General features: G+C 40.7%; 2 protein-coding genes and 1 long non-coding RNA gene across 3 annotated transcripts; 2 read left to right on the forward strand and 1 right to left on the reverse strand.

Moving 5' to 3' along the window:
* Positions 1–7949: 7949 nt before the first annotated feature.
* CFAP46 (cilia and flagella associated protein 46) lies at positions 7950–163516 on the forward strand. Its single transcript, XM_045025832.1, has 61 exons — positions 7950–8189; positions 8280–8361; positions 8949–9073; positions 10176–10307; positions 18502–18566; positions 19048–19212; positions 27868–27991; positions 30161–30255; positions 31623–31733; positions 32106–32165; positions 32841–32940; positions 39785–39883; positions 43101–43291; positions 46483–46711; positions 49416–49536; positions 55305–55428; positions 55972–56102; positions 60549–60694; positions 61259–61392; positions 65551–65763; positions 67139–67358; positions 67650–67799; positions 68547–68651; positions 75566–75747; positions 79145–79276; positions 80759–80924; positions 89798–89882; positions 89988–90126; positions 91790–91973; positions 93335–93494; positions 95325–95548; positions 97841–97963; positions 98412–98579; positions 104754–104902; positions 105663–105761; positions 106070–106199; positions 107201–107347; positions 108827–109027; positions 110772–110878; positions 113637–113819; positions 114618–114753; positions 117929–118117; positions 120031–120219; positions 122006–122140; positions 123325–123504; positions 124311–124481; positions 124995–125092; positions 126467–126546; positions 127234–127415; positions 129798–129919; positions 130366–130448; positions 136013–136177; positions 149038–149114; positions 150651–150711; positions 150798–150833; positions 153512–153614; positions 154660–154772; positions 157505–157586; positions 159948–160084; positions 160738–160824; positions 163138–163516. The coding sequence occupies exons 2-61, from the start codon at positions 8313–8315 to the stop codon at positions 163272–163274; spliced, it is 8031 nt and encodes a 2676-aa protein (XP_044881767.1). The 5' UTR covers positions 7950–8189; positions 8280–8312; the 3' UTR covers positions 163275–163516.
* Positions 163517–187648: 24132 nt separating this feature from the next.
* On the forward strand, positions 187649–189942 carry LOC123374374. The gene is made up of 3 exons (XR_006581083.1): positions 187649–187917; positions 188384–188542; positions 189401–189942. It is a non-coding gene; the product is annotated as an uncharacterized LOC123374374 (long non-coding RNA).
* A 2192-nt stretch (positions 189943–192134) lies between these two features.
* LOC123374373 (opsin-VA-like) lies at positions 192135–216033 on the reverse strand. Its single transcript, XM_045024282.1, has 5 exons — positions 215670–216033; positions 204464–204674; positions 203757–203874; positions 192717–192956; positions 192135–192365 (listed from the first exon to the last, which is right to left on the reverse strand). The coding sequence occupies exons 1-5, from the start codon at positions 216031–216033 to the stop codon at positions 192135–192137; spliced, it is 1164 nt and encodes a 387-aa protein (XP_044880217.1).
* Positions 216034–285788: the final 69755 nt, after the last annotated feature.

Consider the following 285788-nt stretch of genomic DNA (forward strand, 5'->3'; position numbering starts at 1 on the left):
AACAGAAGTTGGTCCAGTAGCAGATATTACATACCTTGTCTCATTGATTTCAGTGAAAGTTAGAAGCCTAAATACCTTTGAGGATCTGGGTCTAAGCAACTATGAATGCATCACAAAGGCTTCTCATGTATTGTACTTTCCTCATAAATAAGGATAGAATGGATCAAAAAGAGACAAGCCCTTGGTTTTGCATTTTATTAAAATCTTTATTTCCTTTCACCAATGAAATGCATGATAGTTCCTCACTACATTTTTGAGGAAGAGCCACAGACAAAACTGAGTTGCCTTGAATTTATTTACCTGTATGAATAAAACAGAATACCATAAAGGTAATTTTCTTTTTCATATTTAAAGCTACTCTAGGTATATGCAATAGCCAAAACAACATGTTTATTTTATATGTAATGGCTTAGAGCAGTTATTTTGTAGGAAGATTTGTTATTATGTAACAATTAAGAGGCTCTTCTTGGCAGAAGGAAATATTTCACAACATCTTTGTGATGCTTTCTTTTTAAAAGATCTTAGTAAAATATAATGTTTTAAAACCTCCTAGAGTGAATATTTTGAGTTATGTTTTATAGCATTTTATACTCATGGATAGATTTTTTTAAAAGCAAATAACTCATGACTTTATACCTCTTTGAAGTCTGAGAAAAAATATTTAACATATGTGAGTTTAAAGTCATTTTATAGTAGGCAAAATTTTTATAGTCTTTAACCTTTCGTATAACTCCTTCAAGCAGAAGGAAAAGTGCATGTTTTAAAATTGTTCCAAGTCTACTGGAAAGAATATTAGATAAAGTACTTAAAGTTTAGCTCTTCTGGTTGGATAAGGCACTCTTCAATATGTAATACTTTTTTGAAAGCTGCACATAGAAAATTTAACACTATGACCCAAATCCTCATCTCACGTAAACTGGTGTAGCTGCTTTGACTTCAGTGGAGCTACACTGATTTACACCAATGAGGATCTGGCCTTATGAGCCTAATTCTTCCATGATTACAATGCAGTGCTATTGAAATCATGCAGGTGACCTCACTGGGTGAGTATACACTAGGAAAATCTACAAGTATTTTCTGGTATAGACTAAGATACATAGTTGCTACCAGCAGTGCAGACTGGTTGCAGGTGTTCTTACCATGTTGGTGGCATCAACCTAGCTGGGGTATTGCTGCAAAATGCTTGTACATTTCTGTAGTGTAGACAATACCCCTCATGTTGTACAGGCTATAAAAAGGGGCAGAATTTGGCCCTGCTAGTTTAGCTAACAGAAGTATTCTTGCCAGTTGGGTTTACAAATTTGCAATAGGCCTGAAAAACAACCTATCAAATATTAATCACTGGAGATGCATACATTTTCACTTCTCAAAATACATGCAAACTGATAGTTTGTGCTTATTTCTTTTAGAAAGAAAAGATATAAAGCTGAAAAATTGATAATTACTGTCAAACGAGAACATACTGATCTCAGGAAGGCAAGCTTCTTTTTGAAAGGTTTTTTTATATAGAATTTCATATGTACAAGTAAGGAATAGCACCTAATACATTGTGTGGTTGTAGTAAAATATTTGCAAGATATATCTTGTGTGAATAGCCTCTTGCCTGGAGCATTTGAATAGTGTGCTGTAAAAATAAATTATGTTGGTCAAGTTTTTCATAAGGTTATTGCCAATAAAACATGGAAGTTATGTGGAAATACTAGTAAACTGTATCTCTTATTAAGTTCAATATGTTTTTGTGAGCATTTGTATTGTTTAAATGTGAGTTCATTCTAGCTAAATGTAGGTACCGTACACTATAGAATAGTAGAAAATACCAGATTCTAATGTCAGAGTTGCTTTGGGCATAATGACAGTTTTAGCTATAACAGTTATGTTTGACAACGTTTGAAAATGGTGGATCAGATTCTGCTCTCATTTTCACTACTATAAATTGAGTATGTCTCTTGAATTGTGCCTAATTTACAAGGTGTAAATGAGAGCAGAGTCTGACCTGCATAGCTGCCTGGATGAAAATGAAATATTTCACATCTTTTGGACTTACTATTATAAAAATCTCACATGGTGGCTCAGTCGGAAAGAAATAATTTATTATTTGAACATTATGAAAACACCCTGGATGCACAGTAATAGCCAGTGCTTTACAATAGTTACACTGGGGCTGAAGTCAGTCAGAATTTTGCTTGTAAAGTCAGAGTGTTCTAATTGGTGGCATGGAAGCAAATCTGCAAATTGTAGATTTAAGCAGAGCTTTATAGACATTAGAGATGACTACAATAATAGATCAGGCAAGCAGAACCAGAGAGAAAGGGAGTGCCACAGCATGGGTATTGGCAGCAATATGTTGTCCTAACATTTCCTATGGCTGCTTATCTCCTGCTATATTCTTTGACAGGGCTACTGCCCTAGTGGATAGGAGGGAAGCAGTAGACATAATATATCTTGATTTTAGTAAAGCTTTTGACACAGTCACACATGACAGTCTCAGAGGCAAACTAGGGAAATGGTCTAGATGAAGTTACTATATGCCTGGTGCATATCTGGTTGAGAAACTGTACTCAAGTAGTTATCAATGATTTGCTGTCAGACTGGGAGAATGTATCTAGAGGGGTCCTGACGAGGTCTGTCCTGAGTGCAGTATTATTCAACATTTTCATTAGTGACTTGGAGAGCATGCTTATAAAATTTGTGGAAGACACCACAGTGGGAGGGATTGCAAGGACTTTGGAGAACAGGACTAGGATTTAAAATGGGTCATCCAATCAAGGAAACAGAAAACATAGCATGTGACAAAATGACAAAGCCCACAAACCAAATTCCAAGTGTGGAATGGTCACAGAACTGCTCTCTATGAAAATTTTTTGAAAATTCATAGGCCCAAATAAGTTCATAAAAACAGTTATGAATTATGTTGAAATTAATAAGAATTGTTGTCTATTCATAGTCAGTTTGTAAATAGTATAAAGGGCCAGATCCATATACTATAGTATCCACAATAGGTACTTCCATTTTCTGTAAGTTGATCTGTCCAGCATCTTAATCATTTTGTTGCTCTTCTTTGAATTCCCTTCAGTAAATCAATATATTTATGTTACTGTAGAGACCAGAAATAAACACAGTATGTTAGGTATTATCTCATCAGTATTGTACACGAATTGCATGCAGCCCAACAGTCACAGTGGGCCATATGCTCCCCTGAGATGCCTGACTCAGAGGAGAAAGGAAAGAAGCAACATTTGGGAAATATGTCACAGAAGCCTCCTTGCTAAATGAGCAAAGCTAAGTGGTATGCTGCCATCTCATATCTGATTTAACAAATAAGCTCTCACAGAAAAAGTCATTAGAGAATCATTAATTTGCCATGCATGAGGACAACTGTTTGCATTTGCAAATTGAAGCATTATTGAGCCAGGAAATACTTATAATTAGAAATCATTGCCTTATGGATCAAGCCAGTGATTCATAAGGAGTTTGATCCATCCTCTACTGAAGTCAATGGAAAGGTTCCCATTGTCTTCAGTGGGTGTTGGATCAGTTTACTCCCTTGTCTCCTTATATGGAAAGTGAAAGGATCCCCATAATGAACAACTGGAATATGGAATAACCTGCCCTTACTGGAACTTTATTCCCTAACCCTGTTAATAAGTGGTTGGTTTATGCTATTGAGCATGAGAGTTTCTATCTGTTATATTTTTAATTTTATTGATGCGATATAAATCTATATGTTCTCATCATCCATATAAACAGAGGTTACTATAGCAACAACCAGGGCCACATTAACTGATGCATGGCACTAGTATGGCAGTAGTTATTATTAGTCAGATAGCTGAAGTAGCCAGGAGTATTTTTTTCCATCTGTGATTGACCAAGAGGTTGTGACTATTTCTCTTAGGTGTATATCTCAGCACAGTTATTCATTTCATCTTCATTTCCATTTTGGATTACCACAATTACTGTACACTGGGTTACACTTAAAGACAATTCGAAAACTTTAGGTAGTGCAAAACTTGGCTGAACTACTCAACTTGGTGCTTTTTGCAATGGTTCGCAGAATGAATTGCCTTTCAGCCCATTTCTGAGTGAATACAAGTTGTTGATTTTAACTTATAATGACTGTCTCTCTCTTTGTATTACCAGTGGCAAAGATCAACTGAATTGCTTGAACTGACCATCCTCAGATTTGTAAATTGGGGAATGGAGGCAGAGTGTTCTCAGTGATAGGCTCTCACCTACTCTATGATCTGACAGAGTCAGAATTTGTTGACTTTCAGGACATATTGTAAAGTCTGCCTATTAACCCAGGTTTTTAAGAAGAGTGGAGGGTTATGAGTATGGCTCTGGACCTTATCTTTTATAAGATTACTTCATTTGCTTACCTTGAAATGTGTATTAATTTTTATTCTATATGGGCCTAGAGCTTTTGATAGCTGTATTATGTCAGTTGAAATATAAATCAACATGTATGTGCATTACACAACTTGGAACTATTTTATTCTTCAGGCCAATACCCATTTCAGGAGCAACTTTAAGATAGATAAATAGAGATATGCTTGAGTTTGGAAATGCTGGTGCTAGAATTGGATCCAAACTCTACTCACCAATGTTCAACTGGATTATGCAGTGTTCTTGTTTAGCCATTAGACAGATAATAAAAAATATAAACACACTGTGCATTAGAAATGGTCAGCTTCTGGTCTGAACTTCTCCATAGCTCATGAAGGAGGAGGGTTTATGCCTGCTGTTCCAATCTAGGATCATCTCTAATTGTAATGTTCAAGTATTGTGCTAACTGGGCATACAGTTGTGGAAGACTGTTTAAAATAGTTACATTTTTCTTATTGTATGACTCAAGACTCAGATACTTGCCAATTATGTTGAGACCTGTCATCTTTTCAGAAATGTGTGAAATGCAGTTACCAAACCATGCTAAATCACATCAATACCATGCCATTTTCTCTATAAGTTTAAGTAACGTGTGCAGTTTTGGATATCTGTATTCCTTAATGGGAATTCTGGGAACCTAAGAGAGTTGGTAACTCTTGTGTACTTTCATAGACTCCGCATAATAGATTCACAATGGTCTTTTGCATTCACTGTTCATGTGGAGGTGTGGTATTGGTTTGGTTATGTGGAAAGCCAGAGTCATGCTGACTAGCAATCCTCTGAAGGGAATATGCAAACCTGCATTTTCACTACATGCAAGATTTCCTCCAGTTTTGGATAAATGTAATAAGTCTAATTTATTGCTCTGTTTTAGCATTTTCTAAAGCTCACCTCTAGGGTTTTATTTCATCACTGTATTATCTTATCTCAGGCTGTCAGTTGAGTTGCAATCCCATTTTTTGGCACATTTATATATACAATAAACACATTAATATTTTTGGTGGGGAAGGACATATAGGAGAATTTGTCAGCTATCCTGTTGAATTTTTTAAGTTGTCCTGTGATGCACTATGTATGTGCATGCAGTTTTGCCTTCTTGGTGAACACAGAGGATGAGGATATATTTCTAGTACTTGTTTAGGATTTGTTTTAAGCATAAGTGGTAGAGGCCTGTGCTTTTTGAGCTGAAAGACAAGGGTCCTAGTCTTCACTTCCCACATACACATGTAATGTATGTATTTAGTAACTGGGTCTGGATCTGTTGCTTGCCACATACTTTGTTATGCTCCTTAGTTTTATCACTTTCCACCTGCATAGCCTCTCATACTGACTATTATTCTATCACAGTGGGACTGAGAAGGATTGAATACAACTCCTTTGGTAGCTTGTCAGTGCTATTGCACTTCTGAATTATATTAAGTGCTCCTCTTACTATCCCATGAGTTGGAACATGCTGCCTTTACAGAATTCTGATCTAGCCTGAAATGTGAGACTTAGAAAATGAATCTATCTATCTAGGCATGTATATTGTTTTTATCACTGTGGCTTCTGAGCACTGTGGCTCCTGGCATGTCTTAACAGGAGTTCGGAAAAAGGGATAGCCCAAACATTTCATTTTGAAAATCTTTTAATTGAAGTAAGCAGGGTCATTGAAGGTCCACTCCAACCAATTCATTTCTGACTGAATCTTTTTTCTGTACTGCTGTTCTCTGAAGAATGGAAATGCACTTGACTGATATACTGTGAAAGGAGTCTAGATAAAATAAAACCTTATATTTCAAAAGATACTTATTCATACCCAATGGCTGTTGTCTACATTGGTAGTTATGATTTAATGTCTTTTGCCATTACATGTGATTTCAGCCTAAAGCTGTGGACACTGGTGGCATATCTTTTTATTTCAAAAGATTCCATGGTAAAGGTACTAAATGCAAAGATGTACATCAGTGCTGATCACCTTTCTTGGCAGTCCTCTTAGTATAAAACTATCAATCGCTGTCTTTGTTAACTAATTCCTGTTCAAAAGTGAATTTATATACGGTATGTTTCTTAATGAAAGTGTGCTTTACAGATGCATTTATTTAAGGAGGATGTCTTTGCTATGACATGAACAGTGTCCCCGACTTGCAATTTTTGGAATACTGCTAAAAAGCAAGAACAGGATTGTTCTTGAAGGACACACAGAGAGAATGTTTCTTTTATCATTTCTTAACTGGATTGATTGTGTGGATAGGCTCTGCTCCTATTGTGCTTTTATAACCCCCTGATCCCATCTACTGCTATAACTGTTTTCTATAATAAAAATATCAGTTACTGTGATGTTTTGTAGCACATCCTTTTGTGGCGGCCCTTGTTACTAAATTGTTTGCTTTCCCTGCAACTTCTTCTGTAACTTTAAAGTAATATATTCTGTCAGTTTATTGCTACATCCTCAGCAGTTAGTAGTTTTCTTGTCCCCTTTTGTCTGTCTTGGTTCTGTAAGTGGGATGCGGATAGGGTGACCAGCTCGGACAGTTTCGATTTTTGGGTCTTTTTCTTATATAGGCTCCCATTATCCCCCCACCCCCTGTCCCGATTTTTCACATTTAGAATCATAGAATAGAATATCAGGGATGGAAGGGACCTCAGGAGGTCATCTAGTCCAACCCCCTGCTCAAAGCAGGACCAGTTCCCAACTAATTCATCCCAGCCAGGGCTTTGTCAAGCCTGACCTTAAAAACCTCTAAGGAAGGAGATTCCACCACTCCCTAGGTAACATTTGCTGTCTGGTCACCCTAGATGCGGAAATGGGCTGGGGTGGACCTATGAATGTCTCACCAAACACACAAATCCTGTGTATTAAACAAATAAGCTCTCACAGAAAAAGTCACACATCCTGGGAAGAATTGTCAGTGTCCGGGCCATCACAAGCACTCCCATGAGAGGCAGAGCAGGAAGCAGAGTGTTTGGGGCAGACTGTGCTCTGAATCTGGGTCCCTCCTGTGTGGATTCAGCCCCACACTATTGGCAGTGGCTGCCTTGGGAGTTGGGCGGCTGACTCCACCACATCCCTATTGCTGGTGCCAGCTCCCGGGCAACTCCCTTCCCAGTGACTGGCCAGTCCCCGCCTTGGGGCTCACCCAGAACGCGGGAGGCAGCCGGCATTAGAACACACCCACCCCTCCCCGCGGCCGGGAAAGCGCCGGGCTGGGGAGGGAAGTGTGTCCCGGGCAGGAGCCCGTAGGGGGAAGCGAGGTATGTTGGTGCGTTGCTAGGAGCCGCTGGGCAGCCGGCGGGGAGTGCTGCCGAGCAGGGGATGGAGGGCGCCGCTTGCCGATAGCGTCTGGTGCGGGCAGGTGTTAGAGGGGTGGGCAGAGAGCGCGGGCGGAGCGAGGGTGTCGCGCCTGGGGGGGCACAGAGCGGGGCAGCGGCAGCGAGGGGAGTCGGGGATCGGGCGGGGGCGGTGTTGGGGGGCGGCGGCGGCGTGGACGCGTTGGCAGGACAAGTTTCCTTGCGCCCGGCCCGTCCAGGGGCCCCCGCCCGCGCCCCTCGTGCGTGCAGCACCGCCGCGCAGTATTGTGGAGCTTTCTAGAGACAAGGCACTAGACTATTTGTAAATGTGTCGTTTGTTTGTTGTGCTGGTTTTCTAGAGTCTCTGGGAAGCGTGATCAGCCTAGAGAGGCCAGGGCCATCTACAGAAAGAGAATTAAAATACACCCCGGTCTGTCTGGCAGCGTTAGCGATATTTGTGATCTAAATAGACCCTGCGGTGTGCCAAATGGAGATTTAATAGCACAGTCATCATTATGGATCAAAAATAAATTGAGGTGTTTTTTTTTAAATCTGATTTAATTAATTCAAGCATCTATGTAAATAGTGTTTATTTGAAACAATTGTGTTTATTGCATTCATAGCAGACTTGTTCAATCGGAGGCTTTGCGACTCAGAACATGGATTTGGTGATCAGACAGCAGTTGTCTGCAGCACAGAACCACCAAGGTAAATGCTTGAATAATGTATGGAAATGTTACTTGGCATCTATTTTAAATAAAAGAGGACTATAAAAGTTCTTGCACTACATGGACCTTTATCAGTTCTTGTTTTTATACATACAGAACTGCAGACAATGTGACTACTTTGTATATCTTTGTTAGAGGACACAAAATAAATACCATAATATAGCACTCTTTTTAGTTAAATAGTTTACTTCAAAACAATTTTATTTCATATAACATCTTTAAGAACTGGGTCCAAGGTCCAATGAAGTCAATGGAAATATTCTAATTGATTTCAATGGAGTTTCAGAACAGGCCTTAAATGTCCTTTGTTTTTTTGTCTGCTTGATTTTTTATTTAAAACTGCAAGAGACTAATTAAAACTCCCATCCAGCATGTGCTTAGCTTTACACAGGGTCCTTTGATAACTTCTCCCTGCAAATACACAATTCTTTACTATGAGTAAAAATAAGAGCTCTTATTGATTGTTGGGTTGATCACTTGAAATAATACAGTCAAGTATCTGTGCACTCTGGCATAAAGCAAAGAATATTATTTGTTATCTTCCTTATATGTTATTTTTATAAACAGACATTCAAGCTTTGAAGAATACTTATGAGTTGATCAAATCAGCCAATCAAGGGAAATCTGCACTTGATTCATCAGAGAGCTTTAGCTCTGATTTATATGTCTTGTGTGCAGAACAAGCACTCCAGGTAACTACCTTTCTGAGTAGGCTATTTATCTGTAATAAATAAAAAGAACTGTCTAGAATTTAAACGATGATAGTGCTATGGTAAATTAATATTTAAAGATATTGCCAGGATCACTGGAAATAGAGATTCTGAAATTTGTTATGCTGCAATTTTCTTACTTTACAGACCAAGTGCTTAGACATGCTTTTTGGCTTATGCCAGTCTATCCTTTTGCCTCAGCCTCTTCCCAAAGTCAGCATTTTTGTAAACTTCATCAATCAGCAAGCTTCACTTTCTGCAGTCTCTGATTAGCACAGAGTAAGAGAGGTAGACAATTCAAATGTATATTAATAGTTTTGTGATCATTGTTTCTTTTCTTATGAGAATGCTAGTGTGAGCTGTTTGGATAAGATGGAAGAGGAGTTGCTGATGAATGGTTGTTGTCATGCAGAAACTGAGAAAACATTCTAATCACAAGAGACTGTTGCTCCTACCTCTGAGTGTCATATAAAATATGACTCAGGTTTTTATAAGTTTGAAATACTTTTAAAGCATGATTCTGCAGTGGAAAATGGCATATGAAGTTCCAGTGTGTTGTTTACAAGTAACAGGTTTTTATGTCTTTTTCCTAGCTATCATCTATATAAATTGTACCTGAGATCTGAAATCTAATGTGCATTATTTGGGGTCATGCATCATTGCCAGCAAAAAAGATTCTGTAGGCTAAATTCTGCTCTTGGTTATGCTTATGCAACTCAAAATTTGACGTTTCAGTTAACAGTTCTTTTAATGATGTGCAATACAGTGTTAAGTATAAAAAATAATACATTATTTTTTTTTGTACTTTAGTAAACCACTGTGTGACTCTGAATAAACCCTGTTGTGTAAAAAGTTGCCACTTTCCATATTTTGGGGGGAGAAAAATGGTTAACTTTAAAATTTTAATGTATTGAATTGTTTGTGGTGGCCTTACTTTCCAGTTGTAAATGGACCTATGAATGAACATTCTGCTGTCTCACCAAACACACACACTTAAAAGCTGACCATTCTTGACCAACTTCTTTATTGGATTGTTGTTCATTTAACAAAAAAACCCCACCTTTAAAATAATGTTTTGTTCTAGTTGGGGTATCCAGAAATTAGCAGTGACTGTCTACAGATGTACTTTAAAGGAAGACATCCTGTAACCCAGTTTATGGGTAGAGCCTACTTGTGCCAAGGCCAGTTGTACACCCCACTCTCCACAGATCATTTGGTGAGAAAATATTGTGAATTTTAACATTATGGTAACATCTAGTTTTAAGAATGTTCATAGTTTGATGTTAGATTATTTAAGATGCACAATTTAATTTTTGTTCTCAATTCTTTTTTATATATTTGTAAGGGTAGTAAGTAGAGCTGGCTGAAACTTAAGAGATTTTGGTTTACCAGAAGTTTTGGTACTTTCATATTTACTTTTGTTCCAAATTAGAATGAAACCATATTTACCAAAATTTCTCCACAAACTGGAGATAACCTGAAAATTTTGTTTTAGAAACACCAAAATATAGCGTTCCCCAAACAAATATGCGAAACTGACATTCTTGTAATTTACTGAATAGTAGCCATGAAACTGACAAGAATGTCATTTTCTCTTTCTGGAGCTCTCAGAGCTGCTAGTCCCCCAGCTGGAGCTCTCAGGTCTATAAAGGCTTCCAGGGCCCCTGCCATGGAGCTGGAAGTCATCGGACTGGCTCCAGCCAGAGCTCCCAGGGCTGCTGCCGTAGAGCGGAGACCCTGCCAGCCCCCAGAACCCTGGCTCCAGCTGAGACTCTGGGGTCTGGCAAACTCTTTGCCCAAAGTGGGAAGCCTAACAGGCACCAGAATCCTGGCTTCAGCTGGAGTTCTGGACAGTGGCAGGGTCCCTGCCATGGAGCTGGTAGCCTAGCAGCCTTGAGAATGCTGACTCCAGACAGGGCTCGCAAGGTTGCTGCTGCAGAGCAGGGACCCTGCCAGACCCCCAAAGCCCTGGCTCTGCGGGTTTGCATGCTTCCTGCTGGAGATGCGGACCCTGGAAAACTGGCAGGTTTCCTTGTATTTCAACAGAAGTTTTGTCAAATCTCTAAGAGATTTGATGAAACATTTTGCTTCACTGAATCAGGCCTGCACTACTCGTAAAGTGACGAGGGCCACATTACTCCAAAGAAAACAGCTGAGGGCCGAACCCCCCTGACCCCGCGGAAACACCCCCCCCACCCAGCACCTCACGGGCCCTGTGGAAACACCCTGCCTCAGCACTGCCCAGCCCTGCAGAAACAAACCCTCCTTCCCCAGCGCCGCCCCACCAAAACAGCTGTGGGGCAAAAAGGAAGGTTGGGGGTGGGGAGGTGATACTTGATTTTAAATCAACCAGGGCTCCCAGCTGAAGAGGTGGCTGGGAGCCCTCAGGGGCAAATTAAAGGGCCCGGGGCTCCGGCGCCTGGGGGAACCCAGAGCTTTGCGGGACTGGGGCAAGGATTTAAAGGGCCCAGAGCTCCTGCCACTGAGGGGAGCCCGAGCCCTTTAAATCCCAGCCCCAGCCCATCCGCTGGAGCCATGGCCGGGATTCAAACGGCTCTGGGCTGTCTGCAGCTGCGGGGAGCCCTGAGCCCTTTAAATCTCAGCCGCCGCCGGGAATCTCTGCGGGCTGCCCAGAGCCCTTTGAATCCCGGCCACGGCTGAGATTTAAAGGGCTCAGGGCTCCCCGCCGCTGTGGGCAGCCCAGAGCCCTTTGATTCCCGGCCGCGGCTGAGATTTAAAGGGGTCTGGGCTCCCCGCTACTGCGGGCAGCCCAGAGCCCTTTGAATCCTGGCCACGGCTGAGATTTAAAGGGCTCAGGGTTCCCCGCTGCCGTGGGCAGCCGAGAGCCCTTTGAATCCCAGCCGCGGCCGGGAATCAAAGTGCTCTGGGCTGCCCGCAGAGTGCCATGGGCGTGGGATTTAAAATCCCCTCGCGGGCCGCACAGTGAGCCTCCACGGGCCGTATGTTGTGCAGGCCTGAGTGAATTAATATTTTCAGATGAAACTGTTTCATTAGAAAATTTCTGACCATCTGTAGTAGTAACTTGTGTGTGACAACTTCCTAAAATGGAGGACACTGAATTTTTATATTACTACTTTAAAAAAAAATTCCTTTCAATGAGTATATAGATTTCAGGTTGATTTAGATTTTTAGAAATTCTTTAGGCCAGCACCTTTACTCTTCCTGCAATTTTCTGACTCAGTCAGTATGCATCTTCCAGCTTCTGCAGCAAATGAAGCATGGGTCCTACAAACAGTCTCCTTCACTACACAGCCCTATTTCCAGAGGCAGTCTATTCACTGTGCACTGAATCAGACAGGGGTCCTGTGGAAAAAAGTAGTATGTGATAATGTAATTAAAGGCTGTATCTTAAAGCATTTATGAAAGGGGAGCAAATTAAGTAGCACAGGTGACCTTAAATTCTGGCATTTCCTAGCCTTTGAGTGCTTGACTCTGGAACCTTAAAAATGTTCTTTTAACATATTTGTGTGTAATTTCCCAGGTTTTTGAAAAACCTAAGTGAAAAAACAGAAATTCCATCATGTTGCATCACATTTATACCTATATAAATCCATAAGGTTAGAACCCTTAGATGCATCACCCAAAACTTTGTCACTTGAGCTAATGGAGTAAATAACGGTCATGGGTTGTTATCCTGTAAGTAGATCATTCCGAGAGCTGAATGGGGTATTTTGCCAGTGAGTTTCACTGATATCTGCTGACAGTGGAAGAATGGTAAAACTCAGGAATCTTGGGTTCCATGCCAGGCTCTGGAGGGAGTATGCTCCAGTGGGAACAGTCCAGAGACACTTCTGCCTATTCCCACCCCCAAAGAACGACCCCTTCTGCCCCTCCCCCTCCAGTCTGTTCCTGTGCTGACTCTTTCCCACCCCTGGCTCCTTCTCCAAGTCCCATTCTCCTTATTTTCTCAACTCTTGAGTTGTCACCAAGTCCTAGTCTCCATTCCTCAAGCATCTCTCTCCCAGTCCCAGTCTCCTTGCCCTGCTAATTCTAGTCACATCTGTCTGGACTCCCAGTTGTAGTCTCACCCCTCCCCCAAAACTCCTTGTCCCAGGTCTTCTTGCCCATGTAGTCCAAGTCCCCCCTCCTGCCCCACTCATCTCACGGACTCATAGACTTTAAGGCCAGAAGAGACCATCTTGATCATCTAAGTTAGACTCCTGCACATTGTAGACCATAGAACCTCATCCACCCACTCCTATAATAGACCCATAACCTCTGACTGCATTACTGAAATCCTCAAATCATGATTTAAAGACTTGAAGTTACAGAGAATCCACCATTTATGCTAGTTTAGACCTGCAAATGACCAGTGCCCCATGCTGCAAAGGAAGGCGAAAAAGCCCCCAGGGGCTCTGCCAATCTGACCTGGGGGAAATTCCTTCCCAACCCCAAATAGGGCAATCGGTTAGACCCTGAGCATGTGGGCAAGACCCCCCCAGCCAGACACTTGGGAAAGAATTCTCTGTAGTAACTCAGAGCCCTCCTTGTCCCAGTCTCTTTGCCCAGCCATTCCTAGTTGTTCCCCCACACTCTGGCTCCTGATTAGATCTGTCTTCTGTCCCCAAACTTATTTTCCCCACCCAACTGGTGCTCTGTCCCCACCATCCTTGCTGAGTCCCAGTTCACTCCACCCGTTTCCTCATACAGTCTCAATCTCTCCCCAATTTATTGGGTTGCAGTTCCCCCCTTATTTCTCTCCCCAGCTCTCAGTCCTAATCTCCCTGCCTAGCCAGTTTTAGTCTCTCTACCCCAACTCCCAGTCCTAGTTTCCCTTTCTCCCAGTCCCAGCCTTCCAGGTGTCTTGTCCCAATCTACTCCCCACAATCCTCACTCCCCTTGGTACAGTCTTGTCCCCTCTGAGTTTGAATCAGGCAGGTTTCTCCTCCTCCAGATTGCCTCATCCAGGCACGGGGTCATTGATAGGGTCCCTGCTCTCAGTTCAGGTTCTCAGCTTAAAGCTCTTTCCCATTACAGGGAAAGTTTTGCATAGCCCTGGGTTAGAGCATGACAAGCATGGCTGGAATCTTTGAAATTTAACAAGTTGCTACTTAGCATGTTCGAACAGTGACTTTTCAAAGGTTTATAACTTGGCCAAATGTGGGTGGGTTTTTCCAGGGATGAAAAAAGGCACATTTCTTACACAAAGGCCACTCTTCTGTGCTCCAAAGCATAGACTTACCAGAGCCTTTCGGATAAAAGGTCACCTGAATTTTAAAGTGAGCAAAAAATATATATTTTCCCTGTGTCAGATTCCCCACGGTACAATCTGAACTGTTCAACAGCAATGTTTCCAGAAATCTCTAGCTTGGGGTGCCTTTTACATTGCTTTACTTCCAGAACAGCACTCCTTGTCTGGTCACTCAGCCTTCAGCATGTAAATTCACTCTCAGCTAAATACATGAGTGATCTCCCAGCCAGGCATGAACTACCCACAAATTCTTAGTCCCAGCCTTGTTCCCCAGAAATGTGCATCTTGCACTGCACAGTATTCTCCTGGACAGTACAAGTTCATAGATAGTCCATCATTCCAACACTGGGAAGTGATAATGCCTCAATCTTGTATTCTCAAGTAGAGGTTCCCTACACGCTTTAATCCAAACACATACTGATTAAGATAAAGTTATTAACTACAGAAAGATAGATTTTTTTTTTACAAGTATAGATGCATATAAGCCAGGATTGGTTACAAAAGAAATAAAACCACATGCTAATATCTAAATGAACTCAAAAGCAAAATGTCTCTCTCACCATAAACTGCAACAGTTCACAGGCTGAATTTCTTTTCTAGCTAGGGACCATTCCCCCCTTAGTTGAATTCTTCAGGTGTTCATTAATGACATAAGCGGAGAAAAGGGGAGAGGTGAAGTCTTTTTCTCCCCCTTCATAACTCAATTTCTTGTACTAGAAACCAGGGCCGTCCTTAGCCATAGGCAGAACAGGCAGCCGCCTAGGGCACCACTGGGTCTGGGGGCACCGCTCTGCTGGGAGCCCGGACAGACGGGAAGCAGTGGAGCATGTAAGAGCTGGGCTGCTGGGTCCTAGAGAGAGCCGAATGCAGCACAGTCTGAGGGAGGGGATTGGCTGCTGGGGTCTCTGGGAAGGGGTGGGGGAAGGAACTCACCTGTAGGGTGACCAGATGTCCCGATTTTATAAGGACAGTCCCGATTTTTGGGTCTTTTTCTTATATAGGCTCCTCTTCCCCCCCACCCCTGTCCCAATTTTTCACATTTGCTGTCTGGTCACCCTAGGTGGGGGTAATTGGTACCTATATAAGAAAAAGCCCCAAATATTGGGACTGGCCCTAAAAAATTAGGACATCTGGATCTGGTCACCCTAGGTGGGGAGCACGTCTCTCCCCCAGGCTGGCAGTGATCCACCTCATCCAGGGGGAGCTGCACAAGGCAGGATGACCTGCTGTGGCTCCATGGGTGCCCCGTCCCTGAGATCAGATGCTGTGCTGACTTCACGGTGGTCGTTGGGCTGGCGGTGGTGCCCATTGGCATATGATCGGAGATGAGGGTTTGCTGCTGCTGTTGCCATTCTGCATCCCAAGAGGATTTTGGGGTCCTGCAGTTTTCCACCTATCTCCTCCTCTACTGCAGCTGTTGGACCAGCAGGCTGGGGGGTGAGCCAAGCATGAAAGCAGTACTGAGTTGCCATTTAGATTGTCATTTAACAAATTTGTTTGCCAAAAGAGCTTGCTAACAATCCTGAATTCAATTTCAATATTTTTGTTTTAAAAAATCAATATCTTAGCCAAAAACAGAAAATTAAGTTGTTGACAATTATTTGTGACAAGTTTGGTATGGGGAAGGGAGTGGGCCAGTTTTCATCAGAGAAACAAAAAATGTTGACTGACTTTCCTATAGCCCTGTTACTGCTAAATAGAGCCCTCCAACAACTGTAATATGCTTTCATCCACGAAAGCTCATGCTGCAAAACGTCTGTTAGTCTATAAGGTGCCACAGGATTCTTTGCTGCTTTTACAGAACCAGACTAACACGGCTACCTCTCTGATACTTGTAATATGCTCATCTCCTTACTAATGTATAGAGCAGGGGTCGGCAACCTACGGCACACGTGCCAAAGGTGGCACGCGAGCTGATTTTCGATGGCACACAGCGGCGGGCTGAGCAGCGCAGCCCACCGCTGCTCTGGGGTTCTGGCTGCTGCCCCATTGCCACCCGGGGTCCCGGCCGCCGGCCCCACTCAGCACCCACTGCTGGCCTGGGGACCCCCAAGGAACCCCAGGCTGGCAGCGGGCTGAGCAGGCCGGTGGCTGAGACCCCGGCTGAGCCACTCAACCCGCTGTCGGCCTGGGGTTCCATTCACTTAGCTGGTAGCGGGCTGAGCAGGACTAAATTCAACGAAATAGGAAAACAAGAGCAACTAATGACAAAGTGCAAGAACCTAGAGCAGTGGTCCCCAACCTTTTTCGTCTGGCGGTCACCAGACAAAGGACTGTGGCAGTGGACGAGCATCCACTGAAATCCCACCAAAATTCGGCAGCATTTCAGCGGCAATGCCTCTGGATGACACTGCTTATCGGCAGCAAGCGGCGTCATCCAGAGGCGTCGCCGCCGAATTTTGGCGGCATTTCGGCGGATGTTCGTCCGCCAGCCAGTACGCAGGTGCACTGAGAGGCCCCTGTGGGCGCCATGGCACCCTCGGGCACCATGTTGGGGACCCCTGACCAAGAGAGCCTCCTGAAGCACGGCGATCGTTTTTGATTTAAATGGACTTGAACTGTATGAAGAATTGAGGACACTGTCATCAATGTTGCCACATGCAAAATCGATGCTGGACATTGTACAGTTTACTCATACCAGCAAACTTGTTGACATATATCCTAATGTGTACGTTGCCACTCGTATTCTACTGACAATTCCTGTAACAGTAGCATCAGGAGAACGGAGTTTCTCAAAACTAAAGCTCATTAAAAACTATCTCCGCTCTACAAGGAGTCAGGAACACTTGACTGGTCTTGCTATTCTTGCAGTCAAACAAGACATCACTTTGTCTTTGTCATACAATTACGTTATTACTGATTTTGCAGCCAAAAAAGCCAGAAAGATTGCTTTTAATTAAAAACTAATCCTTGTTTCAATACCTCTTCATATAAATTTCCAATAAAATGTTGACAAATTAAAAAAATTACATTATTTGCATCATTCTGTCAAATCAGAATTTTTTCTATAGTGCTACTTCTTTAGTCCTAGTCCATCAGCATTACAGTGTGCTTAATTAAGTTAAACTGGTTTTAATAACATGCATGTGGCAAGTTTTCCAATAGTGTAAGCTTATGTTTGCGTTGCTAAGAGCAAGACAGGCACAGGGGCACCAGTTTAATAATCCTGCCTAGGGCACCATAAATCCTAAGGATGGCCCTGCTAGAAACATCCTTGCTGAGTCTTGGTGACAGGCAGTCCCGTGTGGACTTGAGGTTTGAAACATTCCTGTGATGCAATGTAAATTTCTCGTTTATACCTTCCCCCTGCTGGTAAATAGACAGTTAAGTAGGTAATGGCCCCTTAACACCTTGCTGGTGTGCTAGTGGGTCTTTGTTTCTAAGGCTTTGTCTACACTGGCACTTTGTCGGCAAAATTTTTGTCATTCAGAGGTGTTAATCCCCTCCCGCCACAAACGACAAAAGGTTTACCGACAAAAAGTGCTGGTGTGAATAGCTCTTTGTCAGCAGAAGTGCTGTCCTGTCGATAAAGCCAGGGCCGCTCGTGGGAGGTGGAAGTTTTTTGTCGGCAGGAGAGCTCTCTCTTGCCGACAAACAGCAGCTACACTGCATGCCTTTTAGCGGCACGGCTGTAGCTGCACAGCAGCGTCACTAAAAGCCTCGTAGTGTAGCGATATCCTGAGAAAGTGGTTTGTGGGTGTTACCTGAAATTACAATATATTTCAGTAACAATCATATAGTAAAAACTTACAACTTTACACATAGTGTTGCTACATATATCTCAACAGAATGATAATATTCAGCAGAGTATGAGTTTACAATGATATTTTGTACAAAATATATCGTAATCTTATAAAAGTGGTGAACATGGGGTACAGGCTGTCCTTGTTCTTGGAAATGACTGACCATCCTGTAATGGGGGAGGGATGCGGAAGAGTGTCCTTTGTGTAAGGAAAGTTTTAAGCTGAAATTTTCTAAACATCTGTCAACAAAAATTTCAGCCTAAATGATTAAAGTTTGGCAATGTTATAAGCAGGTGTAGTAGGGTCTTTATTAATGGAAAAAAATAGACAACCTTAATATTATATGGTAGTGGCAGCCCCATCTGTAGCAATAATAATAACTTGATAATAGGCTGAAAATTATTAGTAATATGACAGTGTCAAACGAGCTTTAACAATTCTTTGTTATTTTTTAGGAAAGGTTTGAGAAATTTGTGATGTACCTTATGAAAGCATTAGACTTTGCAATACACGATCCAAGGTAAAACTATCTGATGGGGGTTACAGTTCCAAATCTCAACAGTGTTACTGACCTAGTTTTTTAAGATAATTGCTTCTCATACTTCCATTTTGTGGGTCTCTGGGTAACACAGATCTTTTTGTGGAGCATATCTGTCTCAGTCCTACTCCTTTTCTGTAACAACAGTAGTGCTTCCACCATATGAAAAATAATAGTAGAACAGTACTAAGGTGACAGGATGAATATAAATGTGCTTTAATATGATATATGTGGCTGCTTATGTCCCTCCATTTTATAACTCTGCTGGTGGGAAGGACAGCACAGGGTTTGCTCTCATTGATGTATTCCTGAGGTGCCTAGTGTCCCCAGTCAGGATGGTAGGTGCTATACAAACAATAGAAAGATGCAGTCCCTACTTTTGTTGTTTAGAATCTATATAAAGAGACTTATTTAAAAGTATATGTTTATCTCAGGTTATAAAATCCTATTTCTTGTTTTTCAGATATTATTTTTTGATATATAATGCCTCAGTCCTTTACTGGCAGGTTGTAAGGCCATATCTTAAGCCTGGGTTCCGCTACCTTCTTATTCCCAGCCTATCTCAGATTGTAACAGCATTAAATCAAGCTGAAGAGCAAGACAAGCAATGGCGAGCAGAACTCATGATGTAAGTTTGAACTGTTATTTTAGGACCAGGGTCCTGTAGTCCTTTTGTGCATGCAGCTCCCATTTATGGTTATCTTTGATCACAAACTGGCATATTAAATCTTATTCTAAATATATTGTGAGTATAGTACGACTTGTTAATCATAGAGCAGAATTTCATAATTAGTACATAGACCAGTAGTTGTATAGAGAAGACTGCAGGACTAGACCCCTTAACTGTTCTTTAATAAAACCTGTATATATAGTACGAAAGATACTCCAGTTTGATATTTGTATTGTGGTTAAAATGGAAGTGACATCCATGGATTTGACATGTCACAAGAGTTAGAAAGCTATAGTCACTGTCTCTGCAACAGGTTGTCTTGCTTCTTATGGTCAAAATATATATTTTAAAAATCCCTGTATGTAAGGGAGTTGTGGAATTACTCTTGGAAGGAAACTTTTACTGCCTATATCTAGTCAGTTCCAGTCTGAGGCATTGTAACCTGTTGGATTAAATCAGCTGTGGTGCTGAATTAACTGTTGTGTGTGTCCTTTTAGGTTAGGAGACAAACTAGCTACATCATGGCTTAGGAACCATTTTTCTTCAGGTAAAAATCCCAAGCCTAGATTGGGTCAACAGACATATCTCCTGTCCCCTGATCCTTGGAGAGGGTGGGAGGTTCCTGTCCCTGCCGGAGAGTCAGAGGGGAGCATATTCAGTACTTCTGGTTTCCTTCTTTTTTGCCCGATTGCCTTATATGATAATTGGGTTTGGCAGAATGTATGACCTTACCCCTGAAAAATTGACATCCAAACTGCCGTTATTTAGATGTCACCAAGGAGGAAGACTAGGGGCAGTCTCTGGCTGCATAGCTAAGAAGGCCCTGAAGTGCTGTCTGGCCAGTAGCCAGAGGAGCTCTCTTTCTCTCAGATGAACGAGTGAAAGGTCAAGTGAATTTGTGAAAGGTTAATTTTCGTATTAACTTTTTCTCCTGTTTAATGTAGCTGAACGTCAAAATGAAATTTCATGAAATAAATGTGTTTAGTGAATGACACTTGGAAAATGTATACTAAATACTAAATTTTAGAGTAAAAGGCACACAGATGAATACTAGTGCTCAGTCAGTTGAGGTATGTGGTTTTTTTCATCCATATGATCAGCCATGCATCATATGTTAGTACACTAACTGAGATATAATATTTCTGAGACAACCTTGGGTATAAGCATTATTCTTCATTATCAGACAGCACATTTTATGACAGTAAAATATGTGAACTCATTTTGCCATGTATAATTCATGCATATATTACTGGATTATATATTAGAAGTAAATTCTCATTAAAGTAATCTGATTCTGTTTAAGCCTTTATTTTTTATCAGTAAGTATTAGTAGCATTTTTCTACCATGGTATCTTAAAGGTTCTGTCTTACTAATTTGAAACAAAGCCACAGGATAAAAGAAGTAGGTCTCATTCTAATTATTCTCTAAAGCTAAATTTTGATCCACATCTTTGTTAACAGGGCCTTTGGCATGAGCATTAGCAGTGCTGTCATAGCTTCTGCAATTTCTGTAGCAACCCTCTTCTCCAAAGCAGGAGCCAAAAGACTAAGGAAGGGAAAGAACTTCAGATACCATGTTGTTAGATTTAAACCATCAATTTTGATCTTCCTTGACAGTAGCAGAGGAACTTATTGTAATGTTCAGCCATTTCAATAGTTAATTTCAGAGAACCTATATTTTAAGTCATATGGCACTGAGAGAAGTAATTAGTAATTTTGGCATTCTGAAAAGTTCCCTAGTGCCATAGCTCAGATTTAAACCAGCTGATTTTTTTTCATATTTATATAACTTTTAGGTTTTTCCTGTACATCTTATTTGTTTAGTATTTGGAGTAATGAGCACTAGGTTATACAATTAACTGTGGGCAGAATATTTAACTATTGATGCTCATAATAAAAAAATTCTAATGTAGTTCCATATAGTCTATAATCATCTCTGTTTCAGAGATGCAAATATTAAAGGTATCTAAAAAGTCCGTATTGCTTGTACAGGGAAATTCAATATGAAACAAGGCTGGAATGTCACTTAAAAAGATAGGTAAAAATATGAGATTTTGTTATATGTTTATTGTTGTGGTGGGTTTTGTTGTTTTGGTTTGGGATGCATTTAAATGCAATGAGAACAGCAGAAAGATGCATGGTAGTTATAGTATTCCCATGCAGAATCTAGTTTAAACAATGCTCAGTGGATGCATTCCAAATGTTATTTCACTGTGTGAATTGTCAGAGGCCTTAATCTGAAGTTTTGTGTGTGAGGACATCTGCATGCATGCTTTTCTGGCACTAACAGTGGGATGTAAATGGAATTTGAATGTGTTTTGTGTGTGTGAATTCTGTCTCTCAGGCTCCTAAGTATTAGTGCTCAAAAAGGACACAGGAAGGTGTATTTTGCTCCTATAGATTTCCTGGGTTAAAGGGGAAATTATGTGGTTGGATAATATTTAAATATTATTTTAAAGCAGTTTTTAGCTGGTCACAACAGTGGGTTCCAACAAAATAAGTCGGAACGAATTCCTTTAGCGGTATGGGGTCCTGCTAAAAAGACCACTTCTCTCCTAGTTTGGGACTTCTACAATTGAGATTGGCTTGGTTGCTTGAGCTAACAGCCCTGGGTTTTAACAGAGAGTTATCTGGTGTTCTCAGTGAAAGAGCCTTGATCCTTTTTCCATTTTCGTTCAGTAGAGTTGAAAAGTACTTTCTTGGGGTCTTTCTGGGTTGAAGAGCGTACATAGACTAAGACACTTGCAGAAAAAAGAATGTTGAAAATAACTCCGCTCAGAATGCGAGTAGATTTGCTTCATTTTTAATTCTACGAAAAGCAAGTGACATCAGAAGTCTTCACAAAAATAAATAAGAAAAGCAGTAGGAGCAAAGAGAAAAAAATGTTTTAGGTAGAAAATCATCATCAGTGCATTTTTCTAGAACTTACCGCGTAAAGCAGAATTGAAGCTAGGTTAATGGTATCCACATTGTCACATTTTTTCAAAAGATTTGAAAGATATTCCGTGCTTAGATGCCATGGTGCCTTCGAAATACTTAAGATAGACAGCACAAGGAACTTCTTCCAACTGATTTATTGCCTATGAGGAAAAAAAAGAATGGAGAAGTTGTAGTTGTTTGACATTTGTAATTCTATCCATAGATTAGTATTTCATTTGAAGTTTTGTAGAACTGAACATAGAAATGTGTTGTTTTTCCCCTAGGCCAGTGATAAGGAAAGTCTTAAATGAATGCAGTGATTTTTATTTTAAAAACCCGCTGATTATCCAGATAGTTCACTACAGTGGGTATCATATATGGATTCCCTGAATAAGACCAGGTGTAAACTCCAAACGCTCTTTAGGAATTTGCCCACTGAATTGGTGGAAGCTGTTCCATATGTGCGCCAACTAACTGTACCAGTGCTGCCTCCATTTTTCATTGACTGCCATTGTTGCAGCAGTTCCTGAGATAACCATTTTGCAGACCATTCGAGCTCATGATGTATTTCTGCCTCATTTCTCCCTTGATCTCTTTGTGGCCTTTTCGGTTCTTCCATTTACCAGGCGTGACAAATGTGGGAGTTTTCTGTAATAATATTTTTATAAGCTGTCTTTGACACTGTACCTGATCACCCTTATTTTTGTGTCACCAACATCATAAGATGTTGAGCACCAGATGCCTGGCTGTGTCCACACCCTGACAGATAATCTTCGTAAAATCTTTATGCTTTTTGGGGTGTGGCAGAAAATTCATTTAGGTATCAGCCTGCTTCCATAGCTTGAACTGTGCCTTGCCCATGTAAGACATAGCTACCACAGATGGCAGCTGTTGAAAAAAGGTAAACCCTTTTCTCACAGGCAACCTAGCTTCCCAACTCAGGGTCTGGGGTGATGCACTCTGAGTTTATCCAGTCTAGTGTTGGCAACTGTCAGTCATGACTCTAGGAATCTCCTGGATAGGGCCTGAGTCATTAAACCCAGAAACCTTAGCCAGCCACCTCTAAAACTGAAGAATAGTTGGCTATTTCTGGGCACACTCATTCCCTTTGCACTCTCTGCCAATGTGGTCAGCCTCTGAAATGTCACTAGTTTCATGTGTGTACAAATAACTTTATTGAATTTCCTTGTCAGCTGGGCTTTCTGATCCCAAACAAACTACACTTTGGATGAGCCCGTATATCAGAGGACCAGTAAAGGAACAGCACTACTAATCTTTGCATACCAATGAAAACTGGCAGGAACAAAGTGCCAAGAATGTAGATTATCCCTGCCAAAAAGGAGCCAGTATGACAAAAGAAACTGACAAATTGTTCTCTTATTTGCTTTCAGACTGGCCAGGTATCCCGGATCTACAGGCTTTGGTCTATGACCATCCTGTAACCAGGTCCTTGAGAGTGACCTCTTTAGTGTGCCAGACCCCAAGGACACACACAGTTCTTCAGCCTCTAAGGCTCTGAAACTGGGCCTTCGGGCACCAGTGTCCCTGTCTTTCTCTGTGGCTCCCTGCAGCGAATCCAGCCAAGCCAGACTCCTATGGGAGGCTTGTACTCTACTCTTTCAGGGTGCAATGCTCTCCGTACATATTTGCAGCAATACTAGCCAGCCTTTTCAAAACAAGGTAACCATTTATTAGTCCCCTGCCATATAAATTCTGAAAGTCCTTAGTTTAGCAAAGAGAGGTAAGGTTCAGACAGAGATCAGACTGGCCAACGCCAGGCCAGGGCTCCCTGGAGGCATGCTGCTGGTGAAACCATCTTGGCTCCTCTTCTCTGCTCTGTCCCTTTGTCTTTGGCTCCAGGTATGTGTCTGTGTCTTTGAGAGCTCAGCTTTTAATATAGCCACCCATTACCTTGTCTTTATTCTCCAGCTCCAGCCATGCTATATTCACATGTTCAGCTGCCTCTGGAGCTAATCTTTGGTCATAAGGTTTTCCACTGTCTCTGTAGGGTCTTCCATTCAAGTATGTTGATTCCAGCCCAGACAGTCCTAATGGCTATTATCTCCCAGAGAGAAAATGAGTTCTCCCTTCTGCCTCAACCCCCAAGTGGGTAGCGATGCCAGACCATGGGCATAGATGTGCACAAATATTCATGATTGCATTTTTCTGGTGTTTATAATGAAGTGCAGCAGAAAGTTGAGGCGTGAAATTCTCTTTTTGGGAGAAAGTGAAAGCCAGTGTGATGAAAGCAAAAAAGGCTTATAGTCACTTCCTAAGGTCTTTTGTCCAGTCATTCACCCTCTCCACCACAGAGGTGTGAGCAATAAGCACAAACTGAGAAGCCTGCTTGTATAACTAAACCGGGATTTAAGTATTGAGAAAATGAGGAAATTCTACCTACTTTGAAGACCTTCCTTAAGGAGGGAAACAAAAAGCTTTTTATCTCTGATGTCCCCTAAATACCGTCAATGAATAGGTCTGAGCATTAGCCAACAAGGCTACAAAATTATTTTTTTTAAATATGTTTCAAAATGCACCCCTTTTTTAATGTAATTGATCTTAGGAATATGAGCAAAAGACACTGCAGGGAATTCCAGTCCCTCCTGGCAAAGAATATTAATGAGCCTCTGACACTAGAGGTATCCCCACTGGATTATAATTTTCGTCATTACAGTTTTTGAGATCTATCTGTTGGCTAGTTTTTAATTCATTTAATGTGTGCTACATTGATTTTGTGTAGAGCTAATAATTTAATTAGAATGGAATTAAGTCAAATGTCTCACAGAAGCCTATTATGACAAATAAACTTGATATTTTTGATGAGATTACAAATTTGGTTGATAAAGTAATGGTTGACAAGACTATTTTCCATAAAACCACGTTTAACTTTAATTATAATACTGTCTTTTAATTATTTACTGATTGGATTGTTTATCAGCTTTTCCAAAACTGTGCCCGAGATCAATGCCGGCCTATAGTTAACCAGGCCATTCTGTATAGCCTTTTAAAATATTTGCACAATTTTCCAGTTCTTTAGAATTTCCACAGTGTTCCAAGATTTGCTAAAAAGCTACATCAGTGAGCCAGGGACCTTCTGCCTATTCTTTTAAAACTCTTAGGTTCCACTCATGCTACCACTGGTATGTTTTACGAAGCTGTTTTCACTCAAAAACTGGTCTCCTCCTTCTGGAAATTGTTCCCCCCCCATCTAATGGCCCTAACGTGGTGTCCTCCAAGGCAGAGAGGATGGGATGGTCAGTGTAGCAGCTGATGCTTTGGCCTTCCTCTGCTAACTGTTGCACAGGAAACTCAGGTGGAGTTGGACTTCACAACATTCAAGGACTGTGCACTTCCACTTTATGCAGAGGAACTTAGCAGTTCTGATGTGTCCCTTCAGGGCCACAGAATAGGAAACTAGAATGACCCTTTAAACAATATTCGCAGGAGCCAAAACAATAAAGGTAAGATGAAAGCATAGCTACTCTAGATATAGAGTGTGTGGGAGTAAGGAGACCTATAGTCAAGTAACTTAACCATTTCTTGGTTCTGCCTAAGCAAGTTCTTAAAAACAAACAAAAAATCCATTCTAAAATATCTCTGATATAAATTTTTGTTGCCCTTCCCCATAAATTTAGCTCAATTTAAAATTTCCTGCAGTTCAATTACCAATTCTTCCTCATGCTACTAGGCCAACTAAACAGCTGTCATTTTTTCAAACTCATTAAAGCGCTGATCCAGCAAAGCAGATGCATAATTTTAAGCTCATGATTAATTTCGTTGACTTCAATAAGAGCAAAGGCTAAAAGGCTTAAAGTTATGCATGTGTTAAGAGCATTTCTAGGTAAAGGCCTAATTTCCTTGTTTATGAAGTAAAAGAAAAATGGAATAGCTGGAGAGCAATTAGAATATTGGACTCCAGCCAGCTAGAGGCAAGAAGTACAAGGCTGTGGGAAATTATACTATAGATAAATACATTCTGTTTTCTCATATTTTTTCCAGTTTTCATATTAAAGAAAGCAATAAATCAATGTTTGATTTCTTCCTCTCCCCACCACACAAACACCATTTATCATGAGCTAATACAGCAGTACAGTCGGACAAGTTGTAATGTGCTTCCACTGTACTTGCAAAAAAATAAACACTGAATTTAAAGAAACGGTCTCTCCCAAGACGGAGGTATATTCTGATGTGGCGTTTGTGATCAAAATCAGAAAACTTTTCATTCTGAGAATTTGGATTAAATTGCTGCTCCTCTGAGTTTTCTTCTAATGTAAAGACAGTTATGGCTTGGAGTCAAGCCCAGAGTAAGGGACAGTATGATGTTTCATTGCTCCGTGTGGGGCCCAGGAGGGAGATTTATGACTTAATCACAATCTCCTTCCTCGTCTCCTCACTGCTCCAGTGTGTGAGTAAACAGTGCAGGTATATATTCAGTGCAAAATATGTTCCCTTCTGTGCTGACACAGCTACTCTAGCAGGGGTGTTAGGGAGGGGCTGGTGCTAAGGCTCCTCCCAGTTCCTCCCATATATCCCTTCCTGTCTACCTGTGTGAGGTGGGGCGTAGTCTGTGCAAGGTTGTAAGGAGGTGCTTTCCATTGTACCCCTCCGTTGCTGTACCAGACAGGGCACAATTTGGCCCTTAGTTATAGTCTTTAAACTGTTACACAATTTAAAATATTTTGATTATGCAGTCATTTACTTGGGTCCTGATTCTGCACCATTGACATCAGTGAGAGATTTACCACCAAGTCTTCTGTTTTAGTATTGGGGAGGGGGGGGAATAACATTATGTAACATGATCCCTTGTACATCTGATAGTATCTTTTATTGTATTACAGTGTCTCTTTTTTTTTTTTAAGTGGACTCTGGGAGGAAATGAAAAGTTGAACCCAACAGAGAAATATTCCAAATGTTATACTAAAGGCTGTGAAAAATAGCCTGGTATGAATAAATCAAATTATACCAAAATATCTGCTTTTGGGGAATGTTGGGGAAACTTGTGAATGCATATTATAGTATGTCCTGCAGGAGTAGTAGTAGTCTCTTTGCATTAACCTTTTCATCTTTTACATTTACTTTTATTTGATAGGAATGTTAAAATGTGTTATTTAAGACTTAACATTGGGTCTCTACTTGTTAAATCCTGATAAAATACTGAAAAATGCAACAGGTAGACTTCATCCAACTTCTGGCATGAATAGTGATTTATCTCACTTGACAGCTTTGGGAGTCCAATCCTTTCATCAGGTAGAGAAAAATAAATCCGAGAACACAGCACACTGAAATGTTTTACTAGCTTGTTTCATTTGATTTCACAGTTTCTGCATTTTTTTGTTTAATTCTTTGATTGAAAAGTACAGTATTCAAAAAACTGTCAAATCTAGTCACATGTGAGAAAATTTGGTAATTGTGATTTTGAAAACGCTGCATTAAATGGAAGATAAAAGCTATAAGGTGTTGTCAATGAAGAAAGGGCTTGGAGCTAGGAGATCTGTAGTTTAACCTCCTGTTTGGAAATTATTGCCTTATAGTACCATTCTTCTATATAGCACTGTAACGGGGTGCATGCAGCTCTTCTGGGAGAAGCATGAATCTATAAAGTCTCCCGATAGAATGTAAATAACTGAAATTTTCTTTAGATAACAAAAAGTGTTATTAGATGTTTAATATAATATATTTTTGTTTGACTTGCAGAGAGCTACTTGAATGTTTCTTGGATGCTTCAAAAGTGAAAGAAGCAGTGGATTTTTCATCTACAGCAGCCGCATTCATTAAAAATAATGTTCCAGATAAATACCAACACATATTTTCTCTAATGGTAATTTAAAATATATATCTGTCTCTATATATTTATATCTGTATCTATCTAATCTATAATATTTAAATTAAGGATCAGAATTTAATTCCAGAACTAGCAAAATGCCCTGTGAAGTCAGTGAGAGTTTTGCCAGCATCATGAATAAAGGATTTCAGCACTTTAAAAGTGGTTTATCACAAAATATAAAGATCACAAAATATCCCAGAATGCAGTTTCTGGTAAATTTTATTATTGAATTTCTCTTTTCCATTTATCAGAAATTTCAGAACTTTGAGTATAACTGAAATAACAAATAATGCAAGGTAAAGCAACATAGAATTGATGTACGACAAAGGCAGATAACAGTGAAAATAATTTGCATAATTGTTCATTTTGCTGTTGTAGGCTACAGTCAGCCCTGGGGTAATGTCACTAGATTTTTACACCATGTTATTCTTATAAAACAATATTATAGGGATAGCTACTGCTAATAATAATATTTGGGGATACTCTATGTTAATAACTTAATAAGCATAACTTGGGTTAATAAACTCTTCTTCATCCAATATGTTAATTAGCTTAGTTTACATTTATTAGCTCATAAATAAAATAACTCAAGTTAAACTATTTAAATATGAGAAAGTCCTATTTTAAAAGGCAAAAATTCCAGAGCAGCTAAAGTGTTTGGGAAAATGAATAAATGAACATGCGTATATAGGACAATTCTTTATTAAGTGTGCCTTACATTTCCCATTATACACATTTTTCCAAAACATTTCTTAATGTTGTAACATTTCCATGGTTTGCAACAGAACTGAAATTTGGCAAGGGAATGTTTGAGGTCACAGAAGTACCTCTTGTGGTCTCCCTTAAAATCCATTTAGATTTGGCCAAGTCTCAAATTGTTAAAAATCGCCACTTGCAATCTGCATTCTGCTTAATAGAGCTTGCTAGAGACTTACTGCTAAAATTGATTACCATTGCACCGGCACTAAGCATGTTCCCCAGCATCTCACTTCAGTGTGCCACTGATGGATTCTCTTCATTTTCAAAATGCTGATTGGCCTAGGATTAGATGCACTGAGTGTGAACTAGGAGACTATGAGATCTCAACTCATGTCCACTAATTGATGTTAATAATTCTGAGCTCTTCACATCATTATTGTTTGGCAAGACTTCATACCCCAGGGAGGGATTACAAAATGGAGGAATGGATTCCAAATCTTTAAAATGGGTGCAGGACTCCTTACAGTTGTGATATTAATGAAGCAGTAAAATGGAAAGCCAGGCTCTGCATTGCTAGCTGGTTGGAGACACTGTTGAGAGAATCAGCCTGGAAGTAGCCTTAAAATGAACATAAAATGGTTTTAAAATTACACCTGGATTGAATGTCTGAGCAGTGCCACCAAGCTTTGCCCTCCCTTTAGTGCTTTAGTAATAGCATAATTGATTCCAGGAGCCATGTACCCCATTCAGCTTTTAAATAACATTGCATGAGGAAAAATACTCTGCAGGGGATAAACATAGAGAATTCTTGAGTGGGAGATGGGTCGGGAAGGAGATAAAGAGATTGAAGAAAGGTAATGCAGGAATGGAAGAGCTTTTAAAATAACCAAAAAGTCTATTTGGGGTAGAGGGAAGCTAAACCTTCCTCACAAATAAGAGGAACAAAAGGTGAGATGGATGGGAGGACGGAGTAACAGGGTGAGGTGTGAGAGAAGTTGAGGTGGTCATGTTTGTTGGCATGTGGAAGATGAGTACAATAGGCAGTAAATCAGGGTAAATCAGAGCAGATGAATTTGTGTGCTCTGGTTAATGGTATATAAATATACAGGTGTGTGACAGTAGTGGTACAGTGTTCATTCACAGTACCAGGAGGAGACTGTTTCAGAATCACAGCTTTTAAATAAATGCTTTAGTTAGTACTTTAAATCAAATCCTAATAGTATGTAGAGGTTTCACTTAATGAGCCAAATCCTCAGGTGGCATAAATTGGCATAGCCCTAGTATGTAAAATATTCTTGCCTGTTATGCAGGAGGTCAGACTAGATTATCACAATGGTCCCTCCTGGCCTTAAAATCTATGGAAGGAAAAATGTAGTCAATTAACCTACATTAATTTACACCAGCTGAGGACCTGTTCTTTGTGGTTTATTAAAATGGTGGCTTATTTTGTTACAATTTTTGTAGGTGCATCACAAACTAATGAACACTTCCCAGATAGAGGAAGACATACAAAGCTCCATCAGTTTGTCAGTCATTTATAAAATTCAAACAATAAAATCGTAAGTATTGGAATCCATCTGTCCTTTTTAATGTTGATTTCTGACAATAAATATGTAAAGCCAGATCCTAGCTCCCGCTCTGGTGGCACAAAGCAGCTTGTAAAGCCAGCTTAGCTGATCACTCGAGGAATCTTCTCGCCTAAAGGAATCCTAGAAATCTGGGTGGCGTGGAGAAGCCATGATGGATCCAATGCCACCCCTCTCCCATCACCTAGCACAAGGGAAAGAGGTGAAATGGTCCATTGGGATAATGTGCCATTGTGTGAAAATTATGCTGAGGCCCAGAACTGAGGGAATTTAAAGATGTCTTAAAGTCATCATTGCATAAATGTAGCTGAGTACAGATAACTACATAAATCTTAAATGAGGAGAGAGAGAGTCACATCTTAAATATAGGGGGCAAGTCATAAAGGGAGAAATTATCACCTATAGCTTTTAAAAAATTAAAAACAAAGAACAAAACACAGGCATCTAGACCTTGCTTTCTCTTAGCAACTGCCAAACACAACTGAGCCCATGGTCCCAAAAAGTTAACCACATAATTTTCCCTACTTCTCAACCAAAGAGCCATTCATTTAAGGGCAAGTTCTGTTCTTATGTAGATAGAGGTAATTCTGGAATAACTTTTGCTTATGTAAATAAGAGCGGAATTGAGCACTCTTTTCTTTGAGCCCCTTTTCCTTGCCCATATGTTCATCCTCCATCTCTAACATTTCTCTCACTCTGAAGTTTTCTTCTTGTTTGGGATTGAAAACATTTCTTCGGATTCCAGATTCCATTTGAATCCAGATAATTCAAGATATCCAAGCGTATGCTGTTCATGTGGATATTTTCTTATATGGCATCTTGTTTCTTGGGAATCCTTAGCTATTTCTTGCCATGTTGCTACGTTTACTTTCATTTTGAATAATTCTGTTACAATAAGCAGCAGTACATTCCACTTAGATGATGAGGTAGAAACATTACTGTGGTATGGGGACATATAATATATCTACAGAGCAAAAAAAACAACCAAAACCCAAAACCCACAGAAGTGAGCCTCAGAGCCTGGGCCAACTGACTTGAGCCCACAAGGCTTGCACTGTGGGACTAAATTTATCAGTGTATACATTCAGGCTTGGGCTAAAGCTTGGACTCTGAGACCAAGTAAGGATGGAAGGTCTCAGAGCCCAGGCCACGAAAGTCTACAATGATATTTTTAGCCTCACAGTGTGAGCCACACAAGCCTGAGTTAGTTGACCCGGACTCTGAGACTCATTGCCTCAGGAGTTTTTTTGCAGTGTAGGTGTACCCAGAGTGTTACAGAAGAATATTTGAAATATTTATTTTTCTGATTAAATAATCATTAGTATTTAATATAATTGCAGACAATTGGATACAAATGAGTTTCCAAGAGAAGCCACCACAAGTCTGAATACTGTGTTTGAACTTTTGAAACAGTATGACGAGGATTCTTCAATTTCAGTTCTTGATGAAAAGTAAGTTTTATTGGTCATAGTCCTCTGAAAGCTCATGATGAGCCTGATTCTGCTCCCATTGAAGTCCATAGCAGAATTTCTATTGATCTTTGTGAAAGCAGTTATTCTTAATCATCATTATTTGCAATAATAATTAGACGTTCAAATGAGGGATCAAGGTCCACTTTTGCTAGATTAATCAGCCCTGTAGTATCAAATATCTTTTCCCTGTGTAGGTACTTATAGACCATGATTAAATCTTCTTTTAACTTTGTATTTGATAAACTAAATAGATTGAGCTATTTAGCCTCTCAATTTAATACAATTTTCCAGACCTAAACCATTCGAGCTATTTTCTGAACCCTCCCTAATTTTTCAACATGCTTTCTGAAGTGCAGACACCACACTGGACCCAGTATTCCAGCAGTGGTCTCACCAATGTTGTACACAAAGGTAATATCTTCTTTTTACTCCTCATGCTTGATATTCTCCTATTAATCCATCCAAGTACTATCTTAGCTATTTTAGCCATCATTTGCGCTGGAAGTTCATGTTAATTTGATTATCTTTCAGTCCTCCTTAGGGTCACAGCTTTCTAGAATGCAGTCCCCTTCCTGTAAGCATAACCTACATTCTCTGTTCCAAGATATACAACCTTACACTTGGCTGTAGTAAAATGCATGACATTTGATTGCACCAAGTTTGCCAACTGACCTGGATCACTCAATATCAATGATTTGACCTCATTATTTGCCACCTTGCCTGTCTTTGTGTTATCTGCAAGCTTTATCAGCAATTATTTTATATTTTCTTCCAGATCAGTGAAGATGATGATAAGAAATAGTGTTGGGCTAAGAACCAATCCCTGCAGGATCCCATTAAAACACCCTCACTGGTTGATAATTTCCCACAGACAGTTACATTTTAGTATTGATCAGTTAGCCTGCTCTTAATTAATTTACTGTTTGCTGTATTATGTATAGTGCTAGTATTAAATTGCAATGGCCTGCAGTATTAATTCAGATACCTTAGAGAAATCCAAGTGAGATTTATCACCTTAATCAGGGAATTATATCAAGTTAATTATATGAGACAAATGATCTTTTAATGATTTTATTATTTTTGCAGAATTCCTTTGCTTCTAGAATTGGCTCGTCTTTCTTTGAAGTTAAACTGTATCCAACTTGCATTTGATTGCATACATGATTTGAAGAGATCTGGGATTAAAGTAAGTGTTAGGATTACACTGGTGTAATACTTTATTGTAACTATGCTTCAAAACAATTCTGTAATGCATTGAGGCCTATTCTCGCATTGAGGCCTATTCTCACATTGAGGTACTGATGTAATTAACCCTCATTAATGTGAATAGGAGTTACTTGCATACATTTTCTGTCCCTAAATGAGAGATAAGATGAAAGATGAAGGAAAAGAGTTTAACTCACAATAGTTAAAAGAATAGTTTTGATAAATAAAATGTTAAATACAGATTCTTGTCCATATTTTGAAACTGTCTCCTGTGGAATGTCTTAATTGGGGATACCTCCAAAACTCCTCATGTGGGAGTTCTCTCTCTCTCAAAATGATGTCTGCATTTTTAGAGAAGATTTAACCAGTCCAGCTTTGGAAGATTCTGTCAGCCATCTATATGTAAGCTATAAAAGCAGTGATATTTTACTTAATATTCACGTCACTCTTTTTGAATAAAATATTGTGTAATCAACCTCAGTATACAGCAGGTGGATTCCAGCCCTGCTGAGAGGGAAGTGGGGCATTCATCTGTGCCAAGGTTAGGCTGTTAGTTAGGGTTAAGGTATGGGGCAGTTCAAGAGGGGCTTGCCAAAGACATACCTCAGGTTATTCACTCTTCTCGGTACTGGGAGGTCATAGGGCTGTTCATTCAATGAACACACAAGTCTGTATAGGCTGTGAAACCAGCTGCTCTTGCTAGCCCCTTCCATTGCTGGATTTGAGAGGTTGAGTCCTGCTCCTTCCCCAAGCCTCTTCTCCTGACATTTAATTGTTTTAATTATTACTATTCTGTAGTAATTAGATTATGGTGGCAAACAAAGTGTATACCTAGGGGATTGGAGTGGAGTATTGTGTGCCTGTCCTGCATGCTGTCACTATAACTGTTGGCCTGGATGGGTGTTTTCCCCTGTCCACTCTCACCTCCAGACTGGCTGAAGGGGCCTCTGGTGTTTATTCTTTCTGTCCCTTTATTGTCTACCACTGCACATAGGGAGCGCTAAAGTTCTCAGGCATTATAGTGTGTGGAAGAGCTGCTGTTCCTGTGGGGCAAGAGAAGGATTTACAGATTCAAAAACTATGTCCCTCTCCCCAAAGTGTGTGTGTGTATGTATATATATATGAGGGCACCTGTTGCAACCAATACTATTAAGGTTGCCTGGTGATTTCCATTATAAACCCCTGTTTTCAGTTGCTTGTAACTTTACCAAAATTTAACTGTTGAGGCTGAAATTTTCCATGTTAGCTGTCTACCTCAGGCTGATTTGTTTTTTGGTGTTGTGTTTTGTTTTTTTGATGTTTTTTAATTTCAACCAAAATGGTGTGGCCATTTCAAAGAATGAGGGTAGGGGAAAATAAAGTTTGGAAAGTTCTTGCACCCCCCATGCTTTGGAATAGCAGCTTGAAATTTGGCAACAGGGGGTGCTGTCAGTGATGTGTCTTTTTACTGCCCCAAGAAAATCGGCCAAATTTTGGCCAAGTTATAAGACTTTGAAAAATCATGGTTGACCCAAAATCGCCAAAGATTCCATCCTTACTGAGCATGCTTGAGCTTCTCACAGCTCCTAGTGCTGACTAACCTGTGCATGCACCATCCCCTACAGATTGACTGAGCATGCTCCTGCCCTTCATAGCTCCAGCATGTGAGCACGTTGTAGCATGCACCATCCCCACAGAGCGACTGAGTACACTGCAGCCCAGGGATATGGGGCAAACCTGCACTTTCCTTGTACTGTCTGCTTCTGGCTACTCTGGGCCAGGATGGGTCTGAGCACTAGATCTGAGAGCAGGGAGCCTGATCATCTATGCTTTCGGGGAGAGACTTGCTGTCACTCAGAGAATGTGGAAGAAAGCGTCTGATTCAAATGCAGCGGGGGCTAAGTGTCAGACCTAGGGCATTGTGGGGATAGACTGGGGGAGTATATTGGGAGCAGGAGCCTAGTGTATGAAGACTGATCCTGGTTGGGCAAAGAGACTGGGAGCTGGGGAGTAAAGTGTGCTTGGTGGAGGGGAGCAATGAGCTAGTGGGCACTGGGGGAAAACTGAGGTCAGACGAAAGTTTGTTGAATCAGAGAAATGTCTGCAAAACATTTTATTTTTGATCAATCAGCATTTTCTGTTGAAATTCTGTTTTGTCAGAAAATTCCTGACCTGCTGTACTATTGAGAGACCTATTAGAATAATTTTTCATATAGATTTTAATTTTGCACCTTTCAGAGGCAAATATCTGCATCAGATATCAACAATAGCATTGGAGCCCATCCAACATGTAAAATCAGATAATTTTGTTCAGTACCAGCTCAGAAGCAATCAACCATCATTCTTGACTCTTTTGTCTTACTCTTGAGAATTGTTTGTTTTAGATGTAATAGAACAGGGTTATCAGTACTCCTAAGAAGTAAACTAATGGAAAAAGAATGAAAGGTACCTGTCCTTTTCAATCAACACAAAATCTTTGGTGTTTCCATTTGCCCTTTCTACTGTACTTTGCAAACATAATGGGTTGAATTCTCCTAGCTGCCAAATCCTCTTTGGGCTTGGCTACACTTACAAGTTGCAGCGCTGGGAGTTACAGCGCTGGTCATGCAGCTGTGTAGGGCCAGCGCTGGAGTGTGGCCACACTGACAGCTACCAGCGCTGCAGTGTGGCCACACTTGCAGCACTTTCCAGCGCTGTATTGAGAGGTGCATTGTGGGCAGCTATCCCACAGAGCACCTCGTCCCATTTTGGCGCTGAGTATTGTGGGAAGGGGAAGGAAGTGTGCGGGTCATTCCGCTTCCTGTTTGCCAGCGCCCCGTGGTGCATCGCTTCACATCCCAGCATTCACTCTTTCCAGCAGCGTTTGGCGCCATTGTGAGTGTCTTTCTGTTTTACTCTCTGTGTGAATCGCGATTTCTGTGGCAAATGGAGCCCGAGCTGCTGAGGACTGTGCTGATGAGTGTCGCCAGCACAACACGTTTGGCAGTCGAGCTATTCCTTCAGCTCCAAAGTGACAGTGAGGAGTCTGACGATGATATCGATATCGATTCTCCTGCCGCGTGTGACACCAAAGTGCTTGTGGCATTCACAGAAATGCTCAGCACCGTTGAACGCTGCTTTTGGGCTCGGGAAACAAGCACTGAGTGGTGGGATCACATCGTCATGGAAGTCTGGGATGACGAGCAGTGGCTGCAGAACTTTCGTATGAGAAAAAGCCACTTTCATGGGACTGTGTGCTGAGCTCGCCCCCACTCTGCGGCGCAAGGACACAAGATTGAGAGCTGCCCTGACGGTGGAAAAGCGGGTGGCTATTGCAATCTGGAAGCTGGCAACTCCAGACAGCTACCGGTCGGTCGGGAACCAATTTGGTGTGGGAAAGTCGACCGTGGGAATCGTTTTGATGCAAGTTTGCAAGGCAATTAATCGCATCCTGCTAAGAAAGACCGTGACTCTGGGGAGCGTGCAGGACATTGTGGATGGCTTTGCACAAATGGGTTTCCCTAACTGTGGAGGGGCGATAGATGGGACGCATATTCCTATTCTGCCCCCCCCCCACCTGGCATCAGAGTACGTTAATCGTAAGGGGTATTTCTCTATGGTTCTCCAGGCGCTTGTGGATCACCGCGGGCGTTTCATTGACATTTACACAGGCTGGCCTGGAAAGGTGCATGATGCACGCATCTTTCGGAACAGTGGCCTGTTCAGGAAGATGCAGGCAGGGACTTTTTTCCCAGACAGGAAGATCACAGTAGGGGATGTCGAAATGCCCACTGTGATCCTTGGAGACCCCGCGTACCCGTTACTGCCTTGGCTCATGAAACCCTATACAGGGAAGCTTGACAGGAGCAAGGACCGGTTCAACTACAGGCTGAGCCGGTGCAGAATGACTGTGGAGTGTGCTTTTGGGCGTTTAAAAGCCCGCTGGAGATGTCTGTATGGGAAGCTAGACTTGGGGGAAAGCAGCATCCCCGCGGTTATATGCGCTTGCTGTACCCTCCATAATATTTGTGAAGGGAAGGGTGAAACATTCAGTGAGGCATGGACCACCGAGGTTCAAGTCCTGGAGGCTGAATATGCACAGCCAGAGAGCAGGGCTAATAGAGAGGCCCAGCACAGGGCTACAAGGATTAGGAATGCCTTGAGGGAAGAATTTGAGGCTGAAAGCCAACAGTAATGTTTGCTGCCTTGCATGGGAGTGAATTGCACTGCTTACACTGTTATTCTATTATCCATAATAATAATATGATTTGCAGTGCCTCTTTCTTTACTGGGCTAAGGTATCTTTCACTATCTGCTATAATAAAGACTGTTTTCAAAGCCAAGAATTGTTTTATTGAAAAGAAAAAATCTTCCTTGACAGACAGACAGACACACAACATTTCATGAACACAAGAGGGCAGGGGTGTGGGTTGGTGAACTGTACAGTCACAAGTTTGCATATGTCCTGTCTGGATTGCTGTTTAATGAATCCTGCACTTCAGGGTGCATATACTGCATGGTGATGGGGGTTGAATGCAGAGGGTAAGGGTGGTAGGTATCAGGGCTGGTTGGTGAACGTACAGGTGTTGGAGGCAGCTGGTGGTGGTAAGAACATGGATGCTGGGGAAAGGTGGTTTGAGCTGACATTGGGGCACAAGGCAAAAAGCTTTGGGACGGGGGGGCTGTGGGGCAGCACGGGACTGCTCTGCCTGCATGGCTACGATAGCCTGGAGAGAGTCCGCTTGGCGCGACAGGATCTCTAGCAGCTGGTTTGTGCTTTTCCTCTTTGCCACAGCGTTTCTACGCCAATGTCTCTGGCGGATCATGCTTTCCTTCTCTCTCCACTCCTTCAATTCTTTTCTCTCTGTAGCAGAGTGATGAAGAACAGTTTTCAGCATGTCCTCTTTGCTCTTTCGGGGATTTTTTCTCAAATTTTGAAGCCTCTGTGATGTTGAACATCTGGGCAGTCCAGTAGTCAAGGTCACTGTAGAAACACAGAAATGACAACATTTAACACGGGCAGCATTGTATCCACTATCTCCAGACATGAATTGTTACACTGAGGGAGTTCTCACTTTAGCATTCTTTTACCACACGCATAACACAACAGAAGCCACGAAATGGTGAGTAAGGGGTGCTTATATAGGGAGAAGTGGGGCTTGATTGATAGAGGGGAGCTGGTTGCTTCGGGTAATCTGGAGTGCTAGAGGGGTTGAGTGAAGATGCAGCTGCAGGGGTGATCTTATCTCCCTATCTCTTCACTAAAGAGTCTCCCAACATTTTTCACAGGAGTTAATCCTGGAAGATGTCTCCCTACTGCGAGTCACTAGGGAACAGCGGGAGGCTCTTCTAGAGCAATGTGGATTCCGCCCGGGACCCTATGCGGCATGCCTGTGTTCAGAAATGGTCCCCCCACCACTGGCAGCAGAGTGGCGCGGACGCGTCACCGTCACTGGGACAAGGGACACAGTGGCTCTGCCTATAAACCTGCGCAGGCATATTGCCCACGCTCTGGATGAAACTTTTGCTGAGATAACTGAAGCAGATTACCGCGACGTGATAGACCACATCAACGGGCTATTCCACATCTAGAGGCTGGCATGCATGCAGCCATAACCCCCCTTCCTCTCCAGAAACATTTCCACCCAGAAAATAAAAGCCGCTTACCAGTAACCCGCTCCTCTGCTTGTCCTTCTGCAACTGCTGGCTGCTGCGATTGGGTACTTTCCTCCTGGCTTGAGAAGAGCTCCTGGCTGCATGCCTCCAGGGACTCTGGGGTGTCTTCCCCCATCCCAGGAGCTTCACTCGCAGTTTCCTCTCCCCCCCCCCCCCCGCCGCCTCCTCCTCCTGTCCCCCAGCCTGCTCAGAAGTGTCCATCGTTATCCTGGGATTGGCAGTGGGGTCACCCCCAAGTATCTCGTCCATCTCCCTGTAAAAACGGCAGGTCGTGGGGGCAGCTCCGGATCGTCGATTCCCCTCTCGGGCTTTGTAATAGGCACTCCGCAGCTCTTTAACTTTCACCCTGCATTGTAGTGCGTCCCGATCATGACTCCTATCCAGCATGGCCCTTGATATCTGCTCAAAGATATCGTAATTCCTACGGCCGGAGCGCAGCTGTGCCTGCACAGATTCCTCACCCCAAACACTGATGAGGTCCATCAGCTCGCCATTGCTCCATGCTGGGGCTCGTTTGCCACGTGGAGGCATGGTCACCTGGAAAGATTAACTGATTGCACTCCACACCTGGCTGCAGCAAACAGGAAGGCGATTTTTAAAATTCCCGGGGCATTTAAAGGGCGGGTCACCTGAGGCAAGAGCAGTAGAGTGCAAACTGATGAGCAGAGTGGCTGAACAGGAATTCTGGGATACCTCCTTATTCCCTGGAGGACAATTAAAGCGCTGGTGAGTGTCCACACCTGCTGAGCAGCGCTGGATCACCAGCGCTGCACTCCTTATACCCCTGCCGGGATGGGTTTTCAGCCAGCGCTGCAACCAGGGAGTTGCAGCGCTGGTTGTGCCCTGCAAGTGTGGACGGGGTGTAATTGCAGCGCTGGAAAGCCTCCACCAGCGCTGCAACTTGTAAGTGTAGCCAAGCCCTGAGTGAACCTTAAATGACTGGAGATAGCCACTTGAGAATTCTCTCTGTACTGGCATGTCCATCTCCTGTGCCAGCTTCTCCCAAAGTCTGCAATGTATATGAATGGAGGGTGTGGGGGGTGGATAATGTTTACTCCAGTGGCTCCAATCCTTCATTTCAGCGGGACAGCATGGGACTTCACTAGCACATCTGTTTGCAAGATTGGGGTCTAAATCACTATACTTGTAATTCATTTTACAAATATATTTTATATATTTATATTTAATAGGAGCCAGGGAAACTGATTGAAATAGAATGCCTGGAATGTGAATATGAAGTCCAGAAACTTGGCACTAAAATTGCAACCTATACGAAAGGTGTTGTTGAGGTATGTTCTTTAATTAGCACTAATTTGTATGAAGGTGAACATTAACTTTGTTAAATTTTCCAAAATTTGCACATTAACTGTGTCTCAATCTCATACAACTTTGTGTTTTAAAAAAAAATCATTTTCAGTTTTTTTCATCAATTTTAATATATTATCTTTCTAATGGGCCTGAAAAAAAAGAACATTGGGTAAAATAAATAGAATCCTCTGTTCTGCCATGATATCTACAATTCGGTATAACAGGGCCATATCATATTGTTCCACAAGAACGAACCAAATTGTCTGGTTATACCGAAAGAACGATAGGAGACATTTGATATGGTTTTAATCATGCTGCAGCTCTATTAGATGTCTTGGACTACCTGGCAGATAAAAGTGTACAGTGGAGGTAACCCCATGTTTATAGAGTAACTTCCCAGGGGGATTCCACCAGCCACCCTCTCTTTTTTCCATCCAGGTCCCCTAGCCAACCCATTGCTGGCACCTTACCATCCACCCTCCTTGTAGGAGGGTTAAGGTGGGCTATAAGAAAGGGGGTTTGGCTCCCTGCTGTACCATTCATCGGAACCCCAACTCCTCTCCATTCCCGTTCCATTCATTTGACCAACATCTCCTTTTAAAGTCTTTTACCAAGCCATTTATCTGGGCACCATACACCTTCCGTAAGGAATACCTGCACTGGACATCTGCCCCACACTTACATAATGAGTTGCGACATATAGCCTAACTCCCTTCATGCCACACGTCAACAAAGCTCTCCCCGAAGCCACTGTGGGGAAGGCAAGAAAACCCCAACTTCACCTAGGGCAATTTGGTAATGAGAAAAAAATCCTTCCCAGCCCCCCTAAAAAGGGTCTGCTAGCACAATGCCTATAACAAGTCTAGACCAAACCTGGTACTTCACCACCTAAAGGGGAAGAAGGGTGGGTGCTGCCTCCACCTGCTCCATGTAAAAAGGGGCTTCACCACACAGGCTGTGCCTTTTAAGCCCTTATGTCCATCTGGTTCCCAGGAGATGAGTTAGTGTCACCATACTGGCCTGTTGTCCCCTTCTGCAGCAGTTTGACCTCTCCCTCACCTCCCATAAAGCACTGTTCCCTTCATTTGGCCAAAGGAATGCTGTTTCATACTCATATTTTTCATCATATCTAGGGAAACTATTTTCATACACATTGTGATGGGTTCGGTCACAGAGACCCCCTTGGGACTGTCACCTGACGTGCTGGAATTACCTCTGAGCCTGTTTTCCCTGTCAGCTTGGGACTCCAGAACCCTGCCTTTTTGAACCAGACACACTAGTCTGCTGCAACATAGACCCAGGTCTGGTCCACACTCCCAAAGCTGCAGACTTTAATCAAAAACTGCTCAGCAAGTCACCTATCTCCAGCACCCAGACATCCACTTCCCAATGGGATCCAAACCCCAAATAAATCTGTTTTACTCTATATAAAGCTTATATAGGGTAAACTCATAAATTGTCCGCTCTCTATAACACTGATAGAGAGATATGCACAGCTGTTTGCTCCCCCAGGTATTAATCACTTACTCTGGGTTAATTAATAAACAAAAGTGATTTTATTGAGTATAAAAAGTAGGATTTAAGTGTTTTCAAGTAATAACAGACAGAACAAAGTAAGTTACCAAGCAAAATAAAACAGAACATGCAAATCTCAGCCTAATACATTTAAGAAACTGAATACAGGTGAATCTCACCCTCAGAGATGTTCTAATAAACTTCTTTCACAGACTAGACTTCTTGTTAATATGGGTCCAATCCTTTCCCCGGTACAGTTCTTGTTAGTTCCAGCTCAGGTGGTAACTAGGAGTTTTCTCATGACTGCAGCCCCATTTATTCTGTTCCACCCCCTTTTATAGCTTTGGCACAAGGCGGGAATCTTTTGTCTCTCTGCATCCCCACCCTTCCTTCTAAATGGAAAAGCACCAGGTTTAAGATGGATTCCAGTTCAAGTGACATGATCACATGTCACTGTAAGACCCCCAAGCCTCCATTCTTTCCGGCCTGACTCACAGGAACACAGGAAGACTTACAAATAAACAGAGCCATTTGCAACCAATTGTTCTAGTTAATGGGAGCCATCAAGATCCTAAGGCACCGTTAATGGCCCATACTTTGCATAGTTACAATAGGACCTCAGAGTAATGCTTCATATTTCTAATTTTAGATACAAGAATGATACATTCATACAAATAGGATGAACACACTCAGTAGATCATAAGATTTGTAATGATACTTTACAAGAGACTTTTTGCATAAACCATATTCCAGTTACATTATATTCACACTCATAAGCATATTTCCATAAGCACATGGAGTGCAGTGTCACACACATTAAGGGCTAGATTTTGCAAATATCTGCATGAAGGAGTAACTTTACTCCCATAGGTAGTCACATTGAGTTCAATGGGACTAGTCACATGAGTAAAGTTGCTTCTGAATAGAAGTGTTCACATATTTGGAACCTAAAATATCAGTCACTTATTTCAATTATTGAATAATTAGAAAAAGACATATCAGTGCTATTATCATTTGAATAAATACAATAGAAATTTAGATATATTTAAGAAGTATCCATAAAACAAATGGATATGATGAAATTTCTTTCTAGTTTTTACTGTGTTAAAACTCAACTGAAAGCTAAGAACTTGTGAATTTCTGCGGTAGAGCCCTATTTATGTAGGTGGGATTTTCAAAGAGCTCTGTGTTGGCTTCCATTGAAGTCAGTGGGTGTTTTTCCATTGATTCGAATGGAGCAGAGTTAAGCTAACACTGATTCCTTTGGAAAATCCCACTTAACGTTTCTTCACTTCCTTCTACGCCATGTTAGAACCTCAGCAGCTGATGAATGTACTAAATCCTCCGAATTCACAAATAATCCACAATCATGGATTTCTGTTATCATAGGCAATAGGGATAGACAGACAGGCTCCTGGCTGGGTGTGGCAGTAGCTGTAGCATTATAGCGTACCTAAAATGACATTCTTTAGCAGTCAAAATGAGACTTTAAAAAAAAAGAATTCATTTACTGTGCATGAAATACGGGGTACTCTTAAGGTCCGTGAAAATGGCATAAATCAGAAACTACAGAGGCTGTTTTCTGTTGGAAAGAACCTAAAATTGCAGTTTTACAATAATATTTAGCAAATCATTTGTATTACATGTATATATAATCAATGTGAAGTAAATTTTTATTTACAGACTCAGCTGAAAGTGATAAGAAGACTTGAACAAGCGTTGCAACATGCAGTTCGACTGGGAGACCCCAATGTTATTCAAGTGGTTTGTGCTACGCAGTGGAATCTTTGCCTGCCACTGCTACAACACAATTTGCATCAACATGTACGAAAACCATTAATATCTGTTGCTGATATCTTAGAAAAGATTGACAGGTAAATTACTATGCTATGTATGTTGTTATTTGTTACTTTCAAAAATAGTGTTAATTTGAAAGCAAATGTAAAGACCAAAAGGTGATTATGGGCATCAGTAAAAGATGGTTAAAAATAATATTTAAACAGGACACCTAAATAATATTGCATTTCTAGGGTAGCCTTCCCTTATGTAGATGTCAAACATCTTTGAAAACTTTCTCAACAGATTATAATAAATGAAACTATCTGGATAATCTGTATCTCACCCTATCTACCACTAAAATGCAGCCTTCTCTTGAATGAAATATCACAAATGATTAATGGCATACAGAAACACTACAGTTTAGGACAGGAAGTGAGGAATAATGAATCCAATCGAAATTATATTGTGTCATCATAATGTGTCATCATAATGTGATGAAATATGTTGGAATATCGCCTGGATTCTGACATGAACATCTCTGCATCTGGGAAAAATACTGCACAATATATAATAAGTCTTTGTTTGATTATACATGTCCATTCCACTATAGGGGTTTGTGCACCCAGCTCACTGTTGTTGGAGACTTCCTTCCCTCTGTGGCACCTGTCGGGGTGGAGTAAGCACACACTGTTGCCTTGTGCTACTATGCACAGGTAAAACAGGTGGAGTGGGCCTGAACCACCCATCAATTCCTTCTTACTGCTCATGATGGTTGTTAGAGGTGGTGTTTCTTGCCTTTGCAAGTCCTTCCCTCTTTCTTGTACGTAGTATCTGTTTATTATAATTCTAGAATAGTCTGAAGGTTTTTCATAGTTTCAAAGTTAGATTTAGTGTTAATTTTTAGTTTTTGGTAGTTTGGACTTTGTGATTCCTGCCTGGATATTAGGACTGTGTTGCGAGGCGCGACTTACCCCTGCGGCTCCTCCTGCTGGTACCTTCTGGGAATTAGCTCGCCAGCTCCAGAGCCCCCTCTGCAGGCCGAAGTCTTGCCACTCGCTGCTTCTGGGCCTCGTGTCCCTTTCTTCAGGTGCTGCCCCCAGGCAGTACACCTACTCTCGGGGTCTCCCCACCCAGGGGAACCCTCACCCATTATCCCCACCTCTCCTCAGTATATGGCTACTGCCAGCCCCCATCTAGCCCCTGCTCACTGGGGCGGACTGCAGTCTAATTGCCACTCATCACAGCCAAGGAGGGGTTTGGACCTGCTGCCTCTGCCTAGCCTCGGACTGTCCCCTGCAACCCCAGTACCTGTTTGGCCTTGTACTAGGCCACAGCCTGGGGATTTCCAGGCTGTTTGCTCCCCAGCTCCCTTGGCCTTCCCCCAGCCCTGCTCCACTCTAGGTACCTTCTCTAGCTCACCAGCAGCCAGGCCCGTCCCTCTCTACAGGTAGAGAGACAGTCTCCCAGCCTCTGGCCCTCAGCCCTCTTATAGGGCCAGCTGTGGCCTGATTGGGGCATGGCCCCCAGCTGAGGCTGCTTTCCCCAATCAGCCCCACTTTTCCTTCCCTGCCACAGCCCTCTCTCTGGGCTGTTTTAAGCCTTTTAAGGCAGGAGCACTCAGTCTGCAAGTCTTGTTGCTCTTGCATCAAATCAGTGCCTGTGAGTGACTTCATGCCAACTGTCTTAAGTGCCTGGGAGATATTTTTCAGAGTTTTAAGCCCTGTTCCAAGAAAGACAGGGCTGCCAGACTCAAGTTTCACTTAATGGAGTCAATGTGCCAACCATCATTGGAGCCTTCCTGCATCTATTAGGCATACTCTCCTGGTTTGTCTGAGTCAAGAGACAAGTCCTTCATCACCAGTACCAAAGAAGAAATGCTGTAAGACTACTAAGGATTTGGTACCAGAGAGTTCAAGATCCTCACCACAGATGTTGGATGCAGGCAAGGACATGGAGCTGCACTTGAAGAAGAGGCGCTCCTTGGGACAGTCCTGGAGTTCAGGCATGTTGTTATCCCGAGAGCCTAGGACGGGCCCATCAAGACTGACACCTGAAGTGTCTGCCTCATCATTTTCAGCCCAACTTTTGGTACTGCAGGAACAAGAGTCTTTCCTGGTGCCATCTACTCCTGAGGCCTATGCTGCAGGTGGGAAGTTGATAGACTTGTCAGTACCGGCTGCTACAGACTCCCACCTGGTACTGGTGTCTAAAGTACCAAAGTGTATTGCTCCTACTCCAGCTCTGGCTTGCCATGTGGTACCATCAGAGTCTTCAGTTAACATGCCATTCAGATTGGTACCAACTAGAGGGAAACCGATCATGATTTCACTGGCACTTCCATCTCCAGGCTCTGGCTGTAGCTCCTTGACAGGATTTGCCCCTTGGTCAGAGGAAGCAGACTCTTCATCTGCTTCTGAGATCGGCTCTTACATGTCACAACCCAGGTATGTACAGCAGTCCCCAGTGAATGCCTACCCATCCTGGTTCCACCCAGAGTATCAATATTGCCCACCACACAAGCATGAATGATTTGAGCATAATTGGGTCCCAATGTCATATCAATGGCTTTTCTGGAACCCTTGGGGTTTTCCTCTGCAACCGAGGTCATCCCTGCATCCTTCACAGTCTGCATCTTAGACTAGGCATCAGGAGCATCCACACCAGGGACACCATCTGTGCACCTCTGGTATTGGACCCAGTTCTGTATATGAGGAAATTCCTTCTCAGCACTTCCTGCAGCCTAGTGTCCTCTAACACCACACTGGGGCATTTATTCATTAGTTAAAAGGAGGGGGGGCATGTATTGTATTGCCAGCACTGGTTTTTGTAGTAGTTGTGACATTGTCCTTAGAGGTTTCTTGTCCCATCCCTGATTCAGGAAGGTGCTTAATGACATACTTAACTTCAAGTAACTATATAGTCACATAGGGTATGTTTACATGGCACTTTTGAAAATATGGCCATGTCATTTAGGTGCCTAAATAGGAACTACTGAAAATCTGACTCTTTTTGAACAACTCTATCAGTGATACAGAAGAAGTAACTCAACTGCAAGATTGTACTGTTCTTTCTTGGCTGTGTTGGCTCCTCAGGGCTAAGGAAAGCAAAATGTAGTAAATGGTTGTGTTAGTTATTTCAGTATGATGATGTGACATAGAAAACATGCAAGGAACAGAGAAGTTATTCATTATTCATTTTTCAACCACATTTTTTATAATTTTAAGTCTAGTCAGCTTTGTCTCTTACTGTTTTAACAGTTTACCTATAAAATTGTCCAATTTCCTAGCTTGTTGATTTTGCTACGTTGCCAAGTTCATATGGAAATTGCTCGTATTGAAGAAGATGAAGATAGAATAGAGGCTGCCATGGAACATTTTCAGAAGGCTATATATCTAGATAACAATGGGCAATACCAGGAACATCTGAAAATGGCTTTTCATCGTCTTCATTTATGCACTATGTTGTACAAGTCACCTGAGCGCCTAGAGGATCAAGCAATTATGATGATTGAACAGGTAATAATAAAGAACAATTTCATTTGTAGAAATATAAAGTTCGCTTATTAAACTTCTCCAAAGGAAATATTTTTTTATAATTAAGAGTTGGGTATATTCAAATCCAAGCTTTCTAAGATAATTGAGTTTTGGCCTTTTGAGTAAATTCTTGCAAAGTTATTTAATAAGTAACTGTTAATGATAATCTTTACTGACAATATTCAAAAGAGAGGGCAGCAGTTCTTATGCATCCTGATGGCAGTATCATCCATATACCCATGTAAGGAGAGACTGAACTATCAGGGCTTATGGGGAAAATATACTTGTGTATCGGCATACTGATAATATTCCATCCCATGTTTACACTAGGAAGACTCATGTACAATAAAGGAGATAGAATGGTACATTAAGGAATGCTGCATTTCAAATCCCTCTGTGTTGGCATACAATTGTCAATATTGGTGGACTGCTGTATTTTAGGTATGATTTGAACCACTATAGCACAGTTTCAGGACTCCAGCAACTTCTGTGATACCATCTCAGATAATTCAGCTGCGATAGTCCCCAAATAATCTGGTATTTTAGGCACCAACAAAACCATATGTTTTGGATCACAGTACAGAACCATTTCTGTAGTCACTGCTGTTGACTATCTAAAATATTTCTTCCATTTTTATATTCAACATTTTGTTTCTCTCTAGAGTTTGTAAGTAGTCCGTTCATTAGTAACTAAAGAATCAGAAAAAAACATAAAGCCTTAATAATGTTAAAATCCATTTTATCCTTATGAATTGGATAATGCAAGTGTTTTGCACTTTTACAGTGCTTTCTGTTTACACTTCTCAAAGTACTTTACAAATGGATCCATGTCAGTTTCCACAGAAACACATGAAAAGATTATATCCCAAATTTAAAATGACTTTATTTTGTATAAAAGAATATTAAGCTTCTTCCCCATTTATATCTTTGTTCTGCAACAGTGGAGCTCAGCAGCTTATGGTTAGGTCTCTACATAGTTGTCAACTTTTAAAATTGTATTTCAAGGGTCTAAATAAACTGAAGGCCTCTATCTTTAAAACCTAGTCCCTAGAGGTTTTGTGTGGATTCTTGTGAATTTTAGCACTTATATTCTGTTTTACAAAGATCAGCTGCCTAACCACTACAACCTCCTGTGGGCCAGGTAATTATTACCTCAGTTTTACAATTGGAGAAATGAAGACACAGAGAAGTTAAGTGACCTACCTAAAGCCACAGTGAAAGTCAATGTCAAAGTTGTGGATAGAAGACAGGAGTATATTGCTTCATCCATTAGCCTGTTGCTTCTCATTTTACTGTGCTGCCACTGATGGTGATCACGGATCATACTAGCTTGCTCAGCTGCAGGTTGGCTGGGAGGAAACTTGCAGCAGCCTTTGCACTGTCAACCTTAGAGTTATTGCTTCCTGCAATTACAAACGGATTTGTGGTCTTCATAGAAATTCAGAGATCCTTGGCCATGGTTGTTATAGAACCTAGAAGTCAGTGCTGGGCAGCTACAGTTGGGCTATGAATGTGATCTTTAGGACAAGTCAGTGACAAGCTTCCAACTCTAGTAACCAGTTTATATAGGTTTACAATTTCAAGGCAAGTTTCACAAGGAAGAAGCCTAAAAACATACTTTGTAAAGAAAAGATGAAAGCTGAGAGCTTCCTTTCGATCTGAAGGTCCAAATCAATGTGGGATGGATACACAGATGTAGTCTTTAAAGACCACAAAGATCACCTGTGAATGTTGCTACTGGTCCATTAGTGTATGGATGTGCACACTCCATACACTAATGAACTTCCCACATGTGGAACAGAAGCTGAAAATAATAATTTAATATTAAAATGTGAGGATTTCTGGCTGAAATTATACAGGTTTCCTGAAGGACCAGACTGTCCTAAACATCTGCTCTCCACTGGCAAGCCATGGCTCTTTGATTCCTGCAGACCATGAACCTGCATCATTTGCATGAAGGGATTTCCTTAGACTGCATCCTCAGACCTGTTTTTGGAATAACTAATTTGCATTTGCTCTGCAACGTGCTGTGAAATGGGCTGATGCTTTTTTGGTTGATATGTTGCGTATTAATTCTCAATTATATTTGGTCATAACCAAACTGTTTCGTAGTTTTCTTTAAGTGAGCAATTTTATTTTTGAGAATATATCATAGCGATAGTTCATACATTAAAAATTAAATAGTAAAATTCAGCCATGAATGTGAGCAACATTAAAATGTAGGGGGGAGGGATAGCTCAGTGGTTTGAGCATTGGCTTGCTAAACCCAGGGTTGTGAGTTCAATCCTTGAGGAGGCCACTTAGGAATCTGGGGCAAAAATCATACTTGGTCCTGCTAGTGAAGGCAGGGGGCTGGACTCAATGACCTTTCAAGGTCCCTTCCAGTTCTAGGAGATAGGTATATCTCCTATTATTATTATTATTACCTGCATATGCTCTGAGTTACTCTCAAAATGTTCATGTCAAGGACCAAGGTTTCAGAGTAAGTCTAGCCAATAATAACATTGTAGAACAGTACATAAGTGTTTCTGGACTGTAATGCAATTCCTGTGGTACATAGGCCTGTGACCAGTGTTGTGGCTTATTTAATGGGTGAGATTTACAAACACCAATTTAATGAAAATGTACTTATTTTTAATACAATTTGTGAATGTACCCATAACAGTTAGCCCTTCTCTTTATGTAGGCTAAAAAAGGGAAGCAGAAAGATAGTGTGAGGAAAAAGCGGTCTCTTTTGGTCAATGCAGGTCTTGCACTAGCTCCTGATGCATTTCAAATAGTCCTTGACAGTGAAAATGAAGCTAAAGGTAAGGTATGTTTGCTGTGATTAAAAAAGTCAAACATGTGTCTGTTACTGATTCTTTACCCAGCCTGAAAGATAATTTGACCACTGGAGCCAAAAATAATGTTTAGAAGACTATGTTTTGGGGTGAAATCATTGCCATAGTGGAAAAATTCCCATTGTCTTCAGTAGGGTCATCATGTTTTTGGAGGAAACCCTGTAGTCCCAATTCCTATGCACATAACTGTGTGATACTATAAACTTATGCTCTCAACAAATATATGATGTCTTGTATAATTTTATTTTAACTCCTGTAACTGCAGAAGCTATTCCTAGTCATACATGGTAACTATTGAATGCTGTTTCAAGTTACTGTTTGACTCAATAATATTCTGTGGCATTGAAATACACATGTTCTTTATTACTTTCAGATTGTTGCCTCTCAATTTTGAGTGCTCTCTTATTTCTTTATTATGCAAAGAACTAAATATGAATTCACAGTTTGCCTTCTAAAACACGGACCCCAGGATTTAAGCTCATTGCTTGTACATTATACCATGGACATTTTATCCCATGAAAGGCTACCCAGTCTTTCGTTAAACCATGTCCATATGGAGATAGATTGTCCATACTATTCCAGCTGCTTTGTGCCACTCTAGCAGTACAAAGCACCTATAATACCAGTTTAAGCAGCCTTCTGTGGTTTCTCCTGCTTTGCCATAGTATAGAGATCATGTCCAAAGGAGAGGGAGCATAGCTAGGGAGTCTTTATGCCCTGGTGATCCCTGGCTGCTGGAGCAGGTGACTGGGACAATATTGGGCCCACACACACAATCCTATAGTAAACTCATTTCAACCAAACCAGAACGTCCACCCCAGATTATTTTTATATGAAAAATAGAATTTATCTTTGAGTCAGTAATGACACAGAAGTAAGAGTGCCACCTACACATTCACTACTTCCACTTCCTGTAGCACCTCAGTTTCCTTCAAGCACTCATCTTGTACTGAATAAGCTTGGATTTACTTAATTTATTATATATATTGAGATGATAGTCCAAAGTATTATATCTTTAGTGTTTTGAAAACAGTCATTCAGAGTATTAAACTCCAAGAAATAATGTAAACCTGTATAATACAACATCATTGCCATAATGTGTTGAGGCATTTTTTGAAGTAGGTGAGGGCTATCTTGTTCAAATAGCTTCTTTCACTTTATTTTAGATCATTAACTCTTGTAGGGGAAATGCAGAGGCTTGATCTGAGCTCATGGCAGGTTAAAAGCTTTTCAATTAACATTTAATAAACTATTTGTATAAATTAGACATGAGCTTTAATTGAAGTAAATATACTACCTGCCATTGAGCTGCAGCATTCATGCATCTTGAAGAGTCTTAAAGACACAAGTGATCTTAGATTTCCAGCTAATATATTTGTTTGATTTTTGAATTTTGGGTTTACTTGAGAATTGTAAATTTGTATCCAGACTTTCTCAAAATAAGTCACTCTTTTACTTACATATTCATATGCTAGCCTTCAAATGTAGATAATCTGATATTACAAAATATCAGCTGGTGGACTTTAAAATAAATAAAATTTTGCAAGATGTTGTTTCTTAAAGGTTTACTTTTGCTCTTAACACTCAACAGAACAATGAGACTAACTTTTTGATAACAAATACCTAAACTAAATAATTTTAAAAGAAATTAAAAAATAAATTATCTTTGTTTACACAATGAGAATATTCACACAACTGTGCTTTCATCAGCATTTTATGAACATTTTGTTCTCTTTTCAATGTATGTATTTACTTGTCAGTAATTTTAATGGGATTTGTACTCACACATTCAGAAGAGATTGTACTACTTGCTTACAGTTTACAAATTCTGCTTACATGATAGTAGTGTAATTATTGCCAGTTAATCTACAGTTACCACAGTAATGGGGACCATATAATTCATTGGATAAATTATACCGAAAGACTATTTATAAAGACATTAAGGGGATATCCCCTTTCCCATTTCGTTTAATTCAATGCTAATGCTTAATCTGTTTGTTTTTTAAATGTCAGAAATGTTTATGCTTATGCATTTCTTGCTGTTACTTGGCAAGCTGCTCAAGGATCAAATTAAAGCTTATTCAGTCTGGGTTATGTCAGCAATGATAGTTCAACTCGAGTCAATGTCCTGCCTCATCAGATTTCCAGGACAGCCACATATTATACAAAGCATTTCTGCCTTGTCATTATTCTGTAGAAATAATCTCTGATGTGTTTATATCGCTAAAGCTATTTTTCTCCTAGGGGTCCAACTCATCCCTTCCTTGTGTCTTGTCTCTCTTTTTCTCAGTTCATTTCTCTAATATTTTTATGCCTAAAAAGAGTTCTACCTTTAACACCTCCTCCTCACAAAAAACTAATATTTTGGTGTTTGCAAACTGAATCTTCAATATCTATCAAAATACCCGGGACTAGTGTTAATTTTTTTATAGATTATGCAAGTTGTTGTAGGTTATGGGTTAGAAACACAGTTTACATGGTTATTTGTAGTTCCCAAAAGTGAAGATCTGTAGGTGATGCTTAATTTTAAAATGTAATGGGCATTTGACTTTTTTCAGTTACTCAGTGATCAGATACTCAACACAATTAATATTAACAACAAGGGGGGAAGGAATGCAAGCCAAAATAGGGAAAGGTTAAAGACTATTTAGATAAGATGGATGTATTCAAGTCAGCAGGGCCTGATGAAATAGGATACTTCGGGAACTAGCTGAAGCAAATCTTGGAACCATTAGCAATTATCTTTGAGAACTACTGGAGAACAGGTGAGGTCCCAGAGGACTAGAGAAGGGAAGACATAGTATCTGTCTTAAAAGGGGAACAAAGAGCAGCAGAGAAATTATAGACCAGTCAGCTTAACTTCAATACCTAAAATATACTGGAACACATTATTAAACAGTTTGTAAGCACCTAGAGGATAATAAAGTGATAAGGAATAACCAGCATGGGTTTCTCAAAAGCAAATCATACCAAACCAACCTGAATTTCTTCTTTGACAGGGCTACTGGCCTACTGGATGGGGGAAACCACTAGACATGATATCTTGATTTTAGAAAGTCTTTTGACACACTTCTGCATGACATTCTCATAAAAAAACTAGGGAAATCTAGTCTAGATGAAATTACTAGAAAGGCACAACTCTTTGAAAACTGTACTCAAAGAGTAGTTATCAATGGTTCATTGTCAAACTGGGCAGGCATATCTAATTTTGCTCTGCAGGGTCAGTCCTGGGTCCAGTACTATGCAATGTTTTCATTAATGACTTGGATAATGGAGTTGAGAGTATCCTTATAAAATCTGCAGATGACACCAAACTAGGAAGGGTTTGGAGGACAGGATTGGAATTCAAAAAAATCTGGACAAATTGGAGGATTGGTCCGAGTTCAACAAGATGAATTTCATAAAGACAAGTGCAAAGTACTTCACTAAGGAAGGAAAAATCAAATGCACAACTACAAAATGGGGAATGACTGGCTAGGAGGTAGTACTGCTGAAAATGATCTGGGAGTTATAGTGGCTCATAAATTGAATATGAGTCAACAATGTGATGAAGTTGGGGAAAAGGCTAATTTCATTCTGGGGTGTATTAACAGCAGTGTTATACGTAAACTGTATGTGGCAATTGTCCAGCTCTGTTCAGCAGTGGTGAGGCCTCACTTGGGGTACTGTGTCTATTTTTGGGTGCCATGCAAGTCTAGAGGAGAATGTCACAGTGTTCTCTATTCATCACTGGGGTGCCTCCTTGTGGCTACTTCTGGGAAATAGCTCCACCCAGTTTGACACCCCGCTTCTGTCTCTCATTTGCACTGCGACTTCTCTCACACTCCAGAAGTTGCAGTGAATCAGGATGCTCCCTCTTCATGGCTTGGCCCTCTGGCCAGGCCACTATAGTTTTCATGTTCTGCGATATCAAAGTCTCACCAGATTGCCTGTCTAGGTATCGTTCCCAGGAGTTCTCTAATTTCAGATTATGCCACTTCCCCAGTGGCTGGTAGGGGAGCCTGGGCCCACCCACTACTCCAGGTTCCTGGCTTGGGAACCTACAATCAGCAGCCACAGTCTGCTGTATCCGAAACCTGGCTGCTATTTCCCTACTGCTTCCTGCTCTATCTCTATCAGGCTTCCTTATCTACCACTCTTCTAAGTATACCCTTCCCACAGTTCCAGGGCCCTAGGGCTTCTACTCTTCTCCTGGGTTTCCTTCTTTCCCTCTCCAACCCCAGAGAGTGACTGCAGGCTTCCACACTGCGGACTATTTCTGCTGCAAACTTCCTGACTGGTCCTGTCTAGCTGGGCTCCATCCTCAAACGGAGATTGTCTGTCAAGCCTAACTATTTCTCAGATATGGTTTATCAGATTACTTAATCCCTTCTGAGCCGCGTTAACCTTTTCCGGGCTAGTGTGGGGTGACCAGCCTGTCACAGAGAGCATGATGATAAAACGTTTAGAAAACTTAACCTATGAGTCTTGAGAAAAAAAGACTGGAGGGAGACCTGATAACAGTCTTCAAATATGTTAAGAGTTGTTATAAAGAGGATGCTGATCAATTGTTCTCCATGCCCACTAAAGGTAGGATAAGAAATAATGGACCTAATCTGCAGCAAGGTAGATTCAAGTTAGCAGTTAGGAAAACTTCTAACAATAAGGGTAGCTATACTCTGAAACAGTCTTCCAAAGGAGTTTGTGGAAGCCCTATTTATTGCAGAATTTTCAGAGCAGGGTGGACAGATACCTTTCAGGGGTGTCTAGGTTTACTTGGTCCTTCCTCAGCTCAGGAGGCTTATGAAAGTAGCTGCACCGGTCCTCCCTTGAACAAATATTTTAGGGGATGGCTCTCTCAGCATTATTAACCAAAAGTCTGTTCCAAAGGCTGTTGAAGTTATTGAACAGATTCTTGCTGAAAATTCACAGTGGCCAAGCAACTGGGAATTACTTTGCTGCAGCTACCACTGTCCAGTTTGTCCAGTACTGGGTTGGGGACTTCTGAAGCAGGGGCGGCTCCAGGCCCCAGCACACCAAGCGCGTGCTTGGGGCGGCATGCCGTGGGGGGCGCTTTGCCGCGGCTTTGGTGGACCTCCCGCAGGCGTGCCTGCGGAGGGTCCGCTGGTCCCGCGGTTCCACCGAAGCCGCGGGACCAGCGGACCCTCTGCAGGCACGCCTGCGGGAGGTCCACCGGAGCCGCGCGACCGGCAGAGTGCCCCCCGTGGCATGACGCCATGCTTGGGACAGCGAAATGTCTAGAGCCGCCCCTGTTTTGAAGGAAGCTCTGAGAACTATAAAAGGCAAAATTTCAGATGTTTCACAAATTTTGTTGTGAACCAGTATGTATACTTTTCACTGACTTCATATAGATTGCTTTATCAATGAGATTTCAAATATTGTTCTAAATTCCAGTTAGCACACAAAATCACACAAATTAATCACACATACCCACACAAATCACATATATCCCATACAGCAGAGTTCTCCAATTATAGAAACATTTCTCCTTTTAATTAGGCTGCATTGAATCAAACCATTTTTTGCTGACTTGGGAAATTATAGAACATTTTGTTTATACTAATTCCAAACAAAATTGTTAGTACAGAATAACTTGTTCGTGTTTTATTTTAATTAGTATAATATAGACATTTTAAAATATATAAGGACCTACTTATGAATGAAGTTATTGTAGTGATGAAAAACATGCATTGTAATGCTTCAAAATTTGCTTGCATTCCTTTGTCTCCATTAAGTTTCCTCAGGTAAAAGCAGGAGTCAAATAAGTTATCTCTGTGCAAAAGCCCAGCATCATACTAAGAGTGTGGAGAAAACCGATGGACATTTGAAACGATTAGGACATGGAAATGACAAGGAGAGGTAATTACTGTAAAGGAGGTGTATATATATATTTTTTTCCATTTTAAAAGTGGTGTATTGCTATTGCCAAAGGAGAAAGTTTTGCTATTAGGACTCTGAAATTATTTGACACTCAATCCTGCAAAGTGCTGAGCACTCTGGTACAGATCCAGTGTAGCATTTAAGCATGTACTAACCTTTAAGCAGGGGATCAATGTGACCATATAATGAGCCATTAAACTTTGTTATGGTTATTTATCTATATGCTGATATAATTAGAAATAACAGCTTTATTCCTTTATTTCCAATGTATAAGAATCTTCAGTAACTGGCATACTTCTCCTGCAGTTGATGCTTGATGCTGTATGATTTATAAGTTATTTTTATTAGTGATAAAAATTGACCCTACATTTAGTAACATTAAATAATAATTGTTACCGGGTTTTAAAGTCTGTATTATGATGAAGGATATTTTCAATTAACCTGAAGTTTTAGCCTGAATCTAGAATTTAGGAAATAAATCTGTTAATTAAAAAGTTTTTATATGTGCTTTTTGTGTGATAGAATAAGACTTTGGGCAGATTTAGCAAAAGTTGCACGGAAACAAGGAGTATGGGATGTGTGCCGTGCAGCATGCAGATTCTGTCTCTTGTATGATGATGCTCAGATGAGGAAGGTACCAAAAGCTAAAAAATGTAAGTCAACACATTACTTACAGTGTAACTTTTCTTAACTGATATTTTAAAACTATTTTTTAATGAAAACTCAGTGTCGTACACTGCGAATAAGTTATTTTAAATTTGTTTTAACCCCAGAGGGATAATTTGATTATTAAACAATTCAACACTTCTGATTTGGTAAATTAGTAGTAAAATAAAACTTTAGTCTGCAAAATTTTGAGATAGTCTATTATTTTGCTAATTTACACGGTATTAGGCTTCCGTAATATGCTACGGTATTATGTTACTCAGCAAAGAATTAAAAACACATCAATTTAAAAATTGGAATTCCATCTGAGAATGTTTTATGTACTATTATAACTCCTGAGGTTTCTATCACTGCAAGAGATTAGAGCGAATGGAGCTTTTCTTTTTTTAGTGTATTTATTTTGTGCTGTGATAGCAATTTTTGTGTATATAACCACACCATGTATAGATTGTCAGCAGGTTTTGAACCTTGGAACATCCAACTTCAAATTGCAGAACTCTACAACTCAAGCTAAAGGAATAATTCCATTAGATGATCATAGCAGTAGGTTTTATCCACTATTAGTAGTAGTTAGTTTCCCTTATTGTTAGTTGTAGCTTTCTCTCAAACACATGGGAGAGAAGAAGCATTTAAAAAAAATTAAGTAAATGTGATGGTAAAATTCATAGATTTGTCAGGGAGGACTTACAGGGTGTCTGAAACTACTTTCAAGTCATTTCTTTTCAAATCAATTATGTCCTTTTAAAAGTTAATTTTTAAGCCTGGTTATTTTTCCATTATGTCGACAATTATATATTTAAGGAATATATGGCCTATTGCTCTCAAAAATCAGGCAATGCCATCAATGGCAACTGTATACATGAACTGAGGACACTATATACTCCAAAAGCTTTCATTTCTAGTGCCTTTGATTTTTAATTGAAAAGCTGTTTGAGCATGAACAGTTTTACGAGGCATCAGGAATGCAGAAATAGAGAAGCTTGGCCAAAGCAATCCTATTTGATTAATGTATTTTATTTAGAGCTATGCAAGTGTGTTAATGGCAATTTTCAAAAACTTCATCTTTTTAAATTAGTTGAACAGCCATGTCCTTTTTACAAATCAATGCCATCAGTAATGTTTCTCGTGATTTTATGGATATAATAAAAGTGCATTCTGAACCAAGCACTTTTCTAATTGCACAGCTGTTCCTTATACTAGTTAAATCTCTGATGTTACAATAAGATTATTTGTTCTCTCTAGTAATTGAACTTAAAACAAGGTTGCAGGGTGTAAATGTGTACTTTCTTCCTCACGCCACGCGGACGTCTAGAAACCTACAGATACTCCCAAACAAAGCTTTTCTAAGAGCAACATTACAGTGTTAGGGAAGCACTATTTACTGTGCTGCAACATGAAATCATGGCAGTTGGAAAAGGGTCACCATACTTTGTTCTTATTCATGTTTATTGTTTCCTTAAATAACATCTGTTTGTGTTTCAGGGGGATAATTGTAGGTAAAAACACAAATATATGGTTAGGTATACATAATAATAATAATAATACATAGGTCTTGTATAGCAGTTTTCATCAGTAGATATACAGAGTCTACTTAAAATTAAACAGGTAAATGTTAGAAAGAGGAAGTAACAGGGATAATTGGTCAAATTTTCTGTGGGTGTTAACTGGTACAATGGCATTTAATCTATGGAACTGTACCAATTTTTACCCGCAGAGAATTTGATGGTATAACTGTTGGTTACACGGTTAGCAGTGCTGTAAAAGGGTGATATTTGGTACAATTTATCAGTTGTTAGACAAGTTAGCAGGCCATGAAACATATTTTTCAGCATATAAATGAAATTTATGTGGCATTATTATTCATTTAATAGGCTGTTTAGTTAAAGCTACATCATTGTTCAGTTGAGAGGTTTGTATATGGATCAGAATTGTTATGTGCATATGAATACAAATCATTTGTGTCTTGTGCACAAACAATATTACATATCCTGTAAACTGGAATTCTTTTGTCTTAGTGTTCTGTTATTTTAATGCAGGAATATAACATGCTGGGCTGGTATTTTTAGTAAACAAAATCTCAAGAAAAAAGTACGGGGTCAGTCTGAAATAAGAATATTTTATTGTTGAGGATAATCACCAGAGAGAATACTCTCTGTTTATCTAGAAATTGGTCAAAAATCTGCAACTTTACCAACTCACGCTTAAAAGGATAAAACTGAATTAAATTGGTCCTGGGAGGAAGTGATGGCCTCCCTGCCTGTCACTGGTCCACCCCTTAACTCTAACTAGATTATAAAGCCAGAAGGGACCGCTTAGATTATCTAGTCTGTCCTCCTGCATAATACAGGCCATAGATCTTCTCTGAATTAATTTCTGTTTGAACTAGAGCACAGCTTTTTAGAAAAACATCTAATGTTGATTTTAAAATTGCCAGTGATGAAAAATCCACCACAACCGTAGTAAATTGTTTCAGTCGCCACAATGAATTGTTCTGTACACAAACAGGTTTACTTAATCCCTGTGCCCAAATAGACCTGCCTAAATGGCCCTACAGTACCACCCTAGCTACTTCATCATGACATTCACAATTTTACACCAAGAGTTAGGGCACAACAGGGGACAGAACTTCCATGTTCCAGGATGTTGGATTAATGAGTACTCCAAGGGAAAAGAGAAATCATTCCCCTTCTTGATTTTAACACCATTTGAGATTTTCTCTTTGCTACCAGGACGCCATGTCTAGTGTTCCAATCCCTGTAAAACAATGAAAGAAGTGAACTGGAAAATGTGAGCTGTGCTCATATTTGTGAAATCCAAACATACACACTCTGATTGGAGCAAATCTTGAAAAGTTCGCACCTGCACAAACTGAGCAAAATCTCAACTGTAATGCTTACAAAACATAAAGATGCATGTTAATGAGGGTTGCCAGCTGACTGGGCTGTTAAAAATCCGGTTGGCACAGGGCTGGCAGACTCCCTACCCGGCTCCATGCAGCTCCCGGGAAGTGGCCGGCATGTCTCCCCAGCTCCTAGGGGGAGGGGCGGCCAGGGGAGCTCCGTTCACCGCCCCCACCTGAGTGCCAGCTCCGCAGCTCCCATTGGCCAGGAACTGCAGCCAATGGGAGCTGCAGGGGCGGTGCCTGCAGGTGGGGGCAGCGTGCAGAGCCCCCTGGCTGGCCCCTCCCCCTAGGAGCCGGAGGGAAATGCTGGTTGCTTCCTGAGAGCCACATGAGGTAAGCACCACCCAGAGCCTGCACCACTCACTCCCTCCTGCACCCCCAGCCGGGAGCCCTGTCCCTCACTCCATACCCCTCATCCCCAACCTGGAGCCCGCTCCTGCAACCCAAACCCCTCAGCCCCAGCCCCACCTCAGACCTGCATCTGTAGTCAGAGCCCTCACCCCCTCCACACTCCAAACCCCTTGACTCGCTCCTGCAACCCAAGCCTCTCATCCCTGGCCCCACCCCAAAGCCTGAACCCCAAGCCAGAGCCCTCACCCCCTCCCACACCCAACCCCTTGCCCCATCCCTGAGCCCCCTCCCACACGCTGAACCCCTCATCCCCAGCCCCACTTCTGACCCACACCCCTAGCCATAGCCCTCACCCCCCTTTCACACTCCAAACACCTCAGCCCCACCCCCCAGCCCAGAGCCTCCTCCTGTACCCCAAATCCCTCAGCCCCAGCTGGAGCCCTCACCCCCTCCCGCACCTCAACCCCCAGCCCAGAACCCCATCCTGCACCCTGAATCCCTCATTTCTGGCCTTGCCCCAACCCCCTGCTCCAGCCCGGTGAAAATGAGCAAGTGAGTGAGGGTGGGGACAGCGAGTGACAGATGGAGTGAATGGGGGTGGGGCCTCAGGGAATGGGAGAGGCCTTTGGAAGGGGCGGGGCAAGGGTGTTAGGTTTTCTGCAATTAGAAAGTTAGCAACCCTAATATTAACCAAGTTGAAAAAGTAATAAACTGTAATTTTTCAGCACTCAAAGATATCTAACCTATATGACCCAATTGTGGAAGAATCATAGATTCTGGAAGCAAGAAGTGGAAGCACAAAGGAGTTGCTTCTGTCCCCCTGTGCTTTCTGTAGTTACAGCTTCATGCCAGCAATCCAGAAATGTGAGAGAGGTGCTTGATTTGACTAGTGAAGACTCTTTAAAGCTGCCATTTCGTGGCCACTGCATGCTGTCCCACTTACACCACCGTCCATCTAACTGATTTACATACCTTTCTTCCAGCACTGCCTGGAGAGAGGTATTTTCAGTTGCAGGAAACTGTAATGAATAAGGATTTTGAAGGCAGCAATTTTAAATCTGAATTCATTCTATCCCTTTTATAGATTTTAATGGAACTAGGCATTTTTCTTATTTAGCAGTAAAGTAAAAAGTCTTTCTGATTTACATAACAATAATAAGTGAAGCTTCCTTTCTCTTAGTGCAAAAGAAGAAAGCTAGTACAATTATGATGGATGATAATCGAGGTGGCAGCCTACAAATGGAATCATCCTTGCCCATTAAATCATTCTCTCTTGAAAGAGATTTACTCAGAACATTAGCAGAAATAAGATTCATTAATGCAGAGGTTAGTAAATTGTACAGCTGTGATATTCATTTTTTGTCTCCTCCATCCTTGGGGCTTTATCTACCGTGCTGGTATACATTCATCTTAAGGAATGATGTGCCAGTTATTAGAGATTGTAAACAATAACTAATGTGTTTGCAGAGAAACTAAAAAAAATTTAGAGTTTCATGAAGCTACTGTCTAAGAAAGTTTCCATTCAAAGTAAGTGTACTAATGTTTTCCCTGTCAGTACAGATAATGTATTTCTCAGTGATTTTATTGCAAATGTTTGACAACTGCCCATAGAGCCCTGGAGGCTTAAAATTTCACTGAGATAAAGTTGTGTTTTTTTACAGGAATTATGTTGAATTCATTCTGCAGGATCTAAGGAATTTGAAGGACTGTATTTAATATGTTTTGTGATATATTGCTATATGCCTACAGAGTATTTGACAAAATTGTGCTGCTAATATTTTATTGTAGAATGGAGACTGTGACTTGAGCAGAAGCCAGTCTCTCTTTTCAATGTGAGAAGGTTTGATGAAATTGAAGTTTCATATATATGTTTTCTATATATATTTCTAGGCGACTATTCATTTGTTAAGATTGGAGGGTGTTCAGCTGAATGATCATGCTGTTCCACCTGAAGATACAAGCCAGCATCCCACAGGATATATTTCCAAACTTCCTGAACATGATCCAGATTGGATAACATACAGGTGTTTTTCTTTAATCTGTACCAAACCCTGGGTCCTTTGGCAAATTCTTTTTGATTATCACACCATGAAGATATTTTCAAAAGTTGTTACTTCTTAAAATAAAATCCATTGTTATCAGATGGTTCATTTTCAAAGGCATGGATTCTTGTGGAAAAAGAGAGAGAAGCTAAAGGAAAAAGTTTTAAGTGGCCATTGCTGAGTTGGCTCCATTATGGAACAGCTACTGGCATGCACTCTTGCAATCAACATTTTAACTGTCAGACCTGAGAAGCTTATAGCCACACAAAAACTCTTTAAAGCTAAAGTTAATTCTGCTATCCATTTAAAAAAAAAAAAAGGATTTCATAGTTAAAAAAAAAAAATTGCCAAAACTCAGAAAATTTTCTGTTAAAATTTCAAATAATAATATCTGAGCATCTATGTAAATGCATAATGAATTACTTAAGTTGAAAAAACTTCTTCTCTATTCCCTCCACCCAAGGGGTGTGAATTGAGGAGAAACTAATTTTTTCCTCCCACCTCCATAAATACTGTTAAGTTATTTATTTCTGTGTAAAATCAGGGAAGAAAGGGGTCCATGTAGTAAATTTTTACCTTTTGGAACTGAAGTCCTTTCAAGGAGATTATAATGTTCATGAAGGCCACCTCTAATAACTAGGAAGTTGGCATTCAAACTTAGGGGGGAAAAAACAACAAAAAAGTGTATGCTCATGCTCATTGAGAATTAATGAAAAAAAAACATGGAATTTCTTAAAGTAAGTTGGTACTGAATTATGATTAGACATTAAAAAGGATCAAAATCAAAATGAAAAAACATCTTTTTAAAAATTCTTTCCTCAAAAATAGATGTCTGCTTAAGATCAAACTTTAAAAGAAAAGTTCGCCTGTGGGCATAGATTACACAAGAGAAATTGTCAGTAAAACAGACTTTTTCCCCATATTTTTTAGAGGGGGTTGTGTGGGGAAACATTTATCATCTGTTTTAAAACGGAACTTTGACCATGGCATTACTATCATGACACCATAATGAAGGAATGGGTACTGAGGTAGAAAACAAGACAACCTTTCTTAGGTATGTTTGAAGTTCTTTGAGATCCTCAGATGGAAACATCTGTAGAAGTTAAGATTATCATCATCATCATCATTCATTTTAATATATTATTATGTAATGCTGAAAGTTTTAGGCTGAGGGACAGTAATTTCCACTACAAATTTTATACATTATACTCTGAAAAAGTGAAGAGTAACCATTTCCTAGCAAATATATCCCCTGAGTAAATCCTCTTCTTCCCTTCATTTCCTTCCCTTTCTTCTGTTTCTGGTCTCTTTTTTAAAAAAAAAACTTGGACTGACACATTGACCCTGTAGACTGATAATTTGCTGCAGAAATTATGGTTTCCTGTTGAGTATCTGAAATCACTGTCTTTGATGTGCCAATGTGCTGCAAGATCCTTTGTGCTGGCTGCTATTGAACATGAAAGGAGAAGATGCAGTAGTCAGCTGAAAGGATGCAGAGGTACATCACGGCCCTGAGAATACCCATACTTGTTGCAATTTAGTGGTAGGAACAAGTTGAGTACAGTATGTTAGCTGCTTTTATCTCTCATTCTCTTCCCTGCTCCAATCACAGGTTAGAGCAGCCCAGGGGATAATCCAATGTGCCATCTGACTATGGTCCCCAGGGAACAATCCACCAGTTGGGGAATGCTTCAGCCATACTAACTCTCCACCTCTTCTTGGTCACTTCATGCCCATTCACACCCCCTTCTCCTATAGTTTTTGGGAGAGAAACTTAGGAACTCTGTTGGATGTATGCTTGATGGGGGGCTTGTGACCAGGTTCTACTCCCTTTGTACTGCCTGAGCAATGCACAGGAAGTAGAGGACAGCAGAAAATCTGCTTTTATTTTTGATACTGGTGAATATTTAAAAATATTTTGACTAGTGTGCAGATTTGGAAAGAGGCCAGTATTAGGGGACACAAGAGAGCTGATTCTCTTCCCACATCTGCCACTTACCTGCTGCATGACCTTGGGTAAGTTGCTGCATCTCTCTATGTACCATCCCACCATTTGTCTCTTGTGTGTAATTAGATTATTGCAGAAGGGACTGTGTCTTACGCTGTCTGTCTACACTAGCATAGTAAGACCCTGATTTCAGTTGGGGGCTGTAGGCGTTGCAGTAATACAATTAACAGCAATGAAATGTTTTGGTCAGATGAATCAAACAATCAGATTCCATGTGGCCATATAACACTGTATAAAAATGTTAGCTGTATTTTGAGTTATGATGCCTTTAGATTAATAGGTGGAGTGTGCATCCTTAAAACTGATTTTATAATTAAAAGATTTGTTTTATTATTGTATTACCCTGAAGCACTTGGGGAAAAATGTTATAATCTTAATTAAAAATGAATCAAAGAATTCCAAAACAACTGGGGATGTTTTAGAAGTCATGGAGACATGCATTTGTTAAATAAAAATATGTTTGATACATGAGACATGACATTGTGAACCCTTGCCACTGAAAATACTGCTTGGGGGTTCCTGGCACCATGTATCAGGTTTGCTGCAGGAAGGTCAGAGTGGCTCAGCAATCCTTCATGTAGTGGAGGGACACTCTCAGTTCAGATACATTAGCATAGATCCTGAAGAAGCTAAAGGATGTGATAGGTCCTTATTAAAATCATGAGGGCATCTTCTGGCCTTCTTTATTTCAATATGCTCTCAAGAAAAACTTTCATGAAAGGACCTAAAAAGAAATAATTAAAGACACACCAACTAAGGGATGCTAATACTTCTACGTACATTCAATTTCATCATGATTTGAAGCTTAAAGCCTCTGTGATTAGGTAGTACTTCCTTTTAGGATACTTTTAGGAATATATGCACCTTGGTGCCACACGATTGCAACTAGAAAGTAGTGAGCATTTGGCTACAGGTAGAGCCCATCACGGATTAGAGTGTTTGGTGAAAGGAACCATGTCCCAAACCAGCCTTAGTTCCTTTCCTATGTCATAGGCAATAGGTGTCAGAAACATCTTCAGTACATCCGCTGTCTTGACATTGAACTCATCTGTCCTTTTGTTATTTTGATTATACTTGTGTTTATACTGTAATTTGTGGTCTACTATGCAAAGAATAATTTTTAGAAGTATGCTGTTACAGGTTCCAAACTACTTGCTAACTGTGCTGCTGTAGAATTCTCCACAGTCGTCTTCATGCTATCAAGTGATTTTGGACTGTTCCCCTCTGTGAAGTTCTGTGGTTCCAAGATAGTTTTACATCAGTTCCTTTACTCCTCATTTTCAATCAACTATATTGCACAAGGGGGGGGGGGGAAAGGCAATACAAAGATGTGAGTCATGTGGCACCAAAATGTCCTTGACAGTTCCAGACACATGCCGAGCAGTTAAGCTTTTTCACCCCACTGTCCCCAGACCAATGAGGCAGCAAGCACTTAGCTATGTCCGACACCTGTCAGCAGGATGTGCTTCCATGCATGTGCTCAACCTAGAGGCAACAGTAATATGAGCCTGCTGTATAGACAGTGCAGTAGTTATGGGCTTGATGCAGAAATTACTGGATGGATTCTATGATTTGTGTTATGGAGGAGGTCAAGACAGATTATTATAATGGTCTCTTCTGGTCATAAAAATCTATGACTTCTTGATAGATGTGCAGCACTGAGGTGCCGTCCTGTGCACTTTAACCTAACTATCCAGATAGGCAAGCTAGGGATGTGCTGCAAAATTAAATGGACACTAAAAATCTATATTCAATTATAGTTTTAACCTGAAGTTTGTAATGAGCTCTGGGACTGAGGCATGGACTCATGTACACTTTATAAGGTGCCCTGGGGATAAAACATTAGATTTGGATTATGGAACACACTATTTGCATTATTTTGGATGACAGTAGTGTTTTAGTGTTCTGGAGACTGATGTTCCTTATGTTGATTTTTCTTCTTCTCTCCTCCCCCCATCTATTTCTTATTTAAAAAACAAACAAACAAACCACTAGAAAATTCCATACGAAACGCTATGTTTAAAAATGCTTTGCTGCATCAAGCAAGAGTGCTTGTAAATTCTAGCTCTTACAATATATTCATTTTGGTTTTGTAGTTTTGGAATAATAGCTTCTTAATATTAATTTTACAGTATCTGGGTAGACCACTTATCCCAATATGCAATGGAAAACTTTCTGCGGGCTGCGGAAATGGGAGAAGAGTTGAATGAGGCCTGGATTGTTCACAACACAGTGGTGTATGTCTTAAATCACAATAAACATCTTATAGCTTCAGGAAGACAGCGAGAGATTGTTGAGTCCCTGCAGAGTCTTCTCAGTGCAATCAAGAATACTGGACACAGTGGGTAAGTATGATGGTTGAGTTTGATTATTACCTTTCTCTTTCCTATTAAGTATTTTATGAAGCTAAAAATAAATTCTAAAAGTAAATCACTTTTTCATTGTGCCATATCCCAGTAGCACTAAAAAGATGTTGTTAGTTTTTATTTGATTGGGACTTATTTGCTTTGATTTGTGCATGGATATTTGAGAAGGTATAGTCAATTAGTTGGTTTAAAAATGAAGTCCCCCCAGTCTAACACTGAGATAGTCACTCTACCAGTCTAAACCTTATTAAAGAGTGGCTATGCAAAGCTGATATGGTCTTTTTAGTTTGGAATAGCAGCAGGGCTACTGTGGCTAATCAAAAGGAAAAGCTTACTTGTACTGTCTTGCCAAAGCAGGATGTCATGAAATGTATTCACTTGATGTGTCTCTCTCTCAAATTTAATACGTTATATTCATTGTAAATGTTTAATAATCAAAGCAACTATGGTCTATTTTTTTTACTACTGTTAAAGCTTTGTAAAATTTTAAACGGGGTGAGGGAAAGCTTTAACAGCAATACTCTATGCACCACCACGGGTGGCAGAAAAAAAGGCTGCCTGACTTATGGCAAAAAGTGAAATAAAAAAATTAAACTCCCTTTACTACTTCTGGTACTCACTTTCTACAGTATGTGCCTTAATATTATCTCCAGTAGTCTACACAGAAGAACATTTTTTTCATGTTGTCAGATTAGTGAGTACTCCAAGGAAGCAGTAATCATCTCTTGTTTTGGAGTCACTTTTGCCAGGACCCTTATGTAGTTATGTAAAATGCACCTTAAGAGGGAAAGAAAAGTTAATTATGCGGGCACCATAGATACTGTGAGATACCTCAGTCAGATGTTCATCTGTGCTTTACCAGAGGGGATATCTGCTATAGCTGTTGCTAATCTGTAACTCAACAATTGATTGTTGTGGAAATTAATGCAATGTTACAGATAAAGTATGATTTCACGGTAGAGGAGTCGACGCAAGAATGATTTTGTGCAAATACTCTTATTAATATAAGTGAGAATGTAGAGGAATAATAAAAATCTTGAACTGATACATTGACAAAACATTTCATAAATAGAATATTTTCTGGGAGGCAATGGCAGATCTTAATGTAGAACACCTTGGAAAGAACATTATGAAAAAACATGAAGGCTAAATTTATCTAAACTTAACTTCAGTATATTTTAACTTTTTCTCCAATGTGAAAGTGTTTCTTTAGGGTTATTTTGCAAATGTTTCATAAGTTTGCTTTCCAAGGGAAACTTAGAATTTAGAGAAGTGTTAAACATCTTTCTGTGCCATCTTTATTTTGCTCTAGGGAAATGTTTCTTACACTTAGTCTTTTTGTTTTGTCTTTCAGAAATACTGTTGTTTTGGTGATGTTATGTAATGCTTTGGCTCGAGGCCTAATTCTTTGTTGGATTCCAAAATCAGTTTTGAAAACTGATGAGAAGAAAAAGATAGACGCAGCAACAGACAAAAGTAAAAGGCCCTCAATAAGGGGGCCTGAAAAAACAAACATTGTCCAACCTTTGTCAGTGGATCCAAATGGACTCCCTGATATTAAAGCAGCCTTAGAGGTACAAAGTTCTCATTGCTCTGTTTCCTATCAAACCACTGTATTTGGATGAGGGAAAAAACCTCTCCCCACCATACACACACATAGGCACACGCTCACGTTCTTTACTGAGCACAGCTCAAGTTGGAGAATTGGAGCCTTTATCCTTTGACTCAGTTGCCTCATAGAGATGTTAGACAGATAGATTGATATGTGGTATTCTCAGCATACCCTCTGAGGAATGCATTGTATTCATAACAGGTGCTGGGCTATGGATTCATGTTCTAAGTTTTATTTTATTCTTGGATTTTAGGTTTGTGAATTTGCTCTGAATTTGACAAGTGGAAACATACCTAATGAACTGGTACCTATTGCTGTACGACAACAGATCATTGCTACCTGGGTGAAAGCGAAACAGTTACTTCAGCAACAAATTTGGCATAAACTTGGAACTGATGATGAGGTATAGATTCTGTGAAATCGTATGTGAAAAATGAATACATATAACATATGTACACTTTTTGAATGCAATATGGAAAATAAGATTTAGTTCTCATTAACACATTACAAAGGACAACTACTTATTTGCATGAGGTATAGAAATGACATTCTTGAGTTTGTTTAATTTCTACCTTCTGTTTTTAGCTACAAGAAATAATTAGTGGTAACTGCCATATGATGACATCATAACTACACCATCATTTAAAGATATACATTTATAGAGTTAAAAATGCAAAGAGACGTCAAGCATATTTCAATAAATATATATCATATTTTCATTATATAATATTAATTTGAATTTATGTTCTTGCTGATGTATTTCAGTGGGAATGTCTGTTTTAAATAAAAACATAAAAATAAAATATATATCTAATAAAACCATGATCTCAGAATTTTGTAGCATATGTATTCATTCTGTAGTTGCTAATCTCTTTCATATTGAAACTATTGGAGTTTTGATTTGACAGGAGTTATGAATGAAATGAAATATATAAAAACTATCAATTTACATTTTAGGGACACAATAAAAAACAGAAGGTTAACAGTTTTTCTTGTAGCTAAATGACCCTTTAATACCAATGAGAGTTCTACATATATATTCTCAAACATAGTTAAATATATCCTTTCTCTACTTATTGATTTTACATTATTTTATAATGTTTATATATGCATAAAGTTTGGAATAAATGCAACATTTCTTGCTTCTCAGAATGGCGAGGGACAAAATCCAATCACAAAAGTTCTTGTTGCTTTGGAAATGTACTCATGTAATGGCTTGGGTCTCATGGACTTTACTGTTCCCAGTTTGTCTCAGGTATTTAGCTTTATTTTACTAGGTTTTTACTTTTGATAATATGTAGGTCTACATACTGTAGATGTTGCTGGTATCTTTCTGTAATCTCTGTTTTGCATAGTTGGATACAAAATTATTTCTGCTGGAGAACTATGCTGTTTTTATTTTCCTTTAAAACTTTTTAAAGTTAATGTAATGATCATAACAGGTAGTAAATTGACATCCCTGGAGATTATATCTCTACATTTAACCAGAAAATGGATACAATAAGAATAATGGGAGTGCAAGATTTCCCCTGCTATTCTACCAGCTGGGAGCTGTCAGATTCTTGTAAAGATGCATTCAACATCAGACCACACTTCCGGCCACTCATCTCTGTGGCAAAGATGACAATTTAACAGATGCTCTGTGCTGAAAATACTGCACAAAAACCCAAGCCAACACATACTCAAGCATTCTCTAGTCACTTCTCGAGGTCTTGAGAGTGGGACACAAATAGAACCTGTGGCCATTTAAGGGAACATGAAGAGGTTTTCATTATTTGTGTCTCAGGAAGGCACAGTTTCTTTAGTATGTGACTGTTTGTTTTGGGGCAGATTTTGCCACCATTATTCATGTTGAATAGTGCCATTCTCTAAATGTAACCCCACTGAGTTACTAAGCATGAGTCAGGGTGACAAAATCTGGCCTATATCCCAACTGTGAAAGTTGTCTTTGAGTTCCGTCAGTCTATTTTGTAGTCATAGCTGTATACCATACACAGTGCAGGGTATCACCTATATCCCCCAGTTTCAGGGCATCTACACCTATATTCCCCCTCCATGGTCCATCAAGCGCACAGACTTCAGGCTTCTGGCTCTCAGTAATTACCTTTTTTGGGTGGAAACCCACATCTCTCTCCCTCCTGACTTAAAGGCTGCACAGTTCCCTGCTGTACGCTTGGATATCCCCACCAAGCCAGACTGCCCAAAAGGCCTGTGTCTTCACTTTGCTTTCCCTCAGAGGGCTATGACTAGTGTATTGCCTGCAGTTTAAAGCTCCTTATAAGCAAGCACATTTATCCTTGAGGTAGAAGCATTACAGAGAAAACATTAAAACAATAAAAAAACCTACATGCATGCTAAAAAGCTTACTAGGGTCACTCTCAATTCCAACCTCATGCTCGGCTTTCAAAAGCCACAAGTGGGTTTTCTTGTGGTCACGAGTACATATCCATCTTAGAACCAGAACCCAGACTGGGCAGATCAGCCATTTTTTTTATACAGCTTGGGCCTTTAATCGTGGTCTTGTGTAACAGGTAATTGGCAGACAAACCGTCTTCTCAGGGCATAGCTTCAAAAGTCTTGGTTTTTGAATAATGAGAGTTGGGGAATTTGCATTATCCTTGCCGTAGGGATTGCCCAGGAAATCCAATTAACACTTATTGTCCCAAAGTCCATACACGTCTAGCACATTTTCAGTGTAGTCATTTGAATTCCCAAATCTCACATCTGCCCCCAGAGAGGTTACACATGATCACAGCCCACAATAATATATAAACTTAGTACTATAAGGTCTTTTAAGGATACCATGAGAAATTAAGAACATAAGAATGGCCATACTGTGTCAGACCAATGGTCCATTTAGCCCAGTATCCTGTCTTCTGACAGTGGCCATTGCCAGATGCTTCAGAGGTAATGAACAGAACAGGACAATGTTGAGTGATCCATCACCTGTTATCTAGTCCCAGCTTTTGGCAGTTGTAAGTTTAGGGACACCTGAAACATGAGGCTGTGTCCCTGGCCATCTCAACTCATAGCTGTTTATGGATATATTCTCCATGAACTTATCTAATTTTTGTAACTTTTTTTTTGACTTTCACAAGATCCCTTGGCAGTGAGTTCCGATAGTTGACTGTTGTATGAAGAAGTACTTCCTTTTGTTTGTTTTAAACCAGCTGCCTATTAATTTCATTGGGTGACTGATAGTGCTTGTATTATGGAAAGGGCTAAATAACACTTTTCTATTTGCTTTCTCCTCACCATTCATGATTGTATAGACCTCAATCATATCCCCTCTTAGTTGTCTCTTTTCTAAGCTGAACAGTCCCACTCTTTTTTTCTCTCTCCTTGTATGGAAGGTGGTCCATATCCCTAATCATTCCTGTTACCGTTCTCTGTACCTCTTCCAATTCTAACATATCTATTTTGAGATGAGGCAACCAGAATTGTATGCAGTATTCATAGGGTGGGTTAACCATGGATTTATAGAGTGTCTTTTTGATATTTTCTGTCTTCTTATCTGTCCCTTTCCTAACTGTTAGCTTTTTTGACTGCTGCTGCAGATTGAGCGGATGTATTCAGGGAACTATCCATGATGATTCCACGATCTCTTCTAATGGTAACAGATAATTTAGACCCTATAGTTTTGTATATGTAGTTTGGATTACATTTTTCAGTGTGCATTGCTTTGCACTTATCAGCACTGAATTACATTTGTCATTTTGTCACACAGTCACCCAGCTGGGTGAGATTCCTTTGTGAATCTTTGCAGTCATCTTAGGACTTAACTATCTTGAGGAATTTTGCATCCTCACTATTCAGTTCTTTTTCCAGATCATTTTGTGACCGTGTTGAACAACACAAGTGCCAGCACAAAACTTTGGGAGACCCTTATGTTTACTACTCTCCATTGTGAAAACTGACCATTTATTCCTACTCTTTGTTTCCTGTCTTTTAACCAGTTACTGATTCACCAAAAGACCTTCCCTCTTATCCCATGACTGTTTAGTTTGCTTAAGAGCCTTTAGTGAGGGACCTTGTCAAAGACTTTCTGAAAGTCCACATACACTATCTCAACTGGAACACCCCTGTCCACATGCTTGTTGACTCCCTCAGAGAATTCTAATAGATTGGTGAGGCATGATTTCGCCTTACAAAAGCCCTGTTGACTCTATCCCAACATACCATGTTTATGTGTGTCCGATCATTTTGTTCTTTACTATAGTTTCATCCAGTTTGCCTGGTACTGAAGTTAGGCTTACCGGCCTGTAATTGTGTGGCTTTTTTAAAAATTGACATTACATTAGGTACCCTCCTGTCATTTGGTACAGTGGCTGATTTAAGCGATAGGTTATATACCTCAGGTAGTAGTTCTGTTAGTAGAGTTCAGAACTCTTTGGTGAATATCACCTTGTCCTGGTGACGTATTGCTCTTTAATTTATCATGTTTTTCCAAAACCTCCTCTACATCTCAGTCTGGAACAGTTCCTCAGATTTGTCACTTAAAAAGAATGACGTGGTTGTGGGATCTCCTCCATATTCTCTGCAGTGAAGACTGATGCAAAGAATTACTTTATCTTCTTTGCAATGGCCTTGTCTTCCTTGAGTGCTCTTTTAGCACCTTGATCATCCAGTGGCCCACTGACTGTTGTACTTAAAACATTCTTTGTTATTAGTTTTTGTGTCCATAGCCAGTTGCTCTTCAAATATTTTTCTGCACCTGCCTTATTATACTTTTACACTTGACTTTCCAGAGTTTGTACTTATTTTTATTTTCCTTATTTGACTTCAAATTTTTAAAGGAAGCTTTTTTGCCTCTAACAACCTGTTTTACTCTGTTTTTAGCTGTAGTGGCATTTTTTGGTCTTCACTGTTTTGTTTTTAGTTTGGGGTAGTGTAGCGGTGCGACGATTCCTGGTGGTTGTCTGGGAATTAGCTCTTTTCCAGCCATCGGAGCACCCTTTGCAGGCCGGTGTCCTGCCGCCACTTGGCCCCCATGTCCCTCCCAGGACTCGGTGCCCCTTGCAATCCCAGGGTGCTTGCCCCTGGCAGTAACCCCTCACTCTTAAGGTCTCCCCTCTCCAGGGAATCCCCGCCTCACCTCAGTCATAGGCTACTGCCAGTCACCAACTAGCCCCCGCTCCCTGGGGCAGACTGCAGTATAAGCCACTCATCACAGGCAAGGGGGTTTTGTACCTGCTGCCTTTCTCTGCAACCCAGTACCTCCAGGGGCCTTGTACAAGGCCCTGCAGCCTAGGGAGTTGCTGGCCCAGAGCTCCCCAGCTCCTCTGGCCTTTCCCCAGTTCTGCTTCACTCCAGTACCCTTTAGCACTCAGGCAGTTAGGTCCATCTCCCTCCTCAGCTAGAGGGAGACTCTTGCTCTTGGCCCACTGCCCTCTTATAAGGGCCAGCTGGGCCCTTATTAAGCCAGCTACAGCTGTGGCTGCTTTCCCAATCAGCCCAGCTTTCAGAGCTGCAGCCCTCTCTAGGGCTGCTTTTACCACTGCAGTCCTCCCCAGGGCTGCTTGTACCTTTCCAGGCCCGGAGCGTATACGTTTAGTTTGAGTCATTATTAGGGTGGGTTTAGAATAGTGTCCATTCAGTTTGCAGGCATTTAACTGTTCTGACAGTTCCTTTTAATTTACTTTTAACTAGCTTCCTTGTTTTTGAAGTTAAATGCTGTTGTGGTGGGTTTCTTAGGCATTTTTTCCCGTGAAAGGATGTTAAATTTAATCACATTATGGTTGTTATTACTGAGCAGTTGTCATATCTGTCACACAGGGGTTTTTAATATTTTACATCCTACTGTAAAGAGATTTTTTGAAAGCAGTGGCACATATTTTCCCACCTATTTGTAATCTTTTTTCAGGATTTGGAATTTACCACTTATGAATCTGATGAAATTGTTATTTAAACCTTTAGCAGATAGCTTGTTGTATCAACTGTCCCTAAAGATTGTATTCTTAGTAGCCATAAGTCTCCGCAGAGTTCATGAGATCTAGGTCTTGATGACTGAGCTTCCATATGCAGTTTCATAAACTAAAATGATCCTGCAATACCCCAAAATCCTGAGTAAATTTCCCCTGTACCAATCCACCAACCAACTCAGTAATTTTCACTAAGCTTTACTCAAATACCAGGGAATTCAGGTTATATGGTCTATATGTTAAGAAGACCCTTAGCCAGTGGTGAGCTGGAGCCAGTTCCCACCAGTTCGCAAGAACCAGTTGTTAAATTTAGAAGCTGGTGTAGAACCAGCTGTTAAAGGGGTGGGCGGGTGGGCAAACAACTCCGGTCCGCAGGCCACATCTTGCCCGCGGGACCGTCCTGTCTCCGGCCCGCCTGAGCTCCCGTCCTGTCTCCGGCCCCTCCCCCGCTCTCCCCTCCCCCCCGCAGAGCCGCAGTGTGCCGAGCTGCTGGCGCCAATGCTCTGGGTGGCTCTGCAGCTCCTGCTGCTTTGAGCAGCAAGGTAAGGGGGTGGGGCTGCAAGCTCCAGCGGGCCGCGCGGCATCCTTACATGCTGCCCTGAGCACATGGTAAGGGGGCCGGGCCGAGGCTGGGAGGAGGGGTTGGAGAAGGCAGGGGCCGGGCAGGGAGCAGTTGGAGGGGGTGGAGGTTCTTGGTGGGGGCGATCAGGGGACAGGGTATGGGGGGGGGTCAGGTAGGCATGAGTTCCAGGGGTCTGTTGGGGTGGTGGTGTTGGTGGTTGGAGTCGGGGGAATCAGGAGACAGGGAGCGGGGCGAGTTGGGTAGGGGGTGGGGAGGCGTCCTGGGGGGCAGTTAGGGTGGAGGGGGTCTTGGGAGTGGGTGGTCAGGGGACAAGGAGCAGGGGGAGGGAATTGATGGGTTGCTTGCTGCCCTTGTAGGTTCTGAGGGGGGCAGTCGGGGGCAGGACATGGGTGGGGGTTGGATGAGGGGGACAGGCTGTTTTGGGAGGCACCGCCTTCCCTACTGGCCCCTGATACAATTTTGCAACCCGATGTGCAGGGCCGGCTTTAGGAAGTGTGGGGCCCAATTCAAAGAGTTTTGACGGGGCCCCAGCAGGGATGACTTAAAAAATAACACGTAAAAAAACACATGGGGCTTGTACTCACTGGGTGGCACTCCAAGTCTTCGGTGGCACTTCAGTGGCAGGTCCTTCACTCGCTTCAGGTCTTCTGCGGCACTGAAGGACCCGCCGCCAAAGTGCCACCAAAGACCCAGTAGGGAACCAGTTGTTAAGATTTTGGCAGCTCATCACTGCCCTTAGCTGCTGTCTAGACATAACTAAGCCTATATAATAATATCCTTGTTGTTTGCAGAAATGTTACATATCAGTAACTATAGTTCTTTGAGTAAATTGTCCCACAGATTCTCAGGGCCAGCTAAAGGTTCAAATGATAATTCTGTTAGTTTCAGAAACAGAATAGAATGTTGAATGCACCATTTTAAAAATCTGACTCCTCTTATTTGGCTCTAATAGAGGTTCCAGTAGGTGAAAGAATTAAAAATAAAGTTGGAAACCTCAGTCCTTCCGTTTGGCATGCAGCACCAAGCCCCAATAGATGTCTTCTTTTTAGAAGATTCTGACTCAATGCATGGAGTGCAGGCATATGCCAAGAGTGGGACTCTATGCCAACAGTGTTCTTCAAGCACTATAGTCATCATAAATAACCTTTCTTTCCCAGTTCTAATTCTGTAGGTCACATTCCACATTTTTCTTAGCCTGTAATTAGTAACTTTTGTTTGTGTAGTAAACACAGTGTTTTTTATATTATACAAGATGCAAAGATAGATGGGCTGTGTTCCAAAGATTTTGCGATCTGAAAGACCAACAAAGAGAAGATAGGATAACTTTAAATTACTATATATACATTTTTTTAAAATTTGTATTTGTGTGAATTAGGAGGATTTGAATGAAAAAAGATGGTGGCTTTGCAAACTGCTATTTGAATCAGGGCTTGTCTTATACACGGATCATGAGAAAGTCATATCATGTACAGGGCAGTACAAAGTGAAGGACAGAAATAGAATTATGTAATCATACCTTTATATATGTTGTTTTCTTTCAGTCTTTACAAAGTTGTTGGGTGACTTAGAAAATATTTAACATATCTTGGCATACTGTGTATGAAAAGTTATTGACAATCAAAATTATAGCATAAGAGAACATATTTCTTTTGCTATTATTTGCAGTTAGTGAAAATGACTTTAGAATGCAACTGGTCAGATCCATTAGTGGAATTGCAGACATTGACACGACTTACACATTTTGCATATGCATCACATGACCATGAAATAGTGATGACTTGTTCCCAAAGAACCTTGCAACTAGATGATGCAGTTTTGTATGATACAGATGCGAAGAAACATGACATGTAAGTATACAGATTTTTCCATTATAACATAAAATAACTTTAAAGCATTCAGTAAGATAGGTACATTTTTGTGATTATATAATCAAAATTGTTATAAACTGTATTTAAGAGTAAAAGCTGAAACTTCCCTCTTACTCACTCTGTTGTGATTAGCAGTTCCAGCACTGTTTGAGCATTGAGGGCTAGATTATAAATTTACAATGCATCTTGAGTACAGGGCAATGCAGGAAGCAGATTGCGAGTCCTTGACTCAGTTCAGGAAAATGTGTAAACATATGCTAAAGACCCATTGAAGTGAATCATATGCTTAAAGTTAAGCATGTGCTTAAGTGCTTACCTCAATTGGAATCTCTAACATTCACAATCGTGTTCCTGTTTTCACTTCATTCCAAGGGGAAGGTAATCTGTGCTAGCCCTTCAGGTTATGCAGGATTGTGTCCCTGACTGCACTGGGTTTGATGCATGGACTGAATTGATGCAGTTTGTAGGTGGTGCCAAGACTGCCCACATCTCTGCTCGTCCATTCCCTGACCACTTCTGTAGGAGGAGGAGTAGCCCAGTGGCAGCTACTCTTTCCCACATGGGGGACGGAGATGGAGGTAGCTCATATAAAATGGGCTTTTTATGTTCCCTTAGTCTCCTCTGCAGTCATGCAACAGGCCCATGGTTGAGACCTGGATTATTGTATATGTCATTTATGTTGCAGTACCTAGGTGCAATAAAAATGTTGAGAAAAGAGTTGCAGTCTGAAAACTGGCTTCATATCTGGGATTAAGGCAACTTCCACACTAGGCTGAGGATCTGCTGATATGATCCTATCGTCCAGAAAAGCAGATCCCCAGATGTATATATGCAGCCCAAAAAGGAAATGTGGTTTGACCAAGCCTGGATGAAATTAGCTCAGTTAATAATATTGCTTTTATACTGTCAGGGAAAAACGTAATTCTGGATGGAAAATTTTGAGCATAATTAAATGCTGACCTTAACTGGAAAAACATGTGCTCTTTATTATCTGCAGCCATTCACTAGGAAATTGGCTTTCTACCTTTTTTTTCAAATCTTTCAGCAAAATGAGATATTCAAATATATAGAGCTCTTGAATATCATAGATAGAGAACAACTCTCTGAATAAAACAATGAATGGATAAAATATTTTCATCTTTGACACACAACTTTAGTCCAGGATTTGTCATAATTGCAAACAATACTCATTTTTCATTTTGTGTATGGTAAAGAGCAACGTTAGGGTAAAATAGGGCTTAATTTTGCTTTAGTTTTCATTTGTTCAGTGTAAAAGTGAACTGTGGAACACTGGTAACCTCTAGTGGTCATAATCATTGTTGCATAATAGTTTTTGCTCTAAAGCAGGGGCTGGCAGCCTTTCAGAAGTGGGGTGCCGAGTCTTCATTTATTCACTGGAATTTACTGTTTCGCGTGCCAGTAATACATTTTAATGTTTTTAGAAGGTCTCTTTCTAAAAGTCTATAGTATATAACTAAACTATTGTTGTATGTAAAGTAAATAAGGTTTTAAAAATATTTAAGAAGCTTCGTTTAAAACTAAATTAAAATGCAGAGTCCCCCAGACTGGTGGCTAGGACCCGGGCAGTGTGAGTGCCACTGAAAATCAGCTCACATGCTGCCTTTGGCACGCGTGCCAGAGGTTGCCTACTCCTGCTCTAAAGGTTAGGTGCTAGGCCAGGTAGACCCGGTAATGCAGTAAAAGTAAGTTCACTTTGAAATTTTTTCTTTTTATTCTCTTCTATGCATACAGTTTGGTTTTTTAAAGTTTGCATAATATAGATACAACAGAATTTTTTTTCCCTGCAAAAATCCTTTTTCTCTGAAAGCTTTGAGATACAAATGTCTCAGAATGGAACATTTTTACCTGATTTATTTCTTTCCATAAACTGACCTCTCCTTCATTCCACCTCACCCTGAGTAAATTCACAGGGAGAAGATCAGAAGTGGAGTCATCTGGAGCCTTGTACATAGTTCTACTGTTTAAAGTTGCTGCCTAAGTTTAAAGTTATCACTAACAAATTTCAGTATTTTATAGAATCATAGAATCATAGGACTGGAAGAGACCTCATATACTCCAGTCCCATGCATTCATGGCAGGACTAAGTATTACCTAGACCATCCTTGACAGGTGTTTGTCTAACCTGCTCTTAAAAATCTCCAATGATTCAGATTCCACAACCTCCCTAGGGAGGACGTGGTATTGCCACCCTTACTTCGGCGCTGCCGTCAGAGCTGGATGGCTGGACAGAGGTGGTTGTTGGTCAAGTTCCCAGCTCTGAAGGCAGCACCCCGCCAGCAGCAGCACAGAAGTAAGGGTGGCCTGGTATGGTATTGCCACCCTTACTTCTGCACTGCTGTCTTCAGAGCTTGGTAGCCAGAGAGTGGCAGCTGCTGACTGAGGGCCCAGCTCTGCAGGCAGCAGTGCAGAAGTAAGGATGTCAATACCATGCCCTGCCATTCTTGCTTCTGCACTGCTGCTGGCAGTGGCTCTGCCTTCAGAGCTGGGCTCTCAGCCAGCAGCCACCGCTCTCCAGCTGCCCAGCTCTGAAGGCAGCGCCGCCGCCTGCAGCAGCTCAGAAGTAAGAGTAGCAGTACCATAACCTCCCCACACACAATAACCTTGCAAACTCTCCCCCCACCCCCACCCCGATCCTTTTTGAGTCAGGACACCTACAATTATAACACCATGAAATTTCAGATTTAAATAGCTGAAATCATGAAATTTACAATTTTTAAAATCCTATGACTGTGAAATTGACAAAAATGGACCATGAATTTGGTAGGGCCCTGTTTATGTCGCTCAGGGAGCTGGTTTATTCACATTTCTGAGCGACATAAGTTATGCTGACATAGGCTGTAGTGTAGACATAGCCTTGGAGTTGGGGAAGGTCAGTCCCAGAAGGAACAAGAAGGATAACAAATTTTCCATACTGGTTTGTTTTGTTTTCTAAAAAACACACACACGTTTTAGGCTAGCTATATCACAAAAGCCCTGAATTAAGATTTTGTTTGACTTGGATTTTGATTGTGGGTAAGGTGATAAACCCTAACATATTTTATCTCTGTAATTAATGTAAATGTTGTTATCCCTAATATGATTACAGTATTATTTTACAGAACCAGAATGGTAGAGTATAAAAAGTATAGAGTAATGTTTGTTTCATATTAGTTTCATAATGTTGTAACTGATTATAAAAAAGGTTTTCAAATTTAGTTTATAGTGTTAACAGGAACCGAATAAACGTTTTTAAGTACAAAGTCCATAACACCACCATTTTGTAAAAGACAAAGACTGTAGACATCAGTCAATGGGAATGGATGCATTCTCACTCTATAAGTTTAGAACACATCATGAATTATTTGTCTTTATGCAGAGATGATTACACAGCAAGACAAGAAATGTTAAGCACTGCTGCTTGTATACAGGGGAGGAGTATAATGGAAAATTTGGCTGGAAAAAAACATTTGCGCTTAGCAGCATCGAAAGCCTTTGTTCAAAGTGCAAGGTATGTTGTATTTTTATGGGGCGCAGCAGAATAATTTAATGCAGCTTTAATTTTTTATATAATTCCTACTTTGAAACCAGATCAACATATTCTTCTTTTCAAAGAAGTGGCTTAAGTGCAAAATGTTGTGGGCTGAAATACTTAAAGGATCTGGTGGAATCTTCCGGTTCAGAAAAATCCTGAATACTCATGTCTCCCATATAGCTGGATACTGGAGCTTCAAAATGAGTATCTTTAAAGTCTCTACTGATCAATGAAGGTGAAGCCACAGATCCAAACTGAGGGAGAACCAATTATCCAATACCTATAGGAAATAGCAGTACTGGGGACAGTAAAAAATATCAGTCTTCCAAACAAAAATAATTGGTCCCACTAGCAGTCAAAAGTAGATAGGATTTGAATTTCTGATAGATGAGAATCCGAAGGTCTAACCTGAGACTTCCAATAGTCCAGCTCTTTTTAAAAAGTGTGTGATAAGTTAAGTACGAGGAAATAGTGTAACAGAATCATTAGGGGATATCCAGTTAAAGCAAACAATTCTGTGCTCCTTTAAATGCAAATGATGAACAGAGACTTCTTCATAAATAATCGAGTATTCTGTACTGAGTTGGGCATAGCTGGACAGCGATTCTAAGAGGGAAGCAAGAAATATTGTTTGCAAAACATTGGCTATAATAATAAATCCAGTGACAAGTTATATGAAGGGAAATACAGAGTTTTAAAAAATGCTAAAATTGCATAACTTTATCAGACACCATGACCATTCTGGTAAGTATAATGAGCAAGCCTTAGGCATCATCATCTAGTAACAGTCTGGTATTTCAGAAGATTCCCATTTACAGCTAGATGATGGGATTTAAGCCACTGAGTAGAAAGATGGCATGGTACCACACCTGGGAGAGAATTATTAACTTCAGGACACAAAAATAGCAATTGTATGGAATACTGTCACAGAAACCGTTCTTGTACGGAACTAGAGACATTGAAGTTGTGTCCTCATATTACTTTGGTACTTCATCATACTGTGTGAAACCACATATTAGCTTAAGGGTTATTTTTTTTAAATGATACTGTAATGAGAAATTAACATGGTTGGGAGACAAAACACAATAGTTTAAAAATAGAGCGTTTTATTATGAGTCCTAAGTACAATTTCAACAGTTTTAGGAATAACGAATCTTCAAATGGGTTACAAGTAACACATAGATGTTACTGGTATCACAAAGTATATTTTTTTAATTATTTCTTACTGCTGCTGTTTGTGAGTGTGAACATATTCATTACCCAAAATGGAAAATGTTTTCTATAGTGGGTTAATTCAAAAGCCCCTTATATGAGGGGGACATATATAAATCCTGATTAGGACACAAAGGGAGCTGAGTTGGGTGGTTTAATGGTTATGCTTAGCAGACATTGACTACAACATGCAGTTTAGCATGAATGGCACTGTTTTCTCAGTTTAATCATGCTTTTCTCCCTCAGATATGCAGGTGAAACAGGAAACTGTACCCTTGTAATGCTGGCAGCTAGACACTTCTGGAATGCATGTTTACCTTTTATAGGTTCTCCACTAGACAGAGAACAGCTTAAAGAGCCCACAGAAACAATTCTCAAAAACATCATTAAAGCAGAATCTAAAATTAAACAGGTAAGATTATCTAATAAGTAGCAACATTTTAGTAGAATTTATTGACCAGTTGTGATTTTGAAGCATAATTTTGCTTTACTTTGAAACTATGGATATTTACTTCAGGATTTTCTTTGTGGCCGGAGGAGAGAAAACTCCAAGTTTATCAGTCTAGCACCTTTTATGAGCACTTACATTCTCTCTCATCTGCACACGTCAACCCACCTCATCAATAGCCTCTCAACTGGAACTGTTTTCTTCAAAAAGATTTCCTGCAATTTACGACTTTCAGGTGTCCCTTTCTGAAGCTTACAAAATGGTATTAATAGAAAATATAAGAAAATACGGGAAAAATCAGCCAGTAACTTGCAGATTGGTGGTGATAGTAGGTCATATTGCTCTTGATCTACAGGACATATATTCAAAGAAAATCTCCAGCAAACAGAGGTTCTTCTTCAAGTGCTTGTTCATGTCCATTCCAATCAGGTGTGTGCGTGCCGCGTGTACACCAGCCAGAAGATTTTTCCGTTAGCAACATTTGCTGGGTTGGCCTGGGCGCCCATTGGAGTCACACCTTCATGGTGCCAAATATAGGGCCCTGCCGACCTGCCACCCCCTTAGTTCCTTCTTACCGCTGGTGACGGCTAGCTGGAACAAGCTGTTGCTCTTGCATTGCAAGCGCGGCAGTGTCCACTCTTCATGTTTATAGTTTGTAGTAGTTTCTAGTGTTAGTTAGTTAGTAGTAGTAGTTCTTAAGTTTCCTTTTGGGGTCGTCTCCCCACCAACGCTTTCCCGGTTCCGGTGTATGCCCCGGTCCCCAGGGTTCAAGCTCTGTGAGGACTGTGGAAAGTTTATGCCTAAGAGTGACCCACCCTCCTCCTGTCTGCGGTGTCTTGAGGAGAGCCACCAGAAGGAGAAGAAAGTGTTCCGTCCTAGGACCGAGATCAAAGACTCAAGATCCTTCTAATGGAGGCAGCACTCTGCCCACAATCCAACCCGGGGTCAGCAGAACCCACGCCCAGCATCTCCTCGTTGGTGCGCAGTGCTCCGGCACCAATGGTGTGTGAGCTGGTGCTGAGGAAGGACCCCAAGGAGTCACGGCTCCGCCCATAGACAGTCTTCTGTGAGGCACCGGTCTCAGTTCCCGGTGCCCCACAAAAAGAAGAGGCCAGAGAGGGTCGCTCTCCCCCCTCCAAGCTCAAGGAGCCTGCGGCAGGGAGACCCAATTTGGGCCATGTCACCTTGGCTCTTCTACCTCCCAGAGTCTCGTCATCTCCTGCCCCCATCCTGGGGTCCAGTTGAGTCCAAACCCTCATTGCTGTCTGGACTGACATGGCAGGTAGCTCCAGCTCCCATCAACTCCAGAGGCATTCAAGGCGGCTCAGAACCTTATGCGTCTCACGGTGCCGTTCTCCCCGCAGAGAAGAGACCAGTCGCCAGTGACCACCCGGTCCCCGTTCCCATCAAGGAGCAAGCCAGCGATGATGGTGCGCTGATCCCCATTTCCAGCATGCCTCTCCCAGGCATGGTCCACCATGTGGGGGAACCGCATCAGTCCCCTGTTTCTCGGCACCGCTTGCCAGCACCGCAGAGTACCACTCCTCTGTGGTCCTCCTTCTCTGAGACCTCGGAGTTGGAATCCTACCACTCTGATAGGACCAGGAACAGAAGATCCAGGTCCCGCCATGACCACCAGCCCTATCTGGCACCGTGACCATCTCAGTGGCAACCTTCGAGTCAGTGGTCCTTCTGGACACCCTGGGCAAATCATCAGAGCCAGGGACTAATCTAAGGGTCAAGGTCCAGGTCCATATCGGTGTCATCAGCGTCCTTTGTCCCTCCGCAAGCACAATCGGCACTGCTGGCAGCAGCGCCACCAACACCCTTACCTTTGCCTGTGGTGCCAGCCCCGACTTCTCCGATATCAGCATTGCCGGCAGCCGCAGTCTTGGCACCACTGGTATCGGTGACCTCAGCACCGCCAGAGTCGGCAACCTCGGCACTGCTGGCATCAGCATTGATTATCACGATTCCAGCGGCCCCGGCACCACAGGCTATGGACCTGGCAGCACAGCAGTACTGAGTGCCGCGTGAGGGGAGTGAGCAGAACCCATTGTCAGGTCTTTCCTCCTCATCCTCCCCCAGATTAAACCGTGGCAGGGACATAGACAGCCCTGGCCTTGGAGGACAACAGGGTCCTGCAACAACTACGATGGGTGGCCCAGAATCTGGGGATCCAGGCTGGGGAGATGGTAGAGGACACCGATCCGATGGTTGACATCCTCACCCCCTCCAGATCCTCTCGTATTGCCTTGCCGTTAATAAAGACTATTACCGAGACCACAAAGACCTTGTGGCAGACCCTGGCCTCTCTGCCCCCTATGCCCCAGAGAAAAGAGAGGCAGTACTTTGTCTCTTCAAAGGGATACAAGCACCTATATACCCACCCACCCACGTCCCGATTCCCTGGTGGTTGATGCAGCTAACCAGCGTGAGCACCAGGGCTACCAGGGACCCTCCCCTAAAAATAGGGATGCTAAAAGACTAGACCTTTTTGGGAGAAAGATCACTCCACTGTGGGAGTTGCAGCTCTGCATATCAAACCAGCAGGCCATCGTTAGCAGATACTCACATAACACCTGCGGCCCAATGGCCAAGTTTGCTGAGCTGCTGTCGCAGGAGTCTCAGCTTATCTACAGGCCATATTGGACACGGCAGATGCAGCCTCCCGTGCAATGGCCACAGGGGTTGCAATGAGGAGGAGTTCCTGGTTGCAGGTCTCTGGTCCTCCCTACGAGGTCCAACAAACCATCCAGGACCTCCCCTTCAAGGGTTTGGCCCTCTTTTCCGATAAAACAGATAAAAGACTCCACAGTCTAAAGGACTCAAGAGCCACCCTCAAGTCCTGGGGCCTCCACACTCCTGTCAGTCAGTGCAGGCACTTCCAGCCGCAGCCTCCCTCACTGTTCTACCAACTGCAGAACCAGCAGGATGCTCCTCGGAGAAAGAATAGGAGTGGCAGGAAAAGACCCCACCCATCCTCGGGCCAGGGCTCTGGCCAGCCCAAGCGACCTCCTGGCCCCAGACCAGCCTTTTGAGGGTACGGTTGAGGACGGCACACCAGTACAAGAACTAGATCTATCCCACCTTACCTTTTTGTCCTGACTATCCCCTTTCTACTGAGCATGGTCCCATAGCACTTTGGACTGCTGTGTACTCCTCATCGTAGAGAGGGGATACTCCATCCAATTCTGTGCCCTCCTGTCCTTCCAACCCCCTTCCCCATCCCTCTTCAGGGACCCCTCTCACGAGCAAATCCTTATACAGGAGATGCACTCGCTCCTCTCACTGGTAGCAGTGGAAGAGGTTCCTCAGGAGCAAAGGGGCAAGGGTTTTTATTCCCGGTATTTCCTAATACCGAAAGACAAGAATGGGTTCTGGCCCATCCTAGACCTGTGAGAACTCAACAAATTTGTGACGAAGCTCAAGTTCCGCATGGTCTCTTTGGCCTCTATTATCCCCTCATTGGATCCAGGAGACTGGTATGCCACCCTTGACTGGAAGGACGCGAACTTTCACATAACAATCACACCGTCCCAAAGAAAATACCTCAGGTTTGTGGTGAACAACAACCATTATCAGTTCACAGTCCTCCCTTTTGGCCTGTCCGGCTCCTTGAGTGTTCACCAAGTGCATGGCAGTTGTGGCTGCATTCCTGCGCAAGCGGCATGTACAGGTTTTCCCGTACCTTGACGGCTCCCCTGTTCAGAGAATATAGTTTATATGGGCAGTACTAGACTCAACACAAGCCAGGACATACCTCCTGGAAGCAAGGTTTTGGTCCCTGGGTGACATCATACAAGGTCTCAGGCAGTTCCCCACCACTACAGCAAGGACTTGCCTGAAGCTCCTGGGATACATGGTGGCTTGTACCTACATATTACAGCATGCCAGACCCAGACTTCGACCACTTCAGTCATGGCTAATGTCAGTGTATCGGCCAGTCCAGGACAGTTTGGACAGGATCATAACCCTGCCTCGCCCGGTACTCGACTCCCTCCTCTGGTGGCTCGACCCACAGGTAGTAGGTGCAGGGGTCCCCTTCACCAGCCCTCAACCATCACTCTCGTTAGTGACAGACTCATCAGACTTGGGCTGGGGGGCACATTTCGGAGACCTCAGAACAGAAGGCCTCTGGTCTCAGGCGGATCTTGCTCTACACATCAATGTCAGAGAGCTGAGAGTGGTGTGCCTGGCATGTCAGACTTTCAGAGCTCACTGAGCAGGGAGATGTGTATCAGTCATGACAGACAACACTATTGCAATGTTTTATATCAACAAACGGGGGTGTCCTGTGCCAGGAAGCCCTCATACTGTGGGACTTCTGTGTAGAGCACTCGATACACCTGCAAGCATCGTACCTCCCTGAAATACAGAACGAGCTGGCGGACCATCTCAGCAGGTAGTTTCATGTCCCCAAGTGGTCCCTTCGCCCGGACGTAATAAACTCAATCTTCCATCGGTGGGGCTTTCCCAGATATACTTGTTCGCTATGCGACAGAACAGGAAATGTCAGCGATTCTGCTCCTTCCTGAGTTACAGCCTGGGCTCCATCAAGTGAAATAGATTTTCAATCTGGTCGATGCAGCACATTCCGTCCCCAACGCTTGCCATGGTGCCATTTTTACTGGACTATCTTCTCCATCTCAAGCAGCAGGGACTGTCCATGTCCTCAATAAGTATCAGAGGGGTAGCCGTGTTAGTCTGGATCTGTAAAAGCAGATCTGTAAAAGCAGCAAAGAATCCTGTGGCACCTTATAGACTAACAGACGTATTGGAGCATGAGCTTTCGTGGGTGAATACCCACTTCACATGCATCCGACGAAGTGGGTATTCACCCACAAAAGCTCATGCTCCAATACGTCTGTTAGTCTATAAGGTGCCACAGGACTCTTTGCTGCATCCTCAATAAGGGTTCACTTGGCCGCCATCTCTGCCTTCCACCCAGGTGCAGAGGGCTGTTTGGTCTGTGCTAACCAGATGGTCAGCTGTTTCCTTAAAGGTCTTGACATACTATACCCACAAGTCTGACAGCCTATCCCAGCTTGGGACCTCAATTTGGTCCTTTCCAGATTTATGGGACCGCCATTTGAGCCCTTGGTGATGTGCTCCCTGCTTTCTCTGTCATACAAGGTGGCATTTCAGGTAGCAATAACCTCAGCTAGGAGGGTGTCTGAGTTCAGGGCCCTAACACAGTATTCCATAAGGACAAGGTTCAGCTCAGGCCTCACCCAGCTTTTCTCTCAAAGGTTGTCTCCCAATTTCACATCAACCAGGACATCTTCCACCCTGTATTCTACCCCTAAGCTGCACTCCAGCACCGGGGAGCAGAGGCTTCACTCATTGGATGTCTGCAGAGCACTAGCCTTCTACATCAAGAGAACGAAACCGTTCCGAAGGTACGTCCAATTATTCATGGCAGTGGCAGACAGAATTAAAGGTCTTCCTGTCTCCTCTTAGCGTATCTCGTCATGGATCACGTAATGCATTCAGGAATGCTATAGCTTGGCAAAGGTGCCTGCTCCTTCAGTCACCGCGCACTCCACCAGGGCTTATGCCTCCTCAGCGACATTCTTGCTCCAGGTTCCCACACAGGAAATCTGCAGAACAGCAACGTGGTTCTCCATACACACTTTCACCACGCACTATGCAATCACCCAGCAAGCCAGAGATGATACGTCCTTTGGAATGGACATGAACAAGCACTTGAAGAAGAAAAAATGGTTACTCACCTTCTCGTAACTGTTGTTCTTCGAGATGTGTTGTTCATGTCCGTTCCAATACCCACCCTCCTACCCCCCTGTCTGAGTAGCCAGCAAGAAGGAACTAAGGGGGTGGCGGGTCGGCAGGGCCCTATATTGGGCGCCATGAAGGCACGACTCCAGTGGTCACCCAGGCTGACCCTACGGATGCTGCTAAGGGAAAAATCTTCCAGCTGGCATGCACGTGGCACACACACACCTGATTGGAATGGACATGAACAACACATCTCGAAGAACAAGAGTTACGAGTTTTTTCCTCAGAACTGCAAAATATCTGATTTCTCTTCCACCTGCCTGAAAGAGTTTTTATTGAACATACTTTCTTCAATGGGGGCTGGTATTCAACAAAATATTCAGCAGTTTTGAGGGGAAAACTATAACTGAAAGGGTGTTAAGAGTCAATAATAAAATGAAATACTTTTTAAACCTTTTCAGTAAAACCCTTTACACAATGTGGAAATAGGCACCTTTCTAAATGCCATCTAGTAGATAGGTAGATAGGAAATACTTGCTGCATAATAGACAGTATCACATTAATTTTCTTCAAATCTCATAGAGCCATGGAGTTTAAGGCCAGAAGGGAACACCAGATCATTTCCTGATATGTGCACACTGTCATATTGAAACATAACCATCTATTTATTGAGACATTTTTCTTTTCTTTTTGTACTTCAAGTTTTTAGAATTCTCTCTTTAGAAAACTAATACATTTCTCATTGAAGTCTTTCCTTTCACGTCAATGGGTTTTGCATCAGGCCTTTAAAATCTTGTTCATGTCTTTTGCATTCAGGCTCAGTAATACCAGAGTGTTCCATTTCAATTTCAGGCTGTATCTTCGATCATGTAGTAACAGAGTGTATAATAAAGAACAAAGAACTGAATTTTATTTCCTCCCCAAGTAATGTATAAATCATTAGTAATCAGAAGTGTGATGACTGGTCTGCTGTTTCAAAGTGATTAGAAGACAAAATTGATCAGTGTTACTCTGTACTTGAAAGTATAATGATGTGAACAGTTGTAAACTTAAGAGTTTTGATGGCTTATAGATAAAGTGGTGTGACAAAGCTCTGTCCCTGTCTCCCTGGGTCCTACGTTTCCTGACAGATTTCGCTAGCCTTAGAGGCTCACTGTGACCCTCCACTTAACCCTTCTCTCTCTAGAGACAAGGATCACAGTCTGCTGAGCCATTTTCATCATAAGCCAGCCAGTGAGGTGAGGAGAAGCTATCCTCCCTTGCACAGTCTCTGTTGTCTCCTAGTCTCAGTGATTAATCAGGGGGCCAAAGAGGGGGAGCCTGGGCCTGCCCTCTACTCCGGGCTCCAGCCTAGAGACCCTAATAGTATCAACTATGGTAGCTGACCTTTTAGGAACAGGACACATACAATTCCCTGGGCTACTTCCCCACAGCAGCCCCCACTTCCTCAAGCTCCACTTCACCCTTACCTCAGGGCCTCCTTCCTTGTGCCTAATATGGTGTGTACAGCTCAGTCTCTCCAACAGCACAACTTCTCACAGCTCCTGACATGCACGCCCACCTGACTAACTGGGAGGCTTTTAACTGGTTTCAGCCAGCCCCTGACTGGCTTCTGGTGTCCCAATCAACCTAGCATCCTCCCTGCCGTCTGGAAACCTCTTAATTGGCCCTATGTGTCTTAATTGACCTGGAGCAGCTGCCATTTACTTATCCTGGTACCAGGGATTTGTTTAACCTGGGGCTAATATATCTATCTCCCACTACTTTTCTATAGCCATCTGGCCTTGCCCCGTCACAGTAGCTACTGCCACTAGACACTATTTGCTAAGGGTCTGGTTATTTACAGAGCTTAACAAGACAAGAAATTTAAAAGTGATAAGAGGAAATGCTTTTTTATACGACAAGAATTAACTCATGGAACTTATTGTCAGAAGATATAATTTGGACTAAAACCTTAATAGGAGTCATAAAAAAGATTTAAACATTTATGTGCATTATGAAAACATCCACACATATGCATTAGACAGAACAAACCCTTTTTTAAAGAAAGGTTATAAACCCTCATGCTTCAGAGTATATGCCAGCCACAGAGTGATAGTGGTTAGTTGCCCTTACAGGCAGGTCAGTCCATAGATGTCCATTTCAGGATTTCTTTGAAGCATATTGTACTGGCTACTATCAGAGACAGAAAATGGTGTATGCTAACAATTTGTGTATACTGATTCAGTATAGTAGTTCCTGTGATCCTAAAATGAATGTCAGGTGGGCAGGGTAATACAGTGATACAACACTGCAAAGGCACAGTTGGCAGCTGGTTTAAGATGTGTACCATCCTGGAAAGGTGAGTGGTATCTGAATCAAAACAAAATTTGAGGATAAGGATCAACTCTGCTAAGGACTAAGAGCTTTAAAAAAACAGTGTCCTGTTTACTGTGAGCTATGTTGGTGTTCTCCTCAACTCTCAGTGTAAAACCTAGAGATTCCATCACTTCTAGGAAGACATGTTGGCCTGTCCGAAACTGATCAGTTATCCAATAGCTATAACTCTAGTTTAGAGAATTTACTAGTTTAGTCCCTATGTAATTTGTGGTCTGTATACCAGCAGAACCATACCTTTGGGGTTTGCATGTGGAAACAGCCAGGTGCTTAAAGAATATTATCTTTGGGGTTGGTCACACTGGAAACAAGATAAAAAAAATCCATCCAAAAATCCCTTAATTCTGTGATATCTGTGGTTATCCAGTTACACAACTAAAGCCAGCTAAGCAAGGACAAGACTGACAACATCTAGTTACCTCAAGCAACATTATGATATGGGAATGTATGATGTACCTCATTGTATTAATCAGTGCAATTGTGTAATACGCTATGCCATTAGAAACATTGATTTGGAGGAAAATAGTTTTAGTTTTCAACTCCCATAGGCTTATTAACTGACATAATCAACCTCTCTAATTATTATTACTCTTAGTGTATTAATAGTTTAAATATTATAATTGAATTTATCCTATTTATATATGGAAAACAATACAGAGCTTGAAGAGTTGTGCTCACAAAAATGTATGCACTACTTTTTTTTTTCCTTTCTTTCTTTTTAGGGAACAGAAAATATGTTGCAGCTTCATCAGTGGCCTGCAAAGGATTTTCAAAGTAGTGGATCATCAGAAGGTCATTTTCTCCCAGGCATGTATTTTATTCTTGTCATGCAAAAATGAATAGTCTAATATTTCTGTGAGATGGCTGCACTAATTTCACCACGTTAATATATCGTTTGAATGTATTTCAAAGGTACTGAAGAGGATCTGACATTAAGAACATCCCTGTATGGGTTGTTATTCCACATGTATGCTGATAAAAGTGATTGGGAGACAGGGCTCAAAGTGTTAGATGAAGCCATTCAAGTTCTGCCTCGAACTAAACATAGACTGTAAGTTGGTTGATCTCTTTTTTTACTAAAACATTTTAAGCGTCCTGACTCTTGAGAAATATAAAAATATGGACGACGTTTGAATATATATTTTACATTAATAAAATAGTATAGAGGTTGCCTTTTTGCTGAGCTGACAATTTTTATAACAGAAGACAATATTGCATCTTTTCGATGCTTCTTCACACTGTTCTTGAGAATCAAAGAAAGGCTCAATCTTCGATTGCTTCTTATAATTAAAATGTTTATAATGTTTGTGCAGGTTATCTTTAAAAAAGTTCCTAAGTAGGTACTGTATAAACTTTTCAACTATTTGATTATGGCTCTTTCTTTGCTCTTCTAATTACTATCTGAAGTCCAGACTTTAAAAGCAAGATGTTGTAAGAAAAGCTTTTTAGATGTGATCACAGGATGAGTTACGATTCAAATTACCCATTGAAATGAAGTTGAGCTAAGGAGAATGAGATCTCAGGCAACTTAGTCTTCCCTCTTTATGCATGTGTACCTCTAATTTAGACTTTTGATCCCTACTGTAATAAAACAATAATATAAAATATATGATCATAGTTATGTTTCCCAGATGTTATCCTTGCTCTTTTCAATCAGAGTTCCACACATGTTTTAACCTCTCCAGCTCCCCTCTTTATTATTTCTTTGTCCTGACTGGTATTCATGACACCTGTCTATTTTATATCATCTGCCAAAATAGGAGTTTGCTAATGATATAGTACTTCTCTAAGTAAACCCTCCAGACAATCTTGACAAGCAAACACTGTGGCTTAACCAGTTAAGATAGTATTCCATCAGAGATACATTTCATATTTCTCTGTTAAATTCTTGTGTCTCTTGATCCTGACTTTGGGGTCAGGTCTCTTCATTGGTTACAGTGGATTCAGCTGAGGCTCTTTGAAGGGGGTGACTCCTCACATAGCTTATTTCATTATTTAAGTAAAATACTATATTAAAACATTATATTTAACTTTTATTTAATGACCAGGCTTGTTGAACATCAAGGCATGTGTTGTCTGGTTGAAGAACATTGTTTGGCTAATACATTGTTAAAATATATTTGAATTATTAGTTATTATTCAGTTTGTTTTGCATAAAAATCCATGGCAACATTTACGTCTAAATGTGTTGCTTGGAGCAGGGCTATAATTTCAAATGTCTGAATGTCTATTTCATGTTAGATGAGTGAGAGAAGGGTGGAGGAGGGGGTACTACCACCTTTTAAGATAAAGTAACAGGAATTTGTAACAGTAACTTTCTCCAGCTCTAAATCCATTTAGGATAAAACTCTAAAACTAGACAATAAACATCCTAAGGCTCTGATCCTGCAAAGACTTACACATGTGCAAAGATTTAAGCACAGAGATATGATGATTAACAGCAGTTGAGGATCTCCCCTATGTGTAGTCTCATTGATGTCAAAGGAACTGGTCACAGTGCATAAGGTTACATATGTGAATCTTTGCAGGATCAGGGTCTAATTTATTTTCTAAAGTTAAGGTCTGTAAATATACAGAGGAGCAGGCAATTTGACTTCACTATAAAAGAAAGATGAGTAGTGAAGTGCAGTTACCTTCACAATTGTAGCATATTGTAAGATACAGTGCATAATTGTACAGATAAGAAATTGATTAATTTTTAAACTTTTTTTTAGCCTGATTTTCAAACATATGGTTATAGTGAAGGCAAGACTTGGACGTAACTTTATGATGGACATTCAGAAATTCAAGGATGAAAGTGAGGACTATTTGTCACATATGTGGCATCGTCTAGCACCAATCTCCAAAGACATTGTTGGGCAGTTAACCTGTTATCAGAATGCTATTGAAGCTTTACAGGTCTCTATGTTGTTAATTTTAATAGACTCTTAATAGAATATAATTTTAAGTGTATAGTTTGAAAGTATGTGATGGTATATGCCTATATTTTTAAAGGTGGTTTGTGAGGTAATACTCCAGGAGGTATGTAGACATCCTTTTCTAAAGCAAGTAATATGAGATTTATAATTGTTAGCTTTTTCTTTATTTAATTTGAACTTTGAAAGGCACAGTGTTCAAAAAACACCTGACTGAAATGTGTGTATAAATGGAAAAAGTGATAGCATTTTACATGAATAAAATGCATACCCTGCAAAGATAATTAGATACATTTCCTAAAAGATAATTCTTCATCAGTTTGCCTCTGCAGATCATCATTTGAGGCCTAATCCAAAGTCTTTTGAAGTTATTGGATAGACTCTACTTGACTTCCATAGATTTGGATGTGGCTGTTGATGAGATAGTATGCTTGACTCACAAGCCACATAACCTATATTAGAAATAAAAACTACTAGGGGATGCATGCCTTGCCCACCCTCAAGAGCTAAATAATCTATTGCAAAGTGGATCAAATGTTTATTGGAAAAGTATACGTAGATGCTGCCAAAATTGTGGCCAAAGGCATTGAGACCCATTCCACTGTATCCCTGGCAATATCCTGGTCAGAGCCAGATTTAACAACAGTCAGGAAGATTTTTAATGCAACACATGGCCATTGTTAGTTTCAATTCTTTATTTTCCATTTGTAGTCTTCTTCTCTCAGTCCCCCATTCTGCTGTCTCACTGCTTAGCTCCTTCCCAATAGTGATGGACTGATAATGAGCAAAAGAGAAGAATGTTTGTACATAATTTAATTTCTTTGATATCTCCATCACTTTAGAATTACACATAAGCGTAAACCATTAATTACATGTTCATTTAGCATTATTTTTCATCAGAATTTAAAATAGTTCAATTTAATAGAAAGAATAAATGTTGTGCAAATTATTTTGTCAGTTTGTTAATTTGGTGTGGATTATTTTTCACAACTTTGAAATTACTTTTCTGATGGAAAACCAAGTGGATGTAGTTTAAGTCTTGGGACTCTGTGTTAACACATTTGAATTGCTGCCTGGCCCCTCTCAAGGAGGAAAAGTCCCAACAGTAACTAATTGATGTAGACTTTAATAAAAGAAAAGAAATTTAACTAATACTGATTTTTTTTATTACATTCAGTTAGACCTTTTCCCTGATTAGGCAATGTCAATAAATTGCTTGCTACCTATTTAAAATTAAATTTTTGCTTCCAAAAAAATTAATGACAAATCTATATATATATATATTAGTATCAGTAATTTGATGTTACATAATATATGAACTAAATCATTCTGTCTTTTGTGTAGAAACAAGAAAGTGAGTGGCAGAAAGTTGATTATCTAATGGAATTTGCAGAATGGTTATACTGCAATCAGTTTCCTCTTAATGATGCTATTAAACATCTGGACTGGGCAGTAGATATCTTGCTACATTTGAAACTTGCCAAAGGACCTCTTGAGGAAGAAGGTGAGTAACTGATGTACTTATCCTTCAAAATAATTTCAGTACATGAATGTAGTATATGCTTTTTGTCTTACTACCTTTTACATGATAAAAGCACGTGATCATTTTTAGCATGTAAAAAGACCTTATTTAGTACGTGTTTCTTCATCTACAAAAGACTTAAAGACGAAGTCAAAATGAAAAACCCGAGCTTCTTCACTTAAGGCCCGATTCAAAACTCACTGACGTCAGTAACTGCAGAGAACTTTGCATCAGGCCCTTAAACAAATCACAGAAGAAATGGAACAGGTTGACACAAAGATAGGTGCCAGAGACTCTCAAGAATTCTCAAGTGTTGATGTCGTAAATAACTGGTTTGTACCCCTTTTACAGATGGCAAAATGGAGGCATGGAGAGATTGTCACTTGCCCATGAATGCTCAATGCAACGACCAGAGATAGAATCTGGTGTTCTGACTCCCAGTCCCTTATTACAACTATGAAGCTACACCTCATTTCTTTATCCCTTTACCCTATTTCCCTTACTTTATGAAATCTCTAGGTAAAATTTTCAAAAGTGCCAAAGTGCCATTGTCAAACATGATTGTCAATGGGACTTCAGCCTCCTAAGCAGCCGCATGATTTTTGAAAAAGCAACTCAGGCTCCTAAGTCACTAGGCCCTTTTGAAAAGTTTTTACTCTTTGTAACCATTGACATTGCTAATGCCTCGGAAACTAGTTTTGATAGAATGTTCCAATCTAATTGAAGAAAGCAACTGATTTCTAGAAGAATAATGTGTGACATTAACTCATATCTCCACTTGTGTCTTATTTTTATGTAGATAGTTGAGATGCAGTTGTGAAAGATGCATGATTCCTCTGTTAACACTGCATAATTAAAATGGCACTGAAAATGTTCTATTCATGTTTTTTTCTTTAAATATTACTTACCATTGTTTGTGTAATGGCAATTTAAAATTAATCTCTGTTCTTTCATGGTATTTCCCTTCCATTCCACATAATCTTGCTGGTTGTTGATGAATGCTGGGCCCCTTTGATCAGTTCTCTTTTAAGAAAAAAAGCATTAACAATTTTGTATAAAAATGTGTATATATAGATTTTCATGGATTTTGAGAATAGAAGAAAAACAGTAGATCAAATTATGAACTTATTAATGTTGCCCCTTCCCCTTTAGGGGAATATAGATATTTTTGTTAAAGTCTCAGATCCCACAATCTTCCACATTTAACTAGTAACAGTTAGAGCAGTGGTTCTCAAACATTTTTACTGGTAACCCCTTTTACATAGCAAGCCTCTGAGTGATACCCTGCCCCCCTTATAAATTAAAAACACTTTTTTATATATTTAACACTATTATAAATGCTGGAGGCAAAGCGGGGTTTGGGGTGGAGGCTGACAGCTTGTGACCCCCCATGTAATAACCTTGTGACCCCCCTGAGGGGTCCCAACCACCAGTTTGAGATTCCCTGAGTTAGAGCAACACTTTTAAGGGGCCCCAGAACAGAAAGTTAGAATATCCACCCTATGGCTGCTTTAACCAGGCACAATTAGATGAGGGTGCCCTTACTCTGCATTTCTTTGCTTTGTCATTGCTTAGAGTTAATTTTAAGTATTTTGTTATGTTTTTATTAATAATTGAAAATAAGATAGAAGTAATATTATTCTATCATGGCAAGGTCATCTGTGGTAAATTGGATTTCCATTTTTCTAATAGAGTCATCTTGCTGTCAGTAGATTCTTTTTCATTTCCACCTCAGAAATGCAACTTTAAATAAGGCTTGAAATACTGTATAATGTCAGACCATTGACATTGTTTTTGTTGTTTTTTTAACAGAGAAAAACATCAGACAAGAAACACCATCTCCAGCAAAGCTGAAGGTGGATTTTGGGATAAATGTTACAATTCCCCAAATTGCTAATGAAGATTTAAAAAACATAAGGCAATTGGAAACTTTGTTTAGAGCACATACTTTAATGGCTGTCATTTCTGGCCATAGTTCACCTTATCATCAACAGCACTGTTTGATGGCTTATGCTTACATCATTCGTATCTGGCAGGTGAGAAGATCAGAATTTACCAATCCCATTTAATTTTTCTAATATATGAATACATAGGGAGACAGTATTTTGTTATTTTAACTGTCTTTATTGTAATATATTCAAATTTACAGCATTGTTAGGATATAGTTTTACAGTTTCTAAGCTTTAAATTAGAAAATTATCACAAGAAACTAGAGAGCACCTCTGTGTAGTTCAAATTCTTCCAACAACCATGTGGGAGAAAGACAGTGCCCAGTTAAAGCCATTACTCTATATTGGTGTGTATATTCTTTGGAGCTTGGGGATCCACTCTTTCTTCCAATGGTTTCTAAACTTTTACTATCTAAATAGCTAGGGTAGAATAAGAACCATGATTGGTGATTTACAGAATTCACAATATTGTTGCTGAAGAACAATAATTACGGATAGGTAGTGACTTAGATCATTTCAAAGGGTATGTAATTTAACTAAAGGAATTATCTGACTTAGTTAAACCCTGTGAATTGAGTTGTCAATTACATTTTGTGATGAAACCATAACAATAATATTCACTGAGTGTTGTTAATTCTCTAAAGTAATCACTTCTGGCTGTTCTGCAGCATTTCAAATCAAATTGAATGAACCTCATTAAATGTTGTATTTTTTCATTGATGTGGCTGCCTAATTTCCAGTGACATTTATGGAAAACCTCAGAAGGACTGCACTGGATGTTAATTTTTTTAAAATTTATTTAAATCTTTGAAGTGGTGAAAGCTGTACTTGACCTCAATATATGCCACATGCCATCGTAAGTGCCACCTGAGTGGTGTAGGTGAGAGATCTGCAAAGTGAAGCTGGTATCCAAATCAGTATGTTCCAGGTTGTATTATTGTTTTTCCAGTGATTACAAATGCTGGTAATTACTTAATATAAAAGCTTATAGTGAACCCTACTACATACATATGTTGCTAATTATCAGACATTCATTGTGAAATTAATTAGAACTATATAACATATAAAATTTGGAAAACAGGAATTTTAGAAAATAAAATTCTGACTAACATTTCCAAATTTCACATCATCAGAATTTTTAATATTCTGTACTTGACTAAGAGAAACTGGATGATTTCAAGATAATGACAGTAGATGAATAAACATCAATGTTAGCTAGTGCAGATATCAATGTCTGTTACAGGACAATGGCAGTAGCTGTTTGTGGGCTAATGCTTACAGATCAGTGCTACTCAGGCCTGAGCAGTTCAGGACCCAAATTAGCGAACATTAGCCAAAAGAGCCACAGTAGTGTGAATTCATTGTTTCATTTACAATAGTACTATATATTCATATTTAAACAGTATGATGGGAAATATTTTGTGTGTGTGTGTATTCTCACTGCAAAATGACTGACCAAGTATTATTTTTTTATCAACTACAATTGTTTAATACTATAGTAAAAGCATCTTGAATGCTTAATAACTTAGGTTGATTAATAATCAAATCACACAGAGTTTTAATATCATGTGCTGTAAAGAGCTGCAGGAGACACATTACAGAGCCACCTGCAGCTTGCGAGCTTCATCTGAATGTCACTGTTCTATATTAACATTACTGTGAGCTTCAAACTTTTCATATAAGGCATTTTAGGATTGAAAGTAGGTTGGTTATAAAGAGATACAGGACAGCTTGCTAACTGTGTGATGTGAAGTTTGTTTGGGATTAAAAATAGAGCAGATTTGATTGAAGATGAATGAGAAGGACATGTTAAAGTCTTTTGAACTCCAGGGATCCTGATGCTTGTTTTCATTTCCAGGTGAGACTCTAGAATTTTAAGACTCTTCAGTAACTATCTGTTAATCAATGGAGTAATTTCTGAAAGCTTAAATAAAATCATGAAATGTTAGATGCCTTAAAAAAAACACATAGTGCCATATGGTAAAGATCCAGTGTGAGATCTTGGTAGATTAATGGAACAAGTAGCCAGTGTTCCAGTTTTACTCCACAGGATGTCTTGTGGACTTTGATTACCTCTAACAGAAATCATTGTTCAAATATCCTACCAAATTACTATCCCAATTATACTTTAGTCAAGATCAATAACAAAAAGAGCTTTAGTAAGGAGTTCTCTCCTTCCTTGAGAATCAGGACCTGGCATTGGCCACTGTCAGTAGACAGGATACTGGGCTAGATGGACCTTTGGTCTGACCCTGTACGGCCATTCTTATGTTCTTATGTTTGAATGTAGTCTTGAGGCAACATAATGGAGTGTGATTCTGTTTCTAGTAGCTAAGGACAACACTTTAAAGTTAAATAATTGTAATTATTTTTGTCTAGGTTTCATTGTCTGCAGCTGGAACTATTATAAAAGCATTACCGAAAACCTCACCATCTACTGCTTCCCCGAATACACAGTCAGCCACACCTAAGAAAGATAAAGGCAAAAAGGATGCAAAACAAGTAAGGCACTCCTCTTTGTGAAAAATCTATATATTTTTACTTCAATAAATAGTGTTTCTGAGGTCAGTTCTTCAAGCACAAAATTATAGAAATTGGCATTACAATGCCCTCATGTGAGGGTCATTCATATCATTGAATTTTTGTTTCTGTGGGAGAGAACTTTTGAATCCATGTAGTAAATATGCAAAATTAGGCATGTTGATCTGCAGAAGACATAAGTTTACAAATACTTTTTCTTCTCTTTTTTCCCTTTTGTGTACGTTTCTTTGGTTAAAACCTACCACCTGCTGCTTTCCAGATCCCACAGTCAACCACCCTTAAAAAAGACCAAGCCCGAAAGGATACCAAACAAGTATCTTTCTTTTTCCCTCTTTGAAACAGTTATGTTTAAGTAAATATATAATGCCTATAGAAAAATAAACTCTCTAAAGAATTCCTTTAATTTAAGGTACAGTCTTCAGTTATGAAGGAGAAACCTAAACGAAAAGGACCAGTTGAAGCATTACCAGCGAGTGTGGAGGAATGGGCTAGCTATGACTGTCCTGATGAAGTTAGAGATGCTTTTAAACAGGAAACAAGCTGTTATGTTATTAACCGGGATAATATTCTGGTACCTGTAAGTAAACATCTCAAAATCATTGCTCTAATGTAGGAAAATAAAAGCTGAGACCAATCCTAGACATCATTTTTTGTGGGTATATAGTCAATGCTTTTTGCAAACAGTTTTTAAAATGATTTTTTTCTTTCCCTTGTCTCCTTTTATATTATGAAGGTGCTGTTTGCAACCCCATAATTATAATGTTCTGAAACAGGATTAAAAGTGGTAACACATTCCTTTTTATTATGTTGGTGTTCTAACATTATGTGAAACTTTACATAATGTTAGATTTTGTGCCATTTGAATTTTTTTGTTTAGATTTGGGTTTCTTTAAATCAAATGTCATTAAGTAAATGGTCTTTAGTTGAAATTCCTTTATGACAGTTGGACAAGGTGGGTGAGAGAGACAAGCTTTCAAGCTTACATGGAGGTCTTCTTCAGGTGTGGGAAATATACTCAGAGTGTCACAGCTAAATACAGTATGAAACAGATTGCTTGGCATAAGTAGTTAATGCATATTTCAAGGGATTGACCATTCAAGGTGAAGTGGTCCGTTAATATCCCTCTAGTCAAAGGGAGGAAAGAAAAAGGAGGGGGAAAGTCAGCGAGGTAGGGGGGTTGTTAGTGGGTTAGATTGTTGTAATAATCCATAAATCCAGGGTCTCTATTCAGTCAATGATTTTTAGTTTCTAGCAAAGTTATGAATTTAGCCTCGTAGATTTGTCTTTTGAAACTATTGTGCAGGTTTCCTTTGAGAATGAGGACTGATTGGTTAGATGTAGAGTGACCGCTTTGTGAAAAATGTTCATGCCAATTGCATATTCTTTTGTTGATATGTATCTTTAAAACAATCCTGTATCTCCTCAGCTGTTGGTAGAGGTGAATTTTGAGTGGATCTGGTATGCTGGCAATTTTTTTTTAAATATTGTAAAAAACTTTCAGCAGTTATTCATCATAACTGAAAATGTATGTACAACAAATAGTCAATGCATAAGATTTTCTCCATCAGATATAAATCTCCATCAGCTTCATTTTTCTGGCAGATTTTATCCAGCGTCAGAGAAGATGTATATGCAAAACATAATGAACCAGATTGGGACCCATTATTCCCACTGATGAAACCAGTGGGACTGCCCATGTGAATAAGTACTCATCAATAGGAGTAAGAGGTTCAGAAGCTAATCCATGGAAATTATGCACATCTATAAATGCTTTATAGTAATTATGAAAATTCTAATTATAACAGTCATTTTGGCCTGAGGATCTTTTAATTCTTCTTCAAGTAGCATCCCTGTGGGTGCTCCACTTCAGGTGATCTGCACCCTCTGCCTTTGTTTGGAGATTTTTGGTAGCGGAGCCTATTTGGCCTGTGCATGTGCTCTATACATTCTTGTGCCTCACACTGAGGCTATATGGGGCCACTCGCGCAAAACACCTAAGTTCCTTCTCAACTGCCTTTGGCCTGAGGCGGAGTCTACAACTGTGCCTGTTCTCTACTAGCATTCAGAATTTAGTTTGTTAGTTAGTATATAGTGTTTGCAGTTGTTGGAAAGCCGTTCCTTCCTTCCTTTTTGAATTTTTATTTTTTTAATTTGTTGTTCGTGCATATTGTTAGATAGTGTTAAATGTATTTTGCCTTCAGTAGGGGACAGTTTGTTGTTAATTTTCTCAGGAATGTTGTGATGCTGTCCGAGTCAGCAACAGAGAATCCCACAGTGTCTTTCCTGTTTGGATGATATTCATATACCTAAGAAGTGCAAGATCTGCACTTCCTTCAAGAGTAGATCCCAAAAAAATAGGGAGCTCAAGTTTAAATTCTTGATGATGGAGGTTTGGTAGACCTCCCTTTACATAGGCATCCCACTATCACTAGTGCCCCCATCCACATCAACATCTTGATCCCTGGACAAAGCTAGAGACATAGGTGGTACCATGACACTGAGTACATTTACTGTACCAAAGACTTCAGCAAAGGTAGTTTCAATACCTGCCTTTAAGTAGAAGGGAATGAGTAAAACTCCAAGAAAATCTCAGTCACTGACACACAAGAAGAGTATGGAGACCTTAGGTCCCAAGGGGAATTCCACGCAGACTCTGAACCATGTCAATATCACAAAGGCAAAGAGGAGTCAGTTGTCTAAGACAGACATGGTACCAAGCTCGGGTACCCCTACAGCAGAGCAGCAGAGACAAGGTGGTGAAGAGTTCTAAGCTGAGCCATAAACAAGATTCAGTACCAGTAATAGGAAAGTCAGGGCTAGCAAAGACCACTCAGGTGCTTACAGTACTAAAGGAATTGACACTGACTTACTCCCATGCCAAGGGGTTGGTACCAGCTTCTTTGGTACCATAAGAACAGCCACACTGGGTCAGGCCAACAGTCTGTCTAGCTCAGTATCCTGTGTTCCGACAGTGGCCAATGCCAGGTGCCCCAGAGGGAATGAACAAAACAAATAATCATCAAGTGATCCATCCCCCAGAGCCGCCCCACACAGTTTCTCGCTCAACCCACTTGGACACCATCTTTACCACACAAATTTAGGTACCCTATGGACTGATAGTATCTTCGGAACCAAAGTCGCCTCTGTTAATGAGTCCTGGGGGTTTGTCAGCATCGAGACTCTTTTGGTCATTGACACCCCTACCTCCTAGGCCACCACATTCATCCTCGTTTTTCTTGTAAATGGAACAGCTATTTCCACTGTTGGTGTATGTGGAGGAGGAATCTTCAGACTCTCAAGTAACCATCTAGGTTCCCTTATCTATTCCAGGTCACGCTGCTGTCCCCCTCAGATATGTAAAACAACAGAAATTCAGGATGGAGACCAGTGTTTCCTCTATTTTTTCCCAGAGATGTGCAGAATGATTTTTATTATGTGCACCAATGTGGAGGTGATGTGTAACAAAAGATTTCTTTGATTTTTTGATCAACAATGAGCATTGCCCATACAAGGTGCTTTTTTTCAGTCTATCTTCTCCCCAGAAGTATCCTAAAAGATTCTGGTGGTATCTATATATCATTTGGATATAGTAGTTTTGCCTTATCTGAATGATTGACTGATTGGGACACATCATGTCAGGAAGTGTTGGCAGCAATGAAGATGATGTATACTTTTTTGGCAGTCTGGGCCTCCAAATAAATTCCAGAAAGTCCATTTTCACTCCAACACAGCATCTAGACTTCATATGAGCTTTCCTGGATGCACTGACAGACAGATCAGCAGACTTCTTGCTCTAACAAATCTCATCTCAAGTAACAGTAAGAGATTGTCTTCAGCTGCTTGGACACGTCAGCTTATGTCTTTGTAGTGTAACATGCCAGACTACATCTCATAAGTCTACAGGGATGACTGCAAATGGTTTACAAACCAAGAAAGCACAGTCTAGACAGGTTACTATCTATTCCCCAGTGGGTTATACAAACACTCAACTGGTGGAAGGACCCAGCTGAAACATGTGCAGGTGTTCCATTTTTCCAGAATCCATCTATGACAGTCATAACATCAGACACTTCATTTTTGGGTTGGAAGATACATCTGGTTCAGAGCAAATGGTGATTACAAGAGCAACTTCTTCACTTAAATTTGGAATTGAGAGCAGTCAAATATACTTGCTTACACTTCCTACTACTAATTAGGTCCCAGTCTATAAAGATAATGACAGACAATGTGGCATGCATGTATTACATCACTGTCAGAGAGGAGCACGTTCCCCATCTCTTGTGCTGAAGCAATAAAATTGTGGAATTGGCATATAGTCAACTAGATAGTCAGCTTCATATCTCCCAGGTATTCAGAACACCATGGCAGATGACCTCAGCAGACATTTCTCTTGAAATTATGAATGGAAATTAAACTCCCAAGTCCTCCACATGACATTCCTAGTCCGGGGACTCCTGGAGGTGAATCAGTTTGCCATGGTAGATAAAGCAAAATGCATCAGCTATTGTTTCAGTGGGGGTCTCAATCCCAAGTCCCTAGGAGATGTTTTTGTCATCTCAAGGAAGAAGGGACTTCTCCATGCATCTCTACCGACACTGCTACTGTTAAAGGTCCTCAGCCAGGATCAGGTCAGGGTCATAGTGATTGCACCAACGTGGCCAAGACAAGTTTGGTATTCCTACCTAATCAGACTATACTCTTGCCCTCAGCCGAGACTTACGATCACTTCTCTCCTCCTGACTCAGGATACCAGTTGAACCCTTCACCGCAGCCTGCAGGTTCTGAGTCTCCAAGCATGGTTCCTCAGTGAATATAGGAATAGAAGAGGTATCCTGTTCATCAGAGGTACAACACATTTTATTAAACAGTAGAAAAGAATCTACAAGAAGTACTTATCTCCAGAAATGGAAGCAGTCATCAGATTTCACCTGTTCTTTCCCCCCTTCTCAGAGTATTGGATTACCTGTTAGAATTGGAAACATCGTGTCTTTTCTGTGAACTCTATTGGGGAACCCTTAGAAGCAATAACAACCTTTCATTTACACACTGATTTTTTTTTCTCCCTCTTCATCACTAAGCCACGGTAAGATTCTTAAGAGGTTTGTCAAATCTCTTCCCAGAAATCAGAGGCCCTGCTCTAGCTTGGACCAGAACATAGTCCTTAATTGCCTATGAGCCACCAGCTATATATTCTTTGTTAGATCTGTCAATGAAGATGGCTTTTTTGGTAGCTATAACTTCTGCACAAAGGGCTGGAGAATTGGGGGCTTTAATGGGAAACACTCCCCCCCCCACCCTGAGTATTCACCAGAGAGAAAGTGTCACTGCAGGCCCATTCCAGATCTTTACCAAAGGCATCCTTGGAATTAATCAAACTATTCATCTCCCAGTTTTTTTCCCCAAAACCACATCAGACTTGTCAAGAAACTGTGTTCCATACCCTAGATGGTTGGAGAACCTTAGCTTTTTACTTAGATAGGACCACAACTTTTAGAGTTGACTATTTGTCCCCATTGTGAACAGAAGTAAGGGTTTGGTTATTTCAAAACAGGGGTTATCAAAGTGGATCTCTGGGTGTATTAAGATCTGTTATGACAAAAGCTCAGCTTCAGCCCCCTTCAAGAGTGATAGCACATTCCACTAGAGCACTTTCTACTTCTGTAGTCTGACATAAGGATGTATCCATTACAGACAACTGTAAAGCAGAAACATGGTCCTCTCGCATACCTTGTCTAGTCATTGTGCCATGGTGCCTGCTGCAAGATCTAATGCAGCTGTAGGCAGTGCAGTTTTCTCTTCTGTACTGGACTCTGCTCTAAACCTTGCACTTCCTTAGAGAGGGTATTACTTGGGAACCACCTGAAGTTCTGTAATGAACCAGAGCTACTGGAATTCTTCAAGATGTGTGTCCCTTTGGGTGCTACCCTCCCTCCTTCCCCTCTGCATCACAGTCTCTTTTGTGAGACTTTGCAATGGAGGAGGAACGGAGGGCAGCTCGCCCACATAGCCGCAGTGCGGGTCATGAAAATGTTTGGGCTGCTTGCGTGGGTCAAATGGGCACTGTTACCCAAAATCTCCAGTCAAAGGCATGAGTTCACCTGAAGTTGAGCACTCACAATGACACACATCTTGAAGAACTCCAGTTACTGCACAACGTGAATAACATGTTCATCAAAATGCTAGTGGTAACAGGAAGTCCACTCCCTGGGTCTCATAGCTGTGGTTCACTGCAGGTCAGAACTTCAAAAGTCATCTTCCATACCAGGAGGAAGCATATGTTTGCTTTCTTGTGCAACTCATTACCAAATAACTCTCATTCCTCAGTTCCTCTTTGCCTGCAGTTGGGTTCAGAGTTGCGTTCAGTTATTGCTCTCTACATATCTTTTTGACATCAGCTATTTGTGGGGAGAGATAGGAGAATTAGTGATTGTCTGCCAGTTCCTTAGCTAAGTGCTGACTATTTTCTTTAATACTCTTTTTGTCTTTTAGAGCACTAGCCAGTGCTCTGCACAGGGAGCTGTAAGTGAGGTATTTCAGTAGCTCAAAACAGAATTGTAAAATTCTGATCTGTTGAGCATCAAAAACTGAAGATCCAATTAAGCATGTCTTAATACATCCATGTATATGTCTGGAGGATAAGATTTATGTCAGGATTTTTTGTTTAGCTTGTACAGTTGAAGAAAGAAGAACTAATAGTTTAAATTAAAAATATCAACAAGTGGTACAGAATTTATTATTTTTTTATTTTTAGACTTACACTTTATATTTTATGGACCTTTTGGCCAAGGAGCTGCAGAAAATTTCTTGCAACCACTTTACTCTTCCCATCTTTCAGCTGGCTGAGGTTATTGCTCATGATGTTGTGGAAAGTAAAAGTCTGTCTGATCTCTACCATCTTCGGTTTGTATAAATTACTTGCTTTGGCTAAATGAGAGATATTTATGAAAAGCCATACCAGCCCTCTCCGTTTTGTACACTGATCCTCAATTACACTATGTAAACCATCCCTTTTATGATTTACATTGTTTTACCTTGTTCATCATTTTAAAATTGATTTGTCCTCTTTATTAATATGCATAATGTTTAACAATATTCATTATGGTTTGTTTTTTCTTTTCTGGCATGAAATCCAATAAGGATACCAATATTATTAAGTGCTAAGCCCCAAAGTAAGTGTTTACAGGATTTGGCAAATCTCCTCCAAATGAAATTGGAGGAATTAGGAAAACAACCTCACTTTTTTAAAAAAGAGACGTACTGGTTAAATAGTTTAACATAGTTTGAGGCCAAGCGTCCCTGCTTGCACCCACACAATGTATTGAGCAGTTGTGTCTTTCTCTTTCACTGCTGTACTCAGATTTGCATTCACAGTTGAAGCAACAATTCTCAGCTCCCCACTTATTTTGTGCTTCTGTTAAGAGCATAAAATATGTTAAGGATCTAACATGTTAGATGTTAAAAACTTTCTCAAAAATGTATTGAATTTTCCCAGATTTAAACTTCACAGAATTCTGTTGTTATTGGCTATATTAGTCAAAGTTACCAAAAAAGAAAAAAAAATGGAAAGCATAAAAATACACTTTTTCAGAAAGTTTGTTTCCACCAGGCAGTATTTTCATTTTTGTGATCATTATGCACACTAATCTTTTTATTTTCACAGAATCTCCCTGGTATGTTCAGATATAAAATTGAGTCAGGCATTCTCATATCATGAGAAAGCAGTTGGAGAAGCATACATTAACGAAGTGGAACAGGCAAAGTATGTGTTCTTATTGCAATGCACTTTGTGTAGCTTTTTTGTTTTCATAGAATCATAGGACTGGAAGGGACCTCAAGATGTCATCTAGTCATCTGGTAACATGGAAACTATGCAGCGCATTATAAAGTTAGAATGATAATTTTATTTTTAAAACCCCATCTCCAAGCACTACATTGTGTATGAAGCATTTCACACAAATTTACAGAATTACTGTCATAAATCTGTGTAGTATAATAACACTTCAGATTAAATATATTTTTAAACAATATTTTTAATTTCCTTCTCTCCCCCCTCCCACTACAATTTAGGTATAGACAAGCCATTGCATTAAAAAATGGAAAAAATGTGCAACCTGAGGAGGAGGAAAGAAATGGGTTACCTGAATGTAACAAATCACATAATAATGGATGTAAGAACTCACTTACTGCAAAGGAAAAGGTTATTTAATTCAATTCCACACATACTATATTGAACAAAGTTTCTATTTTTACTGTGTTTTTCTAGACAGATTATGATACATTATTGATTTCAATCAGTTACAGTTTTAAACTGTAGAAACCATATTTCTTGAACCTTAGATGTTCTTTAAAATATATGCTACTTAAGTTCCTCTGACCTAGGTTACCAGCATGTGAGTTGAAGTTGTTCATTATCAAGAACTGATGCAGAGCAAGAGCGGGAGCTGTATGTAAAGCCACTCACTGCTGCTCTTTCCAGTATCTGACAGGAATATTGTTTCGCTAATGCTAGCCTACCTCAACAACAAAGATTGAGGAACAGGAAAAGGAGCTCCAGTCTCTAATATCACTCTTCTCTTTTTTCTTTTCCCTCCACTGACATCACTGGATACTCCCCGTGCAAGCAGCTCTGAAGAGATACATTCCAGCTCTAATTCTCCTCTCCCCTACTTTAGTCTTACAAGATAATCCCATGTTTTCTTGTTGCTTTCCTCTACTCCGCTCTTCGTTTGCATTTCATTCCTCTTTTTCCCCGTATTACTTCATTATCTTCCTCTACCCTCTTCCTCTCCTCCCAGGAGTTCTTCCATCTTATTAATGACTTCCTCCTCCACCCGCTCTTTTAACTCTCACATAGTCTTCTCCTGTCTCTCTCTTAATCCTGGAAAAAATAAGTCAACTCCTCCCATCTTAGTTTTGTTTCTGGACAGTACAGGATCTAAATTATTTTCACTACACAAAAGTCAGTTACAGTCTTGCATTGAGTTTATACATTTGTTATGCAAATTCTTTTTGTGTTCTTTGAAGTCCAAATGCTCCAGTAAACACATTTTCTCCTATAGTTTAACTTCTAATTTCTAGGTTATAAAATAGTCAGAGATGAATATGAGGTATAATGTTAATTAAGATTTTCAATATTAATTTGTATTCAATCTAGTTTTCTGAAAGTCTATAGTAATTTAAAGTTTTATTTTTTTTCAGATTTTGGAGTTAGATGCAGTAACTGGAAAAGGGCTGAGTGGACTTTCTTTCCCTTACTTGTGGATTGACAAAGCTGAAGTACTAATTCAGCTGGGCTTATATCAACCAGCAAGGCTACTCCTTTCAGAGGCACACAGTGCAACACAGGTAGATCAGAAATAATTCAAGCCTGAAAAACCAAATTAATAAAACAGGCAATAATGTTTAGCATGATTAAAATGTCACTTATGTTAATGGTAGTCAAAATGCGGAAACACTCTCCAAAGGCTGGAAAATTACCTCTCAGAGTTTGCCTTGTAAAACTGAGAGTATATATCCTATACTTAAAGCTACAAAATCCTTAAAAGAACACTGAAGTTACTTTAAAAAATACTACATCCATTAGAAACCTAGGTCTTGTACTTGAACTTAAAAGAAACCCAAACATTTGAAAGTCTGGAGATTCAGAGTTATGGCACCCAAACAAGGTTAACTCTTACCTTCTTGAGGCTGTCCTCACAGCTGAGGGGGCATAGGATGGAGCATGCAATGCACCCTGTGAAGTAGTGGCAGCAGCTGTGCATGCTCCTCTAGTACTACTGGAAGCAATGTATCAATTCAGGATCTGTTTGTTTAGCTATTCCACGGGAGTTCAATATTTGCTCTTGAGATTTGTGACCTGCCCCTACTCGTCTCAGCGTGTGATAACTCTGAAACCTAGTTATGGCAATGTGAAGTCAATATTGCTAATTGTTTCATTACTGGCCTTTAAAAAAAAAAGAAACATCCAGTTATGCAGGAATAATATGTTTGCAAGGGCAGGGGGGTGACTTATAATTTTGGGCAGAGTTTAAGTATAGTGCCCTCACCAGTCTGATCCCTGCCAATTCAATATGTAAAGAATCTGCATGAAAGATATCTTTAAGTCCTGTCTTGTTACATCCTGTTGCTCTCCAGTGTGCCTTTCTCTTCATGAAGATCATTTTAATCTGTAATAGTTGTTTCTGCCCTTCATCATCATTTCAAATGTCTTTATTTTCAGACAAATACAAATATCAACTAATACTTATAATTATATTTTAAACAAATATTTTTTCTTTTACATACAGCATGAATTTAGTATTGAGCAGTGAACAAAGTCCAGTGAAATGAAAAAATATCTTGTTATACCATAAAAGATACTGGGCCAGCTTCACAACTGGTATAAATCAGCGGGGCTTTATTGAAGTCAGTGAAGCAACGCTGATTGAGACCAGCTGAGGATATGGCTCATTGAAACTCTTCTCTGTGATCACATTTCTTCTACCTCAGATACTGACAACAGAATGTTTAATATCTAATAAAAGGGAAATAGAGGATTTGTTTTACCAATGGTGTAAAAGAATCCACTTGGGGAGATAAAGGAAAATAGACAATAGTTTGGAAATAAAAAATATGCTTAAAATGAGCTGGCAAATTTTTGTAGTCTGAAAAAGCACTAGGAAGTAGCATGAATGCTAAAGAGCAAATTCTTCGGCCAGATACATGCACAAAACTATCACTGATTTTGTGCTTCAGTGCCTATCCCAGTATTTGTCTCTAAATGTTAATAGGACAAGGTAGGATCTCTGCTTTTAAATATATCTGAAATATCTTTTTTTTCCCTAGGAAATGAATGACATACATGCTGTGTCGAGATGCTTGTACCTCCTTGCTGTACTGGCTAACCTGGAAAAGAACCATGGGCAAGCTAAGGCACTTCTTGAGAAGGCACAACTGTTAGGAGGAAATGAACAGTTTTGGTACAATAGTACTCTGAGCCTCATACAGGCAGTTCTAGAGGAAGATAAGGAAGGAAAAGAGAGAGTGGTAAGAAAATAAACTGGATATTGTTCCCTTTCCTGGTACAGTATGTAGCTCTAAATTATATTGAAAAATTGTATTATATAGCCTTCTGACTTATGTAATAAATATAATAATATATAGTGCATATATAGTTGCTGTTCTCTGAGGGTATGTCTACACTGCAGTTTAACACCCATGGCTGGCCTGTGTCAGCTGACTCAGGCTCACAGGGGTTGGGCTATGGGGTTGTTTAATTTCAATGTACATGTTCAAGCTCAGCTCCAGCCTGAGCCTGAACATCTACGCCGCATTTAACCAGCCTCGTAGCCCAAGCCCGGCAAGCCCAGCTCAGCTGACACAGGCCAGCCATGTGTGTTCAGTTGTGGTGTAGACACACACTAATACACACTCTTCACACTTCCAATACATTTCTTTTTACTGATTTCTTGGCTGAAGCAGACAGGTGATATTTAGTGGTTTTAGCAGAAGATAAGCTTACTGCTTGTGCACTGGAAATATTGTATCTTTCCAACTAAATAACAGCAGTTATAATCTAGCGTGCATAACTTATTCCCCTGATTTTCATACTTATATGGTTTCTACTGCATAGGATTTCTAAGAGAGAAAAAAGAAAGGTTAGGTAGAAGGAAGGTGTTTTACTTACATGTCAAAAGTACTAACAATACCAGTGAGTTACAGTTAGACAAAGTATTTTGTATATGTCCATTTTCAAAGTATAACAAGTTGCAATTGCAATTTCAGGAGTCTATTTTCTTTTCTGTATGACGCATGTGACTAATTACATTAACTTAAATAGAAGTTCACCTAGTGCATGAAATGGAAGTCGTATCCCTAAATCTCAGGAGGTACTTTGTTTTGTGATTTTTTTTTTTTTAAATCCAGGAAGGCATGTATTACAATGCATACAGTACTTAATGCTTTAAAAAATCCATTTACTATTTAACCCTCTGCAGATGAGCTACAATTTCATGAAGTTAAATGCTAAGGCAGAAATAATTTGGTTTTTGAGTCAAGAGCTTCTAGTCATTGACATTTAGGGGATAGTGTTTTTAAATAATATTGGTTTTCTGTTCATGAGAAACTGAAAAAATCTTTTTCTCTTACAAAGTCTCCCTGATACTTCTATATGCTCAGTTACGTGCTAACTGATTAAAAATTGAACAGTTCTTCAAATTGTTCCATAATAGTTTTTGTCAGTTTGCAAAATGCTACATTTTGGCACCTCTAATCATTTTAAGTTGTATCTTATTAGCGCTTGTCTACACAAGAAACTGTTCCAGAATAGTTCTTGATTAACTCCATGTGTAGATGCTCTTATTCTGGAATAAGAGTGCTGTATTCTGGGGAAAGAGTGTCCACACACGGAGCTCATTAGGAATAGTTACTCAGCTTTAAATTCACACCCTATCTAATTCTGGATTTACTGCCATGTGTAGACAAGCCTTCACTCTGCAAGTAGTCTTATTTAACCCAGCGTGGCTAGTGGTGGAGTAATGTGCTGCTCGGTGAGATGCTGGGCATCAGAAGCTGTCCCTATATGAATATTTGTAGAATAATTAAATCAGTATAGTTAATTAAATTTTGTCCTGTCTATACTGTTACTTTTTAAAATTCTGAGCAAATTGTACAAGATAAGCTTGATAATCTTGGAGAACATTAGGAAAAAATAACAAAGATTTTCTTCTCAATTGTGTTCTAAAATAATGGTTAAGGTATATAGAAATATAAATTATAATGTTATCTGCAGGCATGCAAAATTCTGCAAAAAACTGTAAAGGTGTTCAGATCTACGTTAGAGGAGAGACCTAACAGAAAGTCTGAACTGGGCTTTATAATTGCATCCCTTGAAGCCAGGTACCTTTTTATATAGTAATATATGTATGCATTATGTCTGTAGTATTTGTTTTTTGGGGGATATGATACTAGCTATATATGTTATGTTTAGTAAAGAAGCTTCTTTACTTTAGATGTAAATTTTAAAATTATAAAGTTGTTTCCCTTTGCTATGGACATTCTGTTATCAGAGTTTTTTATACAATTTACTATTCCCTGAGTGTATCTGTCATATTTTTTTGTCCTGCTACTCCTTTGTAACTATATAGTGTTTTTCCTCCAAGAACCTAAAAACATCTTAAAGATATTGTCTCAGTACATCATGTTACATTTTTTATACAAATTGGTTAATATTTCTGGTAGAAACAGGAATCACGAGTCCTGACACCTAATGTTGCGATCTAATCAGTAGGCCTTGCTTCTTTCCTTCTGCCAGTTTTGGCATTTAAATTATTATATACGAATCACAGGTGTGGTTTTTTTGTAGACGTGTTATGGTACCCACAAGCCATCAAGTAATGATACTCACAAGACTCACATTCTAGAATTTTTCTTCTGGGGAAAGATGTCAGTCTGAGAGAACATTTTTTGAATAAAGTCAAATTTCAAAACTCATCCTCTGATTGGAGTGAAGGTCTGAGTTCTTAGCTTAATGATGCCATTTTCCTCACTGGGAAGCAAATAACAGCTTACATTCTGGGTTTGACTACTGTCCCTTCTCAAATTTTCCATGGCAACGCTGGTCTATTCTAGCTGAGGATCTGGCCCAGAACATTTGTGTAAGAAATAATCTATTTTATGACTTTTAGATAGGAATATGGATGTCATTTATAATTCAGCCCAACTTTACTTTGATATTTTTTATGTATGCTTAAGAGTGTTTTCTTTAGTTAACTCCTTGTGATGCTGTTAATCTTTAATGCCTAATTCTCCTTTCCTAATTTTGTATATTGCATGTAGCCCCGTTAAGTGTTAAAATCTAAGGGTATGTCTATACAGCAGCTGGAAGCGTGCTTCCCAGTGCTGGTAGACAGATATGCATTAGCTCTGTTTAAGCTAGTAGATTAAAATAGCAGTGCAGCTGCAGCAGCCCGGGCAGTGGCTCAGACTAACACCCAAGTACAAGCCTGCATACCCCCTCAGGTAGCTAGACATTCAGTTTTACTGCTATTTTGAGTATGCTAGTTTGAGCAGAGCTAGCATGTCCATCTATAAGAACTGGAATGCACCCTCCCAATTGCTGCGTAGACATACCCTTGTGAATCTTATGGTTTTATATAGTTTGCCCTACCTGCCTGAGGCTGATGTGTTTAAACTAACAGAAGTCATAGTCTAAAATCAGAAATATAGCTTATTATGACTACTTTTGGAGTGTGCTACCGAGCTCTGTAATCTAACCTAAGTTAGAGGGATCCAGGAAGAAGCCCTTTGCCCTGTGAATTTAAATCCTAGCAGAATGAACATCTACATTTGAGCTGGGAGGTATGATTCCCTGCTCACATAGATGTACCCACGCTAGTTCTGCTAGAGCAAGCATGCTAAAAATAGTAGTGTAGCCAGGATAACCTGAGCAGCAGCTCAGGCTAAGCACCCAAATAGAAACCCACCTTGACCCCCTGGGAACATACACTGGATACTAGCTTGAGCTGATGCCTATGCCTACCCAGGCTACACTGCTATTTTTAGTGCACTAGCTCAAGCAGAGTAAGCGCAGGTATTCACATCTCTCAACTCAAATGTAGACATACCCTAAGGGTTAATTTGGTGAAAGTGAAACCCATATTTATTTTACCCTCTGTTATATATTTTAAATCATGTTACTTGAAAGGTGTTATTTGAGATGTTAAAGTATGAATTTGGGTGGGTAGGAAGAGGAGGGATGTCCATAATATTCAGATCAATAACATTTTTTCCAAAGTCCAGTAGCATTTGGATTATATGGGCAAGATATAATGGACCTATTAACTGGGTCCTTTTCTTACTTGATGTTTTTCAACTAAGAAGAATACATATATCTACCAGCAAAGCCATCCCTTGTGTGGGGCGAATTGGGGCGACACCTCTGGGCCCTGCGCTTTGCAGGCCCTGCCAGCCAGTGCGATTGGCCTGCGCGGTCAGGGCGGAAGTGACGGATTCGTCTCTTCCACCCTAAGCCCCGCACTCCCCTAGGGACGGCCCTGTCTATCAGACTAAGAGCTATCTCTTTTAGGGTGACCAGGTGTCCAGATTTTATAGGGACAGTCCTGATTTTTGGGTCTTTTTTTTTATATAGGCTCATATTACCCCCCCACCCCATATCCCGATTTTTCACACTTGCTGTCTGGTCACCCTAATCACTTTTCAATTTACTGCTCATATGTAGTTGTCTCCTTTTTCTTGTAATTACAATATCACTCCAGTCATTTTTATTTTAGCTGAATATGGACCTCTCAGTTTGGCTATCTTTTAAATGACTGCTTAGACCTAGGTCAATGTATTAAATGAATATGCATCTAATAATTGGCACCATGGCATCACACAGATGATGTTGAAACATTGTTTCTGAAAGCCATGCTTTGTGTATTTTATTTTAAAACTACATCTAATTGTTTGAGCACATTAAAATTATATAAAGAATTAGAGGGGTTCCTCCTCCAGATCTATTACAGACAGAAAAATAGAAAGGGATGCAGAAAGAAAAATAATCAGCAGTTTTTGGACACAAATCTGAGGTTAATACTTAAGCTGTTTCTCACAATTCTTAACCCCATGCTAGCATATATTCTATTATTCTCCATAGGAGAACACTTATTCAAATAAAATATGCCCAAAATTTCATGAAGGTTAAAGCTGAGTCCTCTCAGTTATCAAGTATGCTACAGGAACTATATGATGAATTAATTCAAATTGAGGAGGACTTTCTTCGTTATGGATATAAAGATCACAGTGCTGAGATCCTGCTGGAACGTGCAAATATTCACAGGTAAACTTACAAATTTGCTGGAAATGTTTTTTACGCCTTAGTTAAAAAAATCTTCAGGTGTCTGATTTAGAGTAAGATTTCAGCTGTCTGGGAAAAAAGTACAGGAGGGTTAATAATATCACGTACTTCTATATCCTGATTTTGGATTCACATTGTCATTATTGATGGAATATATCAACAAGTGTTCTGTAAAATCAAGGATTGACTGTTCCTATGCCTGTAGCAGCTGTTGTTACAAGATTTATGATTATCTGCACTACCTCTGAGGTCAGAATAAAGCACCAAGGATTCTTTCTATTTTAGGGCCATTTGATTGCTGAACCAGCCCTTGGCATAAGTTAAGTAGCCACAGGATTCCTTTAATTTATGTCTCTTGAACAATTCCCTAGAGGCAGTTGTTATGGCTAGAGATTGCCAGAGCACAGTGTACTTCAACTTCCAGCTTTTCCCAGGGCACCCCTATTCAGAGACTGGGAGAATGGGAAGCGTAAAGCCAGCTATGCTAGTCGTATGCCATTGGGGCATACCTTCTGGCAGAAGACTCTCCACCTATCAGTTTAGGGCATCTTTAAGTTCTCTTTATGTTGCTGTAGAGTGCAGAGGGGACTTAACCTGGTCCAAGAATCAGGCCTTTAAAAAATTAATGCTTAAATATTTACTTTTTGAATTTGAGTCTTAAACAATATACACAGACAATGCAAGTTAGTTGTTCATTGAGCATTTTGAATATTTATAGCATTATAGAAGTAATAATATTTTATGCTACTACTCTTGTAAAACTGTGTTGCTTTTTTACAGAACAATTGCAACACATACAGAAGATGAAGAAGAAAAACATAGTCGCTATCTAGATGCGTACAAGTTAGCTCAGAAAGCCGTATATGAAGAAGAAGAAGTGTTTAACAGTATCTGGAGCTTGCTTCCAGTTCACGAGGTAAATGGGTAAATACTTTTATTGTATGCAAGATCTGTTCAATTAGTATTATTATTAATTGTATTACAGCAGTTCCTACAATCCCCATCAGAGATGGTGCCCCATTGTGGCAGGCAGGGTACAGAGTGAGAGACAATCTCTGCCCAAAGGAGTTTAGATTCTATATAGACAAGACATAAAAAAGATGGAAGGGAAAATGGAGACCCAGAGAGATGAGATGATTTGTCTAAAGTCACACAGGAGGCCATTGGCAGAGCTCGGAACTGAATCTAGGTCTCCATAGTCCCAGTCCAGTGCCCTGTCCACTAAGCACCTGTTTACTAAATCATATCGTAAATATTTTTACACCAATAACATTCTTTGTAAAATTTGACAAAAAATTAGATACTAGCATTGCAAATATATTCTTTCTTTTGAAATAAGCTAATTTCCCACTCATTTTTTCAGCATTTAATTCCAATATTTATCCAGATACTAAAGAAATCAATCAAAAACATAACTACCTGAATTTGACATTATTCTCACAAATATTCAGTATAAATCCATCATAAATTTGAAACCCTGCATAATAAAGTACAGCAAACTTGAGGAAGAAAAAGCAAATTAGGAATGCCAATTAATAGAAATTCTAAAAGATAAACTATGGTTTCACTCAAACCTTACAAAAGAAAAAATATGACGTTACGATGAAAAATCATCATAACTCAGATAAAAAAAACTATAAGGAATTTGTATTGACAGTTTTTGATCAGGCTGTATACCAGTTCACCAAAGTTCAATAAATGATTTGTCAGATAATGAAAATAAAAGAAGTTGGAATGAAAATAAAAATAATAGCTCAGGATAAATTTGTCGCAAAATTTAAGACTTTTTTTATTTCATGCTTCATGTAATGCAGAAAAGAAAAATTTCCCATATAAAATTGAATTTTCCATTTATCCCAAATATTCTAAATATTATGGGCCAGATTCTCCAGCCCACTCTGCTTCCTTTGTGCCACTTGAGTAGCACAGTCTGAGCAGGGGCTGGCCATAACTACCAGGTAGAAATACATGCTAACAGGCATGGAGCAGGCATAACTAGTTCCTACACCTCCCTCCCTGCAGCCTCCAGTGCAGGCCAGGAATCCCAACTAGCAGATCTTTGGGGATTACTTACAGCTGCCAAAAGTTAGAGTAGTCCCAGGCTGTTGTAACTTTCACTGGGCGGGGCAAAAAAAGGGAGCCCAAACTTCCCCCAGTTCCCTCCACTGTAGATTATCTGCCCTCTCCTCACACACCACCTTCTAATCTCTGAGGTGAACAATGTGTTTAGTTAGTTCAAAGGAGTTTATTACATTTACCTAGCCCAGTGCTGTGGCCTCAGTTTGTTTGAGACTCAGAAGCTTTTTACCAGCAGAGCACATGAAACCAAGTTTTCCTGTTAAATACCATAACTTCCCTTTCATTGTGAAATGAGAAATGTCATTACTTCCCTTTCATTGTGAAATGAGAAGCCAAATTCCATTCTTAGTTTACTTCTGTGCAACTCTAATGAAGGGTCCACACAGAAAGTTAGTGCATGGCACTGTAGTGTGAGGTAGATTGACTCCCCTTTGTGCCACGCACTGACTTGGTTGTTTAGACATGTGTAATTGAGAGCAGAATTGGCCCTTAGTACAGAGTAAATATTTAGGCCCTAATCATGCAAATAGATCTATATGAAGGTAAGAATCCTCCCCTCCCCACCCCCGCCCCCACTTTTCCCCCCAGAAGTCTGACATACTGAGATCAGTTGTCTTTTGCTGGTACTTCTAAAAATGGTACAGATAGCATATTTTTGAAGGATAGCTGTTTTCATTTGTCCAAGTTGTTTTTAGCCCATAGACTCATTTCTGCTACCTAGTAGTCTGTCTAAATGATAAATTATGATGGACACCACAGCTAGCTGTTACTTGGCTAAAGCACTTACCTGCCTAAGACAGTACCAAGAAGAATTGTGCTTTCCTGCTGTGGGGGCTCACTCTGCTAAAATTGCCTAGATCGGCTAGAAGTGAAATGGCAAGGAAGGGAAGTAAGCATTGTGTTGGGTATTAGGAAATATATATCCCCTTTCTTTTTGAACTAGCATACAGTAAGTTATTAGGTGAGAAATATACCTTCTGTATGGTCTGTGATGATACAAAAATGATATCTAGATCTGTCAGAAATATACAGGATAAGGGAAGACCGTTATACAGTTACAACTAGTCAAAAATAGGTCACTCCCTAATACTATGAATGCACAGTGGGATAAGAACTAGAGGCCATTATAAACTTCACCACTTTCTACTCCAAGTGCAAGGTCCATTTCTTTGACCTTACTTTCTCTAACAAATACAAAGCTGCTGAAAGGTGCTCAGATACTACAGCGATACATATAGTGCAACAATCTACACAGAATAGAGCAGGACACATTTTAAAAAAAAACCCAGAGATCTGAGTTGAAAAGGGATGCATGTGTGTATGTCGGTCCCTTCTACTTGGCCAGTGATGCAGCTCTGGATACCCTACTTGTCCAGTTTTCCCATATGTTTCTCCATGATTTTTCCCTTGTGACTTTTTACATGTGGAAAAACTTTTGTGAGCTGGTCTGAAATGCCACTATCCTCTGACCTCACCTGAAGACCCACTTCTACATTGATGCAAATGATTTTGGCAAGGATGTGAAGAATTTCAGGATAGTCTGTATATTTTTGTGTATAAAAATAAAGTAGGTTATATTTTCTGGATGAGGGCAGTTGCCACCTGTCCTCTTTACTTGTCTATTGTACCCTTATTTCTTTCCCTGCTTTATTATTTTCATTGAAATATCACTGTGTGCTATAGTGTGTCAATCTCATTATTGTTTATTTAAAATGTATGCCTCAAATAATTAAGAGTTCTGAAATTCTAACTTTAATCCAATAAATTAGCAAAAATATTAACACTGTGTATTTAAAGATAGATTGGGCAGGGTGGCGCATGCCTGTTATCCCAGCTGCTTGGGAGGCTAAGGCTGGTGGATTGCTCGGGGGTTCTGAGCTGCGGTATGCTATGCTAGACTGGCTAGAACATGACTGATGTGTGGTAATCAACTCTCTCTCTGTGAGAACTGATGGACCGATGGATTAAGGTGATTTAAAGATAGACTTCCACTCAGTTTTCTTATATTTCAGATTAAAAATATTAGTATTCCATTAATGAGACGGCTTGCTAATATGAAGCTAAGCTTTGTGGAAATTAATTTGGATATTCTTCATCTTGTTAATGTGGAAAAAAAGCTGAAAGAACTGAGAGAGGGATCACTTAATCAAGTTGTTGAAGAATTTGTCAGATTAACACCTGATAGTGCTTCTGTGGAACAGGTAATTACATATGATCCTGCCTATGATTTAGCTATAAATGTTATATTTAAAAAAATCCTTGTGCTAGGCTAGAGGGATTGCCTTAGCAGATCTTCCTCTTCTGATTAATAACTGCTAAACAGGAGAAAGGGCTGGCAAATCTTTCATTTGAATACTGGGGCACAGAACATTCAAGTATGGGTTTTCACTAGCTTGTTATGACGTTGGTCATTCTCTGTACCAAAAAGGCTATTGTCTCTCCAAGGCAAAGACTTGAGGATAATTGTCAGAAGCAAAAGTTGAGTAAAATTGAGCTGTGTTTTCACTGAACTACATTTTCCACATTAAATCACACTCTTTTCACCACCCATACACATACTATGACTGCAGCATTGTAATTCATCCTTAAGGCCCTTCATTTTCAGGTTTTACTGAGAAATTCCCAGGTTTTAAAAAAGCAATTTGGTTTTTTTACAGATTTTTCACCTGAATTTTGGACCACTCAACGACATGAAAATACTGATTATTTTAAGAAAATCCAATATATTTCATTAGGTAGTTGTGTTTGTTAATAATAAATTAGTCTTAGTGTAAATGTAAGGCTGTCTGTTAAAGTAAGGCAATGTAATGGAAGATACATATGCATGCATATGCATATGTGTATGTTCTATTGATACACTTCATGAAATAAACCACAATATTTAACTATTTTACTTTCAGAGCTGTTACTTTTTTCTGTATGTTGCTTTTTTTCTGTCCTCCCATTCCCCAATATTAACCCCCAGATTTATCCTGAAAACCATGAAGTTAAATTTATGCACCGATTTTTCACTCATTTTTCAATATTTGTAATAAACCTAAATAGAAAGGGCTTTGCTTATCTTCCAACTAATAGTCCCAATCAGCACTCCTGCTTTAAACTGTCTGCTATGAATCGTCATAAACATTGCATCACTGGGCACCCAGTACATCTGGGTATAGTGCTTACTATAGTGAGTTTAGAGGATCAACCCCTAGATTAACTCCTGCTCTTTTGGCCAGGTTCTCTGGATGTGTAAGTGGGCATAGCTCCATTTAAGTAGGTGGATCTACACTGATTCACCATAGTTGAGAATCTGGCCCTCTGACACTTTCTACTCTTACTAGTCCACCAGTGTGTGTATGAAGTTAACCTTGCACATTCCACCAACATATGTAGTTATTTTAGAAAAAAAAATCCAGTGGTTCTCTACATAACAGGAGAAGGATTGTTCTAAGAAATTAATGCCTGGAAGCTGAAGCTAGACATACCAGAAATAAGGTGCAAATTTTTAACAGTGAGGGTAATTCATCATTGAAACAATTTACCAAGAGATGTTGTGCATTCTCTGTCACTTGAAGTCTTTAAATGAGTATTGTATGTCTTTCTAAAAGACAGGCTATAACTCGTCCAGAAAGTATGGGCTTGATGTATGAATCGCTTGGTGCAATTCTACACCCTGCATTATGCAGGTGAGCTCAGATGATCAAAACTGTCCCTTTTGGCCTTGAAAATTAACAGAGCCCTTTACATGCTTTGGAAAAGCAAATAGTGGAAATTAGTTTCCACTATTGCTAATTTTGGAGATTCTCATATTTATAAATTTTAGTATATTGAATTTCAACATTCAAAATAAAACAGATTTATTTTCTGTTTTCATTTTCTATTATTGCTTCAGGGTTCAAAAAAAAAGGGAGGAATAGAGCTGAAACTATCTTTATTTTTTCAGAGAAAAGATGATTACATGTAGTTGAATAATTAATTATTAGGTTTCACATGCAACCCCAAAACCCAATATTTCAAGCTAACGGGCAATATAAATCTATGAATCATTGATTCATTCATGATGTCTAAGAGAACATTTCTTTTATATATGAAAATGTGACTTGATTTAACATATTTTTTATTTTACCAGGGATGGATAAACATAGGACGAACTGTGGGTCACATTGCACTGGCTCAGTTAGCAAGTCTACAAAGTCTTCATACAGGATGTCCTGATATCAAAGCCAAGTACCTGTATCTCACTGGGAAAACTCTGCGTTTACTTGCAGTTAATGTGGACCCCTTAAATTCCGATATTTACTGGAATGAAAATTTAATGGTATGAATTTGGTTCTAAATTAAGATTATTAAATATATAGTGATGGTAAGTGCTTTCTAGACTGTTGCTTTTTATGTACTATTAATGCTATTTTAATTGAAGGATAGATTGTGCAAATTGCTCAGAACCCATAGTAAAAGGAGCCTTGCCTTCCCCAGAGCTGCCAGGTGCATACCTTCACTGTGTTCTACAGTTCCATGTGGCTGGCCACCTCTGCTGTAAGCCCTGCTTCCTCACTCCCTTTGAGATGTGTTCCTGGGGGCTTGTCTAAACAAATGGTTAGTGAAGGGCAAACTGAGGAGTAAATCTGCAACACAGTAGCATGCCATGCACTAACTGTCCATGTGAACCCTGCTGCTGCACACTAAAAGTTCTCTAGTGCACTTTGATCTAATCCACTTTTAAATGGGAATAAGTCATTGCACACTAGGGAACTTTTAGACAGGTCCACATAAACAGTTATTGAGCAGCACATTAGTGCTCTGTAGATTTACATCCCAGCTTGCCATGCACTGCACTGTTTGTGTACACAAGTCCCGGGAGGGACTTAGCAGTCAGTGCACTCCCAGAGCACAGAGTGTAAAATTTTGTATGTCTTTTGTATAGGCTGTGCAGTGAGAGGGAGACTTCTGCACATGTCTGTATGGGCCAGGCAGAATCTGATTCTGAATGAACGTATATAAAATACAATGAATGTTATTTGATAAGCTCAAGTTTACATCTTTTTACAATATTTTGACCACTGGGAGAAAAGAGTTGAGCTTCTTCAAATCCTGAATAAAAATGTTCATGAGAGCTGAATTGAGCAGAACATTTACCAGAATGTCAAAATAGTGATGTCAGGGACTAGAGGAGAAGGTTTTCTTTAACTCTTTCACCGCTGCTTCCCCACTACATTACTGTGTAGCACAGTGTTGCCTACTCTTGTGATTTTTATCATGTGTCTCATGATATTTGGTGCTTTCCTTAAAGCCCTAGCTCCTGGAATCAAGGAAATATGTGAGAATCTCAGTTTTTATTTTAAAATATAAAAGTAAGGTTCTAGCTCTCATGGTTGTAGAGAGAAACTTGAAAATATATACTCTAATTCTCAAAACCCAGAAGGCAAATATAACCCCCCCACCCCAATTATTTATTTTTTTAAAATCTCATGATGTTTAAGACAGTTTCATGTTTTCTGGGAACCTGACTCAGGATTTTTGAATGCTTGAGGATAGAACTACTGTTGGCATTCCACTGAAACCAGTGAAGTCACTCCCTTCCCACCATCCCCTAGTGTACTCTCATTCCCGCTTGTGGGAGGAGAGTAAGAAGATTCAGAGATGGGCTAGATTCCAGGGATTAGCCAAGGAGACAACCCTTGAATATTAGTTATTTAGTATGAGTCCTTTTAACACTGCACTGTACCTGAGTAAATACCTCATGCTCTGGTGGGCAGTTTGTGTCTCACCATTAAAGTTAATAAAGTTGTGGTCTCCTGATTAAAAATCCATCCCCATGTCTACGTTTCATTCTCCTGCGTGTCCTGATTAATGTTAGGTACTTAGCAGATACATCACTATCACATGCTAACCGGAGTTAATGCCTCATAAACTTGCTAATTCACTTGATATTATAAAGGTATTATTGTGGTGAGATACACCCTTTCTCCATTTTTAAGGCTGAAACTAGCTTCCTCTTTATCCAGCTGAATTTCACTCCTCCTAACTTTAAGCACAATAACTAATCCACTTACATTTTAGTGAGCTAGATATATTAATGAATCCTCTCTGTTATTGGTGGGTAGGAAGAAACTCCATTGAACACCATGAAGCCTCTCACAACCAAAGCAGAATGCAATGAACGTGAAATGACAAGTAGCAGTTCTCCAGTTAGTAAAAAACAACATGATGAGCAAAGGAAGAAAGCAAATGAATTAAAGGTATTTCACATAGATATTTATATAAATAACTTGATGGCTTCCTTTCTATGCCTGAGGCTGATTAGCCTCATGGTTGAGGTGTTCTTAGCAAATGAATCTGAGGCTGAAGAACGAGTGTTGTAGCAGAATTCACTCTTATAGACAATTAACATTTTAGTACAAAGCTTTTAATTAAATATCCAAAGTAAAGAAGCAAACAGAAAATGGGGTTGGCAAGCTGCCAACTTTTTCAAATACAGGTTACAAAGCCTTTTGGGCTCTTCTTTCTCATCATCTCCCCTTTTCTCCCTTCACCATTTCCTCTTCTTTCACTCTTATCTCTTTTCCCCATCTCCCTGGTTGCTGCAGGTTAGCTAGCCTCTTTTTCCGTGACTAGCTGTCATTTGGTTTAATTTGTATTCAGAACTGAGTTGGGAGAGAGTGTCTGGGATTTGCACAATGTACAGTAAATAAACAAGGCAAACTTAAATGTGCCTGTTTTTCTTGTAAGAACTTTGAATTATAGGAGAGGAAAGCCTCTTGAGGAGAAGGGGGAATTGAGAGTAAAGAGTTTTTCATTTGCCTGAGTGTGTACAATCCCATATTCTTTACCTTTGACATATTTTTGGTACATTCTTGTTCTCGAATATTTTAAAGTTTTCTGCTGCAGGTGACTGGATCAGAAGCTGAACTGCTGTCTTTATTGCTGGCAAGCAGCTTTAAAATTACACAAGCCAGTCAGAGTAGGAAGTTACTCTCATTCACAAGTGTTTAGTGAGAAACAACTATAGTGATTATACATATGCGAACAGTGCTGATTGGCTAATAATGACTGGTATTTTGGTATAATGCTAGCTAGTACATATACATAATTGTAGATGTTTTGTTGTAGACAAAATTTCTCTTTTAAAAGAAAAATATAAACTAGATTAGATGTTTTTAAAAGAATAGCTTAATCAGTATAGCTCTCCACTAACTGATCATTCAGTCTAGTCTCTTGATTGCACACTAGTAACTATCACGGATGTTAATAGATATTAAATGCATTCCATACAATTTTTAATCAAACTTTAAAAAAATACCATGATACAAGAACAAAACCAGATTTATCTGCCAAGATTGTAGTCATCAAAAATGCATCAGTTATGTATTTATGTAATTTAACAAATATTTTAATGTAGAACATTTTTATTTTTATTATTTAGAGAAAACGGATTTTGTCCCAAAGATACCTCTCTCAGTCCAGTGAAGTTTTGCTTCAGTGCATGAATGTTGCATTCAGTAACAACATAATTGATATTCTGGCTGCTGCTAGTCTTGAAATCATTGAATGCATTGGACAATTTGATCCAGTTTCAAGTAGCCAGTTTTTGGCCCTTCATCAGGTAACACAACTATAAATATGTTTGCTGATTTTAGTGGTTTTTGTCAGTGTATTATTGACATATGACCATTGTAAAACCTTGATAATTTTCATAGTATGGACTTCAGGTTTTCCCTAGTAGATGCCATTATTGTAGCATTTTACTATGTATAAAATATCATAATAAAATTAAATGAACTAAAACGGTACTGCAATAAAAAGTGCAATTCTGCCCTTTAAAGTGAGTGTAAAAATGGCTGGGTTTCTAGGATTGTGGAAATGATGCCCTGAGTTTCTGCATTCATTGTGTTAAAGCAGATTGGAAAATTTTACCTGTACATTTGGTTTGTCAGATTTATATCTACAGCAGTATGTCCAACCCTTTGCATTGTTGACCATTTTCCAGCAACTAATTTTCAGGCTTCCTGAAGGTGGTTTAAGCTGTCTTCTTCTAGTTACTTTGTGTTTGTAGTTTCTAGATACTGAATTGCTGAAATAAATTTCCGCACACCTTTGGAAGTACTCTTCTGGCACAATCCCAGTGGGCCTGATTTGGAGGCCCAGGCTCCCATAAACTCATTAGAACTCTCCCCAGCTCAGTGCAGGGAGGAGCATTCCAGCAATCAGGACTAATGGATAGATCAATTTCAGAAAGGAAATTAATAGTTAAGAAATCTTCCAGTCTACTGCCAAAGCTTTTACACTGTTTTGTAACTGTAAATAATGGTAATATGTTTGCCATTTCATTTCACCTTTATATGACAAGCTTTTTCAATAACTATTTGTATGAAACATTTGGGAAAATAAACAAATATTAAAATATTACAGAGCTGTTCATCATCTATGATGATGAAGGATATCCTGCTAGCAGCCACTTCTAACACTAGCAGCTCTCAGCTGGCAGCACTATTGCATCTTCAGCATCACTTAAAAGAAAATGGGGACATAACCAGTAATCTTCTAAAAAATGTGGAGCAGAGGCTAACTGCTACCTCAAAGGTAACTTTTTGAATAGTACTATGTATGAGTGGAACGAAGTTGTTCTGGAGCAAAATAATGACCCATAGCAAGCAAAATTATATATTATTATGTATAATATTTATACATATGTATTAGAGTCTATACAGTTCCTTTTACAGAGGAGTATAAATGGTCCAGATGTATATTCCTATGGAAATGCTTTAATTGCTTTTAGAAAATATAAATGTTGAATTGAAATATTTTGCTATTCCTTTCTACTGATAATATTAATCAGTTTCAACATTTGGTAGTTTTTTAGCTTGATATGCAGTATAGTAGGCAAATAATTCGTGTTAATGTTATCCATGAGTTATTGGTTTAACTTCATTTATTGTGCACTACACTAAAATAGTCTTTTCTAAGTATGCCTTTTGCAAATAGCAGTGCCTTATTTTTTTAGAACTATTATACATCAGTCTCTTGATGAATGCATTGCACGTGTTGTTCATAAAAAGATAGGAAAAGTAATGTCAGTTTTAAATTATTGTACAGGCATGGGGAAATCTCTGTGTTCTTGTACAACATTTTAACATCGTAAATGAATTGCCACCAAACTTCCATATACTCATTCTCCAGCATTCAAATGACAGGTATAAAATTTTATCATTTTGTTTTGTACAAACTTTATTTTCCTTTGCCAAGTTATTTTGACTGTTTTTTTTTTACCATTTACTTCTAATTATGTTGATTTTGTAACCTAGGGTAAGTGAACAAGTTCAGAAAAAATAAGAACTGACCAAAACTCAAACATGAACCTAAAGTCATTTTTAAGTTTCCACAATTCTCTCTCTTTCTGTTCTTCCGGGTGGACAGGAGAGACTCAAAATCTTAAAAGTGGTCCACAAAATTCTACTTTACAGCCCCCATGTTTCACTATGCATCCCCATAGAGATGGTGAGAAGAGTGACACTTACTGGTTGAAGGACCAGATATGTATTAGTGAAAGTCTCTTAACAGGTGTAGCAGCAAAAGAACCTTCTCCCCAAGCTTTCACACATATACTTGGGTGATGGTTGCTTACAACTCTGCAGGCTATCTTCTTTACCTTTCTTCTGCTCCCTGAAAGGAGAGAGTTTTTTCTTTCCTTCCCCAGTCCCGTAAAGGTGTATGCATAAAGCATCTGGGAGAATGCTTTCCAATGCTGATAGACAGGCTTGAGCTATCGAACTAAAAATAGCAGTGTGGCCATGGCAGCTTCGATTAGCCACCCAAGTATAATCCCACCCAACTCCCTGGGTACATACTCAGTCAGCTAGCCCAAGTTACTGCCCGGGGCCACACTGCTATTTTTAACATGATAACTCAAATAGAGCTAGTGCATCTGTCTACCCATGCTAGGAAGCATCCTTCCAGCTGTTGTGTAGACATACCCTGAGAAAGTGGAGGTGGCAGACAAGAAAATTAGTGCAGCAATTCAAAAACCACCAGGATAGTGGGTGGATTTAACAGTGCTCATTGATCTGGCTCCATATCTTAACAATTTTGAGTAAGTGTGGCTCACTGTGCTTTGTCTCATCAATTTTCCTGCTCTGACGAGATCACATGAAGCAAGCTAGGTGCCAGTCAGCCACTTGTATGTGGGTCTCTGCAAATGCTAATGGCAGAAGCAATAGTAGCCAGCCACCCCGACGGTCTACTTGAGGGAGCAGCCCACAAGATAACCACTCCATGGTTCAGTCCAATCCCATTTTTTTCTGTGTCTATTAGATCCCCTACTGTTTGAGGATTATATCCCTCAAAAGCAATCAGGAGCAGATCTGAACATCTGGCAGTCTTTGATTTGCCAGCTTTGGACTTGCTCTGCAAGATTTGGGCATTTGCCCAAGTTCAGGAGTGCTTAATACATCTCAGGGCATCTGTGAACATGTAACATTAGAGGGCAATAATTACTTATTTGAAAGGCTGAAAGGTCTGAATATGTGAATAGTCAAATATTGCATTCTATTTTTTATTGCTTTCCATAGATCAGTGTTGTATAGTGCAATGATTGATAAGCAAAAACTCAGTAGCGGACAACAGAAAGGAAAACCAGGTCAGCCAATGGGTGAGTGTCTCTGTTTAGAAATAAAGTGATCAAAATGGTGATGTTAGGAGATCCATAGCTCTCACTGTTGCATTCAATACAAGAAAATCCAATTCATGCAATTGATATAATTTTAAGACAGAGTGCTAAGGAGTATAGTCTTACCTTAATACCTGGTAATTTATGTACATAAATACCATTAATGCCAGTGGAAGTTATATGCATGACAGATGTACTGTTTCTGTGCTTATCACTAGTCCAAATTTACAATAGTCTAATTGCATTGTTTATGAGGGCCAAAAAATGGTCATAGTCAGAAAAATGGTTATTGTAAGCTTTTTATTGTTATACCCTTTTTATAGGTCAGGCATGATTTGTGTGTTTTAAAGTATTATATGTCATAATAGTAAAATGCAAATGCATCCTTAATAGCATGGGGGAGAAATCATTTTTCTTGCCGCACCAGGGAATGTGCTTTTAGATACTTGATTCTCTTTCTGCCCTGTGTCTCCAAGTTCAAGATAGACTTATATTACTGTTTTTTTCCTCGATATTGACCATACCTAAATAATTGTGCTGTTATTTAATACTATATTTTATCACTTTATATACTGGAATTATTCAAAATGAAATATAAAAAATATGTGGCTATGTGGAAATTATTTTTTTAGAAGGAAAATGTTCTCAATTACATTTTTCTTTTATTAGTGCGGGCTAAAGTTTATCGTTTTCCTGTGAATCCTGATACAATCTTGATTTTGTTGGAAAAAGTACATCTTTACAAACAGGAAAGGATGAATAATCTCCTCAGACAGGAAGTACAAAAGAAATTCCATGTAGAGAAAATTGACTTTCAACAATGGCAAGAAACTACTCCCAAAATAGATATGGTAATATATTTGATTCAGGATTTTTATTTTTAAAAGAGACATTAAAATATATATGGAAGATAAAACAAAAAGCTGTGCAAAATAGCGCTTATCTACAATTCTTAACATTTATTCCAAATGCAATTTCTTATAAGCTCTGTAACTGTTATCTCCTGTGTATGTTCTACTTTGAAACTTACCATTATTTTCTTTGCCCTAAATAGTAGTTTGTTGTTCTGTTGTTGTTGTTATGGAAATTTTTTTCAACAGCTTTAAACTTCTTTAACAATTTAGACTGATGGAATTTTGATGTAAAATGAGATTCATAATTTTTCCCAAATGGAATATTGTATATCTTAAGAGCTCTTCATTTATACTTATATATAAAAATTAGGGGAAAAGTTTTTAAAAGAAACTATAGGAGTTAGGCACCAAGCTCCCCACTGGTTTTAATTCCCTTAGGCATTCCTGAAAATCATTAGGTCCCTATTAAACCCCAGTCCTGTGGAGATTTACATAGTGCTTAACGTTACATTGTCAATGGAACTGCTCACAGTACATAAAGTTAAGCTCTTGCATAAGTAATTGCAGGATTGGGTCCTTAATATGCTTTCACTGTGTTTAGATTGCAAGATCACAGGAAACTGATGTCAACTCAAGAACTTTGGCTTCATTAGATTAGATATGCTTTTACACACAGTAGTTAATTTTCTCGCAGGCATACAATATGTGATGTTCAAATGCCAAACTTTTTTCTTAACTTATAGCCTCCTAACAAAAGCATTGAAAAACAACTATTTTTTTTCATTATTATTTATCTATAGTTTAATAAAAAAGGTTGATCAAACAGTTCTTTGTCTGAACTGGAAACGATTGTCAGTGTTTCATGTCCCGTGTGCTGCATAATAACGTGAGAAGACTCCATGCTTCTAAAGCTGAAATGGTGGTTTATTTTAAAGCACCTATGTACAGATTTGCTGCAACTGCAGCTAGCATTCAAGTCATTTGCACACAGACTGACTTCTTGGTGCCTCTTCCAGACTCTTCTTTCCTGCAATCAGCACTTGTCCAAGTTTCTTGTAGGTTGCTACAGTCACTACTAGTAAAAGCAGGCCTCTAGTTATTAGGTGACGATACACATGTAACTGGGTGATAAATAACATGTCTGAGAAGAGAACCCTGGCTTTTTAAAAACTTTAAATGCTTATTTTTTATTTAAAACAAATCTTTGAACACTGCCAATTATCAGGAAGGAATTTTAAAACCAAAAAGAGACACTTACCTTTTCTATCCCAGTGTCCCTCAGCAAAAACCCTGATTAAATCTGGTAGGCAAAATATTGATGATTTTGTTTGTAGCCATAGCTAGCCTTAGTTGTTACGGAGAGCTATGTGATAGTTATTTTGGTTCCCTCTCCTCTCCCTTCCTTTTGACCAACAGGGAATTACATAGGTTAGAATGAACAAGGCCAGAGTTTTAAAACACTGGCCTCCATGTGTGCATATGAACTGTATGTATTCAGATACCTATAATGACACTTGAAAGGCTAACACCTGCCTGTTCAGTTAATAAATGCTGTCACTTGCCTGCAAACGATAGAATTTACTTCACAGAGCCCATCTGCTACATGTGGATACGATAGCATTTATCAACTGTACGTACAGCCATTTAGTACTTCACAGTTGCATGTGTAAGTATTTGCGCGCACACATAGTTATACCCACACAAATGGAGACTGTGGTGAGATAGCTATAAAAAATGGACCTTTCAATGTAAAATTAAATTTTTGTGTTTTTAACTTTTCCTTTCTATGCTATTCAGTTATTTCCCCCTTCTTTTTATTTCTAATCTACTTTCTCCCTCCTCTCTGTCCATTTCTTCTTTCACCTCCTTTCATCTTTCCCTTCAGTTCTCTTCCCATCTGTTTTCCTCAACTTGTTTGAGTCCCTCATCAGTCTCTCTCCCTCTCAGGCCATACCTTTTCTCTACCACTCCCATCTACTATTCCTTGATTTGTGCCATCACTTTACTTCTCTCTTTTCCTGGTCTTCTCTCTTCTTCCTCCTCCTCCTCCTCCTAGCTAGCTTCTTTACAGCAATCACTTGTTTTCAGTATAAAGTATTTGTGGCTAAAATATCCCATTTTATATCCCCAGGCATTATTGCACTGATTCTTGCATTAGAGAAGGGATTGTCAACAAAATCCTGACATTAATAAAGCGTTCAAAGAGAACAATTTTGAAACAGTTCATTCAATGATTTAAGGAAAATTGTTTATTTTAATTTTATAATGTTTCAATTATCATAATGATTCAATTTAGCCCTGATTAACCTATTGTACTTCCCATCTTTGTTGTCATTTAACTTTGTAAGGATTCTAATGATTTTTTTATTTTTATGATAGACTCTAACAGAAAACATAAATGAAAATGAGAAAAAGTTTACATCAGATTTCTCTGATATTTTAAAAGCCATGGAAGAATATCTGAAACCAGTTTTGCCAGTATTTGATTTTACTGATTTTAGGTAAGATTTTTACAAATGTTTTATCATCTCCTTTCCTAAATCATATTAAAATTAACATTAAAAATATTTATAAAGTTAGTTCCTGATCCTGCAAAAACATATACACATGCTTAGTTTTAAGCAGGAATAGTCCCATGAAAGGAACTACTTATGTTCTTAAAGGTAATATATGTAAGTCTTTGCAGAATCAGGTCTTAAATAGGACTAATGGCCATCACTGTTAAATGTTATTGTATAACAAAAGTTATATAGTGTTAAAATTAGAGTTGAAACATTATCATTAAACTATGTAAGGCTTGCATTTACCAAGGAACCTAAGGGAGTTAGGCCCTCCAACATCCACTGAATTTCAATGAGATTTAGACACTTACTTCCTTTACAATGCTTTGAAAATCCAAGTTTGCCATGATATATGTAGTATTTTGAGATATAATTCTTATTTTCAGACAGCAGAGTCCATCAATTTCAACAGCAGAATCAGGAAAAACAAAAGCCAAAGATAAGGAGACAAAACATACTGGATTACAAGGTATGTCATATCTAGAAAATAATATGTAAGGACAGATTTTGAAATCTTGATACGCACACCCTTCCTCCCTCCCCCCCCGCAACAGTTTGTACGTACAAATAGTTGTAAGTCTAGTTTAGGACATTTACTGTACATGTCCAGGTATTTGATTATGCCTGCAAAATAGCTGATTAGATTATCCACTGTCTTCAAAACTGCACAAGCCCATAGCAAGCCAATTTATTTGGGAGAAAAGCTGACCCATTGCAGAAGGTCAAAAAGAGAGAACTTTTCTGGGGTCCATCAGTCTCCTTATTCATCTTCTCCTCCACTCTTCTAGGCTGTGGGGGTTTGTACAGTCCTAGGCTTGATCTATACTGAAAAGTGACATCAGCATAGGTATTTTGGTCAGGGGTGTGAAAAAAACAAAACACCCCTGACCAACATAGTTCTGCCACGAAAAACCACAGTGTGTATGCAGCTATGCCGATGGAATATAATCTTAGCTAAATTGATGAATGCAGTATCTACACTACAGCTTATGTTGGAATAACTTTATGTCACTCAGGGTTGCGAAAAAATCACCCTCACCCCCAGCCCCCTGAGCGACATAAATTACACTGACATAAGCACCAGTGTGAACAGGGGAGAGCTTCTCCCACTGACATAGCTTCTGCCGCTCGCAGGTGCTGGAGTAGTTAAGCCAACGGGAGAGCTGTTACACACATGCTTAGTTTTAAGCAGGAATAGTCCCATGAAAGGGGCTACTTGTATTCTTAAAGGTAACGTATGTAAGTCTTTGCAGGATCAGTTCTTAAATAGGACTAATGGCCATCACTCCTGTTGGCTTAGAGTGGCTACATTAGAGAGCTTACAGAGGCACAGCTGCATCGGTGTAGCTGCGCTGCTGTAAACTCTCTAGTGTAGCTGTGCCCTAATATCATTTGGAGAGGTGGTGTTCCTCCAGTGACAGAAAAACTCCTCCTTTCAGTGTAAGCTGCATCTATGCTAGGAAGCTACACGGATATAACCATGCTGGTACAATCTCTGTAGTGTGGACACAGCCTTGGTGCTTGAGTTTCTCCCCTAAGAAGCTCCAAGAGGAGAAAACGAGAGGAAGATAGACAGGTTCAGGACTCAGATTATGGACTGCTTTGTTCTGTGGCAGGGGATGGGAAAGTTACTCAGCTAAAAAGAGAATTGAAGGCTACATTAGAGATAGTGACAGCTCGGACACCTGATTTAAATCAAGAATGAGGAAGCAAAGAGAAGTGCACTTTAGACACCATCTCACACAGTCTGCTCTTCGTCCAGTATCAGAGTCCAGTCGAGTGCAGGGGAGCTCATCCACCACTCCTTTGAGGAGTGCTTTCTGGGCCTTGCCATCTGGCACATACAAGAGGAGATCTCCTTCACCAGAGTCATCCTCAAAGAGGCACTGTCAGTGACCAGGACATGGATGGTCATGCTACTGGTTGAACCAGGAGTCAGGCCTAATAGTCAAAGAAGGACTCAGACCTAGTAGTTAGAATAGGAGTCAGTAGCCAGGAATCAGAGCCCAGTATTACAGCTGGAGTCAGAGGCCTTGTGCGAGAGCCAACGGTGAGGGTCAAAGTCGGAGGTTAGGAATCGGAGTTGTGGATCAGAATCGTGTTACCTAGAGTGAGGCAAGGCAGAGGCAAGGCTGGGTGCAGAAGAGGAGCAAGACTGGAACAAGGTAGGAGGCAGGTTGAAAACAAGCATGCACAGAAGTATCTGTGAGCAAATGCTTTGAGCAGCCACTGAATTTCTGCTGATGGCCTTGTGAGCCAGTCTTCTGACTATTCCAATCAATCAGATGGCAAAGGCCATCAGGCACCATACTACAGGCCAGCTGTGCTTATCTGGTTGCCTGGAGACTAGCTTCTGTTGCAGGCCCTGATTCCTAACAGTTTGTATATATGTGACCCAACATGCCAGGTTCCATCTCTAGGGTATGCAGGCATGGCTAAAATTGGTCTGCTGCCCTCAGGTATGCCATCTGGACAAGTTGGTACTCATCCCAGACAGAGTATTGTCAGCCCTGGATTGGTGGATGAACCAGGACAACGTGTGCTGGGGAATTCTATTCTCACCAGCTCTCCCTGCTATGACTATGGTAACAGATGCTTCTACCAGGAGGTGGGAGGAGCTCATTCGAGGTATATACAAGCTCAGCGCATGTGGCCCATTCACAGGGACAAAGTGGAGTGGAAATGAGTATCTAAGCACCAAATAATTGGGTCTAAAAATTATTAAAAACATCAAAAAAATTCTCAAAATGGATAACTGGGAGATAGAACAATTTTAAGATGGAATTATTGATACAGCCTATTCAAGAGACTATCTAAGGAAGTGTAACTCCCACTAATTTCATCACAGGGTTCTTTTAATGCAATAGCTGATGTCTCAAAATCAGCAACTGAACTTGATGTTGAAATAAAGAGAATGTTTATTGAAGTAACTAAAATAACAAGGAAATATACAAAATCAATCAATAATATGCAAATGATTTCAGTATATCAAATGAAACATAAATGAGGAATAAGTTATTAATAGTTAAAATCAACTTCTAATTAACTATGAAATTCTAAAATAAAAGAACAAAATCACAACAAAATTTGATTATCTATGACGGAACTAGTATCATAAAAGGGTAAAATTCAAAAAGTCATGAGAATCAACAACCATGCTATTCAATCAATTACTCAAGGCACTAAACTTACCAAAGAATATTTTGTCTCTTACTGAGAGAGGCTAACAGCTAAGCATCGCTAACAATTCAGTGCACACATTAAGTAAGTTAATATCGAATAACAAAGGTAAATTCAGTGAAAATAAACTAGGTTACAACATTAACTCTATCGAAAATCTCTTAAACTGAAGAAAAACAATTATTATTAAAAATTAATAAACTAAATATTCTAACAAAGAAAGCTTACCAAACAACTAATAATTCTTCTCAATTTTGTCATAAGAAACTAGAATTCTAGGACTAAGCATTAGATGTAAAGAAATAAGTTTGAGGTCATATGACAGCTACAGTTCAATATTAATCAGTATTCAAATACATATGCCTAGCTGGAAATTGTTGTGATAACACATAAAAGTTGGGGCATAATGGAGAGCAGGTAGCATTCTCTTTGGGTTGGTGGAATTAATAGGCTAGTTTGGAAGTGATAAACACTAAAGGAGTCTAAAAAGTAGCGTATAAGGCTATGTCTACACTACACACCTTTTAGTGACACAGCTGTGCTGCTACAGCCGTGCAGTTAAAAGGCGCAGTGTAGCCGCTCTTTGTCAGCAAAAAGATATCTCTCCCACCAACAAAAAATTCCACCCCCAATGAGCAGAGGTAGCTTTGTTGACAGGAGAGTTCTCCCGCTGACAAAGCGCTGTTTTTTGTCCATAAAACTTTTGTCGTTGCGGGGGGGTGTTTTTCACACACCCCGAACGACAAAAGTTTTACCGACGAAAGTCCAGTGTAGACAAAACCTAAGGTGATGCTTAAATTGAATCAAGATGAGCGGTTTAGAAAATAGGAGTTAGGTGTGAAAAAGTGTTTGTCTTTCAGTTAAATTGCATAACAAACTTTTTAGGTTGAGGTAGTCATAGACAAAGCACAAATATATGAGGAGGTATAAACCTAGCAAGATTGATATGCAGAAAAGTAATTAAAGGAGCACAGGGCTCTTAGTAATTGGAATAAACAAAGGTAAAGCTGTAACAATTTAAATTTTCTGACACAAAAAATGGAAATGAGGCTAGTTTGGAGTGTAGGATATTAACACATTCGATAACTCTGTAGCTAGAAACACATAACACACAGTGTAAAAGTATTCTAAAATTTATAACAGATAAAGTCTGAAGTGAGATTTTTAAGTTAGAAGATAGCTTTTTATTTTTACTCTCACAGTGTAATGTAACAAAGGAGAGAGATCTGAGATCAGAGGCTTCTCTCGCTGGCAGGTAGTTCTCTTTCACACACTCAAAGACAACACAGCTGCAGGAGGGTGAGTGTATAAGATACGGGGCAGAGCAGTCATTTAATGAAGTTGCTAGTTCTCAGTAGAACTTTAGAAACTGAGTTTAAACAAGATAAAAAAATTAACCATCAAACAAATCCATTTGAGTCCTTAGCCTCTTACTCAGTGTAACATCACTTGGCTAAGGTAGCCTTTTTAGTAGCAAGGAGAGTGAGGTAGCTGCATTCTCTGGTAACAGACCCTCCTTATATGGCATTCTTCAAGGACAAGTGCAACCTGGGCCTCACCCTAAGTTCTTATCCAAGGTACTATCTGATTGTCACTTTAATCAGTCATACATACCAGTCTTTTTTCCAAAGCCACCTGTTCATAAAGATGGGGAAAAAGCGGCATTCTCTAGATGTGCACCGATCCCTTGGCTTTTTACATAGAACAAAACCCTTTTGGGTTTCTTCCCAACTCTTTGTTTCCTATATGGAAAGAATGAGAGGCCATCCTATTATGGCACGACAACTTTCTAAATGGATTACCAGCTACATTGCTATGTTGTATGCTGCTGAAGGTCTGATGCCACCTGAGAAAATGCGAGCGCATTCAGCTAGGGCACATTTGGCCTCTTCTGCCTTTATGGGAACAGTCTCTATTGTTGACATTTGTAGAGTGGCCTCTGTATGGACATTTTCTAGACATTATGCAATTACTACAACATCAAGGGATAATTCAAATGTAGGGAAGGCAGCCCTCCATTCCCTTTTCAGATGACACTCCTTGTCTCGCCTCCATTGAAAACAGTTTGGGAGTCGTCTGCAGTGCAATGAACATATGAAATCACTCAAATAAAAAAAATGGTTACATACCTTCTCATGACTGTTGTTCTTCGAGTTGTGTTGCATATGTCCGTTCCACGACCCACCCTCCTTCCTATCATCTCAATTCCAGTATGAGGGAACTGAAGGACGAACAGGACAGCTCCACCCTTTATACCCTCAGTTCCAAGCATAAGGGAAATCAGGGCACGTGTGGCTGCCCTTACAGGGGCCTCTACGAAAAACTCTCTAACACCAGTGCACAAGATGCACACATACCTGTAGTGGAATGGATGTATGCATGCATCTCAAAGAACAGTTACAGGAAGGTAAGTAACCATTTTGGTTTGGTTTGTTTCATACAGAAAGATACTGCTGTCTTTGGATAACAGCTCCTTTGAAAGTGTACTCTGACTGAAATTCCTTTAACTTGCCTTTTTGTTAGAACGTTGCATGTCAGAATGGGCAAGTCAGTGCATTTCCTAATATTATTCCCATGGTGGAAACTGCATATATGTCAAATTCATGTGACATGGCTCGAGGGACAGTATGGTTGTTCATGAGGTACTTTCTCCTCTGAAGGAGGATTAGGCTCCACAAATGCATATCCTAGGAAGTTTGCAGAGCCTCTCTTTGGATGAAGGGAATTATCCAGAATATTATTATTAAATTATTTTGTGCAGTGGGATAAAGAAGAAACTCCATATTCCCAGGTAATTTTAATTATTAACATATTTCTGATGAATTACTAAATATCTCATTTTTCTTATATCAGGTGGACTTATGGATTTAGGTGAATGTGTGATATTACTAGCAGACAAACTACTTATGGAGTTACCTCTGGAAGCTCTAAGTACCTTTCAAGAAGAGGCAATAAGTTCTGTATCCAGAGACTTTTCTCTCCAAATTCTCTACAATCGAATACATGTAGAAGAACCAGGTACAATTACATGAATATTCTTTGCATTCAGAAATGACGATATCATAAAATCTATTATTTATTATGTTATTCATTTCTTTTACATTGAATACATTTGACTATGAGACAAGATTTCATACCCAAAAGTTTCCTAGTAATATTGACTGGAATATCTATTGAGAAAAGTATATAAAAACATACTATAGCTTTTCAATAATGTCCAGACTTACAATACCATTACAGTGTGAGCTGTTCTTTTTCTAAAAAAAAAAAAAAAAAGCCACCAAGATTGAATCCATGCTAGGAGTCTGTCACCTCTCTGTAACCTACATTTTGACCATACAGCTGAAAGACTTACCCAAGTTCTATGTACAGCCACTTTATCTGCAGTTCCTGCATGACTGATTTTGCAACATCTTTTGCAGCGGCTGTTCATGCTCCCATGTCCAGCTTGCCAGCCCAGTGCCAATCTCAGAGGAACAAAGGCATATCAGGACTAACAGCTATTGTGTTCCCATTGTGTTCAGCTATTGTATCCCATTGTGGCAGCAACTCTGGGATAGAGACAGGCATGGTGACTAATTTAAGAAGCCCTAAATTATATCCCCCTGTTTGTAATGTGGTACGTGATCCTGGACTAGGTTTAACAGACTAGTGACTGAAACAGCCAGAGTGGTTGTCACAATGCAGAAATTTAGCTTTGCCCAAACTTCACAGTGTGACTGAAGGGTAGCAGTGTGGATGGTCAAACATGTGGTGGAGGAGTGCACAATTAGAAGATTGGAGGGTGGATTGAAACACCTTGCTGCCCTCAATATTCTGCCGTCTAACTGCTGCATCAATCTAGATATTGACTTGTGATGTATACGAAAGAAGAAGTGTCAGTACAATATCTGCTTCTAAGGCCTCTAATTTAAAATATCCTGGACTTCCGTAAAGCACTTGTAAAGTTCGTTGGACTTTAAAAGGTCTTGCAACAAGTGGTTCTAAGAGCTGTAACATTTGAAGTGGCTGTCAGAACAGAGAACAGAAGAAAGAAGCTAAAAAAATTCAGATTTAGCAAAGCAATGTTGGCAATGGAGTGTGAAATGCTGAGATTGTTTAGGCTTCTGGGATGAGCCGATTACGCTGGGAATTGTGTGTAAAGGGCTGGCCTTGAGCGGCCAGCTAATTGTAAATAGGATGATAAGTCAAACAGGTGTTAGGATGATAATTACCCTATGGGGTTACAGCTGTGGCTGTGTTAATTTTGTTAACCAATTAGCAACTGTCTGATTGCTTGCCATAATGGGATATAAGAGCATGCTGGAAATGAATAAAGAACTCTCTGCTTATGATCACATGGGTTGTCAGACTCTGTCCATGCTCCTCTGCGATGCAACAAATGGTGACCCCGACGTGATTCGTATCGAATGAGGATAGTGTTGGTGGCCTGAACTGAAAAGAAGAAAAGGAGGCGCACCTGAGCTCAGTGTCGAGCGGCTAGGAGCCGCAGGGCGTCCGAAAAGAGGGACGCACCTGAGCTCAGTGTCGAGCGGCGGCCGCAGGGCGTCCGAAGAGAAGGGCGCACCTGAGTTCAGTGTCGAGCGGCTAGGAGCCGCAGGGCGTCCGAAAAGAGGGGCGCACCTGAGCTCAGTGTCGAGTGGCAAGCCGCAGGGCGTCTGAAAAGGGAGGCACACCCCAGCCCAGAGGTGAGCAGCTAACATGGGAACCGCTGCATCAGCGGAAGAAAGGACGGTGCATGAATATTTGATGCGCATCGCGGAGCGGCAGGGAGAGAAGCTCCCCTCTGATACGTTATCCCGTCTGCTGCGGTGGGGACGGAGAAGGGGACTTTCTGTTCAACCAAGTACAATTTTTGATAAAACTGTTTGGGAGCGGCTAGGCTCCGAGCTTTGGAAGTCGGTGGCTCGGGGCGATAAGGAGGCCTTCTCCCTGAGTCCAGTATGGAATAAGGCGAAGGAGATAGTGGAAACTCTCGCGGCCGAGGCAGGAGTGCAGGCGGCCCTTTCTGAGCTTTGCCGCCCAACGCCCGGAATGCCTTCTGTGTTGCCGGTTGGAGCCAGAGAGTTTTTCGGTGGTGAGGACACGGTGATACCTTTGGCTTCCGACCCCTTCCCCATGGATGATGTTGCCCCTGCTACGGCCCCACTACCCTCCAATGTGGCTATCGGCCCCGACATGATTGATCCTGCTACGGTCCCGTTACCCCCCGATACGCCCGAGCCTATGGAGACAGCCTTGCCGTATGCACCCCCTCCAAAGCCATGCCATGTCCACGGGGCCTGGGGGTGCCACGATTGCGGGGGGACAGAGGAGGCTCGGGTGGAACATGTGCCATCGAACCCATATCCCGATTTGACTAAGTTTACTCAGTTTACTCAGTCTGATGCCTTCTATAAGGAGATGGAGCGCCAGGGTCGACAGCTGCAGCATATATGTGACAAGTTGGACCAATTGGAAGGTTTTCCACCTGGATCATCGCGATCGCATCTTCACAAGTGCTTTCATTCGACTCGCCCCCCCGCCTGGCCCCGGGGACCCTCCAACTGGGGACCCTCCGGATCCGGTACAGCGCTGGCATGGGGTTTTAAGAGAAGCCATCCTTGAAGGTCTAACACCTGAGGCCTTTCCAGTGATTACGCCAGACCCTCAACACCCTAATCATAGACGGTGGGCCCCTTTGGACTGGAAGTTGATCCATGAGGCACAGAAATCGATCATGGCTTATGGACTAGATAATCCGTATGTACAGTCTATCATTGAACAGATATTTGCTGGCCAAGCAATGTGTCCGTACGATGCGATTAAGCTAGCTGACATGCTTCTTACACCTACACAGAAACTGTTGTGGAAAGATGATTGGGCTAAGAGAGTTGACTTGGCTCTTGTCCGCAATTTGGATTTACCGGATGGTGATCCTCGGCGCGTGGCCACTGCTGATACGTTTTTGGGAGCCGGTCGCTTTGTTGACCCGCACTTGCAAGCTCGCCTTGAGCCCCGGATCCTGCAGCAATCACAGGAACTAGCTTTGGCTGCCTTTAAAGCGGTGCCCCAGATGGGAAAGCCGGTCCCTCCCTATGCTAAAATTACACAAGGCCCATCGGAACCGTATTCCACCTTTTTGGATCGCCTTCGAGAGGCTATTGATAGATCTCCCAATCTGACGCCAGAAGCCAGAACTGCAGTTGGACTTGATCTTGCCACCCAGAATGCAAATCCCACTTGCCGCCGTATATTAGCCACCTTGCCCAAGACTGCGACCCTGATGGAAATGATTGAGGCATGTGGTAGGGCCGCTATGCTTGAGGAGACGGATAAGGCGGCAATTCATGCTAAGGCACAGGCCTCTGCACTGGCCGTGGCGTTACAACCCCTGCTCGGGGGACAGCGGGGGGCTAGAAGACCGACCCGGCCAGCCGGCCCCTGTTTTGGTTGTGGAAAACCCGGGCATTTCCGGCGGGACTGCCCTATGCAAAATGGGCAGCGGGCCTCTGATGTGTCACCTAAAGCTGCAACTGGCGCTTGCACACAATGTGATAAGTTTGGACATCCCGCCGCCGACTGTGGGGCGCGTTACACGAAGGATGGAACACCGCTGCCGGGAAACGGATCGCGGAGCGCCCCTCGGAGGAGCGCGACGACACAAGTGCCTCCACCCGCCAACCCGGCTGCCTGGAACACCTCACCGGAGCAACCCGTGGCAGTGCCGGAGTGGACTTGGCCACAGCGATAGATGTAGTTTTGGAGACTGACGAGGTTCAAGTTCTTCCTTCCAACATCGATGGTCCATTAGGATTTGGACTGAGTGCCCTTTTGATTGGCCGTTCGTCAACATCGAAACAAGGTATTTTTGTTTTGCCTGGCCTTATTGATGCCGACTATACGGGGAATATTGGGATAATGGTACGTGCCCTCTGTCCCCCTGTGACTATAACTGCTGGTACACGTCTTGCTCAGTTAATACCTTTCAAGGGATGTGTGCCCCGATCGACCCCGATTGACCGCGGGTCTCGAGGGTTTGGATCCACTGGCCCTCCCCAAACTGCCTTTGCTATGGACATCACTTTGCGCAAGCCCACCCGAACTGCTCGGCTTCAGGGATCCGATGGGCGGCAAATCACTCAGGAAGCTTTTATTGGGGATGCAATGCAGAGTGGGGTAACTGAGGCACCTGGGACGACAGAGGTAGAAGATACTGTGTTTACCTTGGAATCAGAGCACACTGAAGCGGTTGCAGCTGAGGCCCCCATGCAGAATGATGTAGGAGATGCGCCATCTAACCTAGTATCAGAATGCCCAGGGGCAGTTGTAAATGGGGCCCCTCTACAGAGCGACATGTGTCCTCAAGAACTGCCTGTGTGTGGAAAGGGAGACGAAGAGGAGCCTTTGGAAGCAAAACAAACATTTCTACTGACTGCGACAAGCTCAAATGACAATCAGCGAAAGGAAACCAAGTTTGAGCTAAGGACGGAAGTGGAAAAGGATTTGTTTGAATCTGGAAAATTGGAACTTGCAAACGGTGATAAATTTTATTCAGCTCCAGTGCAGCAAGAGAGTTTAGCTGTGCAGCTGGCAGATACTGGCTCACCCATTTTTAGTATTGGAAGCTCTGGGGCTCAAAAAACATTTGTGCCTGTTACAGCTGCAGCAATTGAAGAACAAATCATTGCAGAAACTGTAACATCTATGGAAACCTCAGCTGAAATTTTAAAGCCTTTAGAAGCAGTGCCTGCAGTATTATTTCCTGAACTAGTCCACGATGTTACCACTGCTCATTCGGGATTTGAGGCTGCAAGCAGTAGCAGTGAAGCAATTGCAACTGTGTTAGTATCAGAGATGTCTGCTGCAGTGGTGGATGGAATGTCTGAAAGAGCCACAAGATGTACACAACCTGGGCCCCTGGAGGATAGTTGCTTGTTTGCTATGCCAGGATTCTTTCTGTTTGATCCTCCCTGAATGATTTATTAATTGGGATAAATTTTTGCTTTGCCTGAATGTATAGGGTATTTGTGTGTTCTAAGTAATGATTGATTGCCCCCCCATTACTTGCCCCGGCTCTCTGGAGCTTGGTTACCTTTGTTTTTGAAGTTTGAGAACACTCAGCCGAAAGGTTTGTTGAGTATTCTCAAAGGGGGGAGTTGTAGGCATAAATTTAGGTAATTTGGGAGAATGGCTTTGAATTTATGTGACCCAAAATACCTTTATGTAAAGTGCTTTTGTTAGCCTTTTTAGATTTTTGTAAATTTTGTATTATGTACTGATTATTGGCAGTTGTATGATTGTTTGATATTTGATGTAGCCCCCACGGTGGGAAGTACAGATAGTTGTTCACAGAAGATACCAGAAAGGTAGGGGCTAGTACGGTTTAGCAAGAGGAAATATGGATCGGGCCCAGGCAGGCACGCAATAGATAGAGAACTTGAAGAGGAAAAAAGGATCGGGCCCAGGCGGCGGGCAACAGACAACAAGCTTGGAATACTGGTTGATAACCTTGAGGGTGTAGTTGATAGAAAAGGTAATTAACTACTAGCGAGTAATGTTAGGCAGAGTACAAAGTTAACTCTGTGGTTGCTGGAGGGAATAGCAGTTGAATTTAGAAGTAAGTCAGGATGCAATTGTATTACTGTAAATGATTTTATTGATGATGTAATTTTTCTTTTTTTTTGCCTGATGGTACTAAGGGTATTTGTATATTGTATGTAATGATTGCTTGCCCAGTAGGGGTAGTTTTGTTTTGTTTTTTAGATATTAAGAAAATTGGTGTTAGCTGCATAGCATTTTATGTACCATGCATTTATTTACAGAGTTAAATTTATGTTATGTGTTTTATGTTTTGTTTTGTGGTGTTTGTTTGTTTTTTTTTCTGGCCAGACTTGTCTTTTGCGTTTTATGTGGTTTATGTTGTGTTTTTTCTAGGACCCCCCCTCCCTCAGTGTCAGTTTGATCGCCTGACATCTGAGGGATGATTTGGTAATAGAAGTTTGCCACAAGTTGGTGTGCTATTGAGTAGGGGGGAATCCTGTAGAATTTACACCATTTATTTGTTGTGCTTTGTTTTTGTTTGGTGTTGTTGGGGTTATGTTAAGAATTGCATGATTATATAGGTTGGCTTTATAAAGTTTTAATTTTGGCTTGTGATAGATTGTGGTGTTATGTTGTTATAAGTTGGAAATGTTTTGCTAATGTTTTTATCCCTTTTTTCTTTCCCTCCTTTTTGATTTTGGGTAGAGGGGGGAGGTGTTGGCAATGGAGTGTGAAATGCTGAGATTGTTTAGGCTTCTGGGACGAGCCGATTACGCTGGGAATTGTGTGTAAAGGGCTGGCCTTGAGCGGCCAGCTAATTGTAAATAGGATGATAAGTCAAACAGGTGTTAGGATGATAATTACCCTATGGGGTTACAGCTGTGGCTGTGTTAATTTTGTTAACCAATTAGCAACTGTCTGATTGCTTGCCATAATGGGATATAAGAGCATGCTGGAAATGAATAAAGAACTCTCTGCTTATGATCACATGGGTTGTCAGACTCTGTCCATGCTTCTCTGCGATGCAACAAAGCAATATAGGGGTTTGTCTGTGCAGTGAGTTAGTGCACAGCAAGCCATGGTGAGAATGTATAGGACACTAGCTTGCCACATAGTAACTCGTTAGGGAGACCCTATTGCCAGGCACTAAAGGGTCTGGGTCAAAGAACACTGTGGAACTTTAGTGTTCAGTAGCGGGGTCCATGCAGCCAATTAGTGCATGGCAAGCTTTTTCATTGTAGATTCACACTCTCTGGCTTGCAACACACTAACTTGCTGTACAGAAAAGCCCTAACATAAAACCATATGTGAATAAGTTTTAAGACATGACTTCAAAACTACTGAACCATTTTCCTTTATATTTAGCTGAGATTACACTGAGAGCTACATATTTCTTTTGATCCACTGAGCTATTGCTGCAAAATCTTGATCAGAAAATATGGAAGAATTGTGTGAAAAGGATGGCTTGTATTACATGCCCAGAGAACTCAAACCCAATTGAGAAGGCTTTGTCAGTATGTCCATAGACAAAATTTGTTTGAATGGAGATCAAGCTTGTAAAGTTTCATATACCCCTGCCTCCTCTCCATTAGAAGAGGGCTGTTCTGATTTCTAAGGGTACTCACTGAATTAGATCATCTCCTAATTGATTTGCATATCCCTCTGTGCAACCAGCATTCATAGAATCATAGAAATGTAGGGCTGGAAGGGGCCTCCGGAAGTCATCAAGTCCAATCTCCTGCTCAGTGGCAGGACCAAGTAAATCTAGACCATCTGTTACCGGTGTTTGTCTAACCCATTTTTAAAACCTCCAATGATGGGGATTCCACAGCCTCCCTTGGAAACCTATTCCAGAGCTTCACTACCCTTATATTTAGAAAGTTATTCCTAAAATCTAACCTAAATCTCCCTTGTTGCAGTGTAAGCCTATTACTTCTTGTCCTACCTTCTGTGGACATGGAAAACAATTGATCACCATGCTCTTTATAATAGCCCTTAACATATTTGAAGACTGTTATCAGGTTGCCCTCAGTCATCTTTTCTCAAGGCTGTCACCACTGCTTCATGGGGATCCAGACCTAGTAGTCAGAGCCAGAGTCTGCAGTCAGAAGACAGGAATCAGCTGGGTCAGGATTCCAGGAAATCAGAAGCAGGAGACAAACTGGAGGTCCTGAACCACAAGTCAGATGCCAGGAGTCAGGCTAGTTCAGGATGCCAGGAAATCAAGAAGCAGAAGGCACACAGTACAGAGCAGAGTGGAGCCCAGTTGTTCAGAAACTTTCCTGTTCCTGCCACTGGCTTAAGTAGGGCCAGTGGACCAATCACCTGCTCTGGGGCTCTGCCAATCTGACCTCAGCGGCAGCGCCTCACCTTGGGGCTGGCCTTCACAGGTAAGCCATTTTTAGCAGACTGTTAGGTGGAAAGTTGGAATATGGTTTCTCCCATAAACTCTGAGGACCTAGGTTTGAGACCCCTGAATCATGACAAATCCTAAACATGCCCCATTTTTTAACCTTTCCTCATAGGTCAGGTTTTCTAAACATTTTATCATTTTTTTGCTGTCTTCTGGACTCTCTCTAGTTTGTCCACATCTTTCCTAAAGTGTTGCTCCTGGAACTGGAAACAGTACTCCAATATAGGCCTCACCAATGCCGAGCACAGCATTGTTACTCATAGACTCATAGACTTTAAGGTCAGAAGGGACCATTATGATCATCTAGTCTGACCTCCTGCACAATGCACGCCACAGAATCTCACCCATCCCCTCCTGTAAAACACCCCTAACCTATGTCCAAGTTATTTAAGTCCTCAAATTGTGGTTTAAAGACCTCAGGGTGCAGAGAATCCTCCAGCAAGTGACCAGTGCCCCATGCTGCAGAGGAAGGCGAAAAACCTCCAGGGCCTCTGCCAAAATTCCCTAGAGGAAAATTCCTTCCTGACCACAAATATGGTGATCAGTTAAACCCTGAGCATGTGGGCAAGACTCACCAGCCAGCACCCAGGAAAGAATTCTCTGTAGTAAATCAGATCCCACCCCATCTAACATCCCATCACAGACCATTGGGCATTTACCTGCTAATAATCAAAGATCAATTAATTGCCAAAATTAGGCTATCCCATCATACCATCCCCTCCATAAACTTATCAAGCTTAGTCTTGAAGCCAGATATGTCTCCTGCCCCTACTACTCCACTTGGAAGTCCCATGTTGTTACATACAACACTTCTGTTAATACACTCCAGACTGAAATTAGCCTTTTTCATAATTACATGACACTGTTGACTCATATTCAATTTGTGATCCACTATAATGCCTAGTTCCTTCTCAACAATACTAGCCAGTCATTCTCCATTTTGTATTTGTGCATTTGCTTTTTCCTTCCTAAATTGACATACAGTAATAATACAGTATGCATATGCCTTTTCCTTCCTAAATAATACAGTAGAACTTCAGAGTTACGGATACCTCGGGAATGGAGGTTGGCACACCAGGCCAGGCTTCAGCAGCAGCTGAGCTCCCTCTTCAGCTCTTGCAGGCAGCTTCTTTCCCTGGGTCAGACTGCAAGCGTGTGTGTGTGTGTGTGTGTGTGTGTGTGTGTGTGTGTGTGTGTGTGTGTGTGTGTGTGTGTGTGTGTGTGTAAACAGCAAGTCCCATTCCTGGCAGGGTGTGGGGGGAGGTGTAAAAGCAGCACAGAACCCAGTGCAGTAGGTGGGGGTGGGGACAGGCAGCCCACATGTGCCTACCTTTAAGATGCAATACAGGCACGCATTTCAATATATATATTTTGGTCTCTGCTGCTGCCTGATTGGTTATTTCCAGTTTCACATGGTGTCCAGTTGACCGGTCAGTCCATAACTCTGGTTTTTGCACCTTTGAGGTGCTACTGTACTTTGCACTTGTCTTTATTGAATTTCATCTTGTTGAATTCAGACCAATTCTCCAATTTGTCAGGGTCCTTTTGAATTCCAATCCTGTCCTCCAGCATGCTTGCAGTCCCTCCCAGCTTGGGGTTTATAAGGATACTCTCCACTCCTTTATCCAAGTCATTAAAGAAAATATTGATTAATACCGGACCCAAGACTGACTCCTGCAGGGGTCCACTAGATATGCCTACTCAGTTTGACAGCAAACTATTGAGTATGGTTTTTCAACCAGTTGTGCGCCCACCTTGTAATAATTTTATCTAGATCACATTACTCTAGTTTGCTTATGAGAGTGCCGGTGGGACTGTGTCAAAAGCCTCACTGAAATCAAGGTGCATGACATCTACTGCTTCCTCCCATCCATTAGGCCAGTAGCCCTATCAAAGAAGGAAATTAGGCTGGCTTGGCAAGATTTATTCTTGACAAATACATGCTGGCTATTCCTTATAACCCTATTATCGCTAGGTTCTTACAAACTGATTGTTGAATAATTTGTTCCAGTATTTTTCTAGGTATCAAAGAGCTAAACCTAGCCGTGTGATGCTGGTTGGCTGGTATCTGATTATTTGTTAGAGTATGACCTTAAGCACAGGGCCTTGTGAATCTCTGTGCTGCAGTACACAGCTATTGAAGGTGGGGCTTAGAAGGGCTGCAGAAGATTCTGTCCCAGCAACACACAATGAAGGTCATAGAAAGGAGCAAAAAGCAGGGGTTGCAAGAGATACCGGGAAGAGAAATCTGCAGGAGGTGCTGAGGATAAGCTCAAGAACTGGGTTACTGGGATTGTCAGGGAGCACAATTGGCTTAATCCTGTTCCCACTGAAGCCCATGAGAAAATGCATGCAGGAGTGGACTACAACTAAGCACCTTGAGATGTTTGTATGAAAAGCACTTTTCAGTGTAAGACATTATTATATAACATAGACCTGGTTTCGACAACATCTCATATTCTGTTACGCAAATATAGTTCTGGGTGTTGCAAAAATCAGTCTTCACAATATGCTCTGAAAACAATTACTTCTTTGTCAGTATGAAATATTAGTGAACAAGAAGAATCCTAAGCCTTTGCAGACTTCTAAATAAAAGATCTATTAGCCTATAAATATTTACATTTAATAATTGGGCCACACCATTTGCAGTGCATACATTCAACTTCATCCCTTTCTTTTGTTTCTGTTTTTTTTTTAACTTTCAAATACTTCCTTGCATTTTGAAACTTATTCTGATACAGATTTTTGTTTTCTTCCCATTTTAGTATGTCAGATCTGTAAAACATTATCTGCTAACGTCTTGAAATGTATATGTGGTGGGTGTGAGATTCATTAGTACGTTCAGATGCATATGCATTTCAGAACTTGCGTGCGTGCCTCTTTGTTGTGTGTATCTGATAGACTAATACATAGCCTTACTTCAACAGGCATCTTTGCACATATACACAGATTAATGTATTATTGTAATACATATATCTCATGCAATGTATTGTATTTTCCTAAAAAAACAAGTTATTTTTATATATTTGAATGATACAAAAGTAGAGTGAACACTGGAAAAAAAACAAATAACACTTTTTGTAAAACCCGGAATTTTTCGGTAAAAATTGGTTTAAACTGAAAACAAAGGGGCTTAAGTATGAGTAAAGTCAGGAAACCTAGCTGCAAACCAAGACAGCAGAATGTATTCTATATAAGTTCTAATACCATGATTGTCACTGTAGTATCCATGTGCCTTCCACTAGTGCATTAAGCAATGCGATTGACATCTGTCACATTTGTTCTCTTATCCTCTTCCCAGAGGTAGAAGTGTTTTGTTTTTTCAAATGTTTGTATAATACACAGATACACAAACACATTGCCATATGTTTGTTAGAAAGGCAGTTTTAGAAAATGTCTCTTTTTTATTTCTGTTTTCAAATTTTCATAAGTGACTGGAGGTCACTGCCCTGCTGCTTCTGATGGTGCTGGCAACATGTGGGGGGGCCAGCTAGAGCTGCTGCCTGCTGCTGCTGCTGCTGTTGTGTTCCACTGGTGGGAGGGAGGAGAGAGTCACATCCCTAAACGCACACTCCAGAGTCCATGGAAAGCTATTTTCATGGGTGTTGAAGGGATGAGGGTGTGTAGCCTGAAGGAAAGGTCTTGGTTTATGCAATTATGGAAGCAGCCATTGAGAGTGAGGAAAGAGGAGTAAAAATCAACCAGTGAGTAATAAGGGGCACCTCAAATTATCCCCATGCTGCAGTGTGCTCCATCAATTCCTGGCTGCTGTACAGCCACTTGCGACAGTAGCCAATTGATCATAGTTTAGAGCAGACTCAGGTAGTTGTTGCAGAGTGCACTGAGAAATTAAAGCTCCTTTCTCCTGATCCTTCAAAACCACTTAAAGAAAAAATACCATGCCTCTTGTAAATACAGGCAGTCCTTGTTTCCTTGTTCTTCACTTTAGTTCTTTCTCAAAGGCTCCAGTTCTTTTTAAAAGGTTGTAGTTACTCCAGGGATAGGTACTGGTGCTTGGTCCTCTAATAAGCCTAGACAGTGCTTCTACAATTCTTCCCCAGCCCTCCACTCCTAAATCACAGTACAATAATCAGTGAATATATGTGTTTTTTCCTGGAACTTTTGTGTGCCTAGGTGACCACCTTTCTCACTTCCTTTCCCACTTGGCAAGCGTCAGCCTTGGACAAGTGGGTAGTAGAGATAGTTCTTCATTGTTATTCGCTGGAATGAAATTGTTTTTAATCTATTCTCTCAGAATAGACCTTCAGAAACAACAAGTAATCTTTACTTGTTTCTTCTTCTAAATCTCTTCTTCAGCCCTGTGTCTCCCACAATTTGTTACCTATGAACTAATCCTCAGTTCCTTCTTGCCGCCAGTGACGGTGCTAGTACATCTGCTGCTTTGGCTAGCATTGTTTCGTTCTCCGCCAGTGAAGAAAGGTGTCTTCACATGCTGGACATCCGAAGGGCCTTGGCTTTTTACTTTGAATGTACCAAGCATTTCTGTAAATCAACTCAGCTCTTCATTGCTACAGCGGATAGGATAAAGGGCCTTCCAGTGTCCTCTCAGAGGATTTCCAATTGGATTACTTCATGCATAAAGACTTGTTACAACCTGGCGGGGGTGACACCGCCGCCGCTGATTGTCAGAGCCCACTCGACTAGAGCTCAGGCATCTTCCGTGGCTTTCCTGGCACACATCCCTATTCAGGACATCTGTAGAGCCACAACGTGGTCCTCTATCCACACATTCACGGCTCATTATGCCATCACTTAGCAGTCCGGGGACAACGCTGGGTTCGGCAGTCCCTGTTCAGATACAAAACATTCCACATATTGTCTGTCTTTTAAAATCATTATGTATTTTTTTTCAATGAAGGTGCACAGCAGTTTAGCAAATACCACCTATATTTTAAAGTTTTTATTCTTTGAACTTTCACAGAGATTGAAGTAAAAAAAGACCCTAAAAGTTCAAAGGAGCCAAAACCAAAAGTGGATCAGAAAAAGAATGTCAAAATGGTAAGCAATAGAAATTCATACTGCTTTACATAACAGTGTAGCGAGACATTCATCCCTGTGTTAAGACCATAATCACAAGCTATCTCACAAACAGATGGAGCATAGTTGTATTTCAACTTTAAAAAAGAAAATTATTTCCTTAAATTTTTTCTAAGACACATGAGTTAAGAGAAGCAATAGGGTAATTTGTTATTCTTACCAGGGTCTTTGTTACACACACTGTAAGTGTGAGATGGAGTGAAAACCACAGAATTTGTTAGAATCTTTTTTATTAATCTTTGCCCAATAACTGCTGAGCTGGTTCTTCTGTGAGTGCTGGCGCCTATATGTACTCCACACCGGAGTATGCATGAGTGCCATGTGCCCAAGTCCAGAAATTCTAACATGCAGTGTCCATTGGCCCACATGTGTGCCATGGATCTCCTTGTGCTCCCAACTGAGGGCATAAAAGGCAGCACGGGCTGACACTTCTATAGTTCCATCTTACTGCCTCATGGCCTGAGTCATAATCCCTGTGTCCACAGAATTCTGCAGCTTTTTCTCTTGATAGAACATGTACATAAATATTCAATGGTTTCTGTGTTTCATAACTTTTATATTAGTCTAATTAGAGTTTTATAGCATTGTTGTTATAGCTTGTTTTTCCCTGTATTGGGGACTCCCTCCCCGTGGCCTGGAACTATGCCCAGAGTCCCAGGGTTCAAGAATTGCGTTTCCTGCCCTTGTTCCTTCTCCATGAGTGACAACCACCAATGCTGCCTCTACTGCTTGAGTGAGACTTGTATCTCTGTAAAATGCAGACATTATTAGCTAGTTCAGGCCTCTGCTGTAGATGCAGCTGTGCAAACTTCAGTACTGCAAGCATCTTTGCTTCCAGCTTCTTCTCACTTCCCTCCAGTCTAAGCACTGCTTGTCAATTCACCCACATGTGGAAGAAATGAAGGTTACTTACCTGTAACAGGAAGTTTTGAGAGTGATCCCTATCGGTATTACATAAATCTCACCCTTCATCTCCTCTGCTTCAAATCCTGTTGGATTTGCAATCAGAAGAGGAACTGCAGAGGTGTTGGCCCACACTGCCTCTTATGCCATCAGTCAAGTATGGAGAAATCTGTTGCACGTTTGTGGGCCAATGGACACTGCTGCTTAGGATTTCTGGACTCAAGCTCATCGTGCGTATGTGTACCCACATGTGAAACATAGACAGAGACCACACATCTTGAAGACTGTATGGTTACAGGTAACTAACCTCTGTGTCATTTAAATTCATATTCTGTGTATGAGCAAAGTATCCAGCATTAGATCAAGGTAAGCAGCTTCAAACAGACTTGAACTGCTTCTCTCCAACAAAATATGCTTATGTTTTTGGTTTCAGTTGGCACTGACATATTGTACCGCTTTTGGTCTAAGCCCCCAGACTTCAGCAAAGCATTTTAGTGTAGCTCATTTTGTCTGACACAATGTTGTGCAATGTTGATATAACTACTGAATTTTTTTGCATGGCAAAAAAAAATAATCTTTGTTATTTAATTGTAGGTACCCATTAATCGTGTTCTACCTCCTAACTGCCTGTCTGTTGATACACACAATTTTAAATGTATCCTTTCAAACGGAACTATTAACCAGAATGTATCGGTTAAGATGATAGATTTCATTGTTTACACCTCCTTAGCTATAGGTCAGATGTTGTGGATCCATATAATGAAGCAAGAGAAGCAGGTAATATATTTAGAAAATTATTTTCTCCACAAACTAAAGGTTTTGTGGATTTGGAACATTTTTATAGTAAGTGATGAACTTAAGACATGAGGTAGTTGACATAACAGCTCATCCTCATAATGTTGCTTATGTTTTAATTATTTTTTTTCAGCTTCTTATAAAAATAAAAACCTGTTTCAGATTCAGTCAAATAAGGCTGCATTCTTCCTTCTGTATATAAGTAATAAAATATGGAACCAACATCTCCAAGAAAATAATTATTGAAATAATCTCTCATTATATTTTTCCCACAAAATGTACAGCTCTTTAACAATAATTTATTTTGCTATTTTTGGATTTAAAAGGTAAATTTAAGGGCCTCAGCAATACTTAAGCATGCATTGGAGGTTCATGGGGAGCCACAGGAATGAGTGCTGTGTGATTTTTCCTTTGTGTGCAGAAGAGATCTGCATAGGCTAGAACAGACTAAGGCTCTCGAGCTGCAACTGACACTTGAATGTGTCTCCTGCAGCTCTTTCCAGCACATGATATTAAAATGTGGGGTGACTTAATTATTAACAAATCTAAGTTATTAACCAATTAGGATGCTTTTACTGTGTTATTAATCAATTGTAGAATACTTATATAAAAATAGTAAATAAAACAATGAATTCACACTCCTGTGGTTCTTTGGGGTCATGTTGGGTAATGTTGATGACTAATTTGGTTCCTGAACCACTGAAGTCTGAGTACCTCTGAGCTAGAGGTAGTGGCAGGAGTGGGGTAGAGAAGAGGCAGAGTGATCTACATTGGGAGCCAGTCATACTTAGATAACATGCAACTGATACAGGGGAGCTCTAGCTGCTACTTCAGTTCATAAGCTGCAGTGGAGGTCTGTGCTGCAACTCCATACCTTCGTATCTGGTTGTGAGGGCAAATTTCAGCTCCCAAACCCACTATCCCCTGGCGTTTCACCTGATCACTCTGACTTCATGTTGGTGATGAGACTTTCAACCCACGGGAATAAGCTGGACTTTTTTCTTTTTTAAATAATTAATGTAAAACTGAAATTCTTACAGTATTGAGTATGTAGCTCTTTTCCTCCCTTAACAATTGGTGTTAATAGTTTCACATTTTCTAAATTTATAGAAAAGCAGCATTTCGTAAGTATCAAATTGTTATCTACAAGTGACAGCAAATAGTGAATCAGCACATTTCTAAAAATCGGTGTTTATTCTGTGTTCTTTGAAATGTAATCATACATAAAAACTTTTGTGACCTTGAGTATTCATTCAAATTACCTGAAATGTTTGGTATAATAATGTAACTCTATCACTTAAATCCAGCCTGGAGGTTTGACACTTAAAACCTGTGTGAAGAATTAGAAGACAAAAAAAATCAAATTGTCTGGTTTCAAACTTACATAAACACTGAAAGAAAGATTTTTCAAAAGCACTTAGGCACTTATCTCCCAAATAACCTCCTAGAAATGTGATACCCTAATTTAAAATTGAAAATAAATAACAAATAGAAGTAACATTTTCTAGTTAAAGTTTGAAAAACAAAATTATATGTATTCTATTGATGAATAAAAGCCATTTTGCTAGAATTCTGTATATATTTTATCACTTTTAACAAGAGTTATATTTAGAAGTCCTCAAGCCAAAGATTATAAATAAAACTCATGTAGTGATTAAAGCCTTGAAGTGGCATGTTATCTTGTGATTCTTTGTAAGAGGTCAAGGATACAAGGATAATCAAGAGTGTCAATGTAAGGTCATTTTAAAATGGCCACTTCTTTCTTGAGTGCATTTACCAAGACTACATGTATCAGTTACTGTGTTTGTACAGTATGAAACAAAATATTTTCATAACTACCAATGTCACCTATTTTCCCACTGAAAACAATTTATTTTTTATTCAAATTTATTAGCAAAAGCTAAGTTATTCGGCATGCTCAAAATATGCTTAAATTTGGAATTTGAACCAGATAAAGTTATAAAAAATAATCTTTAACAAAGGGGAAAATATTACTCCAGCCATAGCATATAACAAATGTTATGACTTTGGGACACATTGTTCTACCTAATTTCTCTTTGATAGCAGAGCAGAAATAACTGATTCTGAAGTTTTGGAGGAGCTCCATGTAGGTGGAATTATAGCTGCAGGAGCATAGAAAACATAATCAAGATGGAAAAGACTAATTCAACTGTAACTAAAACTGAAGGGGTCTTTGTTTTTTAGTTCAGTCTTGTGAAATGTGTTAAACTGAGAGATCTGGGAATTGAATCCCATTATGTATATAGGTGCTATATAGTTCCCATCGCCACAGTCTCTGAGCCCCTAAAACGGGAATCGTATGAGCAGTGCAACGTTATGTTAACTCTTGACACAGAAGAACAACTTTTAGAGCTCATGTTTATACCTATTCTATCCTTGACTTCTCTCCTATATTATCTTTTCATCCCTGTCAGTCACAAAATATGCCATCACACCTGTCACTAGCTGGCACCTTTAGCTTTAGTCAGGATTAAGACCTACAATTGACAGGGCATGGCGACTGGACTTTTCTCATGAAAAACTTTAGATTGAATGATGATAGAAATTAAAAAATTGTATTGCCAGCCTCTGCATGTTAGAAATGTAGGCTGCACTGCATACTCTATATTATGTTAAATGATTAAATTCTTATGTTACAGAAGCAGTAAGTCCTTCCCACAAAATAAAGGAAATCCTAGAAAAATACCATGAGCAATTTACACCACACTGGGAAGGAGTTATTGGTAGCATGCATGTTCCAAGGTTTGTTATGGCTCTTCTATATTTTTCTCTTTTTTTTTTTAAATAAGTATTTCCCAGAGGCCTCAGTCATGACTAGGACCCCATTGTGCTAGGTGCTGTGCAAATGCATAGGAAGACATCGCCCCTACCCTAAGCATATCTACAGATTTATAGGTGGAAGAATTTAAAGAAAGAATCCAGAAGACACACCTGTAATACATTTTGCCATATTGATCACAAGCAAGGCTATAGTATGTAGGGGTATTCTGTTGATAGCAAAATGGCACGGTTCCTCTTGATTGTAATAAAATTACCATAAATGGAACTTCAGAAAAAACTTCTTATCTAAAATAATGGAAAACTGGAGAAGACATATACAAGGAGTTTTTGAGAGAAAGTTATAAAGTATATACATAGACAAATTTACAACATTAGCATTCTAGCAATATCACTCTGACAAAATAACAGGAGGTTACAAGTCCAGGTAATTCAGATCACTTCCCTGTCCATCTTACAAGTACTTGCATCTTCACTGAGTTAATAAATCAACAATTTTGGAATCAAATAGTTGAAAACTATAGCATTTTCATGCTCACTATAGGATTGTAATATTGTAGCACATACTTCTGAAATAAAATAGTGAAGATTCATCCTGTAGTTTACAATTTCAAGACCTGATGATGTAATTCATATTGTTTCACACAGTTGGTTCACTTAGCTTCATTTATAATTACTTCAATTTTAGAATCATCTCTTCCCACACCCAATTTCTTAGCTCCCTAATGAGTGTATCTCTTCTAGTCCTCGAGCATTCCCCTTGAACATTAAAATAAATACTGTATCTCAAAGAAATGGGGATTGCACAGTATATACTGGTTTGTTTCTCTGGAAAATAGTCCCTTAAATCTCAAAAGCACAGTCCATGTCTTATTTACTGTGAGGTGTTGTTACTTTTCAAACAATTGTTTGTTGAGTAATTAACATTGAAACATTTTGTATAGATGTATCCAGAAAAAGATTACTGTAAAACAGCTGCCTGGTCTAAATAGCTTACCTTTCTTTGCAGCCAAGCTGAATGGGAGCAGCTACTGAATAACTGCAGTGCATTTCTGTTCTATGGAATGGAAAGATTCTTGTCTCATATTTTACTTAACAGATTCATTGCTATGAACATCCCAGGTGAGATAAGGAAGCTAAAAAAACTATATATTGTGTTCTCTTCCCTTGCAAAGCATCATAAAATTCTATTCATGCCAAATAATTATGAGAATATTAGGGTTATGCAATGAAAGGTACAGTTTAACACAGAGCTAAGGGACCATGCTCTTCATTCAAGAAGTTCTGCATTCAGGATATGGAACAAATAGCAATTTAAATTCTTGTTGTTTTCTATCTGTTAGAATAGTCTTAGAATTTAAGCAGTGAGAATCTAACACTACTTTTGGGAAGGGGGAGTTCTGTCAAATTTACTTGACTGTTTTTATTGTTGGACATATTTTTCTTTCTCCTGAAATTTGGTTTCTTCCCATTGGGTTCAAATTTCTCAAAAAGACATATATTAAAAGGTTAGGACTCAAATTTTCAAAAAATTGCCTCAGATTTTGGGGGCCCAAGATCTGATATTCAGAGTTTCTGAGTGCTGACAGCTCCGAGTTGAGTTGAATTAGAGTTGGAGATGGTATTCATAAATTACACCTTACATGTTTAGAGTTGGGCACTGAAAATTAGACGTCACTTTTGAAAACATGGGCCTAAATGATCTGTCTCTGGTAGTCTTGTTTTATAATCCCCTATAGCAGGGAAATGCTTTTCATGTATGTGTCTAGACCAGGGGTCGGCAGCCTTTCAGAAGTGGTGTGCCAAGTCTTCATTTATTCCCTCTAATTTAAGGTTTTGCATGCCAGTAATATATTTTAACATTTTTAGAAGGTCTATAAGGCTATAATATATAACTAAACTATTGTATGCAAAGTAAATAAGGTTTTTAAAATGTTTAAGAAACTTCATTTAAAATTAAATTAAAATGCAGAGCCCCCCGGACCAGTGGCCAGAACACGGGCAGTGTGAGTGCTACTGAAAATCAGCTCATGTGCCTCCTTTTGCACGCATGCCAGAGGTTGCCTACCCCTGGTCTAGACTGATGGTGCTTCTTGAATGCTGAATCAAATTTCAAGTGCTAGGAAAAGTCTAGACCCCCTATTTTATCAACAGGAAATTCTAAACGTGTTGACAAAGACACCACTGGAACAGAAAATATGTGAGGCGTGCTGGAAATCACACAGCATTTCTCCATGGACAGAGACCATAGTGCAGGGAAAACACAGAGGCTAGTGATACAATATCTAATATTTTCTCAGAAAGCTTTGGTAGGTTTGTTAGTTACTCAGATGCATTTTTACCAACATGGAGATGGCTTTCACCATCACTGGAAAAGAAAACAAGTCTGTTTCCTGTGTCTGTTAAATTTATCTGAGCCTTTGAAAGAGCAAAGTCTTCTATTTGCAGAAGCACCCAAGTGTCTTAGAAGCCAAGTCCCATTTTCAAAAATGATGTAAACACCTAGGCTACTAAGTGCTTAATATCCTTTTCATGTAGCTACCACTTAAATTCCTTTAAAATATAGTTATTCCTATTAGAGGCTGCACAGTATATGTTTTACAGGGAATTAATCCTGACAGATCCATTAGGGGCATGGGATATTTAAGGATTTGAGGCCAGATTTTTAAAGGTATTTAGGTACCTAAAGAGACAGTTAGGCACCTACTGGGATTTTTTTAAAGGACTTATGCACCAAGCACCCATTAATTTCAAGTATCTTTACAAATCTAGCCTCAAGCCCTTAAATATACCCTGTACACAGTGGATCTGTCAGGGTAGCTGCACAGTCTTCCCTATTCCTGTTCATCTACCCAACTTTCCACAGGTTGACAGCCCATTAAGTCATTTAATGTTACCTGTAGGCTGAATCGGGTACAGAGCTAATTTTCATGGAACCTAATAAATACTAATTTTTGAGAGCCTCCACTGACCTATATCTGCAAACATGATATTATAATTCTCTATCACTAAATTTTCTGAAAGCGGAGATTGTTTCTTGCCATCCTGGCTACAGTTATCCACATTTCATAGTTTTCCAAAGCACATGAATATTTATTTTAAAAGGATAAGTTAGCTATTTGAATTACAATAGCTTCTTGTGTTTTTCCTTAACAAATATTCAAAAACAGTACAGAAAAGGCATCGGTAGTGAATTAGTCTGCTATATATTCCTTGATGGGTCTCACTGACCATGTAAATTAACTGATTGCATCTGAAAAATCACATTTGATTTGCAAAACATGATTATCTATCAGAATAATATAAATATTTGTAAATCTCACTTAAATTTAATTTGCTTTCAGACAGACAACTGACAAATGAAGCAGAGATCCCTGTCATTTGTTTGTAAGAATATATGGGACCTTTCTGGATAAAAGTCACATTGGACCAAATTTTGCAATCTTTACTTAAGTAGTATTTACTCATGCAAGTAAATCCTACTGAAATCACTTCTACCGAACTTGAAAGGGTTGCAGAAATGAGTCCTGTAAATTTATTATTTATTCTTATTATTTATTTATTATTTGTATTACCATAGCACCTAGGAGCCCTACTCATGAACCAGGACTCCATTGTGCTAGGTGCTGTACAAACACAAAACAAAAAAATGTTGGGTAGTAGTAGAAAGTGATTATTCAAACACTTTTCCTTAACAAATAGCTGAGTATACAGTTATGGCAGAAGAAAAAATAAATGTTTATATTGAAAACTGTTTATTCAATACTTTCACAAGAGCAATAACATCAGAAAGATACATGTTATCTATTTTCATTTTGTAAATGCTGTTAAAACAACTAACTTTATTTTTCCAGAATGCCAGTTGATGGTACTTTTAGATCTGGTGCAGTCAAATCAGAGTTTCCAACGACTGGCAAAGCTTGATACACTCAAAAGGTAGAATAAATCTTATTGTATCCTGCAGATAGTCACAGTGTCTCATTTTTTGTCTTTCAAAGCAAATTTAAAATTGTCTCTTGTGCTTCTGAAAGTAGGGTGGACTCAGATCTGAGTTTGGAGTGGGGAGTTTGGCCACTTTCCTCCATGATCCTACAGAAGCCTTTTTCACAGGTGCTGCATTATATCAGGGCTCCACAGATGAGGAGAGGACAGATCAAGGCTGTGGGGAGACTGAGTTGGGGGGGGCAGAAACCTTCCCCACTGTCTTCTGAATTCAGGATTTTTAAATTAAGCTACACCTCTACCCCCATATAACGCTGTCCCCGGGAGCAAAAAAATCTTACCGCGTTATAGGTGAAACCGTGTTCTATCAAACTTGCTTTGATCCACCGGAGTGTGCAGCCCCGCCCCACCTGGAGTGCTGCTTTACTGTGTTATATCCAAATTCTTGTTCTATCGGGTCGCGTTATATCGGGGTAGAGGTGTAGTTAAATAGTTAGAGCCTTTCTAGCATAGAAAGATACCTTAGAGTCCTTCTGAAGGTTTATACAATTAATACTTTGAGACCGAGCCAAGTGTTTGTGTTTTGCTGGAATAAATTGTTTTGGGATGCTAATTAACTTCCTTCCAGATGTTTACTATTGCTGATTAAAGGTGTTAACCTTGAAGACAGCTAAGTATCTGCCTTGCATCTAAATTTAAAGAGACAGAGCTCACACATTTATTGTATACATCTAATACAAATTCTTGAGAGATTAAAATACTTTCCACTTTTCTGACTTCACTAATAAGAAATAAATAGAAAAGTCCCCCTAAAAATATAAAGAGTCATCAGTATCGCATCGCCACTTCCTCCAAAAGTACCTGTACACCTTGCAAATTAAAATGTGCTGGATGTAAGATATCTAATACATAAATACACACACACACACACACACACACACACACACAAAATAACTAAATATTTAAATCCAGTAAACTAAGCCTGAATCCCCCTCTTTTATATGAAAACAATTAAGAATGGTACCTTTATTTCTCAAAGCTTTTTTCCCCAAACACAGTCATTCCCTAAATTAAGTCAAAAGACAATTCCTTAATGTTGGTTTTCCAACTGTGTACGTTTGCAGTCTCATCCTAATAGATTATTGTATTTACCAGCCTGTTGCTGTCATCCTGCATCCCTTAAATGGGTGATTTATGGCTCTGACTGTGACAGTTCTCTGAAAGTTTAGAATAACTTCAATTAAAAGCTAAATCATATAACTTCGTGTTCCCCCAAGAAATAAATAGCATCCTCCAAAGAGATTATAGAAAACCTTCCCTGTTGTTTTATACAAGGATTACCATGAAATGCAGATTAACAAAAAGCCAAATTCCATTTTTAAATTACTACAATTCCAATGCTATAGAATTTCACCTGAAAAAAAAAAACCCTATCAAAACTCCAACTCTCCATGTGTTCAGTTGCAGCAATTTAATTTAATCCAGCTCCAGGGTAGAGAACGTCTTTCCTTGTATATCGTTTCTGAGTCTCCAAACTTTTGCTGGACTCGCTCTAACAGCTTGTTTTCACTGCTAAAGTATCTGCATTTTTTACTGTGGGTAATTAATATGTGTGAGTTATGCTGAGGTAAAAACACAGTAAGACCAGGAACTCTAGTTTAACTGCCAGGACAACCTGAAGTGCCTTGTCTTTACTGTTGTTTTACCTTGGGGTAGCTCGAACATCTTATTACCACAAGGGAAACAAAACACAACTTTTTTAGCAGTAAAGACCTGCCCTATCTCCAAATATGACAAAGTACAGACATGCATCTCATGTAAGGTGAAATCACTTCTCTTCTTTTTCATCCTCCTGAAGGTAGCCATTACTGATAACTCAGCATGCCTGTCTCCAAACAACTCAGCTGGATTCTAAAGCCTACTCCACAGCCCCTTATCCACAACTAATGTGCTTTGTCTGCTATTGTTTCCTTTAATTTACTCTATTATCGTTCCGTAAACAGTAACATGGCAGTGCACAGTCTGCTAGGTGGGACTTCACACCCTGCAAAGATGAAGTAGAGCTTAATATAGTTGTTTATATAGCATCTCCTACTTAATACAAAACATTCCAACACACTGTCACTAAGAATTAAAAATGTATGAGAAAAATGCAGTCCACCATTTACTGATATGTTGATGTTTACTGATATTTCACCATTTACTTTGTATGGTGAAAGTTGAATAAAAATCATTTTTGTCCTCTATATTCAAAAGCACAACACACATCATAATGTTTCAGTAAACTTTGTACTTATCATTTTTATGCATTGTATTTATTGATTATATTATTCTTATACTATTGACTTTCTTTAGTCGTCTACATATGTCTGTAGAGAGACCAACAGAGACAGCAATCCTTCTAAGCCTTACTGGTGTTCGTTCCATTATGGCCAACCAGTGGTATACAACCCTGCAAGAGAATGCAGAAAGGCTGGAAATCTTGTCTGAAAGTATGTACTTGTGGCAAATCTTCCCTTAACACATTAGTCCTTAAAATTTTCTGATTCTTTATGTAGAATAGTACAATTCTTATGCTATCCTTTCTGTAGGGTGAGGGCTGAGAGAGAGGCTGTGAAGACCTGCATGCTAATAGGTAGCAGGGATTGGCTGGCTATGTGGGCTTTCTGATCCTTCTTTCTAAAAACCCTGCTCAGAGCCCTACCTGTCCCCCATTAATGGAGAGAGAAGTGTCCTTGAGCTGCCGTACATTAGCAACTATTACTATTTTGAGAAAATGTTCTGTGATGCCTTCAAGGAGAATGTTAACCTTGTCGTCTTGCTTTAAGAATGTAAAGTGAATGTGAGTGAAGGACGAGCTGCTGGTTATAAATTAAGAGCAAGACTTTTATAGTTAAGAGCAAGGTCTTGAATCATGAGCGCCACAGAGCAATCTGTAGGTGCTGCGAAGGCACAGAAAGGGAAACTACCTGAAAGTTACTCGCACAATCACAGAACTATAACTAACTCCTAGTGATCTATATCTTTTTGATTTGCTCCATTTTTAAAAGCTGAGGCACTGGTCTAAAAAAACCCAGGGTTTGTATCTTCTTGTTTTTCAAAATTCTCATTAAAAGTTCATAAAAATGACAGTAGTTCTTTTTAGATTTGTTACAAACTGGAAAAACAACTGGGCAGACCATTCGTGTTCTTCAAAAGTATAAGATTGGAGTGGAAAATTCACCAACTAGAGGTAAGAAATAGACACCTTTGTATAATGTACAGAAACTGGCCTCTGATATTAACAAAATTAGATGCTTGTAGTTTAATCACTATTACAATTCTTTATTACAATGCAAGAGAGGAAAATGTGGCCACTTCAAGTGGCTCCTGACTTCAGTTGCACTTCTCCCTCAGCTGATTTACTGCAAAGCTAAAGCAGATTGGAAATAAGTATGTTTTAAACAAAGGAACATCAGAAGAATATTGCGGTTTTGGAAAAAAAAAATTTAAAAGGCCTCCACTAACTAGGAGATAGGTATATAGAATTACAACAATTTTTAAAACATTTTGCAGTTGATAGGTACATCCACAGTTCATGGAGGGAGTAGGGGTAAGAGAAGAGGTTCAAAAGTCAGACCTTGTAGACCAATACAAACGCAAGATAGTCAAGGTGAACTAATATCTTAGCGTGTCTAATATGTACTGAATCATAAAGTGTTTTCATCGCCATATAGTCACAATATATATTAGAAACATATTAATTCAACATAGGTTAAAACAAATAAATCTTAATCTTACTTTTCTGGACAATCCAGGACAAGATGTTGATTCTGCTTCATAATCTGGGTCCTGATAAATCACTGCATTATTCTATTTTTATGTTGATAAAAATCCATTCTATTTAGTCTAATGGTATACATTTTATATCATTTATTACATAATGGCCTGGTCTTCAGAGGTGCTGAGCACCTGCAATTGCCACAGACTGCAGTGGGAGTTGCTGGTGCCAGGAGTCTCTGAAAATTAAACTTTAATTAGTGCATATGTCATGGGGAATGGATATTTGGAAAATGTCTATAATTTAGTAAGGTACTTTTCAAGTTTAGTTTCTATGGAAAGCTTAATTAATCTTTACATTTTTTGAAAACTTCTTCACTTGATTCCAGCAACTTCTGAATTTGGTTTCATTTGACATATGCAGTATGTATTTGTGATAAAGTAAACTGAACTATCTCTGCATGAAGTAAATCTATTATTATATAAAATTACATCCATAAAAATGCAAATTCTCAGTAGGAAGTAATGAATGTGACCCACGCTGTATAGTGTTCTCTGCAGTTTCCAATCTGTATTTAGCAACAATGTACTGTGTGCAGTCATGCTGCCTTGGGTGTGCTGTCATCCATTAACTAGAGTCAGAGCAGATCAGTACGTAAGGCACACCTCCCTGGAAAATACAGTATGATTGGTGATTAAGTTGGTGGCACTCTCCCCTCTGGGGCCCCAATCCTGCAAACAGTTACTTATGTGTTTATCATTAAACACATTAGCACTCCCATTATGGTCAGTACCACTACACACAAATTTACATAAGTGTTTGCAGGCAAACAGCCTTAGTTAGTATTGAATTAATGCCATATTGTGTTTAAAGGGGGTGTTTTGCTGGGATAAGTGCAGTCTAACAGATGAGACCTAAAGGTAAGATCCTGGCTACATGTGCTGACATTCAGTGACAGTTTTTGGAAAAGATAGGGGTATTAAGGCCAGTAATACGATCAAAATCTAATTTGGGTAATTACATTTTGCCTGTGTAAAATTCCCTGTTTGGTAGCTTTATCACAATTAGCCAAAATATTCACCAACATAGTGTAAATACTTCCCATGAGGTCTGACTGGTATAAAATTTAATTTGTGTGACTGGCAGGCAGTGTTAAGAGCATGACAAACATGAAATATACAGTACTCATTAATTTTACATTTTACAGTATGTAGTAAATTACAGTGATATGGCTGCAGATCATGGCAAAATCTCTACAAACACAAAATAAGTTCAGCCTGCTTGGTAGAAGGCAGCCACTAGAAATTCTTCTCTGTATAGGGTAATTTATACAGGAATTTCCACCTGCTAGCTTGGGGTGGGGGACCCCCACAGGGGCAGTCCTTGACTTATCTCTCTATTGGTTGTTACTAACATAGCATTATAAATCGTATTCCATTTACAAAGTTGTGTAGAAGTTGCCAGAGTTAAGGCCTCTGCCGGTAAAGTAAAGTACAATAAAATAACTCATTTGTTCTTTTGGAAAAGCCAACAAAATCTTCACTTTGCCGACTTATTGTAGTAATGATTTGGGATAGTGGGAAGACTAAAATCCTAAGTATTGTCTTAAGTTTTCTCCGTTCTATGCTCAAATGTCCCTTGTGCGTATTGATCATCATTTCAATGTAAAACAGAGGAATGCAAAAGATACTTGAATATTTAAGCAAACAGAAGGCAAAAATACTATATTGTAAAATATTCTAATAGGTGTAATTGTAAATAACAATTTTTTTGAATATTTTCTAGTGGAAGAGAATTCTAAGAATTCTTCTAGTGATGAAATCGAAAGCCAAATAATTCCCAATCAGTCAAACCTTCCTGCAATTCAGCCATCATCTTTCAATTGTATATTATATGGGCTACCCAACATAATTGTTATGTGAACTCATGTCAGGTTTCTATCTGTAAATAGGAACTCATCTACAGTATACATGATATTGGCCTTATCTTGAAAGCTAGCATTTAGTCAGTCAACTTAAGTACTTTTTGTGTAGACTAATAAGAATTGAGTTTAAGAATATGCAAAGCGTGTTAGCTAATTTATTTTGTTTTAGATTTGTGTACTGATATTAAAATAGCGAAGATTTTTGTCAGAGCTTTGTATTATTGAAAGTATGTATTTCTCTATGCTCTTCTCTTAATTAAAGTCTTTAAAAACAGATCTTGGATTTCTGCTTATGATTACTCCATTATTTACCTTCTGCTTAAAAAAGAGCAAGCATACTGTTTTTCACATCACAAACTTGTGCAATGAGACTCAAAAGTACTTTTTAATTGACTAACTTTCCTTTGAATAATTTATAATAGCATTGATGAAGTTCTCAAATCTCTGCTGGGGTTCACAAAATTCCAGAAAACTCATTCACAATCAACTATGTTGTGTTAAGCAAAAATAAGGTATATTTTCCACTTCTTTTTGCATTACTTGCTCTGCATTCAGCTATGATAGTATAAATAATGATTGGATTTTCCAGGGCCATATACTACAGTGACCAGATGTCCCAATTTTATAAGGACACTCCTGATATTTGGGGCTTTGTCTTATATAGGCACCTATTACCCCCCACCCCCATCCCAATTTTTCACACTTGCTATCTGGTCACCCTACTATACACAGATGTGGGAAGGGAGCTCAGCTTCCTCTACAGCAGCATTCTTCTCTTCCCCTGACTTCACAAAGGGCTCTGTGCGGCACCAGGGATCTCCGGGCTAAGGAAGGAGTACATGGACCCCAGCGGCATGACCAGAAAGTACTTGCAGTGTCTCGCCACAAGCTTCATGGAGAATAAAATAGATATACCAAGTGGCTCTATGAATTTTGCCTATGATTCCCCCACCCCCAACAATGGGGAAGGCCTCCTTGAGCCTCTTACCAGCACTCCTGATGTTGTCACACCTTTATTATATTGCTGACAATGCTTTATGCTACAGTGACAGCATAGAGAACACAAGATTTGGGCACATTCTAAAAAGCCAGTGATGTGGTAGCAATTATAGAAGTATTCTATTGTACACTGGAGTTTTCAACAGGTACAAGTCAATAAAATTCCTTTCCCCTATCCTACTTAGTAGATTGTGCCCCATTTTAGGGGACCATGTATATTATTTAACCTTTTCTCTCCTGTATTAGTTTAACACTGAACATCAAAAAAAGCTTGACACCCAGACAGACCATTTAATCTCCATGGAACCTGACTGAAAATTTTACTACGGTATCCTGGTCTGAGGTAATTGATCTTTTTCCTGGTATATTGCAGCAAACATGGATAATGTGCTGGCCTCCAAAATAAATAAAAATAAAACAAAATTAACTAGCTAACTAATAAGGGAGTTTAAATTATGTGTCCTCCACTACCTAAAACAGAGATGTAATATTTAATTGTTGCAGTCTGCTCATAGATTTCATGGATAATATGGAGAACTATTAAATTAACCAAATTCCGAAACAATTGTAAACACGCCTTATGCTTAGTCAGTCACCGGTGGAAGTTTTAAACAATTTTATAACTTTTTTTGTACCAATAGAAATAAATGCAAAATAATTTAGAACTTAGTGAAAATATAAAGCTTTGATAATCATTTCAAACAAAAAAGTTTTAAAATACTCTTTTTTCCCAGCAAGGCAGCCAAGCCTGTTCCCTATGATAAATTTTTTGTACTCACTTTAAGGCATTAAAATGTCACTAAAAAGATACTGTTCCTGGCTACCATGCTGTGCTAAAGTTAATTAGAACCTGATAGAGCTTTAAAGATTTGTAGCACATTATTATAAAATCATGACATGCAAAACATCTTTTTTGTTCACACAAGAATATCAATAAATTCTTCTCCACTACCAGAGGTTTATCAGATAACTTTATATGACCTGTAACTTCTACATCAAATTATTTGTTATAAAATGCACAATGATTTTTTAAAAATGTATTCCATTTAAATTGAATTTTCTTTTCTAGTTAAACATTTGACTTAGTCACATTTTGTAAATGGATTGTCTTGCTTTCATCTAGGCTTTTGGGAACATGCCAAAATTAAACCAGGAAATGTTGGCATATAACATTTGTTTTTAGTTATCAGTGCTAAAATGTAAGACTGATTCAGCAAAAAAGTTTTCTCTTCAGTCTTCTGTACTTTTCAAGATCCAGACAGCCACAGCAGATGGCCATATTTAGCATGGAATCCCACTTAGTTATTTCCCAACTTCCCATAGCCTTGCACATTCAGAAAAATCTGCTCCCCATTGGCAAGTGTAGCTTTCCAGGAGACAGAAAGCTCCCAACCTCCTACACTCTTTTATTCCTGAGTCTCAGAAACACCAATTATCTCTCCCATGGGTATGCACGTCCTAGGAGATAATCCAGGTATCTAAATGCAGCATCTCTTGCCCTGTCACAGTTAAATATATTTATGGTTGTCTTCTTTTTGAGAGTGGGTGGATTGTTCTTGTTTTGTTTTGCATCTTTTAAATATTTAATAAAATATACACACAGTTAAAGGTGAGGGACTCATTACTTGATTGCATGATGCCTAGGAGTCCTGTAGATTTTTAGTTACTGTTGTGGTCCACTGAGTGTCTTCTACCCCAGTTTGCTGTAATGTTCAAGGGAATTTCTCCCTTTTTCTTCAGTTGCTCTTTTTTGATGCCTCAAGAGGGGGAAGGAGTGGGGGGAATGTGGTAAGGAGGAAATAATTGTTGGGCATTGTAGCCCCTGTGTTGCTTCTCATGGATGATATACAGAATGAACCTGTCATCCAGAGAAGACTCCAGAGTTTCGGTTATTCATTCCTTACTGACAACCATTCAGTCAAAAACACTCTTAAGACCCCTGTGCTTGTAATATGACATCAGAAGACACCTCAGGCTTGCATGAGTTCCCCAATGGCATTCCTCAGTTGTTTCTGTGACGATCAGGACGGTAAATCTATCTTTGGGAGTTGGGCACGGGGACAACCTAAAGGCTGAGATTTTCAAAGCTATGTGGCTAAGTCCCCTGTACTCCTTCAAAAATATCAACCAAAATGTAGTAGTCTTTGGGGGACCGAGAGGCCTATGGTGTGTGTGTTTCAGTAAATACCTGTACAGCAGCTAATTTCCTTTTTTGGATTGTGCCCTTTGAAGGATACTCTTTCTTGTAAGGATTCAGTAACACCCTAAAATTGTGAAAACTAATGGTAAAGCTCTGCTAACAGAAAGAGAATTATCAGGTAAGAAATTTCTCAAACTCTCTAAGCCTCTCCAAAATCCTCAGGCAAGCCCTGTGTATAGTAGAGTAATCATGGCAGACTGTATTAAATCTTTGCTGTGGGTGGAAGCCCAACCAAAAATGCAAAGGTCAGTTGTGCAATTCACTTCCTTTTCCAGACCATTAGTGGAGGTGCTACATAAAACCAAATGTAATACCAATCCCTGTGGTGCCCCAAAAGACACTACCCTTCATCTTGATACATTTCATTATCCTGTTAGCAGCCTGCATTATCCTCTTTTCAGAACAAGTGAATGTTCATATCCAAGCCCATTTGAATTGCTGCTTTACAAAATCTTGCATGAAGGTCTATTAAATGCTTTATTAAAATCATAATGTGCAGCATTCCCTTTACCCACCAATTTTGTAATTCTGTTCTTGCCAAGGTTGTAAATGCCAAGGTTTTTCTATACAATTTCTTCCTAAAACCCATCTTGCTTGTAGCTCATGGTTCCATGATCCTCTAGGTGTTTAGCAATGTTTTTAATATGATTTTTTTTCACTAATTTACTCTGTATAGAAATTGGAGTTACAGAAGTGTAACTGCCACGGTTACACTTTTCTTTATTGTAGTTTTGGATTACACTTGCCTTATTCCAGTCTTTCAATATTTCCCCTTTGGCCAATGATTTTTCAAAAATAGTTGGTGGTACACTCAGTTCATTAACTAATTCTCTTTTTACCTCACAGTGCATATCATCCAGACCACCTTAATTGTGTATGCTCAGATTTTCCCAGTACTCCTTTATCTGTACCTTATCTACGGTTACGTTTAGAGTCTTCCTTCCTTACCAATTCTTCAATCTTCAGTTTCAGTCATTTTCTGAATTACCATTAATGTCATCATCCTCATTTTATTAATGGAGCTGTTTATCCCTATTTCTCCTTATCCTCTGATACAGTTCTTAAAAATCCTTATTTCCCTTGATCCCTTTAGCCAGCACTAACTTTTTTTGCCTGCTCCTATATTTTCCCTATACGCTTTAACTAAGTATTCTTGCAACTTTTTTTGTTTCCAGGGCAGGATGTTTTTTAGCCTCAGATCTTTGAGCAGTTTGAAGCCACATTAGCCACTCCATAGTTTTGCATTTTTCTTTCTGAAAGGAACTCAACCCTGCTAGGCCTGAATTATGATATATTTTAGGCTTTCCTAGCTCTCTTCCACCCTAATTAATTTTAATAATACTTACTATTTTAATTTCACAAAGTTTGCTTTTCTGAAATCTAAAATTCTTGTTCATTCTGGAAACCCATGGTCTCTGATACTGAATTTAAGTTATTCATCATGTTCACTGGTTGCATGTTTCTCAATATACTCATGTTCTCAGTCAGTTCTTCCCAATCTGTATGAAATAATACAACAATATCTTTCAAAAAAAATTAGAGATATACCTACCTCATAGAACTGGAAGGGACCCTGAAAGGTCATCAAGTCCAGCCCCTGCCTTCACTAGTAGGACCAAATCTCTTCTCTGTTTCAAGTCTGCACTTTCCGAACCAAGGTTTGTTTTTTTCCTTTATTTATGTTTACTTTATCTTAGCAAAGGAGACTCTTCAATGCATGTTTGGCTACATTTTCCAGCACCCGTACAGATCATTTAAATTCCCCATGAGTACAGTGTTTGGTAAACTGGAGTATCTAAGTAGCAGATATCCACAGGTATTCATCTCTTGAATCCTTACCTAGAGAATTTACACACATCTTTCTTCATCACATCATTTATTGTCAAATTGTAGTTTGTTGGCATTGTGAATATTTTTGACATATGGTGCCACCCACACATTTTTTCTTCTCTTATCTCTAATATAGATAATAAAAAGGCCTTGAAAAAGAGTGTGCTCTTTTTTAACTGTAAATCACCAATCCTTTCCTACTTACTGCATTAACTTTAGTATTCTTGAAGTACCAGCTTCCAGACTTATGACAGGGCCAGAAAAGTTTCTTCACCTATTCAGAAAATTACAAACGATGTTCTTTGATAATAACCCAAGATAAAAGGTACCATGCTGAAAAGGTTAAGAAAGACTGTTCAGTGGTGTCTAATATCAAAGTATAATTAGCTTATTCAGTAATTTACAATTGTGAATTTTATTTACGAAACCGATGCAAATATTTAATCTTCCGAAGTGACTTTTCCAAAAAATGTTACCATTGGTATTGGATGCTTTGTTCCTAACTGCCATACAGCAACCTCTGTCAAAAAGATGAATGAGTATGTTTGAAAATTTCTCTACAGTCTGACAGCACTACTTTATCATAAAACTTTGATAAAGAATAATGTCTAGATCCAGGAAACTATAGACCTGTAAACTTGACTTGTTGGGAGGAAGATACTGGAAACACTAATCAGGGATACAGCAGGGGAACACCTAGAAATGTATGATTTATACTAATTAAGGATAGTCAGAGCGGAGGGTAGGCATAACATTTGATCAAATTTCTTGAGAAAGTAACCAAAGTCATTGACTTGGGGCCATGGTGTGCAGCCATAAACATGGGTTGCCGGGACTTTAAAAAACCTTTTTATGCAGTACTGCACTAAAGGCTACTCAGTAAGCTCAGTAAATATAGTATAGCTGCTTGAGTAGATAATGAACTACCTTGAATATCAATGAAAGTGGGTATTCATGCAGTGATATAGGATGATTACTAGTCAATGCCACAATGATTAGTACCTGTGGGGGGGTTCCCTCTGTATCAGGTAGAAGCAATGTTCAGTAACATGATTAAATGTCCTGATACTATAAAAGCAGAGGGTCACTCAGTGCAAAGGCACAAGCTGGTAGAATTCAGAATGATTTGGAGAACCAAACAGCACAGGCAAATGAATAGCTTTTATATTTCACTGCAAAGAAAGGTAAGGACTTGGGGAAGATAACAAGAAGGAAAACTAGTATACATTTTATAAGGAAAAAATTCAACAGTACTGCTGTTAAAACTCTAGAGCGTTGAGTGTTTAAGTAATAAAACCGGTAAATAAAAATTGAGGGTGGGCAAATTTAGGGGGTGAACAAACAGTTGAAAAAAGTGATGGAGAAAAGGTCAGGTTCAAAGGCTTGAGTTGGTTAAGCATCTGAAACCCTAGAAGTTTTTCCCAAACTTTCTGTGAGTTGTGGCTGAAAGTTGGGTTGATTCTTATTTTGGCCAAATCATTTTTGCCATCCCTATCCGTTTTCAGAAGTTAGTATATATTTAACAATTCATAAGGTCACATTCTACATAAATGCTCTATGGGGCTGATTCTCATTTAGGCTAAGGGCCCTTTGCACCTCTCTAGAAGTGTAAAGGGATCTTAAAGTATGTGGAAGATATTATTTACATCCAGCATACGGTCACCTTAAACTGCCAGAGTGATGTAATGGGCCTTTAGTGCAAATGAGAATCAGAGCTTATGTGGGTAGTACACACTTGTGGTGACCCTTAGTAAAAGGGTGAGTTAAAAGAATAGAAGGGGTTTATAATAGCACAGAGCTCACTCTGCATGATAGGGGGAATTTGGGAGTGCTCTTCCTCAAAAAGGCTAAGGAAAGTAGGTGTATGTTCTTTCCAATACAGATGATCCTCATTATTACATACAGTTTTCTGAAAGAACAATAAAGCTAAAGGTCTATAAGACTAATTTAGCTATTATTTAATACAGGACAAGTGACATCAACTAAAGCTAAGAAAACCTTAATGACTGTTTTTAAAAAGATAGTTTATTAAATACTGAGTAGTGACTCAAGGCAAATTAGTAGACTCAAGAACTGTAATGAATTTGGGCAATTTAGAAAAACAGTGCTACAATTACTAACTATGCAAAACTGACTTCTTGCCCTGAATATACCAGTCACTGGAATATTATTCTTTATGAGATTGTGCAAAGATCCTAGCAGAGGATTGCTCATTGCCGCCAATTGCTTCTCAGCCATCTTCCCCCAGTCGCTTCAGAAGAGACCCCTCTAAGAGTTGTGCTAGCTCTAACTGTTTGAGATGGGCAAAGCCTAGCTGCATTTAACATGGCTGTAGCATAGATAGACCCAAATTGTCTTAACTTTGAACAAGCCAAATAACTCTTGAAATTACTTCTCTGTCTGGGCAGTCATATGAATTTAGTTTGCAAGTTTAGCACTTACCGTTCTATAGAAACCTCTGCTGAAGTCTAAGAGAGTGGGCTTTTCCCAGTGGGGGGCCTGGGGCCAGCCAACCCTGTTCCAAGTCATGGCCCCTTTAAGTTCAGGGAAGGATCACCAGACCAAGCTGGAAATGGGGGCCTGGTGTCTAGGTCATGTGACCACATGCTGAGAATTAAAAATGAGTGTTCTTCACTCAGGAGAGACTAGAGTTGGGAGAGACCTACAGGGAGAGTCTCTGGGGTCACCACTAAGATAATGGTGGGCTAAGGAAACCTGCACAGTTCAAGCACAGCCCAAGCAAGGAGGGCTAGGGAGACCCTGCCTCAAGTGAAAAAAGGATCTGAGTTACCCAGTGATCAGGACTAGCACGAGGGGATCCAGAGAGGAGCAAGAAGCCAGAGTGGGACTGGCAGAGCCTCCCTGAACGGAAGGAACTGGGGAGTCAAGAGAGTCAGAGCTTGAAGCCCTGAAACAAAGAAGCCCTGAGGAAAGAAGGGTTTGAATCTTCAAGGGCCAAAGGAACAGGGCCGCCCAGAGGATTCCAGGGGCCTGGGGTCTTCGGCGGCGGGGGGCCCTTCCGTTCCGGGACCCGCCGCCGAAGTGCCCCGAAGACCAGCGGTGGGGGCCCCCCCGCCGCCGAATTACCGCCGAAGCGGGACCCGCCGCCGAAGTGCAGCCCGGTCTTCGGCGGTAATTCGGTGGCGGGGGAGGGTCCCCGCCGCGGGTCTTCGGGGCACTTCGGCGGCAGGTCCCGGAACGGAAGGGGCCCCCCGCCGCCGAAGACCGGGCTGCGCTTCGGCGGCAGGTCCCGCTTCCCCCCCCCGCCTCTTACCCCCGGCTCCCTCCTCACCTGGAGTCTCAGCGCCTCGCCAGAACAGCCGCAGCGTGTGGCCGGCGGGGCCTGAGCTCCGTCCCGCTCAGAGCCGCGTGGTGAGGGGGCAGGGCTGGGAGCTCCGGGCCGAGCGGAGGCAGCTGAGCTCAGCCTGGAGCTCCCAGCCCCGCCCCCTCCGCACGCGGCTCTGAGCGGGGCGGGGCTCAGGGGCCCCGGCGGAGACTCGGCGCTTGATGCGCTGAGGCTCCAGGAGAGGGGCGGAGGCGGAGGCAGGAGCCTCCGCTGTTCTCTTGGGGGCCCCTGCGGAGCCCGGGGCCCGGGGCAAATTGCCCCCTTTGCCCCCCCCCCCCTGGGCGGCCCTGCAAAGGAATTGTATATTTATTTTGAGAGGACTTAATTCATTAGACCCCAAGAGTGGAAAGGTTATTTTAAAACTCCTGGTGGAAAGTGGGTTGATTGGAGAACAGCTAGAAACTGAGGTGGGGTCCCATGCTCAGGGACTGCATCTTACAATATGATGAGTGAATTTAATCTTTTCAGCCAAACTGTTCAAGTGCAAGTATAGAAACTGAGTTAACCTTGAGTTCCATTATCAAGTTGTACAGAAGAAGTACTCCCTTGGGTTTAACTACACAATGGTCACAAATAGTAAGACTTCTGGGGATTGGACCTTCTTTGAGCAGGGGGTTGGACTAGATGACCGCCTGAGGTCCCTTCCAACCCTAATTTTTTTGGTGGGGGGGGGGAGAGAAGGGATAGCTCAGTGGTTTGAGCGTTGGCCTGCTAAACCCAGGGCTGTGAGTTCAATCCTTGAGGGGGCCACTTAGGGATCTGGGGCATAAATCACTACTTAGTCCTGCTAGTGAAGGCAGGGGGCTGGACTCAATGACCTTTCAGCATCCCTTCCAGTTCTGAGCTAGGTATATCTCCATATATTAAGACTTTGATAAGAATACACCAAACCTATTATTAGATGCACACAAATACAGCAATTTTTCAGAAGTGCACCTTCTAAATGTTTATACTGTACTATAAATAATCTTAACCAAAAACATTTGCTCTTGATAGGTTTTTTTGTTTGTTTGTTTTTTGTTTTGAAGGCTTGTTCTTAGGATTACAGGAAAATGTGCTTCAATGTTTGGCTGCAAGCTATTAATTTTTTCAAATTATTTTTTTTCAGCCACCAAAAAAAAATGCTAACTAATGACCAAGGAATAAATTCTAGGAGAAGTCTCTTAGAAATATGAGCTTTCTACTAGAAAGACATTGGCACAAGCCCAAACAACAAGAATAAAAGCTTCTGGAAATATTTCATCTACATGCCACCACATTTTTTACCTTATGCTGTGTCCATTCATACAAGAAATATTAAACAGTTAGTGCTATTCCATGTATCAAAGGCTTTAAAATAACTTTCTGAATTATGTCTCGGCAACATAACAAATCACATTATCAATTAGCTTTTATAACAGAAATGACATACCATAATATATTCGAGCATGGAAAAAAATTGCTCTGCTGAAATTTATGTAACCTAAAAAATGTGAGGAGAAAAAAAAATCATGTTGAATTTATTGATAATATTACAGGACAAGAACATAATTTGAGTGGTAGGTAACTGTCCAAGAAAAGTGTGACAAAACTACATAGCTCTAAATGTACCAGAGTGAAGAAATGCATCCAGTTAGCTAGAGAAAGGTATAACAAAAATAAGACGCTTAATGGTCCCTGATCTGACTGCTTTATGCTGGCACGCTGACAGAAAACTGCCATGATGGGGCAGCCAAAGATTATCCCATACTCCTGCATATTTCCCTCCACTTTCCAAAGGGGGTTGGGTACAGCACACCAGCAAATCCTCAGCTAGTGTGGTGGGTAGTTCCACCCAGTATAACTTAGAATAACCTTGAGGCTGCTCTAAGTTATGCCATCCCAGGATCAGGGGATGAGAAAGAAAAAGAAAGAGATCCCAGGATCAGGGGAGCCTCTTTCTTTCCACCTCTCCTGAGCTGCACCAAGAGTAAACTTGGCCCATTTGAAGATTGAAGTTGAGACCTCTTAGAAGCACCGAAAGCATTCATTACCATCATTTGTATATAAAGCATGGAATCAACGACTCTAAATCTACAAAATTCACCAATGAATTGTATTGTACTACCAGTACATGTTGCACATTCATTTGAAAACTTGCACAATGTCCACAGTACATGTTTAGTGAGGTGAATGATTTACAGATAAAAAAGTGTCTACTTTGATCATGTAACCTACTCCCAGCTCACCATTCAAAATGAAATGTGAAAAGCTGTCAACATTTTTCAGGTATCCAAACATTTTCTGCCAAAAATTTCTTCTGAAACACCACATGTTCAAAGAAGTATTCTGAACTCAAAACAGGCAACTTGAGCATTCTACATTGTCCACCAAATATTTAATCCCGCCGTGTTAAAGGAATCAGGTAGGTATGGTATGGGTCTCTGTGATGGGGTGTACTTGCCCCACACTGGAGCAGAAGGGGTTAAGGCAGCGCTCTTAGCAGTGGAAGCCACACTCCCTCGAACCTACTGGGCATGCTCCAACTGCTGCTGCAGTATAAAAGGGAGCATCCTAGCCCAGTTTGAGCTGACCCCTGAGGAGAAAAGATGCGCCTCGCTGGCTCCAACCATGGAGCAGCCAGGATCCTGGACCATGGAAGCAGGAGATGCCAGGGCCCAGGGCAGGCACCCAGGTACCTGCAGACATCCCAGTGAGATTGCGGTCACCACCCAAGGAGCCCCGAGACTCCGAAGACACTGTGACTTCAACTGCAGGAGTGACAGTAGGAAGTAGCCCAGGGAGGGACTAGCCAGTGTCTCTGCAGCAGTCAGCATATTGTGGGCAGATTCCCCACCAACTTAGTGGCAAACTCATTTGCCCCTACCAGGGTCCTAGGCTGGGACCCAGTGGAGCATGGAGGTTCCGGGTCCCCCTCCCCATCAACCCCCCCCAAAGCATATGCTCTCCTGATGACTCTGGCCATTGGGCCGTGCTTCCCGGCACCCAAGGGGAGTCCTACTGACTCTGGCCATTGTGCAGCACTTCCCTGCAGACAAGGGGAGTCCTACTTGCTCTGGCCATTAGGCTGCGCTTCCCTACAGACAAGGGGAGTCCTATTGGCGCTGGACATTGGACCACATAGCCCTGAGGATGAGGGCAGCCATATAGATTTAACCTCGAGGTTACCACGTCCTTACCCCACCCCCAGGGTCACAGGGTGTATTTGCCCCATGACAGTCTCCTTTAACTAGTTTCCAGGAACATGCATAACTAACCAAAAACTTGTCCAGGGGGTATATACATCAGCATCAGTTCTAATAATGTGATCAAGCTAAATCTATTCACAACCTTCTATACAATGAAACTGACCTACTGAGAAGAGAAGGTGGGCTGACGTAGAAGCCTCTCCCTAAAACGTTCCTAACAATTTCCAGTGAAGACTGATCACTGTGGAACTCACTGGGGAGTGAGTGCATACAAATGAGTTTAACCCTTTACCTAGACTCAACAGTGCTGCATTGTGATAGATTTTACATCTCTCACATGTGAGCATATCACTCTCATGTGCAACAATAGGGAAGGGTGAGGGGAATGGACATGCTCTGTAACCATCCCATCATTAAGTCTCATACTGATTGTGCTTAGGAGACAGTGGATACAGAGTCAGAGACCAGAATGTTTTGAAGGTTTCAAACTTTAAAAGCCATGAAGTTCCCTTTTGTTGCTCTTTGTGTATGGCAGATTCATTTCTGAGGTCAAACAGTGAGACATTTATGCCATCCATTTTCCAGTACTGAGTGAATGATTGGCATAAATGAGGTCTCTCTGACTAACGTCAAGAACATTCTGTTCAGGCAAGGTGGAGCCAAACAGTAAATGTTAGGCTGTGGCCCACATAAAGCTGTCTGCTGGTTGGCTGATGTGCAGCCAGCCAGTAAGAGTCGTCTTCTGCATTAGCACATCTGGGGGACTTGAGTGAGCCTGATGAATGTCATCTTCAAAAGCCCTGCTTGGGTAAGTTTCCTACAGCATACTGAGAAGAGAGTGAGGCAGAATGCCTAATGAGAGAAACATTTCTGTTAAGTATTGCAGGTTATAGAAGGGCTGCTTAGCTCTTATGGCACAGAGACTAATTTCAGACTGAGTGGCCCCTTTTTTTTTCTTTTCTTTATAAACCAAAGTGCAGTATAACACATTACACAACCCTATTGGAGTTTAAAATAACAGCTGCATAGTCTCGAAGGCTAAAGCCCACATTCTGTATTTTCTATATCAATAATATACCTTAAAAATAAACATCAACATAAGGATAGCATTGGCACAGACGGCTGGGCTGGAGTGTATTCTCTCATTGTGTGCATGCCCTGTACATGTGCATTGTAGGGAGAATATACATGTGATAGGCATGTGATACCTTCTAGCATTGTACTGGTAGCCAACAAAATAAAAATTCCTTTTAGAAGCAAAAATCCTTCAGAAGTAATTTCAGCAGAGTAAATGGTAGAAGATGAACACAGCAAATAGCTGTAAGCCTTAAAGTGTCTGGGTATCTCTCTTCCTAGAATAAAATACAGATACAAGTAGATTTTACAGCATTTTTACTTTATCTTTCTGAAATGTTTTTAAACATAATGTCGTCTTTTTTAGTTAGATTTTCAATTTGGTGGCAGTGTGCATTAATAAGTCAAACATGAGAAATCTAGTTATTTATCATTGAATTTTTAACATGAATTATTTTTCCTATATTTCACATAATGCTTGGGCCTGACACGTGATGGCAGAAGAGGGCAGAAAATTGCAAGGTGAAACTGAAAATGAGATCACTACTTAACTCCAGGAATACATTCTTTTTTCAAATTGGAGGGTCACGTCCTATCATTTTATTTAATGTTCTTGAGCTTGGCGTTTACCATTTCAAATTATTAGGAAAGGCCAGAAGTCAATAAGGATGAAAAGCCTTTCCAGAAATCTTCAATGATGCAGTGCTAATTAGGATTTTGTTTATTTTTTTTTATGCATAAATACCTCTATAGTTGACCGCTAAAGTGAGGGTTATTAAATACATTAAGCAGCATCCTGCAACCAAAACGCTTTTAGTTCCGTATTTTTATTTGAGGGTTTTTGTTTTTGTTTTTGTTTTTTTTCCTTTGCTTGGATTATTTTAAGGTCACAAAACAAGCTACTGACTAAAGTGAAAGTTTCAGAGATCAATTTTATAGAGCTACTATAGCCCATAACATCTTTTTAGATTTTAGGAGATGATCCAGGAGCACTCTGGGGTCTCATTTACATTAGTGTAAGTCAGGAGTAAGTCCCCTGAAATCATTTGCCACTGTGAATTTTGAATCATATCCATAATTGTTAATCAGATCCATTATTTAAGAAATATGCATTTTTCTTTAATGGTGTGTGGTTATGTGTGAACTTATTGCTTGTGAATGAGATCAGATTTATATTACTGCAAAATGAAGTCCTATGTTTATCGAACATGCACAGCATGGATAATGCAGGATTCCCTCCTCTCCTCCTGTTAATAATCCTCTACCCTGATTTGGAGGGACGACACCTAGGGTGGAATGGGGAGTTCAGTCCCCATGACCATAGCTATTTGGGTCTGTTTGATATTGCTTCTGATACAGCCTTCATCTTCATAGTATCTGAGCACCTTCCAGTAATGCATTAAGCAATATTACTAACATCTGTCACATAGAATCATAGGACTGGATCGGACCTTGAGAGGTCATCTAGTCCAGTCCCCTGCATGCATGGCAGGACTAAGTATTATCTAGACCATTCCTGACAGGTGATTGTCCAACCTGCTCTTAAAAATATCCAATGATGGCGATTCCACAACCTCCCTAGGCAATTTATGCCAGTGCTCAACTATCACGGCTACCCCTCTGATACTTGACACCCTGACAGGAAGTTTTTTCCTAATGTTCAACCTAAACCGCCCTTATTGCAATTTAAGCCCGTTGTGTCTTGTCTTATCCTCAAAGATTAAGGAGAACAATTTTTCTCCCTCCTCCTTGTAACAACTTTTTATGTACTTGAAAGCTGTTATCAGGTCCCCCCTCATTCTTCTCTTCTCCAATTTTTTCAATCTTCCCTCATAGGTCATGTCTTCTAGCCCCTTAATCACTTTTGTTGCTCTTTTCTGGACTTTCTCCAATTTGTCCACATCTTTCCTGAAATGTGGCACCCAGAACTGGACACAATACTCCAGTTGAGGCCTAATCAGCATGGAGTAGAGTGGAATTACTTCTTGTGTCTTGCTTACAACACTCCTGCTAATGCATCCCAGAATGATATTTGCTTTTTTTGCAACAATATTACACTGTTCACTCATATTTAGCTTGTGATCCACTATGACGCCCCAGATCCCTTTCTTCAGTACTCCTTTCCAAGCAGTCATTTCCCATTTTGTATTTGTGCAATTAAGTATTCCTTCCAAAATGTAGTGTGTTGCATTTGTCCTTATTGAAATTCATCTGAATTTCATCTTCAGACCATTTCTCCAGTTTGTACACATCATTTTGAATTTTAATCCTAGCCTCCAAAGTACTTTCAACCCATCCCATCTTGGTATCATCTGGAAACTTTATAAGTGTACTCTCTATGCCATTATCTAAATCATTGATGAAGATATTGAACAGAACTGGACCCAGAACTGATCCCTGCCTGATCCCACTTCATATGCCCTTTCAGCTTGACTGTGAACCACTGATAACTATTCTCTGGGAATGGTTTTCCAACCAGTTATGCACTCACCTTATACTAGCTCCATCTAGATTGTATTTCCCTAGTTTGTTTATGAGAAGGTCATGCAAGACAGTATCAAAGCCTTACTAAAGTCAAAATATACCACATCTACCACTTCCCCACATCCACAAGGCTTGTGGTTCATTCTTTCTCTCATCCTTTACCAAGGGGGAAAATGTGTGTGCAGTGGAGTGTTATGTTATGGGGAGCTTTTGTCTTTGTTTAAAATATGTACACACCCTTCTGTGTTTGTATTGGAGAAGGCAGCTCATGAAATTTCACCTTATACTTGGAGCAGAAGGGGTGAGGTTAACAATGGTTCTTACTACAATGGTTCTATTACTAGTGGATCTTGTGTAGATCTCTTTGGGGCATGGACTGTCTGCATTTTGTGTCCTGACTGCACTGAGCATATTGTAAGCGCCTAAATAAGTCATAAAAATGACAGTTTCTGCAATAACTTTATCCCTTGAGGAATCAGTAATCTGTTCTGTGTGCATATTGAATGGTTTATGTGCATTCCATGTGGATGCTCAGAGTTGTCAGTATGTGATGTATCATTTCCACAGGCTATAGGACACATATTTTGTGCATGCAGAAAAGGGAGGCCATCTGAAAATTTCATCCTAGCTATCTTACTGCCCTTCCAGTAAATACATATTATCCAGCATTAAAAGTTCATAACCAGATATCTATATCAATTATCTATAATCTGTATATATACCATTTACGCTGGTAACTGGCTGAGAGCGGATATAAGCGCTAATATTCCTATGGCTACTGGAGACTCTTCTTTAGCTCAGGTGGTACAGGTCAGATTTGTGCAATGTACCTGCTGTCTGTAAATTTGTAGTCATAAACTGTTTACTGCCTGCTTAACTTGACCCATTATGTCATAATCAGTTGCGGCTTTGGCAGGTTTTTTCCTCCTGCAGCGATCAGTTTTGTTTGCCTTGAATGACATTGACCTTTATGCAGCCTGAAAACACCTGTTTAGCATATTTTAGTTATCAGCGTTACTGACAGTAGAAACCTAAAGAATATAGCATATTGAAATAAATTTACAGTGAAGCTCTACAAACCTTTCTGCCTCTTCATCAGTATGATTCAAGGGACATGGCCTACATCTATACTCAATCAAACAGGGCTACGTTGGCCAATATAATCTAATTGTTTGACATTTTTATCACAATTCATTGAGACTAAAGAGAGATGACTACATTAATATCTTGATGCAGTTGGGTAATAGCCGGGATAAAGCTGATGTGCCAAATTACTGAAAAGCTCTTACATTCTTACAGCTTTAACTCTTTGTGACAAGCAAAGGGAGAGAGACTGCAATATAAATATAATAAAGAAAAAGAATAACATGAACTATAATAAAAAGAAATATAATAAAGACGATTACTGTAAATTCTCCCTAAGAATCTTTTCTTCACTAATTATTTTAAAACTTTGTCTCTGAACATTTGAGATGAGGATTATTGTTGATCTTCTTAAAGTGATAGGGTGGAGGACAGAGTAATTTAAAATCCTTTTAATATTAGCATTCTTTTCTTAGATAATCATTTTCACTAAGGTCAAAAGATATAGAAAATACTTTCACCACCATTTTGACTGTCCAGTTTTGAGTGTTTTACTCTAGTAGTTATTCTGTGCACAAACTTCCTAGTGACATACTCCCCTGAAGGAGTATCCGCATTAATGCCACTGGGTAGAAATATCTAGGGGACCAAAGTCCTTATCCCAGTTAATCATCACCCTTCTGGACTACGCCTCCCATCCAACCCCAGTCAAGTTTCCATTTAAACCCATCCCCTGCAACAGCAAATGTGTAAATAAGTGGATTGTGAGAGCATGGTCTCTCGATAGCAGCGTTGAGAATCATCGGGCTAACAGTGAGCCTGAAGGAAAAGGAGAAGCCTAACAGTTATATTATTGTTCTAGTCTAAGCACTAGTTTGTGCCTGGAGAAACAGTGGCGTAGGAGCAGAAAATGAAGCAGAAGCAGGAACATACATTAAAGCTGATGCTGGAAGCATAAGAGAAAGGGGGCTGTTGGACTTGGTTTATCACTAGTGACTCTTCTTTCCTTCACTCCATCCTCAATTAGCCTATATCTCTGCCTTTCCCCCAATGTATTAGCTCATGTCTCCACTTTCACAGCACCCGTCCCCTCCCCACCGCACCCCCAGTGTCTCTCCTTTATGGAATACCATTCTTCCCATCACTGCAATTGCTTCTATTAGCTTTTTCTTCAAGCTGCTCATGAACAGCCCATATTTTACAGTGCAGCTAACACTGGTACCTGATAGGCCAATGATTCACCTGATGGTAATGGATAACGAGAGTAAATGAACATATGTTTGAAAAATCAAAATCAGTCCACTGATGTAATTAATATCATAAGAGCAGCAGTAGCAAGAACTGTCTGGACCCCATTTCCATCATGTTGTGGAAGGAGTGCTCATAACTCCCTCTACTCAGCAAATTCAGCTTTTCAGGCAATTCATTCTCTTGTCCTTTCTTATCTGAAAAACCTTGAAGGAATAATGAAAAAGATGAAGATAACATGATTAGTAGTATTGATTCTGTCATACCACAAGACTGTCCAATAACAGCACCTTACTGATCAACAAAACCTCCTCCCAGTGGCTTATCTGCAAGAGGCCAGCCAAGGTTTTCTATAAAGCAGTCCCCATGAAAGGGAAACCGTTTCTACCAGATGAAACAATAGAACAAGCTGTTTTAATAGCTAATCAAAGATATTTAACTAAAAAACAAATCTGTTCAGTTTGGACAACACCAAATGTTACAAATGTGGTGTAAGATTTTCTCATTTGGCCAAGCTATGCTTGACAGGAGACTGAAGGAATGGGCAAAGGTGCCTAGTCTAGTTAAAGTGGCCTGAAGACTGCACTAATTTATGCCTGGCTGTCCATGATACCCACCCACCACCCCCCGGGGCAGTTTGGCAGCTATGGATCTCCGTGGCATAGGGAAGCCCTGTCCATGCCTCCTTGCACCCAGACACTTCTCTTGCACCAGGAGCCAGGTGTGGGATGTTGACGTACAGATTGCTATGATGGATGTACCCGTCATCCAGGGATTCCCGTGGACAGGAGTTTTGTTCATTGAAATCATTGTCTTGTCATTCAGTTCCTTATTTGCAACTGTGACATTTTGGGGTTCACCCAGGCTACTAGGGGGTTCAGTTAACATCTGCCTTGTAGCCCTGAGTATCCTGTGGCTATGCAGCTTTGGTTCAGCACTTTAAACAAAATGGCCTACCAGCAGCCCCCACAACCTCAGCCTGGCTTTGTCCAACCTGTTTATTGCTTGTAGGCTGACCTTAGTACCCTTCCAGCCCCACACTAGCCCCAAAATTGTCTTACTGCAGGGACCAGCCCCTCTCACTGAACCCTCCCAGAAAAAGCAATAGATTGGCTGCCTTTACAAAGAGTCTTACATTTCTAACTTGTCAGCTTAGTAGAAGCATGCACTTTACCAAATTTACCCAGCTCTGGTGATTTATAATGAAAGCAAAACAAGTTTATTAACAAAAGAGCATGGCTTAAGTGATACCAAGTAAAAGAGCTAAAGATAAAGATAGTTAAAAGCACATAAAAGTGAAAACACTTTTAAAAGTCTAAAACTTAATCTATCAAAATAGTCTTTGTTCAAGATGGTTTTTCACCCCCCCTCTTCTTTTTAGCTTTTCACTGGACAACCTGGCCAGGACCCACAGAGATCAAATTGCTTTGTTTCTTTGTCTTCCTAAAGTGCAAGAGAGCTGAGGGTTCACTCCCCCTCTCTTTATAGTTGGGTGAACATTTGAAATGTATTCTTCTGAAGGGTACCCCCAGATTAAGTTCATTACTTCGTGCTGCTTAAAGGACCCTGAGGTCTGGAAGATAAGGCTCTATGCTAGTTCCTGCCCCTATGCCGCTTGAGTGAAAGTGTTCTAGAAACTGAAAAGTGAAAGTGCTACTTGGTAATTTTTAATTTATAAATTAAAATTAAAGTCATTTTTCAGATTTGCTGAAATAATTAATTTCTAAGGAAATATTGTCTATGCCAGTTTTCAGTCGGGAACAAATTTTTACTGCCTGGGTACATAAGCCCTTAAAAATTGAGTTTTCAAAAGAATGCTGGCACAACTTTTGGAGAAGAGTAAGGCTCATGACAAGGATAATGTATGTATTGCATTCTGCAAAACAAAAGTACTATTTCCATTGTAAACAAGTAAAGTGATGGATTACTGCTGACACATTCTTTAAGGAAAAACACAAAGCAATTATCCTCTGATGTCATGGAAGATTTATAAGAAGGTCAGTTAGTTTGTCTAGGCTGCATCATTAAAATGTAATAAATGATCACAAAACAGAGGGAGGCTGTTGCTTTAGGATGCTAATTTTCCAAATCATGGTTAAAGCTGTAAAATAGTTTTCAGTAAATCTATGTAATTTCTGATGACAACATCTGCCAATAAAATATAAATTCAATTACATGAAAAAATATGTAATAATCAAATATTGTGTGGCAACATGCATAAGTTATACTCCAGTCATGAACTCTTGGAATGACTGTCCCACATCTATAGCACAAATAACTGTTTGCACGTGGCAGGGCATACTGTTAGTGTTGTGTTGTCATTAAGTAATAGAATTAATCAGGTGTCACCACTGTAAATCATACAGTATTTTTGTTCCATTTTCTCTGGCTCATAATTTTAAAATAATTGAGATTGTGTTATATAGAAATATTTAACAATAGCTAAGGTCACAGTATATTTGTGGCACTTTAATTTATTCCTGAAATAGATTTAACAAACAAATAAGCAGTGGTAGCTTCTTCATTTCACAACTTGCCATGTTGCATTTCACCTGTGTGATGCAAGTAATGCCCTGTAAGGAGAGCAAATGAAACCATGTCTATCTTATACCAGGATGTGCAATGCACTATAGACCTTATTTTCAAACAACTCCCATTGAAGTTAGTAACCTGGGTCCAATGGGAACTGTAGGTGCTCAGCGCCTCTAAAAATCAGTGTGTCTCCATGTGTGTTCCTGCTCCACCCGCTGAGATTCACTCAAATACTGAGTTACTATGAGAATGATGGGCAGCTTTTCTGTGAACAAATAACAGACATATTTTCTTTAGTGGACCATTTCACAAGTGACTTTCTTGGTCTTATCTGCCCTCAAAAACACCTGTGCAAATCCATTGTCCTGAATTTTCTCAATTTAATTTTATTAGACCAACATGGCTTCTCTTGAATATAGAAACAAGACACTACTTATGAAACAGCAGCAGCTTGGGACTCAAAAGGGAACTGCAGTGGTGGCAGTTAAACATCCACTTTAATGTATGCTTCATGTTGCTACTGATACAGAAATTTTGCAAAGTTCATATTCCACAACAATGGTAGAATACTGAAAAAATGAATTTAGTAAACGTAGGCATTGCCACATTGTAATATCCAATAGTCTCTGACCTGCCAGTGCTGGAAACAGCAGTTTGGACCAATATAAATTCTTCAAGATATTAAAATTTTCCAAGAACCATTGTCTGACCAGCGGTCAGAAAGAAAATGTCCATCCCCGTTAACATGGAATTAGATTGGTTGTTGTTTACTACCTTTTAAGAGATGAATTGCCATTTACTGATACCAGGGCCGCCCAGAGAGGGGGGCAAAGGGGGCAATTTGCCCCGGGCCCCGGGCTCCGCAGGGGCCCCCAAGAGAACAGCGGAGGCTCCCGCCTCCGCCCCTCTCCTGGAGCCTCAGTGCTTGATGTCTCCGGCGGAGCCCCTGAGCCCCGCCCTGCTCAGAGCCGCGTGGTGAGGGGGCGGGGCTGGGAGCTCCGCTCCCTCCGCTCGGCGTGGAGCTCCCAGCCCCGCCCCCTCACCACGCGGCTCTGAGTGGGATGGAGCTGAGGCCCCGCCGGCCACACGCTGCCGCTGTTCCGGCGAGGTGCTGAGACTCCGGGCGAGGAGGGAGCCGGGGGTAAGAGGCTGGGGCCGGGGCCGGGGGGAAGCGGGACCCGCTGCCGAAGCGCAGCCCGGCGGCGGGGGGCCCCTTCCATTCCGGGACCCGCCGCCGAAGTGCCCCGAAGACCTGCGGCGGGGACCCCCCCCGCCGCACTTCGGCGGTAGGTCCCGCTTCGGCGGTAATTCGGCGGCGGGGGGCCCCCGCCGCGGGTCTTCGGGGAACTTCGGCGGCGGGTCCCGGAACAGAAGGGCCCCCCCGCCGCCGAAGACCCCGGGCCCCCGGAATCCTCTGGGCGGCCCTGACTGATACAAGGGGTTGAGTGGAATTAGAACTCCTGGGTTCTTTACTACGCACTGCCATTGTATTACTATATGACATTTAACCTCTCTGCGCCTCTGTTTACTCATATGTACAATAGGGATGATTGTACACATCATGAATGATGAGAGCTTATTAACAAAAGTTTAAGACTTTGGGGTGAAATGCACTGTAGTCTTGTCTCCAGTAGGGAATTTTTGTAAAATGTCTTACCAGTACATTTAGAAAGCAAACTGGATTGGCAATTAGCTATGGAGTATATCTCCTCTAAATAGGCAGTGGGCATGTATGTGAATCGTTTTGACTCCTTATAGAGTGAAAATCTCAGGTTTTCTTCCAAGATTTGCCGTTTTGCCTGGTTTCCATGGGCTTTAAAAATCTAATGTAAAACCAAGAATTGCAAGACCACATGAACATGGAAATAATAAAACCTCAAAGATGCAAATTTTCAGTCTGTAGGTCAACACCATTATCAACAAGATGGCCCAGTGCTTGCATGAGATCAGCTCATAGATGGAGAAAAGTAGACGGAAGCTAAATCTCAGCAAGATAGCGGTAATGCTAGGGGATAGAGGAAAGCCTTTTGAGGAGTTTGCAGTCTCCTTTGGTTAAAGGTGCACACTCACAATTTGTCCATTTAGTCCATAGCTCAGGGTTGCTCCTGGTTTCCTTGCTAACATTACGCTCTCAAAGAGCAGCATCCAGGAATGATGCTTTCTATCCTTTCTGGTTGGCTAGGAAAGTCTGTCGCATACTGGTGGATGATGACCTGGTGTGGAAAATGTGGAAATTGTTGGTAATATTTTATGGAAAATATGCATGACTCAGTTTACCCACTCACTTTGTATTCCTTCCCAGTAAATGTGAAAGAGTTAATTTTTCCTCTGGGCTGGAGGAATAAGATGTGGGTTGTTCATTATATAGGCAGGTCTCAGTTGTTATGAATGAACTATCAAGAACTGTCCACATACGGATGAAGTTGCTTTGGAGATACAATGGAGGACCAATGACCAGACATTAACTGTTAATAGCTAGGAGCCAAGGGAAACAGAACCTGTGAACACAGCAGGACTGAACTTGACACAAAGGACTAGGTGAGAGGTCACGTGGCTCTAAGATTGCTGCTGTGCAACCCAGAAGGCTTTGGAAAAGAGAGGCACGTAATGAAATTTTACATTTCCATACTCATCAAAGGACCCTTGAATACTGTATTTCAGTTGACTAGTAACTGCAGTCTTGTTTTGAAAATGCTGTCTTGCATTGCTGCAAATAGCTACTGGTTGTACTGCTTCCTACAGGGATAAAGTCTCTACCAGGGGTCTAAACTCATTTGGACCTGCTGGACAGCTACAGAAAGAAACATGGGTGCTGAATCTAGCAATCCAGTCTTGTGGAGCTGCCCTTGTGGAGGTCTAGGGCTTAGTGTGTTAAAGGAGGCAATTCAAGAGGCTGTATGATGCTTGGAGACACAGCTCATCCCATCAACCCTTGACCTCTGGCCTTAGTTATTCACACCTTCAGCACCTCTTGGCTGGATTACAGCAATGCTGTATACATGGGCATGAAGCCTTGAGCCCTTAGGAAATTCCAACTAGCACAGATCACTACAGTGCATCTCCTCAGTAACACAAGCTACTGTGAGCTCATCACAGCTGTCCGATGTTCTCTATACTAGCTTCCCCTAGAGTTTTGAATAAAGTTCAGGGTCTCAGTCCTTATTCTCAAGGCACTAAGTGGCCTCTGCCCAGGATATCTAAAAGATCACCTAAAGCTCAAGGATGAAGACTGGTCAAGAACTTCACACCTCAGACACAATAGAGGATAAGGCTTATCTGTGCATGAGACACAATCTTTTCAGGGCTAGTCCAAGACTGTGGAATGAATTCCCCCAGGAACTAAGGACCATCACAAACCTCATGACTTTCTGCTCCAAGTGGAAGGCAATTTTCTTTGACGTTCACTTCTCTAACAGAAACACATAGCAACATGTACATTTGCTAAATTTACCCCACTCTATCAAAAGAAGACACTCCACTACACCCACTTCTCCCCCTGGGAAAAGGATGAGAGAACAAACACCACATGACAGATGTTAGTCATGCACCCGAATGCACCACTGGTAGGAACTCAGCTTCTACACTGATGAGCACCATCTGAGAATCTATATAGAATAGAATTCTGTTTTTTGGGTTTGAAGCTAGGTTTCCCGGTCTTACTCTGATGAACATTTTACTCTTTTATGAGCATAAACCCATGTACATTTCATTAGTATGTGACCTTAAATGTGTTCTTACCTATGTGATGAGCAAATATGACTGAAAGTCTATGAAATCTTAGTAACACAAGGTATCCAGGACTTACAGAGACTCCTTGCTGCTTAGACTTCTCTATTTTCCAGAATGAAAAGAATTTGCACACTAAGATGTCAGCAAGAAAAGTTTTTTAAAACCATTTTTAAATCTTTGCAAGCACCTCATGAAGGTGAAGTGAAGCCCAGGAAGGGACAGCCTGGTGGCTGCCTGACCCTAAAGAAGCTCTTACCTGTGGCACCCACACCCATATGCACGTTTCTCATGGTGAGCACCATTGGCAGTGGCAAGGAGCAGCAGTGCTGGACGTCCCTCAAGTTTGGCTGCCTGCCCTCTGTCACAATTCAGGGCCGTGGGGCCAAAATTAAGTAAGTGACATTGTGACCTCCATGCATGTGGGGTCGCAGCAAGGCCCAGGTTTGGCCCCACATGGCCAAACCTGAGTGGGCACACTGAGAAGTGGGGCTGCCAGTAATACTCCTTCTCACTGTTGCCATGCAACCATCTCCTGCACAAGGGCTTCCCGAGGCCTGCCGGGCCTCACGCCACTTCCAGCAGCCTGTTCTTCTCTCAGGGATGGGGAGGGACTCTGCACGTGGGTGTTCAGGCTGGAAGGCAGGAACTGAGCACAGTGGTGACTCAGCTGGTGAGGCACTAGGGCCAGCAGCCGCAGCAGGGATGACTCCACAAGGACTGACTGTATGTACCGGGGGAAAAACTTCTGGGGGCGCCCTGAAAGAATGGAACAGGGATGATGTCAGCTAAAAAGAATGGGCCCTCAAAAAGTCTGAGCAGTCACGGTGCAGAGCTCCACCCCAACCTCAGGAGCTACATGAGGAGCCTGTATAGGAGACAGCCAGGGAGGCCGAGGACCTTGCCAGCACCATCCTTTGCATCTGAAGAACAACAGCACCAAATGAGCTTGGTAGGAAGAGGGGTCTCTGTTGTCCTTTGCCAGCGGGGGGGGGTTCTGCAAGGAGCTGCAGCCTATTGGGGAGGCACAGGTGAGACTTGGGGGCTCTTTTGGCCATAAGGGTAGCACAAGAGCCATTTGCCTGGGAGTCTGAGGGTAGAATGTATCATCCAACAAGGAGGAAGCTGTAGGGAGCTCTGAAATAGGTGGGGGATCATTCTGGCCAGTGGAGTAGAGAGGGTCCTCTGCATGGATTTGCAGCCTGGTGGGGGCTTTTGCCTGGTTAAGATCTCTGCTGCCTGTTGGAGGTGCCTTTGGCTGGCAGGGGAGGGATCTCTAATGGCTCTGCTGCCTGACAGTGTGTGGCCTTTTGGCTAGCAAGGGCTCTACTGCCTCATTGTTGGGGAGAGCTCAGCTTTATTCTGAGTGTCAACCGACACTGCCTGACAGTTGCTGACTGGAGCTCATTGATCTACAGATTTTCCTCCTCCCAGTGACAAAGGGGAAGGAAAAACCTAGGGGGGGAAGAAGAAAGGAAGTTCCCCTCACCACAGCAATGCAGGACCAGGGAACATACAGGAGTTTCTGAACCAGCCTTCCCTGGCTGATGATAATAGTCCACCAAACCCAACTGCAGGTTAGTGCATTTTTAATTTTGCCAAGAAAATTGGCCAGGCCCCATTCATTTACCCCCTCTCTGTGAACATGTAAAGAGGTTACAACAGCCTGAGGCAAATAGAAACTTTCTCACCCTGCACAGCTTGAGCAGGAAGTAAGAGGGGTACATATAAAAAATTGAGGCTAGTAGAACTTGAATTACATCTCCACATTGCACAGTGCTGCCAAAAGGATATTCCTCCTCCATGCATAATGAGCCAACCATCCCACGACATGGGAATTACCTGCCCTAGAAAGCCCTGGCTCTCCTGTGCAGAATAACATCCCAAAATATTGCATCTAGATGGAAAAGTATATGGCCAATGAAACCACAGACTTACTAATTCTGAATATAATGTACAGACCATTCAGAAACAAGTAACCCTTTTCAAAATTGGTTCTAGTTGCAAATGTCAGACCTTCTTCTACTGTATTGATTTTTGAAAAAAGTGATACATAAAACAATATAAATGTAAAGAACCTTTCTTTTTTTGTTTTACTGAATATTGTAGTTTGAGTTCCTCATGTGTGGGTTTAAAGGAGGTTCTGATTAAATTATAAAATAAAACTGACAGAAATACAACTAATGGACCTAATTCTACCCTCACAGACATCTATGCATCATCAATGTAGGCTGCACAGAAGTCACTGAGGGCAGAATCTGGCCCAGGAACCATGACCTTTTTAATAAAAAAAAACCAGCAGCAAGGTTTAAAAACAAAAAAAAGAAAGAAAGTTTAGATAGTTGTCCGGCAAAATCCATGTAATATATTCTTTTAACGGTCGTGTGTTATATTGACCACTAGAGGGCACCCACAGCATCCCTTTGGTTCTGTAGAACCTGCATTCTGAGAATGTGCATTGTAAATCCAACAACATGAAGTTTCAGACAGGAAGGTCGTGGTGGAAAGAGAGACAGATGAGGAAGAGATGATGCATTTTCCCGCCTTTTGGCTATGTATTTCTTTATGAGCTAACACCCACTGGCTTGGTGAAGTTAGTGCAGAATGTATGTCAGCAGCTTTGGGGGTGGTAAATTATTCTATAAAAATGTTGATGTTTAAACTGTGAAAGAAAAATCAGTGCATCTGTACCCGCTGGTCAGCATATGTGATGTGTAGCCCTCAGTGCCCAATCCACGGAGAATCCCGGTGCTAGAGAGTCTGGCACTCTCAGTCAAGCTGTGACAACTCAAGCTTTTGGTTCTGTGGTTCAGCCCCTGGTGTGATGATCACATAATTGGAGTCTTGTCAAGGACTGCTGTGAAATGAACTTTGAGTTATAGGTATAGTTATATTATACCTGCCATAGGTACAGATCTGTTACAGAAACTGGCACTTTAGCTCAAGCTGAAGAGATTAATGCTTTTCTTTCTGGAAGTCCCCAATTCAATCCCTAATGTGCCACCCATGCTAGTGTCGGTCACACATCCATTCACTGTTCAGGGTTCTATCATACTGTGTTCCTTGTAATCTGATGTTTTACAGAAAAAAGAGAGGAAAAATCAGCTGGAAACAACACTGATTTATTTACAGTGAAGGAATTTTATTCTTATTTTGCTCTGAAGTAAAACAAAACTTAAATGAAAACTCTGGGTTTTGGTGTCTGGTTTTGTTACCACTTTGGCATTGCCATGGCTAGTACATAATATGGCTAGCGTGGATGCAGTGAAATAATTGCTGCCTTCTAGTAGCATTTGATAAACACTTGATTCAAGAAATAATGGTTTTCCACATTAAGGACACTTCACAACATCTTACTGCCATGAACACTGCCGGCCGCTGCTTGTTGATTTGACATCATTATAGTTCCACTCAGTTACAAAAGAACAAATATAGGATTTCAAATCTACTGTGCTTGATCCTTAGTAATATTTCATACAATGTACACCAAAGATTGCATCAAAACTAAATTACTTATTGCATTCAAGTGCTAGCCTGATTTTTGGGGGTGAGCATGTATGCTGTCCACGGGAAGCAGATTTTATTACTGCATTATTAGTAAATAACATTAAGTATTTGACATGCAAAAATACATAGGATCAAAGCTGGTAAGTTTTGTTCTCACTGTTTATGGAAATTGTATTTACATTGCATGCCCTGCTCCTGACATCCAAGCTTAGATAAGATAATGGTTTGAAGTGTTTGGCCCGGGAACACAATGCTACAGTGAAAAGATGGGGCCTGATGCCGGGCAGGAGCCATCATATCTGGAATCCAAGGTCAGAGATGTAGACTTAGCTGCTGATTAGAGGCTGAGCAGTGAAGATGGTGCAGCTTAGAGCTGATTGCCACCAGCTGCTTGTTGGCAAAGGGCTGTGCTGCCTTGTTTGAGAGGCACATCATGACCCAGGTATGGGATAAGGGGAAGAATTCATTTTGGGCATAGGGACACTCAGGTCTGCCTAAAGTTTTGTTGGAGCTGAGCCTTTTAACCATACTCTCCCCCAGGGGCTGACTTTTACAAATGACATTCACTAAGAAACCCAAAGATCATTAATTAATAGCAGCAGCCTCCCGAGCCATGTGATCTCTGGAAGGTAATTGATCCTAGCTCTGCATCAGGCAGACTTCTACAGGGGAAGGTCAGCCAGCTACAGAACTTCTCCTCAGAAAGGTCACTTGCACAGTACTGGGGTGTGACACTTTCCTTGTTGCACAACATCCTAGCCCTATTCTCTCTCCCCACCACAATCATTGTCAGCTGTTATAAATCCACCTCAGGGGGTTCTAGGGACTTTCTTGTATGGCAAGGATAGGGGGAAAAGGAGAGACTTGAAGGGCTCTAGGGAAGTCTCCCTAATTGGGTTTGTATTAATGAAACAATGGCTGGGAATCTGGAAGCAGCTCTTGATTGCCATAGAGTGTTGCGGCTTGGGAAAGGAACCCTACCACAGATCATAAGTGAGTACAGAGCATTCCATTCTGGGGTGACAAGACAGCAAGTGTGAAAAATCGGTATGGGGGTGGGGGGTAATAGGAGCCTATATAAGAAAAAGACCCAAAAATCGGGACTGTCCCTATAAAATCAGGACATCTGGTCACCCTACCATTCTCTTCTTTTTTTTAAGTCATTAGATCTCAGAATCCTTCCTAGCTCTACCTGTTTGAGCTCCAGTCAGCCAAGTGCTAAGTATTATTTATTTATCTTTATTAATTTGGAGCCAGGGGATCCTTTGTTTTCTTCCAATTCACAATGTTCAGTCAGTTGAATGAGAACCTGCTTCCCCATTAGCATGTAAAGTCCCAGTATATGTTCACTGGAGTCCCCTGAAGTCATTCCCAGGAACCAGGAGGGTGGGATGGCCTGGAGAAGGGATAGTGTGGAATCAGTTAATAGTGGGGCATTCCACTGTCACTTAGAATGCTGATCCTTTGCCCTCTGGATACAAGGAATACTCTACAGCTGCAGAGCTTGGAGCCTCTCAGTGTTTCTGTGGCTCAGCAACCCCAGCGGCAAATTTCTGCCAGACAGTGGGTCCTAACAGTCCTGCTGACAACCGTTTGTATGAACAGCTGGTAACAAGGGAACAGTCTATAGTGCTGCATTTCTTATCTCGAAACTTGTTCTGTTTACATGGGACAGACTTTGTTTTCTGAAACTGTCAACTGAGCAAAAGAATGGCAGCTCCTCTGTTCATCCTCATTTCTCCTGTTTGAAATGGTGTTGTGTGCTGCTATTGTGAACATTTCACCACCACCTTTGTCCTGGGTTAGCACCACTCTCTCCAAAGTTGGGTTCATATTGGACGCTGCAGTCTCTCTGTCACTGCATCCGAACAGCTGAATGAAACACCTCCTGAACTAAAATTATAAAATAAAGGAGACTAAATTATTATTTTTTTTAAAACTTACTATGAAGCTTAAAATATCTCTGTTATTATTATTTATTATTTAACATTTATATTGCAGCAATGCTTAGAGACCAGCCAGCTCAGAGTCCCTGCCCTAAAATTTCAGTCTACAATACATAGTATACAGTAGATATAAATATTGGGTTATTTTAATTCAGAATGATGTGTAATGTACGTGGAGCAATCTTTATCTAAATGAATTAATATGTAGGTAGATAAAATTAATTACTGAAACAACCCCATTCACTCAGGAATGAGTCAAACAAAATATCAAAATATGAGGATTGAAGGCATACAGTACCTGTTTGTTCATAAAGACATAAATAATCGGATTATAAACTGTAGCTGTTTTGGAAAAGAAAGCTGGGATTGCGGCCAGACGAGGATCCAGATCAATGGAAGGCCATGCAGTGACAAGAATGGAAAAGGCTGCATATGGAGACCAGCAGATTAGAAATGCAAGGATCATAATAATAACCATTCGAGTGACTTGTCTTTCAGGTTTCCTTGTAGTCCCCAGTCGGCCTTGAGTATCTGACACCTTTAAAGAAAAATATATAAGGTTCCAGAAAATTTGGTAGAAAATAATATTGATGAATTATATTGTCAGTTGCTTGGCCACACTTTGGTTTGTTATTTTGTTATGAAATATACTCAACAGACGAAATGACCAGTGTCAGTCAGGTTTATTAATATAGTACAGGAAAAAGGAGCTATACAATAGCAGTCTCAGAAGAGCAGTCCCATCCGGTGATGTTACATTCACCTTATGCAGAAGGTGTACTCCCTGAAGTTACATCCCCAAAGCCATCTTCTTATACCCTACAGGTTTACCAGTAAAAGGTCTATATACCTCACCTGACACTGGATTCAATTACTCAGCTTTTTTCCTGGTTTGTTTCTGGTACCATGAGGGTACCCCTTTTTCTTTTGTTCTGAACCCCTGCATTCGAGGTACCAAGGGGCCTCGAGACACCTCATAGGTTTATGTGGGTAACTCCTTTCCTGTTGCCACGAGGAAATAATCGTATGTCCTGATACTGACAGTTTTCCTATCTACTCAAGCCAAGGCTTGCTTCAGCTCATGCAAGTTGTTATGGGATACTTAGCCTAAGTGCACAGGATTATAACAAAGATACAGGCCAATTTGGATTAAATAACTGCTATACTAATGCTTAATAATGTGTAGACTTAAATGTTTGGACTATATATTGTGGGTAGTATTATCAGTGTAATATATACTTATGCTAGCCAGCATAGTTAACAATTAGAAAAAAGGACATGGATCAGTAAATCTAATAAGACTAGCTGCTTTTTTTGAAGACAGCCTGTAAGGTTGCTGACACTAGATCATAACATGTGAGGTTCACTGAGGATTTATGTGAATTACAAGTAGTATCATTATTAAAGTTTTGGGGTTTTAAAGGGCAATATCTTTGATTACAAAGGAGCAGCACCAATTCTTGCATATGACAATCTCACAGCCAAATTTTTCGTGCCTTACTCAGACACAATCCCAGCGGAATACTTAATCCTCTTGACTTTAGTTATGTGCAAACTGCACAGGATTTGGCTCTCTATTCAGAACGCCAGATCACATACCTATGAAGCTCAGTTGAGACCTGGTAGCATAAATTCAAGAGGCTAAAACTGTCATGTATAATTTATAAAGATTATAAGATTAATTTAAAGGTATGAAATAGAAACAAGGGGCACACCCTCAGGTGGTATAAATCAGCATAGCTCCAATGACTTCAACAGAGATAGTATCAGAGGGGTAGCCGTGTTAGTCTGGTTCTGTAGAAGCAGCAAAGAATCCTGTGGCACCTTATAGACTAACAGACGTTTTGCAGCATGAGCTTTCGTGGGTGAATACCCACTTCTTCGGATGCAAGTGGTGGAAATTTCCTGGGGCAGGTATATATAAGCAAGCAAGAAGCAAGCTAGAGATAACGAGGTTAGATCAATCAGGGTGGATGAGGCCCTGTTCTAGCAGTTGAGGTGTGAAAACCAAGGGAGGAGAAACTGGTTCTGTAATTGGCAAGCCATTCACAGTCTTTGTTTAGTCCTGAGCTGATGGTGTCAAATTTGCAGATGAACTGGAGCTCAGCAGTTTCTCTTTGAAGTCTGGTCCTAAAGTTTTTTTGCTGTAGGATGGCCACCTTAAGATCTGCTATTGTGAGATAGCACCTCTTAAGGTGGCCATCCTACAGCAAAAAAACTTTAGGACCAGACTTCAAAGAGAAACTGCTGAGCTCCAGTTCATCTGCAAATTTGACACCATCAGCTCAGGACTAAACAAAGACTGTGAATGGCTTGCCAATTACAGAACCAGTTTCTCCTCCCTTGGTTTTCACACCTCAACTGCTAGAACAGGGCCTCATCCACCCTGATTGATCTAACCTCGTTATCTCTAGCTTGCTTCTTGCTTGCTTATATATACCTGCCCCAGGAAATTTCCACCACTTGCATCCGAAGAAGTGGGTATTCACCCACGAAAGCTCATGCTGCAAAACGTCTGTTAGTCTATAAGGTGCCACAGGATTCTTTGCTGCTTCAACAGAGATACATCAGTTTACCTCATCTGAGGATCTGGTTCAAAGTCTCTTAAAGCTTCAAACTCAACTGACTTTAGATTTGATACATTCTTATCAACACCATTGGAAGCAGTATCCTGTCCTTCTCAAATCTCTAATCCAGGGGTAGGCAACCTATGGCACGCGTGCCAAAGACGGCACATGAGCAGATTTTCAGTGGCACTCACACTGCCCGGGTCCTGGCCACCGGTCCGTGGGGCTCTGCATTTTAATTTAATTTTAAATGAAGCTTCTTAAACATTTTTAAAACCTTATTTACTTTACATGTAACAATAGATTAGTTATATATTATAGACTGATAGAAATAAACCTTCTAAAAACGTTAAAATGTATTACTGGCACGTGAAACCTTAAATTAGGGTGAATAAATTAAGACTCGGCACACCACTTCTGAAAGGTTGCTGACCCCTGCTCTAATCTTTTAAGCAGCACCTTTTTCTTTATCAGTAGGCAGCAAACTACAAATACAAACACAATTCCATGACAAATAAAGGTAAATGCAACACCTCCCTGGCAGGGGCGGCTCTAGGAATTTGGCCGCCCCAAGCAGTCATGCCTGCGGGAGGTGCTCCGGAGTCGCGGGACCAGCGGACCTCCTGCAGGCATGACTGCTGGTCCCATGGCTCCAGTGGACCTCCCGCAGCTGCGGAGAGTTCGCTGGTCCCGTGGCTCCGGTGGAGCATCCGCAGTCATGCCTGCGGGAGGTCCACCCGAGCCGCGGGACCAGCAAACCGTCCGCAGTCTTGCCTGCGGGAGGTCGACTGGAGCCACGGGACCGGTGGACCTCCTGCAGGCATGACTGCGGAAGGTCCGCCGGACCCGCCTGCCACCCTGCCAGCAAAATGCCGCCCCAAGCATGCGCTTGGCGCACTGGGGTCTGGAGCCGGCCCTGCTCCCTGCCCCCCTTGGATTCAACCAATCTTAGAGCTATGAACTCATCTACAAAATCATCTTCTTTGTCTATCAGTCCAACCAAGCACCTCTCCTGACGAGTTCCTTCACCAGCTTCATCAATTTCAAACTTCTTTGTCCTCGTTTTTATGATCCTGACTCTGCCTATTGGTCTAAACACAGAATTTGTGCCAGTTTAACTAAAGGTGTGATGTTACACTGAATTAGTTAAACCACTGCAACTTTGCACATGGACACTTAAACCAGTGTAAGCCTGACTTGCACCTTGTTTAGCTTGCACCTGGAAAAAAAGAGTTCATGGTGAGTCAAATAACAGATATGCAACACCTGATTATGGTGCTAATTTTTCAGAGTGCTTTGGAGACAGATAGAAGTGTGATAGTAATGTTAACAGGAATTATTCTTATTACAGTTGTACATGTGCCTACCTATTCACCATGAGTGATCATTAGAGCACAAGTAGCAGAGATGCCAGAAGTGTATATCAGACACTCTGCTGCTGCATGCACCACCAGAGAGTTGCGAAGAAGCACTATGAACTGAGTACAGCAGGATTAACACAGCATATGTGGTACTTTGGAGGCAGTTGTCTTCCTGCAAAGAGCATTTGGGAAGCTTAGAGGTATTTATTTGACATAGGATGTTGATGGATATTCCACAATGTACAGTCTGAGTGGGTTGGAATAAAAAGAGCTTGAGAGGATAACTTTATACGTGTATTCTCTGGGCTGTTTCATTGCTTTTTCTGGAGTGTCGTACTGAACCTGTGAGTTAATATGGGAAGTGCGCTAACACTGAGTGGCATTAGAAACCCTGGAGCCTAGTGAATAATACATGAAAGAACTTCTACTTTATTAGGTGCTAATATCTTTGCTTACCAAGTCTCATGCTGGGCAACCTGAGGAAAGGGAATGATGGCATGTGACAAAGTAGATTCAGCTGAACTATTACAGCCCTACATTTTCCACTGTTCCTTCAGCATTTAGGGGCTGAGTTTTAAAGGTATTTAGGCTCCAAAAGGTGCAGATGGCACCTAATGGCATTTTTAAAGGACCTAGGCACCTAAATCCCAATGGGGAATGCTTTAAGTTTTGCACAATATGTTTTTCCGCCTGGTTTGATTGCATTTGCTCTTGATTTAGCCGGGATGATTTTGTTTTGATTATAAAATCTAGTATGAAAAAAGTCTGGTTTATTGCTGTTACTCCTTTCATTGGAATACGTACCTGAAACTGAGTGCTTGATTACACTAATGTATTTTCCTTAAAAAAAAGTGGCTCTGTGGCATTATGATTTTGCATAAGACTCCAAATTATTTAGTCCTAAAGTTGAAAAGTCTCAGTCGTGAATTTGGAACCCCAGAGTTAGCCAGAATAGAGGCATTCTTTGATAACTGACATGTTTGAAATGATGGCTGTTTGCAGTCAAGTATAGAAACAAAGAGTGAGCTGGGTTAAAATGATAGCAATTAAGAGTACTTAATGGTAATGATGATACATCTCAAATGATAATAATGTATTTATGTTGTGCTAGTGTGTGGGAGCCCCAGTCATGGACCAGTGCTAGGCACTGTACAACACAGAACAAAAAGCCGGGCTCTGCCCCGAAGATCCCATGACATTTATATGGTGCTTTTCATATGTACCTATGTAACGCTGAGAGACAACAGTCATTGTCAGCAGGGATAAAATCTGGGACCGCTGGAGTTTAACGCAAGAGTCTCTACTGCATGAGCTAAAAGACATATGTCTCTTAGCCAAGACTATAGAAGGCTCATCAATCTCTAGCTGGTCTGGGTGGCACTAAAGGGGAACAGAGTGCAACACCCAGCAGGCATGGGTTACACCTACCTAGGAATCACTTCACCCATATTTGAAATACAGTCATCTCTGGAGAGGAACACTAGAGTTGTTTAACTGATAGTAACCATTTAGAAAAGGTGGTGAAAGAGAGTAATATACACATTTAAAACAGATGATTAAAGGATTAAGTTCTTTAAATTCCTGTGCCGCTTCCCAAACAAGTCAGATTTCTAGACGGAATTAGGAATTTGGGTTCTCAGTTCCTATTTTTACTCATTTCTATTTATTTTGGCTATTTTAATGCCTTATAACTTCCTAGAGAAATCAATTTTTATGGTTTTATTTGAACTGTGACAGCCTGTATCTGAGCAAATATCATCTATGTAATTAGAAAGATGTAGCACATTTACAAATAATCATAAAAGCGATCATTTATTGTTTGAATTGTGTGCTGTAAACTGTATGTAACCACACCTACACACCCATGCACTGAGCTTCCACATTGCTATTAAACATTACCAAGAAGTGAACTACAGAGAGTAAGAACTCGATGTACTAAGGGGTGAAATCAGCAGAGTACCTAGTGAGGAACCTTGCCTCTTTCTATTTGGTAGTTGTTTTCAGTAGTTTATTTCTTAAAAAAACAGATTCTTGAACAGTTAAAATCAATGTTGTGTTATCAGCTATTTTTAGTTTTAAACTGAAAACCTAAATCCCTAAATGAAATAGTCATATACTGTCTTTTACTAAAGGAGTTTGTTTTCTAGCCAGATCGGATCTGTAAGGCCAAATTAAATAAGGTTAGGTAGTCAAGCCTTCAGAGAACATTTTGTTTTGGGAGATGTACTGAATTTTTTTCTCTATTGAGATGGGTGGGAGGGTTGTTTTATTTGTTTTTCAAGGATTGAGTCTTCCTCTGAAAGATGAACCGTATGTTCAAAATGGAAAGTCTCCTTTTAATTATTTCCTAAGATACGAAATAGAGAGGGACTCATCCCTAAACCTCAGTTCCAAGCACCACTAAATTTTGGGAAGCATCCAACCATCCCCCGAACTTTGCAAGTAAGGCTCATCTCCAGTACCAAAAATTGTTCGCCTGATTCCAAGGCAGAGCTAATACATTCTGACTATGGTGTCTACTAGGACAAGACAAACACTTTGGGGATATTTGCAAATGCATTTCCAAAGTCCTCCTTTGAATCATGACAGGTTTGAGTTCAGCAGATAGGTATCGCATAGTGTGTCGTGTGACAGCATCATCATGTGATGCCAACCAAGAGAAGTCTGTACGTCTTGGAGCATAGGTGGTCATGCTTACACTGTGGAACAAGCTGTGTGGGGAAGAAGCCAATGAAAAAAAGGCCTGAGCTCTGGGTACCTACCCCTATTTTTTCATGTGGTGATTCTTGAAAGGGAGACTAGGAGCAGAGGGCAAATACAGTATGTTTAAGTGGCTGTGTAATGGTCTGGTGATGCTTGTGACACAATGTGCAAGGCACACACACTCTCTCCATGCAGTGGCAGTCCTTTCACAAACCAACTCCATCAACAACTCTGACAGCGATCCTAAATCACATCTCCCTTCCTGTCCATTCTTCTCTTTCCTTCTCCGTCCCATTTCCCTGTTACAATCCCCAACATTTCTGTGAACTGAAAAAAAGGGGGGGAAGAAAGGGACAGAGAAAGCAAATGCAAGAAAAAGTGGAGAGGCAGATGCCCAGAGAAATGGGATGAGAGAGATGCAGAGAAAACAGATGAACAGGTGCTAGGAGAGAGAACTGGAGGAAGGGTGAATCCTGTAGCCCTCAGACAAGAGGAGCAGTATTAGCTACCAAGGCAAGAGGCAAGCCAAAGCCTGCTCTCTCAGTATTCCACTGCTGTCTCTCAAATACTTGTATAACCCACTCTCCATATGTGTGGTGTTTTTCCATATATGGCATGGCCCACCCAGATGAAAATAGCATACTCTTCCTCTATTAATTATTCCTCTAACTTAAGTGGGTGAGTTTGGTGCTATGTTGCTCACAGTTGTGGGTTCAAATGATGATGATGTGTGTGTGGAGGTGAAAAATCTATACACGTCTGTGTAATAGTTAGTCCAAGAAGTGACCTGTGGGATGTATTTGGATGTTGTGTTAAAGATGGTTTTATGGTTGTATGTTTAGTGTTTTTATTTTGGTTAATGGGAGCTGTCCCTTTAAGAACAGCGTGGCAGATTCAGAATGTATTTGAGACTGTAAAGGGCTTGGCTACACCTGGAGTTACTCCTGATCAACTCCATGTGTGAACACTCTTAAGCGCAAGAATGCCTTGTTCCTGTTTAGTTTGGAAGATTTTGCCTGTGTTCCCAGAAAGCAGAAGATCCTGCCTGTGTAAACGCCATAAAAGGTCAGAACTTGATTTCATGTGAACTTATCCTTCCAGAAAATCAGCCCCACTCTTGAATGTGTAACTTTAGTGCTTATGGGGAGTGAGTGCCTCGGGGTATTGCTAATGAGCTCTAGAGCCTTTCACTTGTAGGTCACCCATTTGTATCTTGCTTAGCTCAACAGGGATTAGATCTTGTTCCTATCTAAGGGAAGCTGGATGACCCACATGTGCGATAAGTTTAGCGAATCCCAGTTCCAGCTCCCACACCACTAACTCACCCCTACACTTTGCACTAGGTTGTAAACTCTTCAGGACTTTCCCTTACTCTGCGTTTGCACAGCACATCACACAGTGTGGCCCCAAACTCAATTGGGGGCTGCAGTGTGAGTTCCTGCTGGGGGGAGGGAGCAAAATTACCTCTCTGACTCTACATTTGTGAAAGTTGGCAACACTGGATTATCTCACATTGCAAGGCAGGTACAGGGGAGTTCAGAAAACAAAAGCAGGATTGAAAACATGATTCACATTTTTTTTAATCTTTTGATTTTGGGGCCAATCTCATGATTTTTTTGAACTTCTGGGATTGGCAGTGTTGCAGTATATAAATAGAGGCCTGGATTCTGGGCCAGGCTCCAGGAGCTTTGTACTGTCCTACTGGCACAAACTGACAATAAACCCAGCAGCTCCAGTTCTCAGAGGTTCTCAACTAAGTAAGTTTCTCAGATGGCACAGAGCTGCCATCGATGGCATGAGTGAGTGTCCCTCTGCAATCCCTTTGAGCTGTTGGTAGCTGGCACAGATGAGAGCAGGCTGAAGGTTCTCTAACCTGGGCCAAAAGCCTAGCCCAGTGCAGTGTTGCCAGGGCTGGGACAATGCAAAAGGAACGCCTATTCCCCCTCATTCTCCCATCAGCTATGCAAAGTGTTTCTCAGCCACAGATGTGCATATGATGCAAAGTGTCTAAACAGAGATGCGGTCTTGACAGTAGCTATAAACTCTGTGTTTCCACACATGCACTCCTTCCCATTAATCCTAATGGAGATGTTGTGGCTTACTCCACACTGTGTGTCTGTGTGTAAATGGCAACTAGGATGTATTTTTCTGGCACTGTGTTTGGATAGTATTTTGACTCTGCGCCATCTCTACTTGTCTCACATTAGCCTGTCCCTTTTAACTCTGGCTTGTCACAGATGACAATTGATGTATTCCTCCTAAATCCTGGACCAATCAATTGATAAGGACCCTGAAGTGGTGCTCTGTCTGATAAAAGGAAGGGATGCAGCATAAGGGCTTTATCTCTGTTGTAAACCACTAATTAAAAACTTTCCTTAAATTGTTCAGTCCTCTAGTAACTTTCAAACTGGTTTTTAAACCTTCTGTTGGATCTGTAGAGACATGAATATGGAGAGATGGGAGTGCTGTGGCCAGTGGCTCTGTTTGGAAAGAAACTGATGAGACCCCAGAGCAGCATGTTTCCGAACAGAGATGGCCCCAGTCAAAATCGCTAGATGGAAACATCTGCATTTAGGAACATTCAGGATCCAAATTTTGAGGCTTGCGTCCCTCTCTACTTTATTTAACTTCTGTATTTAGTACAATCTAATGGCAATTACAGAGCTTCTTGCGCAAGAAACCAGTATCAACATACTGTTGTGCAGAGGCCTGTACTTTACCCTGTTAAAGGTAATGAAACCCCAATTCAGTCTGGTGTATAAATTGTTGGTAAAAGTCAGCAAAAGTTGTGGACAAAGATTAGTACAAACTGAATGGCTTCACTAAAAGAACTATGCTAAGGGGTCTTGAAGGCTCCTAGTAAAGTCACAGATTTGGACATTGCTTATTTGAAGATAATTCCTGGAACCCCAGAATCCATCATGACACTGTTAGGTCTTCGTTGTCCTGATAGTGAAAGATTTCCTGACTAGGCTGAGTCAGAGAGAGGGAACATCACTGGCTTCAGCTAAATCCTGAACAGCACCTGCAATGTGAGTCTTAGGTTCCTGTTATCATCCCTTAATTAATAAGTCATTTTCCTTTCCTATCTCCTCTTTCCCATTTCTCTTTTTGCCTTCTGGAGTCTACAGGAAAACCTCTTTTCTATGGAGAAATGCCTATCTGAGTGGCCATACTTTTGCATTCCACTGCTTCCCGAGGAAGAGCAGCTGATCAAAGCTGCTGCATGTGCTGAAGGAAACCCGTCTTTCTCTCCACATTTTAATTTTCTTTTCTGTATGTCAAAAAAAAATTCTCTTGGTCCTGCAATCAGCTTTAACTCCACCAAGAAAGGCAACCCCATTGGAGCAGCCGCATAAAAAAACTGTTTGGGGAACCATGAGTATTGAATTTTGGAAATAAAGGTTCATCACCTTTATCAACAATGTTTAGAGAGTTTGGGTTGTTTTGAAGTCAACACAGGCATAAATGCTTTGGGGGTTCTAGTACATTGCAATATACTTCTCTCTTTCGCTGAAAGGGTCCACTTCCGCATCAGAGTGTTCTTCTGTAGTTAACGCCCAAGTTTGAGAACACTTTTTGTTTAAGACCTACATGAATTTTTGTGCAGCTATTTCAGCTAGCCTCCCCTGGATATATACAAGATGAAGTCCTGGTCCCACTGATGTCAATGGAAAAACTCCCATTGACTTCAGTAGGGCTAGGATTTCACCCACAACATGTAGTTTTCTATCCAACTTATCCCAGTAGACAATTAAAACTTGTCTTTGGGATGAAAGCTCAGGTACTCATTTCCTTAACTTTTCTCTTCTGTCTTGTTTTACACACAGGACCTGCCTTGACATGCAGAATAAATAAACACTAAATAAAAAATCCCACTACAATGTAGCCTGCTTTCTTTAAATCTTAGATGAAGTATTATGATGGTGCTGCATTGTTGATGAAACAAAGGTAATAATATTCTCTTCTTAGGTGGAAGACATAGTGAGTAGCTTATTAACACACTTTAAGCAAATTTGTGAGCATTCTTTTTGTGTGTGTGTACTATTTTGAGAAAGTTGGCATCATTTTTAAGTCATAGCCAAAAACATTTTTCAAGACTATTATCCTTTTCAGGTCCCAGTGTCCCTGGAGAACCTTCTGGATTCAGTTTACTGCCTTCCACGCTACGTGCCGCACGGTATTCTTTAAATTGCAGTTTCTACAAACTCATGTAAATATCTTGTGTCAGAGTGTTAAATAGTGCTGGTTTTAAGCATTAGTGTCATATTCCACAACACAGCTCTTAACATTTCCGAAAACTGGAAATTTTGAGCAGATTCTGACTTACTCTGGTTTAAATCTGAAGAAACTCCACCTACTGGAAGTAAAACTGTAAATAAAGCTATATTGGCTTGTTCCATTTCTTTGTTTGTTTTCATAGTGCAGCATGTTCTTTCACTTCTCAGATATTTATCTTACAGGAGGTACTGATAAATGATTCAAACATCAGACTTTTGAAGAGTGATTGCTAATCAGTGAATGCATTTCTCTATGGAAGAATGGTTATTTAACAAGCCATGATAAATCTGCTGACTATGCGCTATGTCTGGAAATTCAATCTGCTCACAGTTTGGGGGTCTTGGAACAGTGCTTATGTGCTGAAAATTCCAAACAACTGTGTAATTTTGCCTTTTTGTTTGTTTATTTTGTAGTGTTTGTACCTACCTTTCTTAGTTTCCTCATCAATTTTCCATAGGATACCAAAATCACAAGTAATGGCAGTATGAAACAGGTGGTGAAGAATGTAATAATGTAGGTGTGATCATTATAGGCTCCTGAATACCTGTATAAAACACAACATGTATTTTTAATATTACATTATTACGTCTTCATTTTGTTTTGGGGATCCTTTCATGTTCTCCAGTGATATCACGGGTGCTATGTGTGTGTGTGTGCATGCGTACGTGCGTGTGTGTGTGAGTTTGATGATAAAGCAAACCTTATATGTTATGCTGTAAGACTGTTGCTTTTGGAGATCAGTATAGTCTAACAACAAGACACTTAGTGGCAGTATCAGTATCTCTCACATACAGATATATTTTATAAATAGAATATAATCATAAAATATTGTGTGACCCTTTGAGATGAAGGGATCTATAGAAATATAACATTTTATTTTAGGTGGTTCAAGCCACCTACCTGTTGCATATTCTGGTCTAAGGGTACACATGCTTTTTTGCCGACGCATAAAAATGTCTATGAATAGTGTGGGCAAATACCTCTGTGGATGCACAAATCAGGACTTGTGCACATATTGGAGTTTGTGTGAGCACATAATTGGGCACACGATCTCCTCTGTGTATTTTCAGGCTCTCAGTTAGTGTAGCCTCTGTTTTTGTTTTTTCACTGATGTGCTATGGGAGTTACTTTACCAGTTGGGTTCACAGGTAGTTCCAATCTTGCTGGTGGTGTAGCTGCTCCAGCCCATGGTAGGAGGGATGGTCCAGATAAAGGAGAAGATCCACACGAAGATAATGCCCAGGGCTGCATGCTTCCCCCTCAGGCGCATATTTCCCAGTGGGCGACAGATCACAATGTACCGCTCAAAAGCCAGCAGAGCAAGAGACCAGAGACCAACGATTCCTGTAATGAAAATGTGCAGCTTGGTCAAAAAGAGGACATTACAATACCATCTTAGCAATAGCTCAAAAAGCAACCTCCATCCTACATCACAAGCCTTTGCTATTAGTTCAAGTGGATGTGGATGTGGATGTGGAAAAACATTGCCCCATATTTGAGTTTCATTTTAAGTGTGCAAAAGCTCTTAGACTGGACTACAGCTTTGGCCTTCTGTACACTGATTTAGAAAAACCAACCCACAGTGTGGATTGTTTTAATTGCATCAGATTTCTCCTCTTGTTCCTTGTGTGCCACAGAAAGATTTTTCTTCTCAGACTGCAAGGGAAGCCATGGGTGGCTTGTAAGAATAATTGGGTAAGATCTGTCTTAAAAAGCTGACTTTTCAAAAGTCTGAAACAGATTTAGCCTATTTGTAATTCAAACATTATGCAACTCTGTCTTACACGCGGCTGGCTGCTGCCTCAAGGAACCGTTCTACTACCCATGGATTGTAGATACTCCTTTTCCCCCAGACGTGTACTTCATGCACTAAGGACCCAGAGTAGTGAGGGTAGGAGCTGTCATGGGACACCTAGACCATGCAAAGCTTCCCCCCATGCTTGCCAGTTAAACCAGTTGTGGTGGGGCTGAGGGTCTTGTGGTGATCTTGGGATTCATTAAGTCACAAACCAGTGAATGAGAAAGGAATACAACTTTTATTAACAAAACTAGAGAGTATCTGTGGTGAACTGCTGTACAGAGCTGCACTGTTTTCTCAGACCACCTGCTTCCAGGGCACATCTCAGAATTCCTGTTTCGTAATACTGTCCCTTATGAGGGAGCTTCTCAAAATTGTAACGTTGCACAAACTTATTTCTACATCTTCCCCCTAAAAGAAAATTAGCTCTTATTTCTTATATATAGAAGAACTATCTAATAACACATACATTAAATTTGACCCAACTAATATGTTTCTGTAAACTATAATCCATATACAAAATGTAACATCTATCTAGAGAGGAGGGGTTACCTGCATACCACTCACTTTCCTCAAATACCCTTATGACGTTACCCAGGGTACAATCTGGAATGCTGAACAGCTGTGTCCCCTTAAGTGTCCAACCTGGGGTGTTTTTTACACTGCTTTGCTGTGAGAACAAAGCACTCCTGGTCCTGCTCACACACAGCCTCTAGCATGCAAAATCACTCCCAGCTGAATTACATGAATGCTTTGGCGAGCCACTCATGAATTACATACAGGGCAACACCAGCAAACTCCCAGTCCCAGACTTATCCCCAGAAATGTGCATCTTGTACTGCCCAGCTCTCTCCTTCTGGACAATACAAGCTCATAGAATGTTTGTCATTTCATTAATGGAAAATGATCTGGACCGGACTTATTATCTCAAGTGGAGGGTCCCAAACACTTCAATCCCAACACACACTGATTTAGGTAAAATGATAAAAGAAGTTTTTAACTATAGAAAGAAAGATTTTAAGTGACTACAAGTAATGAGGTATAAAATCAGAATTGGTTACAAAGACATTAAAAGATAATATGCAAACTAATGCCTAATTTAGTAAGCTAAATGGATTCAAAGCATAGGTTTTAATCTCACCATATGCTTACCACAGTCTGTATTGGCTGAAAAGCCTCCCAGCCAGGATGTTTCCTTTGTCTTTGAAATATAGTAGCTGCTGTGAGTAGAGCTGGTGGAGAGAGGTAATTTGTGTTGTGAGTGTCCTCCATTCTTATACCATTCTCTGCTCTTTGAGGATTATCTGCAGCTGGGGTTCAGGTGACTGGCAGCCAGTTTACATGGAAGATCCCAGCCAGAACTTAGATTCTCAGAGACTATTTCCCGGAGCCCCCCACATCCCTTCTGATTCGGGGCTCTGGGTTTCAGCTTCGAGGGGGGGGTCTCTTGGGGATTTAGTGGGGGAGAGATGTGGCTCAGGGCTTCAGCCCTGTGGGGGGAGGGGGCACCAGGGCTCAGGTGTCAACCTGGTGGGAGGCACCGAGGCTCCTGCGGGTTTGAAAATATTTACCGAAGCTCTGCTCCAGATGGCTCCAACTGAATTTAAGCCCTGCTCCCAGCTGTTCCATTGTCAATATGTAAAGTTCTCACTCACACCCTTCTTCCTGCTACAGAATGGCTGCTTAACTGGTGATAGTCTATAATAGTTCATCTGATTATGCTGATATTTGGATGGGGCTCTAGTGTGTCTTTGTCTCTGAAAAACTGGTTTGGGCCTGATTTTCTTAATCTTGGAGCATATTACAGCAATGTTATACAATAAAATCTTAACTTTACATACAATGTTGGCACACACATTTTACCAGGACAATAATGTTCAGCAGATTATGAGTTATCAAATGAAACCTCACAAGGCATACGTTGTACAAAATTTATCATACTCTGGTAAAAAGGGTGATGATAATGGTACAGATTGTCACAACCCCTTCTCCAGCCAGGTTAGCAAGTCTCTCTGAGCCTTTCAGGATGTTTGATCTCGCTTTCTAATAATCTCAGTATCAGCCTTTCATTAGGGTCTGAGTTCTCTTGTTGCTTGCCAGTTTATCCTTTGTCCATTGATGATAAACCATCAGTCAGTTAGTAAATGCCAGAATCCACATCCACTGTCACTGTTTTGGAAACTTCTGCAATTAATCTTAAATCCTTTTGATTAGTCCAAAATGTGTCTCCTTGTCTGTGTGGACTATGTAAGACCTTGGATGCAGCAGTTCTTTAATGGGATCCATTTGGCTCCAAATATTAGAGATGTAATTCCTCAGGCACACTCTACTACCTAGGTTAAGAGTTGGGCGATCATGGGCTTTTTTTCTCAAAATATTTCTGCTTCCACTTCTGATTTCCTTTAATCTTTCATATGGTTTCATTGTCCGGAGATTTCAGCAAGTTACCAGAGATTGGTAAATTAGATCTGATCCTTCCCATTAACAGCTGAGCTGAAGAAGAGCTATTCAAATGCCCCCACTATCAAAAGTCTTTTTTTCATAAGGTTCTTTACTGTCCATATAGACCTTTGCACAAGTCCATTTCATTGGGGGTAATTTGAACTTGATGTTTTGTGATGAAAATCCCAATTTGTGGCAAATTAACTAAAATCTGTGCTGGAAAATTGCCGCCCATTATTGCTAAAGACTTCATCTGGAATGACGTGTCTTGAAAATATTCCCTTCATGCTGGCTGTCACTGACTTACTACTAGTACTGTGCCGTGTGCAGACATCTGGATACAGAGAATAATAATCTGTGACTATTAAATCATTCTTTGATTTGCTAGGAAAATAAATCAGTGCCTACTTTCTCATAAGGCCTTTGTGGCACTGTGCGAGGTCTCAGTAGCTCTGCCTGTTGGCATGGCTTTTAGTTCAAGCAGAAAAAGCAGTTTCCTACTGCATTAGTAATCTTGTGTTTGATCCGCAGTCAATACATCAGCTCTCATCTGTGTTCCCTCTAAGCTGCGCCCTGGGGTGGCCGCCCAGGAATGTTTGAAGAGCCGCGCAGTTGATTAACAGAGCCGCTCACATTCAGCCTGCAGCATGTATTCAGGTCCCCCTCCCCCCTGTGCTTCACGTTGTTCCTGCCCTCTGCCTTGGAGCCCCTGCTGCTCCTGGGACCCTTCTGCTGGCTATGCAGAGTGTGTGTGTGTGGGGGGACGAGTGGGGGTGCTGATGTCAGGGTGTTCCCCTCCACCCGCCCCTGTACCCCAGCAGGGGAGATGGGCCAGCCTCACCCAGGACTCCGAGCACAGACGGTGAGTGAGTGCCTTTACCTTAAAGAGACAGCACACGGTCTCTCACAGACTTCCCCAGCACACACAATCTCTGACTGTCGCTCTCGCTCTCTCTCTCACACACTCACCTCCCAACACATACGTGTGTTGTTGTTGTTGGTTGTTATTTGGTAGTTCCTGCAATGCACATATAGTCTCTGTAATTTTATTTTTTCAAATTGTGTTATTTTAGTTTTTTGACTGGTCTATGCATTTCATAATTTTTATTTCTCTCTTACCCTTAAATTTAGTTCTTTGAGTAGTGAGTTCTAAAATGCCTAACCTGTCCTGGCTGGAGTAATTATCCCTATGGTAATGTCTTAAAAATCTATATTGTATCTAGGTTTTTTGTTTCTACTGGTGGTGCACATGCACACTGTACCGCAGTGCACATAACAAAATTTATTCCGCACCTGGATGGAAAAAATTAGAGGGAACATTGCCTCTCATGCCCATTGGTTGCACTCCTTCTATAGCATTTCTTTCTGGAAATGTATTGGTATTACAATCCTGCTGCCCTTGAAAATCACTCAATCTGTCACAGTAAGTCCATGTTTGCAGCTCCAATAGTGAGAGCCCTGTGTGGATACAAATTTATACCCTCGGATGTGGATATCTGCGGATATAAATTGGAACTGCAGGGCTCTCCCGGGAACCACAGCAGTGAAAGGAGCAGAACGTGGGGCCACTGCTCCCAGGAGCCAGCGCCCCATGCCAGCAACTCTTCCAGTGCAGCTGTACCCCTGTCCCCATTCCTTCAACGCTGCCATCTGTATCTCCTGTCTGGGGATGTGTGCACCGCTTGCACACTCTAGTGTGACCAGGCCTGGTGCCCACCCCAGTGGGCAGGGCTGAGGGCAATAGAGCCACTCTGGAGGAGCTGCCAATGCAGAACGATGGCTCCCGGGAGCGGTGGCCTCATGCTCCGCTCCCTTCACCTCTGTGGTTCCCGGGAGAGCTCTGTGGTTCCGCAGATACCAATTTATATCTGTGGATATCCACATCTCTGAGTATAAATTTGTATCCATGCAGGGCTCTACCAATAGTCTCTTATACTTGGACAGCAACTGCATATTTCTTCAAGCAACTCTTTAATTATCACATTAAGGATCTCCAATGATTCATCTTTCACCGTTTCCCCTCTTGTTTGTTGCAGTTTTTTGTTAGCTACAGGAACTGACTTTACAATCAGATCTATACAGGCCTGCATCTCTATCTCTAAGGTCTTCTCTGGCTTTGTAATGAGAGTCACTACTTAGGAAAGTGCATCGCAGTAAACATGAATTTGCTGGGTGTGTAGGTCACAACCAAATCATACTCTTGCTGCTTTATCGTCTACTTCAGATACAGTCATTTAGCAGTTTGCCAAATAATGCTATGAGAGGCTTGCTGTCTGTTTCAACATCCACTGTCTGGCCATAAATATATTGCTTGAATCTCTCACAGGCAAACAATATTCCTAAAAGCTCGTTCTCAATCTGGGCATATCTGGTTTCCACATCAATCAGTGACTTGGATTTGTACGCCGCTGGTTGCCAACAATCATCGTCTTTCTGTAAAATCACTGCACCTAACCCAGACTGTGAAGCATCTGCTGAAATTTTAATAGGCCTGCTTGGTGCATAGAACTTCAACACTGGCTCTTGTATGAGCTGTTGTTTCAAACCTTCTCTGTGATTCCTCCTGTTCAGCACCCCATTACCATTCATTTTTATTTTCTAGAAGTTTCTCCAAAGCTGCTGCTTTTGTAGATAGATTAGAGATGAATTTTCCAAGATAATTAACATTCCCAGAAACCGTTGGACATCTTTCTTTGACTGGGTACACGGCATCATTTCAGTGGCTGGAACATTCCTCCTGTCGGGTTTTACACCTTTGTTGGAAATAGTATCTCCAACAAAAGTCAGTTCTGGAACCCCTAAAACACATCTCTCCCTATTTAGTTTCAAGTTTGCAACTCTAGCTGCATCCAAAACTTCCTGAAGTCTACAATAACACTCTTCGTTAGTTGAACCCCAGATTATGATATCATCCATTGACATGTTGAGACATTATATATCATAGGTATGGTTTTGTGGTACACTTCTGGTGCTGAAGCTATTCTGAGGGTAGACATAAGAATCTGTATCTTCCAAATGAGATATTAAATATGCATAATTTTTGAGCTTTCTTCCATTAATTGTTCCTGCCAAAATTCTGAGGAGGAATCCAATTTACTGAAATATTGTGCATTCTCAAATTGAGCAATAATCTCCTGTCTGGCTGGCAGTTTGATATGTTCTCCTTTTATAGCTTTGTTGTGGTCTCTCAGATCTAAGCCCATGTGTAGTGGGGTGTTGTTATTCTCCACAGTGACTAGGAAGCTCACTCATTCTGTTGGCTCCTCAATTTTTTGTATGATGTACATTGCTTCCATTCTTATGAGTGCCACCTTATGTTTATCACTGTGTTCAAATGGCACCTTTCTACATGGATGGATAACTGGAGGGATCAGCTTGTTTATCTTGATTGACTGTTCACCCTGCAAGCAAGCAATCATGATATTCCCGAATGAGTGCCTCATAGCCAGGTTCAGTATGATCTTGTTGTGAGAGCACCCATTTTACCAGACTGAGATTTTCACAGGCACCCAGGCCTAAAATTGGTGTCACCTGCTTTGATACTACAAGGAACGGAAGCCTGTATGTGGTGCTTTTATATTTGATGCTACTGATGCGCCTCCACTTTACTGCAAAAAGAACAGGAGTACTTGTGGCACCTTAAAGACTAACAAATTTATTTTAGTATGAGCTTTCGTGAGCTGCAGCTCACTTCTTCGGATGCATAGAATGGAACACACAGACAGGGGATATTTATACATACAGAGAACATGAAAAGGTGGAAGTATGCATACCAACAGGCAGAGTCTAATCAATTGAGATGAGGTATCGTCAGCAGGAGGAAAAAAACTTTTTGAAGTGATAATTAAGATGGCCCATAGAAGGTGTGAGGAGAACTTAACATAGGGAAATAGATTCAATTGGTGTAATGACCCAACCATTCCCAGTCTTTGTTTAGGCCACAGTTAATAGTATCTAGTTTGCATATTAATTCAAGTTCAGCAGTTTCTCTTTGGAGTCTGTTTTTGAAGTTTTTTTGTTGCAAAATTGCCACCTTCAAGTCTGTCACTGAGTGGTTAAAGAGGTTGAAGTGTTCTCCCACTGGTTTTTGAATGTTATGATTCCTGATGTCAGATTTGTGTCCATTTATTCTTTTGCGTAGAGACTGTCCGGTTTGGCCAATGTACATGGCAGAGGGGCATTGCTGGCACATGTTGGCATATATCACGTTGGTAGATGTGCAGGTGTACGAGCCCCTGATGGCGTGTCTGATGTGATTAGGTCCTATGATAGTGTCACTTGAATGGATATGTGGACAGAGCTGGCATCGGGCTTTGTTGCAAGGATAGGTTCCTGGGTTAGTGTTTATGTTGTATGGTGTGCGGTTGCTGGTGAGTATTTGCTTCAGGTTGGGAGGCTGTCTATAAGCGAGGACTGGCCTGTCTCCCAAGATCTGTGAGAGTGAGGGATCATCTTTAAGGATAGGTTGTAAATCTTTGATGATGCGCTGGAGAGGTTTTAGTTGGGGGCTGTAGGTGATGGCTAGTGGTGTTCTGTTATTTTCTTTTTTAGGCCTGTCCTGTAGTAGGTGGCTTCTGGGTACTCTTCTGGCTCTGTCAATCTGTTTTTTCACTTCAGCAGGTGGGTATTGTAGTTTTAAGAATGCTTGATAGAGATCTTGTAGGTGTTTATCTCTGAGGGATTGGAGCAAATACGGTTGTATCTTAGAGCTTGGCTGTAGACAATGGATCGTGTGGTGTGTCCGGGATGGAAGCTGGAGGCATGTAAGTAAGTATAGCGGTCAGTGGGTTTCTGGTATAGGGTGGTATTTATGTGACCATCGTTTATTAGCACAGTAGTGTCTAGGAAATTTACTGGTACACTTGTTCCAGCATAACCAATTATATTTATATTTGTTGGTCCTAGTTTTGGTCTATTTTCAGTCCCTCATAATCTTGTTCAGATAGATTATTAACCTGAGCTCCTGTATCCAGTATGAGTGGAATATTTGCTTCATTCACTTTTATTGGCAGCATCTGGACCATCTCATCAGTTTTGCTTGATCCCAGCACATCTATGTGAAACTCCTCAACCAGGTTGTTTTCAACTACATGCACTTGACTTTTCTGAGATTTGCAGCATTTTGTAAAATGATTATTTTTTTTCACACTTATGCCAGAGTTTCCCAAAGGCAAAACAATGTTTGGGGCCTTACTGAGATCCAAATCTTCCACATAACCGCCTGTACCCAGTCTCCCTGCTAGCAGTGGTTTTCATAGCTGGTAGTTCCACTTTTTAATTTGACTCTTTCTGACTATATTCTTTTGTACTTGGTACGTGTATAACCCCTTCTGATTAATTCAGCTCTTTGGTTTGTGCTTTCACAATTTCTGCCCCCCCCCCCTGAATATCTGTAGAGCTTTTTTTCAAGTTAAATCCTTCACAGAGCAGTCTGTCTCTTAACACATTGTCTTTAGTATCAAAAATGATTCTGTCTCTAAGCAGCGACTCTGTGAACTCACCAAAGACACAGGTTTTACTGAGTTTCCTTAATTTTGTGACATATTGCTCTATGGTGTCATCAGGTTTTTGCATGCAGGTAAAAAATTTCTCTCTTTTAAGGTGCTGGTCTACACTAGGGGGCGGATCGATCTAAGATACGCAACTTCAGCTACGTGAATAGCGTAACTGAAGTCAAAGTATCTTAGATCGATTTACCTCTCGTCCTCACGGCGCGGGATCGAAGTCTGCGGCTCCCCCTGTTGACTCCACTACAGCCATTCACGCTGGTGGAGTTCCGGAGTCGACGGGAGCGCGTTCGGGGATCAATATATCATGTCTAGATGAGATGCGATATATCGATCCCCGAGAAATCGATCGCTACCCGCCGATACGGCGAGTAGTCTAGATGTACCCTAAATGTTTCATTCCTTTCTGGCATGCAATGTTCCACAAATTTAGTAAATATTTTACTTAACTTCATGCTTTTACCTTCTTCAAATTTAAAGTTGTTATAAATATCTGGTGCTTCTTCCATAACAACATGCAAAAAGATTGATTTCACTTTATCTCTTTTTTCATCTTCTCCTATGAAAGACAAATACAATTCAAATCTCTGTCAGAATTTATTCCAGTTCTCTGCAATATTGCCTGACAATTGCAGATTGGGTGGAGGTTGCAACACATCCATATTTGGCTTTCTTCTCTTCTTAAGCTAGACAAGCTACAATTGTGCTCATAAAATACATCCAAAAGCCTTTGTTCTTCTCTGTTTACTTTTCCATGTGCTCCCCTTTCCTCCGCTTTTGTTTCAAACACAGGAGTTAACCTCAAAATGACTGCAGTCTCTTTCTCATGCAGCAGTTCTGACACCATGTAATGATCTTGGGGTTCATTAAACAACAAAGCAGTGAATGAGAAAGGTATACAATTTCTGTTTAAAAAAACTAGTGTGTCTGCGGTGAACTGCTGTACACAGCTACACTGTGTCCTCAAATTTCCTTCCAGGGCACATCTCAAAATTCCTATATTCATAATACTGTCTCTTAAGAGTGAGCATCTCTAAATTGTAATCTTGCACAAACACATCTCTACAGGTTTGGCCCTGTACATTCACAGCAATCCTTCCCAAAAGTTTTTGACTCCCCCCACACTGCCAATTACATTTGCAGAACTTTATGCCCAAAGATGAATGGATTTTTTTTAAGTTGTAGTGCAGGCCATAGTACTCCTATATCTCCTCATCTAAGCTCAAGACCTGGAACCAACAACTCCTGAGTTAATGACGTTTGCTCTGCCATGACATTCCTTGTCCTGTTATCCCATGTGAGATAATACTTCATAGGGAGGTATGTGGAAAGGTTTAATTAGTCAGTTTTTGTAGAGCACTTTGAGGAAGAAGAAAAAAATTACAGAAGTGCTAAATAATAGTACTAATTACCTAGTAAGGGCCTGTAAGTGATCTTGTGTAGTTTGGACTTATTCTATTTGGCAAAATAAAATTGCTATAAACAAATACAATCCCCTGACTGTATAATTTTCACACTTTGAGGTACTTAATATTTCAGAATAATCCAAGAAAGTTGGCAGGTTCAGCTATTCCCAGTCTCCCTTATGCTATCTGGCAACTTCTAGAATGGACGAGCTGTCAGTGGAGGGCAAGGGACCTTCCTGATGGGTCACTCACTGCAGGCTGCTCTCATCCATCAGTATGGATGGTTACGGCTACACACCAATATTTCTGACTTCGCTCTCTAGCACTGTCCTTGAATACGAGAGCTGACCTGATTAGGAGATTACCACTGCTATGTGACTTCAAAATAATGATACCCAGCTATAAAACAGCAAAGAGAGAAAAAGCCAGTTAGAATGCAGGAATTTATTTTTTTTGTATGGGATGCCTCAGGTTAATTCCTAATCTGGGCTGAAGACCTGGTAGGTGAGGGGATGTATTTAGGGAGAAAAGCTATAGCTTGCTAGGTTTACTATTCTTTTTCAGTTTTTAACATACTTATATTTAGTAAAGTAACACAACAAGAAAGGGTCATGAAAAATGACTGATTTGAAATAGATACTGTCGAAATTAGTTTCTGATCTTTGTTTATAATACTGCATACTATGTCAGAGATTACTATTGCAGCAGTAGCACAATCCTGCCCAAACTATAGGAAGATACTCACAAAATAAGAGGAGTTTCACTATCAAAACGTTTTTTTTATACTTTGTGAACAGCAGGTGCATGCTAGCTCTCACTCTGCCTCACACATACACACCATGAAAATTGTTAAATATTGTTGTTAAAATATTTTACTACAATTGTTTTACAGAAAAATATAATCAAGCATATGTTAAAGATACTGATCTGCTATATGGACATTCAATGAGCAACATGCACTCCGCAAGCCACATCAACTACAGAACATAATTTATGGGAAAGAGCCAGTGAAATCATTTGCATGTAAAGTCAGTGACTTTATAAAGTTGCAGTGTACACAACCACTTTGATGTTTCTGTTTGAGTCTAAACCTACACAACACAGATCTGAGCCTGAGGGAAACTTCTTTTCTTAAGGCCTCTATTAACACAAATGAACATGCAAATATAAACAAAGTTAAGCTTACCAAAGAATGTGATGGCAAATCCCTCCAGTACACAAGCCCAATGTCCCATATAAAAATAGCCTTTTATATTGGTAAAAAAGCTGATTGTGCCACCAATCAATGAGACCAGAAAATCAGCTATAGCCAGGTTTACTATGACATAATTGACAGGTTGTCTCAACTGTTTGAACTTAAAAGTCACCAATATGACAGCAAAATTTTCGGAGAGTGACAGAGATGTCACCAAGAACATTAATGCAGCTAGAAGCTGGAAGTTCCAGGGCTGGATGAATTCCAGGGGGTGGTGGAAGGGATCCCAAGGTGTGGAGCTTGCGGTAGGAACAGAGAGCAGAGACTCATTTTCAGGTGCTCTGAACACATCCATTTCTTTCTCTCCTTCGCCAGAGAAGGGAAGGATCTCAGATAGTATTTGATTGTATAAGGGGTAGATATTCAGGTTAAAAGGAAGAATTTGCCATCCCCAACAGACGTTTAAACAAAAGCTCCATGAATCTTCCTTTCCAAATGAAGTCTAGGAAGTAAAAGTTTTGGCTAGAGGAAAGTTTAGTGCTGTGCATGGGAAGTACAAGCAGGGGGATCTCTGACAAGAAATGTAGTCTTCCTTTCACTGCAGCTGTTATTGTAACCACGTCTGCAATAAAGCCCAACTACAGGAGCAGCAGGATTTCTCCTTCTGACACAGCCAAACACACTTCTAATCATCCCTGTTCTGTGGGGGAAGATGAGGCTGTGGCTGGAATCCCTCTCTGCCAACCAGCCTTGTAAAAATGAAACAATCCCTTTGTTAGTGAGGGAGGGGCAATCTTCCTCATGTTTCTCTCTGCTGGAAGCACAACAGAGTGGAGCCTCCTTTCTTACTTCCCTCTGCTTGAGAAAGGGCAGACCTGACAACATTAGGTGGCATGCCAGAGCAGGCATAAAATGTGGCAATGATACTGCAGTGTAAAATTGTCCAAATCTAAGCTACTCTGATTGCTAACTTACATTCCCTAAAACTGAAGCGACATAAGACCAGTTACCCATAGTATTCATCATAATTTCCTTAGTCATTTTCCACTGTACTGTACACATTTCTTTTCAGTAAGGGGTTTTTACTGATTTTGTAACAAAAACATACAAAGAGTTATATTTTCAACACCAAACCGGCATATACTAATTAAGGGTCAAGTTCTGCTTCCTTACTCACACTGAGTTGCATCTTACTTCTTGAGTAATATACTTCTGCACCCATTGAGGCTACCTGACAAGTAAGGCTACTGCTCAGCAGGAATAAGGGTGGCAGACTCTATTCCTCAAGAAGAATATCTGTTTTTCCCAAATATTTTTAGCAAGTGGCACCAGGATGTCTTGTGTGTGTCACACGCTTATGATTTAATTGCTTAAAATCATTAACTATGTAAAATACGGGGGGAAATAACTTGACACAATCACCAGATTCTATGGATCAGATCCTCAACTGTTGTGAAATGGTATAGTTTCTTTGAGGCACTGCAGCTACATCAGTTTATACCAGTTCAAGCTCTGACACAATATGCAAAAAGAAACAGCAAATCTCAGATACTGTACACACATTAGTAACTGCAAATACAAAATTTGCAAACACACATGAGCAAATGAAATTGGTATGTCATGACCACTGATTAGTAGCATATGGAGCAGGGGTGGCCAACCTGTGGCTCCGGAGCCGCATGCAGCTCTTCAGACATTAATATGCAGCTCCTAGTATAGGCACCAACTCTGGGGCTGGAGCTACAGGTGCCAACTTTCCAATGTGCCGGGGAATGCTCACTACTCAACCTCTGGCTCTGCCCCCACTCCACCGCTTCCCTCCCCCTCCCCTGAGCCTGCAGTGCCCTTGCTCCTCCCCCCTCCATGTCCCAGAGCCTTCTGCATGCCACAAAACAGCTGATTAGAAGGGAGGGGGAGGTGCTGATTGGCAGGGCTACCGGTGGGTAGGAGGCGCTGGGAGAGGGGTCGGGGAGCTGATGGTGGGCTGACATATTACTGTGGCTCTTTGGCAATGTACATTGGTAAATTTTGGCTTCTTATCAGGCTCTGGTTGGCCACACCGATATTGAGGAACCCTAAAAATCAGTCATATACCTCTAAAAAAGATGATCAGATGCCCGGTCTCTAACTCATCTTTATTCATCACCATTATGATTATTTATTAGTTATGTTACTCTTTCCAAGCTGGCCAGCTCAGTTTCCCATTTCAAACCAGTGCTCTGATGCCATAGGGATGGGTACTCTGAAGCTGCTCTAAATTATATCACAAGTCGGGACGCCACCGAACAGCCTGAGAATATGGAGATTATTTATTTATTTATTAGTGTTCTACTGAGATAGTGCCTAAGGATCCCAATCAGGAATCAGAGCACCAATGTACCAGTCTCTGTACAAACCCAAAAGCAAAGACAGTTCTTCTTAAAGAGCTCACAGTGTAGGATTTTGACACTACAACAGGTGAATAAATGGCAAGGTTTAGGGGGCAGTAAGGACAAAGTAATATTAAAATGTATCTGCATAAGTTAGTGGTGTCAGTAGTCACAGGAATACGAGGGTCTAAACCCCATGGGGACATGATAAAAGGGTCAGCCATCTCTACTAGCAAGTGCTGGAAACAGTCTTCCCTGTAGATAATGCAGGGAAGAGGTTCTCTTTTCCTCAGAAGATAGGATTTGGAATTTTAAGTTTAACTTCATTTCATTTTTCCATTCACTTTTTTCATAGCATTTTCATATGTGGCATTACTGATCACAGTGGGATTTTTGTATATTGTTAACTAAAACAAACAGAATGTTTTTTTGGTTGTTTTTTTTAAAGAGAGAGTGAAGTATAAGAATTTCTAGACATGATGATGGAAAGATGGTGGGGAAGATGCTAAAATATTTTTCAACTCAAAAGTATCAAACCCATCTTCCATCATTTAAAATAATAATATTTTTATTGACAGAGCATCAGGATACACTCAGTTGAAGTGGGTGGACAATACACAAACAGATCGAATCTAATAGCACAAACATCATAAATAATTTAAAGCTAACTAAAATATTAAAAAGCAAAAGGTGGCAAAATACACTGGTTAAAATTGACGATCCAGGTGCTCAGCTGGTGTAAATCACCATAGCTCCATTGACTATGTCAGTTCATGACAGCTGAAGATCTGGCCTGGGAATTTATAATTAATGTTTAATATTAGCATGTTATTTAAAATGATGTAACATCAATTTAAATGCTATTAGCTGTGAGAATGAAACCAAACCCTGATACTGTCCGTTTAGCTTTTTTTCACACACTGCATGCTGTTCCTCATACTGAGTGAGTTTTTATCCTGAAAAGTAATTTTTGTAAGTGGGATTTAGCTTACATTGGAGGAGATTAGTTCATAGCTAGAGTTGCATGACAGTTACAAATCTCTTGACTATATGTTGATCGTTTCTGTTTGGGCATTTTTATGCTGTTGCTGTATTGTACTGCTAATTTGTATCACTGGTAATTTTAGCTACAGTTTACATTTATTCCCTTCTGTCTTGATATTGTGCTACCTTTTTTGTTTAACATTCTCAGAAATTTGGTTTCACATGTCTCATTGTCTTGGTTACCTATATTTTGTTTGTCTTGTTCTCCTTCTTTGGTAGGTCTAGTTTATAATTGATTATGATTCCCCATGATGTGTATTTTTATTAATTTTTACAATACATACTTGCTGTATCCTGGAGTGGTTCTCCTGTCTTGGTGTGTTACAGCTAGAGATGAACGAATACTGGATTTTTCAAAATTATTTTATTTTATTTTTGATCACTGGAAATTCTAGGGTGGAAAAAACAGTTTCAGATAGAATTGAAAATCTTTTTTTTTAAATTTTCGGCAAAATGTTTTGTTTGACCTAAAATGAAACACTTCGTTTAAATTTTGAGCACTTTTGAGCATTTTAAATTTTTTAAAATAAAATTTCTAAGCAATAAGTAGTTTTGAATTGAAAAAGCAAAACATTCAGTTTAGAAAATGTCAAAATGTAACATTTTGAATTTTAGATTTTGTTTTAGAGTTTTTTTGTTTTGTTTATTGGTTGGTTTATTTTTACCAAAACAATTCACCAAAAATCAACACAAATTCGTAGAACTATTTGGTGTTGCCAAGTCTGCATTTTCCGCTGAAAAAGTTTTCATAAAATTATTTTATCCAGCTCTAGTTATGGCTCTTATTTTGCGGATCACTCTTTCATCCAAATAATACAGCCATACTTGATTTCTCTGTTGTTGGGTCTTTTTGTGAGACTATGTTTCTTGAAAATTAATAAAGAATAAATTTTAAAAAACCAAAGCAATGCTTTAAGAACACTGGTCTACGGGGGGGTGGGGGCGCTGTTCTTCATTGTTGTCATTTAAAGAGACAGTTCTGCAGCTATTTTCTTACATTTTCACAACCAGGAAGTATACAAGATTATTTAGTTCCTTTTATAAAACAAATACCCTGAATTGTTTCTCCTGATGTTAAGTTTTTCCACTTCCATTAATGGTCAGTCTTCTCTTCCTGGCCTTTCACGAGTCTTTTCTTTTGCTGTGCACATAAACTGTTAACATTTCCACAGTAATGTGAACTGTCCTGTCATGTAAAAATTTATCATGTCCCAGATTTTTAGCCCATTCCTGCAGTCTTTGCTTTACCTGGAATAAGTGCTAGGGACTGACTTGTTTCTTTACCAAAGACCCTGGTGACTAATACTACTTATATAAAGTAAACAAAGAGGGGAGATTGCAGGCAGGAAAAGACCTTCAGTCTGTGGCTAAATTGCTGTTGATTTGAGCAGGTGACAATAAGGTCAGAGGTAAGGAGCGGATGTAAATAACATTTGTGTAAAATGTGCTCAGTAATTCCAACGGTAAGACAAATTCAGGGTGATAAGAACTGTGCTAACTGAGATCAAGTCCGTTGTCTGGAATTGTACATGGCAGTTTGTGAACTTGGGCTGAATTTACCAGTCCCAGGAGACCTAGAGAAGGGAATGGGATATTAAATCAATGTGATACTAGTAATGGTATCTTTGAATTACTTCAGTCTGTGAAAGTCAGTCCCACAGGATACTACTCTGTAAACAGCCATGGCCTTCACTCACATAAGTGGCTGTGAAGTATTTGCTTTGTCCAATCAAGTGTTTATGAAAGCAGGTTGGGCTCTTAGTTCTGCTGAGGTTATGTGTAAATCTGGAAAAAGTGGAGGAATTTACTTTTGATGGGAACAAACTACTTACAATGTTGGTGATGCTTAACCATGTCAGTAAATGCCCTCACCACCCCATTAGTTAATTTTTATTTTCATAGCTTCACCGGGGGCTAATCCGCTCTTCATCTCCCTGGATATGGAGGCCCCCTTGCACAGCCAGTGTAATTCCACTGTAGGTGTACAATCTCCCCCCACTCTCCCCAGCACAAATGGGAAGCATGTGGGCAGCGCCATCCCTCTGTGCCATCTGGCCTCCTCTCCTGTACACCTAGCCAGCCACGTGGGCCTATGCAGAACTAGTAGACAGAGCCTAGTTGATTTGTGGCTTTGGGGAAGTCTGGAGAGAGCAGTCTCTACACTCCCACAACAAGTACAGGAATTGTGATGTCCCTGGCCCTTGTGCAGAAAACTGAAGTTGGGGATGGCTACTTGCACCCTCCCTCAGCCCCACACAACTATAGCAGCACCATAGGGAATCTGGCCAGAAGGACAAGATCCAGCTTGTCCTGATTCGCTTGTGAAAGCTAATGGGATCCAATCTCAGTGTTGTTTGTCAGTAGAACAGTTTATGTTTGTAGAGAAAACAGCTCAAGTGAAACTGTCTATCCTGATTTGTTGTGTACAATTGGGTTTCATGGTATTTTTTGACCGAGGCGGGGCGAGTATCAGAGATATTATGTATTTACTTCTTGCAACCAAGAATTAAAGCAGCTCTGAGAAAAAAACATTTAAATTGCTATTGTATTATTTGACTGTATAACATGCCATCTGTAATTTCTTATGTCATTTCCACAGCCTGCAGGAAAAGACCGTTAGAGCCTGTGTACACTTAATTGTCAAGTAGGTAAGGAGCGTGAAATAGCCCTGAGGAATTAATAGTGCGAAGCTTATGATCACACTGTGCATGAACATTCAGGGGTTGTTCAACTAGGCAAACAGAGACACAAACATTGCCCCAGATTTAACAGAGGGGTTTGTAGAGAGAGTGTCATGGATTATCAGATCATCATTAAACTCCCTAGTCTCCTGTCACTTGTCTGATATATTTTATCAGGATCGTCATATAATTCAGATGCCTAAGGTTATATGCCAGTTGTACCATGTTGCTCCTTGACAGTTTAGCACAGGGGTGGGCAAACTTTTTGGCCTGAGGGCCACTTCTGGGTGGGGAAATTGCATGCAGGGTCATGAATGTAGGGCTGGAACAGGGGCTTGGGGTGCGGGAGGGAGTGCAGGGTGTGGGATGGGGTACGGTGTGCAGGAAGGGGCTTGGGGCAAGGGGTTGGTGTGTGGGGTGTACAAGGGGGCTCAGGGCAGGGGGTTGGGGTTCAGGAGGGGTGTGGGGTGTGGCAGGGGGCTCAAGGCAGAGGGTTAGGGGGCTCAGGGCAGGGGGTTGGGTGCAGCGGGGGCTCAGGGCAGGAGGTTGGGGTTCAGGAGGGGTGCGGGATGTGGCAGGGGGCTCAAGGCAGAGGGCTAGGGGGCTCAGGGCAGAGGGTTGGGGTGTGGAAGGGGGCTCAGGGCAGGGGGTTGAGGTGCAGGAGGGGTGTGGCAGGGAGCTCAGGGCAGGGGGGTGGGTGCAGCGGGGGCTGGGGTGCAGGCTCCGGCCTGGCACTGCTTACCTGGAGCAGCTCCGGGGTGGCAGCGCCATGCAGCAGGACTAAGACAGGCTCCCTGCCTACCCTGGCCCAGCACCACTCCCAGAAGTGGCCAGCACCACATCCCTGCGGTCACTGAGGGGTGGGGGGAAGAGGGCTCCACGCGCTGCCCTCGCCTGTGGGTACCTCCCTTGAAGCTCCCATTGGCTGCAGTTCACCATTCCCGGCCATGGGAGCTGTGGGGGGTGGTGCCTGCAGGCAAAGGCCGTGCACGAAGCCCTCTCCCCACCCCAGCCCCCCCGAGGGACCACAGAGAAGTGGTGCCGGTCACTTCCGGGAGCAGCACGGGGCCCACAGCACCATGGGGGGTGGCAATCCCACGGGCCGGATCTAGCCCACGGGTTGTAGTTTGCCCACCACTGCCTTATGGCCTTAAGGTTAAAAGGAGTCACCAAGGACTGATGCTCCTTGGTGATGGCTTATTTGCGCAGGAGGAGTTGCTGCCTCATCACAGAACTGTTAATGGAAAACCACCAAAGACAACTGCAAACAATTTAAACCTATTGGAGGGTTGTTCTGTTGTTTTTTTTTTAAAGACCATTATAATAGACAGCGATCACCCTGCCTATGAAAAAAGATAAGACTGTCTCAGTAGTACAGAGCACTCTGGATCTGTTTACTGAGGAGCCATTTTGTTGAGCAAAGTGTTTTTCATGGAAGATTGGATCCTAGCTCCTATGAAGCCTGCCAGCTCTACAATGGACTGAACTTTGGAGAGAAACCCTACTTTATTAGATAGGAAAGTTAACTATTAATAAGTTCAGGCCCTAGTTTGCATTTTATTATTTTGTTTTGTATTGTAAGCATTTGTTTCCATCACTCTCTCTTGTTTCTAAGGGAATGGCTATTCCTTCTTTTGTTTCATTACAAGTGCTGTGTGCTTATCCCAGAGCCGTGATTTTAAGGTAAAACTGGTAAACTGGGATACACTGCTTCTTTGGAGGCAGAGGACCTGGGATTTCTGTGAGTAGGCAGTGCAGCAGCTAGGTATCATAGGGGAACAATTCAAGGGTATTAGGGACTGGAGTGCACCTCTTGTTAACTTGTCAGGCAATGACAGTGCTGGCATAGCGTGGAGGAGAGGGCTTGAGTGGCTGAAAGGCTACTGGTGTTAGGGAGCTAACATTCTGTTATGACAAGCAAGAATCCCTCATTCTGGAGGCAGGAGTAACAAAGTGACTCGCAGACCTGGGTACCCTGAGAACCATCACAAGCATGACTTTGCTTTTCATTATCTAAAAGTAGAATATGAAAAATAGTGACGTTAAAGCTTAATATTCTTGTGTGGTAAGAAGATTAGTCTGGAAACAGCAAATTATTAACCCAGGGAAACTCATTCTAGATGCAGTACCTGGTTTACAAAGAAATGCTGCAGAACTCGTTTTCTATCTGCTGTGATATGGAGGCAGAAGGAGTCTTGGGTCTTACTGAGGGTCAATGACTCAGCAAAATAATAACATCCATTCTCCTCCTAGATTTTTCTGCAACCACTGGAACGCTCATCCTCCTTAAAACTGAAGGGGACTGGACCAAGGGTTCATCCATTAATCAGTATAGGGGACCATAAATACAAGATACATTGACATAGGGCCAAACAAAGAGGGGCCTTAAATTTGACTTGTCACAGTTCATCTCTTCTTGAGTATCTGAGAACAGTTTGTTCAAGAGGCTTGAGAGTGTATGAACATTCAACTGTGGCTTTTACTTTTGTTAAATCAAAACATATGACAATTGGGGAAAAGAGCTGCGCAAATGTTCCTGGACTTACCGTTACTAAGAAACATGTTGTGTAAAGAATTAAGGGAAAAAGATGAAATAAAACACGTAATCCAGTAAAAACAGACATTTGGAACCAAAATGTGGACCTATTTCCTAAGAGATGTTGTGGAAACCTCACTGGGAAAAGCACTTGACAATACCCTATAGGAAACTGTTGGCAGGGAGCAAAGTATACACTGTAACAGGGCTTTTTTATCTCTAATTTCCACAAGTCTATGGTGTAGAGAAAAATAAAAATAAAAAAGGAATTGGGGTGGGGAGAAGGGATGAGATAATGAAGTCTACAGGGAAGCCCCAATTTTTTCTCTGGAATTGGTATAATAACCCACAGAAGGAACAGCAAAGTATTATTCTAAACAGAATAACAGATTACAGTCTCTGTATCCCTTCCAATGATTGTCAAGTGAAGAGGACTCTGCATTCCAGGATTTTTTTTATTAGCTACTCAGAATGGATGCTTCCACCTGGGAAGGACAAAAAAGAGGATGAGATCAAAGGGACAAGGGGAAGATTGATAGAAAACACTCAAGCACAAAGTGGAACCTTCCACTGGGAGCCAAAATGTCGTTCTACTAAACATCTCAGGTAAAAATCAGCCTTACTAATTGAGTTATTGTTAAATAAAACACCACCATTTATATCAATATGAAGAAGCATCAAGGAAGAAATATGAATGAGTTTGACATAATTATATTTATGATTAAATTCTAGAATGATATAGTATATTGATAATGTCTTTCCCTACCATGCATCCCTGGTGTGAAAACAGCAATATACTTCATTGAGAGAATATTCATGAAGTGTTTTAAAGAAATGCAGAAAGTGGGGCTACATCTTATTATGTCTGCAACTGTAAAGTCAAAGTCTGCACTCAAATGCACACACAAAGGGAAGCTGTTTATGCATCTAATGGCAGAAACAGTGGCGTTTTCTGGACTGAGAGTATTAAAGATTACTTTGCGAGTTTAGAAACCTTGCCCTGATCCTCAGCCATCACAGGACTAGGTTCACGCCTAACATTCTCTTGAGTGATGGGGAGGGATCTTGCCCTTTTGCTTATTTAGAGGGCGAGTGGAGGCTCCCTGTGCATAAAGATAAAGACAAGTGTTTTTGTGTTTGTTATGTTAACGAGGGAGGCAGGAGGAGTTCTGCATTGAAATAAATATGGGCATGCTTATAGGAGTCTTGACCACGAGCTAGAGCGAAACTGCAAACTAAGCAAAAAATGAAGTCTCTCATTCATATAAAAAATGCATAGCAAACCTCAGAAAAAGGAATTTTTTGCTAGCACCTCCAGGCTGATTATTTAAGATGTATTAACAGTGTCTTGCAGTTCTGGGCTAATTCTGAGTAGCTAAAGAGTCTTTGTTTAATGTAGTTTTCAAACATGGCCAACCCCAATGTCCCTACATGAGTAAAGGAAAGTTAAGTAAATGCTTTTAAAGTTCTACAGATTCTGATGTAACTTAACTAACTGTGGCTCTAAAAACCTACAAAGTTTTAGCAGCTTTTCACCAGCATGTTTCTTCACCCTATAAATGTCTAAAAACTGCAGTAAGGGCAATGGAGCTGTTTTAACAAAGATCAATGGCAGAGAGTCAGCCTACACTGAAAATGTCATTATAATGAGCAGGTGAAGAGTGGGTCTGCTCTGCCTAGCAGAACTGCAGCTGAGCACTATGCTTTTTGTGTTCAGTGGCTTGTTTTCCCTGATGAATGCACTTGTGTAGCTTCACAGTCCTCAAGCATGGTTTTGGAGTGAATAGCAGCTTGTCTCGTTATCTTATTTACGAATTTGGAATCTTTGTTCCATTCCCCTCCCAGAATCCTCAGAGAGAACATTTAAAGACCGGTTGTAATGTCCTGGAAATATTTATAAACTACAAATATATAAAGAGCCTATATGAAGGTTAATGGGGAGGATGGAATTAAAATATAATAATGCTAATGCTTTTATCCTTCTAAAAAGCCATCTGCACCTATTAAAATGTAGTCTGACATTCTGTGGATTAAATTCATCCTTGATCGATGCACACTGAACTCACATGGGCCCAGATCACCTCCTTTGCTTTTATGCAACTAGAGGGGACTTAACACAGGTGGCACTCCTCCTTGGGACATGGAGGCAAGGAGTGCCTTCTCCAGGGCACTGTCTCCCTCCTTGGGAGCTCTGAGGTTTTTAAGGAGCAGCACATAAACAGTCACTCTCTGTTATCACTGTTTCTTCCTGAGTTGTGCTGCTGAGGAGAAAGTTGTATGCAGTTGGTCTGCATGAAGGTGTGGCCTTTCTTTATTTGAACTGAATTAATGATTCTCTGTTAACCAACAATGGGTTCAGCTCCTGTTGCTACAGTTTCCGAATCAAGAGAGTGAAAATTACCCTTTACAGTTCACTTAGATTGGGAGATTCTTAGGAGCACACTGTGATGCTGGCAGGCCAAGTGCCAGCTTTTGCTAAGGCCTCAGACATTAGGTAAGAACTGACAAATTCATAGCAGGAGCCCAGACCATTGCAGTTGTTAGTGTTGCTCAAAATAGGTGTTAGTCTTATAAGAATGTATTTAGTGTTTCACTCTATAGAATGTTTGTAAGTTGTTGCGTGCATTAATTTTATTTGTAATGTCCGTATTCCATGATATAAGGAAATATGTAAGTTTTGCTTTATAACGTTTGAAAATATTTGCTCTAAACTTGTGAACTCGGATGGGAAGAGTGTTTTTCCTCTGCCCATCCAGAAGAACTGTCAAAATCAGATGGGCCATCAAGGAACATTGCAGTACAAAGGATTAGTTAATGGTCATATGGCATGTTGGAAATGCTATGTGCAAGGAAGCGTATCTTATGGATTTGAAGCTGAATAAAGGAAATAAAACAAAAATATAATAAAATTTTCCATCTCTTTGCTATTTGAACTCTCACAGGACCAAAGACGCTAAACTGAAGCCAGAGTTCTCCAGGGGTTACATCCAGAGTCTGCCCTGAAAGACACTTTGAATTGACAGATCACTACAACTCTGTCACTCTTAGGATTTAGATTGCAATTCATTTATTATATGTTTACTTACTTTAACTTGTAAATAACTCTCATTTCTTTTCCTAGTGAATAAACCTTTAGATAGTTTATTACAGGCTTGGCATTGTCTTAGATGTAAGATATAGGGTACCAATTGATTTGGGTTAAGTGACTGGTCTCTTGGGACTGGAAGAAACCTGAATATTGTATGATTTTTGTTGTAAGTGACCATTTTTTACTAAGTCTAGTTTGCCCGGCTGGCAAGATAGACTGGAGAGTCGAAGGGCACTGTCTGTGATTCCATGGTGAGACTGATACAGTGAACCAGGAGTTCACATTTGTCACTGGCTTGGTGAAATCTAATTATAAAACTTACCACCAGTTTGGGGTGTATGCAATGTTTTTGACAGTTTGCCCTTTGGTAGGCACTCACAGTCATGAGCCACTCCAGACCCAGTGTGACACAGCCAAAGAACAAATACAGTGATCACAAATTCAGTTACAAGGAAACAGTCTTGTTTGGATTATAAATTTTAATTTACTCTCACGTACATTTCTACTGAACCAGAGAGAGCCAAAGCAATAGCCAATGCTGTGATCTGTCAATTAATTACTGTGGTGGCTGATGTCCACACCACCGTTCTTCCATCAGTGGTGTGCATCCTCACCAGGAGCCCTTCCACCAACTGAAGAGGGGCAGTGTGGGGGACTGAGAGTCAGGGCTCTCAGCTCTGTGCAGCTCCCCACTGGTAGTGGGTGTGGGAGGTCAGCCAGTGGGAGCTTCTCGCCTCCAGCAGGGAGATCCACACTCAGAGTCCAGTCAGCTGCCATGTTCCCAGTGAGGAGCCGGGACCCTGGGAGGCAGTAGGGCTTCCAGTGGGGAGCTGGGCAGCATCCCAAGCTGGCAGCCTGGGTGGCAGCCCAGCTTGGAGTGGAGACCCAGCAGCAGACTGGCTGGGGAGCTGGGAGCTGGCTTTCTTGTCAATTTCATGGTTCCTGCTCCAGAATGACCGCCAACAGCTGATGTAAGGAACGCGGTGTCTACACAGACACTGCATCGCCCTAACTACACTGACATAAGTCCTACGTCTCTTATCTAAGGACATTTATTATGTCGGCATAGCAGGGGAGTCACGTCGGCAGGAGGAGCATTTCAGTGTGTACACCTCCACTGCTTTGTCGATGAAAGCTGACTTTTGTTGACAAAACTGAGTAGTGTAAATAAGGCCTAAGTGACTTATCAAAGGCCATGCTGCCAGGCAACAGTGGAGCGGGGTTGGAACTCAGGAGGTCCTGGTTTCTAGGCTGGTGGCCAGTCTTCTGTATCATGACATCTCTCAACCTTCTTACTCCTGACAAAACTTGAAAATGTGCATCATTGGATTGGAAACTGATTTTTTTCAAAGCCCAGTTTGTCTCTAATGCTGCATCAGCCAGTTGTCTGCGCATTCTCATGTACACATCTTGTTGATGTCTGATCTCATTGTCCTGGATTCGTGTTCTGTGAGGATTCAGATGTCCATGTTATACAGTTAAAATCCATTTATCTGCTACTAAAGATAAGCAAAGAATAGACGGATAACAAAGTGAAAGGGTGCTTCCTGTAATCCAGGTCTTTGACTCACATGGCAGATTTTCAAGAGCCCATGATATTCTCTATCATGTACTATCAGATAGAGAATAAATTCCATAGGTAGATACTTCGCAGTTCCCAGCATTATGTTTGATTTGTCAATAAGATCCCAAAATATGATAAAATTGATAGTGCATATCAAATTGCAGGCAAGAATTAGGATATAGAGCATACACACAGAGAACACCAAAAGATCAGAAAGAGTTCATATCAATTATATTTACTTTTTAATGGTTGAACTGTAAATAAATGTATCTTTATTCATGTGGTGTTTTTCATTTAAGATATAGTTCCAAAACTTATACCATGTTCTTTTTTAAGGCCTGATTTTGGAATTCTCGCTCTCACTAGATAATTCCTACTTATTCAAGTTCCACCGACTTCAGTGAGATCACATGCATGAGTTCAGTATGATTCCATAAGACTAAGGGTTGTAGAATCTAATCCTTAGCCATGTTCCTCATTGTGTTTAAAAAGAAAAAGACTATCTGTGTTTAATTTGACATTAGATATCTACAATCCTTTGCAAATACTTCAAACATTGCTTTATATTTCACATTCTCCAAGGATTGCATGCGGTATTTGCACTAAACGTTGGCATTATTGAGACCAAAGCTATGACGAAGTGAAAGTCAGAGTACAAATCAGTGCGTTGCATTTTTCATCATATTTACCTACAGTGAAAATATATGATGAAGAAATTTACCTCTCAACCATGTCCATCTTGATCCGAGTTTAAAAGTCAATGGTTAAACAGGACTGTCTTTATCATCTTCAAAGTACAAACATTGCAGGTAGACAGGAGTTATTGACTATATTTAATGTGATAGCAACTGGCTACTCAGCAATTTATGTGACTAAAACTTTGCAGAGGAAGAGGCAGTGGGAAGTGATTAATCTGCTATCAGCCACCAGGACAAAATATGGAGAAAAACAATTATTCAACTGGCTCTCCTGTAATTATCACAAGCTCTTTCTCCAAGATGCAACTGTAACTTTAATTGACTTTTGTAACAAAGTCAGATTTTTTTTCATGATCAGACTCTGCTTGAAACAGCAGTCTCTCACAAAGCAGAATTTGCTTTCTTGGCACAGTAGAGACAACTCTTTTTTATTTTACAGATGTAGGCTTCTGTAAATAGACACATTCATCTCAGTTTATTATTACTTGTTCAAGGGGGAACAATCAAAGATATGTATTTTTAAAACTGGATTCATGGAGATTTATATGTGAGAGCTACAGCCGGTTCTATATCACAACAAGCTAAGACCTAGCAAACAAGTCCCTCTGGGTTCACAAGCTTTAAGTTCGCAAGCTCATTGGTCTGTTAGGCTCATAATAAAGAGTGAATAAAAAGTCTCCAAACAAAACTCAATCTGTCATTCACTCACTGAACTCATTTTTAATCCAGACTTAAAATGTGTCAAGAAACTCATTATCAAGCCCCCGTGAAATTCAAGCTGCTTCATACATCAGAACCAATACAGCCACACCACCTCCATACAGGCAGGTCCCAATAATCTCATAATAATGTATTAGTGGCGATGGCAGAAGCAAATGTGAAGGCTCAGAGCAGCAGGAAGTATTCAGGGCTACATTGTAATTTGGACCACATGCCTGCACAGGGGAGTCAATTTGTGTCTAATTCATTTGGAAATGGGCCTGAGCTATGAAGTTCCGCTCCAGATCCAAACATCCCCAAAGTTCAGGGCTGTTTGGATCAAGGGTTTTGGTTCAGGGTCTCTCTCTCATATCGGTATTTAAAAAGTAGTTCCTAATAAAGATGAACTGTAACCAAGAACTCTGACCCAAACATGACTGAACCGTGGGGAGATTTGGCTCCAGATCTGAATTTCATGGATTGAACCTAACATGATTGGTGTAGTGTGGTAATATTTGATTGGTATTAATTGTATTTATTTATCATTTGCATTGTGTTTGCATTTCAGAGCCTAAATTATGATCGGGCCCCTATTATTCCAGGCATTGCAGAAACACAAAGGTAGAAATAGTTCATGTCTCTAAGATCTTACAGTGTAATTTAAGAAAAGACTAAACAGGTATGACAAATAGTAGATGTGGAGCAGCAAGGGAGGACAAGGGTAACAATAATCAGTTCACAATGGAAGTGTGCACAATGTCAGTGCATAACAGCATTAAAAAGCAAGGGAGTTTTTTTAATAGAAATACATAAGGGTTATGTTTTTAGGCACAAGCCTATGTAAAAGGGTAGCTCATAGCTGTGCTGCCCCAGCAGGAGCCCAGGAAGTACCCACAGAGGGACAATTTCTTCTCTGTTCTCCCCTTGCTCCATAGAATTAGCAATTGACTCTTGGCCCTAGCAGTACCAGACTACTAACCCTTGCACTGGTTCAGTTATGCTGGCCAGCCTAGTGGAGGCAGTGATTCGATGCTGTGTCCATTCCCTATCCTGCTTTAGCAATCCCTGTTCATCTGCATGAGAGTACTAGGTGTACAGCCCCAGCTTACCGCTCCATGCCTGCAGTGGAGATGCAGGGAGGCCATGAAAGGGAACCCTACGAGGGTTGGGCCACAATTCAGCCCTTCAATAAATGAGTATAAACGAAGATGCTGATGCCTTGTAGGCATCACTGTAAAAGGAAGTGGTGAGGACAAATCTGAAGGAGGAGCAGCAAATGACCTTGACACCCAGGTGTTGGGCCGCTGAGCTCACAGATGCTTTTTCCTGAAATCAGTACAGAAAGCTGGAAGGTGCTACTCTCTGCTCCTGCAAATCCCTCCTCAAGACCTACTGCTGCTGTGATACTTGTGGCCCTAGCCTGAGGGGGTAACACGCTTGTTTGTTTGTGTCAGAGGCGGATTAAGATTTATTGGCGGCGTGGGCACAAAGAACATGGTATAAGTTTTGGTGGATTTTTATGATCTATGCCATTATACCTGAGGTGCTGGCAGATACTTCATTCATTCATTTCTGAAAGTCAGATATGAATAAGGAGAACCCCCAACCTCTACTAAGCTTCACTGAGAATGAGTATCTATTAGTCTATGGTGTCTCCTTCTCTTTGTTTCGACAGGAAAGAACCCTGTGCAGCCAAGAAACTGTTAATAGAAGCTGCATTCCACCTAACTGTGAAATGAAGGAAATAGTTAAATATCAGAGATTTTCATTTTTGCACCAGGGGATGTCTTTTCAGCTTGCTATGTAATGATATTTTCACAGAGCATTTGAGAATCACTGGAGTATATTACTAGTCTTTGGACCTTTTGATCCACCTTATTGTTTGGCAATCTTTCTGCTTTATTAACTTATGAAAGAATTTGATCTCACTTTCAGTACTGGAGTTCATGGTTTGAGACGTCCACAATGTCTTCTGTCTTATTTTTAAATACATCAGGCCGTACCTTTTGATATTTATTCTGGCTGGAGTTTTGAATTGTATATTTGCCAGAAAACTTATTTTATTTTATTTTTTTATTTTATTTGCCCACATCATTGTTATATGAGATGGGAATAATTTTCCTGTTAGGTAATTTACTAACTACCTGCCACAGAAGAAGAGTATGTGTTTCAGAAAGCTGTCTCTGTGATCACATTGGCTGGATATCAATTGCATTGTTTTTTTTATAGCGTTGCAATGTTCTGAGAAAAACCTTAGTCAAAATATTAACAAGTTTTGCTCTCCTCTTACCGCCTGAAACTTTAGAAAGTGTTTAAATAAACATTCAGGAAGACATTCTATCTGAATGAGTATAAGAGTACAAAACCAGCTTCTTTAAGAAAATGTACGATAACTAAATAATAATTTATACTTTAAAATTTCATCCAAAGATCTAATAGTATTTTAGAAATGTTAAGTTTTATTACCAGAGGTGGTTAAAAAATACTAATTTGTTTTCATGGCAAAAAAAAATTAAATAATTGTTTTCACAATTTCTTTTCTGCCATGATCATTAATAAAAATGTTAAATAAGACTGGTCCCAAGACCAGTCCCTGAGGAACTCCACTGATAAACTTCCTCCAGCCTGACAGTTCAGCTTTCAGTACGACCAGTTGTAGTCTCCTCTTTACTCAGTTCCTTATCCATCTTTCAATTCTTGAATTAATCCCCATCTTCTCCAATTTAGCTAATAATTTCCCATGTGTAACTATATCAAATGCCTTACTGAAATCCAGGTAGATTAGATCTACTGCATTTCCTTTGTCTGAAAAATCAGGTATCTTCTTAAAGAAGATCAGGTTGGTCTAGCACATTTATCTTTTGTAAAATCATGTTGTATTTTATCCCAATTACCATTTGCCGGTATGTATTTAACTACTTTCCCTTTCAAAATTTGTTCCAAGACCTTGCATATAACTAACAGGCCCGTAGTTGCTTGGATCACGTTTTTCCCCTCCTTAAAAATAGGCACTATATTAGCAATTCTCCAGTCAGAGGGTATGACCCCAAGTCATTAAAAATCCTTGCTATTGGGCTTGCAATTCCATGTGCCAGTTCCTTTAATATTCTTGGGTGGAGATTATCTGGGCCCACTGATCTGGTCCCATTTGAGTTTTACTTTCACCTCAGATGTGGTAATTTCTACTGTGGCTTCCACCTGGGTGACCAGCAGCAGCAGTGCTCTGAGAAGTTTTAGAGTGGTAGTGGGCAAAAAAGCTAACTCAGGAAGGGGGGGAAAAAAAGGAAATGACATCCAGGAGCCAATGAAAGTGTTTGGAGATGACTAGGTGCTCCAACATTCCTGGGCGATGCTTCCTCTGTATTGGGTAAACTGCTGGACAATCACAAAAAGTCTGGAATCACTCAGTACAAAAAGAAGATATCTGCCCGTGGAAGGAGACATCAGGAGAAGTTAGTGACTGTTTCAGTCTTATTGTAGCTAAGTTCTGTTCAGCTTCTCAAGCGAATGTTCCTAGGATTGTGTATTCCTTCCAACTCTCACTTCTATCCAGAGTAGAACATTTACCTTCCATCCAGCATTTACCACAGCTAGTGTTTCATTTGCATTAATTAATACCTATGAGCCAAATTCCAGAAGGTGCTCAGCAGTTCCAGCTCCTACTGAAGTCAAAGGGAGCTGAGAGAATTCAAAATCTTGCAGGCATATCCCTTGACTGTGAATGATGGGACTTGTTGAGAATGCAAGCGATATCTGTCACATCTTAATGTGGCTAACATTTCTTTTTTAACCAGCCCTTTCCTCTTGCCATTTTTTTACATATAAACTGTTTTGAATTTTAGTTTAAGAAAAATGGTAAAAATGATTAGTGTTGGTTTCTGTCATTTGTTTTAACTAGACTCAATGAACGTGACTCTGAATGAAGCCTTCTTCCCTTTCTCTACCCCCCATTTCCTTCCCCTTCTCCTTTCACTTTAATGGACCCTTCCTACCCTAAAACAAAAATACTATAACCCCATTCTCCCACTTGTCAATGAGTCTAAACTGCCTTGCCCCCACTTATTCTACATTTCCTATATATTTTATTTACTGTAGTTTGATGGATTTATGACTGCTCTTGAAAGAATCCATGAATTGTTTGAGACGCAACTTCGGAGCTTTTTTTGCTGATTTATTAAATCTAAAGATAAATAGAAGCTAGTGAGCCTGATTCTGAACTCTCTCACTGTGGGTTTATACTGATGCAACACCATTGATTCCAGTGGAATTATTTCTTATTTACACCAAAGTGAGATGAAAGTCAGGCCTAAACTTTTATACTGCCCTTTTGAGACTTTTCAGTGACTGAGATTTTATAAGTTTGGCCATATCGTTATACCCTGGTTTCTATAATGTGGTATGGCTGCCTTTATTTTTGTGACAGTCATTGGTACAGTTTGCTAAGTCAATGGGAAATGCCTTGGGGAAACATATTGAAAATACTGATCTTCAACTGCAAACATAAGAAACTTCTGATGTTATTGTTATGGGACTTTGAAGATAAATGTCTGTTAAATTTATCTCCTGGAAAGGGGCTCTGGCATTTGTTCTATTGCAATATGAAATTTAGGGTTTCAATTTGGAAAACTTAGATGCCCTTCAGCTACAAGAGATTAAAGTTCCGTTTTTATAGTATTGCCTGTCTTTTGGGGGACTATAAAATAGCACACATAAACTCCAAGGAACCTGATTTCTGAGATGACCTCTAGCACCTCCCCCATAGTTATCAAGTGATTTATTGATCCTTCTTTTCATATTTAGGGGAAGTTCCCAAACTATCATATTAGAAGGAGAGAATGAATTCTATAATAATCAATTGTTTAAAATCAAAAGAATCCAATAATTCTTTTAAATATCCAGGTTCTAAAGCTGAATCCACCTGTCTGATGTTACTGCTCTCCATGCTTCCCAGATGAGAAATGTCCTATTTCCTTGTGGTGACAAACCAGCCAGACTGCTGATTTTTTTGTACATTTACCCTTCCATTTTTCATTTGTTTGTTAGGAGTTTGGTGTGTACCTACAAGGATAAAAGTGACAATGTGGTTATACTGCAATTTAGCTTGAATTCGTAACTTTGTTATAATGGGATGAGAAAAAAAATCTGTGGCCTAAATTCAATGTGTATCATGCTGGGCACCTAAAAATATATTGAGGCACCGAAATATAGTTCTAGAAGCCTAACTGGGTTTTTAAATGTTGGCATTTGGTTTTTAATGGGCACTATTAATCTGTTTTATGATGGAGGTGAGACTTTGCTTTCTATAATATCTTTAAGAATGGAATCTAACCCTTTGCCAAATGACCTGGTCTTTGGTGGGGTCCAGGAGCAGTGCCAGCCTCTTCTCGATTGGTGGAGGTGGCTGAGGTGGGCTAGACAGAAAACTGGGTGGGAGGCTGCTGGGACACAGGGTGGAGGAGAAGCACAAACCCTGCAGTCATGGCTGAACTGTGAAGGAGACGGAGCAGAGCTGGGCAGTGCAGCTGTGCGTGAGTTTTACCATGAGGATCCCAATAGCTCCCAAGTCAATTGCTCTACCTCTGGATGCTCCACAAATCCCTGAGCAAGGTGCCTCTGTGTGAGCCAGATAGCAGGCTACAGCCTAGGAACCCCCACCCCTAGGTACTGGTGCTGGGAGTAGCAGAGGCGAGATGACACCCAGCCTCCAGGCACCAGAAAGGTTCATAGCCCTGTGATCATGGCTGCAAACTTCCTACTTCCATCCAGTTCTGATAGCAGTGCCATCGCCACCGGCAGCAGTGGAGAAGTAAGGGTGGCCATCCCATACCGTGCCACCCTTACTTCTGTGTAACGTCTGATCTTTGCACTGGGAGGGATGGCCACCATGGGGCTAAGTCAAATTTTGGGGTGGCTATAGCCCCCGCAGACCCTCCCCCAGTTCTGCCCCTCATGGGGTCAGTCTGGTTTTGTTGGCAGATCATTATCATATGGTCTAATTGTGGCTTCTGAAAAATCACATAAGAAATTCTACATCTGAATTAGGAATAATGTCTTTCAAATATGTCTGGGATAATGTAAGAACAACTTTAGATCAGATAACAAATGTAAAATCAATTCTGCAGTGCCCTGACATATGAATCTGAGTAAATAGTTGAACCTAATTGCCATACTGCTAATTTAAATTATTTTCTTGAAGTACTGACTCCGCCGTTGCTTGGTCCCAAGCCCAAGATGTGAAAGGAGGAGGGTTGTGTGTTGGGTTGGCAACCCACCATGTTTTTTTTGTTTTTTTTTTACAAGTGCCACAGAAACGTCAATCAAATCTCCAGAATTTCACAAAATCGTGGGTAGCCAGCCAGAGATGCCAAATATGACAAACAGGGATCAAAGCTGAAAGGAAGTCCCTGTTTCGATGGAGTCTCTGGTTAAACCCAAAAAACAAATAAAGATAGCGGTATGGAATGTTCGAACAATGTATGAAACAGGGAGAACAGCATTAGTAACAAAGGAAATGAGAAAATATGGTATTAACATCCTTGGGATCAGTGAGATGAGGTGGACGGACACTGGTATGTTAACACTGGACTCTGGTGAGACAATTTTTTATTCAGGACGCACAGATGGATATCACCATGAAGGGGTGGGCATCCTTGTCGACAAACAGACGAGAAAGAGTTTGTTAGGATGGAGTCCTGTTACCTCCAGAATAATAAGAGCGAGATTCTTCTCCAGATATGCGAAGACCACCATCATCCAATGTTATGCACCTACTGAACAAGCCGAGGAAGAGGAAAACCAGACTGACCCCATGAGGGGCAGAACTGGGGGAGGGTTTCAAGACTTGTTCTATATCAGACTTCAGGAAGAGATACTTAAGACCCCATGCCACGACATCCTGATTTTGATGGGCGACTTCAACGCTAAAGTCGGTTCCAACAACGACGGGTATGAAGCATGTATGGGGCGGGAAGGAGTTGGAGAGAGAAATGATAATGGTCAACGATTTGTAGATTTATGTCTTGAGAATGGACTGGTGATAGGTGGAACAATTTTCCAACACAAGACAATACACAAGTTGACGTGGATATCACCGGATGGGAAAACCAGGAACCAATTTGATCACATTGCGATCAATCGAAAGTGGAGAGGGTCGTTGTTGGACACCAGAGTATCAAGAAGTGCAGATGTAGGTGGTGATCATCACCTTGTATTGAGTAAGCTTCAGATAAAACTGAGAAAGATGAAGAAAGTTTATGGGCAACAAATTTTCGACTCAAGGAAGTTGAAAGAACCGTCGGTAAAGGCACAGTTCATACTGGAGCTCTCGAAAAAGTTTCAACGTCTAAATGATTTGCGAACTGGTAATATAAACACTATTTGTGATAACGTTGAGAAGGAATATGCGGAGGCCAGCAAGACAGTGCTTGGCTATAAGAGAAGAGAGCAGAAAGTATGGATTTCAGATCATACATACAAACTCATTGAGGAGAGGAAGATAGCAAAATTACGTATGCTGACTGGAAGTGGTGAACAACAGAAAGCTGCGAATGAAGAATACAGGGAGAAAAACAAGGCTGTGAAGAGAAGTGTTCGAAAAGATAAAAGATATTACCAGTCTGTCAAGAGAGGCACAGTCAGCAGCCGTGCGGGGCGACACAAGAACTGTGTATAGAATCACGAGGACTTTGACAGGAGGGTTCAGCAATAGGTCAACAGCGGTTAGAGGAAAGGATGGGAGAATATTGATAGAAGAGAAAGAACAAATTAATCGATGGGCAGAGCATTTTAGAGAGACTCTAAATAGACCAAATCCTGAAGAGGTAGTTGAAATAGAGGAAACGAGTTTTCAGATGGAGGTAGAACAAGGGCCTGTCACAGAGCGAGAGATAGAAGAGGCCATTAGACAGACAAAAGAAAATAGGGCACCAGGCGAAGATAGAATAACCGCAGAAATGCTAAAAGCCGACCTGAATATGCGTGCCGGGATTCTAGAGATGCTATTCAACAAGGCATGGGAAGAAGAGAAAGTACCTGAAGCATGGAAGAAAGGTATCATTGTGAAATTACCAAAGAAGGGTGATTTGTCTTTGGGCAGTGTGATAATTGGAGAGGTATAAACCTGTTATCAGTGCTCGGGAAGGTTTTCTGCAGAGTCCTGTTACAGAGAATAAGACAAGCAGTAGAAGAGGTCCTGAGGGAAGAACAAACAGGATTTAGGAGTGGGAGAGGATGCGTTGATCAGATATTTGTATTACGTATGATAATGGAACAATCCCTTGAATGGAACTCGCCACTGTTCATTAACTACCTTGATTTCGAGAAGGCATTTGATAGCGCCCACCATCCATCTCTCTGGAATATCCTAAAAACATATGGATTCCCTCCGAAAGTTATTAACATCCTCAAAGATATGTATGCTGATAATAAGTGTTGTGTTCACCATGAAGGACAGCGGAGCGAGTGGTTCCATGTGAGAACGGGAGTTAGACAAGGATGTGTTATTTCGCCCATCCTATTTCATGTGGTTATAGACTGGGTGGTGCGGAAAGCCACCGAAGATAGGCCAAGAGGGATCGCATGGGGACCCTCTGGTCATATTGAAGATTGTGACTTTGCGGATGACATTGCCCTGATTTCAAGCTCTCAGATGGACCTCCAAGAGAAGACTGATAGAGTAGGTAGAGCAGCAAGGTGCGTGGGACTTAATATCCACGCCGGTAAGAGCAAAACAATGAAAGTAAAAACAGCCAGCTCGACAACGACAGTAGTATGTGACGTAGAATTGGAGGAGGTGAACGATTTTAAATATCTTGGTAGTTACATATCGGCTGATGGTAATATTCAGAAGGAGATATCTACCAGAATCGGTGTTGCAGCAACTGCATTCTATAGACTTCAGAACATTTGGAGGTCGGCCATCTTGCAAATGAAAACCAAGGTAGAGATCTACAGGTCGAACGTCCGCTCTGTGTTGCTTTATGCGGCGGAAACATGGAGGACCAACAAGAAGATAGAAAGTCAGCTTCGGGGTTTTGAAGGAAGGTGTCTTAGGCGAATTCTTAACATACACTGGCCGCAGCGTATCACCAATGTTGAAGTGAGCTGATTAATGGGCATTAACAACATAGTGGATGAAGCCAAACAACGAAGATGGAGATGGTTGGGGCATGTGTTGAGAATGGGTGCTGATAGACACCCTCATATTGCCCTACAATGGACACCACAAGGAAGAAGGAGGAGAGGTAGACCATTGGGGACGTGGCGAAGGACCATTGAAGAGGAAATGAAAGGCATGGGAATGAAGTGGGATGAAATTTGCTGCCTCGCTCAAGAACGAAATGAATGGAAGAGAATGGTTGACGCCTTATGCTCCACTGGGAGTGAATAAGAGGAAGAAGAAGAAGACTGACTACCGGTAATTTCTTATCAAAGAAATCTTTGGGAGAAATGTAGCTGTCCAGAGACATCACTTAATTCTTAATGTTGGTGATGCCATAGAATCCAATTGAGATTTAAGCATTTATTTAGCTTGTATTTATTGGTCTATATTTAAATATATATATAATCTAGACTCATGCACAGATAATCTCCCAAATGCATACAAAATTATACTGTGGAGTCTGCTATCTTTTAATATTCTTCTTCTAATTTATAGCTGATTGCACAGGTAGTAATAAAAACTTTTTATTTCTGTCCTCACCTCAAAATACAGATACCAATTCTAGAGCCTCCCCAAAGTAGTTATCTGCACTAGAATTAATGGACATATTTAATGCTTCTATTGTTTGCGTATGAGATTATTAGTCTTGTGAATAAGACTTTAAATGCTCCCAAGAAGAGACATGAGGAGAAATGTCATTAACTTTTTTTTTAATTTCTACATTCTTTAATCAAAGAATGAGAGTCTGATCACTCCATCTCCTCTTGTGTATATACTTTTGTTTGGTCTAATTTAGCATTGTGGGCTTTCTTAGGAAGTTTAGTGATAAAAGCCTCTATCTTTTTCCAGTACTGTCACAACATTATGCAGATGTCACAATATTATGGAATACTAACTGGCAACACTATTGCCCCATAGATTGTGATTTTAAAACTAAACCAGACAAATGACTGGAAAACATACTATAAGGAACAATTTGGCACTGGCAAATGAGTAGCTTAAATGACCAAATAGATCACCTGATTTTATGATTCCTGGAAGTACCACATTCTGATTCTGCAGATGATATTTCCAGAAGTTATGTCAATTGTCTCTCACAGGTTTAGTATGTCCTCAGATAGGCAAGGTAAATTTGAAATGGCAATGACAATCTGCAAGTACTGCATCTGTGATCTTGCTCTCTGATAAACATATCCAAATGAAATCTCATATATTATCAGATGAACATATGCTGGGTCATCATCCGAGACAGCTATAGCATGAAATATATGGCATAATGCAGGTAAAACAGAGCAGGGGATATACAATTCTCCCCCAAGGAGTTCAGTCACAAATTTAATTAATGCATTATTTTTTAACGAGCGTCATCAGCATGGAAGCATGTCCTCTGGAATGGTGGCCAAAGCATGAAGAGGCATACAAATGTTTAGCATATCTGGCATGTAAATACCTTGCAATGACAGCTACAAAAGTGCCATGCAAATGCCTGTTCTGTAAATAAGAAGAGGCAGCATTAACTCCGGAAAATGTGAACAAACTTGTTTCTCTTAGCAATTGGCTGAACAAGAAGTAGGACTGAGTGGACTTGTAGGCTCTGAAGTTTCACGTTGTTTTGTTTTTAAGTGCAGTTATGTAACAAAAAAAATCTACATTTGTAAGTTGCAATTTCATGATAAAGAGATTGCAAATTGAAAAATTCTATTTCTTTTGTTATTTTTACAGTGCAAATATTTGTAATAAAAATAATATACACTTTGATTTCAATTACAACACAAAATACAATATATATGAAAATGTAAAAAAAAATCCAAAATATTTAATAAATTTAAATTGATATTCTGATTAGTGATGCGATTAAAACTGCGATTAATCATGATTAACTATTTTAATTGTGATTAATTTTTTTAGTTAATCGCATGAGTTAACTGCGATTAATCGACACCCTAATGAAAATAATTATTGCACAGAGTCATTAATGTGGTTCTGCTGCTTTCTCTTCTGCCGAAACTAACCTTGATCATATTATGGTAGTTTTACAGGTTTTCAATCATATAATAAAAGTTAGAATTGGAAACCAAGCAGGCTTTTTACTTGTAAAGCAAGGGAATAAGAAGGAAGAACTTTTAACACAGTTTGTTGTTATAAATTATTAAATCCAAAGCAAAAGAAGGAAATTGAGCCTTGATATGATAACTTATTGGCAAGGCAATTTACCCATTAATTTATGTTATAGAAACTGGGTCATAGAAACCTTTTTGTCACTTAAGTGTAATTGGATTGCTTACTAAAATACAAAGAAATTGGAGCTTTTAATTTGTATCAAATATATTTGGCTCTGTATCAAAAAGTTAACTTTGTCCCAATTTGCTAATTTTTCCTAGCTTGTGATTTGCGTCTAGACACTATCTGTGGAAGCCTTAATCTCTCTGGATGCCTTCATCACTTCACTGACTAAGAAAGAATTTGATGTCTGTTTTTGATGGCATATTAGGTAGAGCAGTCTTCTATATTTATGAATATGTCTGCCAGAGAGAGCTTTTATTTTGCCATTTTTTATTAATTTTTCTTATCTAAGTTGACACACACAGCTAACACTGTGGTATCAGTTGGAGAAATAGTCTTGCACTTTTAGAAATAAGAACAGCTCAGTCTAGCTATATTTAATATGAAATATAGACTCTGAGCACAGATTATGCATTTATTGAACATGTGATAAACTTTGTAATGCAAATTAAGTATTGTATGTATAGAAGTAGTATATCGAAATTAAGAAATTCTAGTCAAAATTCAAAAATTAATAACAAATTATGGCCCAAGTGGCAATATTTAGAACTGCATCAAAACACCTCTGCCTCCCCAAATTGTGGGGGTGGGGAGATATTTTCCAGGATTTTAATTAGTCTCAGCAATTTGCAGAAATATGGCTCTGATCTGGTCCCTCTCTGCTTTATAGGCATATCTTATGTGGACATAACAGACCATTCTAGTAACTGTGATTAGTATTATCTGATGAATAAACATTTTTAGCTAAAATTGCTGTATACAAAGGACTAACTAAGCCAACACCTCCTAAAATACAGTAAACAACTTTTGTCCTCCAAATCTCATATCCTAAATATGACAAAAATGAATCCATAAAATCAAACTCCAGCCCTCCAATATAATAAATCTGATCAATATCTGTTGCAGAAGTTGGCCGAAAAAGTTACACTATGGCATGCTGAATTAAAATGTATCTCTCATACTCAGTTGTTTGCTGTTACATAATGCAAGCTAGCAGCTATGCTTACCACAAATGTTATACTTTTCACAATCCTGAAAGATCTGCCAGATCACAACACAAATTAAATGGACTCTCATTCAGTACACTTCCTAGTGAAGAGGTGCCACACCACAAAACCACCACCACAACTGGCAATCTCCGAAACGAGTCCAAGGGTTGAAAGAGGTGGTCACTCCAGGTCAGGACAGAAGCACATTACTGGTGCAGCATGCACTGCCGCTGCTTCTGTTGTACCTCCAATGGCCTGATTCTGTGTCCACTCCAGCTGCTTTGCACTGCCAAGCCATAAACCGAGATCAGTCCCACCTAACAATTTCCATTATATTTGGGTAACCGGGGGTGGTCAGGGCTGCTCCACTGATGGAGGGGCATGAACAAGGAAAAGGGTGACAGCCAGAATGTCCCTATATCCTGACAGTGTCCCAGGTCACTGCAGAGTTAGCTCAAGTTATCACCGCTTGAGTTAACGTCTCTTGTATTAGCCTAGCTCAAGTGAGAGCAGCTGCACTGGAATGCAGCACTTGAGCAGCACAGTGTGATCAGATTAGCAGCACAGAACAGCTGCATTCCCACTGCATTACTAGCTTGAGGGTCGGCAGCACTCAAGCTTCAACCCACATTCCCTGATGGGTCAGCTTAACACCAGCTAGAGATCTTTGTGTGTTGACAATAGTCAAGTTGGGGTAACACTAAAGTTACAGCTAACACTGTGGTGAAGACAAGCCCCTAGATGACAAAACAGGCTCTTGAGAACAAACACCAAGACATAAGCATAGTCTTTAGCTTGCTCTAACTTTTACTGGGCATCAGCCTGTCCCTGGCTGGCCCATGGATTGAGGAAACATGCAGATCTTAAAGCCACCATTACCCCATCTCTAGTCATGCCTCACGCACTGTTTGATCAGACCAGAGGATCAGACCCTGTGATGATAAACACAACACTCCACTCTCCAGGGCTTTCAATTCAGCATGGTTTACAAACATTACAAAATAAAAATATGTTTAGTTAAAATACATCAAAATATTTTTGCACATATATAACTATCCTGGTAAAATATTTGCATCCTTACAGAATTTAGTTATAATCTTAAAATAGGATTCCCCAGAATATGAAAATAAGCATAAATCATTTGAAGATGTTGTTATAACCATTACTATACATTTTATATTCCAATGTGCAGTGAATAAAAATAGAAAGTTTCTTGCAAGTTCAAAGGCTATATCCTCTATGTTAACATTTTTTCTAATACAAACTGAAATATCCAAAAAGATTCTAAAGTCTTTAAACATCTCTAGGTCTATATAATCTTTAGTATCCACTAACAAGTCCTTTGGGATGTGTGAACTTTGTAGGAAAGAGAAATAATAAGCTCCCCAGATAGTTTATCATTATTTTTTTTATGAAACCTCATTATTTTCAAGTTTAAGTGCCCACTTTAGCACTGCACTGTTATATTTTGCCATTCGACAAGTTATATTTTATGTCTGCTTTATGAAGTAGATTTTTAGATTCATTATTAGGGCACAAATTTATAATAATTTTCAGGAAGAATCAACTGTGAATAGTGAGTATTGGACCCAGTTTACATGTTTGTTTATATGACATAATATGGCTGCTGAAGTTCTTGGCTTCATTAAGAGGAAACATCAGGACATGTTTGATGGGAATGGCCCCGAAATATATAGGCTCTTGAACTCATTGCATGCCACCCATAGAGCCTACATAGCGGACAAAGTTTCAGCAGCTAGGAAAGCTACATGTCTTCAAGCAAATAGATTCTTCAGACCAGACTTCTGCAAATGAAAGACCACAGATTGGAAAAGAAAGTGGCAGTTAGAATTGGCAGCAGACTGCAAAGACACCAAAGCTCTTTTGCTGGCTTTCAGGCTGTGAATGGCCCTAGGTGCACAGGATCACACCTATATGCCCACTGAATGGCAATCAACTTTTCACTGACCAAAAAGAAATACTTGACCAATGGACGAAACATTTCAGTTTGCTTCTTAATCACCCTTCCAACATTTTCAAGGAAGAATTACAGGTAATGTTTTTCCACAACACCTGTTAAAATAACTTACACTAGCCCCCACTTTATATAAGACAATAACAGCAATCAAGCAGATGTCACAAGGGAACGCGCCTGGACTGGATGGCACTCCAGCAGAGATCTATAAGAAGGGTGGCTATCACACTGCAAGGCACCTCACATGGCTCTTCCACATTCCCTGGGAACAAGAGTCAGTTCCACAGGATTTCAAATGTGCCAACACTGTCCACCTCTATCAGGGCAAAGGTGAAAGCACGAACTGTGATAATCATCATGGCATTTCCCTACTTTTTGTTGCTGGGAAAATTCTTTCACGGGTCATGTTAAATAGACTTGACACCTACCTTGTGGAAACCATCCTCCCTTCTTAGCCTCTTCTTATTCTTCTGTGTCTCACTGTGAATTTTAGTCTGAAAGAGGAAGTATACACATAGAATCATAGAATTCAAGATCAGAAGGGACCATTATGATCATCTAGTCTGACCTCCTGCAAGATGCAGGCCACATAAGCCGATCCACCCACTCCTTAAGCAAGCGACCCCTGCCCCATGCTTCGGAGGAAGGCGATCTTCACAGCCCTCCAGCTTCAAGAAAAATGCTGAGATCAAAACCATGATCTTTATATAGTGATCATCAACTTCACTAAAGCTTTTGATTCTGTAAATAATGAGGGACTTTGGAAACTTCATCTTTGCATGTCCTGTGAAGGTTACTTCTCTCATTCAGTCCTTCCATGACATAATAATGGTCCAGAGCACTGGAAAATGGTAAGATGTAGGACCCCTTTCCAGTCATCAGTGGCACCAAACAAGGTTGTATGCTGGCTCCCACGCTCCTTTCTATCCTTTTTTCAGCTATCCTTATGGATGCATTTCATGACATTGACAAAGGAGTATTTTTCCAGTTTGGCACTGATGGCCAAGTTGTCCAATATGCAACGCTTCTATGCTCGCATGTAAGTGGCAGATTTACTCATTAAGGAGCTTCTATTTGCTGATGACTGCACGGATAGCTCACTTGATTGATGACATTCAATTTGTAACTGATCCCCTCACTTGTGCAGTCAATCATTTTGGTTTCACAATCAACCTAAAGAAAACTGAAACACTGTACCAACCTGTGCCAGGGCCATGCATGTCTACCCAATTATTAAGATCAACAAGGCTCCTCTCAAGTCTGGAAAGAAGTTTTACTACCTGGGGAGTATTCTGTCACAGAATGCCACAACTGATATTATCCATTGTGTAGCCAAGGCCAGCTCTGCATTTGGAATGTTATCACACTGCCTTTGGAATCAAAGGGGCATAAAAATAAACACTGAGCTAAATATTTATTGGGAAGTCATGCTTACAATGCTTCTATATGGTTGTGAGACATGGACAACATATCACTGCCACATTAGTAAATGTGATCAGTTCCGTATGTGCTATCTTTGGTCTCTTTGAAGCATTTTATGTCGGGACAAGAGTCCCAATATCAAAATCTTTAATCTTTGCTGGATGTCTGGATTCAAAGCATGCTCATGAAAGCTTAGCTGCACTGGTCTGGGCATCTCGTTCATATGGACAACTCAAGAATACACAAGGCCGTATTTTATGGTAAGCTAACATGAGGTACCTGTGCCTCTGGTGGCCAGTACAAACAATATAAAGACACTCTGAAGTCAAACTTGAAAGCATGTCAGGTTGACCCAAGCAACTGGGAAGTAACAGACCATGACAGAGCAATGTGGCAGCATGTTGGAAATAATTTTAAGTTTATTAAGGTTTACCATGACTCAGTTTCCATACAAGCATCACTTTATTAGTTCAACTGTCACTTGGTATTGATTACATCCAAAATATCAATATGTGCATATACACACTTGTATGGTATATCCTAACAGCAATACATTTGTAAACATTGGCCAAAACACTCACAACACAGTCAGACTCAGGAGATTCCTTCCCATCAGGATATAACTCCAAAGGGGTAAGGAAAAAAGCTTTGACAAAACAAACTTCCACAAGCCTTGCTTTTAATATATTATAACAAACAAGTGACATTATTGAACTCTAGCCAAAAATAAAAAAGGGAGTATTAGGGCTACGCCTGCGCCTGGTTTCCAATTAATCAGGTGCAATTAACTTATTTCACAAGCCTTACATAAAATGATGCTGGTATTTCCAGGGTCACTACAAATTTAACACAATTTTTCTTTCTCATTATTTTATTATTTTTGGTCTCACACTTTGAGCTTATTGATCATGTGAACATTCAAACTTAACTTAAAATCATAATTTACTTCAGCCCAATGTAGGCCCATATACCTAAATGACATATCTGTCATGTTACTATTAAACACTTTGAAGCAAGGCACATTAGCACCCTATGTGAAAAGCATGAACAGCGCAAGACAAAGATACAACAGCCTGCAATGGCCATGGACAATCTTGTCTATCCCACATGGGATTGTTTGCGATTCTTGCGTTGATCTGATCTCCTCTATATGGTCACATACAGTGTTTGTTGAACCCTCATACATCAACATGAACATAAGACTCCATCATCATCACATTCTCTTAGGATTGTAGAGGCATAGCTTTTGCCTTTATTCCATGTGATGTCAGTGCAATAGGAGTCTAAAGCTCAGAAAGAGAGAGAGAGGAGGAAAAGTTTCCCCCCTTTTGAGCTATCTAATCTAATCAGATCACTTGGGGCTGAACTAAGAACTGGATAAGAACTTCTTTCAGTGAAAATCTGCAGTATTGGAATTATATTCATTTTAAAATTTGAATTTTTGTGATTCTTTTCATTTTATGGTAACCTCTCTAGTTAAAGTTTTGCTGTAACCTGATTGGAAGTTGTCATCTTTGTTAGTGAACTGACAGTTTGATGATTTAACCCTTACTGGAAGTTTGTTAAAATGTAGATTGGTCCAGGCTGAGGTTGATGGTGGGGTGGAAGCTGTTGAAATCGTGGTGGAATTCTTCCAGAGTCTCCTTCCCATGGGTCCAGATGATGAAGATGAAAGACCTGAAGCACCCAAATGAAGGATGTAGGCTGATATCAATAGGCTGGTAAATACAATAATTTATTAGGTTACAGTAACAAATGTACCTGAAAAAAATAATATTACAGAGTTTTTCTCTTTTTCTCTTAATTAAAGGAATGACTGATATTTGGAAAATATTTTCTAAGGACAAAAAGCCCTAGAAGTTTGGATCCTGATATGTTTTCTTGTGAAAAGAGGAAGTATTTTTACTCAAGCTTAATTACTGGAAAATTATTAAGATCTTTTGTGTGTGTGTCTTAAGTTGAACACCCAAAAACGGAGACTTCCGTAGTTGCTAATCACTTTTGTAAATCTTGAGCCCCAAACTATTCATACTACAATGCTGCATTGTGCTTGCAGCTATGGGCCTTTTGATCTGTGTTATTAAAGCATGTCTTGCTATTACATTGAAATCACTGGGGGGAAAAGGGCTCACTTTAAACATTTAGCAGTGAACATGTACAATTACTGCAGGACAAGAAATATTATCTTATGGACTGAGAAGGGAAGAAAATATAAGTAGCTCAAAAGAGAAAACATTTTGGTTCAATGCTGTTATTTGAAAATAATAGTGTCTGATGCACCTTGCACAAAGAATTACCATTCAGACTATGGTGGGAATGAATCTTAACATGGATCATCATCTGGGACAAAATGTACAAGCTACTCTTTAGTAACTACATCACCGAACAGCAAGACTTGGCATGCCACAGAGCAACTGCACAAAGTCAGTGTCAGTCCAATTAACCTTCACATACCCTCTCATCTCCATCCTCCTCTTTTGCTGCTTCTACTTCACCCGGAAAGCCAAAGGATTAGTTAAGTTTAGACACACTCAAATACTTTTTGTTCTTTTTATCGCTCCTTTTACGAATGTTTCCTCCTTTTCAATTATACATACCAAGAGAAAAAGGAGCAGAACAACAAGGCAAAATAGTTATAGAAAAGAGAAAGCATATTCCAGATGGTGGAGAGAAGAGTTTCTAATCAAATTCAGTAGAAGTGTCAGTGTGAAGTAATTATACTGTATATTATGAGGCCTTCATGTTAAATCCGCTGGGGACAGAGGTACTGCACAACTTTAACCCCTATTCTCAATTGATGAACTCCCTTAATGACTTCACTGGGGAATGAAGCCACTCATCAGCCTCACAGGATCAGGCCATTAATAATTAGGAATTCAGCTACACAAGGCAGGGGTGTATCCGAGAAGGTATAGGGTATCTTTTATCTCCATTGGTTTACATGGGAGCCTCTTACAGCAGTTATTCAGCACCTCATAGGATTAGGCATTACAACTTGAATCATGGAATTCAGGGCCAGCAATGTCAAGTACAGAATGGGACCCTTAGTAATTATTGGTACTCACGTGAGAAGTTGTCACTTTTTTGGAGGAAGTGGTGGATGAGGGGGTGAGGAACTGTTTTCTCAATTACGAAGGTGTACTATAAAACGTTTTTTCACATTTTAAAAAAATCCACTTGTGTAGTTCACTAACTCTGCTTCTGTTTATCCATTCTAATCTTCCCTTAAATTTACTCCTGTCTCTTACCAGCACAATATCTTCTTTTCTTATTCCCAGAAGTTACTGGATCAAGAGCCTGATTCCAAGAGGTGCTGAGCACGCATAGATACCATTGCAGTCAGTGACACTCAACACTTAATCAGCATCAGGCCCCAAGTAATTAAACAGCTGAAATTTTACCCATCATTTAGGAGTAATATATACAGCCAATCCTACAACAGATGGTACATTCATTGCTAGACAATTGGTGGAAAAGAACCTGGAGGGAAACGGGCACAGAGGGGCATTCCTTGATTTGCAGAAAGCACTTGACAAAGTACCTAGGCTACTTCTGAGGACTCTGCTACAATTCTGTGGGGTACCAGAGGACCTTCTCCAGATGGTTATGAGTTTGTATAATGGTTCCATAACAAAAGAGTGAACAATCTTTGGTGTTTTGAGATGAACATTGGAGTCCACCAAGAATCGGCACTTAGTCTATTACTATTCGTAATTGTGGTGGACTTCATAAGTAAGCAAATGGTTGTATGAAGATGAGCTATGCAGATGAAATTGTGCTAATGGTGGATACTGAGGAAGATTTGGTCCAGGCAATTGATGCCTGGAATAGGGAACTAACAAACTATGGCCTCAAAATGAGTAAAGAAAAGACTGAAGTCATGTGGGTGACCCATGCAGAACCAAGATAGGTGAACATCAACATTAAGGGCCAGCACCTACACAAGCTTTCTGCATTTAAGTATCTTGGAGGTGGGTTAGTGGTAAATGGAGAAATCAACAGAGAATTGCAAGCAAGACTGTTGAGCATGAAGGAAGACTAACACAAGGTGAGTGAAGTTACTTATGATAAACATGCTCAGACTACTTAAGTGATAACTATATAAAACCATATTAAGAGCAGCATTTTTGTACAGATCAGAGACATGGGCAACTAAAGAGAGGCACTTGAGAAGACTTGAAGCCATTGAAATGAGATGTTTGAGGGCAATGACGGTACATTTAGACGTGTGGTGGCAGCAAGCATCCCAACCCAGATTGACAAACGGGCTCACAGAGCTCATGCAAGCTCTCTAAAATTAGCTGTGTAGACAGCACTTTGAAGTTGCAACTTGGGCTGGCGCTTGAGCTCTGAAGCCTGGGCGAGGAGTGGAGTGAGCCTGGGAGTCTGAGCTCCAGCCCAACCTGCAACTATTTTCAGAGTGCCTGTGTGAGCCCCACAAGGCCATGTCTGTCGATCTGGGCTGAGAGGCTCACTGCCGCACGCTACTATGGGATGTGATATTGCTGGGCCACATACGGAATGATGTCATCAAGAGTGCGACCAAGATATGCAGTATCAGAGAGACGCTGCAAGAGAGGAGGCTGAAATGCTATGGGCAAGTATGAAAGATGGGTGCAGGGAATCTTGTTGGGGAGGCATTTGAGACTAGAATTTGCAGGCAGAGAACAAGAGGAGAGCCACGAAAACAGTGGATAGACTATGTATGGGAGGACAAAGTAGATATGGAGAGAGTATTGGACAGAGAAGCTTGGAAAAAATTGGTCCAGTGACCTGACCCAGCTAGATGGGAAAAGGGGAGGAAGAAGAATATATAGGCTATCCTATATGATCCCTCACATCAATGGTTTCTGATTGCCATTCTGTTATATTTACTCTGTGCTTAAAACAAAGGTTCTAAAAGATACCCATCTGATATCTATCAGCTATCACGTTGGTAATATATTGTGCATCTCATAAGTAATACATTTGCATATAAAAGCTATTTCGTGTTTGACAATATCATTTGTTCATTCAGCTCCATGTCTCTATATCTAATTTGTTTCAATAGCACACATTTTAATGGGGATACAATAGTTATGTGTTGTAGCTGCTTCTTATATTGATATCTTTCTTGCAAGTTACTGAGCACCCTCAGCTTCCATTGACATTGTGAGGGTGTGCAGCACTGCACAAGGTTGGCCCCTGTCTTGCAAATGCTTACTCATAAGAGTAATTCTTACTCATGAGAAAAATTTCATTGAAGCCAATGAAATTATTTGTGTAGGCAAGGACTCATATGATGTGAATAATGGTTTGTGGGATCAAATCCCAAGGGTCTGAACCAAAGCCCACTGAAGGAATTAGAAAGACTCCCGCTGATTTCAATGGCATTTGGATCAAGCCCTATGGCCCTGATCCTGCAAACACTGAGACACATGCTTAACTTTACTACTGCAAGTAGTCCTATGGACTTCAATGGGACTACTCAGAATAGTAAAATTAACCATGTGTCTAAATGTTTGCAGGACTGGAGCCTAGGTGAGAAAAATAATGCAGAAATCCACATCCTTTCAACTCTGATTGACTTCAGTAGGCATTTAGGGCACTCAGCAGCTTTTGAGAGGCACTCAGCACTTTATGGGGTAGGTACCTATATGCAGTGGTATTTGTTCAGACCATAGATAGCAGGTGAAAAGAAGCTAAAATACATTTTTGTAAACTTAATTTAGATAAATTTGCTTCTGCTGTACAATACACATTTTCCAGTGTTGTTGTTTGTCATTAATTGTGATTTTTTAAAAATAATTAATAATATCTAACTGGAGATAGCAAAGGCTTGGTGTAAGAAATAATTACAAACTTAGCACAATTATTAGATACACAGGCAGAGTTAAAACAAAATAACAATGTCCATACTGAGTCTCATGATAGCTTGAGATAATGATCTCTCACTTTTATGAGTACTAGAGGAACTGGGTGTTCTCATTTTGTTTGTTTAGAAACAACTATAGTTTCTTATAGCCTGATGCTCTAACACAGTAAGCACCTCTTGTTATATGCAGCACCCTCAATTCCCTGTGATTTCAAAGTACATTGAGGATGCTAAGCATCTTGAGGTACCAGCCCTTTTAAACTCACCAGCAGGTAACCAATGAATTGTCAACTGAAAATTGATATGCACACAGAAACGGGATTGCATCATTTGGTGGCATTTGTATTGCACTGTACCATACCTTGAATTATATGTCATATAATCCTTGAACTGGGCCTTCCCAATGTTGAGACGAGTTTAGAGAAACGAAGTGGAATGATTATTAATGCAAAATAATTTTTCCACTCACATTCACAAGTAAATGTTCTCCAAGTATCCTGCAGACTATTGGCTATGGTCATAAAAACACTATTATTTAATATTGTCAGGTTCAAGAGGTCTACAAATAAAATGCAGGCTGTTCTTTTGTGTAACGTTTTTTGTAAACTGTACTGAAGTAAACATATTTAAACTCAATAAGCACTACAGAACATTTTAGTTCAAAGACCATTTTTCTTCCTTTGGTTCTTGTAGTTAAATATTAATACTTTGTTACAGTTGTGCAATAGAGTTGTCAACACCATACTTTACAGCTAGGTTTCTTATGTGGAAAATTAATGTGACATTTTTCACATTAATCATTTCACAAGATCATTTTTGATAGGTGACAAGAGATAGGTCAGTAGCATGTATTGTATGTTTCTTCCAAGCCCTCAACCATTTATGAGTAGCCCCTGAATTCTTGGAAATATTCTTTTCATACGTTGTCAAGTAGTTAGTAACTTCTTCAGATATTTATGCTAGGATTAAGCTTGGGTATGCAATCATGTGAAACAAACATTTTCTGCATGCCTGGTTTTATCTGATTATATTTTTTTAATAAGCCTTGGCATACACATTATTATCACAGACATATCTTGAAAGCCTCATAGTGATGTTAGAAAGATGTCCGTCTTCATGGACTTGAATCCTAGATTTTTATTTTAAAATCAAAATGTATTTAATGATGATGATAGTCTATAGCTAACAATTATCTACAGACCTCCTTTCTAAGGGTCTGATGGGATATAGTAGGCTGGACACTAGTAATTCAAACAGACAAGGCCTGATTCTCCACTGCCATGTTAGTCTGGATCTGTAAAAAGCGACAAAGAGTCCTATGGCACCTTATAGACTAACAGAGGTATTGGAGCATAAGCTTTTGTGGGTGACGCATCTGATGAAGTGGGTATTCACCCACGAAAGCTTATGATCCAATACTTCTGTTAGTCTATAAGGTGCCACAGGACCCTTTGTTGCTTTTTGCTTATTAATTATGTTATTGTAACTCTTCCTCTTAATAGTAATATAGAATAATCTTCTTAACTGGGACTTGCATTATGGAGAAAGAGTCTGTAGTCAAGACTTGTCACTATTTCACATTGAAAACTGCTATAACTGCTACCTTCCTACATGCCCTGATTCTGTTAGTGTTGGACTAGACTCTTTACTGGTCTGCTGGCATGTAATCTATTCAATTTCCAACCTGTTGAAAATCATGACACCTTTTACTGTTTTCATTTTTCTTATGTGATTCCTTTCATTAAGTTCCTTCATTGGTGTCATGTTTCTCTTTGTATACGGTTTAAGGTTCTTACACAGAACCTGGGCATTTAGGACCTGATTCTGCTAAGCGCTGAACTCTTACTGAAATTGCCGTTAGGTGCTTTAAGGTCTTTCACTCCTGTTTGCCCTTTTACCTGTCTAGTTTGGTTTCTGTATATAGACCCAATCACAATTTTTGTTCAACTTCTGGTTTGCTTTTAATATCAGCATTTTTGCCAGATCTGTGAGCGCTTTTTAATACACCTGGAGTTCTTTACCAGATTTGCATAATTTACTATCTAATGAAAGGATGGTGAGGGTGTTAGTATCTTGTAACATCAGGTTCAGTCCTACAGGTCCTCCAACCATGGAACTGCCAGTGAAATTTTGCACACTGCAGTCTTGAAGCATATGCAGTTCTTTTGTGCCTTCGTGTCATGGTTTTGTACAGCACTTTGATGTTTGTGAAAAGTTCATTTTAAAATTCATAATTTGCAATAAAGTACTGAGTACTTTATAAATAATAAATAAATATAAATACTTTATAAATAATTTGCAATAAAGTATTGAGTACTGAGGACTGTAAATTGCACACTTTTTCTAAATAATGGGAAATTCTATTTATTTATTACCAGATCTAGACAAAGAGTTAGCTCTGAGAAATAAATAATAATAATTCTGGTGACCCCCAGCACTAAAAAAAATCTGGGTGTTTATGCAGCCAGCAAAAAGTATAATATTTTTAGAAATAAAGGAAGCAGAGCAATTCATTAATGAAAATACATATGCTGTAATTTTTCTTGCTTCTTTTAATGACTCAGAATGATAACTATAGATAATATATTGGCTTTATGTCACTGTAAAAAAAATCATCTATGCATTACATTCTCAATTATTAACATAAGAACATAAGAACATAAGAAAGGCCGTACCGGGTCAGACCAGAGGTCCATCTAGCCCAGTATCTGTCTACCGACAGTGGCCAATGCCAGGTGCCCCTGAGGGAGTGAACCTAACAGGCAATGATCAAGTGATCTCTCTCCTGCCATCCATCTCCATCCTCTGACGAACAGAGGCTAGGGACACCATTCTTACCCATCCTGGCTAATAGCCATTTATGGACTTAGCCACCATGAATTTATCCAGTCCCCTTTTGCTGGGATTAATTTTGCTTCAATTAATTACATTAATTAAAAGTTTAAGGGGGTTGTTTTGTTAGACTTTATTAAACAGCCTTATGGAATTCATAAATAGAATTAAATTAATTACAATGGCAGGTAAAATCTTCATTATGGTTGTTCTTTTCCAACAGCCAGTGCCATCTTTGTCCCGCAGGATTATTGCTTACAGTAGGTGAACCAATGAAAAAGAGTAGCATATATGTTGCTGAGTGTGTCCCAGACGCACCGTGTGTTTGCAACTCCAACTGATGTTAGTGGGAATAGAGCACTCACCACCTCACAGAATCAGGCCATAGTGATTAAATAAGTATAGATTTGTAGAAGCAAGAAAACTAAGAAGTCATGAAGAGTTACACCTTAGTAAAGACTTAGGAACTGATCCTGATCTGACCTTATATGGTTCAAAATGTGGTTCTATTCTAAAGAGTGGTACTGTGTAACCATTGTGAGGATTATTGTCAAAATGTGTCTTTATCCCTGCCAGCACTGCAAAATCTACGAGTATATCTACACTAGGAAATTAGGTCAAATTTATAGAAGTCAATTTTTTTAGAAATTGATTTTATACAGTCGATTGTGTGTCTCCTCACTTAAGACCATTAAGACCATTAACTCGGCAGAGTGCATCCACAGTACTGAGGCTAGCGTCGCCTTCCAGAGCATTGTACTGTGGTAGCAATCTCACAGTTCCCACAGTCTCCGCCGCCCATTGGAATTCTGGGTTGAGCTCCCAATGCCTAATGGGGCAAAAACATTGTCGCGGGGGTTCTGGGTACATGTCGTCAGCCTCCCCCCCGTGCAATGGCAGACAATCATTTCGAGCCTTTTTTCCTGGGTTACCCATGCAGATGCCATACCAGGGCAAGCATGGAGCCCACTCAGCTCACCGTACATCTCCTGGGTGCTGGCAGACACAGTACTGCATTGCTACACAGCAGCAGCTCATTGCCTTTTGGCAGCAGACAGTGCACTACAATTGGTAGCCATCATCGTCGTCTCCTGGGTGCTCTTTTAGCTGACCTCAGTGAGGTCTGTTGGGGTGCCTGGACATAAATGGGAGTGACTCCAGGTCATTCTCTTTTTAAGTTTCGTCTCCTGGAGATTCAGTCCTGCCTGCAGTCGTACTGCACCGTCTTCTTGCAAGCAGCCAGGAGACGAGAATGGCTAGAAATCGTACTGCACCGTCTGCTGCCAGCCTAAGATGTATAAGAGAGATAGAGTGGCTCAAAACAAGGAGGAGACCGGATTTGTTTTTTATTCATTTGCTCCCCCCTGCCTCCCTGCATGAATAGTTGGGGGAGGGATAGCTCAGTGGTTTGAGAATTCAGGGTTTTAAGTTCAGCCCTTGAGGGGTCCATTCTGTATAACAGTTGTGTGTGTTTCTCCTTGATGCAAACCCACCCCCTTTGTTGATTTTAATTCCCTGTAAGCCATGTCATCAGTCACCCCTCCCTCCATCAGAGGAATGGCAGACAATTGTTTCGTGCCTTTTTTCAGTGCAGACACCATAGCACAGCAAGCATGGAGCCCGCTCAGATCACTGCAGCAGTTGTGAGCACTGTAAACACCACGCAGTATTTGCAGAACCAGAACCTGCAAAAGCAAAACCAGGCGAGGAGGTGACGGCAGCACGGTGACGAGAGTGATGAGGACATGGACACAGACTTCTCTCAAAGTACAGGCCCCGGCAATGTGGACATCATGGTGTTAATGGGGCAGGTTCATGCCGTGGAACGCCGATTCTGGGCCCGGGAAACAAGCACAGATTGGTGGGACTGCATAGTGTTGCATGTCTGGGACAATTCCCAGTGGCTACAAAACTTTTGCATGCGTAAGGGCACTTTCGTGGAACTTTGTGACTTGCTTTCCCCTGCCCTGAAGCACAAGAATACCAAGATGAGAGCAGCCCTCACAGTTCACAAGCAAGTGACGCTAGCCCTGTGGAAGCCTGCAACACCAGACAGCTACCGGTCAGTTGGGCATCAATTTGGAGTGGGCAAATCTACTGTGGGGGCTGCTGTGATCCAAGAAGCCAACGCGATCATAGAGCTGCTGCTATCAAGGGTAGTGACTCTGGGAAATGTGCAGGCCATAGTGGATGGCTTTGCTGCAATGGGATTCCCTAACTCTGGTGGGGCGATAGACGGAACCCATATCCCTATCTTGGCACCGGAGCACCAAGGCAGCGAGAACATAAATCGAAAGGGGTACTTTTCAATGGTGCTGGTGGATCACAAGGGATGTTTCACCAACATCAGTGTGGGATGGCCGGGAAAGGTACATGACACTCTCATCTTCAGGAACTCTGGTCTGTTTCAAAAGCTGCAGCAAGGGACTTTCTTCCCAGAACAGAAAATAACCATTGGGGATGTTGAAATGCCTATAGTTAAAGGTAATAATTGGAGACATACCTAGAACTGGAAGGGACCTTGAAAGGTCATCAAGTCCAGCCCCCTGCCTTCACTAGCAGGACCAATTTTTGCCCCAGATCGCTAAGTGGCCTCTTTAAGGATTGAACTTACAACCTTGGGTTTAGCAGGCCAATGCTCAAACCACTGAGCTATCTCTCCCCTTGGGGACCTAGCCTACTCCTTCATGTGATGGCTCATGAAGCCATACACAGGCAGCCTGGACAGTAGTCAGGAGCTGTTCAACTATAGGATGAGCAAGTGCAAAATGGTGGTAGAATGTGCATTTGGACATTTAAAAGTGCGCTGGCACAGTTTACTGACTCGGATAGACCTCAGCGAAACCAATATTCCCATTGTTATTACTGCTTGCTGTGCGCTCCACAATATCTGTGAGAGTAAGGGGGAGACATTTATGGCAGGGTGGGAGGTTGAGGCAAATCGCCTGGCCTCTGATTATACTCAGCCAGACACCAGGGCAGTTAGCAGAGTACAGGAGGGTGCGGTGCACATCAGAGAAGCAATCTAATAGATAATTGTCTGAACTCAATCTTGCCAACTATCAGGATTCTATCATGAGTCTCATGGTGTTTGGTGTTTTTCTTCAAGCCCCAGCTCTGGAGAGTTAAAAAAAGTAAGTTTCAAACCTTCATAGTTACAGAGACAAGCTTGAAAATGTGAACTTTAAAGGCTCAAAAGCCTGATGGCAAATAAAAAGAATCCAAAAATCTATTATTTTGAAAAGCTCATTTGGGAGGGGATTGAAAAAAGGGGCTGATTTATTATATTTGAATGTTTTACTTTGGTAATAGTGCAAACCTTTCCTTATTTTGCTTATTAAAGATAGATCACTGTAACATTGTTGAGTTAGTGGACCTGATTTTCCTCTCATTTATGAATCAGGAGTAATCTCAATAAAGTCAATGAAGTTACTTAAAAGAATGCACGCATCTGTCTGCATTTAAATATCTTTCAGAATCTGGCCATAAGAGCCCAATATGGTAATGAGCTCTATGGGATGGATCCCCTGCACCTGAGTTTATTGCAGGATTGGGGCCTTGATGAAAGGCAAAAAAGCCATACCAATTCCATTCCTCTAGCTCATTTATTAATGAACCGGCCTTCTACCCACTACTTCTCTTGCCCATGATATATTAGTAAAAGTCCTTCTTATCTCCTAAGTCCCTTTAGTTAACAGTAAGTCATTCTGTTTTAGTTTTTGCTGCCATCCCCCCCCCCCCCCCCCCCCCACACACACACACACACACACTCCCTGCCTGGCCATTCTTGTTAAGCTTCCAATTTCCCCGACCCCACTTTTTCTCTTTGCAGTAGTGATAAGAGGACTTGATTTTTGTTTTATCTTCAGTTTTATACACTCAGGTGTCTGGCAGGTTTTTGATTATTTTATTTTAAGTGAGGAACATGCTCACCATGCAGGTTTTTTTCAAGTTTTGACAGTCCATAAATTAATATGTCAAATGAGCTGCTTTGAAAGTACTAGTGAAGCAGCTGTCATTTTCTTGTCGTTACTCTCCAGGAGCTTACATTCTTCTCTAGTCATTCATATTATTTGTGCCCTTGGACAGCATTGTAAGGTTCATCTCACTGACACATATGTATTTCTCTTGTCTCTATTAATGGCATTCTCAAGTGTTTTACTTTACATTTGGCACTGCTGCAATTATCTAATGTTATGTAAAAGGCTAAAACTCTCCTAGTGTGTTATGAATAAAAAAACAATTATGATAACTTACATTTAAATAGTGCTTTTCATCCCACACAACCCCAAAGTATTTTATAAACTGCATAGATACAAGAATCACTGCATCTCCTGCTGGAAGTGCAGGCACCTTGGGGATAAAACTTGGCCCCAAGAACAATTTAGGACATGAAGTGATTAAGAATACCATATCCAATTAAAATATAGGATGAATTTAGGTTAGGCAGAATGTAATTATCAAAATGGAATTTGTGAACAGGATAGCATGTGAGATATTTGTATGCTTTGTGCTAGACTTTTCTCTTGTGAGGTGTTATGGGGAAAGTTTCTCTGTGTTGGGTGCTTTGTTACCATGTATTAAAATCAAGGAAATCATTTTAAATATGTAACACTGGTTGTCGGCAGATGGGATTGAACGTGGAACCTCTGGAGCTTAGTGCAACCACCTCTAATGCATGAGCTAAAAGCCAACAGCTTGTTAGCTAAGGCTGTAGAGCAGATTCATGAACCTGTCTCTCTCTCAGTGGTCTTGGTGCCACTTGATGGGACAGAACACCACACCCAAGTGGTGTGTGGGTTACAAATATATTTATTACAGACAGCCCAACCACAAACTCCACGTGGTAGAGGGTGGTAACACTCAATGAGTGGCAAATACAGCTCTGTGTGCCCGGTGTAAGCAATCAATCCCAAAAAGGGCCAATGGCTAACTGGCTGGAGGAGCATTTAGATGTAGGGCAGCTTTTGCCTTGAGAGCAGGAAATGACTCTCAGCTTCAGATGGTTCAGGCTCGGAACCTTTGGATGGAGCTGATCTAGGAGAAAGTAAACTCCAAATGAAAACAGCCACAGGGTTAGCAAAGTGGGGCAGCACCAGCAGGCAATTTAGCCCCTAAGTTCTTTGTGTATTATGGATTTTTTGTGCTCTAGTTATTTAAAACATGCTACCCCACTGGAGGTAACCTACGCACCCATTTTTAGGCAATAGTGACAAATTGGCAGAGATCTGAGAATTTTCAACCTGGAAATTCACTTACAGGTAGGTTAGGAGAGATGTTGAGGCAATGGCTAAAAGGAAAATCCATATACTGTCTGCAGGAAACTAGATGTTGTGGAGGCAAAAGTAAAATCTTGAGAGATGGATTTAAAATTATTTGGTTTGAAGGAAAAAATGTATGGGGCTGCTATCATCAAAGAAGAGACTAACTGATAGCAGCATGGTTAATGATAGAGAGTAGGATTATTTGTGTAACGTCAGCACATGCTCTGCACCAAGGTTGACCTATGGAAGAAAAGGTGAGCTTTAGAAATGAGCTGGCTGAGTTGGTGGTTATGGTTGAGAGTGACACCTTGTGAGTGGTTGGTGGTGATTTAAACTGCCATACTGGTGAAGGGACCCCAGTAGAAAGGGTAGTGGGTAAAATTTGGCTTTGGCTAAGGAAATGCAGGAGTGTGTGATGGTGTGTATCAGGCCCTCTGAGGCCCCTTGCTGGAGGCCTTGCAGCCCTGCTCCAGGAAAGAGCCGTAAAGGTGGGTCCTCCAGACTACCTAGAGAGGCTGCAGAGAAGCAGCCAGTCAGAGCCCAGCAGGCTCATATAAAGGGAGCTGCTGGACAGAACAGATCAGTTGCTGACTGGAGCCAAGGGAGCAAGGAAGGTGCTCATGGCTAAGTGCAGGAGCTTCAGTACCTAGACAGGGCAGTTGCTGGTTAGAGCCAGAGGACCAAGGACAGTGCTCCTGGCTGATTAGTGGTACTCAAGCAAGACTCTATCCCTGAGGTGTAAGAGTGAAACTGAAGGTGCCAGAGCTAAGAAGGAAAGTGGTCAAGAGAAATGCAGCAACAAGTAGCATGCAGGTAAGCATGCAGCTGCTACTTACAGTGTCACTGGATTGGAACATGGAGTAGTGACCAGACCTGGTTCTCTCCCCCTCACCCTCACCTGCCACATTGAAGAGTGGCCAAAGCCCAGAGAAGGGAGTTTAACCAGGCCCAGAGAAGGGGGCAGAAGACCCCAAAGAAAGTCAGCATTTAATTGACCCTTGTTACCCCTGGAAGAGGATTGAACTGAACTAGTGGCTCAGCTGGGGTCAATAAGGCTCACTACAGAGTGAAGCTCACCAGCAAGGGAGCCCTGGGGGCAGTGCTCCACAACAGAGCAGGAACCTTTGAAAGTTAGCCCAGATGGAAGCTGAGAAATCACCTTGACAAGGAAATCAAAGGGTCGCAGACCACAGTGTAAGGCAGTCATCTGGATGTGGAATTGGGTCACCCAGAGGACTTGAGTAAGACTGGAGACTTTGGGTTGTCCCAGCTCAAATAATACGTAAACCTACTCTCTTTGAAGGGAATATTCACTGGGGGGTTTATTTGGCTCTGTTCAACCTCATAAACTAAATGAATGGCTGGGGAGGTGAACAAAAGGATGGCATTTCTAGCAGCTAACTTGAGTGGCCACCTTTGGTTCTGTGTATCTAGTACAAGCCCTTGATATATTTGGGGCCAGCCCTCAATCTGAGCTGGCCAGAGCACAACTCAAAGCAAGAAAAAGAGGGAAAGAAGAGACTTTACCTGAAAAAGCAGAGAACCTCCAGAGGCTTGTGCTCCTGGTATACACTGAGACCAGTGAGGACTTCGAGGATAAATTGGCCATGGACTGATTGATTTATAGATGCTTAGCTGGGCTTGGACTTGCAGATCTAAATCAGCAAAAGGAAGCCAAAGACGGTCCAAGAGGTTATGGAATTTGCCAAGGAACTTGAATCTTTCCTTGCAGCAGTGCACTGGAAGAGGAAGCAGCCGCTATTCCGGAAGAGGGAAGTATACAAGTACAGATCTTGGTCTACTATGTACAAAGGAAAAGGGGATTATAGTCTGGTTCATAACAGTTTTAAACAATTAGAAAAAAAAATGATAGTTCTAAAACAAGGGAAATTGTTTGCAAAAGTAAAGGGAAGCAATTCAGTTAAATGCTACTACTGTGACAAATTGGCCACCAAAAGGACTGTTATAAATCTAAGGATCAAGTATCACAAATGTGTAATGAAAGTCCCTTTCCCAGTTAGGAAAACAAGGGGACACCAAGCTGAACTATTTTTAGCTTAAATATTGAAAACAAAAACAAATCAGTCTGAGGGAAAGACCTTGTATGGAAATTTAAGTCAAAATGGTTAACATTTGGCAAAGTTATAAGCAATTGAAAACAGGGTCTTCTAATGGGAAGTGAGAGGTAATCTTAACTATAGGCAGCAATACAAGTGCCACGTATAATTATAAATAGCTCCATCTATGAACTCTACCCACTCATTAGTCCCTTGCCAAAGCCATTAATGTTTTACAAAAAACAATGTAGTTGGCAAAGGATTAATGAGTGAGTGACATGATATATGGAGTTTATATATTACACACAAATACTGTTATATAAAGCAGATTAGATGTTAGGTGGGGAATAGGTCATTCCTACTTTCCTTAACCATTTTGTCCTCTGAAATCACTGAATCCCGTATTATAGCACCCATTTAGCTGAACCAGATATTTCCAGAGAATTAGGCAATCACAATTCATTTTCCAGTCTTCCATTTAGCTTTATAATTACCTAGGATTGAATTCTCTGGCTCCATAGAATCTTTTCATCCACATACTCAAGTACTCTCTTGTCCTTGTGAATTAGGTTTTGGCTTTTAAATAATTAGATATTTTTGTAGTTTAATGAGATGAGGAAAAAAAATTACTGGAAATTTATGAGCAACAGATGGGATGTAGTGGATACTCCCATTTAAGGAAAAAACATAGTACATTAGAAACACTGATAAAGCAGCCTATGTAATCTAGCTAGTTTGCTCCCTAGGTCACACATGAGCATCCAAAACCCCAAATATAGATATAACGAGTGTGTCAACAAAGCCTAATTTAATATATTTTGGCGATTTAGCAGTTTTTACATTGATCCAAACACCTATACATTACCTTTATCACATACACTGAGTAAAGTATAGCATATAGCAAAATATACAAAAGGAGAAAAATACTTTAAAGCATTAACATGAAATGTAACTAATGTATTAAAACACTTTCTCATACTATCAAGGTAAAAGTAGCCAGTTAAAGAAATACAAGTTAATTGTAAATACCAAAATATTTGCTTTTTTTTAATTTGCACTTTAGTTATAAGTGAAAGGAAAGCTAAGTACACTTTGCCATTTTCAAAAATAACGTATCGTGGGTCTCTTTCTTAAGAGAGGAAACCAAATTGCTACAGGAACTTTTACTCTTTGCAAACTACATTGAAATGATCATTATATCATCAGTGAAATGTAGTCACCTCTGAGGTGAAACAGGCTGTTTAATAATGCACAGTAACACAACACAATGTTTAGAGACAGGCAATGAAAGAATTCCAAATAAAACTGAAACTGCAGAAGGAATTTAGGTGAGCAGAATTTAATTACCTGCATTAGAATTTGGCCATGGGCCTGATGTTAACACCCCCCCCTCTTACAAAATGAGCCACAAAATCTGTCCTGAATACTAATAGTCTGTGTCCTGATTTTACATTTCATCTCCAAGATAATACCTACAGTGTAAAACCTCATATCTCACAACTACTCTTCCCAAGTCTCAGAAGAGGAAAGCAGATTGGCAGGAATAAAAACTCAGGCCTTGATCTTTGGACACACTTTTCTAAAGGTTTGGATAAATAAAATGCCTCTTTTCTCCAAGGTTCTTTAAGAAAGTTGGGGGGTGAAATGTGCAGCATCCCTGACAGTAAAAGCTCCAGACTCATAAGTTTAAAGTCCAAAAGTTCTCAGCTTATTTGGGGGTCCGTAGGAAGCAACCTATTGGAAGGGCCTAGGAAGTCAGTGTCATGGAGTGTTGAGAATCGGAGAAAGGGAGGTTGCAAGGTGTGTGTTCAGGATGAAGAAAGGATTATAGCAGTTGGAAGGCAATAAGTTGCTGAGTTTTGTCTGCAAGTGAGTAATAGTATCAACTGAAGATGTCTGCAAGTTCCTGAGAGCCTTTAGTGGGAATGGTGGAAGAGCCAAAGGGGAGGAAAAGGGACCTTGTAAAGTTTTAGCTTTACCATCCAAATGAACCATCAAATTTTGGCATTTAAGCTTTCAACATATTTGTACAACAGTTTGGGGAAGTTTAGGGCTGGTCTCCCCTAAAATGTAGATCTGCTTAGCTACATCAGGGCTGTGAAAAATTTCACAACCTGTTCGAGCTAGTTAGGTCAACCTAACCCCCACTGTAGAGGCAGCTAAGTCAATGCAAAAATTCTTCCAGCAGCCTACGTACTACCTCTCAGAGGTGGATGATCAACATTGACAGAAAAACCCCTTCCCATCAATGTAGGAAGCATCTACATACATCAGTGCAGCTGCTGTGGGTAACCTGGGAGGTCGCTCTCCATTTGGCACCTTGAAATTGTCTTTATTTATTTCTTTTTAAATTACAGACTATAACATCTAGTTTTTTCTCTCTGAAATGCCTTACAAGATACACTGGTCCTCATTTTTTACAGACAGCTTTGATTTTTCATTTTAATTTCCTTTCATTTTCTACATACTGATATTGCCCTTTCATAATTATTAGCATTTGAAAAGAAAATATCACATATTAAAGTAACATAGCCATGTTTTCTTGTTTCTCTGAGGAGAAATCCTATTTGACATCTCTTAAGACTATTGGATTCTGGATCTTTTTACATTCCTTTTCTTCTGCAGAGGATTTCATTTTATTTGGGTCTGAAATTTTCTGGTCTCTCTTCCCTGGAGACTTGGAAGTTTGAGTTCACATTGAATTTTTCTATGTTATCCATTGAGACACATGTCCTGCTCTAAGCAGCAGGCAGGTTATATTTAACGTTTATAGTTTTCATAGTTGATTAAACTGAATGTAATACTATCTGGCATTAATTTAACAAGTATAAACAAATCCAGTCTTTCAACTCTTTGGGGAAAAAAGTCAGGAAAGTGAAAAGGGTAACCTGCGAATACACAATCTGGAATGAAGAGAGGCAACATAACAAAACACATTGAAAAGACTTTTAAGGATTAGTGTCATCATTAATTTGGCAAATTGGATGTCTAATAGTCAAAAATTAATGTCAGCAAGGAAAAATAATGTACCAGTCATTTGGCTTGAAACAGAAGAGAAAGTGTGTGGGTAACAAAGCATGTGTAAGTAGTGTTTTAAGATAAAGGCAACCCTTGCTTTACACATACAGAGACCATATCTCTCTCAAAAATCTCTTCCAGGGTAGTATAATATCTCAGCATTCAGAAGATAAGTGTTTGCTACGTGCCACACAGGAAAATATTTGGTAGGTATAAAGTTGCAATCTTTTTTACACAGCATACACTTGCTACAGCATAAGGTATTTTTTCTCTTAACACCCTTTTTCGGGGAGCCATTGGAGATTCTTCCCTTTGTTTCTCCCCTCACAACTATCACTCTCTAGAGCTTTGTGTAGAAAACCAGTCCTGAAGTTCAAGCTCAGTCAAAACCCATTGAGTCAACAGGCACCCCTCTGCCTGATGTGAAGGAAGGATTTGAACGTCGGTTTCCTGTCTCTCAAGTGAGTGCCCTTACCACTAAACTATACATGCATTCCTTGTTGTGGACCAATGCCTATTTTATTATTTACGTGTGTCATACCCTGGGAAACAGCTTCAACAGTAGAGACTGAGAGAAACCCACACAAGAATAGCCCATAGCCAAGTAGTTTGATCACTCACCTGAAAGATAGGCAAACCTAGTTCAAGTCTCTTCCCTGCATTAGGTGAAAAGGGAATTGTACTGTGGTCTCCCACATTGTGGCTGAGCATCCTCACTACTGTAGGAGGTATTATAAGGAAGTTCTAGTCCTCCTCCTCCCAAAATGATTTTGTATGAGTTAGGTGTGTTCTGAGCACACCTAGGAGATTGGGCCCCCGAGGCAAGATAGGCTGGGCAACACCTAATTTGACAATCTCAGTGGTGTTCAGGTGTGTTATAGGGGCCAAGATGCTGGGTGGGGCAGGACTGAGACAGCTGTGTGTATGCCCAGCAATCAAAACAAAGGTCTAAGGACCTCCCCTTTTCCATGCTCAGTTAAGTGATGCCTAATTGGGATAGAGAGAGACTCAGCTATTCCTAATTACTTCAAAAAAACAGCGCTATCCATTTTCATAGGGGTTCCTACAATGCTGCAAAAATCCTGAGTGCCCTTCTCCCCCTTTGTAGGGCCAGAACTCCATTGAAGTCAATGCTATTGATCTATTACAGTGCTCTGAATAGTTTCAACAAATATTTCTGCTTTGCCTTCTGATAACCTTGTCATATTATAGTTTGCAGTGCAATGGACTCGGGAGACCGCAGCATTCTTTAGGCCTACAAAACCAGTGTTTTATTCCATGATAACCAAAGGTATTTTTTGTCCCAAATACATGGTTCACCTTATGACCATTATAAGTCGTTTTATTTATAAATCCAACTTTCTTTTTCTCCTTTCATTTTTCTTGTTTTTCCTAGTACAATGATAATTCCTGGATAATAAGTCACTCCAGGGGTATTTTTTTAAAACAGCTTTATTTAACATGACTTATTTTCCATTAGTACTAGCCAGAAATCCTATTATGCAAAACCGATTCATCCAATGCATTTGTATCATCAAATACAGAAGAAACAGGAGAATTCTTATGCCACTGTAATCAGTGGATGCAATTTACAAGCATGACTTGGGCTAATCTAGCTAGCTCATGGCAGCAGAACAATTAGCTATGTCTAAAAATGGTTTCTGACTTACTCTTGGGTCACTAAAACATCCAAGCAAATTAAAAAGCATACAGTGACTGCTCATGTCATGGGTTTCTAATTTAAATATCTTATCATAATCCCTTACAGAAGGTAACACCAAATGATTATTTAAAAGTGAGTCCTTCAGTAGTGCAACAGACTACAAATAGGTACAGTTATAATCCAAAACTAAGCATAAATTCAGAGTAGATTTGTTTTCATCTAAGAATCATGTGTGGCTTAGAAACTGAGTTTCTTACAAAAGCATCAAACTACTCTGAAAAAAGCAGTTTGTATAGGTTTAGATAAATGCATCTACCATGCACTTGTGTGGTAGCTGCTATCTTAGCTAACACACTGAGGAATAAACCAAGGCTTTTCAGGGCTGAAAGCCTGACTTCTATCATCACTATAGCTTGAGCTAAAAAGCCAGCCTATGAAGGCAGGAGCTGTAAGCAAATGCGGGACGGGACAGAGAGTAGGACATAACACACACAGATCTATGGGTTACAAATATCTCTGGGTTTTTTTTTCTTTAAGATGACTGTAATGCTTGTGGATGGTGTTTGAAATCATGGATGATACAGCTTCTATTTATACTCGGAAGAAGCAGTGGAAGCTTCCCCACATCAGGTCAGCCATGTAATGCAACACCACTTTCTAGAGGGATCTCTCTGAGTGATGAGTAGATATTTCAGTCTTTGTGCCTGTTTGGTCCTTGGCCTCTTTGCTGCTGAACCAGCACCAGCAAGGGTGCCAGCTTGTGTGGACTGTGACACAGTTAACTCATTTCATTTGTCACCTCTGCCTACACAAACAGGAAAAAAAAATAAACATGCCAGAATGTGGTCTGACCACAGCTATTGTATAACATATTTTTGTAGGGAACCTTTGTAGAAGTGGGGGAGCCAGTTGTGCCGGAACCAGGGAAGACCCAGGGGGGCCATGCCCCCCATCTTTTTAACACAGGCATAGTTTGGGGGGCAGGGAGTGGCACCAGCAGGGGCTGTGCTTCACCGGGAGGCAGCTGATCATGGTGATCAGCTCCCCCACCATGAAGCACAGCCCATACCAGCACTGCTCTGCACCTGCCCTAGGCTTGCAGTTTGGGGGGATAATGCCAACCCCTGCCCTCCTGGTTCCGGCTCCATTGACCTAAGCCAGCAGACAAATCAGGCCAAATCGAAAAGGAAAGCGGGGCATGAGCTGGGAGGAGAGTACAAGGAGTCTCAGTCATTTACGCCCTGTTCAAGGACTCACCATAACTGCAGAGCTGGAGCTCACCTAAGAGCAGGGACTGCGTCCTGCCTATGGCCCTGTTGGCACTAGTCAAGCAAAGGGATGGGGAAGAGCCTACCCCCCCCACCCCCGGCAGGAGCCAGTGGAGTTGGCTGACCTCACAGGCGCGTGCCAGCTTTGCTCCCTGAAGGGACATGGATTATTTTTAAGTTAAATCATGACGCAGAAGCTATTTAACCTGCACACTAAGAAGGGCAGCCTGAGCTCTCTCCTGGGCTTGGCGTGACAGTTCTAACGGCACATGCCCACTGATGCCATGCAGCACAAGTGGGGGAAAGAGGCTCTGAACTCCAGGAGCTGCCCCCTTTCTCTGCCCCAATCTCAGAATAGCCCCAAAAGGGATGTGGTGGCCGGGGAGGTCAATAGAGACTGGAGAAGAGGAATGGCAGGGGCAAGTGGAGGAGGGAAACTTCCAGTCTCCTCACCTCTTGGGGTGTCAAAAAAATGTTAACAGGAGGCATTTTCTGGCACCACACCCCTACTGCAGAAGCACTCACTAGCCATGAAGATGAGGGGCAGAGAGAAGCCCCTGCTAAGCTGCCTGCCTGGCTTTGTTTCACGCCCTTGGAGGAGCATATGGTTCGCACAAAAGCATTCAGTGATGCTGCCCCCACCCCACCCCATTATCTCACATGGATCCCTCGGGTAAGCGTAGGGGTGGTAGAGATAAGAAACCACCATCCCCCATAGGTTTGGCTGGGACAGCCTCTGACTCTGACACTCCGCTGCAGGGAAATGCTGCCTGGGGCACATGCTGCTTCACTTAGCATTAGACAGGTAAGGTGGCTCCCCGTTTTTGGCTCCCTGCAGCTAATTCCAGAGCTGTGCTCAGTTTAGCAAGGGGGCTAGAGCTGGGCCCAGCTATAGGGAAGGAAAAGGAGTGTGCCTTATGCCAGGGAAAAAACACCAGGTGCCACACGAAGCTCAGGGAAGCCATGGGACAAGGGAAGAAGGGAAAGCTGAAGGAAGAGGAAAGAGGGCAACTTTATTTTCAGGGATGATTTTTTTGCTATGGGTTTTTTCCCCCTCACCTTCAAAGAAGAAAATAACCTACACGCTCACCAAAAGGGCCACAGAGCTGCCCCCTTCTTAGCAGGACTGTTCCTCGCAACATTTTTCAGGTTAGCAACTATGGACTGATGCGGGAGTAAGGAAAAGAGAAAAACGGGGAGTGAATGACATGGTGGGAACAAAGGGGAGATGGTGGGGAGGCGAGAAAGGGGAGGAAACTGAACAGGGAAGGAGAGAGAACAAATAGGGAAGGGTCAGGAAGAGAGTGCGAGAGAGAAGGGAAACTTGGCGAGAGTAAGCGAGAAGAGGGGCTAACTTAGAGATGGTCTAAACAACAAAAAAGAAAACTCGACAAGCCTGAGCTACTGTTACTTTGCTACAGCCAAGCCATACTATATCAATGACATACAGTAACATGTAATTTAAAATGATTGTATCTCCCAAAATTGTGCACAAAGGAGAACGTGTTAGGGAAATAATGTCCCTGCTTGCCTTTAACTGTACAACAAATAGACCTGTATTACTGAGGTGAGTCCTATTAACTTCAGTGGGCCCTCTCACCTCAGCAACGTGGGCAGGATTTGACTTTCATGTCCCCTCTACCTTAATTAGCAAGTATGCAATGCACTGAAATATTTCAGACACACGCTCCGCTCATGAGTAATTAGAAAATGTGGTGAAACAGTGCCCTCAGGTGGTGTAAGTTAAATTCTATCCTATTGGCTGTTATCCTGAAAGCATCTGCTCTCACCAGTGCCATGTAATTTTCCATCACTGCATATGTGGATGCAAGAAGAAAGCTAAGTATTTTAGCTACACACACACACACACACACACACACACACAAAATCAAAATATAAGCACCATTTGTTTCCTAGATTGTTTGAGGCTTGATTTTTTTTTAATTAAATCTGTATTTGTTTAAAAAGTCTACAGAGGCTAGGGAGGGACTACAAACAAATCACTCAAAGGATCATTATAGTACATTATCAATAATACTGTAGCAGCAACGATGGATAGAAAGAGAAAGATCTAGAAAAGAAGAGACTGTCGGGGGGGGAGGCGGAAGGGGGCAGAAGGGAATCCCATCTCAGAACCAGAAACAGGAGGATTAGAGAACAAGAGAGGAGACGTGTTAGAAAAATATCCAGTTGGTGAATCACTTCTCAGCCATGTTTATACATAAAATACAAACTCTCAGGATTAAACAAAGAACGCAAATGATTAATCTGTAACTCAGTATGTCCTGAAGCATCTTGAGTTCTTACCATCATTTGTATAGGAATCTTTCCAAGGCTTCCATTGCTGATGTTACTATACCAGGCTTTAATCTTTGGAGATGAATGGCATTTTCACTTCTGCAAGTGAAGTGAAGCACAAAGATTTCAAGGGTTTATAAGGCCTCTATTTGCATTAGTCCAGTCTAAATTAATTTTAACTGTGGCTATTCCTTTTAGCAAATTAAATGTTTAGTCTTACACAGCTCTCCAAAAACCCTTCACTTTAGAGTAGTTCCAGGGAATATGTTTCACTGAATCAGTAGCTTTAGTACATCTCCAGCATTTAGAATATGCTTTCTTAATAAAAGCGCATGCAGTGTTGATGTAGCAGTGTGAGTCCCAGACTATTAGAAAGACAAGGTGGGTGAGGTGATATCTTTTATTGGACGAACTTCTGTGGGTGAGACAGACAAGCTTTCAAGCTACACAGAGCTCAAAATGTGAAGGAGCTGCCTGCCGCCCTGCAGGCAAAATGCCGCCCCAAGCGCACGCTTGGCGCGCTGGGGTCTGGAGCCGGCCCTGTGTGGAATCAACCATAGTCAAAGGTCTATCAAGGACTGTTTAATGTAATGGGCACTATTACCCCATTGGGCTACAGTGAAAGTGAAACCCAGTCTGCTGCACCAGCATGTCACAGAATCTAGAGGTCTCACCACAGCGTTTGGGTCAGGCTTCGCTTTGACCATGGTGCTAGTTCTCAGGGCAAGCATCCCAGTCTCATTGGTCTGGCCATCCAAGCCATCCTGATGCTGGCTCCTACACATGCAGTGGGGGACTCCACAGGTCAGAGCCCTGAATTCCTCTCCCTCCCTCCATGCAAGCTCATACACACACGGACATGCTCACCCTCCACATGCTCCTGATGCCTCAGCTCCCAGAGAAGGGAACTATATCCCCTGCTCCTGCACATTTGCTTAATGACAATTACTTTTTAAAAATCACTCACACTGCCAGCTTTCCCCTACAGGTACATTCTCCTTGAGCCCCATCAGGCTGACTTCCACTCTTTATATAAACTATCCTCTTTTGGGTGGAGCAGGAGAAGCCATGTTCTCACAAGGCTGGGAGAATCATGTCCACACCACTCCCAAGATGGAATGAAGGGCGGGGGGATTGGTCAGTGACTCACTTCTAAGCAGTGGTGAGCTAGAGCAGGTTCCCACAGGTTCTCAAGAACCGGTTGCTAAAATTAGACCTCCATGGAGAACCGGTTGTTAAAGGGCCAGGGGGTGGGCAAAGAACTCCGGTCCGTGGGCCGGACCATCCTGTTGCTCCCAGGATTTCCAGCTGGGGAGGCTGAGGCTCCCCCGGCCCTCCCCCCGCTTCCCCCCAGCTGGAGCATGGCCAGCCGCTGGCATCAGCTGGGCAGCTCAGCTGAGCTCTGGAGTCGTCCTGCTGCCACTTTTTGAATGGCTCAGCAAGGTGAGGGGGGTGGGGCTGCTGCAAGCTCCAGGGCTGGCCAGAGGAGAGGGGAGGGGGCAAGTGGGGCAATTGGCCCAGGCCCTGCAGGGGCCTCCGGCCCCACGAGGATCTCTCCCTGGCCCCTCCTCCGCTCCCCCCCTTAAATCAGAACTTTTTATAGGGAACCGGTTGTTAAGATTTTGGCAGCTCATCACTGCTTCTAAGTAAGACGAAGGCATCCATCTACTGACCAGACAGAGTATCCTAGGAGATGTGCTGCCTACCAAGGACCAATATCCAACACATTACAGAAGGATTGCCGAGGCCATCCAGGCCTCTGGTTACTACCCCATGCTGCTCAACCATGTGGGCACTAATGATACTGCAAGGTATGACCCTGAGCAGATAAGTAGTGACTACAGGGCTTGGGGGGTGAAGGGGTGAGGGGCGCAGGGGGTGTTCTCATTGATCCTTCCAGTCAAGGGTAGGGGCCCAGTCAGAGACCAATACATCTTGGAGGTGAATACACAGATGGTGTCATCAAGACGGGATGCTTGAGAAGGCTAGGTTTAATGGGGACAGGAGACAAAAGCCCACAGGTACGTTCAAAACATAGAAACCTGGATGAAGGGTCAGAATCTGGAGACAACTCGGGCAATTACACCAGGGACAAGGGAGAGAAAAGACAGAGGGAATGTAGAGGGGAAATCTAATAAACATCTTAGATGTCTGTATACTAGTGCAAGACATATAGGGAATAAACAGGAAAAACTAGAAATACCAGTGACTAAACACAATTACAACATAACTGGCATTACAGAGACTTGATGGGATAATTCACATGACTGGAAAATTGGTAGAGAAGGATACAGCTTGTTCAGAAGGACAGGCTGGGGAAAAAGGGCAGAGGTGTTACCTTGTATATCAAAGCTATATACTCTTGCACTGAGGTTAAGATTGAAGTGGGAGGCAGACCTCTTAAAATCTCTGGGGAAGGATAAAAGGGGTAAAAAATGGTGTTGTCATGATAGGGGGTCTACTAAAGACCACCTAACTAGGAAGAAGAGGTGAATGAGGCTTTTTAAAAACAACTAACAAAATCACTCAAAGCACAGGATTGGTGGTGGGGGGGGACTTCAATTACCCAGACATCTTTTTGGGAAAATAATACAGCAAGGTGTACAGATTATCCAGCAAGTTTTTAGAACGTATTGGAGACAACTTTTTATTGCATAAAATGGAAAAAGTGACAAGTGGAGAGACTGTTCTAGATTTGGCCCTGGCAAAGGGGGAGGAACTGGTTGCGAATTTGAAGATGGAAGGCAGCTTCGGTGAAAGTGACAGAGTTCATGATTCTAAGGAATGGTAGGAGGGAAAACTGCAGAATAAAGACAATAGACTCCAAGAGGGCAGACTTTAGCAAACTCAGAGAATTGGTAGGTAAGAGCCTGTGGGAAGCAAGTCTAAGTCACAAAAGAGTTCAGGTGAGTTGGCAGTTTTTTAAAGAGACATTATTAAAGGTCATAACCAGGCCTTTGTAGGTCACAACTGAGAATACCAAATTCAGTACAAACTGCTGAGAAATAGGGCAGAAACACCCCAAAAGTGGAGGTTATTCTCCCATGAGATATACCAAACTAGCAACAAAAGTAAACTTCTGTTTCACCACACTGGCTAACAAGGAGTCATAAAAGCAGTTTCCTTAGGCATACCAGTCCTTGTATCACCACCAAAAACACTAGCCTTAGAGATGAGTGGTTCTTTAAAACCAATCTACTCAAATACAAGGTTCTTCTGATCCCAAAGGACCAGCCACACACCCTGGTCAATATATAACTCAGATCTTACCAAACAATCACACTGATGCTAGTCCTTTAGTAGCTAAAATCTAAAGGTTTATTTATAAAAAGAAAGAAAGGTGAGAGTTAAAATTGATTAAAGGAATCAACTACATACAGTAATTGCAAAGCTCTTGGTTCAGGCTTATAGCAGTGATGGAATAAACTGCCGGCCTGTTAAGTCTCTGGTTGCTTTCAAAGCATTGGAAGGACCTCAGTTCCTCGATTAGAATGCTCCCATTAGTATAAGTCCACAGTCCAGAGGTTTGAGCAGAAAAGAGGCAAAACTGAGATGTTTCCAGGGCCTTTTATAGCTTCTGCCATGTGGAAGGAAACCCATTGTTTGAAACAAAGTCCTCAGCACAGCTAGTGGAAAATTACAGGTGACAAGATGGGGTTTGGTGTCATGTGGGAGAATCACATGTCTATGCATAATTTTGCTTAGTCATGGCAGGAAGCCATTACCTATACTTCACAGGAAAGTCCATTCAATTTAGATGAGCATCTCCATGGTCTATTGTGAGTTAGGTGTCCTTTTGATGGGCCACTCAATTTTCATAGTCCCTCCAAGATGTGCGTGCTAACTCCCTTGTGGTTATTACCCCAGGACAAATATTTGCAATCCAGGTATACAGCCACTACTTCTAACTACAAATACAAAAATGATTCATGCATACATATAGCATAATCATAACCAGCAAATCATAACCTTTTCATAGACATCTTACATGCCACATTTTTTACAAGATTTGTTGCAAATATATAACAGTGGTTGCAACAATGATCTACATCAGGGGTCGGCAACCTTTCAGAAGTGGTTGGCCGAGTCTTCATTTATTCACTCTAATTTAAGGTTTCGCATGCCGGTAATACATTTTAATGTTTTTAGAAGGTCTCTTTCTATAAGTCTATAATATATAACTAAACTATTGTTGTATGTAAAGTAAATAAAGTTTTTAAAATTAAATTAAAATGCAGAGCCCCCTGGACCGGTGGCCAGGACCCAGGCAGTGTGAGTGCCACTGAAAATCAGCCCGCGTGCCGAAGGCAGCACACGTGCCATAGTTTGCCTGATCTACATGGTCAAATTTTAATCAGATAACATCACAAGGGCACATAAGCAAATTATCTCAACACATAGGCAAGATAGACAGTATGGTAAGAGAAGATCTTCAACAACCTGCAACTCAAAAAAGAGTCATACAAAAAGTGAAAGTAGGTCAAATTAAGAAAGATAAATATAAAAAAACCCACAAGCATGTAGGGACAAAAAGTCACAGTACAAAATGAGATTAAACTAGCTAGGGACATAAACGGGAACAGGAACACATTTACAAGTACATGAGAAGCAAGAGCAAGACCAAGGACAGGGTAGGCCCATTACTCATTGACGAGGGAAAGCCAATAACAGAAAACAAAGCAAGGGCCAAAGTATTGTGCCTATTTTGTTTCAGTTTTCACCCAAAAGGTTAGCAGTGACTGGACCACTAACCTAGTGAACATCAGTGTGAATGAGATGGGCTGTGATGGTAAAATAGGAAAAGAACAAGTTAAGAATTACTTAGACAAGTTAGGTGTCTTCAAGTAGCTGTGTCTGATGAAATGCACCCTAGAATACTTAAGGAACTGGCTGAAGAGATATCTGAGCCATTGGCGATTATCTTTAAGAACTCACGGAGGACAGGGGAGTTCCCAGAGGACTGAAAAAGGTCAAATATAGTAGCTATCTATAAAAAGGGGAATAAAGGACAACCCAGGGAATTATAGACCAGTCAGCTTAACTTCTGTACCCAGAAAGATAATGGAGAAAATAAAAAATCAATTTGTACACACCTAGAACAGGAATGGGCAAATTTTTTGGCCCGAGGGCCAAATCGGGGTTGCAAAACTGTATGGAGGGCTGGGTAGGGAAGGCTGTGCCTCTCCAAACAGCCTGGCCCCTGCCCTCTATCCACCCCCTCCCACTACCTGCCCCCCCCCACAAGCCCCAACCCATCCAACACCCCCCCACACTCCTTGTCCCCTGACTGCCCCCTCTCGGGACCCCCCATCCCTAACTGCTCCCTCAGGACTCCACCCTCAATCCAACCCCCACCCCTGCTTCCTGTCCCCTGACTGCCCCAGCCCCTATCCACACCCCCGCCCTCTGACAGGCCTCCCAGGACTCCCACGCCTATCCAACCCCCTTGCTCCCCATCCCCTGACCGGCCCCCACAGAACCTCTGCCCCATCCAACTGTCCCCTGCTCCCTGTCCCCTGACTGCCCCCAAGGACCCCTGGCCTCTTATCCAATGCCCCCACACCTGCCCCCTTACCAGGCCACTCAGAGCAGCAGGAGCTCGCAACCATGCCACCGCGCTGCCTGGTGGGAGCAGCGGGCCAGAGTGCTGGCAGCGCAGTGATCTGGGGCTAGCCTGCCTGGCCAGGAGCTCAGGGGCCAGGCAGGACAGGTCCACAGGCCAGATGTGGCCTGCGGGCCATAGTTTGCCCATCTGTGACCTAGAAGATAGTAAGGTGATAACAGTCAATGTGGATTTGTGAAGAACAAATCATGTCAAACCAACCTAATATCCTTCTTTGACAGGGTAACAAACCTTGTGGAATGGGGGGAAGCAATTGATGTGATATATCTTGACTTTAGTAAAGCTTTTGATACTGTCTCTTATGACCTTCTCATAAACAAACTAGGGACATATAGCCTGTATGGACCTACTAAAAGATGGACATGCAACTGGTGAGTAAACCTTACAGAATAGTTATCAAGGGTACCACAGGGATTTGTCATGGGGCTGGTTCTATTCTATATCTTCATAAATGATTTGGATGATAGCATGGAGAGTACACATAAAGTTTGCAGATAATACCAAGCTGTGAGGGGTTGCAAGCACTTTGGGAGACAGGCTTGGAATTCAAAATGAAGACATGGTCTGAAATATATAGGCTGAAAGTCAATAAGGACAAATGCAAAGTACTACACTTTGGAAGGAATACATAATCACAAAATGGGAAATGACTGCCTAGGAAGGCGTACAGCAGAAAAGGATCTTTGCGGGGTATAGTGACTCACAAACTAAAAATGAGTCAACAGTGTAATACTCTTGCAAAAAAAATTAACACCAATCTGAGATGCATTAGCAAGGGTGTTGTAAGCAAGTCACAACAAGAAATTTTTCCACGCTATGCAGCATTGATAAGGCGCCCCCAACTGCAGTATTGTGGTCAGTACTGGGCACCACACTTCAGGAACGCTGTGAACAAATTGGAGCAAGTCCAAAGGAAAGCAACAAAAATGCTTAAAGATCTAGAAAACTTGACCTACAAGGAAAGATTGAAAAAAATGGATTTTTTTAGTCTGGAGAAACTGAGCAAGGACATCATAACCATCTTCAAGTATGTAAAAGGTCGTTATAAAGAGGAAGGTGATAAAATGTTCTTCTTAACCACTGAAGACAGGACAAGAAGTAATAGGCTTAAATTTCAGCAAGGGAGATTTAGGGGATATTAGGAAAAACTTCCTAACTTTAAAGGTAGTTAAGCACTAGAATAAATTACCTAGAGAGGGTTATAGAATCTGCATCACTGGCAATTTATAAGAACAGGTTGGACAAACACTTATCAGGGATGGTCTATATAATACCCTCCTCAGTGCAGGGGACTGGACTAGATGCTCTATCGAGGTCCATTCCAGTCATACACGTCTATGATTCTATTTGCCTTCACTGTGGCTTGTGGACTCTCCTGTGGTACTGGTGATGTCTGTGAGAGAAAATACCATGCTGTTCCCTCTGTTGTGCCATTGGGATGCCCTGACAGTAGAAGTAAGAACTGTAGTCACATTGCTAACAGTTGTCTATATAACTGGGGAAGAGCTGACCTTTCCAAGGAAAAAATGAATATATCACCTAAAGTTGCTTTTTCACTCAGAGCCTCACTAATTATGTTTTACCTTGCTTGTACATTCAGGAAGAGTTTTACTAACAAAACACTTTTCTGTGGCTCAGCGGGAATCAATAGAGCTTACAAGCATTCGCTTTATTTATTGGCAATTTACTCCCAAATTCCCTATCTGGGCTATCAATAGGAAAGCAATCGCTTTATAGCACTAATGACTTGCAGCAAAGTTTATACATCTGTTTAATACAAATAAGGGCAAACGATTTCTCCATCTTGGTTAGATAAGATAGAGCACACAAGGGCTTATCTCACTTAAAGAATAACTTGTAGCTGCCTCTCATTAAAATGATAAACTATTATAATGGACACAACTAGAAAAACTATCAGATTGAGTGAGGGGAGAAGCTGGCAAGCCAGGCCGGACATAAGGAAATACTGTTTATAAAACACTAACAATAATGCAAGTCATTAGCAGAAGTGAAGAAATAGACAGGACGGAATGGGTTTCCAGCTAAAGTACCAACCATAGACTGGAGACTTCAAAAAGAGCACCAAAGAGCTGCAGGAAGCAGCCCAGGTAATTCAGCAGGTGACACACTGAGTCAATACTGATCCAATTCCCAGCATGTTTGGGTGCAGCTGTGTTGCCAAATGTGCTGTTTGTTTGGGAATAACCATAAAGCCAAGAAGATCCTGATCACATATAGTCATCAAAAACACTTTTTGTAAAAGAAGGATTGTTAACTCCATTGACAATCCCAGAACTTGACAAAAGTTCAGACACAGAAACCAGTCAAGCTCAATAGACTTACCTATATATTTTTTTCAAATAGTTCATCAGTCTGAGACTAAAAGCTCAACCTCAGAAGACAATCTCATAAGCAGAAAAATAATGACACTTGGTATCAAGTATTTAGGTCATGAAAATGGTAGACTTTTTTTCAAATTGTATTCACAAAAATGATATTGTAAAGTGTGTATTATGAAGTACTGCAATTGGGTATATTTACTGCACATTGAAACCATACATTTAACACAGTTCTTGACTCCAGTCTGAGTCAGAAATGTCAACGCCTCGATCTGGGTTACACTATAGATATGAAACGTCTGTTGTCATTGTTCTTTAAGGAAAGTATTGCAACAAAGGACAGTTATGAAGTGTTTGTGGTTGATGAAGGCATTAATCGTTATCACTAATCAACCACGAATCTTTCATAACTATTTTTTGCAATAGAAAAAGAGCAGAACTCCTGCTGAAATGTCCCAAATGTAGTCAGAAGTAGGGGTCTTGAACCAATACTGCATGAAGTCACCACAGCAATGGGTAGTTCTGCACATTTCGGGCTCTCTGGTTTGGGGCAGGCTGCTCAAGAAGGGGGCGCAGCAGGGCACAGGATAGCCCTGTGATGGGTTTGAGCCCTTTGGGGTGGCACCTAACGTGCTGGGGTTTAACTGAGCTTCCCCTGCTCAATCAGCCTATTCTGCCAGCCTGGGTCCCCTTTACCTGGCCTTGCTGGGTTAGGCTCACTAGCCTCTTCTAGCCAAGCACACAGGCAGGGCCACACCCAGCTGCACAGAGAGACAGATCCACTCCGGAAAGATTCAGCCTGAAGGCCTTTCCCCAATGCTCTGGCGCCCACTCCCTTTAAGGGGGACAAACCCAAAGGTTTTATGAAATTTGCCCCCTCCCTCAAAGTGGAGGGAGATAGGCACAACTTCTTGTCCCCCCGAGTTAGAAATTACATAAACTGGGTTATATTATAAACAAGCAACAAATGTATTAACTACAAAAGTTGAATTTTAAGTGAATATATGCGATAACAGACAGAAAAAAGCAGCTTACAGACCAAATCAAGCAAAATACGCAAGCTAAGCTCCACAGGTTACAAAATGTAAAATCTCACCCTAAATGTTATTTTAGGTGGGTTGCAAAGTTTCTGTGGTTCAGTGTTCCAGTTACATTCCTTTTCTGACTGGACCCCTGTATCAGTCTGGACTCCCCCCTTGCCTTCCCTTCTGGTGGCTTTTGCAGTCTTTCTTCTTGGGCAAACGGGCCCTGGAGAGGAGGAGTCCCGTTTGCCTTCCTCCCCACCCTTAAATAGGATTTGCATAAGGCGGGAATCCTTTGTTTTCTAAACTTGACACACACACCCCTTCCCTTCCAGTGGAAAGTTACAAAAAGTCCCAGGTAATATTTAGTATCAGGTTACAAGACCACCTGACTCTGTAGTATCATAGCATCCATGAGTCAGTGGCAGTATGGAACATCCACAGGAAGCCAATTTCCCCACAGATTCAAGGAAGGCTGGACCACCCTGCTTAATCCATGGTGGGGGACAACTCCGCCCCCGACAGAATGATTCATAAGAAACATTTCAAGTTGAAACTCATGGAGTGTCCCAGCCCTTCCACAAGTTTCTCTTCTGGGGCGCATTGTTTAGCTCGTCTACAAAATCCATCATTTGGAAAACCCGTTTAGAGTTGTGACCTCTTTAAGGGCATGGGTATGTTTTGTTTTTAATCTGACTTGATCAAACTATTTATGGGGCTTTAATTCTTTGTTCCCACAATCTTTTTCATAGACTGTAATCTATAGCTTGCAGGACTGAGCCACAAGCCCTGGTGCCCCCCCATACACACACAGGGCTAAAGCCCCGATGCTCTCTGCCATTCAGCTGAAGCCTGCGGGGATGAGGGGGGAGTCAGGATGTGGAGGACTTCAGGAAATAATCTCTGTAAATTTAAACCCTGGTAATTGGGTAGTAGAGACTCGTGCATGGCTGTTGTGTGGTAGGCAGGCTGCTGGAATGAGAATAGCTGAGTCAGAGCTGCTTAACACTCAGCCACTCAGTGTCTGCTTCTTTGCTGGTTAGAAGTGTCCAAACACGTGAACCCCAGCAGCAGAGCATTTTGAGGCACTCAGGGTACAGGACAGGTAGTGACACAACCCCTCACTGGTCTGGAGTGCACCCCTGAATATGACAATTCCCAAATATCACGGAGACAGGCTGACAGACTAGACTTTTCAGGAGAGGAGTCCAAGCTCACCATCCATTGATCATGGCAATGAGCAAACTATGAGACTTCTCGTTAAACAAAGGAACAATCTATTAATTCCTAAGACTGCACATGGCAAAATAAAGTTGATTAATTACATTTTAGTAACTCTTGGCCTACTCGAGAGGGAAATGTTTTCAATGATTTAGGACTATTCTTCCTTTTACCTTTAAAACAAAATGAGGAGTCCAAGGACTAGTTCAAGCATTTCTCAAATCTACAGGTAAATATGTATGTGTCTTTATTTTAATAAATTTAATAAATTTTAATAAATTTGAAATATTGTAGATATATGTGTCGGGGTCAGCGTCCACAGCACCCAGTTGTGTCCTACCATCTCTCGCTCAGCACGCCCATGCAGGGCACTGATAAACTTATGTTGGCCCAAAGGAAATATAACATGGAAGGGTCTTCTGCCCTTCCTAGGCTACCCTTCCACTTCACTCTTTCAGAGTGCTGACCCTCCACATTTTCTCCCTGGAGACCCAGCTCATAACCAAGCCACTGACCCTCAGAGCTTTCTCCCTAGAGTCCTTCCCCAGTCTGGTTCTCATCCATATTCCCATCAACCGCCAGACTGCTGTTTAGATTTGGCCCTCCACAGGCCCTAGCACAGGACTCTCCTGTCCTTCTGGGGCCAGTCACAGGAGATGACCTCTCCCCTACATCACTCCTCCCCAGTGGAGTTCTCTCAGCCCTTATGGAAATCACCTGATTCCTTCCCAGCTGGGTCTGATAATTATTGGCCCAAGCCATCTGATCCCCAGCCAATCAGGATCAGCTGAGGAGGGAGGGCAGGTGGTTCCTCACAGGCCAGGCTGACCCTGACTCCCCTTAATAGGTATATTGTCCTAGGCTGGCTGGCCCTTTAACTACTTTTAGCCACAAGAGATACTTGGTTTGAATGACAACCATCAATCAGTTTTTCATTACAATAGATTGCCAGCAGAAACCAAATAGTTTAGCACAAACTCTTGTTTTAAAATCTCTTTGGAATGCATTGTTAGATTCTACCAGGGAAACAATTAGTTGGCACATACAAGGAATGTTTAAGAAATAAACAGCATGACACAGCAGTGACAAAACCAGCAAACTTCCTTTTTTGCCTTAGCAAACTTAGTCTGCGCTTTTAACGCCTAGCACAACCTCTATAAGCTTCCTGTTTGACTGACATACCTCCTCCTCTCTCCTTTTTACTCTAGCATTCAAGTACCCTTTGACCACAAGTGGATTTTTTTTTTATTATGCACCCTAGTACTGACCTTCAGTTAATCACTCCCTACAGCTGTTAAGATAGCAGTAGTCTCTAAGAGAAACTTTGCCAGTACATTAATTAGCTTATTAATTGTTTTAATCTCCCTTTAACACTGAATGTATAGAGTTATAAAACTTTAAGGTGGCGCCCTCATGTCTGTTAGCTGGGTGTGCCTCGGGCACTGTTCTTTTAATCATCTCCTTCTAGGCCTGGAATTCTGTCATTTTCTTCCTGAAATGTAAGATGTCGCAGGGAAATTTGTTGCTCTCTCTTTTCCTTACAACACTTGTTCTCACCATATAGTGACCTAATAAAGCCTAAGGCAGCACATGGAATTAATGTCTTGGTCTTGTGTGCTATACATGTGTCCTCAACTAGGGGGATACCGTGGGATCAAGCTCTAACATGAGAGTGAGACAAAAAACACAAATGTAGGAGAGTCTGTGAGAGCAGATTTTCAGCCTAATACTGGGCCCAGTTGTACCCTGAAATCCTTGCACATGGGGTATGCCTTCTCATGTAGACAAAAGGGGACAGTTCCTGACATTGCTATGTTCCTTCCAACTCCCCGACCCCCACAGAAGGCTCTCCCTGGTTGAAGAGTGTCACATGTGGGAAAGAACCAGGAGGTGGGTGGCCAGGGAGGAACAGAGAAGGTAGGAGTGTGGCCAGCAAGAACATATGTCACCCTGTGAAGATGCCCCACAAAGAAAATACTAGGATGTATTCACTTTGTATGGACCCCTTTGGGGGCAGAAACCTTGCCATTTAATAGGACCCAGAGGTGGCTGCTGGCTGTGGAAGCAATGACAACGTGGATCCATTGGAGCTGTGCTGCAAAGAAGCAGGAAATGTGCTGTGAGGGACACAGAGCTACACTGGAAGAACAAGTCCCCTGTGTGGAGAGGACCTCTCACTGGTCCCCTGACATCTGTACAGGTCTGTGGCACCCCTTCCCTAAAGATTCATGGGATTGGGAGGCCTCACTTGCTGTAAACACCACAGCTCATCATCCCACTATCTCTTACAAGCACATTATATCAAGTATCAGCGGGGTAGCCATGTTAGTCTGGATCTGTAAAAAGCAACAAAGAGTCCTGGAACACTGTGGAGTTTTCCTAGCTCTATGGTCTCTTTTCTGTAGGTTTCTGCAAAGGGTTGGCAATCTGTCCCAAAGAGACCGCTTTGCCATAAATCGTTTACAGTTGCTACTTCTTCCAGCCCACATTACAGCAGTGATATTTTCTTTATTAACTTTACTCTGAATAGATTTTTGTAGATACTCCAAATTCACAGTTAATTCAATGATGTTCTAAATATTTACTTTATTTTTCTTTTCTCCTGAGGAATTGCTGGATGCAGAAGCATATGGGTTCAGCTAAGGAAGCAAAATTGCCTGGCATGAGTGATTCCCTATGTTTATTGTATGATTGACATTAGATTAAAAAACCAATAAACAACAACAAAATCATAGACCATATATATCCACAAATGGCAAAGGACGATATAAACAGCCTTTGCAGGCCTGCTAATGCAAAGCCTGAAACCAGGCGAATGTCACCTGGCTTCAGATTCCCAAATCCAAAACTCAGCACCCCTTTATGTAACCCCTTTCAGTAACATCTCATTCTCAACAGGCTCTGGGCATGCATTTATGGCATGAGTCCAAATCATGCCATACTCCATGGTTACACATAACATTCAGTCTGAACACAGGCAAAACTAAGTGCTTTGCCACAACATATTAGATACCAAGAGGAATTATATTGTTTACGCCATCAAAACACATTCATGTTGCTCCACAACCTCTGATATGGCTGCATTACAGACTCTCTGTGCTATTGTTAGAGTGTCAAGTGCTTACTCTCCATGCCCAGGTTGCTTGGCTAATCACATTCCACTTCTCATATTTCCATGTGTAATTCAACAAAAGAAACATCAGGCCAAAGACTTGGATATTAGTATTATTATTAATAAGACTGTTTATAATGTTGTACTCAGAGGCTCAAGTCAGGACCAGTACCACATTCTGCTATCTGTTGCTCAAATACAGTCCCAATCCTGAAAACATTTATGCATCTGAGTCCAGGGCTGGCTCCAGACCCCAGTGCGCCAAGCGAGTGCTTGGGGCAGCGTACTGCGGGAGGGCAGCAGGCGGCTCCGGTGGACCTCCCGCAGGCATGCCTGTTGGAGGGTCTGCTGGTCCCGCGGCTTCAGTGGAGCATCTGCAGGCGTGCCTGCGGGAGGTCCACCGGAGCCGCGGGACCAGCGGACCCTCCGCAGGCACGTCTGCAGGAGGTCCACTGGAGCCGCGGGACCGGCGACCGCCAGAGCGCTCCCCGTGGCGTGCCACCCTGCTTGGGGTGGCGCAATTCCTAGAGCCGCCCCTGTCTGAGTCATGTCGTATGCTAAAGTGATTTAAAATACAGGCTCTAGTTTAACATAAAACTGCATACCAGAAACTATAAAAAATCACTGCTGACATATCACTTAGCTACAGAACACTTGCTGCACAAGTCATTTCATTTGTCTTGTATGTGTTTGTATACTATATGTATTGTAGCTATAAACATATAAACTAACCAACACAGACACAGCAAGACAAAGCATATGATCTAAGCATGAAATCTATATTATCCTCATCTGTGGTTTTATTTTGTTGTCTCTACACCTGTGTAAGAGAAAAGTCCAGCAGAGCTTCTAAACACTTGTCAAACATTTTTGCACAAAAGGTGGCACATATTCTACAAAAGCAGTTTGGCCATAAGCCTGACTTCTTTGTACGTTAAACACGCCCGCTGAATTAAATCCAAACACACATATTGTCAGTGGAACTTTTGCAGCACAAGACAGTCAGGCTTGAGCCCTTGATACAACTGAAATATCATAATAAACAAACAACATTTAATGGGCCAAAACCCGCTGGCCTTTCTCAGGGCAAACACCAATGAATGCAAAGCCTGACCTCAGTGGGCGTTTGGCTTGCTGCTCATTTAAATGCATATGATCAATCAGGTTTCTTTCTTTCTAATAAAAAAAGTTCATGCAGAGGAATTAGCGTTTGGCCCATAAGAAACACTACACTAAAATCTTCATTAAACAGAAAATTGTTGTTTTACTAAGGTAACTATAAACCACATTGGCTAAGCTTAATACAATGCTACATTACAAACATGGATAAATGTGTTAACAGCAGAGGTATTTCTTCCCTATTAATTTTTAAACAAAACTGAGATTGGTAACAAGTATGTCCAGAAAAGGTAGTCATTTATTTGCAAACCAAAATGTCACCAGTGGCTTATTTCTATTCCCATGAGAGGCAGGGCAAAACTCCCATTAATTTCAATAGTTGCAGAGTTAGAGCAATCTCTCCCATAGAAAGACAGTTAAATGTAATGAAGTGCTGTGTTGATTATCAGTGAACAGCCCAACAAAAAGTGTCATTTTTAACACTTTAACACTTAACAGAATGAGAAGGCAAAAATGTGGACATGAAATAATATTTTGTTCCCAAATGACCATGTAAATCAAGGGTTACACGCCAGGGGACAGTTTGGCAGGTTACCACTGATGTTTCTTTGCATCCCTTTGCTAGTCTGAATCCACTTCTATCTTGCTTATTATGCTCAGGCTCTAAAGCCTTTTATTTAAAAACTCCTGTTTCAATTTAATATTGGTGTCCAAACACTTTCCAGCAATCATATTCACCTTTAGATGACAGGAATTAAAGTATAAACAAAAACAAAAACAAAAAAAATCATCACAACCTGGTAAAATGTGATGCAAGGAAACAGTACAATCCACCTAATGTGCTTTGATTTATTACAATTACTGGACTAATCTGAAGGATCAAAATTTTTTTAGAGCCCTAAAAATAAAGCA

The sequence above is a fragment of the Mauremys mutica genome, chromosome 7 (genome assembly GCF_020497125.1).
Source record: "Mauremys mutica isolate MM-2020 ecotype Southern chromosome 7, ASM2049712v1, whole genome shotgun sequence".
NCBI lineage: Eukaryota > Metazoa > Chordata > Testudines > Geoemydidae > Mauremys > Mauremys mutica.

Bases quoted from the DNA above. Each gene is read 5' to 3' on its own strand.
- CFAP46 (XM_045025832.1), top strand. From the start codon at position 8,313: ATGGATTTGGTGATCAGACAGCAGTTGTCTGCAGCACAGAACCACCAA. The intron at 91,974-93,334 runs GTCTCTATGTTG...TCTTTTGTGTAG, and splicing joins ATGCTATTGAAGCTTTACAG to AAACAAGAAAGTGAGTGGCA. The intron at 160,825-163,137 runs GTAAGAAATAGA...AATATTTTCTAG, and splicing joins GGAAAATTCACCAACTAGAG to TGGAAGAGAATTCTAAGAAT.
- LOC123374373 (XM_045024282.1), bottom strand. From the start codon at position 216,033: ATGGATGTGTTCAGAGCACCTGAAAATGAGTCTCTGCTCTCTGTTCCT. The intron at 204,675-215,669 runs GTAAGCTTAACT...TTTTCATTACAG, and splicing joins ATTTGCCATCACATTCTTTG to GAATCGTTGGTCTCTGGTCT. The intron at 203,875-204,463 runs GTAAAGTAACTC...TGTTTTATACAG, and splicing joins ACTACCTGTGAACCCAACTG to GTATTCAGGAGCCTATAATG.